The sequence below is a fragment of the Sturnira hondurensis genome, unplaced genomic scaffold, assembly GCF_014824575.4.
Source record: "Sturnira hondurensis isolate 20B ecotype Veracruz unplaced genomic scaffold, ASM1482457v3 Scaffold0009935, whole genome shotgun sequence".
NCBI classification, from domain to species: domain Eukaryota; kingdom Metazoa; phylum Chordata; class Mammalia; order Chiroptera; family Phyllostomidae; genus Sturnira; species Sturnira hondurensis.
Window position 1 is genome coordinate 2,455,500 of NW_028082566.1, and position 222,060 is coordinate 2,677,559.

The 222,060-nt window shown below is 37.0% G+C and overlaps 3 protein-coding genes and 1 long non-coding RNA gene across 5 annotated transcripts; all 4 read right to left on the reverse strand.

Moving 5' to 3' along the window:
* Window positions 1-22: 22 nt before the first annotated feature.
* MUC19 (mucin 19, oligomeric) lies at window positions 23-35,291 on the reverse strand. The gene is made up of 32 exons (XM_037058179.1): window positions 35,175-35,291; window positions 32,435-32,645; window positions 31,867-31,989; window positions 31,327-31,450; window positions 29,809-29,944; window positions 28,372-28,464; window positions 27,624-27,708; window positions 27,305-27,442; window positions 26,487-26,636; window positions 25,511-25,605; window positions 24,960-25,086; window positions 22,944-23,190; window positions 20,801-20,853; window positions 20,584-20,684; window positions 20,196-20,347; window positions 19,464-19,602; window positions 18,398-18,502; window positions 18,109-18,303; window positions 17,230-17,469; window positions 17,001-17,157; window positions 15,895-16,020; window positions 15,368-15,509; window positions 14,710-14,741; window positions 14,166-14,195; window positions 12,024-12,056; window positions 11,613-11,657; window positions 5,599-5,637; window positions 4,202-4,300; window positions 3,842-3,916; window positions 1,795-1,890; window positions 354-424; window positions 23-241 (listed from the first exon to the last, which is right to left on the reverse strand). The coding sequence occupies exons 1-32, from the start codon at window positions 35,289-35,291 to the stop codon at window positions 23-25; spliced, it is 3,795 nt and encodes a 1,264-aa protein (XP_036914074.1).
* Window positions 35,292-37,195: 1,904 nt separating this feature from the next.
* On the reverse strand, window positions 37,196-47,027 carry LOC118995221 (mucin-19-like). Its single transcript, XM_037058180.1, has 5 exons — window positions 46,943-47,027; window positions 44,971-45,132; window positions 42,801-42,860; window positions 38,108-38,333; window positions 37,196-37,340 (listed from the first exon to the last, which is right to left on the reverse strand). Exons 1-5 carry the CDS (start codon window positions 47,025-47,027, stop codon window positions 37,196-37,198), a joined length of 678 nt encoding a protein of 225 aa, XP_036914075.1.
* Window positions 47,028-50,179: 3,152 nt separating this feature from the next.
* LOC118995194 (uncharacterized) lies at window positions 50,180-55,118 on the reverse strand. Its single transcript, XR_005068224.1, has 3 exons — window positions 55,025-55,118; window positions 53,014-53,046; window positions 50,180-50,206 (listed from the first exon to the last, which is right to left on the reverse strand). It is a non-coding gene; the product is annotated as an uncharacterized LOC118995194 (long non-coding RNA).
* Window positions 55,119-73,597: 18,479 nt separating this feature from the next.
* Window positions 73,598-208,858, reverse strand: LRRK2 (leucine rich repeat kinase 2). Of its 2 annotated transcripts, XM_037058156.1 has the most exons (51): window positions 208,534-208,858; window positions 208,144-208,229; window positions 203,464-203,573; window positions 200,681-200,769; window positions 197,271-197,405; window positions 194,978-195,112; window positions 192,251-192,382; window positions 187,771-187,890; window positions 187,178-187,320; window positions 187,007-187,086; window positions 185,603-185,709; window positions 181,235-181,364; window positions 178,719-178,843; window positions 173,301-173,413; window positions 163,883-164,027; window positions 163,604-163,743; window positions 161,510-161,638; window positions 161,264-161,434; window positions 154,200-154,458; window positions 150,468-150,656; window positions 144,110-144,228; window positions 143,458-143,530; window positions 142,744-142,961; window positions 140,108-140,358; window positions 139,697-139,845; window positions 134,830-134,923; window positions 132,397-132,583; window positions 130,873-131,054; window positions 128,421-128,650; window positions 127,666-127,793; window positions 126,490-126,708; window positions 122,399-122,600; window positions 121,249-121,337; window positions 115,441-115,628; window positions 114,173-114,327; window positions 113,089-113,235; window positions 112,754-112,945; window positions 111,965-112,111; window positions 110,987-111,087; window positions 107,780-107,970; window positions 102,274-102,434; window positions 97,491-97,661; window positions 92,873-92,973; window positions 89,108-89,302; window positions 87,267-87,460; window positions 85,920-85,992; window positions 84,968-85,152; window positions 79,696-79,848; window positions 76,940-77,145; window positions 74,863-74,934; window positions 73,598-74,267 (listed from the first exon to the last, which is right to left on the reverse strand). In XM_037058156.1, the coding sequence occupies exons 1-51, from the start codon at window positions 208,685-208,687 to the stop codon at window positions 74,146-74,148; spliced, it is 7,587 nt and encodes a 2,528-aa protein (XP_036914051.1). In that variant the 5' UTR covers window positions 208,688-208,858; the 3' UTR covers window positions 73,598-74,145. The 2 variants fall into 2 exon arrangements, with proteins under 2 accessions (XP_036914051.1, XP_036914052.1); XM_037058157.1 differs by lacking the exon at window positions 208,144-208,229 and having other exon boundaries at window positions 208,534-208,611.
* Window positions 208,859-222,060: the final 13,202 nt, after the last annotated feature.

Consider the following 222,060-nt stretch of genomic DNA (forward strand, 5'->3'; position numbering starts at 1 on the left):
GATGAAGTGGTTTCTGAACCTATCAGAGACGTTCCTGATGTTCCCGATTCTCCACCTGATGGTCCTGTGGTGCCTGATCCTCCAGGTGATGGTCCACGTGTTCCAGATGCCCCTTGAGTTGACCCAGCTGTCCCTGGAGAGCCAGCTGCTGAACCAGTTGTCCCTGGTCCTCCAGGGGTTCCTGACACTTGAGGTCCTGCACTACTTGTTCCTGCAGCAGGGCCTGAGGGTCCAGTTGTCCCTGATTTCCCAGGTGCAGATGAAGTGGTTTCTGAACCTATCAGAGACGTTCCTGATGTTCCCGATTCTCCACCTGATGGTCCTTTTGTCTCTGATCCTGGAGGTGATGGTACCAGTGTTGCTTTCCCTCCAGCTGATTTTTGTGTCGTGGCACCTGATTCCTCAGCTGATATTCCAGTTGTCCCTTGAAAACATGGAGTAAAAATATTTTTTAAATGTCTTAACCTTTGTTAATTCAAGAAGTCATGAGCCTTCCTTTGTATACTATAACTCTGGTGCATCTTGATCCCTTTGGCAACTCACCTGTTTTAAACCTGTTATCTTTTTGTGTTGTAACTGTTTTGTAACTGTTACTCATTCAGCATTTTTAATATATCTCATGTCATGTGAATTCTCAGCAATATACAAGTATTACCTCATTTTACCACTGGAACAGCAGTATGACATTTATAGTATTTTTTTTCCATTTTATAGATTAAAAATTAAAAATACGTTGTGGAGTTTTTTTCAGATATAGCTGGTAAGTAGATAGTTCTTTGATCCCTATATTATCCTAGTAGATATGAGAGACATGCAGACATATAAATAACATTAATATCCAACCAAACAAATTTTCAAACAATGAAGTTTTAAAGCACTAACATAAATAGATGTTATTACTAACACCTGAAGTTTTATTTCTGGAGCCTGGCTTGCAGTAACTCTCTGAAATAATATCCTTTATTTTGAGATTTTCAAAAAGAAGCTAACAGCTATGTGGAACTCTGGGGAATTATCATAATAGGAGGTAGGAACATACACTGCAAAAGCTATGAGGAATAAATGGGCTACATGTGTTAGAGAAACAGATTAGATGGTGAATGCATATGTTTCACAGGAGATCATTACAGCCAAACTATGTAGTGGTGAAGCCATGAATATGTGCCTTAACCAGTAAGTAATAACTTAGTGAAGGTCCTGGTGACTTCACTAAGATCAGTATGAAGATGCTACAGTCCCCTCCTGTCCCCACCTGCCTGCCTCCCGAGGCTATGCCTGGGGCAGTTGAGCCTCCAGTGGTTCCTTTGATCCCAAGTGCTGTTGTGAAGGACTCTGCTTCTCCCAAGGTGCCTGACATAACAGTGAGTAAGGGGCATTACTTCTACAGCTTCAGGATTCCACCTGTCACTCTTCTAATGGGAGTGAATCAAGATCTCTTTTTTAATTAATTTATTTATTTATTTTTAGTAGGGAAAGGAGGGGGAAGAGAGAGAGAAAAACATCAATGTGTGATTGCCTCTCATGTATCCCCTACTAGGGATCTGGCCTGCAACTCTGGCATGTGCTCTAGACTGGAAATAGAACAAGCAACCCTTCTGTTTGCATGCCGGCATTCAATCCAGTGAACCACACCAGCCAGAGAAGAATTGAGGTTTCTAATACAAAAGAAATCTTAAAATGGTGCCTATGATTTCTGCACCTAGATGGTCTAATTTTACACAAATCTAATCCTTAGCTCAACCTATAAATATTCAGTACCATTTAATGGGCACGAAGGTGTACATCCTGACTTGCCTGATTTTTCTGGGCTTGTTGCTCCTGTACTTGGTTCTCTGGGTGTAGTATCTTCTTCGGGTTCTATTGCTGGTGCAGTAGGGGCCCCTGATCCAGCTGAAAAATATATATATAGCATTTAAAAAATACCCTAAACATGAATCTATTCATTTAGTTTTACATCAATCCTCTGAGGCAAGTAATGTTATTCTTCTCATTTAACAATCATGGTGGAGTGACATCTCCAAGTAACTGGGTTGGTTGTCAGCACATGCAGAAGCGAAACCCACATGGTCTAGTCCCAGAGTTTAACTCTAACTTTTGCTCTCAAATGATCTGTTGTAAAAGTGTCATACTATGAACATTTCCATCTGCCCTTAATGATGTTTTGGGAATATCCATAAAGGAGAGCAATAAAATTATTTAAAATCAAATCATCCAAAACATAGGCTTTTATTTAAGAGGTATAAAATCCCTAGGTAAACTTGCTGTTTCTAAGTGCCTCTTCTCTGTTTCAATCATAACCTCATCATGGACCAGTACAAACAGTTCTGGACGACACTCACTTCTTTTTTTTTTTGACACTCACTTCTGAAGAAAACCTGCAGCAGCCCTGTTTTAAAGTACTTACTCCCTGATAACACCATCATCACCATCCAAAACAACAACAACAACAGACCAACTTGTCATTGTTACCCAGACAATTTTGATTCAAACTCCAGGAAGTGTAAACTAAACTATCATCACTCTGATGTTTCAGTCAGGTCACCGCTACTATTAAAACCAGTTTCTTAATGTGTGGTGCTGTTGATTCTCTCATATGACACATTTTTAAAACTCTAGTTTATTCCTTATAGTATATGACATAAATTTTTGGTCAAGAAATTTGCTAAGAAAAAATAAATGTATATAAACCAAATCAGATGACATATTAGTTAGCAAAATCAGATCCTGATTTTATTAATTAAGGTATAAAGAGAAGTCCCATGCATACTCTAAAGACGTGGCTTTTAGTGGTATGTAAAGATATTTTATTTATCTTAACAGCAGTCAGAACAACTGTAGGATTTTAAGTAGTGGGATGACATGGTGACAGCTGAGTGTTCCCAAGTCTATTACTTTCTGGTCTGGGGTTCTGACTATGGTGTAAACTGGGAGGGAAGTGGAGAATGGAAATGTTCTCAACTTTGATAAGCACCAGTTGCTAAAGGGGCATGTTAAGTAACACACTGTGCTGGGTTCCACTCTCACGTGCTTCTGACTTTAGAGAAGTGGACCTCACAAGTCGCATTTCTAAAATGTTTGCAGAACAAGTAGATGCTGTTGGATTGGGAAGCACACTTTGATCACCACTGAGTGAAGGGAAGGGGAGTCACATGGACCACTGCCAAGACCTGTGGAAAATGCGTAACAGGTGAGCACAAGCAGAACCAATGTGATGCAGAGGAGAAAATGCAACAGGTGCTTATGTTAACTACTTCCTAAGGGGGAAGGGGGAACTCATCGTGTTTGTTTTAATCAAAATTATCTATGCTTAAGAAATAATAATAATGTTTTATTTGTGAAACTAGCAATAGTTGAAATTTAGCCAGTGATGCACAAGGGCAAGCATATCTTCATTTGGCTTTTTTTTTTAGGGGAGCGGGGAGGGCGGTTAGGATCTATGGTTTACGCATAAATCAAGGAACAGTAGAATAATTACAGAGAAGACTCAGGGTTCTGTGTTCTAATCCTGCTTCTGTCAGCCTTGAAATCTTTTATTTTTCTCTGTTTAATAGCATACATTGATTTTACTACATAGTTTTAATGTGGATTAAATTACATTATAAATATGAGCATAATTCTGACATTTTAGTGTACTATAGAAATATGTCACTAAAATTTTACTAATATATGAAGACCAATTATTGAATATTTTCCTAAAGTGGCCAGGTGACTCAATATAGACATTGCCCCCTGACCCCGGTATCTGATGCAGTACCCAGGGTGCAATGGTCCTGAGTAGAACAGACAACCTGTGAGAAGAAGCTGCGGGAGAAATAGCATTTGACTCATTTCTTTCTCTCACCGTCTCTGAAGTCTGTGTCGCCTGTAGTTTTGGTTTGGGCTCCTGAGGTTGCACCTGCTGATGCTCCAGTGGTCCCTGAGGAAGGCAGAGGAAAAACAAATGCATGCTAGTACCAAGAGCACTGGCGCTATCAACACTCCAGGTAATGGGTCCATATAATTCTAACAACGTGATAAACTTTATGGAATCAAACTGTGAGAAAACCAAAGACTTTAGTCTTTAATTACATGTAAAGAACACCTACATCTGTTATTACACCTAAGTCAGCTCTCTTTATTTTGTAAAATATTGGACTGAGCAGCATTGCCTGAAACCAGATGCTTAGACATGGCTGTGTACTCTGTTCTGAACTTCACGTACCTGATACATGCCAAGGACTAGTGAAGAGGGGACCCACTACTTCTGTCGTTCCTGCACTTCCAGCTGTGACAGTGACAGGAAACTGAGTACTCGTAACACCTGAGAAAAACAGAAAATGAACTCATCTCATCTTAAGCTTTGTTAGCACAGCTAACGTAACTGGTCACTCAGTTCCCACTATATAAAATAGGATCGAGAACCCAGTGACTTTTTGCCCAGCATTCTCCATGATATTTTTCTAATTTTGTGTTTGAAGACAGAGAGTTCATACCCTCAAAAAAGTACTGTTAATATATAATAGTATTGTAAGCTCTTTTAACAGCCACAAGAAGGAAGTCACGTAGCACTTGGACAACCATTACAGAAAGTGCTTAGCCCAGCACTCATTAGGCTCTTGCTAAAACATGTAATCAAATGAGTAGATATAATGACAGCATACAGCTTTCCCCCTTGCACACCATGGTAACCTATTGATGTGCACTGTTGAGATATATTTCAGCCCACAAAGTTGGACGACCACCCCACCACAATTTTGCTGAAACCAGACTAGAGGACAACTGGAAGATGATAATTAACTGCTAACCAAATCTAGGACCCATCAGCAAGTCACATTACCCAAAGCCCCTTATTCATGATTACTCATGACTTTTGCTCAATAAAACTTGTCTTCTGTAAGCCATAGGCAACTTGGGATTTTGAGCTCTAGCTTCCCCTTCTCCTGGGTGGTGTCATTTCAATAAAACAGCTTATCTTCACTGCAAAACCCAGTGTCGGTTCTCATGACTTGCTGCACACAGCAGAGTGTGAACTCTCTTTTGGCTAGTTTGATTACACTTCCCTCTAAGTTTTGATTTAGTCCTTGCTATTTTTTTTAAACAAAGTCACATTCTTTGTATCAATAATGGGGTCACACTAAGTCTCCATATTTTTGTTTTGGCATGGTTACTCTAAAAAATGGAAATAATCATACTGTCACCCAGGACTGGTTGTAACAAGAGTGAAATACTATCATAGAGGAGCTAATTGCTACTTTTATACTTAAAACACCTAAAAGAACATAATGTATCATTAAATATATATTTTCTGTCATCCTGTTCTTTTTTAAAAATTTTAAACTTGATGTCATTTAGTACTGCTACAGGTACTGTACTACTATTTAATAATATGAAAAAATAAAACTGGAAATCATATTATAACCGGCAAATATAAATTGGTCCAAAACTAGTTAAATTCATTTAAAAAATTTTAAAAACCAGTGGAAATAAAACAGTAAACTTCTTGTTTTAAATATTTTTTCAAAACACAAATTTCTATATATTTTTTAGAAACCCAGAGTTACTAATAATTTATACTGTTATCCATTTGTAACATATAAAACCAGAAATTAATATACTAACCTGTCGTCAAAGGTTCAGTGGATAGACTTAGAGTTGTTTCTGATAAGAAAATGAGAAATGATATGAATTTTCTGACCTCAAGGGAAAATACAGAAAGACTGTTTCTTTGTTAGTTTTTAATAGTAGACAGTTTGCAATATATTTTGTGTTGAGAACGATAACAACTTTTTAATTTATTTTTAAGTAGTGGCATTATAACATGCTTTCCAATGTATGTGTGTGTGAAATACACACATACCTATGTGCTGAATTCTACTAAATACAGAGGGAATGGAATAGATACAAAGGAGTGGGCAAAAGTAGACTTATAGCTGCAAATATCTGAAATGCAGAGCTTACTCTTGCTTTATTTATTTATTTATTATTGTATTATTCATCATTATTAGTAACCCCCTTTGCTCACCCCTGTATATTAACCATGACAGAGTCACGTAATTCTTTGTTAAGCAGGGGCTGATTTTGCAGTTTGTTTCTTTGACTTCACTCTACTTCCGGTTATCTGAGCCTCCGATATTACCCTGCAAAGCAGTGTTTCTATAAAGCAGTCTATAAGAGTTTGGGGTGAGAGAAGGGAGAGACACTTTTTTAGGATTTTTTTTATGATTTTAAAAAGCAGGCTTGCTGGGGTAAAGTTGAAGATACCAATACACTCCTGAAGGCAGAGGCCACGATTTGATCTTTGCGTTCCCAGTGCTGGCCCTATTGTCAGGAATGTTGTAGGAACAGACAAAACGTTTGTCAAGACAGGTCTGTGGACTCGAAAATAAGCCTTTATTGAATTCTGGCTTTCATAAATAATTAAGAGTCATCTATTTTCTGTATTTCAGTCTTACTTTCTATTGACTGTCTCTGGAAATCTATTGTTTATGTAGTAATGTCCCTTTACTATGTTGTAGTAGTTTTGAACTTAAAAGAGAAGAAAAAAAGCCTCACAATGTATCTACTTGACCCTCTTTATGAAGCAACACTGGCCCTCTTTCTGTCTTTTATTTCTGCTGTTTGTACTTCCCTGTATTGGAACAGAGTTTCTCTCCTTTGTGTGTACATAAATATTCACTGGCCACTTGTCAACTCAGTCATCTTTACTTCAGCCTTTCTGACTTAATTAAATCTTGACTCAGGGTTGACTTAATTAAATCCCTGCTCTACCTTCCTCACTCATACTTTAAGCACTTCATAGCTCTTGATGCAAGTTATTTGTTTTTGGAATTACTTGATTTGTATTCATCTTCCTGACTAAAACTATAGGTTTTACAAAGGCAGGGAGCAGGTTTATCTTAACTCACCTTTGTATTTCTAATAATATCAGAGTGCCCAGTACATAATAGATGCTTGATAAGTATTTGTCAATAGAATGGGTGAATGAACACATGAATGAATGAGTGAAAAAAAGTGTTATAATTATTCCACATATACAGAATTAGACTCAGAAAAGGGAACTTATTTAATCAAGATCACTGCTACTCAGTGAGAAACCCTGGAATAAAATCTAAGTCACCTTGTACCTAGGACTGTGATGCATAAAGCTTTGTACGTAGTGGTGCCTCTAGGTATGATGCACCACCTCTTGCAGTTTTTGTTTTTTATTGCCCACTTACAATATGAATAGTAATACTATAAATTAGACTAGAATTATAGAATATATATACATAATAAAATATCATGTCTCCTCTGGTTACTTTACAAAATGTTATTTAGTTTGAAGAAGGTTTATGCGTGAATTGTCAAAATTAGTGCCAAGCTTTAATTACAAAGAATTTTTAGATCAGTATCAAGCAGACACCAATTCAGATTTTGATATCTTTTCTCACTAATGAACACAAAATTGAACATTTGAATTAAAATGTCTTGATGATCTGGATGCAAGGATAGGATAGAAAGACTACTACTTTATGGTCCACACAGGCTTCCAAGACTTCAACTTTTAGTGCAGATTCCATTTTCCAGGACAGATTTAACCTCCAAGGATTTCCAATGGTCCCAATTGGAGTTCTTGCAAATTGAAGACATTACATTTAATTAAAAGCAGTATCATCCCAAGGACTAAAATAAAATCTCCAGAATTTCCACATCTGTATATGCTCCTATTAACACGGAGTTACGGGGAACACAGTAGTACACCATAAATGGTAGAGAACAAATCAGAAATATGTTTAGCATATGAGTGAGAAAACATATTTAGAGACCTTTCCATGTAATTGGTGTAGTTAACATGGCAACATGCTCCGAAGGATTTCAAGGTCTCATCTTTTATTAGGGCCATAAGAGTTAGCTAACCTCGTCACAGGTTAAAAAGTACACACCAGTCAGGCTAGTCTAACATCGTTCCCATTTTCAAAAGATCTAAGCCTGAAATTGTTGACACAGTAGGGAGAAGCCTCTAGGAATATATAAGAATCTACTTTTCTTCATAGTTCAATGACTGGAACTGATAAAGCCTTACTCTTCTCAGTTTGACATCCATAACTGTTACAATTTCAATAGATTTTCCCATTACTAGCAAATGAGCATACATGATCATGTCGTTGATACTGTGAATTACTTTGTATCATCGTCCTTGTCGACAGTAAAGGGAAGAGCAGCCTTCACCAAAATATTGACAGCTCTGTGCGTTATGAGATAGTCATCCACCCTAAAAATTTTCAAAGTGACCGTGTCCACTTATTTTTATCATGACAAACTTAATAAATATAAGATAATTTATTTTCTTATTTTAATCTTACTTATTTTCCGCCTCATGATAAACTTATTACTGTATTTTGCCAAGTATAATGTGCTCCCAGGTATATTGTGCACCCATATTTTTAGCCCAAACATTCAGGAAAACAGCCTTTCATTTAATTTTTTAATTCAATTATTTACTTATTTATATTCAGATACTTGTTTCTTTGTATTGTAAAGAAATGTTAGCATTTGTCTTTGAGCATTTTATGGTACGAGAACTTTTATAAAATGAATAGTTACAAAACACAAGATCAGATACAAAGCATTTCAGGAACTACCCAAATATAATGCACATTCTTATTTTTCCCTCATACATCTGGGCAAAAAGTGTGGATGGCGAAATATGGCAATTAAAATAAAATCTTGCAATTAATTTTCCAGCTATTACTAAGTTTTTCTCATTACTTCTGAGAACTATTTTAATTTTATAGAAAAATTATTTTTCCATTTTCTTTCAATGGATTCCTTTTTTAAATATAAATATCTGAAAGATAAGATTAAGGAATATCTATAAGATTTTCTCTAATAAACAATAAATTCAGCACTGCAGAGCTTATAGTTTTGTAAAATATCTTATTTCTGGGGAAAAATAAAAATCCATAAACCTTTCGTTAATTCAGGAAGCAGCATGCTTCTGATTAATTACTGAAAAATATTGTGTCCCTGCTAAAACTTAAATTCACATATGTAACAAATTATTCCTTATGAAATGTTACTAGTAATAAAATTACTGAGTATTACTGTGTATTACACTAAGCTGCACAATAACAGTTGTTCTTCTCTAAATTCCTATAATGTAGATATTTCATTTTTCCCACTTCAGATGAGAAAACGAATGTTAAGGGACTTAAGCTAGGGTCATATAGCTAGTAAGTAGAAGTAAAGGGATTCAGATTCTTAATTTTTTTCTTTAACTTCCCTCTACACTCAGCCAACTGTCTGTAATAGCCTGATGTAATTATTTTCTTTGTATGACTGGTACTATTTTAAAATAGGCATATCATTAAAAAGAGAATATTTTAAAATTTCTATATAACCTACACTTATATCATTCTGGAATTTAAATTTTTGAGAAAAGAAAAATGCATTTTAAGATATCAAATTGTTATGTAACAGAAACCTACTTTTTAATTCTATGAATCAGTATGCCATATAATCAATGAGCTTTAATTAGTTTTAATACAAACTTACGGAACACATTATAAATTATAACACAATTTCCACTTTGAAATTGGAATCTGTAATGATATGCTACTTCAATAATGCATTTCAATTAAATCCAACTTTATTCTCTTTCTTAAACATCAAAAGACAGAAGCATTAGAGTGGAATCTAGAAAAGATGTCCTGACTTTTAATCCTCTCTCTGCTACTTATTAACAAGTGACTTGGACACATAACTTAACCTCTTCATGTTTTCATTTCCTCCTTTGTTAATTAGGGAAAATCATTGGACCCGCTTCATAGAGTTTTCTGTACGAAATGTGATAATATGTGTCACAAACTTAGAACTGTGCTCAGTAAATGTTAGCTCTGTGTCAAGAGCAGTAGATGTAAACAGGAAAAAACATAATCACATATTTTTTCTAAAAAATAATATTCAACTGGAATTGTTGGCTAGGCATCTCTCATAGTACTCTAAGCCATTGAAACATTTACTGCATAGGAAAGAAAATGAATACACAAAACATGAAAAAAAGCTTAAGCTTTGTAGATTGATTTCCTTACACTTTTAAAGTTTTCTGTAATGTTTTTCTAAATTTGCAAAAAGTGAACTTTACTCCTACGCTATTCACCTCAATGACATGTGCAACAATAAAATGCTACCTCAACTTCTACCCATGATACTCCAGTGTAAAGTCAAATAAATCATCCATCTTCTTTTGAGGACTTAGTTATTTCTCCTGTCTGGCAGTAATGCCTTTGATCCAACTGAGAAAGGTTGGCCAGCTTTTATTTATTTATTATTTATTTATTTATTCTGGGAGACAGGTTTCATCAGTATCTTTAAAAACTTTTAAGTCTAGTTAGTACTCAGTAGTGTATTCGTTATATTAGCTTCAGCTGTACAATACAGTGATTCAACATTTTTAGACTTTACAATGTGAGATCACCTCACTAATTCTAGTCATCATTTTTCACCACACAAACTTACCACATAATGTTATTGACTACATTGCCCTTCTCCTTTTGCTCCCATTTCCTCATCCCCTTTCCTCTGTAGCCCTCCCTCTGGTCTCTGTTTCTGCTGGTTTTCATTTTGTTTAGTTTTCACACATAAGTGAAACTGTATATTTGTCTTTCTCCATCTATTTCACTTAGCATAACACCCTCTAGGTCCATTCATGCTGTTACAAATGGCAAGATTTCATCCTTTTTCATTGCTGTGTAAGATTCTATTGTATATGTAGGCCACATCTTCTTCATCCACTCATCTATTGATGGACACCCAGATTGCTTCCATATCCTGGTTTTTATAAATAGGAGTGAACATAGGGTGCATATATCTTTTTGATTTAGTGTTTTTGTTTTCTTCAGATACTCCGTCATAGAATTACTGAGTCATATAGTAGATCTATTTTTAGTTTTCTAAGGAATCTCCATACTGTTAAATTTATGGAAAGGAATTTAAAATAACTTTCTTAATCCTTTCAAGCTTTGGTAAAACAAATAAACCAGTGACCAGTGAAAAGTACTTAATTCAGCGAAGTATTTGATCTAGTATTTGATCAAAAGTACTTTACCCAGGAAAAAGCTGACCCCTCCTGTCTCAAACAACCCTGATTTCTCTCTACAACATACCTGCACACTTCTTATTCTTCTGATCTTTGTTATCCTAGAAAAATTGTTGAAAGCTAACTACTCTATAGATTGGGACTAGGTTAACAGGGAACACAAAAATGGCAATCTGTGGTCTGTGATGTATAGGATGTTAACTAGAATTACTGCGGTGATCATTTCTCAATATATACAAATACCAAATCATTGTGTGCATCTGAAACTAATATAATGTTATGTGTCAATTATACTTCCATAAAAATATCACGAATTTATATATATGTGTGAATATATATACATATACATATATATATATATATATATATATATACACACACACACAAACACATACTGGACAGAAGAAAGAATAGGAGGAAGTGAAAGTGTTTGGCTAGGGAAAGATAAGGTCCTAAGTATAGGAAATTGGGTATGTTAATTCTAATAAGTTGAAATAAAATAATTTTAATACATGCAAAAATCTTTGTCATTTGTAGGCCTTTTTAATTCACCTACCTGTTGTTTCACTGCTTGATGTTGTATTCCCTGGAATGGAAGATGCTAAATTAAAGAAAAAAATTGAAAAAAATTAAGCTTTTTGTAGAGGGAAAATTATGTAGCTGAGAATATCTATGGTTATACATAGAATGGAGCAAAATAAATGTTTCACAGAAATTTGATTATATCGGTGAATGGATGTTAAAATATGAAATAAAAATTTAAAAGCCCAAGCACAGAAATAAAAGGTCAGAAAAACATTTTGTATGACATTTTTCTGAAGCCTTCCTCTAAGACAATCTTAAAAGCAAAACAAAGGAAAATATACTTCCCCTAAGTATGCCACTGTAAAGGTGAGCTACAGCAAAGGGAAGTTTGGAAATTTTTTGATGCCCCCTTGATTAACTTGTGGATGGATATTTGGCTTACCTGTGCCTGAGCTACTGGTTACCAGTGGGATTGCTATACAAAGGAGGAGACAAATATTTGGATATGTATGTTAAAATGGTATTGAAGGATGTGTTTACATGTCCCTAGAATGCAAACAAATGACTGTATGTAACCATTAAACTCATTTATCAGATATTCATACACTTTAATATACTTTTGTACCCTACTGGCCACTATTTCAATTACAAACCATGCAATTAAAATTCTTTGATGTTAGTTAAAAATAAGTTATAAATTATTGTCAAATAATTTAACATAGAATTTTCTTCAGTAACCACTTTCTCCAAATTAGTAGTATGTGGAATATTCTTTTTAGGACACATAACCTTCAAATAGAGAAGATTTTCGCTCATATTACAATTTAGATGTAAGTCGAAGGGCAACAATGGGGGAACAAGAGGAAGCATCAAGGACACGTATAAGGAACCCATGGACAAAGACAGCTGTACGTGGGAGGGAGGCACTGAATGTGGGAGATGGGGGAGGGGAGGGCAGGGGGGAGCAAGGGGGGAAATGAAGACAATGGTAACGGAACCACAATGAATAAAGAATCAATATAAAAACTAAAAAAAAAAAGGCAAAATAATAAATAAATAAATAAATAAATAAATAGAGGATGACACATTTGAAAATAGGGCCAAAATGTCTGAATAGGAGATTCCGTTTGCTGCTAATTCAAAACCAGAAACACAAATAAGCATTTATTTTTATCTGTTTTGTTGCTTAATATGGAGGTAGCTGTTACAGTAGAAACTGTTTAGAGAAGACAAGTTATGAAAATAAATTACTTGAATAATTTTTGCTAGAAAATTTAGTTGAAGAGACCAGTGGCCACTATTCAAGTAAAAATTTTGTGAAATTATGTGCACAGGTTAAGTGATAAAATAATCTTTCATTTAAATCAAACGAACTTTATATACTTACTGCATGTCTACCAAAAATAACTCATCAATTTCAGTTAGTACCACTTAACCAAAATCTCACGGGAACTTTATAAGCTCTATATATTGGCCAAGAAATAAGGTTCAGAATCTTAATATGTAATAGCTTAGCTTTCAGTAAGTGACCAATAATAACTAAAGTTCAAGTAACATTTTACAGATGATCACATGACTTTAAGTACATTACCAAAACCTAAGGTTTCTAACTTACTGTGCTATCTCCAAAAAATCAATCAACAGGAAATAAACCCCACCCTTGAATCACACGAGACAAGAACAATACTCTGTAGCCACTCTGAAGTGTGTCAGAGCGCCAGGAAGTGAGAAGTCCCCAAACTACAGTGAAACTGCATTCTGCCCAGCACTCTCTTGAATGGACATGACTAAAATGCACTTATAGCTTACAGAAAGTACATGTATTAAGAAACTATATGACCTTCTCTGGGTAGAAGTGAGAAAAATAAATTGTGAAAATTAAAAAGATTACAATGTCAACTAATATTTCACAGTATGCCAGGTAGAAAAATGTTTATTTACATAAACAAGTTTGGGGCATGGTCCACATACTATACTCCAAATGGAGGATGCCTGATTCACAGTAGCAAATGAAACACCCTAAAAAACTTTACCATTAATGTACCCATTCAGTTCTATTTAACAGTCTTTACAAAACTTAGATGTGTTCCATAGAACACTAATTCTCCTGCATATTAATATGTGATGTAAGAAAGTAAAAATTCTGTGGTCAAATAAGTTTGAGTTTATGGATTAAGTAAAATTTAACCATTTTCTTTTAAAAGAGAATTAACTTTTTATTTCTATGTTTTCAAATGATCTCCCAGTGTAATCATGATTTTAAAATATGTACTTCTTGGAAGACTGATTTACTTCTTTGTCATTCCATTTATTCCAATTGTTATCTAAAAGTGTCAAGGTTTGGATTATGATATTTAGCTAATAAGCATACAATACCTATTCTATGTTCTAATCATATCCCTAACTTTATCACACAAGTATAATGAAATACCTTGGCATATTTTCTAGTAACTGTTAATTTTAATCTGAAATGTTTGTATTAGCAGATTTATAGCATATCTTTTACGAGCACAGTGATTCTATAAAAATTATCCACAAAAAAATAAAAGATGCATATTTAAAGAAAGCATAATGATGACTTTACCTGTATATGTTGAATTTGTGGAAGCAGTTCCTGAAACAATCATAAATTACTATTATTAATGCAAAACGTTGAACATAATTAAATCTAATGTTGCCTATAAGTGATCTGTCTTTTTTTATGTTATTAACACAAAAAGTAGTTCATATATTCTCCTGAAGCTTATTGAATTTATTTTTGAGATGTGTTGCTCAGCAATTCTTCCATTATTTAATTCTACCTACATTAACACTCACCTTCCATTCCACCCCTTTATTAAACTGTTTTGGCTGATGTCTCACCCCCTTAATTCCCAGAACATGCAAATAGGCAGGGGCACATGTGCAGTGGGAAAACAGCCCGCGTGCCAGGCTCAGCAACGCCTCTGCAGCACTGGATCTGAAGTGACCCAGTGTCAACAGATACACTGGCGTGGGACGGTCTCAGTTCACTGAGGGGCACCCGAAAGCATCAAGTACCTACTTCTCTGCTGGCACCGGACTGAAAAGATCCCAGACCTTTTACCTCATGTTTGCTAAATCGTTTAGAGTAAAATGCAATGACTCACCGCTGCACACCAACTCTCCTGCGATGCAATAGCTGGAAGTTAAAATTTTTAAAAAAAGAAAGAAAGAAAGAAATGAGGTGAAACTTCAACTTCTAGTGACCATGCCTCTCTCTAATTTAAAACAACAAATTGTTTAACACCGAAAATCATACCAGGACCAAATAAGAAAACAGTCAATAACTCTTTCCCCAAAAGCACGCTATTGATTCGAATTGCCTGTGGTTTTTTCACACACTGTTATTCCTAATGCTTTCACGGAGGAGTTCTTGGGACGTGAAGGAGCAATTGCCAGTCCGTCTCTGGGGCCCGTTCCCACCCCTCAGTTCCGAACGGGGTGTTACATGATGGCCCTGTCGCTCTAGTGCGGCGTCCCCTCTCGGCTCCCAGGTCACTGTCTGAACGCCTCTAAACATGCTCGTGCATTTATAGAATTCAAACTTCCGTCGTACCTAAAACCACATCGTGACACTGCGTCTTGTCTTCTGCATTATTCAGTATAAAGCAAAGCATTCGCTGATATGTGGGTTTACTGAAAACACAAAATAACTGGCTAACCTGATAAAATGCTAAACCTAAACCTGGCTTTGTCATTTAGAAATAAGTTAAAAATGACATACATATACTTCCTATTATTTTAGAGAGTCAGTAGAGAACGCACCAGGTTCTCCCGCAGTTGTCTTGGATCACTTCACCCGCCGGTACGACGTCGTTGTAGAAGCAGCTGCACTCGGACAAACTGACACATTTCATGGTGTTCTCGTCCAGGTAAGGAGCGCTGTCTGGGCACTTAGCATAACAGCCTGTGGGTAAAAATGACCCACCCTTAGTTTGTCTCTACTTACTGAAACTAATTATACCACATCATCTATTTGTAAAGTTACCTAAATGATTTCATGAACTAAAGTTGGTAACAGCAAAATGGTACCACATTCTTAAGAATGGCAATGGGATTGTAGCAGTGCATCTCTCTCTCTCTCTCTCTCTCTCTCTCTGTCTCTCTCATTAAACAGATAATTTATGTCTAGAGAAAATGGTTCCAGTGTGAAAATATTAGTGTCATTATAAGGACAACTGTTTGTTAAATTACAAAAAGACCCTGAATTGTCAGGAACTAATAACAATTTCCAGTTTTAAAATATCGATCTAATTTGCAGTAGTTCATGGATATTTTTAAATTTGTCTTACCTTCTAAAAGTGCAGAAAATTTCTGGCCAATAACTCGATCTTTGCACGTTTTTGCCGTCACTGTCCCACAAGGTTCATAGTGCCAGCTGCATTCTCCAGGTGCATTGTAATAATCACAGTAGACAGCTGAAATGGGATTACATCAAAGTACTTCCTTTTATTATGTAACAATTTTCACCTTTCATTTCCCAAAGAATTTTTAAAAAGGATTTTGAATACTAACAATAAGCAGAACTAAAGTATATCATTCTGTCTTACTGACTTCCTTTGGATTTATTTCAATTGCTATATAAGCCAACAATAACTCACAAAAAAAAGAAGGGGAAAGCATATAAAATCAAAGTAGAGCTTTCTTTGAAATCTCACATTCATGTTGGCTTGAGGTGGAAAAGTAACCACCGATTTTCCCATTTTGGATAGTTTAGGCCATAGTCTAGATTTACAGTTTTAATGTTTAAACTTAAATTAGAAAAATAAATCTCTGAGAAAATTTGTCTTTTTAAAATATGTACGTAGCGGTACCAAAGTGAGGTTACTAAAGATTTCAATATATTATAATGCCAAGCATAATAAACTGAGTAAAATGAGGATTAATTTTACCATTGCTCATTTGCCATACCTTCTCATAGTACCTTCCTTTAAAAGGAAGACTTGACTGATTTCTGTCAAAGCTACTACTTTCCATGTATATCAAGATTCAATTTACATTCATTTTACAGTTTATCTTGGCTAGGGCTCTATAAAAGTTTTTGAGATAACACGTGAGTACTTCAACCAAAAGTGATACAAAGTTCTTAAGGATGCCTGATTACACCAAATTAAGTAAATATTCTATTGTTCATCTGAGTTTTAACCAGGCATATTCCATCAGTATCATTTTTTCTCCCGTGAGCAAAAAACTTTTGCAACTACAACAAAATTTAACATTGTCTGCCAGGAACAATGTTTTTAAAAATAAGTATTTTTCCATCACACCTTATTTGGGTTTTTAAACCTTTCTAAGTACAAGAAGATATATTTCATGGAAAATGAGAGGAAGACTATTTATCTAACGAAACACTTCTATCTAATTACATTGTCAAGAACAATTTATGGAATTCACTTACGACAAAGATCGGGTTTTCTCCATGTGACACAGACCCCAACTGCGCTGCATGCCTCTGCATACATAGCCACAGCCGTGCAGAATCCCAGGTACTTCCCCTCCATGTCACAAGCGCACGCTTCTTCGATACATGCGTCGTAGTAAGCACTGGGGTCCACCTAGGCAGAGGACAGAGCGTGAGTCTCCGGGAGTAGACCCTGTGTGGCTCGTCGCTCTGGGAGCTGTGCTACCTTGTTGTGGCAGTCTCTGAAAGTGCTGTCCCGGATGATCTCACACTTCCGCACAGCCCAGGCTTTGCAGTACGGGTTCGAGTCACACGGGAAAGTTTGAGATACTGTGTCTGAACATTCTTGAGTAGTTTTCCAACTGTTTCCAAACTCCAGTGCTCCAGTAGCTACCGATGAATGTCGTGTTGTGAAATCATCTTTGAGATCGCCATTGCTATTTCCACAAAGACCACACACTTTGCCCTATGTAGATGAGAAAAGAAAACTAATAAGTAAGTTGTCAAGGATATAGATACGTAAATATATACAGGGAGATGAGATCAGAAAGTTAAAAGTGAGCTATACTAGGGATAGATAGAGATAGATAGACAATCATTACATATATTATCATCTATCTTACATTTCAAATTTTGAAAGGAAACCATAACCCATAGATAAGATTCTGCTCCCATTTAATCCAAGACATCCTATATCATAAAATGATCTAGTATCAACTAAGGTAAATACCTTACAAAAAATAATTATATTCACTAGCTTCAAATTATATATGAGTATACTCTTAGGTTCTTAGAGTATTTGCTCTCAGGAACACAGCTAAGTCTATATATACACCAATTACCTCAAAACTGAATTATATAATAATCACAAATAATTAAATATGGTTAAACTGGAATGTCTCAGGTTTACTGCATTTATTTTTCACCAGATTCTGTCATCTTTGATTATACTTCATATTGCTTGCAAAGGCTATATAGATGCGGAGGGCTTGTTCTATGACAGAGACCAGCATTCTCCCACTTTCTACCTATTTGCATGTCTGTAATTCTCAGTAACAGATATGCTTTTGCCTCCCAATTAACTACTTTTTAGAGATGTACATACATTCCACTGTGGATCCAATATAACAGACACTCTTGTGTTTTTGTCCCAAATCACGGTTACTCCAATGACAAATTTCAGAATCAAGTACAGGCCGACGGTATGCACAGAGTATGCGTTTCCATTGAGTTCACATTCCCTACTTTCTGTAGTTTTGATCGCTGTTACTTTACCATCGTTCAAGACGATGTTCTGATCCTGTAAATTAAAAGGTATATTTACAGGTACATCAGTTTTATTTGGCCATTCAATGCCCAAGAGAAGGAGTAACTAGAGAGAAGTGGTGCTATACCTGGAAGGCAACGATGATTTTTCTTGAGCACGTGAGCCCATCTTCACAACATGGGACACTTTCAGTTAAAATACGGAATGTGCCGTTTTCACGACCACAGTAATCCTTTAAAAATTAAAGTATGATGTTTGTTAATATCAGGGATGTGAAACTCAATTACAATAATCATATTAATTATTTCCTAGTCAGTGACATCTTCAACTGAATAAATGACCATATGCTGGTAGTTTGTCATGTAATTTCCAAAAGACAATGGTCACTGTGGATGAGTTCAAACTAGTTAACTCACTTTGATTCAGGCATTTCTCAGTGCTTCTACATAGGTTTAGAATTATACATGAGTTTATCATCATAAATGTATTTCTGGGCACTATAAATAGCTAAGGGTAAATTTTTTTCTCAGTGATTTATAGAAAACTTAATATTCAATTAAAGACTAATGCATAAATATAAAACAATCCAAATTTTACCCATTAGGTGTTAAGGAACAAGCTTAGTTGTATATAACAAATTCTGAAATCAGATAGCTCTGGTTTGAATACGGCATCATCTACTTAGTAATTTACATAGTTTATTCTCTTTGACCTCTATTTCTTCTCCTTAATCACAGAAATACTATCATGAGCCTTTTGGTATTGTAATGATTAAATGAATAAAATATATGTTTGCTTGGCAAAGAAGCTTTCATAAAATGCCATCATTGTTATTGATAGTGCTGTTCTTGAAATAATAATATCTAATATTTATTAAGCATTTACGATGTATGCCAGTATTTTTTTCTAATTTGGTTTTATGTTGGGGCTTTGTCCACCCCTGTTTTATAAATAACAAAACTGAGACACAGAAGGGCTAAAGAATGTACACAAAGTCACACATCTGAAAAATGGTCAAGCCAGGATTCACATTCTGGTCGACTGCCTTCAGAGTCAGCATTACTTTGTGTTATATTTTACTGCCTTTGAGAAACATATAAGGGGCTTAAAGAACATTTTGAGAATAAAATTATCCAGAGATTATGCACAATAAATAAGAAATACAGAAAAGCTAGATAGAACACTTTAATTACCTCAACAAATGAATACTGGCAGAGGCCATCGAAGCTGTAACTTTTTCTATCAAAAGTTTGAACATGACCTTCCCCATAGATGTGGCAGGTAGTTTGACATTCATTTTGTGTACAGTTCCAGGATCCTTTTATGCAAGTACTAAAAGGAAGCAAAAATGGAGTCTGGTAATTATGTTATTCTGAGATTTATATACTCCTACTGATTTTGCAAAAAAGCATAAAACAGCCCTGGTCAGTGTGGCTCAGTGGTTGGAGTGTCGTCCCATAAACAAAAATGGTCACAGATTTGATTCTCAGCCAGAGCACATGCCTAGGTTGCAGGTTCCATCCCTGTTGGGGTACATGCGAGAGGCAACCAATCTGTTTTTCTCTCACATTGATGTTTCTCTCCCTCTCTCTGTCCTTCCCTTCCCCTTTCTCTAAAATCAATAAGCATGTCTGTGGGTGACGAGAAAATAGAATTAAATTTAAAATTTTTGAAAAATTAAAAAAGCACAAAACAAACTCATATTGATTTAAATTTTGCAGTTTTCTTCATTACATTTGATGGTGTTCATCATATATAATGTTATAAAAGTTGCTGTTTAAAGAAATGGAATTTTTCTAAATACATTTGACCATTATTTTTTCAAATATCCCAAAGCATGACTTCTTCTTTCCCATGAAAATAAGAGCAGACTGTACACTTTCAAATACCCAAAACAAATAAGAGAGTCATTCTTTATTATGTACCATTGATTGCAGCCTACTGAGGTGACACTTCCTTGGTCATATTCTTGTCCACCAAAGGAACACGGGCAGTCATCAGGAAAGACACATTGCCCTTTAGAATTTCGAACCATTCCTTCTGGACAATAGCACCCACGTTTGCAGGACAAGTTCTCCTTCAGGAATAAATACAACACATACAACATAAGGCACTGTTCTAAGCATATCTCCTTATCTACATTAATGTGCAGTACATAAATATACCAAGTATGCACTTAGTGTCACACTGGCCAAGTCAAAACAACACACAATTAATACGACCTCATTAGTTTTCATTGGCGGTTCAGTTACTTCTTCTGTGAAATTTCAAAAAAAGTTTTAAAGAACTAAACCCTGATGCCATGTTACTTACGTCAAAATTAGGTATGTTCCGAGTGCTACATGTACGGTCAACTCTTCTCTTTGCCTTAGGGTCACTGCAGCCAACATATTCGGCCCCTCCAGAGCAATTCTCTGCAGGATAAAGGAAGTTGTTAATCAAGGGCCTCTTGGACTGGTTTTTGTTTGCTTGTTTGTTTGTTTTAACCAAAGTAGGTATCTTAAGGCTTCAATGTGAGTTTGACACTTACGTAGGGTTAAATCAATGGGAGTCTGACAAAGAATAATTCCATCCTCACAGACACTGGAAATGAAAAAAAAAAAGATATATTACCTTTTTAATTAATTTATTTATTGTTTGCACTAATTACAGATATTCCCATCCACCCACCTTTGCCCACGTCCACCCAGCCCTCCCCTCACTCCCCATTCCCCCTGGCCATCACCACACTGTTGTCTGCGCCTATGGGTTATCCACATATGTTCTTTGGCTAATCCCTTCATCTTTAACATCAAATTTCAATGACAACATCTTAATGCACTATTACAGCAACTTTAAGCCCTAATTCACGAACCACCTGTTTTATCACAAGTAGTAGTATGAATGAGACGAAGTCCCCAGAAGATGCAAATGTACCCGATTATAAGAGATAGCCTCATATGTATTATGAGAATGTACCAACAAGGTTTTATGGACATCAAAGAAAGCTTCATAGAAAAGATGGTTGAATCTTGACGGCTGAGTAAGAATCAACAGATACTGCTGACAAGATAGATATGAAGCTGTGATGCAGGAAAGAACAGGGTATGTTCTAGTAACTTCTTTGGATAGCGGGTAGGATGTATGATAGGGAGAAGTGGTAAAAGAGAGTTGGTTCAGATTTCCAATGATCTTAAATAACATGCTAATTTGTTTGCATTCTTTGGTTGCGTCACCATTAAAGCTCCTGAGCAGCTGCATGGAACAATCTGAATCTAGGTTAGATATTCTAGCCCTAGTGCAGGGCACATGAGCCAGAGACAGAGGTACAGGGCAAAGAACAACAAAATTAGCTCTCATAGTAGTGCCAGGGAGAGTTCATGGGAGCCTGAAATAGGGTAATGCTGAAGAAAACCATAATGTGGTGGTAGCCTAAGTTTCATTGAAAAGGTAATCTGCTGATTTGCCACCATCTAGAAAGAAAGTATCGTTATCAAACTCACAGCAAAGAGGGGTGATGGACCTTCACTCCCTGCTATTCTGACATAGCCTGAGTCCCCATTTCCAACTGAGAGAAGTGCTTTCTGGCTTTAATCCACTTAAGCCTAAAAAATTTATGACAAGGAGGGTGGTGCAGCCCTCTGCCAGCTAGAGTGGGTTCCAGGGTGATTGGGCATAGGAAAGCATTTGTAAAGTCCTGTGAAGCCTGCTTTGCTAAGAGTGCTTTCATTCATATGATAAGGGTCCAAGCAGGAAATGAGTATGTCTCCCAAAGTTTTTGCAACCCCCTTACCTGACAGACACTGACTCAGAATAAGCACTCAGGTTTTTTGAAATGCTATCTATTGTTTGATCCTTGCCACCTGACATTGATTGATGAGCTTTACCTGTATTCCAGTGTGTTATGAACCTAATAAAAGCCGTTGAGAAAAGGGTTCTTGGTTCTTCTCTTTTGAGAGATTGACCACCTCTCCTCCCCAAGCAGATCATATCTTGGTAGTTTTATTTTCATCCGTGGCAGATAGGGGGACTTGTGGGCAAAGTTTCCCCCACATGCAATACTTTGTCAAGCATTTTCTACACTAGTGCATTCTGTTTACTCTACTAGAAATTACTCTTTATAGCAGAATTTTACCTGGAAAACATTCATTCCTTCAGAGAACTCAAATGCTGGCCTTCTCTGAGAAATTTTCCCATCTCCTAAGGTAGGAGATGAGAAAGGACTGGTCCTTCCTACTCCCATGTTATAATATACAAACCTCCTCACAATAGGCCGCACCCTGCTTACTCTATGAGTCCAAGACAATGTGCCCTCACCTCTGCACTCCTGCACACACCACAAGGCCTGGCACATGGTAGACATTTACTGAATAAGTTTTGTGGAACAACGAATGCTGAGAGACACCTAGAAAGCATTGCCCGAATAGGAAATTATTTTGCATTGTTTGCATGTAGGAGCTGCTAAAATATTCTCCTACTGGTATTCAAAACCAAAACAAGAGGATAAATCAGTTACAGCCATGATGCAGTGAAAACTCCTGGTTATAGGGGACAATAACCATTCTTAGTAAGAAATAGAAAATTAAGGATGTGACAGGTCTAAAGAAGACAACAAACTAGCAAAAGACTATTTCTCTGAAAAGGATAGTCCCTGGAAAGCAAGGCTATAACAAACATACATGTCGTCTCCATACCATTTATTGTCGTCAATCTGGATGAGTTTGCCTGGTTTCAGGACCTTGTCGTTTATGTAGCAGTCACACTGAGATTTGGAAACACAGTTTCCCTCACTATTCAGGTACATCCCTTCAGGGCAAGCGCATCCATCCACTGGAACATCTTCTACATCGCAGCTTCTATCCCTTTCTGACAATGATCGGCAAGAACTATTACAGGCTTTTACATTGTACTTGAAAACTAGGCCACTTGGACAAGAGTAATCTGTCGGTATAGGGACAAAAAAAGCAAGTATGTATATATCTCCAGAAAAAGTAGCAACTTTACTTCAACTTGATATTTATAGGTATTATAGTAAATTATTCATAATTAAGATTTTAGCCAAGAAAAAAGACTTTTTTTTCCATTTTTTCAGTCAATATTAAGTCCCTAGTGTACCTTTACACAGCCTGCTGGGGAGTATAGGAATATAGGGAAATACGGGGTTTGTAGCCTGTAAACAAGACTGGTAATATACCGATCCCAAGCAGATTAGATTACTGAGGGAAGGACATGTGTTACCTGCTATAAGAAGCAAGACAGAAGTTTCTTAACTGTGTACAACTGGGTACCAGCACACAGTGAAGAGGAAGGACAGCATGAAGGCAGCCTAGAGAAAGGGAATTTTGTGCCTGGGAAACAGCCTAAGTTAGAAGAGAGATCTTTTAAGAGTAGATCTTTTAAAGATCAAGTAAAAGAATAGATGCTGTAAGCCCAGACACAGAGTCAGCAGTTAGAACCCCCAGCACCTTCTTACGCAGTTTGGTCTTCTAGGGCCTTGTTCAGGCCACTGCCTTGGTTTAGACTGAGTCTCACACGATCAGGGTCGCTTTATTTGGCTTTGCTTTAAGGATTACACTGATTTCTCAGCAGAAAATGGATTCAAGGGAACCAACCAAGAGAGATACTGAAGGAGGTTATTGAAGTCACCCAAGAGAAAAAATAATGGTTTCTTGAATTAGGTCGAAGGCAATAAAGATAAAGAGGTACGAATGGATTTTAGAGAAATTTTGGAGGTAAACTTAACAGACCATACTGATTGACTGGATATGGCCTATGAAGTATTAAGTTTGATCTATAAGGGATGTATTTCTACAAAGTGTTGTTTTTGGAAATCAAGTATTTTCTAAAGTTGTATTCAAATAGTGTAATACGTATTTTAAAACAAAGTTTTATGATCATTGAGCCTCTAGTTTACTCATTGATTTTCATTTGGTTTTTAACAAACAAGTTATTAATATAACATTTAGAAATGCAGTAAAAGTAAAACATTATTTAAATTTCGCCATACAATAATTGAACAGAAACATATGTTTATATATGAATATATATGTACATATACACATATTCTTATTAAATATGAACATATATCAAGAAAAACGGAATAAATCAAGAAGTAAAAATTCAAAGATGGTTCAAAGATATCTGTATTGATGGTTCAGAAATACCTGGGCACTGAGTGACTTTATTTAAATCGCATGCTAATCTCTTGCCCTTTGGGAAGGGAGGGTTGCTTTGATTGGTAGTTCTACTAAGATTTACTCCAACAAAGATGGGGCAGATTCCCAAAGGAATATCAGAATTTAATTACAAAAAAAGAAAGAGGACATGAATATTGAGTAATTAATATAAGTGGGGAACAGAAATGTACATTATTATTTTCCTTGGTATAAATCCTCAACAGTATAAAAGCAGTATCAGGGAGGAGGAGGATTTTTATAGCTCCTAATGCCTATTGTCACACTGATTTCCAAAACGCCACACTTGTGCCTGAAGCTTGTCCTCCCCTTCCCAGGACCAGGAGATAGATTGTTTTAAACCATGCCTCTGGCAACTAACAATATGTTCTGTACCAGAGAAGATCATCTTTGAAAGAACCAGGGACAGATTTGTAAATATATGTGCCTAAAGACACACACATCACACACACCACACACATACTATAGCAAAATTGAGAAGGAAGTAAAATTATCCCAAGCCTCCATCCTTCTTACCACATCGTCCGGTTCTCCACCCCACCATGTATGTTCCCTTCTCAGCACATGCTTTTGCATAGTTGCCTAAAATTGCACACAGGCAATCTTGACCATTTTCACAAGTGCACGTGTGTTTTTTGCATTCCTTTAAGATAAGAAACAAATTTATATTATATTATGAAAATATTCAGATGAACAGATAAACTGAGTATAATGCTTCACTTCATAACTATTCCTTTTACTTGGAAAAATATTTCTGAAACTTTTGGAAATATTTCTTTTTAAAAATTTGTAGAACAGCAAGGCAATTATCAATGGAGTTTGCAAAGAACTTAGAAAAGACAGAAAGAGAAAATTACTTAAGATTTTTCCTCACTTTTGTCCCAGTTTTTAAATTAAAGTTGGTGTATCTAACAATTAAATAAATGTGGAATACAATGTTCAATAAAAACATATCTCTTAATCTACTGTTGATGGTTGTTTTCTGAAAAATTTTAATGGCTACATGCCTCTTTTGATATAATCAAAGTATTTCCCAAAAAAGTTGTTAATGTTAGAGTCTCACATACCTCCTGATATGGTTTAGGATTCACAACTGCATGACAAGAAGCAAAAGGCCCACTTGAATCAAGAAGAATTCCACAGTGCTTTTCAGCAAACTTTTCTGGAAGAAAATTAAGTCACCCACAAGTTGTATTAATGATGTCATATTTTTAATTGAAAAGCAAAGTATAAATGTTTAACAGAGTTTTGTCTTTATTAAGGCAATTATGTTTTCAAAGTGCTTTGCTACCATGAATTGAATTTCTATCACTATATAAACACCAGCATGATATAATCAGAAATACTTTAAACCATAGAGGCACAATCTTGATCAGTTTAAGACTTTTGTATTCAATCAGCTAACCTTTTTCTGAAATGCAGTTTAAATACATAAATGAAGAAAGGAAACCAGATTATTTATTTAGGTAGGTGCCCTTTAATTTAAAATACTGACTCGTGTCTGTGTTGACAAGTTGGTAAATGAAGCCACCGCACCACCACTATAACCTCACCCCTGACACCCAAGTGTACAGCTTCCTTTGTAAGATGTAAATGTGGGGTTTGGTGCAACTGATATACTTATTTGAAAGCAGTGATTGGGAGACCTGAATCTAGCTAAAGCTGTGTTGTTCAGTGGATCGGTGGTTTGAGTGACTCTCATTATTTCAAGCAATGATAACTTCTATCACTAAATTAAAAGAAAAGAATAATAAACCCAACAATCTGTAAAGTGTCTTCTAACCCTATTGTTCCATAGCTATGGAGAAAACAGTATGAAAAAGAAAGAACAGCTACAGGAAAAGACAGTTGAGATGACGCCCCAAGCCCCATGAAAGATGTGTTCACTGGGAATACTCTCAGCCAGACAGACTGATTCTCTGCTGTTTCCATTAATCATGGGACAGTACAGCAAACAGCAGTCAAAACCAGGATTATCTGATAGTCTCTTATCATTACCAGAATAAGTGTACAATCCGTAGCACCTAATATAGTTAATCTTACCTGTTTCTATACTGAGGCATGAAGCTGGATTTCCTTTAGGACAGGACATCATTTCCCAAGAATCGGCAAATGGCTGCGATGTCTTTTCCAATATGTTCTGACTTGACAGGAAATCATCCTCGGCTCTGTTGTTGTAGGAGCCACAGAGCCCTGCAAAAGGGCACAGGATCAGAACACCTCTTTACCTTTTCAATTGTTTGGACTCATATCCTAGCTTCACATCCAGTTCTTTGTTCAAATCAAAACTGTAGGAGCTATCTAAGAGAATGTCTTGATTGTTCTTTATATATATAAAAGTAACGATAGGATTTGCCATAATTGTTTTGTTTCTTTTGTTTGACCTCAATGATAGTATGTAAGAGCTGATTTCTGTAATAAGAAAAACCTCATTGGAAGATATGATGCATTTGAAACATCATTTTCAAAAGATTTATATTAATAATACTTTCATTTATTCTACTATAAATAAAAACCTTAATCATGTATATTAACAAAATGATACATAACTTATTATCAACTATCACTTAACAAAAGCCTTAATTTAAAACCTTAAAATGTTTAAAGTATTGAAAATTATATTTAAACTATTTAAATATATCGAGAAAATTTTTTCCATTTGGGAATATATTTTATAATAAATAATATTGTATTTACTATAAAAAGAAAATTGGAATTATTTTAGTGCAATATGAAAAGGAAGATTGGTAGGTTAAGTAAAAATGATTTATGGTTTAATGTCATTAACAGACCATTGAAAATTACAATGAATCGTGATCACATTAGAGCCTTAGAAGTAAAAGCAAAGGCGGAGCACTTACCCACTGTGTCTGTGAATTGGTTGGGCGGCATGGAAACATATAATTGCATCACGGGAAGAATCTGTATTTGCATTTTTACATGAAAGTCTGTTTCTACTTGAAAGTATGAGGGAAATGCCTTGAATATCTGTACTTTGTCTGTTAAAATAATTAAAATTAATAGCAATCATTAACACATTAAAGTTTTTCATTTCTTAAAGTGCTTTCATTCTTTAACAGATGTTAAAACAGAAACATTTAACATCATTAACACTTCAATAAATAGATACCCCTTACATTTATGTTTAAATGGTATTATTAGTGGTATTATAAAACTTACCTGAGTAGTAATCATTTTGATTTCCAATCTTGTCATTTGTGACTGTTCCATCTCTGTTGAATATATATTTGTCAACTGAACCAGACTGAAATTTAAAATACACCATTAGTTCGTATTCATTTACAAAATAATTTCACTTTAATGTAATAATGAACTTGAATTTTTGTCTCATAAAACATGGTTAATTTGGATAAATTTATAAATATCTAAAACACAAAAAAATCTAAAGCATTTTTCATACTTTGCTTCATCGTTTCTCATACCAACTCTCTGAGGAAGGTTGTAAAGGTCACTTCATTCCCAATATATAGATGAGGCAATTAAGAGCCTAGAAGTTGGCTGGATTCTCAAAGGTCAAACAGCTCGAAAGTGCCAAACACCAGGGTGATTGTTCTCTCTCTTCATTTAGGTCTATTTTCCCTGAAAATGTTAGTTTCTCGTACATGAAATTCTAAACAAATAGAACTGCCTTCTTAAACAGGCCACAGAATTTAATAATTTTATAAGCACATAAGGTTGTTCTAGTGCACTATAGTTAGGACATCAGTTGTATGCCTATGCTAGTTTTTATATATTTGAGGATCCTTGGAACTATCCAGCTCTCCCAGAGACTTTATCAATTTCTGTATCATCTTATTTGTGTTTTTAATCTACATAGTAAACCCTCTCTTCATCAACCCCCATAATTCTGAATTTGTGAATTGATCTGATTGTGCTTTTAATAAACTTTAGGAAGCTGATGACTTACCGAATTCAAGAGGAGCGTAACACTATTTAAGCACGTTCCTGACTGACCACTTGGACATGGCCGAAGCTCAACACTAACAGACCAATCTTCATCCTGTTTTTAAAAAATTGCATTTCATTTAAGTGGTTATTACAATGTTATTGATTATATGTTACTACCATGTGATTCATTCACAATACATGTTAGCATTGTATTTTCAATTAAATTTATTAGGGTAACATTGATTAATAACATATACATTTCAGATCTACAGCTTCATGTTTACAACCTTCATATATTCCTTGTGTGCTCAGCACCCAAAGTTTAGTCTCCTTCTACACCATAATGCTTACCTACAGTCCTTCTGTTCCAAAAACAGAAACCCGGTTTAGTCCACAGTGTACTCTAAAATTGGCCAAGTGCTTACAGATTGTCCTAGTATCTTCTATCAGCTACATCTATGTCATGTCTGATTGGTGGTTTTTTACAGTGATTATTTTTTCTTTACTTTTTTGTCTTCTCTTTCAAGGGAACCATGCCGCATTATGGAAACTAAGGGGAATTAAAGGCAACCTGGCTTGTTTATTCTCTGGGCAACCCACAATGTCTGTTTTAAATCCAATGTGGGAGATATTTCATTTGCAAAATTGTTATATAGTTCAAGTTGGACATTGACTTCAAGTTCTCACTTAAAATCAAGGAATCTCTAAACTGTAAGAAGCAAATATTCCATACATTTTGGAACATTTCCCTCTCACTTTTTCCATCCCGTATCTTCATGGATTACATGAGAAGCGCAGAAAGAAAGAAAGGAAATTTGGGAAACTACTTTTAGCAGCAGCCAATACATTTCTTAGATTACTGGACATCTCATACTTTAGGAATCACAAATTTTGCTCACTTTGTTTCTTATCAGGAAGACTAAATAAAATTACTTATTCTCATGCTAGCTAAAAGGCAGAAACTACAAAAAGAAATCCCCCCTCTTATCACAGTTCAAATGACTTGAAGTGTTAATACTGGAGAGAATTTAAATATAAGGACAACCTCTACCACACTGATATATTGTATCCTAAAAACTAAAAATAAGTGTAAGAGAATAATGATGAAAGAGGGAAATGCATCATAAAATGTAAAAGATGGGGTCATTTGAGTCACTAGTGAACACATGAAAGAAAAGTAAAAGAACAAGTAATTTTCCAATGTATTTAGAAAACTATTAGTGATAAAAGTGGCTTTTTTTGTAAGGTAGGGATTTCTAAAGGGCACTGGTAGTACTGGTTGTCGATGCCGAAAGGGGAGAGCAGACAGATACAGGAATATGTGACTAGGGATTGAAGGGCTGTTTGGTTTTTATTTTTTAAATAGTAATTGGAGGCAAAGATTGTGCTTCAAATTGGCTAAAAAATAGCTTGGTGCCCGCATCGGTTTTCTCGAGTGCTCCAGGCTAGTACATACGTGGATGGCCAAAAAGTGACAGTTCCCAGGGTGGTTATATTTTTCACCATCAAAGGTGGTAATTGAACTTCCTTCCACCTTACATCTTCCAGGACACAGCGCTTCAGTGCAAGACCACTTTGCTTCCTGGCACGTGCTGTTAAAAGAAAATGGTTTTGTGAAAGGTCAGAAATCGTGTTCTGAAAACATTACAACTTACACTAAGATGCTGAGTTGAGCTTTATTAGTTGAGCTTTATAAGACTTGCATTCTCCACCCAACTTCTCAGCTCATAAAACGCCTCAGTGACAGTGGCATCCTGGTATTTTAAAAGACTTGAATTCTATTGAATAGGATAATAACACCTGCCTGCATTAAACTTATAAACACTTGTAAACTGAATTTGTTTATGTGGGGCACATTTCACTGTTAGCATTGAAACACATGCTATTTGCCACATTGTAGACCTGCACCATCCAATACACTAGAGTCATATAGCTACTAATTATTTGAAATGCGGCCAGTTCAGAGTCAGATCTGCTGTGAGTGAAACACACACAGCCATCGAAGACAATATAAAAAAATTGTAAAATCTCTTGTAATTTTGTATCCTAACTTTATGTTGAAGTGATAATACTTTGGATATATAAAAATAAGATGAAAATTAACTTCACACGGTTGTTTCTTTTTTTAAATGCATCAACTAAAAAGTACTAGTTATCTATGTGGGTGACATTTGTGACTCAAACTATATTTCTTCTGAACAGCATTTTTATAGACATTTAATCAACCATAGCTATTGTTATTCACAATTATCACTAATAAATTATTACCACACCAGTGAAACATTTCCTATTTTTAGGGAAATATTATACTATAAATAAGAGATTGGTTTTCGTTGAGCCAAATTAAGTCCTCAGAAGGATATTACTTATTTCTAGAGAAGTTCTTCAGAGTCCTGCAGAAACTTGCAATTTCAGGAAAAAGTAATGATGAGTAATGGGGAAATCTCTCCGGTCAGCAAATTGTTGCAGCAGTCAAAAGGAAGAATTAAGCTAATTGTTCGAGAGAAATAGTCCCCCCTAACTTTTGGCACATTCAAATCCACTCCGGGAAACATAGCTTCACCAATGTAGCCTCATATGAAGCTATTTGAGAAGTGTCGGGTTGTTTCTGATTGTACATTTTATTAACTATTCTTGGTAATTAGCACAATTATTGTTTCACTATTGTAACCACACCCTTGTATTATTCTTTGCTTTATTTATTTGCAAGCACCAACTGGATTACTATTGAAAACACCATTTAAGTTAGTGAAGAGCATTATCTTTGAAAGATGCACAGAAAGGTCACATAGTTTATACAAGTAGCACATTAAACATTCCTCAAAAATTGAAAGATAAAATATCAACACTGAAATGAGGCTGCTTTTCTTAAGGAAAGTTTATTTTAAGGTGGATTTAGGGCTCATTTCAAATAAAATTAAAACAATAGTATTTTTTTACCACCAGCAAAATGTGGACACAAGCATACACGTACCACTGAGAACCACAGGGTCCTTTCCGGACTTCTCCCGACTGATAGACGTTTCCGTTAGATTCACAGGGACACTCGGCCTTCAGTACACATCTCCCTTTCTCTCCAATATCATCCAATAGATAACCTAGAAGATATTATGTAAGATTAACCTCAAAACCATATAAACATCAGTATATTCTCAAGTAGTATATTGTGAAATCACTGTTGAGCTCATTCTTCCTAGTGTTGACATGAACTTAAAGTGGTGATTCATATTTAAGCAGTTACTACTTCTTTGAGAACTGGCAAGCGTACAATTTTCTGAGCTACAGACCAGTCCTACAGAGCCAAACACACAGGATGATCTGTGGGATTTCACAGTTCTCAGGTACTGTAGTGCTTGAAATGCACACTGACTTTAAAGTTCTCTCTCTAACCCTCACCTGCAGTTTGTTAGAAGGCTGGACTATGAATAGGTAAATCCACCACCTATCTTGTTAGGGATAATATCCCACTATAGTTGAGTCATTTCATTTTCAGATGTTTTGGTGTAAATATTACCTTCTGGGCAGGTGCAGCCACTCACACATTCACTGTCTTGAAAAGGAGCCACATTAGAACAAGTTGCAGGGTTTGAGAGACCACATTCTTTGTAGATATGTTTTTCTGGGCATTTTGGTTTTTCTGGAGAAATGTAGAAATATGTATGCATGAATATTAGAGGAAAATTAATCTAATAAATGTATAATATTCTAATGGGGATCTTCTCGAATGGGATCCTTTGAGTCTAATTTTCAAGATATAAGTCTTTAAAGCTGCTCAGTACAAATATAGTATGCCAATGCTTATATTTGTATTATTAATGATAGAAAATTTAATATGGATGAAATGTATATCATAGACAATATCATTTAATTCTACTTTGAAATTGACATTATACTTTTACTCTAAGTACTATACAGGGGTGTGCAAAAGTAGGTTTACAGTTGTTCATATGAAAAGTAATACAATGATTAATAATAATACAAGAATAAACTGTGTTTCCTGGGCAGACAACTGTAAACTCAATTTTGCCCACCCCTGTATAGTAGTCTCTGATTTGCAATCCACAACAAAATGCAAAACCTACCACAAACCACATCAGAATCTTCTCGCCAGGATTCATAGGTGCCAGGACCATCTGAGGCACAAAGGCGGGACAGTTCTGAGTAAGTGTCACATGTGGACTTTCTGTCTCCTTGTCGGCAGTATTCATCAATGCAGATCGCCTTGTAGTCACTGGACAAAGCACTAACCTTTCCACATTTCTCAAAATAGGTTCCAATAATTTTGTTACAGTGCTGTAAAATAAAAACAAAATTTTACTAAATTGTAAGAAAATGGACAAATGAGTATTGCAGAAGAAATAAATGCAGGAGCACTTTTTGTTTGCATAATACCCTGTCACTCTGACAGGGAGAGTTGTTGGAGGCTGGCTGAAGGGAAGGGTTTTGAAATATTACAGCTGGCACAGTTACTCCTAAAAGACTGCTTAGTTTCTGGCATTTGGATTGCTATAAAACAACTTCAGAAATTGTACCTGAACTCATCTAAATTTCTGTAGAGGTAATATGAAATTTAGAATTGAGAAAGAATAAAAGGTGAGAAAAGGAGAGATTGGTAAATATCTGAAATTGGATGGTAAATGATTGAAACCACAAAAGACAAAAGGATATTGGCCATTCGCTTTGTCTGCTTATATTTGATGAGTAAACAGACGGCAGGAAAACACAGTGACTGTTTCACTTGGCGTGGGTCATGTGAGTTTGCTCTGGAAACAACATATTTGTTCTCATGTTGGTTAAGGAAGTAAAGACATATTAACACAAAATGCTCAAAATTCAATACATTTTAACTACTACATAATTGTTTCCTATTTTGACCAGGGGCTTTTCCCCCCCAGAAAATTGGAAAGCTATTGCCAAAAAATGCACAATTTGCACCAAGTAAACCCTATAAAATGAACCAAAATAAAATCTTCAAAGATTGTTTCTTCATCTATTGGCCTTTGCATATCTTTCTCACTAGATTATAGGTTCCTTTAAATCAAGAAATATCACTCTAACCTATGGACTTAATACAAATTTATGTATGTATTCAACTAACATTTTTAAGCAATAAGGAGTAACTTACTCCAAAATATGCAACTACTATAACAGTTANTGTCTGCTTATATTTGATGAGTAAACAGACGGCAGGAAAACACAGTGACTGTTTCACTTGGCGTGGGTCATGTGAGTTTGCTCTGGAAACAACATATTTGTTCTCATGTTGGTTAAGGAAGTAAAGACATATTAACACAAAATGCTCAAAATTCAATACATTTTAACTACTACATAATTGTTTCCTATTTTGACCAGGGGCTCCCCCCCCCCCCACCAGAAAATTGGAAAGCTATTGCCAAAAAATGCACAATTTGCACCAAGTAAACCCTATAAAATGAGCCAAAATAAAATCTTCAAAGATTGTTTCTTCATCTATTGGCCTTTGCATATCTTTCTCACTAGATTATAGGTTCCTTTAAATCAAGAAATATCACTCTATCCTATGGACTTAATACAAATTTATGTATGTATTCAACTAACATTTTTAAGCAATAAGGAGTAACTTACTCCAAAATATGCAACTACGACAACAGTTAACACACTATTACAGAACTCATACATAATCTTATAGAAAACATATGAAAAAAACATGGGAAATTATTATAGATGGTACCTTATCACAAGTACTAATGAGTAGCATAGGATAAGAAAGAAAAGAGAAGGCATTATAACTGCAAAGATCAGGGAGTTTTCAAAGGAACATAGTAGATGATTTGATATTGATATAATCTCATGGCTTAATTTGATTTGCTACAAGATGACAAGATGATTATAAATGTACCACCCATTTTCTCTAAAACAGAAATCTCTTCTATCTGCACATATCTTGATCTTGATAATTTTGCTCCAGATTAAAAGAGGAATATATGAACATTAATTCAGTCATCAAATGACTCTATCAAATTCTACAAAATGTAATTACACAAGGTTGGAAAATTCAGAGTAAGTGATGATTATTTTCAAGTATTATAACCAAAAAGATTACCTGTAACTATTTTTCTGTATTATTAATTTTTTAGGGGGAAAGAAAAGGAGAAAGGGAGAGAGAAACATCAATTGACTGCCTCCTGCATGTGCCCTGACCAGGGATCAAACCCACATTTTGGTGTAGGGGACAATACTCCAATCAACCATGACACCTGGCCAGGGCTACCTATAAGCTTTTTCTTGAAGAAAGTAAGGGATACAAAGGATGCCGATTGAGATTAGCTATCTGGAGTAAACGAAAAGAAGCAGGTGCAGAAATTAGTTCTTAGCGACACAGTTCAATGGAATTCTAAACCATGAGAGTCAAGTTAGTATCTATCAAGAGGTAAAAGTGGATAGGTAAAGCTTGTCAATTTATGGAGAAATTAAAACCCCACTGTGGAGAGCGAGACTCAATTAAGATGGCACCAATCCTGGCAACTAAGATAGCATCGAGGCAAGCTATGTTTAGGGCTTACACAGTAGAGTAATGACCCAGAGTGATAATGCAATCACTTGAGCATGAGCAGTGCAATGTGGTAAACAGTATGTGTTTGTCTGAAGGGTAATGCCCCCTCTCAGAGCACGCACAGTAGAGCAGCATAAACCATGTGTGCCTATCCAGTTGCACAAAACCACATGTGTTGATCAGAAGCTGACACAACATTGCATCACACAACAGTACACAAGCAGAGGACTTCAGACTATAGGCAATTCATCCCAAGAGTGAATCCCTTTGGGACATCCTGCACATTCCACCTTGGGAGGAAGAGTTCCACCACAATCCCATCCTTCTGACTCTGCCTTGCATGATGTCGACCACCCCACAGCTTCCCAGATCTGGACCTGATCTGGACTCTTGAGACTTAGGTTCATTATCCCCCAATTCTCTTGTGTGATATTATGACTGATTGTTTCTGAATGTTATTGCTATTGATCCATTGTTATTGATTGAGATTGAACTTGCATCGATAAAAGCTGAATGAATAGCATAGTCACATGTGTTGACTCACTGTTATTCCTTGGTGCTGGCATTACCTGTAGGGCTGGTGGCCATGGAGGTGGCCTGGAGCTTTTGGTTCCTAAGGCCCAGGTTAGAGGTCCTGAGCAAGATCTCAGAATGACTTATAGGAAAAACTATATTGTGAGATGTTTACTCATGGCAACTATGCAAAGAAATCAGAATTGTCACACTAATATATAGTTAATATCATAATGTTTTAGAAAAAAGCTTACTTTCAAAATATATTTTATTGATTATACCATTACAGTTGTTCTATTCCACCCTGCACACTCCCTCCCCCACCATTCCCCCCCTTTAGTTTATGACCATGTGTCTCAAGTTCTCTAGATTCTATATTTCCCCTACTATTCTTGCCCTGCCCCCTGTCTATTTTCTACCTACCATCTATGCTACTTATTTTCTGTATCTTCTCCCCCTTCTCCTCCTCCCACTCCCCTGTTGCTAACCCTCCATGTGTTCTTCATTTCTGTGGTTCCACTCCTGATCTATCTGTCCTATTGGTTTGCTTTTGTTTTAGGTGTGGTTGTTAATAACTGTGAGTTTGCTGTCCTTCCACTGTTCATATTTTTTATCTTCTTTTTCTTAGATAAATACCTTTAACATTTCATATAATAAGGGCTTGATGATGATGAACTCCTTGAACTTGACCTTATCTGAGAAGCACTTTATCTGTCCTTCCATTCTAAATGAAAGCTTTGCTGGATAGAGCAATCTTGGATATAGGTCTTTGGATTGCATGACTTGGAATACTTCTTTCCAGCTCCTTCTTGCCTGTAAGGTCTCTTTTGAGAAATCCACTGGCATCTATAGTTAAACTAAAGCTGAGAAACAAACTATAGGGACACTGGAAAGGAAGCTGTTGCAGAATTCGAAGACTAAGATATGAGTGCTTAGAAAGGATGCTGGCTATCTTAATTAAAACCAAGGAGAATATTGCTGAAATTTGCTACTCGGAGAAATATTAATTTCTTACCTGTACTCCATCTTCACAAACTTCATAGTTTTTACTAAGAGCTTTGGGGCAATTACCAGAAATTTTGCTATTGGCAATGTGCTCATTGATATCTTCCCCTTAAAAAGAAAGCAATGTTTGGTTTACAATATTCATTATATATACACATACTTTTCAAGATAAACACAGACTTAAATATATACATATATTTATTTTAACAAATTGTCATTATTTTGAAAAATACAAATTGTTGTTAGATTTATCCAAATACAAGCCATTACTTTATAATTTGCTTTTGGGAAGCAATTTTCTAATACACAATACATTGAAATCTTACCTGGAGTGCTGTTGAAATTACCACAAAGACCACAGGTTGGATATTGCTTGTGAAGAGTGAGCTTTAAAAGAAATTTACATGTATATATTTATAAAATATTGAAAATATCTCAAGACAAAATTTACCCAAACCAAGAAACATAACTCTTCGTATTTAATTCTATCTAAGCTGGTTACTTAGGGATGTAGTAAAGGGTGTTTCTCCCCTGAAGGACCTGGCTCTAGATTTGAAATAAGTCACAACTCCGGCACTTTCTGTGTATCTTTGGGCAGGTTATTTAACTTTCTTTAGCCTGAATCTCCTGAATTCCATCATCTTTCAAATAAGACTAATAGTATGTATTTCAATATTGAGAGAATGGTTAGTACAGCGACAAGTACATAGATATTTCTCAATTAACTTTAGCTCTTATTTTCCTCCCAATGTATTGTTTTTATAATTAAAAGCAAAGAACAGAAGGCACAAGATTATGATAAAATCATACATAAACTTACTGAGAGCTTGTTATGTTTGTCCCACATTAAAGACAAAATTCCTCTACGGCTATTCAGGACATTATATTCTCCATATTTTTTTATGTGAATCAGTTTATTGTTATATGGTAGCTGTACACTGAAAAGTATGAAACACAAGTACATATGCATGTCAGAAGTATTATAGCATGTTTGTCTAATAATTATTTTTTTTTGTATTTAGAAATGCTAGCTAATAAATATTAAAGCTTTATTTGTTATATCATTGTAGAAGAAGAGATGGCTCTTATCCATGTCTCTTATCCAAATATCAGAAAGACTTCTAAGGAATGATGGGACTTCAAAGTCCCATCTTTGGGACTTTGTAGAAATGAATAATGACAACAACAAAACATTGGTTCTGTATAAGAAAATAGTGATGAAATAATCTGAAATGTTTGCAAGTGAATTATCATGCCACATTTTATTAACCTGATAAACATTCAAATGTGCTATCCCTTCCAAACATGGATTGCTGTGCCTGAAAGTCATGGCCTAAGGGCTTCAATCTATTGTAAATCTCAAATTTATATTTAATGTTAGGCATAAAAATGAAAATTGGAATATTCTTTCAACAGATTTATGCAAATGCCTATTGACCAAAATCTAGATACTGTAAATAGTCAAACAACAGAATCACCCATTTTTCCACCTTTTGTAGAAGTAAATATATCTTATGATCCCACATATATCTCAGTCTTATATATTTACCAAACTCCTTTCCAGAAATTTACTAAAAATATCAATCCAACTGCCAAAACAAGAAGAGAGTACACCATCTCTCATCATCTTTTCTTCATCTAACCACCTCACCTCAGTTTACTTTAAATAATTCTATAGCATTTATTCAAACACAGTGATTTTTACCTTTCTCCATTAACTAAGATGGCATCACCAGATATAGAGATGTCATTACTGTCAATCACAACCATTATTTTTTCAATCTCACTCTCATTGCCCCGTTTGATCTCAACATTGAAATCTCCAGAGTCATCGCAGTGGCGGCAGAAAGTGTACGTGCAGGATGACTCAAAGGAGAAGATGCGGCCGTTGAAAGCTTTGTATGCTCCTTGGCCCCAAGTGGAAGCTTCACCTGTAAAATATTTAGAGAATATTCACAATTATTCAGAGAAATTAATGTACCCTCCAACTCTGATTTTGTAAAGTGTTCATGTACCAAAAAAGGAAAATAACTGAAAGATTATATCCTCACAGTCTCCCCTTCATTCAGCACTTGCCTTTCTCGAGTACTGCACTCAAGAAACACTCTGAAAGGAGTACCTGAGTCCTTGGAAATACCCAAAGCTGGCTACTTGGCCAAAATAAAATGGGAATAAAAACATCCCATTCCACTGTTTAAGCATTCATGGGTTGTTTCTCATAATTCCCTTATTAGTTCTAGTAGTTTCTATAGATTCCATTCACCCTGTAGGATAAAGCTCAAATTTGGAAGTACTAGTGTTCACTGCTGGTGAGAATGCAGAGAAATTGCATTTGAGAATGTGAATTATTGATGCCTTTTTGGAAAGGATTTTTATGATGTCTATGAAAATTTAAACTAAAATATATGTATTTTTAGCTCAGCAATCTCACTATGGGGAATCTATTTCATAGCCACCATAAGACTATATGTACAAAGAAGTTGATTGTAGTTCTCATTTATAATGGCATAAAATAAAATAGATGTAACCAAAAAAAATCTTCTTTTCCTCAGAAAAGGGAAAATGCCTTTACTGTGGGGAGGGATCTATGGAGGGAAGCTGTGGCATGTTTAATTGCTTTTCTTTTTTGTGCAGATAGTCTTTCTAATATTGTCTGAATAGGTTACCATGTATCAAATGGGTATAAAGAATTTGATTATTTAGACAAGCCTTTAGGCAGGCTCATCAAGAAAAAAAGAGAGAGAAAACCCAAATAAACACAATCAGAAATAAACACCCACAGAAATACAAAGGATTGTAATAAATTACTCTGAAGAACTGTATGCTAAGAAATTTAAAAACCTAGGTGAAATGGACAAATTTCTAGAAAAATACAATCTTCCAAAACTCAATGAAGAAGAAGCAGAAAGCCTGAATAGACCAATAACAGCAAATGAAATTCAGTAACCAAAAATCTCCTGAAGCACAAAAAGCCTGGACCAGATGGTTTCACAGGAGAATTCTACAAAGCATTTAAGGAAGAGCTAACTCCTATTTTCCACAGACTATTCCAAAAAATCCAAAATGATGGAAGCCTCCCAAACTCTTTTTATGAAGCCAACATCATCCTAATCCAAAAACCAGATAAAGATACAACAAAGAAAGAAAACTTCAGGCCAATATCGCTGAAGTTGATGAACTTCATCACTGAAGTATCGCTGATGAACATAGATGCTAAAATCCTCAACAAAATATTGGCAAACCGCATCCAACAATATATTAAAAAGATCATTCACCATGACCAAGTGAGATTCATCCCAGGGATGCAAGGATGGTTCAATATCCACAAATCAGTAAATGTAATACACCACATAAACAAAAGCAAAGACAAAAATCACATGATCATATCAATAGATGCAGAAAAAGCTTTTGATAAGGTACAACACCCATTCATGATAAAAACACTCAGCAAAGTGGGAATAGAGGAAGCATTCCTCAATATAATAAAGGCCATATGTAAGAGACCTACAGCCAACATCATACTCAATGGACAAAAACTAAAATCTTTTCCACCAAGATCAGGAACAAGACAAGGTTGTCCACTTTCACCACTTCTATTCAATATAGTATTGGAAGTTTTAGCCACAGCGATCAGATGAGAAAAGGAATTAAAGTCATCCAAATCAGAAAGGAGGAAACAAAACTGTCACTGTTTGCAGATGACATGATAGTGTACATGGAAAATCCTATAGACTCTACCCCAAAACTGCTCATCCTAATAAATGAATTTGGCAAAACAGTGGGATACAAAGTCAATATTCAGAAATCAAAGGCATTTTTGTATACCAACAATGAAACAGCAGAAGCAGAAATCAAGAAAAAATCCCATTCAATGTAGCAAAAAGAAAAATAAAATACCTAGCAATAAACTTAACCAAGGACGTAAAATACCTGTATGCAGAAAACTGCACAATACTGAAGAAAGAAATCAAGGAAAACACAAACAAATGGAAACATATACCATGTTCATAGATTGGCAGAATTAACATCATCAAAATGTCCATAACACCCAAAGCAATTTACAGATTCAATGCAATACCTATTAAAGTATCAATGACATATTTCACAGACATTGAACAAACACTTCAAAAATTTATATGGAACCATAAACAACCCCAAAGAGCAGCTGCAGTTTTGAGAAAGAAGAACAAGGTCAGAGGGATCACAGTACCTGATACCAAACTGTATTACAAGGCCACTGTAACCAAAACATTCTGGTACTGGCATAAAAACAGGCACATAGACCAATAGAACAGAACAGAGAGCCCAGAAAATAAACCAAATCTCTATGGCCAATTAATATTAGACAAAGGGGGCAGCAACATAAAATGGAGTAATAATAGCCTCTTCAACAAATGGTGTTGGGAGAACTGGACGGCTACGTGCAAAAAAGTGAAACTCGAGCACCAACTTACACCATACACCAAAATAAATTCAAGGTAGATAAAAGACTTAAATATAAGCCACGAAACCATTAAAGCCCTAGAGGAGAACATTGGCAAGAAAATCTCAGATATTTCACACAGCAACTTTTTTACTGACATGTCCTCTAGAGTAAGGGACATAAAGGAAAGAATAAACAAATGGGATCTCACCAAAATTAAAAGCTTTTTCACGGCTAAAGGAAAAAGTATTAAAATAAAAAGAGAACCAACTGTATGGGAAAACGTATTTGCCAATGATACCTCAGACAAGGGTTTAATCTCCAAAATATACAAAAAACTTACACAACTCCACTCCAAGAAGACAAGCAACCCAATTAAAAAGTGGGCAAAATACTTGAACAGACATTTCTCCAAGGAGGACATATAGAAAATCCAGACACATGAAAAAATGCTCAATATCACTAGCTATCAGAGAAACGCAAATTAAAACCACAATGCGATACCACTTTACACTGGTTAGAGTGGCCATCATAAACAAAGCAACAAACAAATGCTACAGAGGTTGTGGGGAAAAGGGGACCCTAGTTCACTGTTGGTGGGATTGTAGACAGGTACAAACACTATGGAAAAAGGTATGGAATTTTCTCAGAAAACTAAAAATGGACCTGCCTTTTGACCCAGCAATTCCACCGCTGGGTCAGTGGAACCCTAAAACACCAATCCCAAAGAACCTATGCACCCCAATATTCATAGCAGCACAATTTACAATAGCCAAGAGCTGGAAGCAACCTAGGTGCCTGTCAGTAAATGGATGGATCAAAAAATTACGGTACATATACAGAATGGAATTCTATGCAGCAGAAAGAAAGAAGGAGCTCCCACCATTTACAACAGCATGGATGGAGCTGGGAAGCATTATGCTGAGTGAAATAAGCCAGGTGTTGAAGGACAAATACCATATGATCTCACCTTTAACAGGAAGCTAGCAACAAAACAAACAAGCAAGCAAAAAAAAAAAAAAGACATTGAAATAGAGAACAGGGGGACAGCGACCAGAGGGAACAGGGGAGGGAATTTCAGGGAAAAAGGGGAAGGATTTACAGGAACCAGTATAAAGGACACATGGACAAAAACTAAGGGGGGTGGAAATGGAAGGGAGGTGGGGAGCACTAGGGGGATTGGATGGGAGTAAAAGACAGAAAACTGTACTTGAACAGTAATTAAATTAAAAATTATTTTAAAATTTATCATGTATTTATATATATGCACATATAACATATGTATGCACATGCATACATATTTATGTGGATGTGGTGTATTTGTATGCATCTTTGTAGAAAAATAGTACCAGTGTGATGTCATTCAAACATACAATGATCAGATAGCTAGATAATGAGCAATTTTTAAAAAAAACTATTAGAGTTTCAAATCTTGGTTACTTTGTCTTCATTAGATACTGATTAGCTTGGNAAAAAAAAAAAAAAGACATTGAAATAGAGAACAGGGGGACAGCGACCAGAGGGAACAGGGGAGGGAATTTCAGGGAAAAAGGGGAAGGATTTACAGGAACCAGTATAAAGGACACATGGACAAAAACTAAGGGGGGTGGAAATGAAAGGGAGGTGGGGAGCACTAGGGGGATGGGATGGGAGTAAAAGACAGAAAACTGTACTTGAACAGTAATTAAATTAAAAATTATTTTAAAATTTTATCATGTATTTATATATATGCACATATAACATATGTATGCACATGCATACATATTTATGTGGATGTGGTGTATTTGTATGTATCTTTGTAGAAAAATAGTACCAGTGTGATGTCATTCAAACATACAATGATCAGATAGCTAGATAATGAGCAATTTTTAAAAAAAACTATTAGAGTTTCAAATCTTGGTTACTTTGTCTTCATTAGATACTGATTAGCTTGGTCATAAAAATATGGATAGAAATCAAAATAATTTTTACTTACCAATAATGGCATTTGTTTCTGAATATTTTGGAGTTGCTTCTGGAATATGGGATCCTTTTTCTATTTAACACAATGAATAGATTATTTAAATTTCAGGATACAAATTGATTTTAAATATATAAGATATTTAGACATCTATATGAGAATTTAGAAGTTAGTATTGAAAACCATAAATGGGTATTTTTTATCCTGAATATACAGTTTCATTTTGTGAGAGCTGTCATTTTCCAAGGTTACATGCATGATTATCTTGGCAATCCATATTTTTTCTTGGAACAATCAGCCACAGTAGTTCAAAAAATTATTAAGGGTTTATACATTTTGGATCACCTACAGTTACAGGTGCAAGACAGATTTTATCAAACCAGTCCACTATATATACTAGTAACTTAATTATCTATACAAAGAAAATTTAATTTTCCTGATCAAAAAGAAAAATTGGTAGACCTTAACATTTGTTTCCCATGATTTTTTATTTCTAATGCACTGACCCTTTTATGTAAGCAAGTGAATTTATAAAAAATCTTAGAGAAAGGTCTACAAACAAGCAGAATGAAACAATAACAACTACAACAACAAAAGTAAATATTTTGAAATAAATTTATAAATATTTTCACAATGGCATTTACTTTACATAAAATGAAGCCATTTCTCTTTGCAGCGGGTTGTCTTCACTAGGATTGAGTAGAAATGGATTTAACTCTATAAAGTAATTTTAAGATAATATATCTCAATGATAAAGAAGTTGAATTATATATTATTTAGATTGTCTTGAAATGTAATTTACTTGCTCTTATTCATGAAAATGATTCAAATATGGGGCTGGTCATCAAAACTTTAGTACTCAGAGAGAAGAAGCACTTAGAAGTTCTATTGAGTGAGGCACACATAAGGAAATATTATTGATTTACTAGGAATGTGTATATAGTAATAGACAATACTATATATAAATTTATATATACACAAACTTACACCGAAAGCAATAAATTAAATTATCTGGAGTACCGAGAGGTACTGTAGTCAGATGAGCTCATGACACCTACTGTATTTGCCGTGTATAATGGACATGTTTTTGCCCAACTTTTTCAAAGAGAAATAAAGATGCATATCATACATGGGTACAATGATTACATACCATGGGTATAATAATGGGTATGATAACCCATGTATAATGAGCGCAAAAATGTGGGTGTGCATTATACATGGTATTTAATACAAAATGATTAAGCTGTTTCTGTATTAATTTTACTTTTTATGCACAAGCCTGAAGGGTAATCACTGGAAACTGATTTTCAAGTGTTCCCTATTTCATTTTTAACCAAAACCCGTTTGTTCAAGACCACTAATGCCAATTCCACATGAGCCAGAACTACTAAAAACAATCCAAATTCATCCTCCTTTTACCACCAAGTCCAAAATCAAAAGGCAAATGAAAAATTAAATGAAAGCAAGAGCATGAAGCAAAGGATGTAAATGGCTTGCATTGTTTCTTCACAGAGTCTGGATCGGAATTCCTGAGCTACTGTTACAGGAGCCAGAGCCCATGGACACACCAGCAAACTTCTTACTGTTCTTCATGTTCCCACCAATTTCCACATCTTTTAAGATAAAAAATTCTGACACCAGAAAACCTAGATTCATTGTACTTTATCGTTCATACTTTTTTCATCCACTTTAATTTTTTAATATAATTTTCTGTTTATCCACACTTAAGTAAATCTTTTCTCTAACATTTATTTTTCAAGGAAACTAGTTAAAATACGAGCAATAGCATTTACAAAGTTAGCCTTGCAGAAGTCTTAGAGAAGCATGATACTAAAATGTTTCTGTTCTTATGACAAAACTCAGGAACAAGAGACTTTGTCTTTCCCCAAGTCCACAGAAGGTTAGAGGGAAATACTGGGGGTGGAAACTGGGTAGCTTTCCTCCAAGCCCACACTCCTTCATAAAAGTATTAAATCTACATATCTCTTTATCAAAATGTTTAAACTGCTATTGAAGTTAACACATATCTTTTAAGGATCAAAGATAACTCAAAAAATCTTTCCTATAAGTTTCTCTAACAATGTCCGTATTTGTCAAAAACACCACCACCAATCCCTGTTTTTCTAATTGATGATTTTTCTGTCCAAAGAAGAAACTAAGGAAAGACTTAAAATATCTTTTTCACTGGCAGAAGAATTAGAGCCAGATAATCCATTCATTGCACTCACATCAAATCGATGTGGGCCAGATGGACTGTTACCAATGTCATTTTGATCTGAAGCAGTGCCACCAAAACCCATGCCACCAGACACAGTGTTGGCAAGACCACTTGCTGCATTGAACTTCTCTACCACACAAAAATGCAATCATCATCAGAGAAAAGCTGAATTCACCCGTATCGCTCAACCAAGTACACTCTACACACTGGTCAAACGAGACCTACATTTCAAATGTATATTCCCCCTCCTCTCCATATATCTTCCCATATATACTTCCGCACAGTTGTAGTCAGGGGTGTGCAAGGCAACCAGGGTACCATGAGGTTTGAGAGAATTCCATAAGAAAAGTGAAGCAGTGAGGACGTGTAAGATAAACTTTCACCATGTCTGGTATAACATGGTGAAACAATTAAACATCTCAGTGTCTTAAACAAGAGCAAATGGTTATCAGTCAAACTCAGTTTGTCAATTCCAAAACTGATGACTGGGCAGACAGGAAACTTTGTGTCCTTCCTGAAAATATTTCAACTGCATCCCTGCACCCAAAGCTGTTTCTCTCTTTTCAGTTATCAGCAACTGAACTCAAATGTTAAATTTTCATGTGAAATATTGAAGTTATTTTCCTCACTGGAATTCATTCTTTCTCATTTTTGTAGAGATATGAAATAGAGATATTTCAGGGACCAGGCAGGTAAACATTTAAATTAGTCAGTAAGGAGAGGTATATTGAACCAGAGAGGACATGCCTCACCTAAAGAAATTTAATTTTTTTCACAGACAAAACAAAATTGCTAGGCTACAAAACTGCTTAGAAACCTGCTTTATAATATCACTCAGCAAACTGACTAACCAAGTTAAGGATAAAATCCGGGTACAGGACATGATTCATGGCTGCAGACAGGAGCTTGAACGGAAAGACTCTGCACTAAACTAGGCCCAGGAAGCTTTTCCAATTTGTAGGTGATGCATTACAAAATCGACTGATCATCATGATCATAGTACTAGGTAGAAATAAATATTGATTGAAGATGATGAAAGAAGTTACAAAGTATCAGGAAAAATTAGGTTTAATGGAAACATCTTTGCCAAAACTCTCTAGAGATGGAATTCATCAGCTTCAATGGCACTGGAATTAGTGACTTCAGATTATTAGAACTCCGTTGTTACTATTAAGGCCATGCACTGCAAATGAAAGTTTATCAGATTCTCCCAAGTGGGGAACAAAAACACTTGTTTCCTAGGTAAGCATATTTCTTTAACAGAATCTGCTGGGCTGTCATCTAACTCTAAATTCTCAGTATCACACTGGTCTCTCCCCCTGTCTTCAGCCTTCCCTGGAGAACCATTTCAGTGATAGAGTGAAGCCACAAGAGATTTCTTTCTTCCGTTTAAGTCATCAAAGGACAAACCTCCAACCAGTAAGCCACCCAATGTGAGTAACAGCAGATTTTATTTGAAAATGGCATTGCTAACACAATAAGGTGATTTGATTGTGACACTACGAAAAGCCACATTTCCTTTTGTGTAAGTCCAGTTATTCTGGCAGCACTCGAAACAACACATATGACTGAATGACATAATCTCCATATCCATATAATTTTGTCTTAGTTCTAAGACTTTAAGAAAGATGTATAGAGCTGTTAAGATGGAACTGATGTGTCCTAGAGATTCCTCTCGTGGACAGGCAGAGACTTCCCTATCTGCATCCTTCTCTATTGCCAAGCACCAAGTTGCAGCATTGGGCCTTCCCCCATCAACATACTATGTTGGCTTGGATCCACACTGTCCTTGGCTCAGTAATAGTTGGTAATATTAAGATAACATACCTGATTTTCCTTCCTTTCTTTTTTTAAAGAAAAAAATTAAAATATTTACTCATAAATTAATTGTAGCATTCACCTTGAGCATTAGCTGAAAAGTCATCTCAATGGGGCATACGCTGAAAATTTAAAATTGCAAATCCACTCCCATTCTCACACTCCCAATCATTATTCTGTGACTCTAATTTAGTTCCAGATTTCATCACCACGCCAGATACCTTTCTCCTTCTACACTTCAAGCCCCATAAACTCAAGTTTCTTTTGTCTGGTTTATTCACTGAAATACCCCAGGCGTCTAGAGCAGTGCCTGAACCACAGAGGACCCTCAATGAATATTTATTTAGGAAATTCATTCGGCAACAAAAACCTCTTATTAAAGTAATATATACTACATTTCATGAGGTGTATTATGCTTTCTGCCATACCATTTACATTTTTAAATCTCTAGAATAAAATAAAAATACTTTAGAAGTAATAGTGCCTTAATTACGACACTATTTATGTTGTTACAAAGAACATGCATTTCAGTCATTGACTAGACAAGAAAATGAAATGCATGATTTGTAAGTAAAATATGAAGACTATGTTAAAATAAATACAACTAAAAATAAGACTTAACTCTCTCTACTGCAAATAAAGGAAAAGAGACTCCCTCCTCTTTCTTAAGATGATTTACCTTAGAAAATGTGTAAGTCGTGTCTCTACCTCTTTGAAATGTTGGCAAATTTTTGTGCTATGTGGACTTGCATTTATATTCTTGCTCCTGCCCGTGCTTTTGGATTGCTTTGAAATTATTTAATACTTCTGAAACCAAGTTTCCTTATCTCTGTTAAATGGAAACTATAAACTAAATGTGCATAAAATAATATTTCATAATATAGTTATGAATTAAATGAGATGAGAGCACCTAGTGCCCTTCTGGCACATAGTGAACATTCCATTGGAAAGACAGCACCTTTCAATATATTTCATTTCCTTGCCAACTTTGTAAAATCAAACTCATGCGGAAGTATTTGATTGCACTGATTAAATTCACTGTGGTATTCACTATACTGAGCACACCTCTCCTGAGTTCACCCCCACAGAGAGATCCTTCATCTTGTTAGGCCAACATTTCCACTGAATTCATTTATTCTACTGTCGAAGGAAGTAGCTTGAAATCTTAGCCAGGCCATTGCCACCTTTCTTTCTATCAACCGTTTTATCCCTATTGGTTTTATTATATAAAATTTGCTTAAAATAATACTGCCGCTCGAGCCACTGGTGTAAGGGTCAGTATGGTTCACGTGTGTACCACCTCCTCGTGTGCAACAGCACTTTATGTGCCTTACCCCTTAATCCTCACAACTCTCTTATGAGGTAAGTATCAATACTACTATTGTTTCTCACGTGTAGATCTGAAAACTGGCATTTAAAAGAGGGGGAGAAACTTGCACAAAATCACATGGTAAAATCTGCCAAGAAACCCTTTTTTTAAGCAAGATGCACACTGCCCTAACCTTGCTTAAAGACAGATTGTTTATACAATGCTTAAAAATAAATAAAATGTGTTTCTCTATTTCATATCTCAAAGAGAAGTAGAATATAATTCTACATTTCAGAGTTAGGTCATACTATTTTTGCACATGTTTGGCAAATTTTTGGAAGAGTTAGCCTGTACTTTGGAACATAAAATGGACTAGAAAAGAGAAATAGAAATAATTTTGCTCCTCCACCCATGCCCTGTGGAGAAAAATTGCTGGATTAGAGAGGTGAATATGGGTGAGCTGTGTGGAAAGGGGGATTATAAAAGTAATGGCAACAAACCAGTTATGTTTTCTGAAATCAGTAAAATTAAAAAATATTCAAAACATAAAGTTCTGCCCTGGCTCATATAGCTCAGTGGATTGAGTGTAGGCTATGAACCAAAGGGTTGCTGGTTCAGATCCCAGTCAGGACACGTGCCTGGGTTGCAGGCCAGGGACCCTGTGGGGGCGCACAAGAGGCAACCACACATTGATGTGTCTCTCTCTCTCTTCCTCCTTCCTTTTCCCTCTCTCTGAAAATAAATAAATAAAATATTTTAAACAACCCCTCATGATGTCAGTTAAAAAAAAAACCCAAAACATAAAGTTCCATATTGGCCTACAGAACATTTTCAATAATATGTTAGCCTTTTTAAAGTTGAGGAATGAAGATGGCGGGGAATAACACGGTTCTGAGTTCCCTGGCTGGTTGAGTGGTTGGTTGCGGATTCTGTGCTTGGCATTTTTATTTATCTGATATTTACTCTATGCTTAGAGACTCACAAGTCCCTTCTAAATAATACCCCGTCCTGGATGATTCCTTGAAAAACATAGGAATAAACTCAATTGCTTATAATTTCAGAGGATTTTCATAGAATTGTGGAATTCCAAGAGCTCCTTTGCCTCACCCTAATTTCTTGAATGAAGACTTTTAAGAGAATGCTGAAGACTCATATGCCCGAAATTATTCTAATTAACAATCAACTTTTGTACACTTACAAAAGTACAATTAGTACACTTACAAAAGTAGGTAGACAAGCAGTTCTTATACTGTTATGACAGAACCTGTGAGTCTGTGTGTGGTTCTGAGGAAGTGACAGCTGTCTTCACAGGACAATGGACCTGCTGCTTATTCTTTGCTTGCATTTCACCACCATGAAAACATTTCTCAACTACCTGTTATTGTATTTAGGTTGTAGGAAGACACAGAGATATAAAATGCACTATAATAAAAATGTATAAATGTAATCTTGGGCTATTTTAATTGATGTGTACATTAGACTGGAATGAAATTAAATCTGTATTGATATTCACAAAAATACTATTGTTAGAGTTAGGAAAAATTCTGTGAACACAGTCTTGATTGGCTGTGGCTTACTTTTCCTTTTGGTGGGTAGGGAAACAAAATAGTGGGTAATACTCAGTGATACTCAATTATCTAAAGGAATCAGAGTAAAGCAATTGCTGCTAGATCAATTTTAACTAAAATAGATCACTAAAGAACTAATCCCAGCATGCAGAATAAAAGCATGTTCTGTCAATAAAAGTAGAAGTAAAATTTACATCCACATTTCTCTTAGAGGTTTAGGTGATTGTAGAAAAGCTAGTAACCAGAGCAAATTTCCATTCAAATGCCACCATCTTTTAAAATAACTGATTAAATATTAAAATGTCTGATCCAAATTATACAAAAATACATTAGAGTATGTTTCTTTATAATAATAAGGAATATTTTATTAAATGTTTTGATTTTTCCAAGAAGACACTCCCTCTTTTCAAAGAAAAATACCTCTGCTGTGTTACTATTATTTGGTATAAACAGTTTAAGAAAAGAAAAGCAAGAAATTTACCTGAACTGCTTTTAGTTACTTCATCATCTGAAAAGAAAGAGAGGGGCGGAGAATGGCTGTCATTAGCAGAGCATTGGACAGATTTTCCAACAGAAAGTCAGTCTTGATTACAGCCATTGCTTGTCCTTGGGAGGTGTTCCCACAGAGATGTGCTCATTGAATTCAATACTCAGGCATGAATATGTAATTACCCATTGGCACTGGTATGTTTGTACCCCCCCAGGACACCCTTATAAAAGGAATACCTCTGCCTGTCCTCCAGCCAGTGTGGAGTACAGCCTAGAGGCATGAATTAGTGCACAACAAAATGCAATAATTCTGGGATGACTGAAAAGGTGCTTCAAAGCATTAATTATTATTCAGTTGGTGAAATTCAGATGTTTTAATTAAAAGATTTTTTCATGTGACAAAAATACTATAGAACTAAATTTACTTAATTTGAAACAGATGGCCATAATTTCTGTTTTACAGTTGAATCCCATAAAATTAATATGCATATAACTTACAGATTTAAGGGTTATTATTGTGAATAAAGGTGAATTGTTTTCATATTTAAATAAATAGCATATATGTTTGCAAAATTGTCAAGCTATATGGTATATATGGCTGAGTCAGACTCACAATAAGAGTAAATACAACACATAACATAATTTACATATAAGCACACTTTTAAATTAGATTTAGAGATAGAAAGATACTGTACTAAAAACATCAAAGCATTGGTATACAAAAAATTTTCTTAGTAATTATGTGAAATTAAATACTACTTAAGTATGGTAATAGAATTTTGCGTAAAGTTGCATATTGATTACATATTCAAGAAACTTCAAAAAATACTTTGGGTAATATTTTTCTTCTAGGACTTTATGGATTGCAGATTTGTTGGTTATTTTTTTAATGTTTCTCCATACTCTGTAATCTTTACAAATTTCCTAAACCCAGACTACATTATTGAAGTAGAAAGTCAGCATATGGTTGGATACTAAGATAACAATTGGATCCAATTGTTATCTTAGTTAGATCCAATTCTAACAATTGGAACTGTTCTGAAAAATCCAAGATTCATGGTCAACAAACCTATCCCTGACCTCTAGGTGTAAATTAATACAAACAGTAAGCACAGCCAGCTAAAAGATAAAGGGTTTCCTATGTGTGCTAATCAACTGTCACCAAAAACAAATTGTGTATACTTACACAAGTACATGCAAACATATTTAGTCAAAGAGTGAAGAAGTGGTTTAATGACGTGGTTTGGAGACAATATAAATGTTTCTTAAAAAATGTACGATTATATATTCTTCTTACAGATTAAATACCTGAAATATCCTCCCTAAAATGTAAGTTGCAGCCAAAAGTCTTCCCCAAATCCTCTAGCAACAAACAAAGTTATCATAAAGCCCACTGATGAATTTTTGCCCATCAGGAACAATTCCACAGGTCCTCACTCAGAGTACACATTCTTACCACAAACACATTAATGAGCTTAGATCAATGGTGTTCTCACCTCAACAGACTGAAATAAGAATTGGAATTGGGCGCAAAAGAAAGCAGACATAATGATCATAGCAGCACGCAGAGTTGTATGTTTTGAGTTGGAAAGTCAACTCAAAAGCAGACACAGGAACTCAGAAACCATCTCTTAAGTAGGGACCAACTGTCTTGTATACATCAGTAGGTTCCCAGGGCACCACTGCATCATTGGTATTCACTTTGATGTCCTCAAAAAAAAAAGTTAAACTACCTTTAGAAGTCCCTTGTCTTCTTGGGTAAGATGGGATATCTCTGGTTCATTTTGGAAAGTATACCTTGTAAGGGATTTGGTTATACATAAAAAATCATACCTATGTTTCTGAATTATTTTATTAATTCAAAACAAGTGTACAGTGACTGCTTGTCCCATTGCAGCCATTGTTCTCAGCATAGTAAGTACAGAGTGAATAACACTGATCAAAATTCTGTCTTTGAGGAGTGTACAATCATGTGTGATAAATGAGCCAAGGAGTCCTGATAATTCACTTACAAATCAAGTGTGTGTGAAACACATAAATTTTCTGTATTCTTTGCTGGTGGGAATATAGATTAGTGCAGTTACTGTGAAAATCAGTTTGGAGGTTCCTCAATGAGTAAAAAAATGGAACTACCATATGACCCAGCAAAAAGATTAAATCACTATCCCAAAGACATATTTGTACCCCCGTGTTCATTGCAGCATTACTCACAATAGCCAAGATACTGAAGAAACCTAAGTGTCCATTGATAGATGATGGCTGAAAGAATGGGATAGTATTCAGCCATAAAAAAGGAAATATTGTCATTTGTGACAACATGGGTACACCTTGAGGATATTATGCTAAATGAAATAAGTCAAACAGAGAGAAACAATTACTGTACGATCTCCCTTATAGGTGAAATCTAACAACATCTAACTCAGTGGAAACTAAGACTAGAATGGTAGTTGCCAAGAGGGAGGGAGATATTGATAAAAAGTGCAAATGTCCAGTTATAAGATGAATAAGTTTGGGGAATCCAATGTGCAGTATTATGACTATAGTTAACAATACTGTATTATATATTAAAAGGTCACAGAGAGTGTAGATCTTAAATGTTCCCACCACAAAAAATTAGTTATTATGTGAGGTGTTAACTAACCTTAACCCAGTAATCATTTCTTTATACATGTAGAGCGAATCATCCATCACACTGTATACCATTAACTTACACAATATGTCAATTATATCTCAATGTAGCTGGAAACATACTTCTGGATTCCAAAAGCAGATTCAGAGAACACCTTGATATCTCTAAATCAAGATTAATTTCTGAAAGGTACTGACCTGATTCTGTGCTGTTAAATGAGGCTTCGCCATCTATAAAAAATGAAAAATGTAGAAACATATCATTTTATACTTCTCTATAGCATATTTTAAAGTCAATGAGAATGTTTTTTTTTTCATTCTTCTTTTAAATTCAATGCAAGCCATATACTTTTTGTACCAAATAATTGTTACATTTCAATACTAATTTATTATTTTGGAGGGGTTTTTATTTATTAAATAACACCTAAATATATCTAAGTAATACATTTTTCCTGTCAAAACACTTAAATGAAAGTTTTCAATGTCAACTCAGTCTTGGAACTATAAGGTCAAGTAAATTAAAGCCACAAATAAATATTATCAGTACTTTAATTCTTTTTACACTATGAAAACCTTCACAGCTTTCGATCTAAAATGTATTTTTATCTAAATTTCACCTGATTTTATTTTCCCTAAACATTTTCTAGTTAATGAGTTTACAAAGAGTAAATTAGATTTAAAAAATAAAAAAATCAACTGTATAGATTTTAATCTACCGAGATGAAGGAATATCCTGGGGAGAATAAGAATTAAATATCCATATCTATTTCATGTACAACTACAACTCATATCACTTTAGTTTTTTCCAATTAGTCAGGAAACTGTTTTTATTTTTTTTCCTTCTATACAGTTATGGTTGGTTCAACAATACAATTTTTTTTTCTGATTGATTATATGGGTGCCTCTTCAACTTCCAGCTCTCAGGCCTTTCTGTCCCGTAACCTACTGGAAAGGAAAGGGTGTTTCGAACATGGGCTCCACTGAGGAAGGGCAATACAAACTCACTTTAACTAATGCACTTGAAGTTTCTGCAAGGAGCAGTTCCAGGTATTTTCTTATTTCCTACAATAAGCTTATAACTAAATACACAAAAACTCTGAGTTTTGTCAGAAAATCACCCATCTATGAAATTTCTATTGAAATATTGGTAATCGTTTCTTAGAATGATTATGGATATATGGGAAATTATTTTAGAAGCATTCTCCATTTCTCTGGTGAGTTTAATACACTTTGGTAAATACATTTAAAACATTTGTATTATGATATATTATCTAATAACTACTTTGAAAATAATGTGTTTTTACTCTGTTTTTTAACAATTAAGAAATGCACTTAGGTAAAGGCAAAAATATTTTAATTTTTGTAAAGTAGAAGCAAAATATATAGCAAAGTACTATAAGGTTATGAAAATCACCATTACTTAAAGTAACCACTTTCTAATGGTCCATCAGATGATTTTCCAGGAAGTCAGTTTAACAATAGAAATATTTTTTCTTAAAACAAATAATTGTAGTCCCCTCTATTCTGGCTTCTCAGAGAGAAGTATATTATACCCTACTCCTAAATTTAGAAAATAGATTTTAAGAGTAGATATAGAATAAATCTTCTTTTTGCAAGCCTTTCTCCTTTGTTTGGATATTATTGTTCTTCTGCCCCATTTAGAAACTAAAGATTTTTTTTCATTTTCCTCAATTTTTAATTAGCAGAATTAATTAATAATCTCTTACCTTTCAATTAATTTCAGAAATTAATTGACTGAAATATCTGAGAAAGATGTTAAACAAATTTTTCTTACCAAAATACTTTTGGGGGATGCACGAGTTTTTTAGTTACATTTTCGTAATTTGTGAAAACAGAAATTACTAATGGTTCAGGTTTTTAGTCTTAATGTGGATGTTACTCCAACATAGCCATTGAAGGGTGAACTGTGATGAAAATGAGTAACAAATAATAGCACCATATGCATCGTGAGTAACCTATTCACTGACACTTCTAAGCAGATAAATGTATATCTCTTTAAGACAGGCTTATTAAAGTTGAAATAACATCCTATAGGGTTAAATTCCAGTTTTTTAAAATTGATTATACTACTCTGAAATGTAGACAAGATTTTTTAAGGAGAAAAATGTTGGAAGTAGAAAACACCAAATGAGAACATATATCCATGGGTCGATCCAATGAAAAAGGGTTCTCTCAATTAGTCCCTTACCTTTGCAGAAGACACAAAGCGTCACAACCAAGCACAAAAAGGTCAACTTCATGGTAAGGATTTGGGAACCTAGAAATAGAGACAAGTCATCCTGGAGAAACAGATGCTCAAGGAACCCTGTAACGAGTTTTTATACCGATTCATACACCACCGTTCCTCGTCAGGGGTTAGGTGTGGTCAACTTAGTGATGACAGAACAAAGATAAATATCATAGCATGCCAAAAACGGAGCCCATTTCAAGCCTATTTAGTGTCTTATTTATGTGACATCTACTATTTTGGACTAACTGCAGTTCATGCCAAACCCAGACCATGCCTTCCTGCCGCCCTGGGCAAACAGCAAAGGCAGGAACTGAAAGCCTCAGGATTAAACACCAAACATGCTGATGGTATACATGTATCTGTACCCTATTCATTATTGCAAAAGTCATAATACCTCAAGGAACTCAAATATTGTAATTAAATATTTCAATTGTCTCTCCCTTAACAACAAGTGTATTTTAAACATGAGGCTTACCTTGTAAGAAAGAACTCTTTACTTATCAATATGTCAGTAGGTATTTCTCTAAAGAAATATACAACTCTCATGTCGATATAGGTATAAGTATAGATATACCAAGATATATAAGTGCATCACGGTTATAATAATAGCTTTATTACTCACAGGATACATAATACTCCAATGAGATACATTTTTATTATTAACTGTATAATTGAATATATAAATAAGTACAAGATATGAATGTTACATCAGAAAAAGAATGTTTTATGACAAAAGTAAAATCAAATAGAAAATACCATACATGAATTATATGTGTAGGTATTCTAGAATGGAGGGAGGAAGTTCAAGATAAGAGCTGCAAGGAAAAGTCCTGGTCTGTGCTAAGCAAGGCAGAGAGAAGTAACAGCGGGGTCAGCCAGGTGGACCTGAAAAACAGAAGAGCGAGCTCCTGGGCTTTGGTGGTAATCCGCTTCAGTTCTGCTACCAATTACTACCCAGAAAAGACCTCAGTAGCCAAATGGAAAGCAATCCTCAATTTATTCCCTCCAGAAAGGCAGAAGAATACCAGGAAAGGGGGAAAGCTATGAAAAGATCAACAACCTTTTCTCCCCACCTTTAGTCACTCATCTCTTGATTAATTTCAAGGAAGTAAGTGATGCTTACCTTCTCAGAAGGCCTCCCCAATACACATTAAATGCTTTTTACTCATGTGCTCCTGGCTCCAGGAAGGTGCGCTTTCTTTTTCTTTTTCGCTAAAAATAAGAAATAGAGTTTTATTTAAAGACTTCAGATGTGCCGTGAATGCTGCAGAAAGCAACAACCAAACCAAACTGAAATTACACCAAAATAACAACAAAAACGGAGGCTCCGAAATGGCATTCTCAGCAGCCAATTATTATAGTTATTTAGTCTCAAAGGCCATTGTTTCAGGAATTAAAGAAGTAAGCATATCCAAAAGTAGCTTCTAAGAGACAAATGGGAATGAGCATCAGAGTGCGGTGCTAAGGGGTGGCAGCAGTCTGGAAAGCAGGCGCAGAACATGCTCCTGACTTTATTGTCTGTGAACTCCTTGGTTTGCTCAGCTTGGTCTATCAATGCCCCATTTAGCAGCATCCTGGACTCGATAATCCCTCTGATTTATAATTATCCAGTGTGAGGCTGCTCTTTGAAAACTAATTTTTTGGTTCTTACCACAATTTGCTCCCTTTTATTGAATTTATTGGGGTGACATTGATTAATAAAATGATATGTATTTCAGGTGAATACACAATTCTGTAATATATCATCTTTATATTGTATTGTGTGTTCACCACCCTGCATCAAGTCAAGTCTCTGCCAGCAACATGATTTATAACCCCTTTACCTTCTTCTAAGTTCCCCTTTCCTTCTGGTAATCACCACACTGTTGTCTGTGTCTGTGAGTTGTTATTGTTGTTTTGCTTAATCCCTTCCCCCTTTTCACCCAGCCCTGCAACCTCCCTTCCCCCAACAGCAGTCAGCCTGCTCTCTATCTATGAGTCTGTTTCTGTTTTGCTTGTTAGTTCATTTTCTTCCTTAGATTTCACATATGAGAAATCCGCTGACAGTCTGATGGGAACTCCTTTGTAGGTGACTGTCCCCTTATCTCTTGCTGCTTCTAGGATTCTCTCCTTCATTTTACTCTTGGCTAATGTAATTATGATGTACCTTGGTGTGCTCCTTCTTGGATCCAACTTCTCTGGGACTCCCTGAGCTTCCTGGATTTCCTGGAAGTCTATTTCCTTTTCCATATTGGGGAAGTTCTTCTTTATTATTTGTTCAAATAAGTTTTCCCCTCGTTCTTCCTCTTCCCCTTCTGGCACCCCTATAATTCGGATGTCAAATGAGACCTTACAGGCAAGGAGGGTCTGGAAAGAAGTATTCCAAGTCATGAAATCCAAAGACCTACATCCAAGAATACTCTATCCAGCAAAGCTTTCATTTAGAATGGAAGGACAGATAAAGTGCTTCTCAGATAAGGTCAAGTTCAAGGAGTTCATCATCACCAAGTCTTTATTATATGAAATGTTAAAGGGACTTATCTAAGAAAATGAAGAGAAAAAATATGAACAGTGAAAGGACAGCAAACTTACAATTTTTAACAATCACACCTAAAACAAAAGCAATCTAAGAGGACAGCTAGATTGGGAGTGGAAATATAGAAATGGAGATCACATGCAGGGTTAGCAACAGGGGATTGAGAGGAGGAGAAGGGGGAGAAGGCACAGAGAATACGTAGCATAGACGGTAGGTAGAAAATAGACAGGGGAGGGCAAGAATAGTAGGGGAAATATAGAATCTAAAGAACTCATGACAAATGGACATAAACTAAAGGGAGGGGAATGGTGCGGGAGGGGTGCACACAGTGGAGGGGAATGAAGGGGGGAAATAGGACAACTGTAATGGCATAATCAATAAAATATATTTTAATAAAGATTTCACATATGAGTGAAGTCACATGGTTTATCTTTCTCTGGCTGGTTTATTTCACTCAGCATAATGCTCTCCAGGTCCATCCATGCTGTCACAGAGTAAAAATTTCTTTTCCTTTCTTTTTTTACAGCATAGTAGTATTCCACTGTGCAAATGTACCACAAATTTTTGGCCACTAATCTACTAATGGGCATTTGGGCTGCTTCCAAATCCTGCCTATTGTGACTAACTCTGCAATGAACACAGGTATGCAAGTATGCTTTCAAAGTAGCATTTCAGATATACTCCCAGAAGTAGAATTGTTGGGTCATGAGGCAGTTCTATTTTTAATTTTTTGAGGAACCTCCATACTGTTTTTCCATAGTGACTGCACCAGTCTTCATTCCCACCAACAGTGCAAAATGACTCCCCTTTCTCCACATCCTTGCCAACACTTGTTATTTGTTCATTTCTTGTTGATAGCATTCTGACAAGTGTGAAGTGATATCTCCTGTGGTTTTAGTTTGCATTTCTCTGATGATTAATGACATTGAGCATCTCTTCATACATCTTATTGGCCATCTGTATGTCCATTTTGGAGAATTGTCTAGTCGAGTAAGGTGGGATTTCTTTTATCTTGGAAGAATTAGGGAAAAATTCATGAAGGGGGTTGTTTAAATACCAAAGCAAGAAAAGTAAATGGGACTAGGACATGCAGAATCAGGGGAGGATTCCAAATGGAAAATACATTATGGACAAAGTCAACTGCAATTTCAAATATCCTGAAGTCTCAACACTAACAACTTCTCTCTTTCCAGATCACTTGTTCCAACAATCTAGCGGGAAGTTCTCCCTCCTCTCGACAATTCAGACACCTTCTTATGTGACTTAAATTCTATCGTTTAGCATTATTTCCTTGCACGAACCTCTAATTTCCTCCATCCTCTTTATACTTTCTTGACAAAACCCCAACCATGGCTTAAGTTAAATCCTTTTTTCATTTTCCCTACCTATATCATGTAGAGGATCACAACAGGGTAAAAATACACAATTGTGTATTTTTAATAATTTACTACTCTTAAATTTATTATTCAAGTGTGCCCTTAGATAGCCAGGCAATTATATTTTCTAGTCCATTTGCTTTCACACTCTTCTGACTTCATATTTCCTGTCTTCTCTAACATCCAATACTTCCTTCTAATCTTCCCTCTTAGTTAACTACCTCACTTCCAACTTTACCAAATAAAATAAAAGCTATCAAAAGAGGAACTCTACAGGCTCTCATTCCCAGAGACGCCTATTTACTGGCATTTGTACCATGTACTCTACCTCCCTTTTGAACACAGAGGAACTCTCTGTACTGCCGTCTAAGGTTCCCTCCCATCTGTGTGCTGGATTCCATCCACCAACATTATGCCAGTAATTTCTTCATCTCCATCTTTATCATCAAGGTTTCCCTCCTCCTTTGGCTTGTTCCCAACAGCATAAATACATCCTGTTATTTGTTCTTACTTCAGAAAATGAAATGAATAGAATAAAACCAAAATTTGTATGGTATCTGAATCATATCTCAGTAAAGCTGCTGTTTTTAAAAACCATTGAGCTCACTGCCTCTTCCGGTCCCTTCCTATTTCTCTGCTCCCCTTAATGGTGAAACTTTACAAAAGAGTTGCTTGTACTCATTGACTCTATTTTCTGACCTCTCATTATCTCATGAACTAACTCAACTCTCATTCAGTTTTCACTCCATCACTACATTACACAAAATGTGCTCTTGTCAAGGACGCTGGTGATCTTCTTTTGTGAATCCAATGGTGAGTTTTCAGTCCTTTTATTGACCTCTTAAAAACATTTAACACACAGCTGATCAATTCTTCCTACTTGGTACACTTTGATTTCTGCAAATTCCAGAGTTTTTGTTATTCATTTGCTGTTTCTTCTTATTCTCCTCTTGCTGATTTTTTTATCTCCTTCTTTTCTTAAACAATTTTTAGTTTTCAATTACAGCTGACATGTACTGTTGTATTAGTTTCAGGTGTATAACCCAGTGATTAGACATTTATACAACTTACAGAACGTTTCCCTTGATGTTTCCCCCTGAAAGAGATACACATTGGAGTCCAGCGCCTCTTTCTTCCCCAAAGCACTCCTAGGACTTTACTGCTGATTGCTTTTTTTTTTTTTACCTTCTAAGATGCCAAAGTACCCACAATTGATAGCATTATAATAGAAAAGTATTTTGCAAGGAAGTAAAACTATAAACTTAGCAAATGTGAAATATGTTTCTTAAAAGAAAAATCATTTCTCTAGGAGGCAGATTCATTTTTTTCCTCTGGAACTTTTCACTGGGTACCTGGTTTTTACAAGTGATTTAACCACTGTAACTCTTTGGTAATAGTATAACAATTGGATACAATCATCTAATAATATGAAAATAGTTTAAAAGCATATTCATCAAAAAGAACAATAGTAAAATGTTTCCTTCTTGATTTAAAAGGATGTGGCTGGAGTGTCGGTACACTTAATGATACGCTGTCAGAGGAAAGGTCAACAGTTGAAAGAACAAGAGCACAAGTGCGGGCAAGATCGTTTGTTTTTTCAACAACAGTTGTACCGGAAGGAAATACAGAAAATGTTAAACAGTATCTATTTGGATTGTGGGACAAGAAGTTCCCTACTTTCTCATACGTTATAACCTGAAATTACATTGGAAAATTGAGTGTCTGAAAAATCAGAAATTTTTTATGTAAGAAGTTTCATACCAAGAGAAATAAGAATATAATTACATTTTTAGTAAATAATATTTAAATAATGGACATAATCATTTAAACAAATAATACTTAAAATTAGATATATTCAAATAAATAATTGGCTATGGTAAATAACCACTTCCAATGTAACTTCTCAAAAAAATCTGAGTAGTTTTTAGTAGGCAGAAGAAACTGATAATGTTAAAACAGACTTACGGATAGTGATTTTATAAAAATAAACTACAAGAAATTGTGTCAAGGTTTTCAGTATGATATTGTACTTGCATCCATACTTACAGCCATAGTGTCAACTTACCTGAGTAAAATTTTAAGAGGAATTTGAACACTGGCTTTCTTCTGATAAAGAAGCCTGTGGTGAGCCATATTCTTGACAATAGCTTTATGTCTGTATCTTCTGTCCACACTTGCATTGTTGAAATGATTTTCTGTGCTCAATCTAAAGCCATATTTTAAAGATCATTCCGTCGTTTGTCCTGCGCAATTACCAACAGAGTTACTGTATCAGTTCCTTCTTTCCAGTTTTATTCTTCTGCTTCTCAACATTTATTGCCATTTTCCTATTTCCACTGTTCCTTCTTAGTTAGACATACTCTTCTACCTGCTTCAGTCAGCCTTGAACGCTACAAACGGTTCTCTAAATAGTTACCACATGTGGCTTCATCAACACATTCATTTGCTATATTCAGTCTACATAGATCCTTGTTTAATGGTCTGTCCCTTTGATTTCACTGATTATCTCCTTCTTTAATAAACTATCTTCCTCAACCTACCCCTTCTACCTCTTATTAATATGGATATTTTCCAGATACTTCCTTTTCTAATATACCTTCTGCCTTGGCCATTTTACACTTTTCCTCTTTTAGAAACAGTAGTGTTATGGAATAAATTGTGTCCCCTCAAAGATTCATATGTTGAAGTCATAGATCCCAACACCTCACAATGTAACCACAGTTAGAGACAGGATTTTTAAAGGGATAATTAAATTAAAATGAGGTTAAACTTCAATTCAGTATAACTTGTGTTCTTATGAGAAGAGGAGATACAAACACAGGGAAGACAATGTATAGACAGAGGTCAAAATGGCCATCTGCAGGCCAAGGAGAGAGGCCTGGAGCAGCTGCTTCCCTCATAGTCCTCGGGAGGAACCAGCTCTACAACACCTTGATCATAGACATCTAGCCTCCAGAACTGTGAGAAAGCAGATCAAGGTGTCAGCAGTTGGCTATAGCAATCCTTAACAAACTCATACAGATGACCTCTCAACAGATGGCTTACAAGTCTACCTCTGACCCCACAATCTCTTTTGAGTCCTGGATCAGCTTCCACAGCTGCCTACTGAACATCTCCATCCATATGTTTTATTAGAAGCTTCAATAAACATGTCAAAAATTAAATCTTTATTGACATATACTTCAATTTCTTGTACAACCAGAAGGATAACAACCAATTTAAAAACAAAGCACAACCAGAACTGCCAGAAAATTGAACTGCATGAAGTCTGACAACCCAGGAGTTAAACGAAGAAACATTCATCCAGACCAGTCAGAGGGATGGAGACAGGAAGCAGGGGTGGAGAAGATGCACCGCAAGGTGGTAGCTGGCAGACCAGGCAGTCCCAGATTCACATGCAAATAAACTAGGAGGCATGACTGGAGAGCAAAAGAGACCATATAACCCAGGGTTCCAGTGTGGGGAAACAAAGCCTCAAATGCCTCAAAACCTCTGACAGTAAAAACTTGTCGGAGTTGTGGTGGTGGGAGAAACTCCCAGTATCACAGAACAGTCCATTGCAGTGGCCCACAGGATCTGAGAAAGCACCAAACCCACCTACCCAGAAATCAGCACCAGGGAAGCACCTGAAAGGGCAGGATCCACTTGTGGGTAGCAGGCAAAGTGACTGAAAGCGGGGGAAGAGCTGAGGAAGCGTGCAAGCAGCAGTGTTCCCTCTCTGGCCTATTGCCTCCACATGTGATACCACGAACACAGCAATGTGGGTTGCCCCACCCCAGCGAATATATTTGGCTCTGCCCCTTACAACGTATCAGGTGCACTGAGACAAAGAAATATTGCCCAAATGAAAGAACAGATCAAAACTCCAGAAAAAGAACTAAGCAATGAGGAGATAGACAAACTACCTGGTGCAGATTTCAAAATGCCAGCAATCAGGATGCTCACAGAAGTGTTTGAGTACAGTCACAAAATAGAAAAGAAAATGAAGACTATGCAAAGTGAAACAAAGGAAAATGTACAGGGAACCAACAATGATGGAGAGTTAACCGGGACTCAAATCAATGATTTGGACCAGAAGAAAGAAGTAAACATTCCACTGAAACAGGATGAAGAAAAAAGAATTCAAAAAAAAAAATGAGGAGAGGCTTAGGAACTTTGGGGACAACTCTACACGTTCCAACATCCAAATCATAGGGTTTCCAGAGGAGAAGAGGAAGAACAAGAAGTTAAAAACTTATTTGAAAAAATAATGAAGGAAAACTTCCCCAATGTGGTGAAGAAAATAGACATGCAAGTCCAGGGAGCTTCCAAGAGAGTTCCAAAAAAGTTGAATCCAAGGAGAAACACACCAAGAAATATAATTAAATTACCCAAGATTAAAGATAAGGAGAGAATCTTAAAAGCAGTGAGAGAAAGGGAGACAGTTACTTAAAAAAGAGTTCCCATTAGGTTATCAGCTGAATTCTCAAAAGAAACCTTACAGGCAAGAAGAAGCTGAAAAGACGTATTCAAAGTCAAGAAAGGGAAGGACCTACATCCAAGATTACTCTATCCAGCAAAGCTATCATTTAGAATGGGAGGGCAGATAAAGTGCTTCCCAGATAAGGTCAAGTTCAAGGATTTCATCATCAACAGGCCCTTGTTATATGGAATGTTAAAGGGACTTACCTACAAAAAAGAAGATCAAAACTATGAACAGTAAAAGGACAATGAACTTAACAACTATCGACAACTGAACCTAAAAAAAAAAACAACCAAACTAAGCAAACAACTAGAACAAGAACAGAATCACAGAATTCAAGATTACGTGGTAGGTTATCAGTGGGAATGAGGAGGGGGGAGAATGGGGGAAAAGGTAGAGGAAATAAGAAGCATAATTGGTAGGCACCAAATAGACAGAGGGAGGTTAAATGTAGTATAGGAAACGGAGAAGGTAAAAAAATTATGTATGACCCATGAATATGAACTAAGGTGGGGGTGGGGAATACTAGTGGGAGGGAGTTTGCANCAAAACTATGAACAGTAAAAGGACAATGAACTTAACAACTATCGACAACTGAACCTAAAAAAAAAAACAACCAAACTAAGCAAACAACCAGAACAAGAACAGAATCACAGAATTCAAGATTACGTGGTAGGTTATCAGTGGGAATGAGGAGGGGGGAGAATGGGGGAAAAGGTAGAGGAAATACGAAGCATAACTGGTAGGCACCAAATAGACAGAGGGAGGTTAAATGTAGTATAGGAAACGGAGAAGGTAAAAAAATTATATGTATGACCCATGAATATGAACTAAGGTGGGGGTGGGGAATACTAGTGGGAGGGAGTTTGCAGGGGAAAAGGGGGATAAAGGAGAGAAAAAAATAGGACAACCATAATAGCATCACCAATAAAATACACTAGAAAGATAAGATACTCATGATGTAAATTGTTAAAATAACTAGAATATAATAAAAAGTATAAATTTTTAATAAAAAAGTAAAAATGTTATGGAAAAAATAAATCATTATCTGTACCAAACATACTACTCTTCTGTCCTTCTCAGTATGTCTCAATACTCAACAATCTAACCTTCAATTTTTAGAATTATTTTGCATGTATGGTCTCAATGGTAAGGCTAAAGCTGGATGAAGTATTATGTGCTGATATTAACCAGAAATGATTTATTTCACTATCTATAAGCTATTATACCCTATTAATCTGTATGCCCTATAAATACTTGACAGGCTGAGAAAAGAAAAATAATACTAAACCCGAAGAAATAAAAACGAAATTTAAAAAATGCTTTCGGGACAATTTTATTTCACTTAGTGGAAGTACATTAGTGTGTGTAACTTTTCATGGAGATATATATGAATAAGTATATAAAACATAAATATATACATTAAGAAGTCACTATATAGCAAAAGCCCATTTAACCACCAACTAGGTCAAGAGAGAGAATGTTTTCCAGCCTCCCAAACCCCCACCTGCCAGCGTACCAACATAGTTCTTTCCTTCTTTAAAGAAATACTCTCTCAACATTTCTAATCATCATTTCTTTACTTCCTTTAGAGTTTTACTGCCTATCTATGCATCCTTAAACCATTGAGTTTTAATTGTGTATGAATGGAAGTATTCATATACATTTTTTTTGTTTTTGCTTTTATCACCTAATACTGTTTGTGGGAATCACTCAGGTCTTCTTTTTTAATGTTCTCTATGTTCACTTAGGTTTGTCTATATGGATGTGGCTTTTAATTTATCCTGATTTAGATTCTGAGAGCTTCCTGTATATACATAGATTGGTATCTTTTATCAGCTCCAGGTTTTCTTAGCCACTCTCTGTCCAAACACACCTCTCCCTTACTTTCCCTCTTCTGACACTTCCACCAGCCACACGTGAGATTCTTGCTCCATCTGTAAGATTCTTGGCTACTCAGTTTATATTTTTAATCCATTTTTCTAGTGATGCTGCATTCTAGAAAATCTTCATTGACATTTTTGTTCACCTCTGTCTATATTTAGTTTCCTGTGCCCTGAGGAAGTTTGCAAGTTTGTTTTTATCTCAGGTTCTATGTTTCACAGTTCTAATACTTGGACTTTTAGCTGCTCTCCTTTTGCTCTGAGTTGATTATGAAGCTTCTTTCTCATGTGTCTTCTTTTCTTGTAGGCTTTGTTTATTTGTACTGTACACTGCATGTTGTCTTTAAAAGCATTTATATTATTTGAGAACTAGGATAGATGTGTATTTTTCCAGAGAAGATGTAGATTTTCTTCCTCCAGGTACCTGAACACTACCAGTGGAACTACTTTCAATAATAAATCTCCTGGTGATTTTTAAAGCATGATACATTTGGCCTGAAAATCTACTATGACTACAGAGTTACAGTGCCTCCAATATTTTTCATCCCCACCTTGCTATGCTCAGCACCAACACAATTTTACTTTGAGTGAGGAGAGGCAAAAGTATGAGTGAGTTGGGTCTGGTTTACCTCCACTTTTGAGAGTATACCTCTTTGGAGTTACAGCTGCAAAGGAGGAGTGACTCTTTAATTAAACTGCCCACACTGGGCAGGTCCTCATTTATGTCTTCTGCCCCATGTACACCATCAGTACCACACAATTTCAACTGTTTCACCAGAAGCAACAAATATGTTTAAAGCAATTAGTTATGTACACATGTATTTATTCCTTTAGAAATATATTGGGATTTTAATTATCTATTATACATGCTGCTCAGTTCCACCAAGCACTGAAGGAAACATCTTCCTGGTTGCTGGGAAGGTTGTCACCTTAGCTGACAGCTCTGTCCTGGAAATGCCTTTGCTGAAAGTGTTGTCACACCCAAGGTCATTCTGCCTTCTTCAGGCTTTCCAATTCCTATGACTGGTCTATGTAGGTATAAAGACCTGGGCTCCTCACCCCACCCTAGGGCAACTCTGAGGGCCCCGGCAGCTTCAAAGCTTTTCATGACACAGACAGTGGCCCTGTTACGTCCGTGACACCACTCAGCATCTCCCTTTGCCCTATCCTGCTTCCTTCCTTGCCCCCAACGTGTGTGGGTCCAGAGACTTCCTAACAAACTCCCTGCAGAAAAAGTTGTATCTCGGAGCCGGCGTGCCAGAGAACCCAACCCGTGACACCTTTTTCCAATCAATTTTTATCTTAATTGCATTCTGGTGAGAGAATACACTTTTATGAGTTCAGCACTTTAACATGAAATAATTAAATAAATGACTATGGGCCAGTTCATGGCCAGTTTTCATTAATGTCCTTTGTGTGGTTAAAAAAGAACATGTAATAAAAATAGTTGCAATGTTTTTATGTCCATCATATCTACATTGTTCATTGTGTTGGTCAGTGCTCCATCCTCACCCACTGGTTCTTCTTTCTAGTCCAAACTCCTACCAACTACTGACAGAGGTGTGTTAAAATTTCTCACTCTGACATGCCTAATTACTCTTTGTAGTTTTACTTACTTATGCTTTACATATTCTCAAATATGTAATCATATAAATTCAAATGCATATTGTACATATAAATTTAAAAGGTATACCTTCCTGGTAAAATAAATATTTTGTCATTATAAGGTCCTCAGAAAAGAGGAGAATTCCCCACTTCTACCCATCTTTAGTTCTATGACTGTACTACTAACAAAATAGTAAAATTGAGACAAGACTAGATTAACAAGAAAATAACAATTTAATACATGTGCACAGGGTAATCACAGTATGATAGATTGCAAAATGATACTCAAAGAAATGATCAAACCAGACACCTTTTTATACCTTTAAGACAAAGAAACAATAAACTGATGGACTTCCGTCAAGATGGAGGCATAGGTGCAAACACTGTGCTTTCTCCCACAACCAAGTTTGAATACAACAAAGGTTTAGTAAACAAAGACGCAGCCAAAGAACAGAAAATTGAACTATATGGAAATCTGACAACAACGAACCATTCAACTGGACCGGTAAGAGGGGTGGAGCCAGCAGCAGAGCAAGGTCGGGCAGGAAGGATCCCCTGACCCCAGGCGCCCAGGCAGCCATGGACAGATCCCAGGCGTGGGGTAGCGATGGGCAGAGGCAGTGAGGGCACAGGGCGGCTGGCTGACTGCAGTCACACATTCGCACACAGGTAAACCAGCGAAGAAGTGAGCAGTGAGACAGACCGTGCAGGCCCCAGTGGCGGGAAGCAGCAGAGGGGACCGCCATTGCTCCTCTTTGACCCCGCCCCCACGTACAGCATCACAACCCAGTGACTGAGTTGCCCCGCCCTGGTGAACACCTAGGCCTCCAATCCTGATACGTAACAGGCATGAACAGTCCAAAAGATGGCTCAAGAAGAACTCAAAGCCACAGAGCCGATAACTCTAAGTGACCAGGAAATAGCCAGCCTCTCAGATGCACAGTTCAAAACACTGGTCATCAGGATGCTCACAGAGCTGGTTGATTATAGTCACAAATTAGAGGAACATATGAAGGCTAAACTAAGTGAAATGAAGGGAAATGCACAGGAAACCAATAGTGATGGAAAGGAAACTGGGACTCAGATCAATGGAGTGGACCAGAAGGAAGAATGAAACATCCAACCAGAAAAGAATAAAGAAACAAGAATTCCAAAAAATGAGGAGAAGCTTAGGAACCTCCAGGACATCTTTAAACGTTCCAATATCCGGATTATAGGGGTACCAGAAGGGGAAGAGGAACAGCCACGAGTGGAAAAGTTATTTGAACAAATAATAAAGGAGAAATTCCCCAGTCTGGCAAAGCAAATAGACTTCCAAGAAGTTTAGGAAGCCCAGAAAGTCTCAAACAAGTTGGACCCAAAGAGGAATACACCAAGGCACATCATAATTACATTAGCCAAGACTAAAATGAAGGAGAGAATCCTAGAAGCAGCAAGAGATAAGGGGACAGTCACCTACAAAGGAATTCCCATCAGACTGTCAGCAGATTTCTCAAAAGAGACCTTATAGGCAAGAAGGAGCTGGAAAGAAGTATTCCAAGTCATGAAATCCAAAGACCTACAGCCAAGATTACTCTATTCAGCAAAGCTTTCATTTAGAATGGAAGGACAGATAAAGTGCTTGTCAGATAAGGTCAAGTTCAAGGAGTTTATCATCACCAAGACCTTATTATATGAAATGTTAAAGGGACTTACCTAAGAAAAAGAAGATGAAAAATATGAACAGTGAAAGGACAGCAAACTCACAGTTATTAACAACCACACCTAAAACAAAAGCAAACCAGGAGTGGAACCATAGAAATGAAAAACACATGGAGGGTTAGCAACAGGGGAGTGGGAGGAGGAGAAGGGGGGAGGAGGTACAGAAAATAGCATAGACAGTAGGTAGAAAATAGATAGGGGGGAGAGCAAGAATAGTGGGGGAAATATAGAATCTACAGAACTTGAGACACGTGGTCATAAACTAAAGGGGGGAATGGTAGGAGAGGGGGTGTGCAGGGTGGAGGGAAATGAAGGGGGGGAATAGAACAACTGTAATGGTATAATCAATAAAATATATTTAAAAAAGAAACAATAAACTTGTGAAAAATTGACAGGCCAAAAAAGTTAGTGCTCACTAGAAAAGAATCTAAGAAAGGTTGGGTGTTCAATAGTAAGGAATTAAACAAAATAGTACATCAGGGAAAAGGCAGTAAGATTTAATGATACCGTCTCTTCAGCTCTGAGTCGGTTAACTGTGGAAGTAAGGGCGTGTCTTCCAGGCGCAGGGAGGATACCTGTCAGCCGGGAGATTTACCTCCTGCATTCAAGGACACAGGGAGGGTTAAGGTTCCCATCTGGCACCAGCTGCTCGTCAAGTAATTTTCATTCAAAGCAATCAATATGCCATTGCAGGACATTTTGGGGTGGCTTCCTTGGGCCTGAAAAAAGTGTTCCTGTTTATTTCTAGTAATGATGTTTGCCTTAAAGTCTACTTTGTCTCATATTAATATAGCTCCCTAGGCTTCATTTTATTCATTATTTGTGCATGCATGTGATTTGTGTGCATTTTTATCATTTTCAACATCTACGTGTTCTTAAAATTTAGATGTATCTCCGAGCATACAGATGGATTTTTAATTATCCACTGAAAAATTATGTCTTAATTGCATAACTTATTTTATTTACATTTAATGTTAGCACTGGTATATTAATTTTACACTTATATTTTTTATCTATCCATTTTTTGTTTCTATTTCACTCATTTTTTTCTTTCATCTGAATTAAAAATATCCTATGACTTTTATTTTCATCAACTAGCTAGGACTGCATAGATTCCACTTATAAGCGAATTTTTTCTATAGAGTCAGCCCCCCTTTGTACGCAGTTATTTGCATCCACAGATGCAAAGGGTTTACTGCAGAATCAAAAGTTACACTCCAGTTTTTGACTGCACGGTGGTTGGCACCACTAACCTCTGTGCTGTTCAAGGCCAGCTGCACTCTACATATTCTTCTAATGATTACTCTAGAAATGACACTACATATAATATCTATCAAAATCTTAAAATCTTTGCCCTCTCCCTAGCTAGTTCTTCCTGACATGTGATTTGCCTGGGAATTGATTGCATAATGTAATGGGCATGATCTCACTTTATCCTCATGCCTGTAGAGGGTGGAGACACGACTCTTGCCACTTTACAGATCAGGAAATGGGTTCTTTGTCACGTGGGCAACTAGTTCCAGGTCACTGACCTAGTCAATGCTGGGTCTGAAATGCAGGCCAACGTCTCTCTACTTCTAAATGTGGGGTTCTTCTGGGTTTTTTGTAACATTTTCTTTATTTACTCTTTTTAAGTGACTCTCAAGGTATGTTTTAATAATTGAATAATGATAGCAGCATTGATGAAATAAATGCAGAACCTACAAATGTAACTTTAGTAACGGATATTTTTCATTTGAATGTACAAGTTATTTTTAGATTTTTAGGCATACTTTGCTTATCCTGAGTTGCAGTGTCTCATCAAAGAAATCCACATCCCAGAGCACATTAAGAAATTTGTACTCTTCCTAGAAATAGTTACTTAAAATAACAATATTGTGATTGATCTGCCTGTAGCAAAGATCTTCTGATTCAATCTTTCAACAAAGGTGTACGCATCTGGTGATGGGCAGCGGAAATCTAAGTATCTTATGAATAGAAATTCTTCTTTTGCCTGCAAGTCCTCTCTGTAGTTGTCTGATTACCCTGACGTGTGCCTCGTCTGCACTGCACCATGTGTAGCATAACAGGAAGACAAAACACTGACAACCTTAGAGGATCAGTTTGCAAAACATTGCCTCCATGGGGCTTCTGCTCTGGTAAATTACCTTTCCACGGTAGATGCTAGAAGCACCTCCTCTAGGGATGGGATGTTGTCACAAATTCCAATATTTGAGGTTTTCAAAAGCTCATACTCCCAAGGTAAGTGCATATGTGATTCTTCTGCCTCAAATGCTTAAGTCTGAATGGCTCTGCTGTGTGTGTGATCCTCCCAGATTCTCTATTCTCCTGCCAGGGAGCTGCATTGTCTACCTTCTGTAATGCTCCTAACACACCATCATAGTGGGTTGTATTTCCATAAATAAATGAGGACAGTAACACCGCCCCTGGGGTGTTCAGATGAGTAAACATGGTGAAGCTCAGTGCAGAGTGATACACAGCAGGCACTCTATGTGGGTTTTCCAAGGCCCCTGTTGCCATGGGACAGCAGATTCTCATGGAGGCCAAGCAGCAGCCCCCATGACCAGATGCTGACACTCCTTCCCTCACCCTAGCCTGGGTGTTAGCCTGAGACTCCACCAAGGGCAGGGGGAGGACAGTGCAGAAGGGGAAAAGCATGCTTCTGCTCACCATTCACACTGTGCTCAGAGGGCAGGCCTTGCATCTGGTGCTTCCTGCTTCCTGCTTAAAAGCCAAGATACTAGGAACCCTCTGAATGCCTTTAGGAGTCAGAAATAGTCAAGTATTTATGTACTTATAAGCAGCCAGGTTCTGAATTGTTATTGGAAACAATGGCACCCAGACTGGGAAACTAAGCAAAACAGAGAACGAGGATTTCAGTTTCTCCTGAGTTATTACGGTTTAAGATTTTACTGTATTGCTGATGAATCTCCATGAAAAGTGTTTCATTTTCCAGGTCATGTGTTAAGCTGTCTACAGTGATGGATTTCATCAAGCTGAGGAGTCCCAAGGGTTTCCGACTTTATCTCTTCTCACTATCGAAACATTTGTATGTTCACAATCTTTTCTGCTGCTTCTGCTGTATTTCATCAATATCTGTCTTCCTGTGTTGATAAAAAAATGTTGCATTTTAGCTAGAATGTTTCACATGTAATCAATAGCACCTGCCAGAATTAGATCAAGAAGGGCTCCTCTTCTTTTTCAAATGCAAAACTTCCCCGTAAGAATATTTTCTGTTAAGATAAATGTTTATGCTCACATTTTGATAATGACTAAGACCTTATTTTAAGGCTCTAATCAGGATAACTTCTAAATAACTGTGTCTATTTTTCTATAAATTGGTTGCTACGAAGTCTTACTTTGTGTTTCAGTATTTAAGAGTAAACAATGATTTTTAAGAAGTATTTTATGAGAACTTAAAATAAAATACATCACACTCATCATGTTTTACCCTGGGTTCCTGAAAACTAGCTGTATTACAGAAAATTGAATAAAACCTCAAAAGAAAACTTCAGTTAACGCTTCCTAAGCCGAGGTGCCCAACCCGCAGCCTGTGGGCTGCATGCAGCCCAGGATGGCTGTGCATGTGGCCCAACCCCAAATCATCAATTAATTTAAAATATTATAAGATTTTTTGTGATCACATGTCATAAGGTATCTAAAGTGTGGCCCAAGACAATTCTTCTTCTTCCAGTGTGGCACACAGATGCCAGAGGTTGGACACCCCTGCTTAGAGCAATGTCCCACACACATATTAATGCAAAAGGTTCGTATGAGATGGGTTACAATTTACATGTAAAAAACATTATCGTAAGTCTTCAAAATTCACAAACACGCTTTAAAAATGTTTATTATTCCGTTTAAATACAATGGTCATTTACATATTTTCCCATAATTGTCATTTGTAAAAAAAAATTGCATATAAATACAAAGTTACAAGGAAAAATTATCACGGGAACAAACAGCTCCATCATTTCTGACATTTTAAAAATGCATCACAAATTAAAACACAGGTCTCTTTGAAAAGTAAAGAATCTTTCAAGTTAAGAATTTGATTACCTTACATTGGGTAAAAAAGCACAAATTAGTAATTACTAAATAGTCACAGGAAAGTAAGTAGAGCATAGGAAATATAGTCAATAATACCACAATTACTATGGATGGAACCAGTTGGGATACTGGCAATATCAGGGGGAACACTGTAAAGTATATGACTGTTTAACCATTAAGCTGTACATCCGAAAGCAATACAAAATAAAATATAAAGAAAATAATTTAACTACCCTTAATATAAACAAATCTGAAGTCTTCATATAATAAAATACCAGTCAGTTCTGAACATATTAGACTAGTAATCCAATTGTAGGGAGTGTTTGAATGATAAATATCAAGCAGGCCCAATGGAATCACCTTAAAGCAGAAATAACAAATTGTTACCTAGATATTTGCCTCTGATACTCCTTCCACAGGGAAATATTTAAACAATCAGGCATAATTAGAAGACTAGGTTAGGAAGTACACATCATAACTAAAGCTTCTTTCTTCTTCAGTAAACTAAAGAGTGTTTTGGCCCCACAGTCTGGGTGGAAATGGTAGAAGTCTACAATTCTAAAAACAAGGTTTCTACCTGAATGATGTAGGATTTGCAAGGTCAAAATTTTAGAAAAAAAGATGGGTAGAAACATTAGAGCACAGAAGATTAGAAACAGGGAGAAGCAGCCAGTGGTGTGGCTTAGCACTGAGAATCAAAATAAAAACCTGGAACTATCACTTGCAGGACTGAATATTGCATTTACGATGATCAAACTCCAGGGTATCATATTCCAAGACAGAGCTGCAAAATAAAAGACAGAGCGGCTGTGTCTTTCCTGGACAGGAGGGCTTTGACAGTACGTGACATTCGTGACGTTTCTCGTCAGCACAGTTGGAGGTTTCCTGGCATTTCTGTTTTCGTGAGACTCATTGTTTGCATCAGCAACACACTGGACACCCATCACAACAAAGGGCTTTATTAGCATAAATTCATTGACTATTTACAAGCATTTTCGATAGCTGCATTTAAAAGCAATCTAAAAAGGAATATATTATATGGGAAACTGTCCTAATATTTTAAATCTACTTTGCTGAAAATCTGGAAAGTAATCAAGCAGTAGACTCGTTTTAAGCACAGAATGTAAAATAAAGTTTACCTTCATTACGGATTACAGAACAAAAATTCACACACTGAATTTTAGTATGAGTACTGCAGTCAAGTAGTTTTTAGATTTCCTGTCATTACTTAAGCCACAAAATTAATTAGAATATATAGAAAATATAATGTTACATTTTAAATAGTTCTTTAAAATATACTTCAATGGTTAAGTAACTATTTATACAATATGTATACTTAAAATAAAACATATAAATATTTCTTCTATACACATGAGCTTTTTCAGAGAGTGGCCATACCCTTTTCATATGTAAACATTTTTAAAGAAGTATTTAGTGGGGAAGGAAATAATTTTCCCAACCAAAGACAAAGATTTGTGACATCCCTCTTACTCAACAGATATTCTTCTCATTTTTTCAGCTAATTCTTTTCTTACTTCAATATGTTTCTCTAAATTTTGCACTTCATGTGGAAGATTCATGTCCCAAATAGACAAGAAAGACTGTAATTCTAGAAAAATAAAAAAAATAAAATCACATCTCAAAGATCTGCCATAAGGTATTTTTATTTTATTTTAATTTTATATTTAGCTACCTTGGACAAATATGTAAATATAAATATACAACAAATAATGTAGTAAATTGTTGCCTTTCATAAGAAATTACATTTAGAAAATATTTTTTAAAAGTGTAAAACTTATTACTAAATTTCAAAAATGTATATGGGCCTTTAATAACCTAACATTTCACTTTCTAAAATAAATAAAACCTTTTTGAACACTGTTCAAAATTGGGCATTACATTGATAGGTAAGATGCAAGAATAAAATACCCACATTTCGTTTAAACACGGACTAGTTCTTATTTTATAATGGTTGATAGCTCTACTTTGTGAGAAGAAATACTTAACACTCATAAGTGACTGAAACATAATTCTGAAGTTTTATGTCTAAATTATTTGCACTATAAAGAAGCTACCAGTTAAGTGTTTAAAGTTTTATAGCATACATAATATTTATGATAACGGTATAAAACACATAATATATTATAATCATCTACACATATCACTGCACTATGTTTGAGATATGATATCCTAGTAAACATTACCTTTCTGGTGTTGCACGCCTTCAGTACTTTTCTGGGAATACCCCAAAATCAACATGGCATTTTTAAGGCTTCCTTTACAAGAAAAAAAAAGTTTCCTATTAAAACAATATAGTAAGTTGCACTGAAAAAAGTATACTTCACATTTTGAGATACAAAAACCTTGGAATTTAACTTACATTTTATATTTTCAGAGACACCTAATTATAATTAATAGAAAACTCTCCACGAAGACCAGAAAGTTTTTAAAGCTAGAAAATTTGTGATCTCCTCCTTGCTGTGATTCTTATTAATTATGTGAACCTGAGAAAACAGCTTAATCTTTCTGCTAAATAGGTTTAATATTTATACATTACCCCTCCACCCAAAGTTATATTATATGAGATTACGTGTGTGAAAGTACTTTGAATATTATAAGGCACTGGTCAAATGAGAAAGATGGATACACTGATACTCTGCCACAAAACCATACCTTCTTCTCAAGTCATTCTTATTCAACAAGTATCCATCAAGGTCCTCTATATACTAGGCCTAAGGTAGGCCCTGGGAATAAAAGGGTGCAAAAACATAGGCAAATTCAATCCACACGGACTTTATGTCCTAATGAGATCAGTGACTAATGAGTAACTGAGTTAGCTAAGCAGAAGACAAACTGCACATGCAAAACCTCAGTGCAGGACGAAGCATGGTATTTAAGAGGGACTGAACTCGACTAGACAGAAAGCGCTGGGCGCAGTGTGGTAAACGATGGAGGCTAGAGAGGTGGGTGAAGCCAGGTCATGCTCCACCTTATAAATTATGTTTAAATTTATCTTTATTTTGAAAAATCAACTAAACCTATTAAATCCCACTATGATGTCAGTAATGAACAGCCTCGTGGTTCCCAAAGGACACACAAACTAACTTAGAGAATATAGTAACCTTGGTAGAACAAGACTAGAGAGACAAGTCTCTGCAGACCACCTACTCTGCTTATGTGGACATGCATCCTGATAGTTACCAGTCAGCACAAGCACCTAATTCTAACTCTTTCTGGGCAACTGATATCCATGTATGGAAAATAGGTGAGGGCGGTGAGAAACACTTGTCCCTCCTTAATATATTCTTGTAAAAGAATTTACTGTTTTCTTCACCCTATCAAACATTTGATTACCTATTTGTTAAAGCTACATAAATTTTACTTTTGCAGAACTTAATCCCATAATGTTAATTCTGTGATCAACTCTGTATGTATACTAATCTTATTATTTTAAACCAAATAATTAGTCAAAAGTAGACAATGAAATGTGATTATTCATTGTAGAAAATACATTTCATGAACCATAATGATTTCACCATATTTAAATAGATAAGTAGGGGCATGGAAAGATAAATGACTGAGTAAAACATCATAGGTTGTTAATATCTGTGGATTGTGGATTTCAGCATATCTTGTTCTAAGAATATAAATTTGTTTATAGAGTGGAAAACCAAATAGATGCCTGGGTTGTAGGCCAGTTCCCGGCAGGGGACACAGGAGAGGCAACCATACATTGATATCTCTCTCCCTCTCTCCTTCCCTTCCCCTCTAAAGATAAATGAATAAAATATTTAAAATAACAACAAAAAACAGAATTCTTTAACAAGGGTGGGAAGCATAAACTATACTTAAAATAAGGATTAGCTTTAATTTCTTTGGTCAAAAAGTAAAAAATGTTCAATATTCTATATTCTCCATTTTTACCTTATTAAGAAAAAAGAAATAAAACTCACATTTCTGTGATCTTGCAATAATCTGCTTCTCTTATGGGACAGACAACATTTAGTCTCTCTATTTGTTTTTTCTCCTTTTAAAAAAATATTTTATTGTTGTTCAATCATGGTTGTCTGCATTCACACCCCACCACTCCCCACCCAGCCCATCTCTCCATTTTTTTTTGATGACCCTACTCAAAACTTATCTCAGTCCTACACTTCATTATGTGAACTTCTAAGACATTTCCACTGACATTGGAAAGTGAGGAAAAAACTTAAATCAAAATCACATTCGCATATTTTATCGTCTCAGAGAAGAAGAAGAACCTAGCAGAAAGAAACTTGCCTAACTGCGCTGTCATCATGACTCTGACAGAATCATAGCTGTGGATCCTACGTATCAGCCGGCGAGTTGACAGATCCAGGAGCAACACGGAGCCTCCTCCGGTCCCGATCCAGAGAGCCGTGTTCTTCTGGAGGCAGAGAGTTTTCACTCTCCCAGAATAATGCATTTTGTGTTTAGCTTCCTTGTTTGCTTTTCCCACATCCTCCCTAAAACCATAAGGAAAGCGTGCATTAATGATTTTTTCAACAATTAAGTGAAAAACAGATGTATGCCTATATATATAAATATATACATATATATATGTACATATATATATGCATACACATATATAATACTTTATTTGTTAATCTTTTTATCCTCGCTTGAGAATATGCTTACTGATTTTTTTGAGAGAGACAGGGGAAGAAAGGGAAAGGAAAAGAGAGAGGGAGAGAAACATGGATGTAAGAGAGGAACATTGATTGCTTGTCCAACCTGACTGGGGATTAAACCTACAATGTAGGCCTATGCCCTGACCAGGAATCAAATCTGTGAGCTTTTGTTTTACATGATGATGCCCCAGCCAACTGGGCCACACTGGCCACAGCATATATATAAAACAAAATAATATATTTATATTATATATATTATTTTAAATTATGAATACATGCAAGAGGACATTATACATCCTTAAAATTGTACAAAACTAATTTTGCTTTATACAGAATGCCAAAGGGCCACATTTCTCTACTTGAAGCATAAATTATCAAACATAACACACTACCACTTTAACATCAAGAAAACTAAAATAAATAAAATGAATATAATAGTTAAAAAAAATTCCAGTAAAAAAAGAATAAATTTTCCCCAAATGAGGGAAAAACATTAGTTTCCAAAGTTTTCCATGAAGTATGAAAACTTCAAAGGAAGATAAAATTATAATAACTTATATGCAAAAAAATCAATACAAACCACTAATATTTTCCCTGAGCTAACAAATAGGTCATCACAAAAATGAGGTATTATCACTAGCTATCAGAGAGATGCAAATCAAAACCACAATGAGATACCACTTAACACCAGTCAGAATGGCTCCATAAACAAAGAAACAAACAAGTGTTGGGGAGGCTGTGGGGAAAAGGGGACCCTAGTTCACTGTTGGTGGGATTGCGGACTGGTACAACCATTATGGAAAACAATATGGAATTTTCTAAGAAAACTAAAAATGGACGTGCCTTTTGATCCAGCAATTCCACTCTTAGGAGTATATCCTAAGAACCCTGAAGCACCAATCCAAAAGAACCTATGCACCCCAATGTTCATAGCAGCACAATTTACGATAGCCAAGAGTTGGAAGCAACCTAGATGCCCATCGGTCAATGACTGGAGCAAAAAGCTATGGTACATTTACACGATGGAATTCTATGCTGCAGAAAGGAAGAAGGAGCTCCTACCCTTTGCAACATCATGGATGGAACTGGAAAGCATTATGCTGAGTGAAATAAGCCAGGCGGTGAAAGACAAATACCACATGATATCACCTTTAATAGGATTCTAAACAACAAAACAAACAAGCAAGTAAAATGTTACCAAAGACAGTGTAATACAGAAGGTGCTGACAGGGTCCAGAGGGGAGAGGGGAGAGAATCACAGGGGGAAAGGGGAAGGACTCACATGAACAAGTATAAAGGACACATGGACAATAACTAAGGTGGGGGGTGGAGATGGGAGGGAGGTGGGGAGCACTGGGGGGGGGCGGGTAGGGCTGGGAATACAAGAAAGAAAGCTGTACTTGAACAAGAGTTATATAAATTTTTTTTAAAAAAATTAGGTATCAGAAACAAAAGAATCCGAATAATTTCGGAACATCAGGTAGTAAGAGTCCCTTTAGCAGACAGAACTGTCAGCCCTCCTGTGCATAAATGTCCTCGCTGTGCAGAGAAAACTGTAAGAAGACTCTAGGAAAGTAAACTTTGAAGTCTCCTTTTATGTATATCATGTAATAGAAATGTTCTCCAGAGTACAAGCAATGTATACAGTAAAAAGCAAAACGAAAGGGCTAGCCAACAAAGTTGGCAAGAGTCCCGTGTCTGAGCAGCAGCACACAAAGGACACGCTCAAGGTCAAGTCAGAGATGTGCTCTGACCCACCCATGGTATCAGGGTAAGGCCTGGGCTCTCAGGTTGCAGTGTGGTCCTTCCCCTTAGTTAATGCATTGCTTGGTGCAGTAAATTTCTCCTCCATATTTTTATATTGTTTTGTGACCTTTGACCATTGGAACACCATATTTTTGGACCCACAGTTGAATTATAATTAGTAATACAAATACAATAACACTGCTAGATGTACAGCCAGCAACAAATACAGCATGGTCACTATTAAAAATGTACTATTTTTTCACTGGAGAATATTCTTTGTAATACCTTGGAAAAGCCATAAATATTATGTTCTTTTATTATTTTTTTTTCTAAAATGAAATTTGCTGGACACCAAGAGAGGATGCTGAAAAGCATGACCAATTTTGTTTCTGGATTTATCTTTTTTTCTCTTCACTTTCTATTTAGAGGTAGAAAGGAAGAAAAATAAGTCATATTTACCCCATTTCTGAAATTTGAAGTATAAAGACAGCTCCTACAGGCATAAAATAAAGAATCTATGACTTGGATCTGGAGTCTCCAATAATACCTTTTACACTTAAAATTTTAAGATAGTAGATCTTGTGTTGTGTACTTCCCACAATAAAATAAATTTAGAAAACAACAAACAAATTCATTTACTTTAAAAAGTGCACACAGTCTATTAGTTCACACAGTTTATCAGTTTTCTTATCCCACACTTCCACAAGCGGGCTATTTTTCTTCGCAATGTAGACAGCTGTGTCTACCACCACTGCTATGATGTTGGAATCACTGAAATCTGCAGAAGGAAACCTAGGAGGGAAAAAGAATGTCACTACCACTCATTTTTCTTCCATTTTAACATGCAATGCAACCCCGTATTAGTTTTTAATGCGTGTAAAAGGTAAACACCATTTTGAAAAAGAAGCTAGAGTATTGGCAACTATTTCATATTCTTTTCTAATCAAAACTGAATAGGTAACTTACTTTGGTACTTCACTTACATTTTTTACTTGATAATAAAAGATTATGACTACTGTTTATCTCTGGTTTAAATTTTAATTTCAGTTTTATCGTTTTCTTTATAGAATTTTATGCTGCCCATGTATGCAAAACATCTTAATTTCCAAAAGAAATATCATCATAGCTGTAACCTTACAATGTTGCAATAAAATACTTATTGTAAGAATATTTGGGGAATTGTTAGCTACCTATACCTAGAGTTGTAACACTTAAGATGTTAAAATAAATTTTAGTGGCAATATCCTCAAATATTTTCTTTTCATCAACACAAACCAGTCAAGTTCTGAGGAAAGAAAAAATGCCCATATCCCTCCCCCTTAAAAAATAAAGGAAAATGATAAGTATTTTTAAATACCAATATTTCAACCAAGGACATTTGGCATTTTACATATTTTGCAAACAGATTGGCTACCATAGGCCCCATCTGCATTGGCAAACTGCTAGTTAGTCTCTGAGGCTTAACTTGAATGTCAACTCCTATAAAATCCTTCCCTGACCTGTCAAAACAGACTGATCATTCCCTTTCCCTGACTAGTGTAGCTATATTATTACAGATCTCATTAAATATAAAACTGTACTGATTAGTGTGTTCCCACCACTAAGTTCTAAATGTAACTGCTGAAGCACAAGGACATATCTTTGCTATATACCTATAATCCAGTCAAATCCTCATAGATAAGTACTTATCTTGCACACATAGAAAGCAGATGGGTAGCCCTGGCTGGCGTAGTTCAATGGATTGAGCACCAGCCTGTGAACTAAAGGATTGTGGTTCGATTCCCAGTCAGGGCACATGCCTGGTTTGCAGGCTAGTTCCCAGCATGGGACGCAAGGGAGGCAACCATACATTGATATTTCTCTCCCTCTCCCCTTCCCTTCCCCTCTAAAGGTAAATAAATAAAATCTAAAAAAAGAGAAAAGAAAGCAGATGGATATATGAATATGTATCTAGAAACTGTTTAACAAAGCAGGGAGTTTGTTCAGCGGATGGACGGAAGTATGGATGGAATGGATGAAAAGTGAACTAACAGAATGATCAACTAGAAAAAGGTAACAATGGTTAAAATTGCAATCCAATTAGATAGATAACATGAAAATATCACAGGGTGAAACAATCTTTAGTATATCCTAGGGTAGGAAGATATTTCTCCGTCTTTTCTGTTCTAGTAGGAGACACGAAGATGTGATGTGCAGTCAGAGAGCCACTACATTTAAGGTGGTTCATTCCTGGTTGTTTTCTACATTTAACAGAAAATGGTTCAAAGTAGTACAAATATTGCCCAGACAGAGTTTTAGACTTCATCAAATATTTTTCTGTTGTCTCATTTCATCCTCAATTTAAAAAAGCTCATATTATGAATCTCAATGTTTATAATTACAGAAAGTTTACAAGTGCTCAATAACCCACTCAAGGTTACATAACTTAAAAGGGGAAATTATAGAATAGCAAAAGTTCATCCAAATATTTGCCACATGCTAGGAAACAAATCTGTGAACAAGACAGAAAGCAAACATCCTCATCCACAAGCACTTGTAGTGTGTAGCCATGCCATCTGAAACCCGACTACACTTTAGAATCACCTGAGTAGTTGGGGGCAGAAAACTGAAGACGGGGAGTAAAAGGGAGCAATTGTCTTCAAGAGCTGAGGTAAAATCAGCTTAGCTTAAAGCACATTGGCAAGGAGGCTACAAAATACAAATTGAGAAAGGTACGCAAGCACTAAATCAAAAAAGGCCCAGTAGAGCATTTTCAAGAATTTGAACTTCGAGACTTCCGGCCAAGATGGAGGCATAGGTGGAAACACTGTGCCTCCTCGCACAATCAAGTTTAAAGACATCAAAGTTTTAGTAACCAAAATGCAACCAAAACACAGAAAATTGAACTGTACTGAAGTCCAACAACAAACCATTCATTCAGACTGGTAAGAGGGGCGGAGTCAGTGGCTGGTGGAGCGGGGTCGGGAAGGAAAAAGTGGCCAGACCGACCCAGGAGTACAGGGGGCAGGTGGCAGATCTTAGGCATGGGGTGGCAATGGGCAGACCCAGTGAGGGTGCAAGGTGGATGGCTGACCGCAGTCACACATTCGCACGCAGATAAACCAAGCGAAGGAGCGAGCAGTGAGGCAGACTGTGCAGGCTAGGGTCCCAGCGACAGAATTTAAAGCCTAAAAGCACCAACTGGAAAAACTTTTGGGGGTCGAGGTGCCGGGAGAAGCTCCCAGGCTCACAGAGAGTTTGTTGGAGAGACCCACAGGGTCCTGGAGGGTGCACAGGCCCACACACCCAGGAGCTGGCACCAGGGGGGCCAGGTTTGCTTGCAGAAAGCAGCAGAGGGAACCGAAATCTGAGAGAGAGCAGAACAAACGTCATTGCTCCTCTCTGACCATGCCCCCACATACAGCATCACAACCCAGGGACTGGGTCACCCGGCCCTGGTGAACACCTAAGGCTCTGCCCCTCATACATAATAGGTGTGAACAGACCAAATCATTATGGCTCAAGAAGAAGAACAGTTCAAAGCCCCAGAGGCAATACTTCTAAGCGACCAAGAGATAGCCAACCTATCAGATGCACAGTTCAAAATATTGGTGATCAGGATGCTCACAAAACTAGTTGATTTTAGTCACAAATTAGAGGAACAAATGGAGGCTAAAGTATGTGAAATGAAGGGAAATGCACAGGAAAACAATAGTGATGGAAAGAAAACTGGGATTCAAATCAAGGGAGTGGACCAGAAGGAAGAATGAAACATCCATCCAGAAAAGAGTAAAGAAACAGGAATTCAAAAAAATGAGGAGAAGCTTAGGAACTTCCAGGACATCTTTAAACGTTCCAACATCCGAATTACAGGGGTGCCAGAAGGGGAAGAGGAAGAACAACAAGTGGAAAAGTTATTTGACCAAATAATAAAGGAGAACTTCCCCAATCTGGCAAAGGAAATAGACTTCTAGGAAGTCGAGGAAGCCCAGAGAGTCTCAAACAAGTTGGACCCAAAGAGGAATACACTAAGGCACATCATAATTACATTAGCCAAGATTAAAATGAAGGAGAGAATTCTAGAAGCAGCAAGAGATAAGGGGACAGTAAGCTACAAAGGAGTGCACATCAGTCTGTCAGCTGATTTCTCAAAAGAGACCTTACAGGCAAGAAGGGGCTGGAAAGAAGTATTCCAAGTCATGAAATCCAAAGACCTACATCCAAGATTGCTCTAGCCAGCAAAACTTTCATTTAGAATGGAAGGACAGATAAAGTGCTTGTCAGATAAGGTCAAGTTCAAGGAGTTCATCATCACCAAGACCTTATTATATGAAATGTTAAAGGGACTTATCTAAGAAAAAGGATGAAAAATATGAACAGTGAAAGGACAGGAAACACAGTTATTAACAACCACACCTAAAACAAAAGCAAACCAAGAGGACACCTAGATCAGGAGTGGAACCATAGAAATGAAGATTGCATGGGGGGTTAGCAACAGGGGAGTGGGAGGAGGAGAAGAGGGGAGAAGGTACAGAGAATAAGTAGCATAGATGGTAGGTAGAAAATAGACAGGGGGCGGGGCAAGAATAGTGTGGGAAATCTAGAATCTAAAGAACTTGTGACACACGGACATAAACTAAAGGGAGGGAATGGCGGGGGAGGGCGTGTGTAGGGTGCAGGAGAATGAAGGGGAGGATATAGGACAACTGTAATGGCATAGTCAATAAAATATATCTAAAAAAAGAATTTGAACTTCATGTAAAGGACAATGGGATGCCACTAAAGGATTTTATGCAGGAGAGTGACATCAGATTGATTTACATTTTAAAAGTGTCCCTCCCTCTGCTATGTTGAGAAGTGGTTAGAAAGATGCTGTTGTTAGCAAGGGCAGTCAGTGGTAGCTGCCAGCCAGCCCATGGTAGCTGCAGTGGGAACAGTGAGAAGTACAAGGATTTGAGAGTCTATTAGGAGGACACTCTAGTGGATAAAGAGACTGAAGGACAAAGAGGTTAAGGGTTATTCTCAAGCTTCCATGTTGGGAAATTAGATGGATGTTGAGTAATTAGGATATTCCTTGATTTGTAACTCAAGGCTAATCATACTAATTAGCTAACACTGATTGAGAGCTTACCAAGTGCTGGGCATGATATTAAACTTCTTATATTAATTTTCCTGTTTAGTCTTCCAAACATGCCTTTGACATAGCATATATTACAGCCCTCAGATAAGAGAGGACTGGAGATTTGAGAAGTTTTTGCCCAAGTTCACATAGCCAACACATGGCAAAATCAATATATGAACTATGATTTATGCTCTTATCTACCATTCTTCATTGCTTCTCACTGAGAAGGTATAAATAACCACTGAAATGGTATAAGTAAGAACCAACTGCAATGATTTGGTTAAACTAGAAGTTTTAAATTGAAACAGTTTGGGACATAGTTTACATTTTATTTTATTCTTGCTTGATAGTGGAGTAACAAATTTTTCTGTAGAAGACACATCTGTGTAACCATCCAGTCTAGAGAGGACTTTACTCCTGAGGCCTATGTTTCCTACAATCAGTATGTAATGGGCGTTATCCAAAATATAGCTGTACAATCCACACATAAAGATATTATCCTTCAAATTCCATATTTGATTTGATACAGGGCTAACAAAATTGCTACCAATTTAGATTGATAAATCTGCCTTAGATGACCGTAGATTTTTCATATTTTATTCCAACTATGATTAGGCTGGGTGATTTTATAATGCCCCTCTGCTCTCTAGATTTTTTAAGTTTTCTATAATAAATGTGTAATTTTATAATAAATAAATCATGTATTTTACAAGGTTTCCATTTGGGATTGTGAACAGCATTATTGACATGATTATAAAGAATAAACACAAATAAAATGGTAAAGTAATTGCATACACAGGAATAACTTACAGCTGATTTGTCCTGGTCTCAATGAGTTTCTGAATGGAGAAATCATCAGAAAGCGAGAAAAGTTTTGTGCCACATCCTCCCCACATAATGTTTCTTTCACTTGAATTCACTGATTCACTCAAACACATGAGTGGAGTGCTAACATTTCCTATAGTGAGTATCTTCAAAGGAGCAGCTCCTTTACACTTTGCCAAAAAAGAGAAAACACATTCAGTTAATTGAGTCTCTGCCAAAGGAAACACTGTAAAATTTAAGCTTTCTAAAAACTATTTCCCCATCATATATAGTTAGAGGTATTAAAATAAAAATTCCAGATACATTTTTTCAAGGAATTTATAAAAACAGGATTCAATTCAAGCAGTGTTCAAAATATTACCGTATAACCAATTTCTCCACTTCTCCATGCAAAAAGTACACTGGAAATAACCTATACATTTTACTCTATTTCTCTATCTCTCATGAAATAATCAGCTTCTTGGTAACAAGGGAGTATGAATGGGTAGGATATTGAACCCACAAATGAATAGACAGAGAGAGGAATAGTGCTTTAATAATAAATGAGAATCTAGGCAACAGGAAGTTGAATGATATCTTCAAAGCTAAAGAAAAACTGGTGGCAAACCAGATTTAAAACTTCAGTTTCCTTTTTTCCACAATATACTTATAAGTAATTATTGACTTTGCTTATATAAAAACAGAATTATTTATATATTCCTAAGAGTTTAGATCAGATTTCATTTATCATTTTTTTCTTAGTTTATTCATACAGAACATACACTCAATCAGCAAGAGGATCTATAGGGTACAGGACTCAATGAAGCAATAAAAAGACAAAAAGCAGAATTTATGATCCATGCTGTCAGGAAGCTTATAACCACTTAGAAGGGGGCTAGGGAGAAACATGCAGAAAACAAAGACTTAAATTTTGACGTAGAATGCATTTAACATTTACCTTAACAGTTTTATCTTCAAAAATTGCTAACTTGCCATCAGCAGTTCCCACCAAAAGAAAATTCTTTTGCTTGCTAAAACAAAAAATGTCAACATTGTAACAAAAATAATGCTTGTCTTGACCAAGGTGGCCTTCACACCTCAGCTTGGCTAAATCTTTAGACAGGTTTCTTCCTGATAAGAAGGCCTCTGATCCTTTTCTTACACCATTTACTTTAGAAAACTTAAAATTGCAGGTAAACTCTTTCTTGGCCCATTTGAAATGTAAATCTTCTTCTAGCCTCTTGCCAGTTTTGTGGACCAACTATGTCTTTCTCAAGAATCTGAGAGCCCACCTCAGAAGTGTGATTGAGAAACAAGGCCGCATCTTCCAGTTTCTGTGGGAAGGCAGGAGCCTGGTCAACAAGCACCAGCTTGCAAACACAGAATATAAATATAAAACTGTAAATATATTCACACAACTTCCGCTCTATTCACACTTACAACTTCTGCTCACCCACTAAGCCTTCCAGTACTTTTCCACAACTCACTCCAGTGATTAAATACTCTCCTGCCTTTATTTCAGCAGAGTTGAGCCAATTCTTTCTCCTTTACTGCAACCGTCTTGAATAAAGTCACCTTTGCCTATTTAATGCCCTCTCATGAAATTTTTCTTTGACAACATCTACACAATTTCAACTTCAAACTTTCTAGTGTGGTTTAAATTTCAACTGCCCAAATCTTGTGCTTCACATTTTTTCAATATTTACTTTTTCAGTATTAACTTAACCCCGAAGAATTTTGGGGGTGCAATCATCTAAATGGCTCCTGGAAATCATCCTGCCCCAAATATTACAACAACCAACCTGCTACCAACACTTGAAATTATGCCATTTAGATAATTTCCTTTGAGATAAGATCCCTGCAACTGATAGCGATTACCTGTTTCTACCTATTAAAAACTTATGAATCCATTTATTAGACTTTTGTTCCAATTTAGTAGTTAACTGATAATGTTTTAGACTGGCACATAATAAGTTATTGGTATCTACGGACTCAAAGAAAGAATGAAAGGGAAGTCATCTTTGAGGAGGTCCTGCAAAGGTGAGTAGATGTGAGGACTGGTAGAGAAACAGAGCCACCGCTGAGGTGCAAGGCTGCTGGGCCTACAGCAATGAAGGACCTAGTTTATAAATGCCCCCATTTGATCTGCATACAGAAAAAGAAATATCTCTGTGGCTTCCCACAATTCCTTTTAACAATGAAAAAATCTTAAAATGAGCAGCCATTATGATGCTATAACCATTTGCACAAAATTGAGTCATCCAAAGTATGTAGTTTACGCTAATGGTCAAATTCACCACTATACCTCAGCCTGGAAGAGGAATTGCAATACAAGCAAGTAATGGAATCAGTCATCCTTTCAAGGGTGTGCCTCTTATTTCCATCTTCAGTGTTAATGACAAGCAGCACACCGGACTGCGTCCCAGACACAATCCAGCTTTCCTTTTCAACGGGTAGATGCACCAAGGCGAGGCACAGTATTCTACTATCAGTAACTTCCTGTAAAGAAAAGAAAACACACCCTAAATAAAGTGTTTCTAGGTTAAATGACTAGAGTTATATAAAATAAAAATATTCTCTTATTCACATACTTAACTCTTTTATCACTTTGATTTCAAAAAAATACATACATTATTTCATTTTCAATAAAAATTAGTTAACTGGCAAATGTTTTGCCTATCTAGAATGCATCTGAAACTAAATTTAAAAATTAAAAGTTAAAAATCCAGCACCCATTTATGATAAAAAATAACTCACAGCAAAGTGGGAATAGAAGGAACATACCTCAAAGCTATTTGATAAACCCATAGCCAGCATTGTACTCAATGGGCAAAACTACAAGTGTTTCCCTTAAGATTGAGACAAGACAGAGATGTTCACTTTTGCCACTCTATACAACACAGAACTGAAAGTCCTAGCCACAGCAATAAGACAAGAAGAATAAATAAAAAGCATCCAGATTGAAAAGAAAGAAGTAAAAGTATCATTATTTACAGATGACATGAGACTGTATGTAGAGAACCATAAAGATTCCACCAAAAAACTACTAGAACTGATAAGTGAATTCAGTATACAATTGTATACAATTCAGTAAACAATTTTATTTACCAATGTTGCCCCAATAAATTTAATATAAATTAAAAGTTATTTCTAATTATCATTTCACACTCTATCAAAGTAATATGAGAGGATTTTCAACCTTAAGAATCATGTTTTGGCACATGTATTTCAAGGCAACAGTCAAAATATTAGGCAATTTTTTAAATGTAGAAACCCATGTTACATTTGCCAATACAATGTATTAATCCTTCCTGCAGAAGTTGCACCCAGAGCTCCTCTGTCAGTCAGGTGCACCCACCCCCAGCTGCTCTGAGTGTTGGCTACTGACAGCTCAGAGCTGCACCCTTCACAACAGAACTGACCTCAGCTGGTGGGAGCTGGCTCACCCTGAATAGCTGGGAGCTCACACTGACCCTCTCCTTGGGCAGATGGCAGCTAAGGACCAGCCGACGTGTGAGAACGAAAGACTGGCCCCCTTGCCTGGCAAAGGGGTAAATCTAGGCTGCTATTCACACTCCAGAGTTTTTCACAGAACTCTGAGGAAGTTCTCATGGAGCTCACAGAACTTTTCTGAGGATGTCTGAAGCTAGACTTCGGAGGAAGTCTGCACCTTACTGACAAGTGATTTAAGGAAAACTTTTTAGGAAGTACAGGAAGTCAGAAAGAACAGGGGGGAAAGCTTAGCAAAAGTGTAGTTTCTGAGGTGTCTAGCTTCAGACTTAAATCCCTTGCATAGATTTTCTATCTTAGTCTCTGTTTCTAGAGTCTCTGTTTCTGACCTAAGATACACATATACTGCAATTTCAAAATCAAACACATACTATTTAACTTCATATGAATACACTTGTTCTCACAGAAAGCCAATTTAGTAATGCGTCTAAATTAGCTCTTACATAATCTCCACCTACATAACTTTTTAACTAGTATACCCTTTAAAATTGTCTAACCACTGTGCAGGACACCTAAAGTTAATATTAAATACTGTTAAATGTAAACTGTAATTGAAAAAGAAAAATTTTAAGAAATAATAGCCCACAAAAATAAGTTTTCTGTAGTGTGTCTAATTTAAAGAGTACTTGAATTTACCTCAGAAGTGAGTCTTTCGGTGGTAAAGTCAAGAAAGGAGAGCTGTCCTCTGTCTGCGTTCCCACAGCCCAGCCAGACACTCGCGTTCCTGCTGGAATGACTCGTGGCGACCACGCACTCCACAGTAAGGTTTTTATGGATGGCGATATGTCTCATCAGGCAGAGTAAATCAGCTGAATTCAAAATGTCAAAGACCTGAGAAAGAAAGTTTAAAAAACAACAAAACAGAACACGTCACGTTAACACAAGCCCTTTTGAAAGATCAGATGCTTGTGCAGCAGGTAGAACTAAACCCAAACCTGCCACCTGCACTGCGACCCACCAACAACAACTGGATTCATAATCCAAAACTACAAATAAAATTACATTAAGATAACACTTCATTTGGCCCGTGTATGACACATATTCTTTCTGTATATAGGGTATGTTTTATAACCAGAACAGAAGGGGACATCTGAAAGGAGCCAATGGCAGACAACTGGCAGGTCGCTCGATTCTGTATGACAGAGACACATCGTGATGAAGGTGAACACTCGGGTCAACCATGCAAGGGGTCTTCCCCCAGCTGAAGAGAAAATAAATTTTGATCTTTGGTAACAAAATTCACAAATCACCTCTAGATTCTGTTTCTATGTTTTTCTTTTGAGCACTAAAGAACTAGAGGGAAAGTGTAGAGCCTCCATAAAAAAATAAATAAATAAATAAACCAGGAGTCAGGAAACAGGAAGGAGCAAACTTTTTATGATCTCACTGCCTTATCTGACAAAGGTGATGAGTTTACCCATCTCATTTAGTATACACGGTATTTTAAAGATGAAATGTCCAAGTATTTTTAATAATGTCATTTATCTAAAACAAAATTCAAACTTGTTATACAATATATAATACACTGGTAAAGTATCATTGAAAATAAAAGAGAGGAAAAGGTGAAACAATAATTAAGCTATGAAAATTTCACTGTGATAAAGCCTGTGTGATTAAGACCAGTGGTAGCTGAATTTAAAAAACAAGTAAAGTTAGTAGCCAAAATGATTATATAATGTTTGACAAAGTGATTACATATGTATTCATCTATTTTTGAGTATGAAATTAAAAGTTCAGCAAAATTTTTTCAATGAATTATTATACAAAATCGAGTCCACAACATAAAGACAGCTCTTATTTTGATCTATTAAAATCTGTTTCAGTATAAAACATAATGTAAGTTCTTTTTTCCAATAATATGATAGAAAAGGTTATTGGGAAAACTCCCTGCTAAAAATAACTTAAAGTGCTTAAGAAGTTAATTTTTAAATCTCTTAAAAACATTTCAGATCTGACAAAGCCATAAGGAATTATGGAATTATGGCCTAATTATTCCTTATGGCCTCATAAGGAATTATGAGGCCAAATTCATAGAAACACACAAAANATCTATTAAAATCTGTTTCAGTATAAAACATAATGTAAGTTCTTTTTTCCAATAATATGATAGAAAAGGTTATTGGGAAAACTCCCTGCTAAAAATAACTTAAAGTGCTTAAGAAGTTAATTTTTAAATCTCTTAAAAACATTTCAGATCTGACAAAGCCATAAGGAATTATGAGGCCAAATTCATAGAAACACACAAAACAGAGACATCTCAGGAACACTAAAGCCACACTTGCCCTGAAGGCATTTGTCTACTGAAGGCAAAATTGATGTTTGGTTCTGGACACCTTGTGAGGCGGGAGGAAAGAAAATTCAGTCTAGGGTCCACTCAAGACAGAGTCCTGCTTCCCATACAGCTGGGACCCTAAAGGACCGCATATTCAGAGTAAGGGAAAACCAGAAATAAAGCCACCCCACATCCCCCCCTTTTGCTGATAAAAGGCAAGTTGTCTTGGAACTTCACAAAGAGGAAGTGGGTAAAAGAACCTTAAGAAATAGTTATTAACAGGCATGCTGTCAAGAAGATTTGTAGACCTTTATTTCCATCATCCGGGTGGGAAAAAAACCCTCAAGCCAAAATTGAGTTTAAAGCAATTTTGAGCACGAAAATCAGAAAAAGAAATGTCTATGATCTGTATGCAGAATTATAAAACTTTATTGAAAGCAACTTAAGGACACCTAAATAGAAAGATAACCTACATTCAAGAAAAGAAACACTTCATATCGTAAGGATATAATCCTCCCCAAATTGTCCATAGGCTCAATGCAAATCCAATCCCAAGCATGAGGTTTAAAAAACTTTATTTTTAAAGTTATTTTAAAAAATAACTTTTAAAAAGTTATTTTAAAATTTAAAAATTAAACACAAAGACAGCAAAAAGCATTCCTCAAGGAGAAAATTAAGTAGGGAAAGGAGGCTATTATAAAGCTACGGGAATTAAAACAGGGTAGCATTGAAGGAAGAAGCGGTAAATTGACAGATGGAAGAGAATGTGTATGTCAACATGTGCATGCAACTCTGACAAATTACAGAGTAAATGTGGAAATAATTCAATGGTAAGAGGTGAAGTAACTATTTCATTGGTGAAGCTGCAAGAATTGGTTATGCATAAGAAAAAAAAGAAATTGAATCCAGTAAAAATGTCAGTTTCAGATGGATTAAGAACTTAAACATCAGAAGCAAAATTTGTAAGTTTTTTAAGAAACAACAGGTAAATATTTTTGTGACCCTGGAAACAATAAAGATTTCTTACAATAGGACTAGGACCCAAAAGTAATAACCATGAAAAATGATTAAATTACTGTATATTAAAATGAAGAAATTCTACTCATCAAAAGGCACCCAAGAGGAAACAAAAAGACAAATCCAAACTTGGGAAAAGAAATTTGCAACATATATAATCAACAAAGAATTTGTATATACTACATATAGAATCTCTTTTCTGTCATTTGAATGCAAATAATCTAGAAAAACAAGCAAAACAATAGGAAAAATGAGCAAAACAACAGCAAAATGAAAAAAGGAAATATACATGACCAAACAATATATCAAGAGATGCTCATGCTTATTAGTAATTAGAAAAAAAATAAAATTCATACACACATGATGGAGCTTATTTGGGAAAAAATTTTAAAGTCGGAGAGTATGAAAATTTAGAGAAAAGACATAGAGAAATAGCCACCATAATGTAGGTGATAAAAATGGTAAGCTGCTAAACTTCTTCAGAAAACAGTGGGGATACTCATATATCCTATGATCCTGCAATTCAGTTCCTAGGTGCATATCAGAAGGCAATTCTCATACAATCTTAAGGGTTTAATAACACCAAAAAACTGCAAACAATACCAACACCCATGGACTCAATCATGAGAGAATACACTGCTGTGCACTCAAACAGTGGGATGTGACAGCAGTGAAAATAACTAACAGCTGTGTTCAAAAACATGAATGAACCCTGCCCCGTAATGTTAGGAGAACAGCTGAAAAACCTCAGAAAATTACATTGTTATGATTCCATTTTAAATAAACTATAAGGACAAGACACTAAACTGAATGGCAAAATCATAAAGAAAAGAAAAGCAAGCATTAGCACAAAAGCCAGAAAGTGGCTACATCAACACGGAACGGGAAGTGAAACAACCAGGAAGAGGCATACGGCGGTTTCTAGGGTGGTGGTAATGTTCTCTTAGTGTGCATCTGGGATGGAGGAAGATCAGGAATTTGCTTCAGAACTGTCCTGAATGGTGTGCATATGTTTATTTACACTGACATGTGAAGATGTTTATACACTTGTGCATATACATATGTACTTGCCGTTCTGTACAAAATATTGGTAAGTTTGTCTATAATAATACCTGTGCAGAAGTAGGTCTTTCTTGAGGATTTTCTTTTAAACACCTTTCAATTAACTTCTCAACCAGAGGCCATGGGGCACATCCATATTCTTTAACAGGATCTAAAACATTCAGAAACATGCTAGAACATTAGAGAAATCAGAACAATTATTTTATTACCTCTTTATGTTCATAAAAGACCAAGATATTGCATAACACTGATCTCTATAATCCTACATTAATTATGAAACTACTTATCAAAAAAGCTAATTTTTTAGCATTATCTCTACTTGATACATTTAAGAAGATTTGAATTTTTATGGTAAAAAAAGACACTAATACCAATTGAATAAAATAATACAAAGTCTGTCCAGAAAAAATCCAGCCATTGTTACTCATTCTTGGATTCATTTCCTAGGAAAGCTTCTACTAACATGTAAAAGTCATGTTTTTCTATATGCCTTCATAGCCTCCATCAAACTATTAATTGTTCATTTAATGTCTCCTTACTCTGCTAGAATCTATAACAGTATGAACAACATCACTATATTTCTTGGCACTCAATACAGTGCATAACTAATTAAATAATAATTATTTGCTAGATGAATGATTGATTGAAGATGAATACAGTCTATCTGGAAAAAGTACAACCATTGTTAATATGACCAGAATGGCTTTCATGACATTGATGTAACCTGGCAGCTAAGGAGAGTGCACTAGAATGTACGTGTGAACAATGATGACTTCACTGTACTAGTCAGTGGGGGTGGTAGATGTTGATAACTGAGCATGTGCGTTATGTGGCCATCACATTCAAAATAACTTAGTAAAGCAATGAATCTGTATAAAATTTTTTAAAAGAATGTATTTATTTATTTTTAAAGCAAGGGGAAGGGAAGGAGAAAGAGGGAGAAAAACATCAATATGTGGTTGCCTCTCACGCACCTGCTACCAGTGACCTGGCCCACAACCCAGGCATGTGCCCTGACTAGGAATCAAACCAGCAACCCTTTGATTCACAGGCCAGCACTTGATCCACTAAGCCACACAAGCCAGGGCTACATATTTTCTTTTTATTTAAATTATTTTATTGTTGTTCAAGTACAGTTGTCTGCATTTACCCCCTACCACTCTCCCAACCCACCCCCACCATCCCCACCTCCTTCCCTGCTTCTACCCCCACTTGGTTTTGTCCATGTGTCCTTTATAATTGTTCCTGAAAACCCTTTCCCCCATACTCCCCTTACTCTTTCCCACCTCCCTCTAGTTACTGTCAGATTGTTCTTAATTTCAATGTCTCTGGTTATATTTTGCTTGCTTGTTTGTTTTATTGATTAGGTTCCACTTAAAGGTGAAATCATATGGTATTTGTCCCTCACTGCCTGGCTTATTTCACTTAGCATAATGTTCTCCAGTTCCATCCATGCTGTAGCAAAGGATAGGAGCTCCTTTTTTCTTTCTGCTGCATAGTATTCCAATGGGTAAATGTACCATAGTTTTTTTAAAAAATTTATTTAATTACTTTTCAAGTACAGTTTTCTGTCTACTACTCCCATCCCATCCCACCCTCATGCTCCCCCCTCCCTCCCATTTCCACCCTTCTCAGTTGTTGTCCATGTATCCTTTATATATGTTCCTCTAAATCCCTCCCCTATTTCCCCTGAAATTCCCTCCCCTCTTCCCTCTGGTCACTGTCAGCCTGTTCTCTATTTCAGTGTCTTTGGTTATATTTTGCTTGCTTGTTTGTTTTGTTGTTTAGCTTCCTGTTAAAGGTGAGATCATATGGTATTTGTCCTTCAACATCTGGCTTATTTCACTCAGCATAATGCTTTCCAGTTCCACCCATGTTGTTGCAAAAGGTAGGAGCTCCTTCTTTCTTTCTGCTGCATAGAATTCCATTGTGTATATGTACCATAGTTTTTTGATCCATTCATTTACTGATGGGCACCTAGGTCACTTCCAACTCTTGGCTATTGTAAATTGTGCTGCTGTGAACATTGGGGTGCACAGGTTCTTTCGGATTGGTGTTTCAGCATTTGTAGGATATAATCCCAGCAGTGGAATTGCTGGGTCAAAAGGCAGTTCCATTTTTAGTCGATATTCAGAAATCAAAGGCATTTTTGTACACCAACAATGAAATATCAGAAATGGAAATCAGGAAAAAAATCCCATTTGATACAGCAACAAGATAAATAAAGTACCTAGGAATAAACCTAACCTAACCAAGTATGTAAACGACCTATATTCAGAAAACTACACAACACTGAAGAAACAAATTAAGGAAGACACAAACAAATGGACCACGTACCATGCTCATGGATTAGAAGAATTAACATCATCAAAATGTCCATACTACTCAAAACAATTTATAGATTCAATGTAATCCCTAATGAAGTACCAATGACATATTTCACAGATATAGAACAAACATTTCACAAATTTATATGGAATCATGAATGACTCTGAATAGATGCAGCAATTTTGAGAAAGAAGAACAAAGTAGGAGGGATCATAATACCTGATATCAAACTGTATTACAAGGCTGCTGTAGTCAAAACAGCCTGGAATTGCCATAAAAACAGACACATAAACCAATGGAACAGAACAGAGAGCCCAGAAATAAACCCAAGTCTCTATGGTCAATTAATATTTGACAAAGGGGGGAAGAAGCATAAAATGGAGTAAAAATAGCCTATTCAACAAATGGTGTTGGGAGATCTGAACAGCTAATGTAAAAAAGTGAACCTTGATCACCACCTACACTATACATAAAAATAAACTCAAGGTGGGTAAAAGACATAAATATAAGTCGTGATACTATAAAAGTCCTAGAGGTAAACATCAGCAGGAAAATCTCAGATATTCCTCATAGCAATATTTTTACTGACATGTCCCCTAAAGCAAGGGACATAAAGGAAGGAATAAACAAATGGGACCTCATCAAAATAAAAAGCTTCTGTTTTGCTGAAGAAACCAGCATTAAAATGAAAAGAAAACCAACTATATGGGAAAACGTATTTGCCAATGATACCTTGGATAAGGGTTTGATCTCCAAAATATATAAAGAACTCATATGACTCCACTCCAGGGAGACAAGCAATGCAATAAAAAATAGGCAAAACACTTGAACAGATATGTCTCCAATGAGGACATACAGAGGGCCCAGAGACATATGAAAGGATGCTCAGCATCACTAGCCATCAGAGAGATGCAAATTAAAACCACAATGAGATACCAGCTCACACCTGTCAGAATGGCCATCATTGACAAATCAACAAGTGGTGAGGATGTGGAGAAAAGGGAACCCTAGTGCACTGTTGATGGGAATGCAGACTGGTGCAGCCACAATGGAAAACCGTATGGAATTTCCTCAGAAAAATCTGCATCAAATCTTGTCTTAAGGTTGAACATGCCTCCTCAGAAAGTATTCAAATGATGCAGAAAGGCCACAGCTATGGGAACTGATGATTGGCAGCTTCATCAGGACAATGTGCCTGGCCATGCATCATGTCTTCTGCAGCTTTTTGGTGAAATATCAAGTCACCCAGGTCACTCAGCCCCCTAAAGCCCAGATTTGTGATTTCTAGCTTTTTCCAAAACTAAAATAACCCTTGAAAGGCAAAAGATTTCAGACCGGTCAATGAGATTCAGGAAAGTACTGTGGGGCAGCTGATGGCGATTGGGAGAACTGTGTGAGGTCCCAAGGTGCCTACTTTGAAGGGAATTGAGGTGTCTTTGTCCTATGTACAGTATTTCTTGGATCTTCTTCAATAAATGTCTCTATTTGAATATTAACCCTCATATCCCCAGTCAGTTTGTGTATGTTCGTTTTTTTTGTAAGAGATATACCACTCTTCTTGTTGAGGTAAAATAGAAATCTAAACAATTCCACTGGGAAGCTAACTGGTAAGTAAAGGACATGACCCAGATTGTATCTAAAGTTTATCCAAGTGATAATAGATTTTTCTCCTGCTGGGAATCTTTAAAGTCCCCCAAAAGGAGGTAGTTAAAGCTATATCCCTGTGTGTGTGTACATATTATACACTTAAAAATATTTCTTAAATGAAAAAAAAGGCAGAAAATATGAGAAACAACTAAATATATTTAAAAGACTACTTTGTCCTGGGAACTGAAGTAATACTCAAGGAATGAATGACAATGTCCTAGAATTTCTTCAAAGCATAAACAACCATTCAACATGAGATTTGAACTCATTATATCCTAATTCTAATAAATATTTACTACTAAAATTATTGTCATAAAAATTCAATCTTCCATTCCTTCACATAAATTATTTCACTCCAAGAAAATGAAAATACTCCAGGCAAATGGCACACAGCAACTTTTTATGAGAGCAAGAAGGCACTAAACCTGAAGTTTCAATAGCAATATCCTTTTCTGAGTATTCTTCTTAATATATACCAAATACAGCAATATTAATTGGGGATTTTAAAAAAGCCTAAAACTGTCACCTTCCTTGTGTGATTTTTATGTATGTGTCACAGTATTTAAGTATATTCATGCACTAAACAAAAAATTATCATCTGTGAAATAAATTAAGCATACACCTACAATTAAATACCTTAAAAATGAAGCTACTAGTATTTTAAAATATCTATTGTAGATAAATAAAACTTACCTGGTAATTTTCCTTGTATTGCCAATTCATCAAACTCATTTGGAAACTTCAAACCGTCTGCTATTCTACCTCCAGATGTGAAAATGTCATACAGTAGTAAGCCAAATGAATAAACATCAGCCTGTTGGTTATAAATTACATTTCCTCTAGCAACTTCAGGTGCACGAAACCCTGCAAGTAAACAGATATGTTAACAAGTATGCTCCAACCAGAGCTCATATACCTAAGAGGTATGTAGTTAGACATATATGCTAATGAAGAGTCTGAGAGATGAATTCTAAACTAGGCCATGTCATCTCTATGAGAAGACACCTTGATCAGGCAATTAACAGCCCTGTCCCAAGACATTTCCTCCCAAGGTCGATGTTGAAGAATAATAAGAGGAAAACTTCAATAGTATATTATTAAGTAATGTTAAAAATTAAAGAAATGAATCATAATTGGAAAAACACCCTGCCACATTTTATTCTCATTCCTAATAATAACTATTTCCAGGGAAGTGTTTCAGACAGAGGAAGGGTCGACTTTTCTAGACTTTGAATGACCTCAACTTGGCTAAAATTCCAACGCTTCCATTAGTGTGGGAACCGGTTACCTTGCTCCTTCTACCCAATAGAAAAATAAAAGGGAAACCATGGCTAAAACAAATAAAATCCTTCTTTCTCATGTGATAGTCCAAGTCTTAGATTCTCTTAAAGGAAAATACAATCTTTCATTCCACAATAGAGATCAATTGCTTTATAAATTCTTCAGAAAAGAAAAGTAATTTTAACAGTATTCATGATAGTAAAAATATCAACAATCTAAAGAATTCCAACCACGAAAGAAGTTTAATTAAAGTGTATACCATACAGCAACTTAAAAAACATTTTACGATGCCATACTACAATGTAAGTGAAAGGAAAATGTAGGATGTAATTCAGAGAAGACAAAGTCTATCCAATATGTAACAAAAATCAACTGAACTAATTTTCTTTGCTGAGATCATGGCATTGAGATTATATAAACAAATATCCTTATTCTAAGAAATACATGCCAATGTGTTCGGGGATGACAGAGTACGATGTACTCAATTTCAGAACTCATATTCACATACACAGAAAGTGAGAGACAGAACAGTGCAGCAAAAGTTTACTGATGAATTTATGACAAGGGCATATGAGCACATATTGTACTCTTCTTTCAACTTTTCTGTAGGCTTAAACATTTTCAAAATAAAAGGGTGACAGAATATGCATAATGAAATGCAACAAAGAAAGGCATCCAAATGTAACAATGAGAATTTCCATGTACTAAAAAATACGGTTTGCTTTTATTTTTTTAATACTTCCAAATTTTCTACAGTGAACATATATCATGGTCATAGAATTTAAATATGCAGCCAGAACAACATAACAAAGTATAATTCATGGCCTTCAGTGACTGAATGATTAAATTTGGAAAGAGTTCTATTTGACAGAGAACTTACCAGCCTGAAGTTCAGTGGTCCTTCACCAGGCTGGAAGGTCAGGTAGAGTCAAAGGATCGGAGTGTCAAAATTGAGCATGAGAGTCCCTACTATACTCACCATTAACATTCTCTAGTTAACAGGTGCCACATGTGTTCACTATCTTTCTCTTTCTACACATACAAATAAACACACACTGTTACCACTTCTCCACATTTGTCTCCCTCTGTTTCTCTTTTCTATCTCTGGGTGTGTGTGAATGTGCATGAGTGTATACAAGTCCATACGCAGATACACATGTTATATACAACATAAGCACATATATCTTTATTACATGCCATGTAAAATTATATACATTACATATAATATTTCACATATTATCATGTTTCAGATACAATATTTCATTCAGCCTTAAAGATAATATTTCCTTAGAATAAAAACATTTTCCTCTGTAGCCATAATATCATTCTCAATCCAGAAGCTAAAAAATTGTGCAATTAAGACAGTTCTAAAATAGACCCCTAATATGTGTATCCTTATCAGTGAGAACTTCCCTAGAACAGCAATTGTGAGTTTTTGTAAAATTTTTACCTTATGTTTAACTATACTTGTTACTATAGTAGTAACAGAGACAATGCACTTTCATCGATTCAATATACTTGCCACTGAATTTAATTTGGAATGGAAACAAACATTTTTAACATGACCTGCCCTTGGGAAAGACTAGAACTAGGTACATTCCCTGCATCTTTACAAAGGGCCAGTATGGACATGAGACCTATGGTCTAACACTGAAATGATCTGTGGTGCTTGTGTGCAGCACAGCAACACACTGTACAGATACCCTGTTTGGCACCGATGGCCTTGGAGACTGGAGATGTTAAACAGTAACTGAAATCCCACATGTACATTGCTGTCATTGACTGAAACGTGTCACTCCACTTCTAGCTGAGATGGCATAACATTGGACTTGATGGATCATCCTGTATGAAACCGTGAAACAAATCACACAAGATATATGAAACATTGGACATCGAGAGCATAGGACAGTGACCCTGAGAGAGAGCAAACAAACAAGGTAAGTCCTCTGACTGCCCCCCAAACAGTCCCCAGTACAGGGAAGGGAAATACAAACAGAACCATCCCCAGCCTCTACCCACGGAGTTGAGAACACAAAAGCACAGTCTAAGAAGGCAAAGGAAGCTAGGACTGCCAGGTGGTATGCTAAACATTGTATGAATTTCTCATTTAATTTCCACAACAATCCCCCAAAGGCAAATACTATTACTAGGTCCTACTACAAAAACCTAGGAGAGAAGTTAGGTAGTTTCTCCAGTCTCAGCTAGTGAATGGCAGAGCAAGAATTCAAACCCAGGCAGACTGACTCCCTAACCCATGATCAATATATTCCAGACAGCCAAAAGTTCACTAAGGCACATCTATCTCAGTAACCTCAGAATCCACTGCAGTGCCTAGAATGTGCACCGCTAAGAGAGATCAATGCAAAACAATTGACATTGCTTTTCTAAATCTGAATATAAGTCTAAACTCTACTAATGTTTACTTACTCTCAGGAACTTCTACCACCGTGGGGCCAGAATGGCTCCTGCTTCACATCTAACAAAACAGAGCTGTGAAGGACAGAGCCCCAGTGGATGTGTTTTCTAAAGCTCTACATGTTACCTAATGTACAGTCAAAACTGAAAACACTTAACTAAATAAGCCTTCATCTTCCAATGATCACTTAACCCATAGCAAATTTCCTGCAGTTATCTGCATAAAACAAGTCATTTTATATTTTATTACCTTTTGCCTGAAATGTCTCCTCCCATTCTTTTTTTCCTTTTCTTTCTCAAGCCTCCAGCTTATTTTTAAGATTTAATTCCAGAATCGCCTTCTCCACAAAGGAAGTCTTGTCGACTTACAGCTCAGTATCATTTGATCCCTGGGACCTATCACTACACCTCGAACTAGATCTCCTACTGCGACTGACATGGTGCTCGATGGTTATTTGCTTCCAGCCTTAATTTTCCTGGCAGAATGTATGCCTCTGGAGGGTAAAATGTACATTTATTCATGCACCTTTCCAAATTCACCACAAGAGGAATTGTTAACATACTTGAGGCCATTGCAATATGCCAATCCTTGTTCTGCGCTATTTATATGATTTATATGAAACTATTTATATGAAATGATTATTTCATTTTACCCTTAGACAACCTCATGAGATATGCATTATTTTCCTCACCGCAATTTACAGAAATGAAGACTGAGCCCCAGAAAGTGAATCTTGATGAATACCTAACAGCTATTAAGTAATAGCACCAGTTGGCATTTGGTTAGCTTTCAATAAATTATTGCCAAATGCAAGAATAAATAAATAAAAACAAGGATAATTTTTCCTTGGAGAATTATCATAATAATTGTTAAAATAATTGAGAAAATATGATTCATTTTCTAAAAACTATTTTTAGAAATAATTTTTCAGATAGTCCTGGTTTAACCAATGTTATCAGTATATTAAGAAAACATCCATTGATCAAAAATATGAGAAATTTGTGAGCTAGGTCTTATTATTTATCATATAATGCACAGAAACATATATTTTCTTTCTTTTTTACTTTCAGAGAAGTATGAACAGAACCTGTTTCATCATCTCTATCAGATGATCGCGTACAACCAGAGACTAACATTTTGTTTACCCAAAGACTGTTGCATTTCCATGGATGAGATGAAGCCATCAGTCAGAATCCATCTTGGTCAACAGTGCAACTATCACAGGACCCAGAATTAACTGTCACCCCAACAGGATGTAACACATCCATTAAGGTTAAAGTTAAAGGTCTCCAAGTTATTTCAAGTTGACAGTATCCATCCCATATTTACCTTTTAAAAGGTAGACAGACACTGCAGTGTGGTCCCTGCCAATAACTGAACTGTTTCAGAGTTATGAAAAAGAGCCTGTGAACCTGAACTAGGATTGCCTCCTTTTGAGGCGGGTGTCAACAGTGCCCAGATTAAAATGTTCGCTACTCCTTTTTACCATCTCTGGAGGACACAAACATTTTAAAAGTCCAACTTTTAAAATATAACATGACAAAAATATTCTTTTTTGTTCACGCTCCCCCTGAAAAATTATATGAGTTCATTTTTTTGCCCTACAGAATACAATGATCAAAATTACAAGGTACTGGGCACAGCCACCCACACACTCAGTGCAGTGTCTGAACACAGTGAGCTAGGCTTCGGTGTTCTCCTCCTTCTCCTGCCTTACAAACTGAAGGCACTTGTTGTCCATCTAGAAGAGGGACTATTCAAATAAACCTTATCACCTACCTGGTGTGCCTTCTGATGTTTTTATCCCCATTCGGCAGCAGTACTGAGCGATCCCGTAATCAGCGATCTTGGCAATGATGGCAGCATTGGGATACAGCGTGAAAAGCAGTACGTTGTGGGGCTTCAAGTCACGGTAAATGATCATGGCCGAGTGGAGGTACCTGCCAGAAAAGGCACAGGGGACCTCCTTAAAGTGTGGTTACATTGTTATATGCTTCCTCCTGATTTCCTGAAATACGTATCTCCATTATGCAGAACATTAAAAATCCTGGGCTAAGTTTGACCCTCAAGGTTAAGAGATATTAGAGAAGAAAGTACAACACTATTGTACAAAGCAAGAGCTTATTCTCTTACGGCAACAAAAACCAAAACAAAACAGAGTCAAAACAGGTCAATCCTGATAAGTGAGTGAGTTATACTTAGGGCACCACTTCAGACAGATTACCAATTTTGGAGACTTTTCTTGAATATACCTTAATAATTACTAAAAGGAATTCCAAATTCCATCAAGGATCATATGAGTATTTTTAATTAGTTTAAAATGTAAATATGTTTAATAAGAGTTGATAGGATATTAAAACTCCCATTTACTTAATAGTTTTGATTTGCTTAATAGTTTTGATTTGCTTAAAACCATAAATAAGTTTATCTCAGGTTTTTACATTTCTTTAATTCCATTTTACTTTTGAGACTTATTTTTTGACTAAAACTCTTCCTAGTTTTTGGAACATATTTTCTGCTTTTTAATAATAACAGTACCAACTAAAAGACTTTCCATATATCAATATTGTATTCTTTTGAAGATCTAATTTACTTTAAACCTGGCTCCATTATAAATTGAGGTTGACAAATAACATTTTGGAGTAAGTAAAACATTTTCTTGAGAAAGGTGACTCCCAGTGACTTTCCTTTTAGAGTCATCCATCCAAAATTCATAAGCAACTAAAGTTGGACATTGCTGATATTCAAAACTAGTTAATATAAAAAGAAACAAAATAAATTTTTAACCTCAACCAGGTCTTGGGTATTTTGGAAACTGTGCTCCAGCTTCTAAAGTAACTCTATCACTGCCTTTCCTTACACAAGCACAAAACTCAGAAGGTCTCCAACTCTCTCTTCCCTGTCCTAAGATACCAAATTCGATATGACCCTCCCTGCACTCTTACAAGTGTATCATGGCCTACATTGCAAAAACAATTTTTCAGGGATTTTAAGAGAGGTAAATTTAAGTTCTTTGTTTGTTTCTGCTTTGGGTTTGGTATCACACTCCTACTCCATTGCCCGGTGCCAATCACCGCCCCAGGGTTTAGGAGGAGCAGCAGCCTGAGATTTCCATCACATGATAGCCTAGAGTATATGCATCATTTAATTGCATCAATTAATGCAGAAGATTCCTTCTCTTCCAGGATGTAGTCAGGAAAGCTGACAGCAGGCCTATTCACTTGAGTATACATATTTTTGGCTGAAAAATAAGATAAATGTACTAATGAAGTTGACCTTAACAATAAGTAATAGGCTTGAAAGAAAAATTTACTAAGGGCTTTACTGAAAGGTCATTAGTCACTCTTGCCCTACTGAAGAAAAAGCTGGGAGAGTAAGAAAAAAAAAAGTTCAAGCCGAGCCATGCATAATTGAATGGCATCCAAATCCTTCCTAATGTGTGCCTCTCACAGAACATTTACAGGATGCAGATCCTTTCAGAATACTTCAGCGGTTAAAATGTAGTTCAACTTAATTTAGAATAATGTCAGTGGGAAGGAAAGATTATCTGTGTTAGTTAAAATGCTTAATTGTAAAGTTTTGTCTTAAAAAGTACAGTTTTAATGACTTTTAATAAACTTGCAAAATAACTTGTGATATATTAGCAAGTGCAGAGCTTCCCTTCCTGAAAATATTTCAGCTATAATTTACGCATTTTGTGACAATGAGCATTATTAAATATTTTATTTTAAAACTTGCATTTTAAAAACACAGTCATTCCTGAATCATGATTACTATCAGTGTATCCTGCGGGGTCACATCTACAAGGAGAAATGGGTTCTAACAAGGTTGCAGAAGTATGGTGAATGCGATGCTAGGGAAGCCAGAAGGAAAGAAACAGTGAGGTAAAGATATGCAAAGCAGACTCTCCCACTATACTGTAAATGTTTTAACTGATAAGACCAATATAATGTCCGCTTTTCCCACTTCGGCACCTAACACCAAGTCTTGCATGGAGTGAACTCAAGAAACACGTCACGGAGGCCAACTGTTCAAGGTGCAGTTGAGCTTCATTGAGGAGATGGCATGTGAGCAAAATCTAGAGGAAAATGACTTCTCTAGGCAGACATATTTGTGGAGAGAGAAGAATGACAAATGCAAAGACAGGCATGGGTGTCAAATGAAACGTCAAGCCGTCAGCACGATTAGAATGTAGAGGGCAGGGGCAGGAGAGGCAGGCAAATGGTGTCCTTAGTGGGTTCTGATGCTGTGCCAAGGAATCTGCACGGACTTTGTAGGAAACCTGGGACTACCAAACTTCAAGCATAATTAGATTTTTATTTTAGAAGAAACATTCTGATCATTTCCTGGAGATACTGGACCAAGATCGCAGTAGTAGCATAAAAGTAAATAAATAAATTTTAAAAAGAATGTCAAATATTTAGTACCAAACCTGGTGGACAAATGGGTACTTACTTTTGGGGCAGAAAGTTAGTCTGGATATGATCACAAGGATCTTTGTTGGCAAGTAGCAGATACAAAAAAAAAGAGCAGATTGATGGGGATAGGAAGTAGCAGAGAAAGTAAATTCAATTATGAACACATTCAAACAGAAACCTATGGGAAATATCAGGTGGCTGTATCTGTATTGGTAGTTGAGAATTGGGGGGATTGACTGTGGGAGTGGGGAGAACAGGGTTGGGGTGAGCAATGGGGAAGAGACAGGACAACGGTAACTGAACAACAGTGAAAAAATAAAAACTAATTATAATAATAAAAAAAGAGCTCAAAGGAGCAGACCGATTAAAGATGTAAGCTAATAGTTGGAGGCAAGATTGTGGAACAGAATGTGTAATGTAAAGTTCTTGTATGTCACTCAAAACAGCTCCGCCCCCAAGAGGCTCCAAGGAGTGCGCTCTCTGGCCTCTTTCTACCTGTGTGGTTAGAGCTCGGTGCTACATTCTATTTGGGAAGACAAACCTTAATGCTGAGTTTTACTTAGTGCAGGTGGAAGGTTGACAGCTACTGAAATCTACTACCCTCTTGGGCACAAGATCCAGAAAGCTGTCTTATGATATGCTAAGAACAAATCAAGCAATTTATGGAAGAATATGCTGAGATTTCATCTACCTCATCAGAAACTGCTGGATTTGTTTTTTAAAGAGAGGTCTGGGAGAACCAGAATAAGTTATTTTAGAGATGAGGTCTTTCAAACCATGGTGAAAGGAAAATGGCAGTTCTCCATTTTACAAATAAACAGTTTGGGGATTATGTGGAAGAATTAGGAAAAAACTAGCGCATGGAGTTAGTCAAATTAAGAGAAGTGACCAAGACAGCTCTAAAATACTTGAGACCTAGTTGCACGGTATCTAGATTAATTTAACACAAGGTTCCCCCTGGTGTTCAAAAGCAGACATACCAACCCAAACCCAAATCTGCATTCCTGTTTCATTCAATAATCTGCATGTTTTACGGTGGTTTCTGGACTCTTTCAGGCAGGGAAATCTACTTGATGCACTTACTAATTCTCTACACATTATCATGGGCTATATCCTCTTGGTTTGACTTGATTGGTGAGTGGTGTTTGTTTTCCTTAGTGTCCACTCCATTTCATTTCTGGGTACTGCCCAAAGGGGACAGACACAGTATTTCAGAAGGGAAGGAAGAGTGGGGAATTTATACCCACTATGTGGTGGCTATGGCCAGGCACTGGCCTCCCTCCCTCCCTTTCTCCCCACTGCCAACATGTTTGCCCAAGCTCCACTGTTCTAGGTGCTGGTGTTGCAGTGGTGAATGAGATGAAAAGTGCCTGCCACTGTGACACACTTAGACTCTAGTGGCAAAGACAGACAATAAACATGTTTTAGAAAATAAAAACATACAGAATACCAGTCTGCAGTAAGTGATACAGGTACTAGAGAAACCTAGGTAGTCAGGGACATTCTCTTTGAAGTAAGAACTGAATGACACGAGAAGCAAGCCAAAAGGATAACTGGGGGTCAGGCATGCCTGGTAGAGAGAAGAGCTGGTATACAACCCCTGCCATATTCAAGAGACCCCAGGAAGCAAGGGGCTGAGCACAGTGAGTAAAAAGGGAGGTAGGAGAGAGTTGAAAACAGGAGATGGACTTGATCCAACTTCCTGGTAGAAGAAAAAACACTGTGCAAAGAGAGAGTCTAGGAGGCGAAGGTGAAAGTGGTGAGGCCAGTTCGGGAAGGAGAGACGGTGGGGCTTGGACGCTGTGGGTAGGGAGGTTGTGAGAAGGGCTGCAGTGAGATATGTTTTGGTAGCTGAGCTGAAAACATCTGCTGAAGGAGTAAGTGTGGGATGTGAGAGAAAGGAAGAACTAAAGGACGACTCCAAGGTGAACTGATGCAGTGATTGGAGATGGGCAGCCATGGGGATGGGGGGAATCAAGACTTTAATTTGGGCTGTCTTCGATTATTACAAAAAAGGTCACAGTTTAAGACTATTAAAAATAATTCAAGAATATAAAATCACAGATACTAAGTGTATGGAGTGATAATTTATCCCAGCTGTTTGGTCTCCAAAAATCACGGCCTCTCCACTCTTCCAGACTGCTTGTCCATGGGTCTGTCCCACTGGGTCTGGCTGCATGGTTGGGTGTGCCTCTGAGACACATTACAGACCTATAGAACACCCTAAATTACTCTAGTCCCTTTCAAAAATATGGACTCATCTTTGCTTATTGTAATTATCCACAATAATTAATACTTCCCTTAATACTCTAAAGCCTAGCCTTTCGTTTTTTAAAGGAGACAGGTCAACAGAATATCATGGGCTCTCACTCTATTCAATCAGAGTGAGAGCCCATTGAATAGAGTGATTCTGATTGAATAGAGTGAGAGCCCATGCTCTTAGTTAGAGCATCATCCCCATAAGCCAAGGTTGTGTCTTTGATCTCAGGTCAGGTACATCCAAGAAGCAACCAATGAGTGCATAAATAGGGGAAACAACAGATCAATATTTGTCTCTCTCTCTCTTTCTCTGAAACCCACCACAATCATCAATAAATTGAATTTTTTAAATTGTTAACTTAAAAAAAGGTTCATAGACTCTGGAGCAGGACTCCTGGGTTCAAAACCTACCACTAGCTAGGAGGCTCCACATGATCCCTGTACTCTCGTTTTGTCAAATTTTAAAGTGGTAGTTTTTCGGTGCCAATTCTTTGAAATGTTACTAGGGCACATTGTTAGTGAGAAGTACTGTTCCCAGAGCCTGAAAGGAAGTTTAGCCTAAGACTTGTCATACACTGAATAGAAAACCACATGACCTGATGAGTTACCTCAAGCCGTCAGCCACGTGTAGTGCGATCCTGTGCTGCAGAGTTCTCGTGAGAGTGGCTTTGTCCTGCTGCAGCAGGCGGTCCAGGGAACCCTTGGAGGCCAGCTCCATCACCAACATCCGAGGACGAATCCCAGCTGCCAGCAAAGATATCAAGCTGGGGTGGTGGAGGTGGCAAAGCACCACCAGCTCCTGCAAATGTCAAAAATCATTGAAGGGCAATACAGTATCAGCTCTGACCCAAGTGTTTCCTTCCCTAAATGCAGGAACACCCTGAGTGTTTTTTCGTTTGAAAAAATTATCAAACACTTTGTTTCTTTGAGCTTTTCAGTAGTTTTTACACTTTCAGGAATACACACCTGGTTTTGAAACTCTAGCTTGAGTTAAAATTTTAAGTTCTATTTTTCCTGTTTCTGTGCTTGTGCTTTTATCAGAACATTTAATGCAGAGACAGAACACGCACGGGGTCACACGAACTGGTCCCGTCAATCTTACTTACTGAATCCTAGTTAGCCACAGAATCCTTCTCAGCCCAGGATTCTCAGAAGCCACTGCTAATCAACCGTTAACTGCAAATCATCTCTGCTTTAACTGGGAGAGTTTACTAAGGCCACGGAAATACATGCTATGATCCTCTCCTGAAAACTCCACAGATAATATAGGGTATCACTCCCTCCTGAAAAATCTAATGACTTCCTGGAGTCTTAGATTACAATTCCATGTACCTACACAGCCTTTGTGGCCTGACCTGAGCTCATCCCAGCCCACCTCTCAGACCTCAGCTCCTTCCTCTCTGCTCCTCATTCACCAGCCTCTGCCGCACTGGCATTCATTCAGCCCCTGGCACACGCCCACTTCCTTACAGATGGAGGTTCTCTGCCTTTGCTGATCCCTCTGCCTAGACATCCATTCATCATGCACAGATCTGAATGGTTGAAAGCTTCTTGCCATTCATATCTTAGCTTAAATACTATGACTTCCACAGAGATACCTAATGCAATTGCCACCTGCAACAATTTTACTCCAACCCAAGAACTCGGAGATACCATTTTAGCTTGAACCAAGAGGTCTCCATTTTGATATCATCTCTTCCTAGACCACATCATGTGAGGCTGTACAATTTCCTTTATGATATTCCTGCTTTTTAATTCCATGTACACTGCCTTCTGCATATTTTCCCTTACTCTGAAACTGTAATTTAGATGACATTCATAGCTTAGCTGATTTTAAACTGAGTCACGTTTTCAACTGTGATTTCCGCAGAAGCTCTGCTTCTTAAGGACCAGCTTCAAAGATGAGAAGTGTCAGTGCCAACTGCGTTTGTCAGGAAACCGAAGTGTGGAGAAATCTGCCGACTGAACAAGAAAGGCTGAAAGGATTTTCCAAGAGCAAAAGTTTCAGACTATAATTGTCTATCCTTAGTAGATGAAAAGCCTTTTTCTTCTATGTCTGATTAGCTCAGTCGGTTAAAAGTTATGACAAGTCAAGGTAGCTCTGTTTCCTTTCACAGACACAGACATAAGCCTAATTCAAATTTTCTTTTAGAAAAGCAGCTCAGAGAGAAGGAGAAGAAAAGGGTGTAACAGAATGACCACAGTTCACAACCAGTGGGAGCATGACCCTCAAAATGCGGCACCAAACATGAAAGTGTTTTCATTTTTTTGAATCCTCACCTGAGAAAATGTTTACTGATTTTAGAGAGGAAGGAAGAGAGGGAGAAAAACATCAATGTGAGAGAGAAACATCAATCAGTTGCCTCCTGTACACACTCTGACTGGAGAACAAACCTGCAACCTAGGTTCATACCCTAGCTGGGAATCGAACCCACACCCTTTTGGTGTCCCAAGTGATGCTCCAACCAAATGAACCACTCAGCCAAAGCCAGCCTTCCTTCTTTCCTTCCCTCCTTCCTTCTTTCCTTCCTTCCTTCCTCCTTCCTTCCTCTCTTTTTTCTCTTTCTTTTTCCTTCTTTTTTTGAAAGAAGCAACATATCACTCACAGTCTACTATTTCTATTCCTTCTACCATTTCCTGGCTCACCTAGCTGTCTGTGCACTAACCTGTCCATATACATTTCTTGTTCTGATTTCCAACAGGGTTTCCTGACTGAGTACATCACCAAAAATTTGAAATATACATTGAAGAGTAATGACTCAGGCTGAAAAATATATCCATATAATAAATTGTCTACAGATTGAAAGATATTGTGCCCAGATTTGGTTCACGGACTTGCTTCTATATACAAAATATTTATTAGTTTATTCCTGGAGCTATAGTGTGACTTTTGGTACTAATAATAAAATTTACTCCAGGATATTTTATACAGACATAAAATTATTTTCATTATTTAGAATAATGTATTATAAATGTGCATTTTTTAAGTCATTTAGATTCAGAACCAGGCATAAAGTATGTTTTTAAAATAAACCAAGGGAAAAAGAATTAGTAGTTTCAAAAATACAATAGAGTTCCGGTATAAGATGGCAGAATTCACACTGGATTTTATCTCTCCTTTCACCCTGTCTCTCTTCCTCATTCTTACTGTCAGAAAAATTTCACAAAAAATGAATAAATCCCCACTAGCACACAAAACAAGAGAGGGTACTGACGGGCAGGACCACTCTCGCTTACACATTCAACATCCACTCACTTTTCTTTCATTCTAAAAGTACCTTGATTCTTGCTCAGCTATACAACCTTCACCCATGGAGCCCATTAACTTTAGGGGAAAGTGACCCCAACTCCAGTCTTAGGGGAAGGTGGCAATATTCTAAGTAGCACCATCTTTACTACCACAGCTGTTGGTTCGGTAACACAGGCCTACGCCAATGAGCACACAGCATTGCCTGAATGTAACTGCTTGTTGAGACAAGAACATGTGACTCAACTGAGTCCAAGGAAAGCTTTTAAATGGGCTACTGTGGATTTTAGTTCCTTTGAAATACAAGACCTCAAAAGGAGAACACTCTTTTCTTCTGCGCATCTAGTATTTATAACTGTGAAGCCTGGAAACAAGAATCTCAGAAAACTGTCTTTTCTTGGTTTCTTCCATGAAGAAAGGACAAAGTTGGAATTCATAATTAAACGCAAGTAAACTTTTGGGGGGAAATACGGCGATCATTTTGCATTTTCCAAAACATGCACGATACACGAGTTCCAGGAAATGAACAATGTGTAACTTAATGTTATAATGTTACTGAAGTTCTTACTTGTCTTAACAGTCTAAGTGACGTATGTTTATTGAAAATCTTTACGGCCACTTCTTCCCCTTCATACGTCGCTCGATAAACCGATCCAAAACTCCCATCACCTTTTGAGAAGAAAGTGCAAAGCAAAGTTAATCTGTCCAAGCAGGAAGACTAAATTATGTCTGCTGTAATTATACCTGCTGTATGCCTGAAGATGCATCTTACCCACTTGTTTCACTGAATCAAGTCTCCTTTAATGTTTCCTCTTCCTCCTCCTGCTCCACACATTAAGGGGCAACGGAAGGTTCTGTCCCTGCTCTTCCTATCTTCCATCTACACACCTCCCACTCAAATACCTCATCCACTCCCTAACTTAATCTCCCCCTATGTAGAGGAAATTCTCACATTTTCATAAGCTACCTCCTCAACTATATTGACAACTTCATGTTGGAGATTTCTATTTGTATGGTCCTCCCAGTCTCGATCCCATTCCATCAAAAGACACATTGATTTTGTTTCCTCCAAAGGAGTTTTTATTCCATCTCCCATATATCTGATAGAACAATCTGTTTGTGTTCATTCTAGAGTCAAAGTTCAAAAATGATCATATCTCTCTTCCCCAAGCCTCGCCCCGAAGTTGACTGGAAATATACTTTGTCTTTTTGAGACTAAAAAATGGCTGCATCACTCAGTTGAAAACTTCTTTATCTGCCTTCCAATCCCACCAATTAAAGTAAATGCAAGGACACAGTGTATAAATACATGCGCCTCTATGCTAGTCCTATCCTCATCTTGAACCTGGTCTACAAGAGCGTACACAAAGCAAATTCTACATCTGTAACATGATATTACTTTGAAATATATCATTCCAAAGGAAAAAAATATGACAATTACATGAAGACATGAAAAACCATATACAATTACATTTGAAAACTGTATAGATTATTAGAAGGAAAATGCATCCTAATTTTAATTCTCAAATCAAAAAAATATAGTTACCTAAGAGAAACTCTGGAGCTTGTTCAAATTCCAATTCATCACTATTCAACATAATATTTCTAGGAAGGTCAGCCAAAATCAGGTCAGGAGCAATCTGAGATATGGGAATGGTGAGCCTTGGTTGATCTGGATTTACCAGGAGGTCTCCTGAGAAGGACATAAACATTAAAGAAAAACTTTAAATGAGGCATGTAAGTTTGTGATTATAATTTTCAAAAGTTTCCTTTTATTTCTAATCAGTCTTGGAGGTTTTCTTACAATCTTATTTTTCTCTAGAAAATTGGAGAAAGTTTTAAAGGTTAAATTAATATCTATCTATTAGAATTTTTAAAACTCTTTCTTGGGTTTGTTCATTAGAAAGAATTCAGAACTGGCACGTACTGCCTGATATCTCACTGGGAAATGATCTATTGTCCACTTTCGTCACATCAGTGGAGGAACTATTATATGCCTGACAGGCTGCTAAGTTATTTTGATGAATCATCTTTTTCAATTTTGGTAACAACTGTATGAAGCAGCTTTGGCCAGTGTTACCATTTCACGGGTGAATTTACGTTGCTCAATGTGCCGAGACTCATCCTCCCAAACCAGCGTTCTTCTCGATCTAGAGCACGTGATCTCCCTGGTAACAAACGTAATCTGTTTTTATGAACTGCCACTGCAATTGAATGTAGTGTTCTCTAACTCATCCTTCATGGGGAAGAAAACTTTCTACATTTATTTTGAAGCTCGTTTTACAAATATTGAAAGGTCACTTAAAAACATCTGTTAGGTTATAGCAAAACGTACCTTCTTCTGCTTTCTTCATCAGGTCGTCAAGTAAGATTTTTTGATGTTCTTCGCCATCATTAAAACTATATAGTGCCCATTTCTTCAACAAAGTTTCTCCTTCACCACAAATATCAATCTCTAATAACCCAGGAAACCATTCTTCCATGAGAGAATCGATGTGGTCCACAACTTGGCCCAGAAGAATACAGCCTACGTGATGCCAAGAAGAGCTCGTCACTACCCTATCGATTGAACTTGATTCCAACACAAGGCTAAGTAAGAGGGACTATGAAGTTAAAAAGAAGTTTGATTCTTCAGTGGTGGAATTCAAAGTTTTGAATTAACTTCCTTACCTTTTCTACAGGAAGGAACTGTAATTTTTAAGAAACTCTCAGGGTGATTATCCAAGACTTCAGATCCTACCAGACAATAAGCTTCAGGGGACCAATTCAAGTAGATGCCTTGCCGCCAGTACATTCTATTTGGGCGAAGTACTCGTTCTGAAAGAGGTTTAAATGGATCCAGGTGTACCGTTAACTACTAACTACTCCATAAATTAAAGGAGAAAAAATCACTCTACACATCCCAAGTGGCAGTAATAGAGATGTATTTATTCTGAAAAAATGTGTTGAATAATTACTGATCATCCATTAAATATGATGATAGATATTTTATCCTTAATTTTGCAATAAAGTAAACAAAATGTCCAGTAGACAACTAAGATGGATTTCAGGTTCATGGTGTTAATTCGTTTAATATGCTTAACAGATGAAGAAAGAGAACCATAAATATTTTCTCATAACTTTTATAAAGAAGTTGGTGGTCATGCTTAAAACCAAAACTTCCTGCATGTTTTAATGGAGTATAACTACCTTTATGCTGATTAATTGCAAGCAAGATATGGTTTCTTTTAGAATGGAGCAACACCTGCATTTCAAGTCCCATTTTCATTCTTTTTTTTGTAAACCCCTCAGGGGTTGTGCAGCAGAATGGAGCCATCACAGTCCCTACACTGAACGGTACGAATGGTCAGGAGGTTACACTTGTTGAGTAAATCACCTGACTTCGCAGTGGTCATTCCTAGTGTTTGTTCATTTGTGAGTGTGTGCATGTGAGGGTGTCTATGTGTGTGTATGTTTAAACCAATGACTCCTGGTAGTCCGCCTTCTGAAACTATTGCTTCTAATCTGCTTTGGCTTAGAAAGCAAGATGCTCATACTTATTATAAATGCGTCTATAATAGGAATGAAATAAAAAACAGAAATGTTTTTCTTGACAAATTGCACACACTATTTGAGCACCTGTCTTTATACTGGCCAACCTAAGGTCTTATGAGCCTATTTTCAGATTTGCAGGTACCTTACAAATAAGAGACATATTAATTTTAATATGCTTTCCCCTCAACTTCTCTAAGTATTGTCTTCATTAAATACATACCTCTTCCTGAAAGCATGTAAGGTGAAATTTCAAGTAATCGGCTGATTAACCTTGACCAAAATCCCATTGGAAAATAAGGCATTTCATACAGTCGAATGATAATCTCAGAGTTCTCACAATGGGGAAGCTCTATCACAGGCCTGTGGTCAGACAAACTAAATGGAAAAGGACATCATCATTAAAGAGCTTCATAAAATACCCACCCATGTTGACCAAACTGCTTTACTACTTGAAATTGATGAACTGAAGATAAATATTCTAAGCAATTGCCCTTTTTTATACTGTTCTTTTGCTATATGTTCTTTTTGCTTTAAAAATTCAATGGTTATTTAATCAGTTTAAATGCATGCTCAGATGTACTAGAAGCATACATTTTTTTCAAAAATCTTATTTACACTAATAAATTAATTATTACGATTAGTTATATACAAACAAGTATTCAGCAAAGGATTATATAAAACTTGAAATCCCTGGCTGGTGTGGCTCAGTGGATTGAGTGCTGGCCTGTGAATCAAAGGGTCATCAGTTCAATTCCCAGTCAGGGCACATGCCTGGGTTATGGGCCAGGTCCTCAGTAGGGGGCCTACCAGAGGCCACCATGCACTGATGTTTCCCTCCCTCTTTTCTCCCTCCCTTCCCTTCTAAAAATAAATAAATAAAATAATTAATATATCAATACTTTTTAAAAACTTGAATAGATTGCATGTCCTAGAAAAAAGTGTTTATCTACTTTTAGAATTGGCCACCATTCATCAACGAATGTAATCTGTACTTTCCAATGTGATAGTACTTTATAATATTCCCCAGATTCTTATAAAGCAATAAGAAAACAATTTATAAAACTGGGCTAGAAATTAGGCCCTCATTGTATTGCCCCTCTCCTCTGATAATTCACTGCCATAAATTCTTTTAGGACTCTGGTAAAAATTCACTACCTCTGCAGAACTCACCGACTATAAATAATAACTCTCTCAGGACCATGTAAGGAGACACACCCACACAATAATCTCCACTATTTACCTTTCTGAACAAATTTAAGCAGTTATAAACCAAATAGTAATTATAGACAAAAAATAAGTCACTTTATCTTTAAAATGTCAAATATAGTGTTTTCATTAAAAGTAAATATTATACTTCAGAAGAAAGTTAAAACAATAAGCAAAAATAATATTTAGTACATTAATCATAGATCAAAGTTTGACAATTAAAATAATACAGTTTATAGTGAGTTTCCATAAGATAATAATTTTTTTAAGTTTTTGGTTTACCTGCTTGGAACCAATAAATATTCTTCTCCTATTGGCAAGGCAATCTGAAATTTTTCGAGGAGTTTAAAGTACTGGTGCATGTAGTTCTTTGGAAATCTCTTTTTCTTTGAAAGAAATTTTTCCACATCTCTACGTGAAATAATTCCTTTAGGATGCTTTGAATAACCTTCCACCTTCACTGTCAAAATCTGAAAGATTCAAACTTATAAATAATCACTGGAATTTACTTTCTGAAAGATTTTGAATTTAATAAATTCTGTGTCACTTTGCTCACTGAAAATAATCAGAACGATGTTAACAAGGTCAAATATAACACAGGAGGACCTGACTTCATTAAGTAGCAGTGATGTTACCTAGGAGCCCAGTAGGGCATCCACCTCATGGGAAAAAAAGTTAACTCTTTTTCACATGTATCGGCAAATACGTTCTTTCATTGCGTGAGTTATCTTTTTATTTTGCTGATAGTTTCCTTTGCTGTGCAAAAGCATTTTAGTTTGATGTAGTCCTATTTGTTTATTTTTTCTTTTGTTTTTCTTGCTTCAGGAGATATATCACATAAAATATTGCTACAAACAAGGTCAGAGATTTTGCTGCTCATGTTTACTTCTAGAATTTTATGGTTTCATGTCTAATATTGAAGTCTTTGATTCATTTTGAACTTATTCTTGTGTGTGGTGTAAGAAAGTAGCCTAGTTTCATTTTCCTGCATGAATAAACTATCTTTAGCCCATTATATGTGCTTTCTTCCTCTGTAAAATATTAATTGGCTATAAAGGTGTGAGTTTATTTCTGGAATCTCTATTCTGTTCTATTGACTTCTATGTCCAGTTTTATGCTAGTACCATGCTGTGTGGATTACTATAATCTTATAGTATAGTTTTATACTCAAAATGTGTAAAGAACTTATGAAACTCAACACCAAAACCCCCAAACAACCCAAGTTGAAAATGGGCAAAGGATCTGCACAGACACCTCACCAAAGAGCACATATAGATGGCCCATAGACATATGAAAAGATGCTCAACCACTACTTATCAGAGAAACGCAAATTAAAGCCACAATGAGATATCACCTCACACCTGTTGTCCAAATGGCTATAATCAATAAATCAATGAACAAGTGTTGGCAAGGATGTAGAGAATGGGGAACACTTTTGCATGGTTGGTAAAAATGTAGATTGTTGGAACCACTGTAGAAAGCAGTATGGAGATACCTCAAAAAATTAAAAATGGAACTGCTTTTTGACCCAGTGATTCCACTTCTGCAAGTATATGCAAAGGAACCCAAAGCACTAATTTGAAAGAACACAAGCACCCCTAGGTGCACTGCAGTGTTATTTACAATCACAAAAATAAGGAATCTGCCCAAGTGTCCATCAGTAGATTAGTGGATAAAACAACTATGAGACATATACACATGGAATACTACTTGGCCATTAAAAATAACAAAAATGTACCCTTTGCTATGGACCTGGAGAACATCATGCTGAGTGAAATAAGGCAGTCAGAGAAAGACACATATCATATGATTTCATTCATATGTGGAATCTAAGGAACAAACTGAACTCACAAGCAGAACAGAGACAGACTCACAGATAGAGACTAGGATGACAGCTTTGGAGTTGGGGGAGGTTAGAGGGTGGAGAGATTGAGCCAAAAAGGAAAAGGACTCATGAACATGGACAACAGTGTGGTGATTGTGGGGAGGGGAAAGGGTGGGATCTATAAGGGGGCAAAATGGTAATGAAACAAGCACAGTAAATTTTTTAAAACAAATTTTAGACTTCTGGCCAAGATGGAGGCATAGATAAATACACTTTGCCTCCTCACACAACCAAAAAAAGGACAACAACAAATTTCAAAACAAAAATAACCAGAACTGCCAAAAAAATTGAACTGTATAGAAGTCCAACAACCAAGTAGTTAAAAAAGAAACATTCATTCAGACTGGTAGGAGGTACGGAGACAGGCAGCTGGGGAGAAGAGGATGCAGGGCAAAGCAGCAGCTGGAAGACCAGGTGGGCAAGGCAGTAGCTGGTGGACTGGGGCAGACCAAGAGGTCCCACATTTGCATGTAGATAAACCGGGAGGAACAACTGGGGAGTGAGACAGACCTCATAACCCAAGGTTCCAGAGCTAGGAAATAAAGCCTCAAAAATCTCTGGCTTTAAAACATGTGAGGATTGAGGCAGCAGGAGAAACTCCAAGCCTCACAGGAGGTTTTGTTGGAGAGACACACAGGTTCCTAGAATGTACACAAACCCACCCACCTGGGAATCAGCACCAGAAAGGCCCAATTTGCTTGTGGGTAGTGGAGAAAGTGACTGAAAGCTGGCCAATGAGCCAAGCTAGCCACATTGTTCCCTTTCTGACCCCTCCTCTCACATACAGCACCACAACACAGCCCTGTGAGTTGCCCGGTCCTGGCGAATACCTAAGGTTCTGCCCCTTAAAACATAATAGGCACACCAAGACAAAGAAATATGGTTCAAATGAAAGAACAGATCAAAACTCCAAAAATAGAACTAAGTGATGAAGAGATAGCTGACCTATCAGATGCAGAGTTCAAAACATTGGTAATCAGGATGCTCACAGAAATGATTGAGTGTGGTCAGAAAATAGATTAAAAAGTGAAGGCTATGAAAAGTGAAATAAACAAAAATATACAATGAACCACTAGTGAAGGGAAGGAAACTGGGACTCAAATCAACAATTTGGAGCAGAAGGAAGAAATAATCATCCAACCTGAACAGAATGAAGAAAGAAAAATTCAAAAAAATGAGGAGAAGCTTAAGAACCTCCAGGACATCTTTAAATATTCCAACATCTACCTGGCTGGTGTGGCTCAGTGGATTGAGCGCGGGCCTGCAAACCACATGATCGAGGTTTGATTCCCAGTCAGGGCGCATGCCTGGGTTGCAGGCCAGTTCCCAGCATGGGACTCATGAGAGGCAACCATACATTGATATTTCTCTCCTTCTCTCCTTCCCTTCCTCTCTAAAGATAAATAAATAATCTTAAAAAAAAATCCAACATCCAAATCATAGGGGTGCCAGAAGGAGAAGAGAAAGAACAAGAAACGGAAAACTTATTTGAAAGAACAATGAAGAACTTCCCCAATCTGGCAAAGGAAATAGATTTCCAGGAAGCTCCGAGAGTCCCAAAGAACTTGGACCCAAGGAAGCACACACCAATACACATCATAATTACATACCCAAGATTAAAGAGAAGGAAAGAATCTTAAAAGCAGCAAAAGAAAAGGAGACAGTTACCTACAAAGGAGTGCCCATAAGACTATCAGCTGATTTCTCAAAATAAACCTTACAGGCAAGAAGGAGCTGAAGAGAAGTATTCCAAGTCATGAAAGGCAAGTATCCATCAAAGCTATCATTTAGAATGGAAGGGCAGATAAAGGAGTTCATCATCACCAAGCAAACTCTTAATACTCCACCCTATTAATTCAATAAGTTCTTTTCATATCTTTTATCATTTGGTTGAATGAGGTTTTGCAAACCTCTCTGTGCTTTGATGGGACCTTCTTTAATAAGTTTAGTGACCTAACAGCTCAGGGCATATACAGGGAGGGTGGGCTCATTAGAGCTTCTGCATCATGAAATTATTCCTACCCTCACTTCGATGATTCATGGATGTTTCCTATTTATTTTTAATTAAAAAATCCCTATTTATTTTTCTTGATGAGTTACACACAAATTCTTTTTTTCACTTGATTATTTCCAGCTTTCATTCTCAATAAACCTCAGTGAAAATGACATTATATTTCACTATCTCAGCATAAATAAAAATGATGCTATTTATTTTCAAGTTAATAAGAAATTTAAATTATCATTATACTGACCTTTTAGATCTTTCAAAATAACTTTGCACTGTTCAAATTCTTGGCTTAGTTTTAACATGCTTGTGGTATAACTATTCTAATGAGAACTTTCATGGAGTTTCAAGTTAATTATTTGATAGAATCTTCAGAGATTTTATTGCGGTCATGGTGGAAATTGGCTTTTGCTGAAAGACTGAGATTTTGATACAAACCAACTTCCTTAATCCACTGAATAAAGTGTGCCCACTCTAATAGTATCCATATGTGTGCAGCATTATACATTCCCAGTTCACATGGAAAGATATCACTTTCTGGTGCAACTTTAACCTTTTCTTGACTAGGAGTTTATTTTCTGGGAGTTTATTTAGTGCTCCACTTAGGACAACAAAATCTTTAGGGTATACTTAAATTTCCTTTGCTGTAGAAAATGCATCTGCCTACTATATTTTTTGTTTAGCTCCATACTAATACACTTTACAAAACTACATAAATACATGTGTACAGTTTTAAAGATTATTTTTATTTTTATTTCCTAAAATGATAAGTGTTAACTACCAAATAGGTCAAATATGAAATTAGCTAACATTTACTGCTCACTTACACTGAACCAGGGAAGCAATGCAAAGATTAAACTTTTTACTATTTTTATTTTACAAATGGAAAAAAAGGCTTAAAACATTAAGAAATGTGACAAAATAAGTATCGTAGGAGATTTAAATACAAGTCACAATGACTCCAGGGCTGTGCTCTCGACCACCCCACTGTGCTGGCTCCATTACCATTTCAAAGAAGATGAGTGAAATCACACTTTCCATGTGCAGAAGTATAAAAATCTGCCAGCCATAGCTACCAAACAGCAATAGCAACCACCTTACATTTAATTGTCAATTAAAATAATGTTCCAACATGCTCTCAAGTTCTGTGTTATAGGATTTAGACCCAAGTAAGTTCCCTTTTTACCTTGGATGAAATTTAAGTACTATCATTCAAGATTATGTGAGGGAATTTAATTACCCTTATGGTTTAATTAGAAGTGAGACTTCAAATGTAAAAAGCTATAATCATTGAAAGGATTCAGGGAACTACATGCAAAACTATAAATTATCCTCAGAAAGCAAATAAGTGCCAGTGATACGCAAGCTAGAGGCAGCCTTCCTGAGTTCACCTCTGCTCGTGATTCAACTCAACTGGGGTGATTCTGCATCCCCAACAATATTTGGTGATGTCTGAACACACTGGTGTTTGTCATAACTAGGAAGGTGCTATTAGCATCTACAGAGGCCAGAGATGCTGCCATTATCTTAGCATGGACAACAGAGAATGATCTGGCCTTGAGTTAATGGTGTGATGTTGAGAAACCTGAACTAGTGTGTTCCCTTAAACAATTTTATGTAATAAATCTATATGGATGGAATATTTCAACTAATTAGTATAAACTCATTGGTAATTATCATTGGAAGAAATAATTTTCCATATGAAACATAAATGGATAAAAATAGCTATTATAAACCACCATCCAAAGTTTTCAAACATTATAAGCATTTAGAACTCAGGCCATTTCTCCCAAGAGTCAAAACTTCCCACCATGTTGTAGAGAGAGGTCTCACAGGCTCAGCAACCCAAATTTCTCATACATATTTACCCCAGGGATTTTCATGACATTTTCCTTCAACTGACTGAGTCAATAACCAAACCAAAGCTATAATCAGGATCTAGAAAAGCACTGTGGAACACAATGTTACAAATATGTCATCAAAGGCCTTAAAAACATTAAAGTGAACTCTAAGACATCTTCCCTTCTTCCATGAAGCTCTTCTGTCAACAATTTTCTACATGAAGCATTCTATAGTTTTCTACATCTACAGTAGTCTCTACCTTCACTGAAAACAAACTCTATAAAGCTCAGCGCTCTGGGTGCCATTTATTCTTCTCTCCGGTCATTACCCCCATGTCACAAAAATAGAAGACACCCACCTGTGCCATGACTTTACAAAGCCACTTGGGTTCCACAAAATATAAGTTACTTAATTGTAGTGCTGGGTCTTGAAAATGAAGAAGGACCCCTGTGGTAAAAAACAACAACAAAAAAAACAGTGACACATGAAATCTAGAACATATAAATATCAAGAGAGAAAGAGGATCTGGCCCAATCTCCCCATTTTACAGATGAGAAACCTACAACACAGACACTAGGAGAGCTGGGACTATAACAGGGCATCCTGAAGCCCTAAAGTCCCCATACTACAAAGAAGAATTGTTTGAATGACAAACAGAGATCATATATAAGCACGTTTGAGACAATGCCCTACATTGCAGAGCGTACATTTTCAAATAAATAGAAATCCACAATTTTCCTTATGACTTTCTAAATATACAATACGAAGACACATTTATTTGCAAATACAGGTAAGAGATGGAATGTCCTAGGAAGCTATAAGTTTAAAAATGATGGGAAGAAGGAACAGATTATAATTCCCATGGAAACTAATTTTCATAAAGTAGAATCTAGGGATCAACAGCAGCTCCCCAGCTACTTATCTTGGGAACACAAGTCAACCCACACATTTCTAGGGAGGTTATGCTGATCAGGTCCATATGTAGCACTGAAATCAGGTTGAAAATTGCTACCTGTGCCATTGGGCTGACAGTATGTGATGTAATGGAGCAACGTCTGCCACTCACAGCTGAATCATCTGAGGCAACCTGATTCCCAAAGTGCCCAGAGAGGTCATTCCAATAATAATTCTCTTTCACAGCTGACAAGCACCTCCCACCCACTCCATTTATCTGATACCATGAGAGGGTATGTCCTATGCTCAGGGCTCCAGGGCTCCCGGCTCATGATGTCGAGTTTCAGAAGCCACACATTTTAACTCTTGCTCAGAGACGCTGTCCACTGTTGCCCTTAGATGGTTTCCAACTCTTCTGTCTTATAGTACATGATACCTGATTTAACATCAGTGCACTGAGGATCCTCCAAGAAGAACATCAGCAGTGGCCTACTAAAGAATTCTGAAGCTACCCTGTTTAATATTGACTGTAAACTGTAGCAAGGTTCAGATCCATTTTCACAAATGACCATAGCCAAGTTTGGGGAAATTTTGAAACAAATAAACACGCAAACCTGATTCATTTAGAAAGTGAATTGCATGAGGAAGCTCATTTTCATCTAACTGCAGTTGATTTCCTTTCACAAGTTGTAATAATTGTTTCCGGTCAATTACAGGAAATTCAATGGGCACATTTTTACGCTCTGATAAAATGATTTTCTCAAGTTCCACATAGCAGTCTGGAATGAGCTGCCCGACAACAGGCTGATCTCGGATCTGTGTAATTAAAAATGACAAGCTGGAAAAAATCAATTTTATTCACATATTTGTCAGGTGATTGGTAAATTCACTGCTAACAGTTTTAAAGAAAAGGTATATCATTCAGAAGTATATATTTAACTTAAACCAAAATGTGATATGAAATCATTTAAATTGTGAAGGAGAAATAAAAGATATTAAAATAAGAGCATACAAGGTGGCACCTACTGACAATAAACTATCATACACAAAGTGAAAAAAAAAAAGAACATACAAACACAGAAGCCAATTTGGAAAGAACTATCAAATAAAATTGTATGGAAATACTCATCTAGCTATGCAGAAAATCCATGGCAAAACCAAGGAAAAATCACTAACCACAAATACAAGATTTCATAGATATACTAGCATAAGTAACCATCATCACAAGAACATTTGAACCTAGTTCGTGAGATGACAATACCCACAGCCTCCAATAAAACATTAAATTCTGTGCTTGTTCTTTGCAAAATGTTGTATTAGTGGAATGTACAGATCAACCAGCCTGGAGACAGACATGATATTTTCTCACCTAAGCTATGCTTTTTGGTGAAAACTTAACCTTCAGAAAATAAAAAATCATCTAAACACCCTGATACAAGAGGATGATTTTTTGTCTGTTATTCTGCACTTAATCACTGCACACTATATACAAAATAAAACATTTTAAATGGTCTTAATATGATAGAAGTCTACAATAAAAGTCTTTCCCAAACTTTATTTCTTGAAAATCTAATTTAAATAAAAACAGAACTCTTTACAGTGGTAACTGAAATGCCTTTGAGAACCACCAGGTGGCAAACTCTCTTCATTTCTGAACCTATGAATATATTCTTATATATTCTTTTCCCCTGACAATATCAGGATTTCTACCTAAATTCTAAAACTAATTACAAATAGAAATTGGGTTTATAAACTTGTGCATAAGATTTAATTTGTCTTTTTCTACTTGTAACCAGAACCTTTTTTTAAATTTTACTTATTGGTTTTAGAGAGAAAGAAAAAGGGAGGGAGGGAAAGAGAGAGAGAGAAACATCAATTTTTTTTGTTTCACTCATTTATGCATTCATTGGCTGATTCGTGTATGTGCCATGTCCAGAGATCGAACTCGAAATCTGAGCAATGGGGACCATGCACTAACCAGCAGAGCACCCAGCCAGGGCTGTAACCTTAATACCTTAAGGTTAAGGAACTTCATTTACAGCAGCCATAACCATTACTTACATATTTACCACCAAACAGTAATTTGAAAGACTGTGTTCATAGATCCCTTGGCCCAGAAAATTAAATATAATTCTACTAATGTTGGCATTTCATAACCCCTCTCTGCATCATTGATAAATTAAGATAAAACAAAACTTCAGATTAAATTTTATACTGTAACCCATGGAGGAAAGCTTACATATAGAAATCAACAAGGGTTCTCACAGTGAGTCAGGTAGGAAAGGGATGAATTTTGCAGTGCTGGGCTCCAGGGCCAGCAAAGGACACCCCCCTGCTACCTGCTAATGGGCTGGACACATTGAAAAGGGCGTTCTGGGTATTAAACTCTGTTTTGTCCTATTTCTTTTCATTTGTGTCAGGTCACCAACAGTCAAGAAAAAGAAAACGCACTTTTATTTTAGAGTCTGCCCAGATACATGTTAATAAGGGTGAGATGGTAAGAGATTAGAGAAGAGCCAAGATAAAGTAAGATGAAAAAGTGACAGGGCAAAAAAAATGACCTCTAATAGGTCAAAAGCTGCTATTTGAACACAAGTTGAAGCACCACAGGGAGGAAAAAATATTCAGGTTCTGTCGGCTTGTTGGTTCTAGATCACTGGAGTTTCGCAAAGCGATCAAACTTTCAAACCCAAATGCCGGAATGATGACTCCATTAGCTACATATACCTTCCTTCAAATGATATTTTTATTTCTCAAGGCATTTCTTTATTTTCTTTTATGGTGCAGGCTTCAGATTTCATTTATAAATGCAGGAAGAATCATGGTTTTATCAATTGGTAATGCAACCACTTTATCCACAGACTTTGCTTCCACCAAATTCAGGCTTTTAAAAAAAACCTTATCTTCTAAGATGCCTTTTTACAGACATAATATATGGTCCAACATAAATGATCATAGGAGAAGATACTCAAATCATAAAAGAAAGAACAAAGGTCTATAAGTATAGTTATTGTCTCAGAAGAAAACCACCTGGATAAAGATAACTTTAATTGGATCAATGAAATTTGTATATTTGATTTTTAAAAGTCATGTTACTTTCTAATCCTATGTCTCCTGAGGGAGTAGAAAAATCTGCAAATAAGTAATATGCCATTCTTCTTGCATAAAATGCCACCAGTGATCCACCATTACTAACATTTTAGTGACTGTAATAAATGGGTTGAACGACACGAACATGCAAATTATCTCCATAAAGACCAGCACATTTATGAATGGCTCATTAGGTTTTGGATAGGAGCATAATCTGTGGAAATGGAACAGAACTAAGCTAACTGGTGGACATGTGAGAGCCAGGGCAACCATAAAATTTATCATTTGACCTGAAAGCTTGAGAAACATTCTGGATCACTATTAGAGATCACACTAAGACTGTCCGGGCACAGCAGGACCTTAGTTACATGCCATAGCCTTTCTCATTAGTGCTAATGAGCTCAGCCAACAGGAACTAACAGTGAAATTCACCATTGTGTTTGTCATATTAAAGCATTCATGGCATTTTCCACAGTGCTGTCTGTAACGCCCTCGGAAATTTCTTTCCAAGTATTAAAAACAAGTGTACTGCCTGGTAACCAGTTTATTTGTATTTGATGAAACCCATGAATTACATTTGGTTTGCAAGAAGGGCACTTTAGAAATCAAAAACATTTTTCCTAAAATAAACAACCCCATTTGAATGAAATGAAAAACTGCTTTGGCAGTGTTGGAAATGAAATTAGCAATCTTGACAACCAAGTGAAAAAACCATGTCACAATATTGAATCTAGAATGGGAACCACAGGGACAAGAGGCATGGAGGAACAGCCCAGAACATCAAGATGAGCATGAAAAAAGGAACTCCCGAAGAAAGGAGCAGATGAAGGAACAATGAGCCAAATCCAAGAGAAGGGGGGAAGGGTTTTCAGGAACATCTGTGAAGGACACGTGAGCAAAACCAAAGTGGGTAGGATCAAGGGTAGGAAGTGGGGGTGGCTGGGGTAGTGGGGGCGGGCACGGGGGGAATGGAGACAACTATACTTGAACAACAATTTTTAAAAACTTTAAAAAAAATCCAATAGAAGAAAGATGACCTTAATATCCCAGGACTCCCGTTTACCTTGCCGACACATCACCACTACAGGAAGTTGGGAGAGGGAATGCATCAGAAACATTTACTCAGATTCTCTCAGAAATATCCTCTCAGACTCTCAGAACTTTTCTACTTCTCTCAAATCCTCTAATTTTCTAATGTTTTTATTTTTAATTACAGTTGACATACAATATTACATTAGTTTCAGATGTACACTGCAGTGAGTAGACACTACATAACTCACTAAGGAATCATTCTAATAAGTACCACACCCATCCATAGTTATTAGAATATTATTGATTATATTCCCTATGCTGTCCTTCACATCCTGTGACTATTCTGTAACAACCAGCTGTACTTCATAATCCCTTCACCTTTTCCACCCATCTTTCCAAACTCATTTCTATGAATCTGAAATGAAGTATGGCATACATAAGTAATTTTAAAATGGAAAGTACTTCAATAATGCTAACAGCTATGAAAAATACCTCAAGCCTTATATTTCTAAGCAGTTACATGGCATAAGAATGAATACATTATACTTATCTACCAGCCTACAGTAGGCATTAAGTGCGTCACCTTGAAATTAAGGCTCTCGTTTATGATGGTTTTCCGAAGTTTTGCCAAAGCGTCCGATTCCTCGGTGGCGTTCACAAAGTGGTAATCACGTATCGCAGGAAACCCTCGCTTGTTCAAGAGTTCCTTGTTTATTTTACTGATACAGGCTTTGCGTTGCCTCTCGTCTGCAACATCCAAGTGCGTGCCAACAAGAATCACCGGGGAGGAAGAAGCACGAGCCTACAGGGAACGCAAAATGCTCGTGGTTGTTTTTAAATCGAGACTGATCATATTTCCACGGAAATTCTCTTGAGTGGAAATGAAAAATTACAAGACATCAAGAAGAAAATAACTTGTTTTCTTAGACCTAAGAAAAAAAAGTAACCTCAAAAAATTTGAAGTCATTTTCATGCCCTTTCTTAATTCAATCACTACACTCTTCAGGTGGCCTATGCAACAGTAGTAGCATATTTCCCTTTCCCATTTTTTTATTCTTTACAATGGGTTATTCTGTAAGTATGCTTTGACTTCAAAATCAGTATTTATTGAACCTACAAAATCTCTTCCTTGTCTGCAAACTCAGTCTCGTGAATTAATTTCATACTGATTCTACCTGGAGTCCACGATGAGAAACGCAGCCACTGAAGGAAGTCGAAACAAAATACATGTTTTTTAAATGATCAAATGAGCTTGTAAAGAAGAGCTTGTAAGGGATAGACTGGAAAATAAGCAGAGATCCCCAGTGGAAGAACATTTTGTCAACGACACTTCAATTTACAAAAAGAAAAAAAAGAGCCTATTAATCTGGTATCATTTAAAAGTGTAAGAGCTGAAAGACTTCAGACTAAATTGGCACTGAAGACATAGGCAGTGATGTACAGATTGCTTTTCTTTCATATAACTTATTTTCAATTAGAAAAGTTCATACTCCATTTTTTAAAAATATGATAAAAATACTCTAGCATGTATATTCTCAATCTTTATGACAAGTGTCTGTAATACTCGCCAATATAGAACACATTATTTTCATGTCACAACTTAATGACTCTGAAAATCTCCCAATTCAAAATTTCAGGGCTGCTAACTTTCTTTAGAAAAGAAAAAATCTCTTAAAGCAACTGCTTGCCTGAAATAAATCACCTTAAATACAAAAAAATAAGAATTCTTTTGTATTTTCAAATGCTTAGAAGAGATCACCTTTATATTGAAGAGCCAAGGCTTCATTGCATCGACCTCGGCTTGCCCTTTGCTGAGGTCGTAGACAGCGAGGTACAGGGACCGCGGGGTCATGAAGTGGGGGTGAGTGCTGTAGAATTCCTCGCGACCTAAAGAAGATTGGACACTCTGTTTTAGCCTTCCTTCTTTCAAAACAAATTTTTAAATGATGCTCTCCACTGTTTAGTATACAAAAAAAAGAAAGAAAAACAATCAACAATGTTTATAAAAACTATACTGATGACCCAGGCTGTTGTAGCTCCGTGGATTGGGCACAAGCCTGAGAACCAAAGCATCGCCAGTTTGATCCCCAGTCAGGGGACATGACTGGGTTCCAGGCCAGTTCTCCAGGATGGGGGGCACTAGAGGCAACCACACATTGATGTTTCACTCCCTCCCTCGCCCATCTCTTTAAAATAAATAAATAAAATCTTTTAAAAACCACTATACTGAATTTTTACTAGATATCAAGAACTTTTACCCAGTGTTAAAACTTTTACCCACTGCCCACCAAGTACTCGGCTTCAGCTGGCACCCACTAGGTCCTCACTTCCCCTCCATGCACTGCTCCATTCTGTTGGCAAGAGTAATCCTGGCAGAAGGAAGTGGCTTTGGAATAATTCCATAGGCTTCACTGGTTTCTTTGCAGTCTTGAGACCGAAAAATCCGTTATTTTTTTAAAAACCTGTTCTAAATAAAAGATAAATGTGATTTGTAAATTCTAGTGAAACAAATACCTGCAAAATCCCACACATTTAGGATGAGGTCTTTCTTCCTTTTGCCTTTTAGTGGGATAGGCCAGTCTTTCACATCTATGCCAACCGTGGGACTCTGTATCCCAAGGTCTGATTTCTTGGTTTTCATTAACTGCTGCAACAAGGTGGTTTTACCACTCCCGGTATTTCCCACAATCATAAGTTTCATGCGGTTGTAGGGCACAGCCTTTTTTAACCTCTGTTGAAGAAACCTGGCATTAGAAAGACACAAATAAAACAATAAACTGATTAACAGGACATTCAAGATGCAGGTGAATTCTTGTGCACTGAATTATTTTAAATGTCAGAGATTTAAAACATAGTATGCAAAAGAATGCAGAGCTCATATAAGCAAAATGCACCGGTCTTCCTTCCGGTGCACTGTTAATGCACATATTTGATCAGTGGCGTCAGTGCAGTCCGTAATGATGGGTGGCAGCATCAAACACAGGATGCAACACTACCACCACAAACAGCCAGAAGGTGGAAATATGTTTCTCATATTCATCAGAATTTTATACACACACACGTACACACAGACTTCTTCAAATAACACAAATAAAGCCCTGAAAACTGTAAAGTATAAAATTTTACAAAGCCCATGTGACAGAGAACCAAGACAGAGTATACATGACTACTGTTATACTAACCCGTGATAGTGAGGTTATGCTGGGTCCGTTATATGTGTGTGAGTACACATGCATGCATGACATATATATATGCATATGTATGCATATATGTCTATATGTGTGTATGGAAAGATCATACTGATTACATTATAAATTACTACATATAAGCTATTATACTATCAGCAGGTAATATGTTGCTATTCTTAATCATCTTAATGTAAAAATAACAAACTACAAGTGCTGTGGGTGGCTGACAAAACCACTTTCACATTAGTAGGTTTTAAATGTTCTCAAAAACATAATGGATGTGTAAAGATATGTTTAACTATGTTAATATGTTGCCACAGTTTAAAATTAGAGAAGCCAACTAAACCGTAAGTGAGTTTTGGATATTATTATATTGACTGATCCAGTCCAATTACTATCAGGTCTTTTACCAAAAATCCTGATGTACTGACCAAAGGGCACAAAAACTCTTCGTGACGTCTTCGACACTTTAGAAAATAAGATCGGACAGATCGTATCTGTGCCTGCCCTTACTGAAATCAGTCATCTTCTCACACTCCACTGAGGTTCTCTTTCCGTCACCAGTACACAAGAGAATCAATCAATGGTGCAACGACCACTACCTGCTAAGAATTCACCACTCTTTGAAAACACTCATTCTTTGAAAAAGCAAAGGATGCCTACAATTTCCAAGCTCTTCCAGGTCTCTGTCTTTTCAAAAAAATGTAAAACAAGGTTAAAGACATTTACTTATCCACTGGCTTAATAATAATGAATAATAACTGAAAACTAGTTCCACTAAATGTTGTGTACTAATTAGACCAATTATCATATGAACACCTTTTCCAGTTTCAGCAGGGAAGAATCATGGGAAGTAATTATTTACGACAAGGGGTAGTCACATTTAGTACAGCTGGTGACAAACTCCCTTCAAATTACGCAGAGCTCAGGTGGACAGAAATCTTTCCTCACAAAAAGTTCTGTGTGCATTTAAGAAGATTTAAGTAGAAGATAATCAGGTAAATACAGTTCACTCTCAAACACTGTTAACTGTGGGCCTGGCTCTGTGCCGCGTGTCAGCTGGTGAGCAAGCACAGCCACTGTCCCTGCCTGAGTGGGTGTTATTATAGTCAAGGATACAATGAGAGGGGGTACTTACCTGCAACCGGCCAGATCAACATAGAAAATGGAAGAAAATGAATCTATGACTAGGTAACAATAAGACTAACAGGCTAAAAATGTAACAAGGAGTGCAATGAAGTCCCTTATGAAAGATATTTGAAGTCTGTGAAGTGTAAGGACCGGGAACAGTGATATCTGGGGAGTTTTGGTGGTTACAAAAATGGTCAGGGTGGGTAGGTTACTAATCCTCACCAGCAAAGTCAAAGTTGGTTACTTTATATCATGTAAGTAACTACAATGCTTTAAGACATAATAACATAACTATTTGCTATATGAAATGAAGCTTGAGAAGTTATTGTACTGTGCTATATTTCTTTAGATGTGTAATCAGTAACAAGAGACCAAAGACTAATTTGCTCTTAGAGCCCATATCCTGTAAAGAGCATGATAAGGAGAAGAAGCTAGTCTCTCAACATTAACTTGGCTGGGAGGAAATGATAAACTCTCCAGTGGCACCGTATACACCCATTCATACATAAAAGGCAAATGACACACAGTATATTAACGTTAAATAGTACTATACATTTTTTTCTATTTTGTAACTCTATATCCACCAAAGTCACAGAGGAAATCTGAAACAAACTTAATAGAAACTAATGGAAACAAAATGATCTCACCTTATGATGTCTTTGGCTTTACATCCTACATGTTTAAAATCAAAATTAAGACGCAGTTCATCCAAAGGAAGATCCCATATTTTGCTTAATTTCCCCATTTCATTGGGAAAGGATCTCAGTTCCAAGTTGTAACTAACATCAAGAGAGGTCAGGTTTTCAAGACAGCCAATCTCGGGAGGAATCTTAAGGAAAGAAAAAAGGCACATTCTGTTGGCAGGAAGGAAAACGCGGGCCACGGAGAAACAAGGTGCCGATGGGAAACCGGAAAGGACCAGCGCTTCCATCGGCAGTGTGCTTGACCTTTCAACACAGTTCCGAACCCTACCAAATGCTTGTCACAGTTTTCACTGTAAATGTTTAAAAACACCCAGAACAATCTATGTCACTTATTCATAACCTTTGAACACCTATTCTCCCTTGGTGAACACCTATTCTCTTCACAACAGTGAAAGTAAATTTCTGTATCGATTTCCAAATCCAGTCATCTAGGGCTTTAAGCCTGTTCCCTCACACTGTCCTTCAGTAAAAGTAAAGCGCTGGTCATCACAACCTTGTATACAACTTAATGCAATCAAAATACTACTAAATGCTTATTCTTTAGGTGGCACATTAACTAGAGTTCTTTTTTTCCCTGTTTCAAACTTTTAAGCTATATTCATTATTTTAGGAATAAAGAACATTAATTTTTTGACAAAATATCCCGTACCAATAAATATTCAGTTATTCCGAATCTCACAATTTTAGACACTTAATTCCTTTTGGCTTTTATAAACAACAGGCTTGAGCTTGGCCAAAAATTAAAAAAAATTTTTTTTTCCTGCTCTGGTTGCTATGACTCAGTGGATTGGGTTCTGGCCTGCGAACCAAAAGGTCGTCTGTTCCATTTCCAGTCAGGGCACACGCCTGGCCAGGCCCCCAGTTGGGGGTGTGCCAGAGACATCCACACATTGATGTTTCTCTCTCATATTCATGTTTCTCTCCCTCTCTTTCACTTTCCCTTCCCCTCTCTCTAAAAATAAATTAATAAAACCTTTAAAAATGTTTTCCCTGAGATGAATGGTTAATCAATTTCAAATGTGTAACAGAGGCAACGTAGTGAAGCAGAGGAGGTTGGCCCACTCAGGTGAGGGGTAGCATGGTGAAGGAATGGGGAGATTTAAGAATGTAGGAAAGAAAGTTAGCGGAAAAACACAGCCGAGTGTCAACTTTAGAAGCGTAGAGCATCTGAGAGTCTGTTAACGGATCAGAGATTTTAGTGATTAAATGACACATTTAATGCATTACACAAACTCATATTTAAATATATATATTCAGATAATTCAAAAATAGAGCACAAGAAAATAATTTTTTATAGAAAGTAAGCATTGTTAATGTACTCATTTACCTTAGGATGGGTTTAGATCTTATTTAAAAAGCAGAAAATATTAGATAACATATTTTTAAGTGATAATTTTAAAGATGCAAATTATAAAAGCATATTTTCAAACTGGCAATAATTTTAAGCAAATAAAGATGACTTCTTACCTCTTTGAGCTTATTATGAGAAAGATGTAGTTTCTCTACTCTAGACCATGCATGTGCTTTCTCGCTCAAGTTTAAGATGCTGATCTGATTATGACTAAACAAGAGCTCCCTTAAGTTCAAAGATTTCCAGTGGGCAGGGCTTGGTAGATACTGAATATCATTGCTGCTCATATCTAAGGATCGCAAACTAAAACAATATAATGTTAAGATAAAAATCAAATGAGTGTTTCCAAAGTACATGAAATTACATCATCAGTAACTTTCACTAGAGTGAGATAAGAACTTTAACAGTATTTATATATAAGTATGTATATGTGTTTTTCCCTACATACAGGTATAAGAAGGCATGTCTCACTAGGAAGATTTAAAGGAGTAAGAAACATTAAAAGCAAAACTGAAGCCTAATATCCTTACTTCAGAAACAAAAATGGCAAGCTCAGAATGAGAAAAAGGACAAGTGTCTTACAAATATTTATGATACCTGAGAAATCACAATAATTAATAAATATAAAAACGGTCACTAAAATCCCTGCCTTCTGTTCAAGAGTTACAAATGTGTAGCCTCCATATGTCTTTTCAGTTTCACTCATTACTGGGAGGATTCTTCAGAGGTTGGGTCCTAGACTTCTTCATTAATATTGTGCATGGGCACACCCTTCACCAACTTGTCTCAGTGTGATAAATAATGCAACACTGAACCTGATACCTTGCATACAGTAGGCTCCCGATGAAAAATAATTGCTTTCATGCAAGAACATGCTACCCAAAGTTTGTATAAAATAGTAGAAAAATGCATGCTACATATAAGTGTACATGTGTAGGAAGAATAAAGAAAGTCAGGGATTGTGGTATATTAGACTAAATGCCTGCCTGGACTTTTAGAGCTATGTACAGACCCCTTTCATTCAGCATATTTGAAGCATGATGAATTAATTCTAAACTCACATAGCTGTACAGTCTGCTAGACGAAGATTCACATCTGCATAGCAATTTTAAAGTGCATGAAAACAAGAAAATTTATTTGGCCATATTAGATATCGATGTCTAGAAAACAATGCAAAAGAGACAAACCCGAGAATCACCAGACTGTTCAAAGCAGTGTCTCTTAGCCTCAATGGAGATTGAAGCTGGCCAACTGGATGCTCATTTGTAAAACAACAGAATAAACTTAAAGGATTGTATATAGCCCTGGCTGGTGTAGCTCAGTGGATTGAGTGTGGGCCTGCAAACCAAAGGGTCGAGGTTCGATTCCCAGTCAGGGCACATGCCTGGGTTGCAGGCCAGTTCCCAGCAGGGGACACACGAGAGGCAACCATACATTGATACTTCTCTCCCTCTCTCCTTCCTTTCCCCTCTAAAGATAAATAAATAAAATCTTTAAAAAAAAGGAATGTATACATGATGCTGGAAATGTATGCCAGAAGACAGCATCTAAAGGTACAGTGTAATTAGGGACTAGATAATATTGTCAGTTCTCTGGGAAAAAATCTTCTTTATGATCTATATCTCAATCAAATTGCATAAATATTTAACTTTCAAACACAGTGTCTGGATTGTATTATGCTTAAAACATAGGACCACCTGCATTCTGGAGGTACCTGTATGTGAGAGCTGAGATTCTGAAGTCAAACCACCAATGTTTAAAACAGTGACTTTGGGCTAGTTACTTTATAACTCTAATAAAATAATGTCCTCATCATAAAGTGAAGATAATAGTAGTAGCTATTTCATAGGATTATTAGGAAGATGAAAGACATGAGCAGCTGCTATGCAGTTAGAACAGTATCTGACACATTTTAAGGCTGGATTTAAATTAACTATCATGTGTCTGACGCATGCTATAGCTAAATTACAACTAAGTGTCATTTGTCTATATATATATATAGTTGCACGCACACACTTCTGGGTTTGGCTTATAATGCACAACACCACTAGAATACTATGTAAGATAACAGCACATTTCAAATCTATTTAATGCATAAATCTTTTAACAAGAAGCTTTTGTTTTTATTGAAAATAACCAAAATTATCCCCCAACACCTGGGACTACATACATTATTTAAATCTTCACCAAAAATATTGCTGAAACTTAAGTATAATTTAAAGTTAATTGTATCTTAACAACATATCAACCTCCAGGGCAAGTAAAATTTCAAAAGTTAATGTGATAGGCAATGAAATCTCATTTGATTATAATAACGCAATTATATAGCAAGTAATCTTAAATTGTTTCTACACAACAGCACACTAAATTGATACAGAAGTTTCAAAATCCAAGTCACAACTTTGTCTTTTGTGTAGTGAATGTCCAACATTCATAGATTTAAAAACATTAAGCTGAGAAATAATTACACTTATTTGCCTAAGCCAAAACCATGTTTCTAAGGGCTCTGTTCCATCTCACTTGATTTAAAATTAAAATGATAAACTTACTGTGGAAGATTTAAAATTGCCTCTGGAACACATGTAAATCTGTTTTGAGATAATTTTATGCTTGTCATCGAAGAAGGTAAAAAAGGCATAGCAGCTAAAAGAAAAAAAATGAGGTAAGGGACATTTTAATCATCTTAACTAGATTTCTACTGGATTCTACAAGAACAGCTACAAATGATCTGTCACTTAATTTAATTTCTATTCTCATACTAACAATACTTATAAAAATCTACTTTAAAATAAGGTAATATCCTTTACTGTACCACTAGCCATTACAATAATATACCATACTTACACATCTTTTAATATGAAAGCTAAAAAATTATCTAAATATAAATTCACCTGTGCAACATCTATAAAAGTTAAAATCACCATAACATTCATTTTAAACTATGTGTGATATTATATGAAATACATTATGAATTAATTCAAATTACTCTTAAAGTAACTTAAACAAAACATTTTGGAATACTAATTCACAATATAATATGAAGATAAAAATTTCTCATAGTACCATCTCATAAAGAGTATTCTGTGGAATGATAATAGATCATTCTACTTAATGATCTATTAAGTAGGATGATTCTATCTATTAGGATGATAATAGATCATCCTACTTAATGTTAGGAACCGCCTTGCCTGGTTTCAGGAGCTGTAAACCCCCATGGCTAAGGCTGAGTCAGTGACTTTGGGACCATAAGCCACAGAGGAGACAAAACTCATCTCCCTGGCAGGAGCACTGACTCTGCCCCCTTACTTCATTCACCCTGCTTGGCCTGGAGCGGATGACCACTTAGCCAATGACATGTAAGATTCCTCAAAGGAGGGGTGACCAGAGACAGTCATAGTCACGAGGGGGCCCTCAGGGAAGGATTTGGGGGGTACAGAAAAAGGGAGTGATAGACCCTCGCCCCTCAGCTTTAACATAGCCTGAGTTCTCCTGCCTGCAAGAAGTCTCCTAATCTCTTGGCTGCCTTACTTCCCCTGCCTGACTTAAGCCTGAAACAATGCCAGAGGTGGGTATGGTCCCCTGTTGGAAAGGGCAGGTTCCCTGGGGCAATCAGGCCATGAAAGAATGCATAAAATCCTATGAAACCTGCTTTGCTAATAGCCTCAATTTAAATGGTAAGGGTCCAAGCATGAAATGAGTTTGTTTTCCCAAAATTTTATGGCCCTTTGGCTATCTGACCCTGACTCTAAATAAACCTTCATAGTTCTTTGAATGTTGTCTATTGTTTGATCCTTACTGCCTGACAATGACTGATGAGCTTTACATATATGCCCTGTATTCCTATGCAAATGAACCCAATTAAAGTTCATTGAGAAACAGGCTCTTGGTCCTTCTCCTTTGAGATGCAGTTACCTGTCCTCCCCAAGCAGATCATGTCTTGGCACACTTATTCTCATCCATGGCAGCTGGGGAGTGGGGAGGCCTATTGGCAGAGGCACCCCACCCCCACAATTTAATGACTATATTCTTTGATCATGTGATCTTAAGAGATTATGGAAACATTAGGTAAAATAAAATGAAATATCACAGAGTTCTCAGTATTCTGGTATATGTTATGAATTTCCAAAAAACAAATACAGTATGAGGACCTCCAAGGCACAAAATTTTGTGAAATACAGTATTGGAAACTGAGCAAATCATATAGCCTATTTTGTTATCTGCAAAACAGTGTAGCTAGACAAAATGACACCTGATATTCTTTGAAAATCTAAAAATCTATGGTTGCATGAAAGTGGCTTGAGAATTATTTCTTAGTATTTTTGAGATTAAAAATATGAGCTATGCTTTATCTACAAAATCTTCAAGGATTAAAAGGTTCCAGGGCACTGCCAGAAGCTGTCTTCGTGAGGATCAGAGGAGTGCATGCCATGCTACACCTCACCTATTTCCGAAAAGTATTTGTGACAAAATACATTAGTAGAAATGATTCTTCACGAAAGAGTTTAGAATCTCACGGTTCAAATGCTATATGGAGAACACTTTTATAAAAGTAAAGGACTGAAATTTCATTTCACAAGGTGATTTCTGATGGTTCGCTGTCCCACTCACACAGCCCCTCCACACCGCACCCTCCCCAAGACAACGTCTAAAACTGTTAAAGCTGCGTAGTGAAAACCAAATAGATTTGTGAACTTAGATGTACTCAAGTTTTCACAGCTAGTTAATTAATTCCATGCCCTAACATGTCACACAAAAGTCTCCAGTGCTTTAATATCCTCAATTAGTCTAGCAGAGATCATACTTGTCCCACCCCAAAGGATTTTTGTGAAATGCAGCTGAGATGACATACCCACCATAACCAAGCCTCAGGGTTCTTTCAAATGCTCTTTTCCCCAGACCCACCTTAAGCGTCAAGCCTCCCTGCTTCCACAGTAAGAATCAGATCCCCTTAAAGTACCCTCCTAGCACAGGGGCCTTTCCTTCATACCACTTTGCACAACACACAGTCACATTTAGTTGTGTTGTGACCCTTTAATGCCTGTCTTTTAAGGACAGAGACTGGGTTTGCTTTGCTCACTGGTAAGGGACTCGCCCCATCCCCAGTTCCAGGCTCAGGGTAAAAACATGTTCAATATTAGAAAAGGGCAAGAGGGAGGGAGAAAAAGGGAAAATGTTATGCAAGTTAACAAGGCTTTTAGCATTATTTGTTTCTGATATTCGACAAGTAAATATTTTTTAAAATATGTAGTCCAACTGTATTCTATTGGAAAGTTTTAAACATTATTTTACTGAAACAAATGACCCCACTGAGTCAGGTATAGAACGGCCACATGAGCAGCAAGGTGCACACGGCTTCCATTAGGGAAGATAAAATATGCAGGGCTCCTGCTTACTGCTATAAAAGTGTCTTTCCCTTAACAGTGGAATATTCAGATAGGCTACGAAAGAATAAAATTCCCTGCTACCTCACATGCTAAAGGTATTCCATGACTTTTAATCAAAGTAATAATCATACTATGTATTATTATATCTTACATAAAGAATTCAATGAATGTACATTAACCTTACTGATTTGAAAACTACCAATGATTAATTTTATTTCTTAAAAAACAATAATACTAATTATGTTTATACTCCAAAAATTTCTAAAGAAACTTCAGTAGGAAACTCAGTATTCCTGTTTTATCCAGCTCAAGTAGCCATAGATTTTTTAGTTCAGTAGACTAAAAGGAACCATGGTATAAGGACTATCTGTAGCCCAAGATATTGTCATTTGGGCCCATGTTAATAATAACCTGCTAAAATAAATTTAATCTAAAATATTTTAATATTAACATTTTTATTTTTTATTTTTAATATTTAAAAAGTAGAGTTTAAAATTTTTATTTATATTAATACTTTCTTTTCTTTTTTAAATTTTAATTGTTGTTCAAGTACAGTCTTCTGCCATTTACTCCCATCCCAGCCCACCCCCCCAGCCGTTCCCACCTCTTTCCCATTCGCACCCCCTTGTTATTGTCCATGTGTCCTTTATACTTGTTCCTGTAAAACCTTCCCCCTTTCCCCTGAAATTCCCTCCCCGCTCCCCTCTGGTCAATGTCAGCTTATTCTCTATTTCAGTGTCAAAAAGTAGACTATTTTCAAGCAGCCTTATATGAGGTCTGTCCAGAAAGTACCTGGCCATGTACTATGAAAGGAAGAGACATTTATTGAAGATACAAGATACAAAAAACATTGTAAACAGTTCTCCCAATCGCCATTAGCTGCCCCATCATATTTTCTCCAATCTAATCAACAGTCTAAAATCTATTCTCTTTCAAAGGTGATTTTAGTTTTGGGAAAAGCCAGAGGGTTTGGGAAAAGTCACAGGGTACCAAATCTGGGCTGTAGGGGGGCTGAGTCACCTGGGTGACTTGATGTTTTGCAAAAAAACTCTGCACAAGATGCAATGCATAAGTGGGCACATGCATTGTCATGATGAAGCTGTCAATTGCTGGTTGCCCATAGCTGCAGGCTTCAGAATTATCTGCATAGTTTCCACAGAGCATTGTTCAAGCTTAATGCAAAATTTGATGCAGATTCATTGCTCTACTCCCTCAGTCATTTTGAATGTGATGGCCACACAGTCCACATGCTCACTCAATGGCATCTACCACCCCCACTAACTAGTACAGTGTCATTGTTCACGCATGCACATTCCAGTCCACTCTCCTTGGCTGCCAGATTACATTAATTTAATGCAAACCATGCTCATATTAACAATGGTTGGACTGTTTCCAGACACACCTCGAATTTACAGAAAATTTGAGTGAAAAGTACAGACTTTTCTCATATGTCCTTTGTCCTGACCATCACCACCCATAAACGCACATTTTTCTCTGTTGTGAATAATTTGCATAGTTCAGCGTATGTGTTATAATTAATGAGCCAGTATTAATACATTAACTAAAATCCACAGTTGACAAGAGTTCACTCTCCTGTGTTATACATTCTATGGCTCTTGACAAATGTGTAACGACATGTGTCCACATGACAGTAGCACACAGTAGTACCACGGTCCTAAAATCCCCTTTTCTCCAACTATTCATCCCTCTCCTCCTCCCTCTAAACTCCTGGAAACCACTGAGTGTTTTACCGTCTCCATTGCTTGCCTCTGCCAGAATGTCTTTCAGTTGGAATCACACAGTATGCAGTCTTTCAGCTTGCCTTCTTTTACTTAGCAATATGCATTTAAGTTTCCCTCCTGTATCTAAGACTTAACACATCATTTCTTCTTATCACCAATCAGCTAACTTTATATTTGAAACTCCAGCACAGTATTTAAACTAAAATAATTCATTTAACTTCCTACCTATATGACTCATCTTATTATATTCCAAAGTACTGGTAAAGAGAAGGCTCACAGAGAACACTTACCAAGAAAATTCATTCTAGCACTGAAACTTTCCACTTTAGGACAAGCCTCAAGAAAGTCCTCTGATAGGGATGAAATGTGGTTTTTACTAAGGTTCAAAATCTTCAGCTCTTTCAGGCTCAGTGGGGAACACATTCCTGATATTTTATTTCTAGTCATAGAGAGAAAAAAAGGTATTAAACTGCATGAACTCATACGCTTTAAAAAAATTCACCTTCAAAGAACAGCAACAAAGAAGATTTTAAAATTGTAGAATTTTAAGTTAATTGATATAAGTCGCAATATTAGTTGCCTCAGTTTTTTGTCATAACACTGTATAAAACTTTTTGCTATAGAAATACTGTCAGCATATTTTTCAACCTTCCAAAACCTCAATGTAAGGCAACCCTCTGTCTCTAATGCAACCTTCTTACCCTTCTAACATGAGCTGTTCCAGCTTCTCTGCCACCTCCCCAAGGTTCTCGGGAACAGAAGTCAGCTGATTATATGACAGGTTAAACTGTTTCAGGGTCAGACACTTCACCGCAGGATCCAAAACTATTGAGGGTCCGATGTCATTTCGAGAGACATCAAGGTTGGTAATACAATTCATTTTCAACAAGTAGGAGGGAAATGATGTAAATTTATTACTGTGCAAGTCCAAATGGGTCAAACACTTCAGAGTCTGGAAAGACAGTATTTTAAAATTCCAAAATGAACCACCTGAGAAACTTAAGTTTAGCTAATATTTCTGCCTTTCACACCACTGGTATAAACCATTAAGAATTTTACACGCACACACACACACACACGAAAAAAGTTGAAAACACAATATACAAGAGAACTTCAGTACACTAACTAGTCCAACCATCTCTGCTCTAAAATGGGTGAAACCAGGAAAACTATAGTAGCTAGGCTTTCAAAAGCAGGGTCACGAAAATAAGACTTAGTTATTCCTATAACAAGTAAAAATGGAGGTTGAATGAGACTCATATATTTAAACTAATGACTCAATGAATAAACGGTACAATATAATCCTAGGAATACATTGCTTAAATGCTAGCTTTTGGAAATTGTTATATATTTTAATATAAACAAAATTTAACCACAAAAAATAGTCACTGTATATAATATATGTTGTATTTAGAACCTTTTCTTTTTAGTAAACTTTTTGTTTCAAATCTCTATTTTTAAGCAATTTCTAAGTTTACTGTGATAAAGGAAAACTTCCATTTACATATTGTCTATTTTTAAATCTTTGATATAAATTATTGTCAAAGGGCTTAGGTACCAAAAGAATCACTTCCCCGTGCTCTTTTTTATGTATCTATGATGCCCAGCCTAGGTCTCCAGAGGTCTTATGGTATGACGGGTGTATCAGATATATTTATCCTCACATGGAATTCTAAAGAATTTGATGTGATTATAAAGGCTTATTAATGGATATTTGCCCCAGAAGCTGTTTCGAACTTTCTGCCATTTTTTCAGATCCTATCAGATTATTCAGAGAGATAAATTTTAAAATTACTTATTCCCAAGGCTTAATCAGGATTTTTTTTTAACTTAGGCAGGAACAAACACTGCCACCTAGGGGTGTCGATTTGAAATTTCCTTAAGGTAAAGTTCTCAGCTGGTTCTGCCTTTGAATTCCTTACATTTCACCACATTGCCATGGCTCTCTTCATTCTCTCCCTCTCTCTCTCTCTCTTCCCCTCCCTTGCTCCTTCTCTCTTTCAGCTAGGCTGAATTCTAGTTTGTGTTTACTTATTCTTTAATTTATATTTATTGAAGGTCTACTAAATTTCAGTTATGAAATCCTTCACAAATTAATCCAATAATGACTGATTGAGCCTCTGCTATATGTCAGATCTCACTGGCCCCTGGGGACAGACACAAGCCAGCCTGAAACAGTTCCTGTTCTCAAGGAGCTCACAGTGTTTTGAGGACAGTATACCTCATATAAAATGTATGGGGGCATGAGCACTGGGGGAGAAATTCCAGGTGCTGAGGAAATGTAAACCAGGTGGGTAACCAACCTAGTCTGGAGGAGAGAAGGGGAGAAACGAGAATAAGGAAGTGACATTTAAAATGACACCCTGTGACTTGGAGGCTTTAGCCAGGCAGAGGAGGAGGAGAAAGAGGGGACATATCTTTAGACAGAACTGGGAGAAGGGGTCACCTTTCTTTCCTCCCTCTCTTCAGATTTACAAGCTTTAGGAGAGAGACACACTACAATATATTTAAAAATCATGCAATGTTGCTTTTTAAATATCTGAAACCTATGGTAAACTTTATAAGTCAGAAAAAGGAAAATGTATTTGCAAACACACTAGCCTTAAAAATACCCAATATATCCTTTACCGACTTTCATAGTTCAAAGAAATCAGATTAATAATTTAAACATGTGTTAGGAATTTTTTAAAACTTGTGAGTCTAAGTTCTTTGACAACTGATCCGTAGTACAAAAATATGATGAAAAATGCAACATTCAGAGGTTACCCTCTCGGCAGGCAATTTTACACCTTAATTTTTATGAAATAAGAACTTTGAGGAAAAACAATTTTTAAGTTACATATAATTTTGAAACTCAATCAGTGTGCTAGGGGTAGTTAGTCAAGCCTCTGCATTTGGCAGATGGAAAACAAAAGGCTGAGCGCAGTCGGAGCGGCGGCATGTTGTGACCGCACAGCTGGCCACTCGGCCAGAGCCACGGCCACCCAACCAGGTCTCAGTCCAATCTACCTAGTTCAAGCAGTTCGAATCCCTTGCACAGCAATTAAGTCATCGCACTATAACCAACAGAAAGCCTTGAGAGACTTTAACGTGTGCCACGTATCACTAGGACAGAATCCTGAATTCCCTTCCAACCACATTTCCGTTTCCATGGCGGACCCTCAAAGGTGTTTCTGAACACCACCCAAAGACACTTGTGTGAAAACAAGACAAGTGGGAGAATTACTGTCCCATGATGCAAAAGCGGAACCTCCTTTTAAGATTTAACCATGTAGGTGAAATATCAGTGCAAAAGCTCTTCAAATTTCCTGAGGATATTAGGATAAATTCAATTTACTTCACAGAGTCGTTGTGGGAAGCTCGTGAGTGCATTCTGGTGAAGCTCCAGCTTTTCAAGATGCTCCAAGTGCCCACTTATACAGCATTTCTGGCTCAGGGCGTCAATGTCTCTGAGTTCATTTGCTGAAAGATCTAGTGATGTAATACATTCTCTCTCAGAAGCCAGAGAAGAAGTGCTGTCCGAATGCCTCACATGGGATGGGAGTTTCGATGACCCTTTTGTCAAAGACAAAACAATGGAAATGTAAGCAGCTAATTGAACTCGACAAAAGTTTACTGATCACCTCATAGTGTATGTACACTCTCTGCAAGGCACTGCAGATGCAGCAAAAAAACCAAACTACAGAACTTACATTCCAGTGCCAGAGACAGAGAGTAAATAACAAATGTTTAATCAAATGGTATTAGTGTAAAAAAAAAACAATAGAACTGGAGAAAGGGATAAAGAATGACATTGGTGTGGGTATTATTTACATTTCAGAAAAAGAGTAGAAAAAATACAGGGGTCCTACATGACACCATAAAAGGTAAAGCTCTAGATATGTAATTGTATTCATTTTTCTAGAGTTTGCAATCATTAGGCAAATATAATTTGAAGGTTATATAAGATGAAACAGGCACCAAGAACATCTGAACAATCAGAAGAAATGTTGACAAATTCTATATTTTGTTGAAAGTATCTATTTACTTACAATTACTTTGAAATACTTACTGAGTGAATCATCTGAAGACAACAGACATTTTCTTTTCCGCTTCAGTAAATCTTCATGACTGAAAATGGGCCCCTATTAAACAGACGGACATTTATAGTACAGTCACTGTCATTTTTTGGAGCAAAAAGAATATTTCCTGTCTAGTTTTCTTAGGAATCATTATAGGATTTCCAACTGAAGTAATCATGGAACCAGTCAGACCATAAGGCCTCTGGAGACCTAGGCTGGGCATCACAGACATGGAGCTCTGAAGAGGAAAAAAGTATAAAACCATTTTGAGCTGTACTTAGTACATACGGGGGAGGGGTTGCAAAAGTAGGTTTATAGTTGTGAATATGCAAAACACAGAGTTTATTGCTTTACTATTATGTACTAATTATTGTATAATTTTCCACATGAAAATTAACCTACTTTTTCCATAGGAAAATGTAAACTCACTTTTGCCCCATCCATCCTATATATGCCCCAAATGCACTGAGGCCTACAAGTGTAAATATAAAATAATACCTATTTATTCATTTATATTCTGATACAAACTTTTCATAGATCAGAGAATTTTTGCACCAATAGCTCCTATTTTGCACCTACAATTTCAGTTACCCAGAGAAAGGTCAATAACAAAATGCATAGCATTAGCACAAGTCCACTTACCAATGAATTGGGGTGCCTTTGCAAAATTGGTGAGTTGCGCTGCAAGGCAGGATCTCGGTAAAATTCTCCTACGCTAATTGAATTTGACTTCTTTTTCTCAAGACATGAGCCTTCACTTCCTAGTTTTAAATGATAAAATAAAAGCAAGTAAGAAATGTTGCCTCAATCATAAGATACCACTACCACATTCAGTCATAAAAGATTAAACCCATGCCTTGCATGGAAATTGCCCAGTTCTTGTTACATGTCTAAAATAGAAATGATACATTATGTTGGCCTTTCCGTTTTAAAACTCAGTTACTTTTTTTTTTCATTCACAAATATTTACCAAATGGTTTCATAGACTAGACACACTGAATAAGTNCCTCACTCATAAGATACCACTACCACATTCAGTCATAAAAGATTAAACCCATGCCTTGCATGGAAATTGCCCAGTCCTTGTTACACGTCTAAAATAGAAATGATACATTATGTTGGCCTTTCCATTTTAAAACTCAGTTACTTTTTTTTTCATTCACAAATATTTACCAAATGGTTTCATAGACTAGACACACTGAATAAGTGTTGGATAAAGACAAACAGGAAAACTAATCCCTGCCTCACATGAGCTCATGGTACAGAAGAAAGGAGCCGAGTAGAAACACAGTTACACGTGCAATAATAAACACGTGTGTGGGAAGCAGAGACCATTTATGCACATATTTGATCAAACTTATTCTTTTCTGTTTCTCTGAAATTTTCTTAGAAAATTTTCAAATCTTGTTTCAAACATTAAAACCACACTTACTTAACATTCAGCAACTTTGAGTACACCTCTATTTAAATTTCATACTTTATGGTTTTGTGCATAAAATAACTTATTAAATAAACACCTGGCATTTAGTTGGCCTTATTGTTTTGAGTGAAAAGAGATGAAAACTACTTCTGAAATTATGGATTTTCAAAAAATAAAGATCAATAAGTAAATCATATTACTATTGAGAATGTGGGGGCATTACTGAAAAATTATGAAATTAAATTCTGCCACTCTTTATCTTAGAAGGCTAAGTAATTTTTAATTGCCAAAACAAATGATAAAATCTATAGCACATATTCAAGAATCAACTGTACAATATTCTATATAAATCATAAAATTAATACAAATATTTCCTACTTGATTTATCATTAAATGTAACTTAAAATTTAAAATGACTTTATGCTTAAGCATTTAATAGAATAGACTTTATAATTTAATTATATTTATATACCTTATCATGATTACATTTTCATATTTATCTCCTTTTATGCTTGTGGAACTTTTATTAGCAGATTGTTTGTATAAGCAACATACACATTTTATAATTTTTTATGTTAGCATTTCTAATATTTTCCTTTATTTAAAACTACTTAAGAAGAATTCTTCTTTCAGCCATGATGGAGGTAGAAGCACCAATCGGAATCAACTCCCACAAACAATTGGAAAATTGGACAAAGTGTTTGAAAACAACTGGTTTTGGGAACCGGGCAACAGACAGTGCAGGACTGCGTGGTCCCTGGATGAGGGAAACCAACACTGTGCCTCAGGGCAGTTTGAGGGCGAGAAGCACCACCTTCCATAATCTGCAAAGATGTACATCTGCGCAGATGTACATTATACAAACTGTAAAACGGAGTTCTTCAGGAGGGAGGAAATAGAGGGATGATACTAGATGCAATGCTGGATCAATATAAAGGGGTAAAATCATCCAAAAATATAACACTTATTGTTTATATACCCCATAACAGAGCTTCAAAATACATAAAGCATAAAGTGATAAGATCCAAAGAATTAACAAATCCATAATTTCAATTTCAATATTTCTTTCTCAAATCAAGTACAGAAAAATCAGGAGTGATCTAGAAGACCTGAAAATACTACCTGGCAATTTAACCTAAGAGACAACGCCAAGTTAGCCAAATACACACTCTTTAAAATTTCACATGGAACATTCACCGTGATAGACCATACGGTAGTGTGCAAAGCATCTCAATAAATATAAGAGGATGCGAATCATCAGGGTAGGTTCTCTGACCCAACAAAGTTAAATTTAAACCAATATGAGAAACTTACATAGAAAATTCTCCAATATTTGGAAAATAAATACCCTTCAAAATAACCCATGAGTCAAAAAAAATCACACAGGCAATTAGAGCATTTTCAAAACTGAATGTAAACAGAACATACAAACACTGTAGGATGCAGCTAAAGTGGTTCATGGAAAGATCTGCATTGGTCTTAAGTGTTCATGGCAATAAAATAAATACCTAAAAATTAGTTTTCTAAGTTTCCACATTAAGAAGAGACATAAAAAGAAGAAACAAATAAAATCAAACATAAAGAAAATAAAGATTAGAGAAGAAAATCAATGAAAAGGAAAATAAATAATAGAAGAAAGATAAATAAAGCAAAATTCTGATCTTTAAAAGATCAATAAAATTGATAAACCTTGAGCTAGACTGAAGAAAAAAAGACACAAATTACCAAGAATTAAAGATCAGATGTCACTACAGATATTTCAAAGGTTAACAGAATAAGAGAATTATTATAAATAACATCAAACAAATAAATTTGGCAACTTACATGAAATGGACAAATTCTTTGAAATCTGTAAATTATAAAAACCTATGCAAGATGTAATAAACAATCAAAATAACAAATACACTAAAGTTATTTGATTTATAATTAAAAATCTCCTCTGAAGAGTCTGTACCTACATGGCTTTACTGGTGAATTCTATTAAACAGTTAAGAAAAAAAAACCAGTACCATTCCTACACAAACTCTTTCAGATAATAGTAGACTTGGAAGTACTGTCCAACATTTCAAGAGTCTAACATTACTCTCATAATTCTCTGTATGTAAAACTACAGAAGAATATCCCTCAGAGACAAAATACTTGACAAAATTTTAGAAAACCAAATCCAATTATATACAAAAAGAATACCACACCATGACCACATGACAATTATGTCAGAAATGCAAGTTTGGTTTAACGTTAGAAAATCTATCAATACAATTAACCATATTTACAGAATAAAGGGGGAAATATGTCCATTTAAACAGAGAGAGGAAAGCATTTTCCAGCAGGCACTAATGATAAAAAGGCTCAGCAAACAATTGCTAAAAAAGAGGTTCTTCAACTTGATGAAAGGTGTCTATGAAAAAAACTACGTCATACTTAATAATACGAAATCGAATGCTTTCATGGTGTGCTTGAGAAGCCAAAAATAAGGCCTACTCTTACTATTTCTATTCAACATAGTACTGGGGCTACTAGCCAGTGAAATAACACAATACAAAAAAAGACAGATCGTAGCAAGTTCATAGGACATAACATTAAGATACAAAGAAATCGTCTATAGTGCCATACATTAGCAGTGAACTATTGGACATTGGAATTCAAGTGCAATATTATTTACAATAGCTTCAAAAAACATGCAGTATAAAACATTGGTGAGAGAAACTTCAAATGACAAATAAACGGAAATATAGCACACTGATATACAAGAAGACTCATATTATTAAGACATCAGTCCCCTAAATTTATTTATAGATTTAATCTAAAGTAACTATGTATACATTAACTCTATATTTATATTAAAATATATTATTTATAAATTCATTCTACATAAATGTATATAAATATGTATTCCAACAAAAATCCCAGAATAAAATTACTTGATTGAAATAAATAGGGAATGCAAAGAACCTAGCTTCATAAGAGCAATTGTGAAAAACAACACCTGAGGACTTAACACCACCTGATTTCAAGACCTACTGTTAAACTAAAGTAACCAAGACAGTGGGCAGTGGCGTAAGAATGAATGTGTGAATCAACAGCACAGAACAAAGAATGCAGAAATAGAACCTTACCTACACGGTCTATTAAATTAAACAACCATGCCATTCATTCGATGAGGAAATAGAGTATTTTCAGCAAGCGATATTAAAACAACTAGATAGAAGAAAATGTGAACCCTTCACTGATACCACACACAAAACATAATTTAAATGTACTTTACACATAAAGGTAAAAGCTAAGCCTGTAACACTTTCCTGAGGAAACAGGAGAAAATGTGTACAAATTTGGGGTAGGAAAAGCTTTCTTAAATTGGCTAGAAAAAAAAAACAAACCATACCAAAAAATTGAAAAACTTTATCAAAATTTTAAAATTCTGCTTTTTGAAAAATAACCATAAAATAAAAGGACAAGCTATAACTGGGAGGAAATATTTGCAAAAGATTTGAATATATACAAACTCATAACAAAAGAACAGACAAAAACACAAAAGTTAGCAAAACATGTAGACAGATACTTCACAAAGAAAATATATGACTGGTCGATAAGAACATAAAAATAACCTCAATATCAATAGTGATCTAAGCAATAAATGTTTTTTAACTTTTTAAATTGTTGTTCAAGAATAGTTGTCTCCTCCCCCCCCACCACTCCCCACACCCCAGCCATCCCCACTCCCCACTCAACCCAAACAAGCTACAACTATGCGTCCACTGGAATCGCTGACATTAAATGGACAGACAGTACCAAGTGTGTAGTGTGATGAGGATACAAAGCAACCAGAATTTTCATATGTTGCTAATGGGAGGATAACACAGTACACCCACTTTGGGAAGCAGCCAGTCCTAAAAGAGGACTCTGTACGATTTTGTTTATATGCAGCCTGAGAAAACACTAACGTAATCTATAGTGACAGAAAGCAAATCAGTGGTCGCCGTGAACCAAGGCTGGGGGAATCTGTTGTGCAGAGGCACAAACGGCCCTGTTGGATGGTACAAGTGTTGTATAACTTGACAGTGGTGATGATTACATGAGCGTATAAAATTTTCAAAACCCATGAAAATATACACTTAAAAGAAGTACATTTTCTTTTATGGTAACTATTTCTCAATAAAGTTTATTTTATGAAATGAGACATCACCTCACACCTGTCAGAATGGCTACCATCAATAAGTCAACTAAGAACAAGTGCTGGTGAGGACTGGAAGAAAGAGAACCCTAGTGCACTGTTGGCGGGAATGCAGACTGGGGCAGCCACTGTGGAAAACAGGATGGAGTTACCTTGAAAGTTTAAAATAAAACTTCCCTATGTCCCAGCAATACCATTCTAGGAATATATCTTAAGAAAGAAACCTGAAACTCTAATTTGGAAAAATATATATGCACCTCTATGTTCACTGCAGTGTTATTTACAATCGCCAAGATCTGGAAATAGCCCAGTGCCCATCAGTAGATGAGCAGACAGAAAAAAGCTGTGGTACATTTACACAATGCAATACCACTCTGCAATTGAAAAAGAACTCTTACCTCTTTCAACAGCATGGATGGGCCTGGAGATGACTAAACTCAGTGAAATAAGCCAGTCAGAGAAAGACAAATACCGTATGATCTCACTAATGAACAAAATAGAAACAGAGTATGGACACAGGGAACAGAGAGCTTCGGAGTGGAAAGGGGTTGGGGACTGGATAAAAGAAGGTGAAAGGATTAAGAAAAAAACAGAGATGTAATACATAGACACAGACAACAGTGTGGGGACTTGCAGAGGGAAAGGAGCCGGGGGAGTAGCTAGAGGAGGGCAACGTGGGGCAAATGCAGACAGAAAGAGACTTTGCTTGGGGTGACAGGCACTGGACGCCATGTGCAGATGGTGTTTTATTGGCTTGTACACTTGAAAACCTATACGGTTTCAAGAGCCAATGTCACCCCAGCAAGTTCAATGAAAAAATACTTGGACTTGCAACATGAGATTCTCTTTTTGATCAAACTGCATTGCATTAAATATGTCAGCCCAATTCACTGTCATTATATATCTTGCCATGTTGATTTCTTCAAAGGTATCTTATGAGTTATTGAAATATTAATATTATTTTTAATTCTAATAAAGGTAAATATATATTTATTAAGTACTTCCTATTTGCCAAGAACTCTCCCAGACAGTTTATATACATTTTACCTAATTCCTATAAATAATCCTGGAAGGTTGGCAATACTGCCTTTAATCAGGGTCAAGGGCGTACCCAATACAGAAAGTCATTGATGGAACATGGAATCTACTTCCAGTCTGTGCATTTCACTGCAGCAGTCACCATTCACCAATTAAAGCAAAGACCATACCACTTACAAGCGCAGAGATACATTTTCTTTACAGCCATTGCCCGTACCAGAGTTAGTAAGCACTATTTCCAATGATGAACAGGTTTTCCTCAAGTTTTCCCAAATGAATTAAATGAGGTTTTTGCCCCAACTCCTATTTTTCAATGTTAGTGTATAAGGGCTTCAAAATAGACAGGAAACTACTTTTTGAATAATAAATACCTTCGCTATCTAGATCATCACTTTGACCAAATACACTGTCCAGGTAACACTCAGGAATGAAGGTCCACTCATCACATTTATTAAGTGCTTCTTCGGAAAAATGCCCATTGCTGCCTGAGGCTGCTCCTTCTTCTGCAGCACTTTTCATCTGGTATCTGAGGACCATTCTTGCTAAGGTGCATCCTATATCTGAAAACAGAACAGATATACCAGCACCTTAGAAATCAACAATTAAGCAAACCTAAACATACACCAAAGTTCCTTATATATTCTCAGACTTCTTAAAAATTGTTTATTCCTACTTCCAAAGTCCCTTTACAATGGTGATATTGCATGTTTAAAAGGCAGTAAATTTTAATTTTTAAAACATCATAGAAATTAATACAAAGCCTTGGGGTAAACGACAAAACTGAATATTTAAAAAATCAACTTAAACCAGGAAAGGGCCTGGGCTTTGAAGGCAGACAGGCCTGTGCCCACCTCACAGTAATGCCACTTGTGAGCTGCAGGCAACCCCTCAGTGGCAATGTCCTCAAGGGGGAAGGGAAAAGGACGATGTGCACAGCATGGGGTTATCAAAAAGATTAAATGAAATGATGCATATAGAATGTTTAGCATGATGCCTGCAACATAGAATATGCTCAAGAAATGATATACTTATTTTTACAAACTACTTGCTAAGTGGTCAAATATATTGGGAAATTAGGTAGAATTTTAAAGTTATCATCCTTCTCATAAGCGGGCAGAATCCACATTGTGCTACATATAGCCTGGAAAATTTCTTTAAATATTACTCTCCTAGTTCACATTATAATGTGTGGATGTGACTCAGTCCAGTAGCTGATAAATGTTTTAAAGCTATGAATCCAAAATGTTCTTTACTCAAACCAGCTATCCATGAAAATCAAATATCATTATTATATATTTTTAATTAGGTAAGACTTATGGTTAAGAAAAAACTTCATACAGAACAAAGAGAATGAAATAAGTGATAAATCTACCTCCATTTTTCTCCAATGAGCCCACAGTTTCTCTCTACCAGATGTAAAAGGTTAAAGTTAGCTGGCTGTTGCCTGGAAACGCGTTGGACTGAGGAAGCATGGGATCTAATGACCATGCATCAGTCTCCAAAGTCCCCAGGGTCAGCCACCAGGGTGCCCACTGCTGCAGTTTTTCCCTAAGGTGTTCTTTTTCATATGCAAACATTTACGACGACCATATCCCACTTGTGTGCTCACCAACAGTATACTAAAAAACACCATACTAAAATCACTGTTCTGTCCCTTTTTTTGCCTAATCATGGATTCTATATCCAAATATTTGGATTTGCTAGATGTTATTTTCCATCAATTGCAAAGCATTCCACTGCATTAATGTACCATGATAATTTGAATGGTTCCTTACGGGAAATACTTATTTTTTTTCATACTATTTTGCTATTATAAACAATTTAATGTGTATCGCTGTACATGCATTTCTATGTGCATTGAGAATTTCTGTATCATAGATTCCTATTAGCATATTGCTAGGCCCAAAACATATGTACCTACATTAAAGGTACTAATGGATATTGCCAAATAAAGGAGTTAGGGATATAGGTAGAAGAACCTTCCATCCAGACTTCATGGGTGCAGGAACAGTTTTCTTGTAAAAACTGCTAAGGTGCTGAGGCAGGAAGAATGAAGAGATAGCCAGGTGAAGAGAAAAGGTAAGGGAATTAGGGGAAGTAACTGCAGGAAAAGGCTTCAAGTAAAAGTACATGAAGCCTTTAAGAAACGGAGGGGAATTCAGCCTGATGGGATGTTCTAAACCCCACGAGGAGGTTGCACCGTGAGTAGACAGAAGCAGCAATAAGCATGGATGGATAATTCAGCAGCATTCGGCCATCTCAGTGAAGGAGAGAAAAAGAGCAGACTGTTGGGCTGATAAGAATAGAGTTCTGTCAGGTGAAACGGAGAAACGACAGGAGAGAAAACACGTTATTACAAGAGAGTCCTTCGGATCTGAGCTGCGGGGAAGGGAGTGGGCGTGGGAAGAAGGTGTCAGAGACACTGCTGGGAGCCCGGGCCTTAAAAATGCACTTTGTGTGAGTAACTGAGAGACAGTGAAAAAGACAGAAATGTTAAAAGAGGTGGATGATAACTTGTCATCAACATGTTTAATATATGCAAAATATATATTAACTTGAAAATAGAAAGAGAATACATCCTTCATTGAAACACAAAGTAAATGCTGGTGGAAGTCACTGGAAGGCCATCACTGCTGGCTAATCCATGAGCTGGACCTAGGCAATCAGATCTTAGCCATGACCTTGGATTTTACATTCTGCCCCTTGTCCCCACAGTGGGAACTGTCCCAAGGATGTAGCCTTTGAAAGACTGAGGTTTGGTTGAAACCACTTGGACTGAATATGTGACTGAAATCAGTTCAGACCTGTAGACAATCTTTAAGATTCTGGCAGGTGGGTGTGGAGATTCACTCATCTTGCAGTTGCTCGAAGTAAGCCTCATGCGTTAAGTTCCCTTGCTTTTTTAAACTGGCCACCTGACAGTCTTCAGTCTCTCCTTGCCCTCTATATATGGAGGCCAGTGTCAGATTTCACTAGGGAATTTCCCAAGGCACTATTGTAACACTTGTAAGCACAGAGATACATTTTCTTGGCAGCCGCCGCCTTAACTGGAGTGAAAAGCATGGACTACTTCCAGTAATGAACACATTACTGGAACCAAGAGTATATTAACTTGAAAATGAAAGTATATATGTAGATACGTTTCTGTTGATACATATACATTTAAATGCATGTGTATATGTAAACACATAGAAAGTATAGAAAAATTTACATGTATTACTTACAAGACATGAAATAAGTTATTGTTATTTTCTTCCTTACGACTCTTTCCCTGTTGTTAAAATGAGCCTCAGTTACTTTTTATTTTTAAATGCAAATTCCCTGGACCAAGTGTACTGGCAAGGCAGGGTTGGAAGCCTGAGAACTTAGGGGATTTTTTTTTTTGAGAAAGGGGAAGAAGGGAAAAAGAGAGGGTGAGAAACATTGATGTGCAAGAGAAACATCAATCAGCAGCCTCTTAGATGCCCCCAACCTAGGCTGACCTGCACCCCAGGTATGTGCTGGGATCAGGAATCAAACCAGCAACCTCTCGGTTCACAGGCTGGTGCCCAACACACTGAGCCACACCAGCCAGGGTGAATTACTTCTATAATGAAAATTAAAATACATAAAAAGAGTCCTGGCTGGTGTGGCCCAGCGGATTGAGTGCAGGTCTGCAAAGCAAAGGTTTCCCAGTTTGATTTCCAGTCAGGACACATCCCTGGGTTGTGGGCCAGGTCCCCAGCGAGGGGTATCAGTGAGGCAACCACACCATGATGCTTCTCTCCTTCTCTTTCTCCCTCCCTCCTCCTCTCTCTAAAAATAAATAAGTAAATTCTTTAGAAAATAAATAAGTAAATAAAATATATAAAAAGAAAAGTAAGTCCTCAGAAAGATCCTATAGTGTTGTGCTATCCTTATAAAATATGTACTTGCTGGGTCATAAAGAACTTAAGTATAGTATCACTTCCAAGCATTTAATGACAAAAAAAAAAGATACCCAAACGCTTACAGTATTTCTGGCTTAAGTTGCACCAAAGTGGAATGAAAACTAACTAAAAGATAAGTGACTTAAAAAACACTACTAAAAATAAGACACACCAAATGTTTTTTTTAATACTCACTTGTTTCTTTTCTTGAATTAAATGTCTTGTCTGGGAACAAAGGACTAAGCCAGGAAGGTTCAATTTTTCCTATCCCAAATCCTCCGAGGCAGATGCTGTTGTTAGCCGGGTCCAGGGCAAGCCTCCTTAAGAGCAGACTGATGGTTTGGCCATCGCCTTTCCCAATGCTGATTGTCAGCGCTTTACGCACATCTTGATCACGGGGCCTGCTACTCAGTAACAGCTCCACCAGCTTGGGGTGGCTCCCTTTTTCACATACCTGTTAAAGAAAAACATACACACGTGTATTAAAAACCTGTATTCCTTCCACTTGGGAGATTGGCAAATTGAACCCGGGGTGATTTTTCACTGCCTCCATACATTTAGATAGAAACGAAACAAAATCAGGTAAAATTCATCCTTGAAATAGATTAGGAAAACACATAAGATGAGCACCCCACATATCAGAGTAGCCAAAATCAAATAATCTGCCACGTGAGAGTCAGTTATCATGAAAGAGGCAGCAGGATGTGAAGAACAAGCACACAAACTGGAAGTCAGCAGAACTGAGGCTTACGCTTCCCGGGCTTCCGTTTGCTCATTGCAAGACAGCTGGCACACAAGTGCCTTCACGCAGTGAAGACTTCCTGCACTGCCTTCAGTTGTAACACAGAATATAAATAGCACATTTGTCAAGGCCATGTGCGAAAGACAGTCATCACTCATTTCTGGGTTTCCAGAGCCCCTCGGGACAAGAATCTGAATTTCCACAAAGAAATATCCTCTCTCTCAGTTTCCTACCTTCCCCTGAATATTCTGTTCTGAGCTGTGTTCAAGGTGGGTTAGCATACTAGGTGCTACAAAAACTAGTGTCCACTGTAAGCAGAGAGAAGCTGAGCAACCTGTGGCCCAGCACATGGGCCCTATTCAGGAGCTGCTTCAGAAAGGCATGGCATGCCGTGTTTTACAAACAGAAGATCAAAATAATAGATAATGGAAGCATTATACATCAGGTACTATGCTAAATTCTGTACATGCATGATCTATAATTCCTATAAAAACAAAACCCTAGGCCACATAAATTATTAGCCCATTTTATAGATTAATAGAAGACATACCTGATTTGTCCCTTAGACAACCCTTAGAGCTAGTCAATAAAAGACTTGGATCTGACGTCAAATCTGCTGGTTCCAAAGGCTGTGCTCCTCTCACTACACAAAATTAAGGGCTAAGAAACAAAGGAAAGAAGACTCTAACACCCAAGGTGCTGAGCAGAAGGACAAGATTGGGGGAAATTCAAGAATTCTCCAGAACTAAAGTGTGTGCAAGGGATTCAAGGGGACAATCCTGTGGTTTGAAGGCACCAACTTAATCCCCACCAGTCTCCAGCGTCAGCCACCTTCAACATTCTCCTCAGGGCCACTATGGTACCTTTGTCCTCTAGATATAGCCAAGGCACTGTGCTATTTACAATCTTCTAAAACCCATCTGGCCCAGATCATTCCCCCAAACACAATATGCAAAATTATCTTCATTTGTGCTATTTCTGTAGCCCTAAGTGTCTAACTCTGCCCTTCACCTAGCAAAAAGAGGTTCATTCTGCAAGAAAAAGCTTCAAAGTTGCTTTCACAGTGAATCTTTGCTGCCAACCTTCCAGGCCACACACACCCTCCCTCCTCCAGGCTCCCATCCCATTTTGTTTAGCACAGTCCTCAGCACACTGAATCAGATGTGCCTGCCCATTTCCTGACTGGAATGGAAGACACGAATGCTGTGGTCACTCTGTACCTTTGTAACCTAGTGCAATGCCTAAGAAATGCATACATATAATTTAACTAGCAAATTACTAAAATCCCCTTTATAGGCCCATAGGGAATTTGGGATAGAGGGAGCCAGGAAAAGACCAAAAAACTCAATTACAAATGCCTTCTCTTAAAGCTCAGCAAACTTTTATCCCTAAGTTATAGCACTTACTGCCTACTTTGTATCATGGTGAATTATGTTTTACCCTGCCTCCTCTCCTAATACACACTTAGGAAAAATATTGAAAAGGAAACCCCTTTTTATATTATTGACTATTTATCTACCATTGTGCTTTCCACATAGAAGGTGCTCAATATGTTTCTATAGAGGTATTTTCCTTAGGGCACCAATACAATCTATGCTGCCTTGAGGCATACGGTGTCATGAAAAGAGAGAGCTGTAAGAAAGTGGAGTAGACAAAAAAAATTAAGAAAATAATTTCAACTTCATTAGAGGAAAAAAATACCACTCAGAAATACACAGTTTTGTATTTAAATAATAATTAAGGTAATTCAGAATAGAATCAAACTTTATCGAAAGTATAATTGATTACCCTTTGAAATCTCTCTCATCTTCTCATTTATAACTAATATAGGCAACAACCAAAACCAAATATAGCATTTGCAAATAAACAAACAACCCATCACCACCACGATTGTGAATCTGCTGTGTGAGCAAGAGATTAAAGCTGGGAGCAGATGTATTAAGGCTTTGGACAAACTCGTTTTTATTTTACTTCAAGTCACAATGCAACAAGCTCAGAAACACAAGAGACCTGATTACCACACTGACAACACTATGCAAACTCAAAGTGAGTCCGACTGTCCTGGAAAAGTCTACAATGTTGTATAACAAGTTTAAGAACACGTTTTTGGTTGGTAAAGGAGATTCTGTAATCATACAAGTGCTAAAGAAATCTCTTGCTGGGCAAAGACATGAGGAAGCAAATAAAACCAAAGATTAAGGGAAGAAAGGGCCAAACAAAAAGCTAGAAAAAGGACCAAACGGGTTCAAAGGCTCTAAATGGAGAATCGGATGCTCAAGACAGTGACCAACCACAACATAATGGAGAGGGCAATGAAGGACGGTGCAGCAGGAAAGAGCCATCCAGGTTGGGGGCGGCGGGGGGGGGACTGAGATATCTCTGAGGGTTCTACGGTAGAGAACTAGGTTGCCATACCTGGAATATAAAGAACATTTGAGCATTTTAGTGATTTTTATTTGAAATATTTATTTATTTATTTGTTTCTTTATTTATAACTGCTAAAAGTTCTAAATTTTTATAAACATAGGTTTTGATGTTTAAAGCTTGTTTTGGGGGAGAAAATCCCTTCGTCTCTGTTTCAAAGTATTGCTCAATTGTACCTGTGCAGTACTTACACATGTATTATACAGAGAATTCATTTAAGAAATGTTGATCAGCTTTTCCAGACACTGGTTACAGCACATTTTCAATTAGTGTGTGCATGTTAAGGTGTAACTGATAGTAGGGGAAAGTTACATTTTTAAAACGACTACCTGTGTAAACATTTTGCCTTTTCCCAAATGCTATGGGTTTTGTGCATAATTTGTATTTAACAGACTGTCTTTTCACTGTCTGTGAGTTTTGTAAAAGTTCTACATTTTTATGGTAGATAAACTGTTACCTCTATAAAATTTCCCCCTTGTTCTAGCTAAAGTTAGTCTCACCCATGGTCCACACTGTACTACATTATCCTGCTGTCCTCTAACAGTGTGTGGTTCTGCATGCCGTTTTGTATAATATCCAAACTGAGGCTGAACCGAAAATTCTACATGTTACAAAACTCATGGGAACTTTAGAAAGTAATTTAATTTTTTGCCTGGGGATTCAGTAAAGTCACACGACTCCTTCAGACAGTCGAATGGATGTACATGGGAATGAATCTGGCTCCTGGGTTCAGCCATCTAAGATCCTGTACAGACACTAGAAGCTGAAACTGAAAACTAAGCGATGAAGTTTATTTTTGAGATATTCCTAAACTTAAAAAAAAATCACACTTATTTGTGAAGTCACTAAGTAGTATTTTTTAAATTTTATGTATTTACTTTTGGAGAGAGGGGAAAGGAGGAAGGAAGAAAGAGAGGGAAATATCAATGTGTGTCTGCTTCTCACACGCCCCCTACAGGGGACCTGGCCCACAACCCAGGCATGAGCCCTGATCAGGATTCGAACCAGTGACACTTTGGTTCACAGGCCGCCACTCTATGCACCGAGTCACAGCAGCCAGGGCGCTAAGTAGTATTTTTTAGCTGAAAAAAACAATCCATGATGCTTATGCAGTAAATAAAAGTAAATACTATACAAGAAAACTAACTTATCTGAAAACATGGTTATGTCAGAGGGCGATTTTTATTTATGTATCATAAATATGACAGAATTGTAAAAAACGGAAACCTCAGTTGCTCTGGGGCAGTAGACAAAGTAAAGGAGCAGTTTCTGATAGACTGCATATTCACATTTATAAACCAAATCAGGGCGAACCAAGCTTAACACACAAAACTCAAGGAAAACTTAACAGGTAATATTTCTAAGATAATTTGATTATGTCCGTTGGTAGTTTTTAGTCACTAAAAGACACTTCCCCTCTTTTGAAACTATGAATATGGAAAAGAAGGCTTTTAATACTTCGGTGTTTGCGCATGACATGCATCGTATGTTTTGACCCCTCAGATAACTATTTTCATCTATAGGCAATTGTTCTCATCACTGATTATTAAATTATCTCAGTACTTGGAGTTTCGCTTTTGAGAGGCCTTACAATGGAACCTAGAACCCAGTGTTTTGAAGGAACGCCTGCTATTATATCCATCTGGTCCTTGGTACGATCAAAATTTGGAAAAATTATTCCAGTTAAGCTGTAAGTGTAAACTTGTGAACTTGGTTTGATTAAAGAATTCTTCTCCCAAACTCTAAAAGGAAAGAAAAGGAGTAAAGCAGCCGCTCAGGAGGCAGCTTTCCCACTACTTACCAGGAGAGTGTCCTGGGGCAAGTCTCTTACCCTCTCTGCGCCTCAGTTCCTTCCCTTCCAATGGGGGCCATGCCAGAGCCCATTCCTAGGGTCCCGGTGAGGGTTCAGCTGTGTAAAGAACTCCAGAGCGGTGCCCAGGCGGTAACAAATACCACAAANAAAGGAAAGAAAAGGAGTAAAGCAGCCGCTCAGGAGGCAGCTTTCCCACTACTTACCAGGAGAGTGTCCTGGGGCAAGTCTCTTACCCTCTCTGCGCCTCAGTTCCTTCCCTTCCAAAGGGGGCCATGCCAGAGCCCATTCCTAGGGTCCCGGTGAGGGTTCAGCTGTGTAAAGAACTCCAGAGCGGTGCCCAGGCGGTAACAAATACCACAAAAGTGTTTATGACTTTTATTCAGACTTCACTATACTTGCTCATCCCACCATGATTTGAAGAGTTTTAGCTTCAGGTCTTTCTCTATTCATGCATTTTCATATCCAGAATTAATCTCCCATATTCTGCTCTACCAGTCAGACACATTACATCATTCAATTCTCCTCAGAAAGCCTAACAAGATTAGCACCACCCTTGCTCCGAATAGTCATTAATTATGCCATTATTCATGTGCTGGCACATGAATAAATAGTGCTGATTACCATTTTTTACACTAGCACAAAACAAAGTCTGTTCAATCGATCTATCACATATTTCATTATTTGCAATTTATTACTTGATAGACAAAAGACCAACAGCTAGGGTAAATTCTTTAAATTTAATAAACCTATGGATGTAAGGATCTGATTTTTTTTCAAATAAAAGGTATGTATACAAGCTATTAAGTTTAAAAAACCATGGGGAGAAAAATAAAAAGCTCTGTACTTGTAGAAAGAGTCAGATAAATTGAAAGAAAAGTAGAAGGCACTTTCTATGGGGAATGTAGAGTAACTGCATTAAAGTGCTTTTAGGTAGATTGTTTCCCAAAGAAAAATTTGAAGGAGAAGTTACTTTTCAATTCTTTGGCATCTCCAAAACACATTAATGCAATGATCTGCCAATATCACAAAAGATGCACAATAAAAACATACTAAATTATTGACAGAAACAATTTAACTACCTTTAACATAAAATAGCAACTATTTTTAATGTTGCTTGCTTAAAAGATAGTTGACTAAATTTAACTTATTTGATTATTTGGTTTTAATGCATAAATTGATTGTGCATGAAAATGAGTTACGGATTCAGTTTATTTTTATGGAGATCGCTAATTAGTACTAATTAAATTAGTACTAATTTAATCTTACAGTTGAAATATTTATTTGAATCCTTAGGCAAGTGAGAAATTAAATAAAGTAAGGCTTTAAAAATAAATTACTAGAAAACAGTACACTGCGGGTTATCTAATAATGTATATTAAATCATACATAATTGCTTCACTAGAAATATTATTAAATTTCTATAAAATATATACATGATGCTACCTGAATGCTATTATAAACTCTAAAATTTATACAACAAAGATAAACCTGAAATAACATGTAATGCACTTTAGAAAATGCTTATTGAATTCACACTGCAAAGCGATGAGTTCGATATTCTAACTGATAGAAAGTTACACATTGTACATGTCCACTTTCATACAACTCACAAGATGTTCAGGAGATATACATAAACTGTCATGGACTTGCAGAAGCAAATCTTCACTTTTCATGGAGGTCGGTGAGTGTACGGAGGGCTTTACCCAGGAAAGAGATTTGTGTTATGCTTGGAAGGAAAGGGAGAACAATTACACAGATGTCTGCACGGTGCAGGAGGGAAGGCAGAGAAAAAAGGCAGGACCACAGTGCTACACAGCTGCAGGGGTGGCCAATGGCAGGGATGGCCATGTGAATGGCACCCGCTACGGTGTGTGGTTCCAGCCTACAGGACCACATACTGTAGCCCTGAGGGAAGAACTTGCTAGTCAAAGAGACTCAAAACAAAGAGAAAACGGTTGGGAAAGATGAATACTAAATAAAGCCATGGGCTGAGTGGAGCATGTCGGATAAACAGTTTATACAGAGATGCATAGTAAGTGACACATTTGAAAAGTTACTTATCAACCTTAACAACATAGAGAAACACATGAAGGATTAGACAGTAACACCCAAGGACCCTACTACCTCTCAAATGCTGTGAACCTAACTCCTACCACAAAGCACAAGCACTTGTGCAATATACCAGTAAATTCCGCAGTGAGGAAAAATGGGATGTAAGTAACAGCTACACACTAGCAGAGTCAACAGAGCAAAGGCAAAAGTGTCATCTTGAAAACTTACCTGGCAGATTAAAGAAGCTCCCTCCTTTGCTCGATTGGCATCCGCTCCCAACAGAAGCAGGCATTCAGCCATGATGCTGTTGTTCTGATCACACGCTCTCTCCAGCATCAAACTTTTCAACTCATCATCCATAGCTAGCTTTGCAAAGCACTTGCAACAAAGGTTTAGGAACTAAAAAGAATGAAAGTGCGGATTAGAGTCTGCTAAATACACAACAGTTAGCATACAAGTGAAAAAACACTGTACCTGCTGATCTTTTTGTTCCACAATACTGGAAGACATCTGATGGAATATCACTGAGTCAAAGGAGTAATGCACCAACAGCTTGGAAAAAGACACGGACAATTCCAGTACTGTCAAGACTGTCTGAAATCCCTGAGAGGGTGAGCAAAAGTAATAAAAACAAAAGCTATTATGGGCAAAAGAGAACAAATCAACAGCATAAAACAGAGTTTGTAGATGATACGTAAAACCTGAGTTGTTCACATAACTAAGTAGATATATTAACCGGGCTTGTACTTTAAAACTATAAACCTTGAAATAATCCTATAAATCCTGTATGTAGTAGGTGCACAGAGAATAAAATGCTAATTAACAAAGCAGGAAAAATACTTAATCCAGTAATACGTGGCTTTTAAAAATCGCCGTCTGAAGCCATTCCTCAGGAGGAAAGCCAGATATTATTAATCAGGGTTAGAACAGCATAGTGGGCAGAGTTACAGACCTAAATAGGCCGCAAAAGTGAATTTTTTATTCTAACGTTGCAGATTAGCTTCTCGAGGTGGCCCAGCATTTCCCCAACATTTTGTGCTTTCTTCTGAAATTTTAACCCCCAAGAGACAAATCTGAGCTCCTGATTTCATTCACGTCAAGTGTATTTGAGAGACGCTCCGAAGGCACCCTGAAGTTTAACATCCTAAAGCAGAGTGTTTATAAAGAGCTGACCAGTCACACCGTTACTTTTTAGAGCCACTGAAGCATACTGCCCTGAGTTGTCTGCGCTGTCTACCCACGTGACACTGTAAGGAAAGAATGAACTTTTGACTTTAGTATTATTTAGTTTGGGCAAATTCGCCAAAGATCAACTTAAGCTTTTAGATTTTTAATATCTGTCAATCTCATATATTAATAATCAAAATATTAAAATAATTATAAGACACTAAGTTTCTATGAGTACTTCCTAACATTTGATAAGAAAAGTAGTTAATTTATGCACCCACCCACCTCTAGGGCCAAGGCCCTGAAAAGTCAAATAAATGCGGTCACAGAGAGGTAATGCAAATGTGTAGAAGGCACGTAACTCAAATTTAAAACTTATAAAATGCAGAACTGACCAAATAGAACATAGTGGAAGGCCAACTTCAGCCCACTGGGCAATAGTTTATAACTTCTACTATAGCAATCTTAGAACATATGCCTAGACAAATTACCATTGAAGATCTGAGGATTTCATACCTGAAAAAAATCATTTCTTTTCCCCTGGATTACTTTTAATCAGTTCTGGCCTTAATTAGTCTAGGTGGAGGCACATTATAAAAAGCCGATCTATAAAACACACTATCATTTTTAATCTAAGAATGCTGTGTTCAGCAGCATTTTAAAACTTAAAACTTTATACCCAGTATCTCATTTACTAACAAAGTCTCTGCAAAGGCTGGAGCCTAGGCAACATTATTCCTGGTCAATGCTCCCATTCACCAAAATATTTGCTGAGTCCGGTTTATGGAAGTTGCAAACTCCATTACTAAAAACTACAACCAAGGCAGAAAGTCTTTAAAAAAAGAAACTATTTGTTTTCACAACATTAGGGCAAAAATCCTGAAATAATTTATTTCTTAAATCTCACCTCAATTAACCCTAAGCCAATATCTTGGGTTCCTAATAAAAACAGTGATTATATATCACATTTTAAGTTTTGCTTGGTGAAAAACATTTAAAATATCTTTTCACTGCAAGGGAAAAAATTAAGAGCCAAAATTACTATGGGTGAGCAGCCCACAACACAACACAGAGAATAACAAACCAGAATAATTACCACTTGTATTTATACAAAATCTAAGCAAATGAAGCTCAGCTACCTGAAATTTCTTTAGCATACTCTCTGCTCTTTCATGAAAAAAAAGTGGCGAAAAATGCTGATTTTAGACATTTAATGATGAAACACAGGATCTTTAAAGATTTAATATAATTATCTTCATCTTTTACAATTAAAATACTACAAAATGATAGATGGTTTTCCATTAACTAGAATATCTCCATTAAGGTAAAGTGGGGATTATACCAACTGTTCTGAAGGAAATCTGCATGAGATCAAATTTCCCTTTGGGATCATGCACATACTTTAATCTGTAATTCAGCCACGTCCTTAAACCGCTGTAAGCTGGAAACCAGAAGTTTTGCCAGCAGACGTCCAGTTACCAAGAATAAATTCTTCTTTGTAATCAAGCACCCTATAAGACTTAAACCCAGACACTGAATTTCTGGAAGAATAAAGGCAAAAATAAACAAAATTAGTTGTTTTAAATCTCAAAACTAAAGGAAAAAAATGGAAAAACACCCCACCAGCAACTAAAGACCTACAAAAATCTACTATAAACCCTGAGTTCAAATTGCACCAACCTTGGTCATCCGGACACATCTGCAGCGTCTGAAGCACCAAATCAAGAGCGCCTTCCAGAGACAAGGCCTCTAACGCAGCAGGTAAATGTGCTACAGAAGAAATTACTTTAAGTCCACATTTCTGAATCCCAGGAATTCGGACGAACTAAAGTCAAAGGGACAATGAAGAATATTTGCTCTTAAAAAATGAGTTCTTAATACTTATCTTAGTTAAAGCCGGTTATGGTCTGATCATATATAAACTAAATATCTAAATAAAGATTAGTATCCTTAAGTCCGCCTACTACGAATCACTGTTACTCATTATTAAGGTTAAGAAGCTAACACTTTAGGACTATGGAGTACCTGTTCTGGGTGAGGCACTGTGTTAAATACTTTACATACATTTTCTTTTCATAACAATCTTATAATACACTCCAATCTCATTGCCACTAGGAGACGAGTTCACTAACAGTTAAGGGACTTGGGTGGCTAGTCTGACAGTCACACAGACTGTAAATTGCTAAACTGAGACCAAATCAAGGATGTCTGACCCCACAGCTGGCACACTTAACCAGTAAAACTCAATGCTGCCTGTCACCCAGGAAAATACTAACTGAGGATTCACTCTTTACTCTATGTTCTTCCCAAGGCTTCTCATTTATCTCTCCTACACAGCCTCATTCAGTAAGTTCATCAAAGTTTAAAGAGGTGGGAACAAGAATTCAAGTGACCCAGCTAAGTGTCAGGCCTGAGACTTTAATGTAAATACGTCTGCCTTAAAAGCCCAGGATCTGAATCCATGTCCAAACTTTTAATGTCAACTCTTCCAGAAGACTTGACATTATTTGCTGATACTCTGTAATAGAGGCCACTTCTTTTCCCAGGTCATCCTGCTCACCAGCTGAGATGCAGACAGAAACCACACACTTCCCAGATGAGAGGCAGCCACAGCCACACCTCCCCTCTTCTGACCTCTGTGACATGGAGCCAATTCCATTCTACTGTTCATCTCTGCTTTGCCATCATGCTCTCTAAACTTTGTGGTGGGCATGATTGGAATGCCCCCCACATAGCTAGCTTTCCTTTCAAAAAAAACAGTGCTATCCTTCTCAGGACAGGGCTTTTTCTCTCCCGGACACGGGTCATGGTAGCTCCACTGGAAACCCCTGACTGACCCTGGCACAGAGTGGAATGAGATCCAAGCCAGACTTCAAGCTCTGATGCAGCCTTTTCAATCAAAACCCTCTACCCTGTAACCTCTTTCACTTTCATGCCATCAAAAAACATATTTTCACTCCTTTATCAATCTGGTCCCTCAGTGCCTCTCAACAGTCTTCCTTTTGCATCATTTTGTGAACAGGGTGTGGGAATAAGCATCGTCCTCTCACCCTGTGCCCTTCTTCTCTGGGCCTGGTATTTCCCACCCTAAGCACGTTGGCTGTAAATGCAGACATTTCTGCAGCACAACTAACTGGCCATAAGGCAACTTCTCCATAAAAGGTAAAAATAACAAAAAATAAAAGAGACATGAAAAAGGACATAGTAAAACATGAAAAATTAAAAACAAAAACTTTAAAACTCTATGGAAAAAATAAAGACACATTGTCTTGGAGGTTTTTTGTTCATAGTATCATACTTCTTTTTGTTTGTTTGTTTCCTTGCTTAGCATCGTACTTTTACACTTTCACCACTATTTATTCCTTCTTTAAGAGAAGTATCAGTTTCCCACTAAAGAAGCAATAATTAGCCCTGGCTGGTGTAGCTCAGTGGATTGAGCTCAGGCCTGTGAACCACACAATCACGGTTCAATTCCCAGTCAAGGCACATGCCTGGGTTGCAGGCCAGTTCCCAGCAGGGGACTCACGAGAGGCAACCATACATTGATATTTCTCTCCTTCTCTAATTCCCTTCCTCTCTAAAGATACATAAATAAACTTTTAAAAAAAGAAGCAATAATTAATGCTCTCAAAAACTGTTGTGAATTAGTAGCCACATCTTTCCTAGTTGCCACAGCTTGATAAACTTTTCCACTTTGACAAGTGGAAGGATGACTGTGCTCACCGAAACTTGGCAAAGTGCTTTATCACTTTCTAATACAGTATGCAATCTGGCTTTGTGGGTAGCTTTGCAATCTGGCTTCATACTTATCATCTACTGCTTTAGGGTCACCATGTCCACTCCTTCCTGTAGAGACCATTTGCGGGCTAAAATTTACACAATATAAAAATAGGAATACTGCAAGAATTTAGTCAATGGAGAATTGAAACCAAACTGACAACTAGCTTAAATGCACCAAGTCTGTCACATGTAAACCAAACTGTCAACCAGTTTTACCTTTGAGAAACTGCCTTAGAGCCAACCTGTTGCACAGCAAAAATGCTGTGGCAAAGGTGTTTATAGAAAAAACAATGCTTGTTGCATAGACACCTAGAATGTCTCCTCCATCGTCTCACTGCTCAGCTTGGGCAGCATTCTGTCCACCATTTCACCAGGACACTCGTATGCTTGCCTCCCTTGGACTGGACCCTGTCATTAATTCTGTCTCAAAAAAATCTCTGGGCAGTAAATACCTCAGCTTTAGAGCCAATGAAATTCAGGTTTAAATTCTGTCTCATCACTTATCAGCTCCATGAATCTGAGGACCACTAAAATGAATTAAATAACATTTTCTCACACGTGGTATTTACTCAGAAGTTGCAAAGTGAAGCTAGAGGGATGCCTCGGTATCTGTCTTGGCTTCCTCACCTCTAAAATGTTCCTACGGCCAGGTGGGTACTTGAAATATCAGAGGGGTCAGTGTGTAAATGATGATTGTCTAGTCCACTGCACTGTACACCTGAAACTACTATAAAATAATATTAAATAGCAACTGTAATTGAACAAGTAAAATTTTAAGAGAATTAAATTATCCTAATACAGCTGGGTTCTTTTGAGAAGGATTGAGAAAACACCTTGTGCAGTCAACAGAGCGATGGGCATAGTTCAAGTCTTTGAGTAACATTCTCCTCCGATAAAAGGTACTTCTAAGTGAGAGAAAGATTATACTTAGACTGTTCTTCCATTCCCTCAAGCTACCACTTTTCCCCCATTTCTAAACCTATTAATAGAAAAGTCTACACCCACTAACCCTACATCCTCCCCACCCCTTAATTTTATATAATCAGACTTCTGTCCTGACTACTCTGAATTAAAACCATTCAAACAAAAAAGTCCTTTAGTATCTGAATTGCTGCTTTTTCTTTCCTTGATTTCCATGACACAATATGCCCCTAATTATCCTCAAACCATTAATTTGCCCCTCTCCCTTACAACCTCTTCTTTTAAGTCCAAACTTTGCCCGAGTTCCTTTTCTTAACCTCTTCTCTTCCTGGACGGGATTTCCTCCCCTAACAGGGCTTCAAGTCACCTAACAACAATAGCAACGACTACAACGATCACGTCAAAATCTATGAAGTGCTTGCTATGTGCCAGACATACTTTTAAGCAATTCAGGTATAACTCATATGATCCTCACAACAACCCTATAATGTAGACACACTATTATTAGCCCTATGTTATAAATGAAAAAAAAAAAAAACAAAAAACTGAGGCCAGGGCCTTTGGAGCAGATAACTCAAAGCACAAGCACAGACTCTCTTAAGCTCTCAGCCCACATTTCTCTTCGCTTGACACTAGCATCTTAAACTAAAACATTCAAAGCCAAAGGTTTATGATCTTTCCCAGAAAAAGTCCAATTGTCATTTTGAACTTTTTAAAAAACATTTTATTTATTTCTTTATAGACAGAAGGGAAGGGAGGGAGAAAGAAAGGGAGAGAAACACGAATGTGTGATTGCCTCTCATGTGCCCCCTGCTGGGGACCTGGCGTGCAACCCAGGCATGTGCCCTAGGCTGGAAATCAAACCAGTGACCCTTTGGTTTGTAGGCGAGCGCTCAATCCACTGAGCTACAGCAGCCAGGGCTGTCATTCTGAACTTGGATGAGCAGTGCCATCACTCCTGCTCCCTCAGCAGGGCCAGCTTCATAGGTGTGCTCCTGGGCAGTCCCACGGGGCTCTGTGCTTAGAAGCACCCCACACTTAGTTTCCTGCTCTTCTGATACCATCCTAAAATTCTTAATAATTTTTAAACAAGGGCCCTGCATTTTCATTGTGTCCTGGGCCCCACAAATTATGTAGCTGGTCCTGCTTCTAAGCTCAAAATGCATCTTATGCTTATTTTTTATTCTAAAATTAAATCAAATGGATATTTATAAAGCAAGTATTCTTGCCCTTAATACCATTGCCTTTAACAAGTTCCTAGTCAGTTAGTGGTTCTGCTAGCTCGAGGTCCACTAATTTCTAACTATTTCAGGTGCACTTCAGTGGTGACTAATGACATGCAACAGGAAATCTGTGATTTTCTATGCAAAAAGAGAGTTCACAGTGTGACATTATTACATGTAATGGAACGCAATAATTTAAAATAAGGCTAGTTCATTTTTGACGGTTTTATAAACTTGAAAAAACACAGACATACACATATATGTGTATGTATATGTACATATATGTGTGTATGCATGATATCTACAAGCCTATGATTATCATTTTTCACTTGTCTAATGTTAGATAGTGATTTGTTGCATTATGGTTCCAATGGAGATTGAAACTGATTTGCTAGTTTATACTTAGAGGGTGTTGGCCAAATGGAATTTTTTGGAAGTGCGAATGCAAGGGCACCTACAAACAGTTAATTAGAAACATCTTATCATGTAGGTGCCACAATTTTCCAGGTATTTTCAGAAAACACATGAATAATTGAAATGGTTTTTCTAATGAGAGGGTTAGGCAGCTTACGGCCAGCCTCCTCCCCAGCTTCCAGCTAAGTCAAACTGCAAATCAGGAAAGACTTGCCAGAAAAAAATAAAGATTGAGTGTAAAACTTGAAAAAAAGACATCATAGTCTAGGAGGACTAACCTGGAGATATAGCTTACTAAGTGGCTAGATGTCATGAAAAATATTCCTTTGAACAAACAGGTAAAAACAACATCATTCTTTAAAGAAGCAGGTCTCAGACGCTAAAACATTCAGTACTAGAAGACAGTGAAATGCCCACAAAGTTCTCAAAGAAGGAAAATAAAACCCTGATATTTTACAACAAAACAAAATGTTTTTTCAAGAGCCCATATATAAAACATCACCACAACCAATAACAGTGTTCTCATGTTCAGGCAATAAATCTTAAAAAAAAAAAACCTTAGACAACTAAAAGATGAGATGGAAAATGTCTAACAAAAGGACCTGCAGTGAAAATTGAATGTATGTAACAATCAGAATAACCTGACAACAAACAGGTAGTATGATTATAGAGCTGAATATAAAGATTATAAACCTTGTCAATGAGGAATTTAACAAAAGTTGGTGAGAAAACAGGTAAAATTAACTAGTATTTATTGAGTACATACTATGTACCAAACATTGTACCAAGTACTTTACATTAATTATCTCATCAAAATCTTCATAATAACCCTAAGTGAAAGCCATTTATTATGTTTTATCAATAATAAAACTAAGACTTTAAGTAACTGGTCCAGGGCACACTGGTCTGTAGGTGGCAGAGCCAGATCCAAACCCAGGTATCCATATCCAAGATCCACAAACTTAACTACCAGAAAATTTGGTACAAAGTGTAAAGGCTAATGCTGTATAATCTGTTCTAAATGTGTGGTGGTGGGGGGTGAAGACATAAGTAGGAGAAAAGATACTCATTTCACCAAGAAACTGTGCATAATTTTAACATGCATGAAAGAAAAAACAAATCACCTAGGAGCTAGGTTCATATCCACAGTAAATTGGGGATTTTCCCTCAGAAACACAGAAGGCGTCTTAACCAGTTGTTTTTCATCTCTACACAGAATTATGTAATTTGGAAGTAATATAATGTATTTAGTTAGGATCTGTTGATAGGCATTGCATTGTCAGGATAGGCAGAATTTAGCTGTAATAACAACCCCAAAATTTCATAGGCTGAAAATAAAATAAGTTCAATTCTCACGCCTGCTTCCTGTGTGTCATAGGGCGGGAGGGTGCTCTGCTCGCCACAGTCACTCAAGGACATCTGCCAGTGGAGTGGCCACCATCTCAGCATTGACAGTCGCAGTGCCCGAGAGGCGTCCTGAAAGCTGTCTCACCGGCAAGGAGATGTTGGGTTCAGACGTGGCCAATATCCTCCACCTACACTCCTTGGCCAAAACTCATTACATGACCCAACCCAACCACAACAGGGCCAATAAATACCACGCTAGAATCACCAAAAGGCAGGAAACTGAGAACGTTTGGCAAACAGCACCAGTGGCTACCACGTAACGATTGAGTCAGTCGCCACAGTTTTCCTTTTACAAGTAACGCCGCAACGAACATCCTTCTACTTAAAAAAATCTTGGTGTACTTGTACAAGTATATCGATATCATAAATTCTTAGGCTGGAATTGCTAGTCAGAAAAAAATGCCTGTTTGAATTTTTGATAGGTATTACTAAAATTACCTCCAAATTATGTGGCCTTGACCTATGCCCTCTAAGTGCCAACGTCACACCATTTTAATTACTGAAGTTTGACAATACATTGTACTATCTGTGGCAGATGGGCCACACGAATTATCCTACTTTTCAAAATTCTCCTAGTTTTTCATGCATATTAGTTATTTAGTTGATTTTTCTCAAAATTTTATGCCAGCTTGTCTTGTTCTAGAAAATACTAGTTATTTTTATTAAGGGTTCATATAGATCAATTTTCGTTTTTTATTAGTCACTTTATCAAATAAATGGTATACATTTTGGTATATTCAACTCTTTTGCGCCTCTCAGTTGAGTTTCATAGTTTCCTTTGGTCCTGTAAACTTTTTTTAACTTTACTCTGATCCAATTTTGTTGCTGTTGCTATTTTTGTACATGGGCTCTTTCCTTCTCTACATACTGTTTACAACTGAGATAAAGATCTTCAATTACTGAACTGGGTACATTTTGCTTCAGGATTTTTGCAAAGCACACAAGCTCTTGGGTTTGTGTCCACTGAATCAGAAGGTTGGTTTGATTCTAAGGTCCCAGCTAAGGGCAGCAGCAGCATCACTGCATGCAAAGCACATCCAGCCAAGACGTGAGGACATTGACTTCCACTTTGTTCTCCAGAAACAACACTGGGCAAACACATGTCTCTGGAACAGGCGACTGGAAGTTTTCATGATGGAAAAAACCTAAAAGGATCAGGCGTGAGTGGAACATCCATGTTCCAGACAGAGTTTAACTTCAGCCTGGCTGTTACTGGAATTTTATATATCCAAACCTTATTCACTTTCATCAACACTTTTCATAGACTTTGCTTTATAAATCATAGGTGAACTTTGGGTTCTATCTTATTTGGAATTCTGCTCCCAACAAACAGACTTATTTTTTATAATAATTCATTTTACTGTGTCTTCAGCATGTGGATCTAACATCTCTGATGCTTCGTAACTTTTGTTCAGAGTGAGACAGTCAATCACAGAATTTTAGAGCTAAAGAAATACTTACATTTATCTTTTAGGTTTAGAGCACTTTTACTAACCAGGGTGAAGAATCAGGGGAATCATACAGGAGTAGGTTTTTTTTAAAAAAAAGAAAACATGGTCACTTCTGTTTCCTCATGATCTTAACTTTCTACCCCCAAATAAGTCACTTTTTAGTGAGATGCTGCGTGTCATTACTCAGATGTTGACAGGGGAAGTAAGTATGGGGACACACTTGTCAACTACTTCTCTTGGGATTACATAACCAAAAAAATAACAGTAAGACCTGAGAGTGGACTGATTTTCTTGACATCACAGTATTTACTATTTATCTTACTAGAGCTGGGTCTCTTGACTCCTCACTCCTTCAACTACCTCATACTCACGTTCAATAACTTTAGTAAATGTGGGCCAACTAGCATCAGAGCGATCTTCAGCTTTTCCGGTACCTCTTGCTTCCCACAAATGCACACCATGAATAAACTAACTGATGCCGCCTCTATGTTCCCAGAATATTGCTCACGAAGCTGGTACAGCTTATAAATGCTAATGTAGAAGAACTGGCTTTATGATGACTTTATTCCCCTAGCTAGATTATGAGATCCAGGACAGAGGGCACAAAACACACTCATTTATGTCCTCCAAGTGCACAGCCTGGTTCTTCCCATGTACTTATTTTCATCAAAAATCCCTGAAATCAAATTCAACCTATTATATTGCTGTATTCAAGAATCACATTAAGATTTGAGTACAAATGACTCAAATGTATCACAGACAATCACATATAAAGTTCAGAAGAACTTGAATTTGTAAAGGAGATCTCTCTGTGGGATATTCTAATTAATTCAGGACATTTTTCAAAGTATACTTAATCACATGAAATCATTTCCATTATTGACCTTGACTGCTCTCTTCCTTTCATAAAAACACAAATCATTCTTTACTTCTTTACTCTATCTTTTGTAAAAAACCAATTTATATTATGTTAAACTTTCAAACCATCTAAATTCCATCAATACATTTGCTTTGCACAATGTAAACAGAATGATGTTCTCCTATTTTCATAGGTAGTATAATCAGATTGTATTGAGTATAACATATTATCACAAATATACAGAGACCTGTAACTACCTAAAAATGGGGAGAAACATCACACCCTGAACCACTCCAGAGGTTATCTCTAAGGAGAGCAGTGAAATCAAACAATGGCAATCAAAGAAGACTTTCTTGTGCTCTGTGTGTCTTCACAGTCTTGACCTTTCAAAATGGGACCAGAAAAGAAAGACAGGCAGGAGGAGAAACAGAGAAAATAAGCAATCATAGCTCCCACATAGTTCCTGACATCACTCATGAGGCTTAGCTGCACATTTAGCTCTTCAGTTCTCTTTCTGATTGGGCAAACACAAGTGGTTCTATGTTACTGGCAATCAAAAGAACTTGTCCACGCCCTGATTGGTGTGGCTCAGTTGAATGAGTGCCAGCCAGCAAACCAGGGGGTCACCGGTTCAATTCCCAGTCCAGGCACATGCCTGGGTTGCAGGCCAGTTTCCCCAGTGTATGTGAGAGGCAACCACACATTGATGTTTCTCTCTCTCTCTCTTTCTCCCCGCCTTGCTGTGTTTAAAATAAATAAATAAAATCTTTAAAACAAAAAAGGAACCTGCCCAAGTCAGTAGTTGATAGCACTCTTAGAGCTGAGAGTTGTAGGTAATAACACACTTGTCTTAGCAGAAATGGCCCCGATCTTCACTCTACACCCCTGCTGTCATCTTACCACATAACCTCTGTGACCACATACTTCCTACTACTGTCAGAGTGAGCAGAAGACAGAACCTTACACTCAAAATCCCCCCTTTACTTCCCCAATGTCATATTCTGGTTAATAGTAAAAAGGCAAAAAACTGATAGTGTACATACCCTTTTTAAAGATAGGAGGACCAGTTTGTGAATATCATTCCTGAAACACAGCTCTGTAACCGTATTTATCTTGTGCTGATATTCAGTATCTCCTGTGAATTCTCCTTGCATGCCTGAATGCAAAACAAATACAAAAATATATACATGGACACATACACACATATACACATATTTTTGTCATAAACTGAACAGATTGTCACTAGTGAGGAATGACCATCATTAACTCAGCAATATACATGTTGTACTTGTTAATACATGGTTTCTTACCAAAGGAAAAAGGCCCTAGCCTAGCTCAGGAATTTTAAAAGTAGCCCATCACTGAATATAAAATAAATACAGTGAGTGTGGATGTTAGCTGAATTTAAAGTAGCAAGGAGTTATTTTGGTGGAGGAATTTTCTGGAGCAATCTCTGGTTTTGCATGAGTAGGCTGTCCTCACACAAGAAGCTGAAGATTTTTGAACAACAGTGGACAACTTGAAAAAGCCCCCAGTTCTCTGGACTACAACAGCAACCACAAAAAGGTCAGATATAAAATGTACACATAAAAGAACAGCCAGAGTCATAGTGAACAGAAAAGAGATTTGCATTTCAGTATTGTGCTTGGAAAGAACATACAGTTTTCTGAAAAACCCTCTAAGGCTGTATAACAGTGTTGTTATGTAAAGAAAATACAGGCCTTAGTAAGTTATACTGTAGCTGAAGTTTCCCAAAACTGTTATAATAGGCTCTATATTAGAATCTAAAGTAAAATTATTATGACTGAATGCTGTTTCCAAAACCTGATTGTGGAAACAATTATTAATAAATAATTACATATAATTTTCCACTTTAAAATATGTATTGACAAAAACTACAAATTGGCTGTACACAGCTTTTCATTTTTTAACAACAATGTGAATGTCCAGGCTGGATTCCCAGACTCCTGTACTTTTCAGTACTCATTTCAAAATTTATTCAAACAGGTTCTGACATTCACTATAGCTGCAGGACCTTGGTCAAGTCACTTAAATTCTCTGTGTCACATTCTTTGTGACCAAGACCACACTAACTTCTGAAGCTGCCCATGAATTATATCGCAAGCAGATGTGACCACACAAAGCAGGCCTGCTGAGCAGTAAGAACATCACACCACGTATACCAAGTCTTACTAAACATCTTTCTTATATTAAGTCCAAATGGTCCATAAATTTCATCTCTGGTTTTTTTTCATCACTGGAGGTTCTACTGTGATGAATTATATCCAGAATGGATATAATTTCCTTTGCACATAATAGTCCTTTAAATTGTACAGACTACAAACTAAATGAGGGCGGAATCCAAAATTTAATCAGCTCCAGATTTCCAAGGGTTCCAAGCAAAGTGCTTCACATATAACTGTTGTTCAACACACTTTTGCTGCACAAATTGTATCTAAAAGTGCCTACTCTGGAGTCAGGCCACAAAGGTTGACTTTCTGGCTCCTTTATATAAGCTGTGACCTTAAAATCTATGCACCTTATGAATCAGTTCCATCATCTGTAAAATGCAATAACAAAAGTAGTAACCAGTTGCTGGGTTGCTGCAAGAATTTAAAAAATTACTATTCATAAAACACTTCAAATAATACTTGACATATTTTAAGTCCTTCATATTGTTCAGTACTACCGTTATTAGCTATAAGTGAGGGGATTTTAACAGTTTTTGTATTCTCCTGAGCCATCTCTTCTATAGATTAAACAAATTTAGCTCCTCTTACCAGTCTTATATGCATGTGGTTTTATACTTCTAATCACTTTCTTCTAACACTTTCCAATGTGCCTATAGCCGTTCTTAAAGAATTTCACATTATTTCCACTAGAACCGACAGGAAGTCAAGAAAGAACAAGCCAAAAGTTATTTCAGTGGAACTAGAAATGGGAGAGTATTAGGCTAAGCGAAATAAGCCAGGAGGTGAAAGACAAATACTATATGATCTCACCTATGAGTGGGACCTAATCAACAAAACAAACAGGCAAACAAAATAGAACCAAAGACTGGGAAATAAAGAACAACATCACAGTTACCAGAGGGGAGGGGAGAGGGGGCTAACTGGGGAAATAAGAGGAAAGGTCAGGTCAAGGAACATGTACATAAAACCCAGGAACAAGGACAACAGGGGGGAGGATTGACTGTGGGAGAGAGGAAGGGTGCGTAGGGTAGGGGAAAGCAACAGGGGAAAACTGTAATTCAACAATAAAAGTTTTTAAAAAATGAAACATAAAATAAAATAACTGAGTCTTGATTATGATTTTCTTAAAGGCATGGTTTCAATCACTTCAGTAAGTTATTAGCATTAAAAAAGGGAGAAATTAAACAGCACTAGATTGAAATAAATTTAAGAGCCATAATACCAGAGGCAATATGTGGTCTTAAATTGGATGCCGAGCGACACAAATATGCTGTAATGAACATCTTTGTTACAATTAAGGAAAGCTGAATATGGCCTAGTTAATAACTAAGTACATGTGCATCCAGATATCTTAAAAGCACCTCAATGGAACATGTTCAGGTAAGAACTGTATTCAACCTCCAAACCACTGGGGTACTGACACCATAGTTACCAACCGATGCAGAGGGTGGTGAGTGACAGAATTGCACGGTCCGGTGTGCTGCGGAATGGTGCGGTATGATGGGAATACGAGATGGCAGCATAGGGCAAAGCAGATGAGTAAGCTTTTACCTGATAGACAAATGTACTTCTATATTGATATGCTTATAAAGTGTGTCTATTAATATATATTTCTACATATAAAGTATAATTCTAAAGTTATAAAGTTATTTTTAAGGCCACCCATTTAATACATCTAAACGTCACTGGAAATAAATCATTTAATCTATTGTTTAAAAGCAACATTTATTACATCTAAAAAATTATAGACTATCAATGTTGCTTCAGGGTCAATCTAAGAACAGAAAAAGAAAAATTATATTTGATATTTGTTTTTATCTAAAAGAGTATGATTTTATTAACTAATATATCTGGTTCTCAATATCTTTCCGTTATCTTTAAAACTCAAATCCACCTTCAAAAACAATAAGCCTGACACCTTTAAGGATAATCAGAAGGGTTTTGTTTTATTTTGATTTTTGCAATCTATAAAAAAAATTCAAGAGCAAAAACCTCACCGTACTATTTTTTAGCAAACTTACCTCTGTTAAATTATATCTGAAAATTGACTGACAACTATAAATGGGACGCCATGATTCAGTTCAAAACATGCTGGGTTGGCCAAAACATCTGTATGGTTTCTTCCATAAAATATAAGGCACATTTTTCATTTTCACCAGTAACTTTATTGATTTGGAAATTCTGAGTATGTCAGCTGTGTCCCATGTTGGTACAATGTTGACTGATCCCAATTAATGACTTAATTTGATCACTATCAACTTCAACTGGTCCCCTGGAGCTCGTTTCCAACCCTAGAGCATCGTCCAGCAAGAAATCTCCAGCATCAAACTCCTCAGACCACTTTTGACATGTTCGATCAGTCATGGTATATTCTCCATACACTGCACAAATCTTTTTGTGAGTATGTGTTTCGGTTGTGTTTTTACCTTTCATGAAATAATAAAGAGTAATAAGCCAAAATGCTGTGTATTTTCTTCCATCTTCAATGTTAAAATGGCTACGCAAAAATTCACCAATCCCGATGTTCTTTTTAAAATGCACACTGATGTGACAGCTGTCACAATATAATCTAACAAAATTGTTTCAAGTAAAGCTAAAGACAACTAAGCACTACTAGAGCCATCTTATGGAAACAAAACAAACAAACAGGATTTTTGGCCAATCCAATATTTATTGAATAGGTATTTTTTGGTCAAGTTACCAGGGGATTAAAAGTAAATGATTGAATAAAGTCCTGTCCTAGAAAATACTTATGCCTTATTACTGACTATACCCATAGTCAGAAATATAAAATACCTATACGATGACAGGTAATGACAGATAGGTTTAGGAAGATTTCATTTAAAAAGGTAAAAAAATTGGCTTCAAAACATTTGAAATTTTAGGGAGCCAAAAAGAGTAATAACCCTGATATCAAAAAATCAGAAAGTCATAGCAAATGCATGTCCTATGCTTCCATCCTCTCCCAAAGCTGGGCCCCCACCTCTCACCGAACTCCCCTCCCCTCCCACCCAACATCACTGTAATCAGGCTCTCCCCGCTGCCCTCCTTCGTCCTCTACACCACAGTGTTACTGTTACAAATTGCAGATTGGGTGATGGCACAACAATTTTAAACACCTTTAATAAATTTGAATTGACTTCCATGAACAAAGCACAAGTTCCTCAGTGTTGCCTTCGAGGTCCTTCACTTGCGGGCCTCTGCCTGTCCCTCACATTCATCCGCAGGCACTGCTCCCGGCACCGCGCTTCACTCACCCCGGACCATGTGGGCTTTCTCCTTCTGCCTGCAGGGTCCTTCCTGACCTTTCTACCAGGTCCGCCCAGCTCACCCTTCAACCTCAACAACGCAATCTCTGACCTACTCCTTTCAATAAACCATTCATGCCTCCATCAGTATTATCACAGCCTTTATACAAATATCTGTAATAGCTCCTCTCATACTGTCTAAAAATTAATCGTTTACATATCCGTGTATCTCTGAGCTCCATACAATACAATCACGTCCGCTGTGTTTTTACTTATCTTTCCATCTTTGTAGCCATCCCAGTGTTTAGAACAGGAGGCACTTAATCAATATGTGTTGAATGAATGGAGGAGCAGGTGTTTAAATGAGTTCTGAAGGACAAATAAAGTCACAACAGATGGAAGGGGGAGGGAAGGGGGGGCGGGTGGAAACTACTGAGGTTAATGAGTAAATGCCACATGGTTATGTTAGAGAAAGATTAATTCAACAACAGAGGAATAGGACTAAAAAGAGCCAAGAGGAGAAGTGTGAAAAGTAGTTAGCTATTTTTACAGTTCAGACAAAACCAAAACCAAAACCAAAATAACTCGGCCTCAGTGATGCCAAAAGAAATAGAAAAGAATTATTAGACACGGGCCCTCTCCTTAGAAGTAAAGCACCACACTTTACAGTATAAATAAATTACTTAATTTTCTTATTCAATTTCCTTATAAATTAATCTATTTCACAACATCTTCCTTTATGTTTGGATTAGGAGGGAAGATTTGCATTTATTTGGCAAAAAATAGTTCTTTAATTTTTACCAAGAAAGTTAGGAGGTGGAGGGATTGAGCAAAAAAAAAAAATAAAGGACTCATGGACATGGACAGCTCTGCGGCAATTGTGGGGGGAGGGAGGTATAATGGGACTAACTGGTAAGGGAAAAATATAATAAAGATTATATATTTTTAAAAAGAAAATGAATACTTATGAAAAGCCAAAACCCCATTGTTACTTCATCCCACAATCAATTATGTAACTTACCTGGAACTATAAAATGCAAAATAGCTCGAAGGGCTTCCAGCTGTACTGATGATGACGTCACATGACTTTTCATAACTGTTACTATGTTGGGGGCCACTGCTGCCATCACATCCAGGGAAGTGTTACTGCGGATACAGTATTGAAATACTTATTAAAATTACAAACTCATTGTACAAGCACCAATTTGAAACAAGGGCATGCAAATGGAACCAATATAGATATATTCTTAGAAAAGACTGTATGGATTTAGTAACAAGAGCATACATAACTTTAATTATTCCTCACTCAAACTTTAACCTCAAGAAGTTGAATTCACAGTAACCTGGGAATTCTTTTCTTTAGTTTCAAACACTAACAACTTCCATATGATCTACGCATGGGCTATTATTGGCAACAACCCTCAAGAGCAGGTGTTAGTATTCACATTTTCCAGATGAAGAACTCAGGCTGACAGAGGTTAAATATCAAGGTCTTGTCACTGGAAGGTGACAGCCAGAAATGGAACGCACACTCCCCTGACCCCCAAGGCAAGGGCTCTTCCCATGATACCACCTGTCTCCTCCAGAATAACACCTCAGCCTTCTTACACAATATTCTAATTAGTTTTGTTTGCATTCAAGTCTTGATTTCTTTAAGGTACTTTAGCTATTTTTTCTTCATTTCATTTTTTAATTTTCAATTACAGTTTACATTCAATATTATTTTGTATCAGTATTCACATACTTTACAAAGCTGTTTCCCCTATATTCCAAGTATCTGCCTGCCACCATCCATAGTTATTACAATTTTATCGACTGTGTTCCCTATGCTGTGCTTTATTTCCCATGACTATCTTGTAACTGTCAATTCGTACTTCTCAATCACGTCACCTTCTTCTTTACCCAGTCCCCCAACCCCACTCTGCTCTGGTAACCATCAGTCTGTTCTCTGTATCTATGAATCTATTTCTCTTCTGTTTGTTTAGATTGTTTTTATATTCCACATATAAATGCGATCATGTGGTATTTGTCTTTTTCTGTCTGTCTTATTTCACTTATTGTTAATATCCTCTAGGTCCCTCTATACTGTTGCAGATGGTAAGATTTCATTCTTTTTTTATGGCTGAGTGGTATTCAGTAAGAACCATGTCCTTGCTTTGCATGGTTTCATGGTCATTGAGACACAGTCCCTCTTTTCCACCTTAAAATTCCAGTTTAAACATATCCCCTCTTTCTAGACTCCCTCCTTTGGTAACCCCAGCCAGGTTCCTACCACTATTTCTCTTACCATCACTGCCACTGCTAATTATCACACTGTGTTATAACTATCTGTTGACAGATCAGTAGCCCCAACTAGACAATAAGTTTCCAGTGGCAGGCCTGTTGCCAAAGTTAACTTTGAATCCCCAGGACTGGAGCTGTATGCATGTTACATGTGAGAAAATAGCCAGAAACATTAATTGCCCAGAATCTACAAAATCTTAAACTGTAAGTTACTTCACTGTGTTTTCCCCTCATTTCATACACATCCATGACCATAAAAAAACACCACTTAAGATAAATGTCATTTAAATGTTCAAGAGCAACATTTCAATACAAGAAATACAATTAATAGATATTACATATACAATAAACATAATTGATAATAAGAGCAATATAACCACATTCTTTATAAGTCTATAGATGTGCTGCATACAATTTTTCATGGTATTTTCATTTTATTTATTCATATTTAACAGCAGTATTAACAATACCTATGCCATATTGAGTGCTTAAAAATGCACCAGGGATTATCCTTGTCTCTATTTTTAAATTAAGTCATTTAATTTTGACTTTATAAACTTAAAATTTATGAGATTATTATTATCATCCCTCTTTACCAATGAGGCACCTGAAGTCTAGAGATGAAATAGTCGGCTCAAATTAGTGGGAAAACCAGGGCACAATATCAATTTTTACTGCAACAACCATGCCCTTTTTGTTTTGTTATGCGTGACAAATTTCCCTATAGCCTGTTTTGTTTGGTATTTACTCAGGCTATAAAAAAGTTACCTCACATTCTCTGGCGTAATGAAATGCAAAAGGACACTGAGTGTTCCTGTAGCTCCACCACCCACACCCAGATCTGATCTGGGAGAAAACACAGTTAGTTCAAACAAAGGGACAATCACAAATATCAGTTGTGAAAAAGCAAGAATTTGAAGCCATATCCTGATTTGAACTTTTCTGCTCTCATATGCAATAACTTGAAAAACTATTTAAGTTTATGTGCTGTCTCATTGCCATTTTGCAACATGTAGTCAACACCGAGCACGAAGCACAAAAGCAAACCTTTGACATATTTCTACGATCTCTACCATCCCTTTCAATATTCAGACAAACTAAGTCTATGATATCATGATACGAGATTATGTTACACAGTGTTTCAAGTTTCAAATGCCTTGTTTTCCCTTTAATTCTTAGAAATACGATTGAAATATTGTCATTCTGCCTGGTCCAATACTGTATATTCTGCATAAGTGTATGAATCTGTATTACCTTCCTTCAAAAAGATGATTTAGCATCTTGCAGCCACTCTCAGCCACTTCAGGAGAATGTATGTGCTTCTGCATTAATTCCAACACATTCAGGTATATTCCTTTTGACAACAGGATTTTTCTGAAATTAACTACAAGATTTTTTTAATGTTACTTGTAGAAATGAATACACATTGCAATAAGACACAGAATACTACCATAGTCCAAAATCATAGGAAAGTATATACAAATACATATGTAATTTATATTTCACTGACAACTTAAAGATCATTAATGTTTTTTTCTTTATAATACATACCAATTTCCAATTGTTTTTCATTTATTAGCCATTTGTTGAGGTTTTAACTGTAAAAGCTTTATTCACAGAGTAGTCTGGCACCAATGTAATGACCATACCCTAGTCTTGTGAAAAGAGTGTTTTTGCAGAATAATGTTTTAAAATAATACCCTCCAAAATAAGAATGAATCTTATATTTCATTCTAACATTTAAAACAGTTTCACAGAAGGGCTGTGGTTACACAGAGCTAAGATGCACTAGGTATGCTAGACACCAGTGATCAGGAATCAGTCACAGGTGTGCACCTTCATGCACAAAGGAATGAAAAGCCCTGAAACAGACCATAAATAATGACATATTTTCACAAAGTAATACCAAGGCTCAAGAAACATACAGATATGCTTTACTAATTTTGCCTTATATGTAGAAAAGTAACTATATCCCAATAATAATGAGTACAGAATAATCTTCCTTTTCCAATAAACTTTCTTCACTAAATGCAAACCCAATGTCTTAGTCTCCACATAAATATCGACTGTTTTGAAACCTCCATATATAAATACCAATTCCAACATTATACAGTACAATCCAATAGCTTGAAATAATTGTTGTATAATTCAACACTATACAGTATAATTTTGAAAAATGAGTTATCAATCTCAAATTGGGAAAGGAGAAAAAGAGGACAAAACTCAGAAATAAATGGAAGTGATATACACATTCTAAATTGCATCCAAAATCTGGAAAAGTCATACCTTATAAAGACATTTAGGCTATCATACATTAAAATATGATAAGAAACTGGTTGTTTTGCTTGGTTACATCAGAAGTTTTCATAACCACTCCTAAAGTGGTTAAATTCTAACTAGAAAAATACTGTAAAACACAGAAATTATTCCAGACAAGCAGTTCTCACATGTCAAGTGCGCCTCAGAGTCACGTGCGAGGCTGTGAAAACAGACTGGCTGGGTCCCAGCTGCAGAATGCAGGATTCAGTAGGTCTACACGGGGCTCTAGAATTCACATTTTTAACATGTTCTTAGGCAACGTTGCTGGTCCAAAGACCACACTTTAAGAATCACTGTCCTGGACACTGAGCTAGTTTGAGACTTGAAAATTGAGAATAAGTTTCATGAAACACTAGACCTAAGAAAAGAAATTCCATCATAGGGCCACTTTAGAGTTTCCAGAACATTTTACACATTATCTCCTTTACCACCTATCTACACAATACTCTTGACCTCATCCATTCCATTTTAGTGATAAATTACCTGCTTTAGGAGGCCAGTGACACTACGTAGCTCCTTTCAGGTCTTTACTCCAATGCTCGTCTCCTTCCATGGCTGCCTACTCACAATTTCATCTCCTCTGAGCCCTAACATACACCCTCCAAAAATTACTTCATTTTCTTTCTTAGCTACCTGACACAGCAGATATTTTAGTCTTATTATCTACCATATTTTTCAGACTATAAGATGTACTTCTCCCAAAAGAAATTGGGAATAATAATGGTTGTTAATGCTGCTGTTGAGGTCTGTTTACATTTACACTGGTGAATATTATGTTATTTATGTTATTAAATACTTTACCACATTTTTTGCTTTAAATTTTTTTTCCTATTTTCCTCCTCTAAAACCTAGGTGCGTCTTATGGTCCAAAAATATAGTATCTTCCCCACTAGAGTTTAAGCTCCATAAGCCTGGGATTTTTATTAAATTGATGTATCCCAAGTGCTTTAGGCATGGTGGGGTGCATAGCAGGAGCTCAATAAATACTGAGTTAGTTAATTACATGAAAAATGTCACACACAATGTTTGATCCTTTGCCTTGTAGCCACAGTGGCAGAACCCAATTCTTCTGGCTGCCGACCCAGTCATTTTTCTAGAAAACCATATTCATTCCTGCACAACCAATGTTCTCAAGTGTCTTTCAACAAAAAGTTGCCCATGGCGGTTGGTGAACAAGCTGCTCAATGCCTTAATTCTTTCCTAAGACAGAACTCCAATGACAAAACAAATTGATCTGAGGGCAGTTTACCTGGCCGGTGGCCAAGAGCAAAGAAGGAAGTAACCAGAAAGAGCAGAGAAGTGCCTCTGAAGAAAGACATCAAGGATGACTTCAAATGTAACTAATGTTTAGACACCATAAGAAGAAGCAGCCCAAAGTCCACAAAATCATGGTTGTTTTGTTGGCGTATCAGTGATGCCTTCCAGGTGGTTAAAAACGACAGTAACAACACAAGCTGATTGTACATGGCAAAGGCTGGCCTCCTCTCTGAGGTGCCTCACATAGAAACAGTCAAGAGTGGTCCTCATTTTCAGGAGTAAAATCCCTATCCAGCCTCTGTGAATTCAAGAAGAGCAATTCCCTTCCTTACCGCTCCTGCTGATTCACAATCCCCAGGGGAACCCCATGTCTAAGGGCTCCTGCCAGCCCAAGCCTTTTATTAAAGTGCTGACAGGCGGACTGAGAAAGGAAGAAAATGAACAAACGATTTTCCTCTGGATTTGACCTCTGTAACAGCACAGGAAACACATAGGAGGTTTCTTGATTCCTTTCACTCTACCCAGGACTCTACTACACGAGTCCTAGCACCAGGTTAGCAACATTTTTCTCCCTTATTTTCTCAAACACTAGCTTGCAAGTGCTGCCAAGTTCCAAGGACTTTAAAAGGAGTTTTTTTTTTCAAGATTTTCTGGCAGTATTTCCTATTCATGAGGGTTGAAATCTAAATAGGCTGAATCTCATTTTTAAACCTCAAGAGTCGTTCCAAAGCTTTTTAAAAGATTTTATTTATTTATTTTTAGAGAGGGGGGGAGGAGAGGAGAAAGACAGGGAGAAAAACATCAATGTGTGGTTGCCTCTCATGTGCCCCCCACTGGGGACCTGGCCTGCAAACCCAGGCATGTGCCCTGACTGGGAATCGAACTGGGGACACTGTGGTTTGCAGGCTGGCACTCAATCCACTGAGCCACACTAGCCAGGGTTAGAAAGTTATTTTTAATAAAACAATAGGAACAGTGTATGAAGCAAAAAAAAATTTTAAAGCAACCATTTGGTGTTTATTATATATACCAAAAAAATCCCACTGGACACAAGTAAAAGTCTATCAACAAGAAATTGGTTCATAAAATAGAATATAGGCATACACTGGAAAACTACACAGCCATTACAAATGATAATGTAAGATTTTATACTTATCAACATAAAAATGTAAACTTGGTTAATAAAAGTATAATATGATCCCATTCTGCAAAAAAATAGGAACTATATTGTATATATCATGTGTATAATATATATAGAAGTCCAGAAGAAACACATCAAAATATCTATTTTCTTCTTTATTTTTACCTCTATACCTGTTATACATATACAGATAGATAGATAGAGATAAAATACTTACATATATATATGATATATGTATACACTTATATGAGGGGGACCCAAAAAACAGAATTTACTGATAAAAAATTGTGTATTTATTCTTACTTTTCTTCAAAGTACTCTCCATTTGACACAATATACCTATCAAGACATTTTTTTCCACTGCTCAAAACAGTTCTGAACTCATGGATTTTGATGCTTTTTAGTACTTCTGCCATTTTTTTGTTTGTTTGTTTGTTTCGCATCTTCCACATCAGCAAAACTTTTCCACTTGAGGACTTTTTTCATCCAATAAAAGTCACCCAGGGCAGGATCAGGTGAATAGGGAGGGTGGGGCACAAAGGTCACGCCACTTTCGGTCAAAAACTGCTGAACACTCAGCCCAGTGTGGGCAGGTGCACTCGTAAATCACCCATCATGAGATGGACAAACATGCTGAGTCTTCAAAAATAATTCACTGAAGCCGAACACTGCCTCTCACAACAATGCCAGCTGGTACACTGATACAGACGGGTTCCTAGAACACTCACCTAGCGGGGAAGCCTGTACTGCAAGGGGCCTGCCCTCCAAAAGATAATTCTGGTTTTTGAGTCCATCCTCATATATCAGACTCATATACATATTACATTTTAATAATGTATTGCTTTTATAATTTAAAAAACATCAAATGTGTTTCCTTTTATTAAAAACTACAGTGCAACCCTTACCATTTTGTTCCAAGAGAGTCGACAATGCGTTCGCAGATGCCTGAAAAACTTCTTTTGATGACGAATGCATCAGCATGGACAGCATCACTTCCCTGTGAGCTGGGAACCTTTCACGAATTCAACCACAATGTCAATAAGCAATCTTTTTGTTCATTATCTCGAACATTCATTTATCATTGTCTAATCTCTCTAATAGAAAAGTAAGGGCATATAAACATTTTATGCCACTGCCACTGAAAAGAGTGAATTATAGTTAAATAGTTTTACATAATTAAAGTTAGAGTTTAATCCATTAAATACTAATAAATTAGCATTTCTGTTTCATCAAAGTTGATAAGCAGTAGAGGGGAGAAAAGACTTAGCAACTCTATGAAGAGGTACTCGGAATTTAAAAAAGTATGAAATGAGAAAAAGAATGTAATGAAGCAAGAAAGGAAAACTAAACATTGTAAAGAAGCAGTGTAAGTTTTTTAAATATGTCTATAAACATATTTTCTCTTAGCAATGCATTTATTTTAAAGATTCGTATACATATTGATGAATCAGTGTGCTATGAAGTGAAATTTATAACTGCAACATGAACCTAGCTTACCCTAACCTCTTGAAAAAATTACTCAAAGAGAATTATCATTTCCTTTCAAAATGAAGATGTTTAATGAGATAATATATGTGTTACTAATTCTCTTCCAATTGCCAGTGGATCACTACGCAAACAGGCTGTCAGGATTTGAGATGTAGAATATTACCATTTAAGTTTCCAAGAAAAGTCATTCAAATTTTAAAATCCAGAGCAAACAGCACAAATGTAAGCAGCTGCCAGACAACGTGGCTTGCAGCCCTGCTACAAATCTGATACATGCAGATCTCCTGTTTACAGTTTCCTGTTTGTGTCTCTGGAAGAGAGGGCTGGTCCTATGGTGCTTGAATAGCACTCCCATAGAAAGCCTCCTCCACTACAAATAATGCTCGTAAGAGAAGACAGGTCAGCACTGCAGTATCAAGGAGGAAATCACTGTAGGAGGTTTCTAACCACCTTTGATTCCTGATACTGGCAACCTGCTGGCCAGTCACTGCAGCAGAAAACGCCACAGATGGCTCTGCGATTTCTATCACCTGAGATTAACTAATATGGCATTTTTCAATGAACAGCCATCAAATTGGAAGTTTCTCTCTTGATGGTTCATAGTTCACTGATTATTCTTGATTCCAAATGTCTCGGTAATAACCCTGAAACACACAACTTTTACTAACTACTGAAGGCAATGGAATCAAAATTTTGTGGCAGAACTTAACATAAATGCCTATGTCAAAAACACTTCTAATAATATTTGCAGTTATGATATTTTATGTGGATTGATTAAAAATAACTACAATTTTCTGTCATATAAAATTAAAACAACTGACTGGCCATCTTCATCTCCAATCTTCTTGTGCAAATTGTTTTGGTACATAAGGAGATTGTTTAGGGCCCAGCACGCAGCTTCCTGAGTTAGAAGAGAAAAAAAAAGACTGTCAAAAACTAAATCATTGAACAAACCATTTTGAATAACTATAGTATTTATGGAGGAGTCCAACCTGCACATGCTTGTTCTTTCTGTGCCCTGTTAAGGCTTTGTAACAGGCTTCTAGCCAAAACAATTTGTCTTCGTCCTCATCATCGTCATTCTCCGGATTTTCATTCTTCTCCTCTAAGTCTTGATTTAAGAAAATGGTCTCAGCTTGAAAGAAATATAAATATATGGCTTACAGTTTGAATGACCAACTCTAAGTCCCTATTTTAAAACATTAACCAAGTGAACTATTCTTTAGCAGTGGCCTTGGTTAATTGTAGAGACCTTTTAAATATACTACATACCTCATAATACTGCTACCCCATCTACACAAAGGATCAAATGAGGAAGAGGGTATCAAACAAAACTAATGGACTAAAAGGAGATTAATGGAGATCAGCTGCCCCACAGCAAAGTCAAATCAAAGATCTATCCACTGATGTATACACTTGGGAAAGGTTAGTTCCCTTGAAAATAACCTCTGTTGGACAATGCATTCCGTTAGGACAGAAAGGGCATTTAATGGGTTCTTCTCCACACAGGACTTTCTTGTTACAATGTTAACAGTCAGGATCAAATGCCCACCAGAGGAATTTCCTTTTTAGTAAAGTTACTTACTGAGGAGCGCTAGACAGCTGAGCGCTGCTATTTGCAATGCCGCGTTCTCCGAATACTGCTGCACGGCTTTCACCACAAACTCGTGCACCTCATTTAATACCAGGATATTGAAAAAATTATCTAAAAGTTAAGTGAGATATTAGCCGTGTTCTCACTCATGGAACTTAAATTATCTTTAAGTATATAACAGTATTTCAATCAGTAAATTTGGGTAATAATGAATATTTTAATGCCATTAAAACATATATTGACTTTAAAATCGTTTAATATAATTGCATAAAGTTTTGAAAGTTCATTACACACAGTCATGCAATAATCTTATTTTGTCAAGGGAACTCACTGGGCAAAAGTAATGATATGTTTGGGTCACATCACCTTTGCGCCATTTGACTCCCTGTCATGTCCTCGTCATAGAAAAAACAGTGAGGTGTCTGTCACACATGGCACTACCGCATCCATCGTACACAATGGCTTAATTTTGGGGCCTTCTAAAAGATGGGAGGGGGGGCAACCCTCCCTGGTCACTGAATGCTTTTGCTGAAATATCCTTCTTTCACTTATAAGAATACTGCCAAGAAAGCCCACTGGCACACTTCTTACTGCTTGATCTTGTCTGTGAAAATCTCATAAAAAAACTAAGCAAAGGTTTCAACAGCTTCAACCCAACCCAGAAGTGGCACACCTTTTCATACTCCTTCTTCTGAGAATCAACACATCATAAAAAAATCTACATCCTTAAGAGAAAAAAAATGTTAAGTGATAGTTTAGAAAGATGTGCCTCCTTCCCTTTGGTTTATTTCTAACTCACTCACAGTCGCCAGGTTTCCTTCTAGAAGTAAGGATGAAACTCTTATTTAGCCATAAGTGAAATTAAATGATTTCTGCGACACAAAGCCAGAACTGAAAAGGACCCTGTGTCATAAGACACCTAAAGCCCAAGATAAAAATCAATGGTTTCAAAATCAAAAGGCAGTTTTACTAGGCAGGGCTCTTTTTTACCAATACCTTTGTATGTTCTTGCCTCTTCCATATCACCACACTAAACAGACATACTCCCCAGAATTAGCAATCTCTAGTCTTAGAGTCATTTCAAAAAGATTCTCCTCTACTTTTCTCAACTCATCCAATTTGGTTCTTCTCCTTATTTTTATTCCCATGCCACTGCCAACAGATGATGTCCCACCATCACCGTGTGACTCTGGGCAAACACCAGTGAGACAACTGTATTTTCAGACAATTTATGTAAAAGTACATAGTAAATTGTAGAAGGCTTTTAAATGCATTAAACCCATAATTAGATTACATGTTTTGACAACGTGCCAGGTATATTTATTTATTGACTCTGAGTTTTTATTTTAGTTATGAGGATAAAGTTGTTTTATCCAGCTTCTTTTGAAACTGTAATAGGGACAATAAATTCTCTAGCCATAAAATAGAAAATAAATAATATCTTATTAAGAGACAAATGAGAGGGAGAAAAGCATCCTTATCTAAAGATAAATTTGATGGCTTTTTATTTTCGAAAAGTTACAAAACAACACAAAACTTACAATGGCATGCCAGTTTATCTGGTTTACTTAATTTCAACAGTAACATGCCAAGCACCTTTCATGTGTCTATTTAGTAATCAAGTACCATTTCCTGACTCAGATAATAAAACTGCTTCTTCTTCTGATTCATTTCAAGGGATTAAGATGAACTCACATTTTTAATATCAGCTGTGCAAGCCACAAGCTGTAACTTGACTGTGGTGAGTTGCAGAACATGAAATAGAGGATTGTATGTTAGTATGCTACTTATCTAGCTATTTTAAGGGATCAATATTTGAATTACATTCAAATGTTCTCAGATATCACCTAGCTAGCACACCTAGGTGTGTCCTTCTTCATGAAAGCATATTAAATAAGAATCACTCTTGATAAACAAGATAAACTAGAAAATGACTACTACATTTCAAAAGAAATGCTTTCGTTTAGGGTGCAGAAATCTAAGTTCGTGGCCTCATTTCACCCCTTACTGATGACATGATCTTGGACAACACACACAGACTTGCTGAAATGGGTCCTCATCTATAAGTATGGATATATGGTAACATGCCTTAATATTTAAACATTTCTTTCATAGTTTTCAAAGTCGTTCCTTATATACAGCAGGTTGGGGTGGGGAGTTGTTCCTTAAAACAATACCAGAAGATGGGAATGGGGCAGGGAAGCTCAACAGGGAGCTGAAATAAGAACTGTGAGCTGAAAGCGAATGGAGACCCAGTGTAGTCCTGTAGGAAAGTGTGGATCACTGCGATCAAGAGACTAGCCTCTCCAGGATAGGCTCCCACATTCAGCTTGGACCTCAGAAAGATTCTGAAGTGCTCCTAGGTCAATCCTGCACCCTGGCCCCTGGCCAATGTCTCTGGAGGAGCATCTGTAATTTAGGTCCTCAGGATTCTCAGACATTAAACTCCATCAAAGAGATGCTGACGAGCATACAGGAAAACAAGATTGTGACAGACTGGCAGTCAGCACAGAAGCAATAAGTTTATATTTCCAAGGACTTCTTATATTGGAATTATCTAATATGAAACATGGATTGTATGGATTAATGATTAAAGTTATACAAAATAGAATAAAAGAAAAGAGAAAAAGAAAAGAAAAAAAGAACGAATAAGAGGCATTCAAAAGTTACTTGGCAGATCTGAAAATAAAGAGATTTTTAAGAAATGCATTTAAAAATTGAATAAATGACCAACTTGAATTTATCACCAGCACACAAAGCAGCTTAATATTAGAAAACCTGTAGATGTAATTATCCATATTATCAAGAAAAAGGAAAACAACTAATCTTAATATTTAATATTTTCTAAAATTTAATACCCCAATAAATTCAATAAAAACGGGGAAAGTACAAATGTATAAACAAAAGCAAATATGAAACAGAAAAAAACTTCTACTTCTTAACTTGATAAAAGCTATTTGTCACAAAACAAACAAGATAAGGTTAATTTTTAAAAATTTATAATAAGCATTATTCCCCATGGGAGAATATTTAAGCATTCCCTTTAAAATCAAGATCAAGACAAGGATGCCTACTATCACTCTTTCTATTCAACACTGTACTAGTAATGGTAGGCCATGCAAGAAGACAAGAAAATGAAATAATAGATGTAATAAAAAAAAAGAAGAACCCATATTGTCATTACTAACAAATTAAATAATTGCAAGATAGAAAACCTAAGAGTACTTACAAATAGATTGTTAGAATTAATAGGTTTAGAAAAGTAGGTAAGAACACCACTATACAAAAAATCATTTGTAGTTTTCTTTATGCATACACAGTTTCAAAATACACTGTTGAGGGATTGAGCAAAAAAAAGGGAGAAATTTATACTATAAGTAAAATAAGTTTCATAAGTCAAAAGAATAAAATAAAATAAAATGTCAAAAATATACCATTTATACTAACAAAAATATATCTAGAAATAACTAACAAGATGTACAAAGGAAACTGAACTCCTTCTTTCTTAAAAAAAAAAAAGTCCAGGCAGATATAACGTATTAGTGCTTAAATTATAAAGATTTGCTATAAAATATAGACTGTACTATTTTAGGGGAAGGAAAATATTTATTAATATATATTAAAAAGGATAAATCATAAAGCAACTAATTATTAAATTATATTACAGAAACTACCATAAAGATGACGAAAAGACAGGCCAACAATCAAAAGTAGATATTTTCAAACATATAACCAATGATCAAATCACTTTATATAACTGTATGAAAAAATACTTGATGAGTCTTATAAGCATAATGTTTTAATTGCAGAAGACAATAGTTGTCATAATTTCATTTGTATTAAACAAAAACAAAAAAATTGTCAACACAAAAGAGAGTGTTAACCTCTGTAGAGGAAGCAGGGGAAACAAGTAGTGCAGAGTAGCTTTGCCAGCCTAGGCAATGTACTAACACTTAAGTTGGGTGGAAACTTGTTGTATTATGCTTCACATTTCTACATGCTATGCTTATTTTCTGTATATGTCAACTATTTATATAATGATACTTTAAATATAGTACTAATAGTAAGATAAGACTTCTCTTACATTGCACATATGTTTTTACCACTCTTACTTCTAGCCCTGGCTAGTGTAGCTTAGTGGATTGAGTGCGGGCCTATGAACCAGAGGATCGTGGTTCGATTCCCAGTCAGGGCCCATGCCTGGGTTGCAGGCCAGTTCCCAGCAGGGGACGCACGAGAGGCAACCACACATTGATATTTCTCTCCCTCTCTCCTTCCCATTCCCTCTAAAAATAAATGAATAAAATCTTTTTAAAAAATGACATCTAAGTACGACAGAACAGTTGACGGTTTCACAACATTTCCATATGTGACTTTTCCAACAACATAAAACATACATATGCTATGTGTACTTACATGATATAGACTGTGATAATCAACGATAATGAATGAAACGAGAATTATAACTCACCTAATGTAAGCCGGTGGAGCAAGCAGCAACTTACTTCTTGAATTTTTTCATTGACAGGGAATGCTTTCATGGCTTCCACCACAATATTGTAACACCTCACATTGCCACTCATGAGCACTTCAACATTATTGCCTAAATTTAAGAAATCATAATCATCAGTAAGATAATAATGCCTCCTTTGAAATACGCATACCAAGGCATCTTATATAGATTGTAAATCTAAGGCAGCGTAATGCTTACATTTCCAAATTTACATACCATGTCCTGTCAAATAGCTATAAAAACACTATATGGTTCATTAAGATTATAGTAAGACCTCGGGTTCATTTCTAGCATTAAAGGAAAGTTGCTTTATCCCTGTTTCTTGGCATAAAATCTTAAACAAAATAAAAGGAAAATTAAGAGTGTTTTTATATAAATATAAAAATACAATGTCTTGGCCATGAGTTTTCAAATAAATGAATTTAGGGCCTATTTCCTCACCAGCCACTAGTCCATTGGATAAAAGCTTTTAATTGTTTATTTTCCTCAAATCAACAAGAAATAAAGATTATGCTCCGTAATTAAAAAGCTAAAGTCAGCTATGTGCATTCCAGAAAGGCAGCACAGAAGTCAGCATGCCTGGTGACAAAACCAAGCTTCCCGAGACAGGCGAGGAAAAGTATGTGGCCTGGGGGAGGAGAGGCCGGGTATGAAAACATGTGATTGTGGGACAAACACTGGTGAGCCACAGAGGAAAGAAAGGATCCACCGGGAAAAGCAATTAATTAGTCGAGAGAGGGAGAGCGTGACTAGAACCTATGTGGAGAAAACTAATTTATGTGTCTGAATGGAATGTTAACAAACCAAAAAATGTTTGCAAAACATTTTTCTTCCTTTTTCAGCATAGCCATACTAACCAACTGTTTTCCCCAAAATATATTCTTAATATTTAAGTTGTACTAAAAAGTTAAACATAGAAAAACATGTTATTAGGAAAGCAAATAGCCTCTTAAAACAATTTTCTGCCTTTACTCTGAATAGAGGACATGATGTTCTTTAAGACTGAAATGCAAATGTCTTTCAGTTATTATCAGTGTTTAAAACATTGATTCTTTTCTTTATCGGCTGCTGTCATTGACCTTTACATTATGAATCAACACATTTTCACGGGAGTTATGTCAGATGTGGGTGGAAAACAATGAATTTCAAACACAGACAGCCCAAAATAAATAAGTAAATGTATAAATATAGTCAAAGAAGTATAAAGTGAAGAATACATTCAGTTTGTTGACAATGGATGACTCAGAGAAATCTAAAATACACCCATTCTCTATTATCATTCAGCCCCATCTATTTCCAAGTGTTTAATTTCCTATGGATGAGAACATGACAGATTCCATAACCATCACAGAGAAGCAGTCTTCTTTCGTGAGGGAACTGGGTTTTAACTGGTTTCACATCTGCAGATTTCCATGTCTGCAACAACACTTGCATTTTATATACTATACTATACATATGAAATATAAATTATGCAATAATATTACTGTCAATGTTGTTACAACACATTATATAACCAGGGCTAGTCTGCATTTTTCACATTATTTAGCATATTTAATCCTCACAATTTCACATATGTGAAAGTGAAAATATTACTAGATAAATATGTGTGCACATCCTGTATAAACCTACCGGGGCAACACATACAATATAAAATGCTCACAAACTTCCAAAAGTAATAGACTCTGAGGAATTATGTTAGCCCACTGACAACCCCTGGTAGCATGCACAGAACATTAACTCCTTACCTATACTTTTTTGTGACAAAAATGGGTAGATTTCTAAACATCAAAATATGCTAAACAAGTAACAAAGCGAAATTTAAACTCCTTCCTGTGGCTTTTTGGGCTCTTAAGATCTGGTTATGCCCTGGTCTTATCCACTGACTCTTATCAAGCCCTTCCCCTACCTCCATTAAATGACACACAAGAAGAAAGGGCTGAGCATGTGCACACACATGCATGCACACGTTTACTCAGACAGTTTACTGAGCTCCTTTGTTTTCTCAAATGCACTGTGCCCTTTTTGCTCCAGCATCTTTATACTTCTGACGCCTCCTCTCTGGGCCATGGTGTCTGCACTTCCACTTCCACTCACACCCCCCGACACATAAAAAGCTCTGTTCATCATCCAAGTCTCCGTTAAACGATCTTGCCCAGTGCCCTGTTTGTTCTCCTAACCCTAGGTACTGTAGCCAACACTTGCTTTATATTGCAGTCACCTATGTGCTTACAATATCTGCATTTCCCTTGGTATTATGGGTTCTAAAAAGGTAAGGAACATGTTTACAATGTCTACTACTGTTTCCTCAGCACAGAGCCCAGAGCCAGCTGTGGTACAGCATTAATAAAACAAATAAATAAATGAATGGGTTTAGCATCCATATATTTCTAATCACACAGGGATATGTTTATTGATCTTAGAGAGAGAGGAAGCAAAGAGGGGGAAGAGGGAGAGAGGAAGAGAGAAACACTGATATGAGGAAGAACACTGGTAGGCTGCCTCCCATATACTCTTGGACTGGGAGTATAACCCCACAAATTTTGGGTATACAGGACAATGCTTCAACCAATTAAGCAACCCAGCCAGTGCTAAATAATAAAACATATTTTTAAAACCCTCTTGGAAGGAGATACATTATAATTTTTCACATATATAATGAAGAAATCATGTAGACAGTCTACTTACAAGGAATTGCTAGGGAATGTAAACAGTGTAGTACATGAAGCACAACTTCCTCTTCGTCCTTGAAGTTTTTAAATGCGCTCAGAAACACCACATAATCTTTGTTCTCAACAAATTCAGTCAGTTGCTCCTCCGAAACTGAAAAATAAAAGGCAAATTACTGAAAAAGCTTAAAAGAGGACATAAAATTTTAATTACTTAAGAATTTGAAATGTGAAACTATTAGTAACCGAACAGTTATCAGAAAAACAGAATTATTTGTCATTTCATTCTGGGGATTTTAAAGAAAACTAACCAATGACTAATGAACATGACTTCTGGGAAAGGGACATCCCACAATACGTAAAACGGCGTGGTTAACGGTACGCTTTTGAAGGACAGCTCAGCTAAGTTAGTCAGTTCAACAGGAATAGACTTCAGCAACTGACAAGTAATTAGACGGCAATACTCTGTCTTGATGGTCTTGATTTCATCAGAAATCACAATTATCATCACTAATTTTCCCAATTAACGTCTCTTGACCAAGCCAGTGAACTCCATTTGGAGTCACTTTATTGGGTGAGAACCTCAAACACATACAAAAAACTGGTTTATCAGCCTGAGAACAGCACTGACAAAAATGTTAGAAATGCACCACTTCTCATGATGAACACGGCTTCCTGTTTCTCAACTTTATACCAACAGTCCATATAATGTAATGTGAGAGTGGTTAGGTTCATCTAATACATGAGGAATAGAGTGAAACTTTCCCACTTTATGGAGCAGCTTCCATAGCATACTTTCCAATTCTGACAATTAACTTTCCAGGTACCACTACGTCCTGGAGAACTTGACGTTCCTTGAAAAACTCAACGATGTTTCTACTCTACATTTGCAATCATAATACTGTCAGCACGATGGATCTTCCTACTGAATAAAATCTTAACATCCCCTAGTGCTCTCCATATGTCACGGATGCGTCTCACAGTGCTGGTGACAGTGTGATGTTAGCCCTTCTTCCATGGAAAAGAATGTCCCCCTAAACTGCAACACAGAAAATTATAGGCCCTATAAGACAAAAAAAAACAAACCTTCAAACTGTTCTTTCCTCCATTCTTAGCAAAAGCTTAGTTGCAAAATAAAACTGTTAAGAAAGATAGCCCAAAGACGTGCAGTTCTTCCATTCGTCGCTCACAGTAAACTCTTCTCCCCCGAGCACCATCATCAGGCAGCTGGGTATCAGGCCCATGCTGTTCAGACTCTTGACAGAGTGTCTTTCACTGAAATAACATTTTGTGCTCCTTGCAAATTGTGTATACCTTCTCATCTCATGCAAGAATCCCCTGGGAGGATTTTCTCGGGTCTCTCATGAGAACCACTGCTTGTCCTCATAAATGGGTCTCCTTTTATCTCAAGTTAAGTTTGTAACCAATGATGTTTACCCCTTTTCTTTGCCTGCTAAAAAGCAAAGCGCCAAATTTCTGGTCCACCCCTTCAAAACTATGCAGGACCTGATGTATGTAGCAAACACAACTTAGCTTCCTGTAATTTTTCTTTCACCCATTTCTTCATCCATTTTTCCTCTAATATATCTATAAGCTACTTAAAGCCCTTCTGGAACGAGATGGAATTCAACTGTATAAGGTGATCTGTCCTATTTCTGGAGCTGCCAGAAACCAGAGTGGTAAACTGATAGAGACTCAGGGGTTACCTGAATTATTCTTATTGTAAGTCCCTAGCACTGTTGGCTCACATAATGATGCGAAAGCTGCTCTCAAAATACAGCGATAAAATGAAGTACTCATGCCCACCCCCCCATCCATTTCCGCTCAAGCCAGTGGAAACACAAAAGATCACAACTAACTAAAGTTACATAATAATTTCCGTTATCAAATCTTCCTAAGGGACATTTTGTAAACTTCTTGGTTCTTTATACAGAGCCTTTAGCATTTGCTAAAATCTCTGGAGATGACTCAACATCATAAAGCCAAATTTAGTCTATATCTTAACTTTCACTTTTATATTTTCTTTCTTAACACCTACACATCCGAATAGTGAACCTTATGTCTTGTTAAGCAATGGAAGAAAGTGTACTACAATTATATAATGTACAACCCATGAAAAAAATTATTCTATAAAAACAAGCAATACTTCTGAATGAACCCCATTACTTATCCCTGACTGACAACTTCCACTTCTTAATAAATAGTACAACTTTAGATATCTTCTTGTTGTCATAATTATATTCTACTCCTCCCATTATAAACCTTTTTTCTTATATAAATATCAAAATAAAGAATTTGACATTTTTACATACCTCTCTCAAACAGCACTTGTAAAGCTTTGCACCCAAGTTTCTGGACCTCGCCGTTGGTTGAAAATGTTCGCATGGCATCAAAAATTAATAAGAAAATATCAGTTTCTTCGTCCAATATTAGAACAGTGATTTTATCTATATTGAAGAGGAAAAGATACACCAGGTAAACAGGTACTTTAACATTTCATGTATTAATTTTCACATGAGGGACATGAATGGTTTGTGGACATTTTATTTTGATGAACCACTGAGTTGCCCCAGATGTTAGACCAATCTGGGGTCTTCCATGTGTCTTTCTAATTAAGACCAGTTCCCAGTACACTTTACCATGTGATTCCTAATCAATATCCTCAGCCCAAACATCTTGCCTTCAATTCCTGAAACATATTTCTATCTGCCTCTCAAACAACACTATCTGAATATCCCAGCCATAGGCCACTCCTGTTTCTTATCTTCACCAATGATACCATCATCCAATAGTTACCCAAGAAAGAAACCACCCAGTCATCTTCCTTCTTCACATTCTCTTCACACTCTCTGCCCAACCAAAGAATTAACTCATTACCAAGACTTTGACTCTATCTCCCGGATATCCTGAAAAGCCCCTATGCACTAGCTTCCTCCATTCCTATTGTGTTGAGGACCACATCATCTCTCACCTGGAAAGCAAACCCAATTGCTTATTTGCTGGGCTTGGCCCAAAATCCTACCTAATTTGTTCTCCGAATGATATTTCTAACCCTCAAATGTGATCCTACAAAACTCTTGCTGAAACAGTCTAAGGCTTTCGCACACTCCTCAGTCTGACAGGCATGACCCTTCACAAACTGGCTGCTTTATTTCATAAGCCCCAAGTCCCTCCAAGCATTGCCGACTCCAAACAGGCTGCACTCCTTATTGATCACTAAACATTTTCTTTGATAACCCTTTGCACTGGCGCGAGCTGCAGAAAATGCCCCTACCCTTTCCCACAGCAAATATACTTCTTCCATAATTCAAGAAACAACAGAAACCACACCTCTCTGTCAGTAAAAACAGCAGTACCAGAATGGAAGTGGTAGTAGGAGCAGCAAACCCTCGAATAGTATGTAACATGTCAGACAGCAGTTGCAGCGCCTCACTGCAGCACATGTAAACCCACCACAACCACACAAGGTGGGGCCATCCCTACTTGTGAAATAGGAAGACTGAAGAAACCTGAGACAGAAGTCAGCCAAGGAACTGCCCAAGGCCCAAGAACTAATAAGTGGCACAGCTGGATTGAAACTTATCCGTGTCCATGCTCATAAGTTCCACCAATGAGTTTAGCGGTTCTCTTCCCTCTGGTGGCTTTCTTCACGTATCCATTATAGTACTTCTATTAATAAATTGAAATTACTTATTTAAATACTCTCTATGTCTCTGCCTGTGCTGTCCAATTTGGTACCCACTAATCACATCTAGGTTTTTAAAACTCTAAATTAATGAAAACTACATAAAATTAAATTTCAGTTTCTCATATTTTAAATGTCCAACCAGGTATGGCTACTAGCCATGAAACTGAAAAGCACAGATATTCAACATTTCTTCATTTCAAGAAGTAATATTGGACAGGGATGCTGAACTCTGAACTTCTGCGGTGAAGGAATGTTGTCTCATCTGTCTTACAATTCTCCAGGACAACAGGAAGTGCCAGGAACTATTAATTCAACTAACTAATACACCAAACAACAAAAACAATTCATAAAGTAACCTTTCATAAGTATCTGAAATAAACTTTAAAACACATTAAAAACTTTCTTAACAGTGCAAACTTGTGAAAGTTTTATGGGAGAATTTGAGATTAACTAGTCTTCCTAAAACACATTGGCAAACTTCCTGTCTGCACACAACTGACTTCAATCTATTCCCGTGTTGGTGGATTTTTAAAATCCATAAACCCTCAGCAGCTTCCTGTCCATTGCCAAATGGAGAATGACCCCACTATTGCCTTCCTGCTAAAAAAAAAAGAAAAAGAAAAAAAAAACCTCCCAAGGATGAGTTCAAAATAAATCACGGCTAAGACTAGTTAGTAGGTTTCGTTCTATGTTTTAATAAATGACTATGGTGACGTGGTGAGGACATTCTGCCCCTTCCTTTCTCTTTTCCCTCACACTCTGACCTTCACCTTCTTTCCTCCTTTCTCTCTCTCCTATTCGATCTTCATTCCTAAGCGAGGCCCATCCACACGTCCAGCCCCAGTGGTATTATCTTCAGAGGCCTCTCAACTCTGCACATGCTGCTGTCTTGACCTAAAGCACCCTCCACCACTCAGAGGGAAATGCCTCCCCACTCTTCCTGATCAGCTCCCCTGTAGGCAGCCTTTCTTCTCAGAACCTTATATCCCAGCAGGTGTCCCTCACACCAGTGATCACAACTACTTCACAATATCAAGGCTCTTTGCTTTCAAGTCCAGCCACAAGTCTCCTCAGAGAAAGAACCTGACATGGGAGATCAGACCCCGGTTCTACGACTTCCTGGCTGAGGCAATCTCTCTGTGCTTCAGTGTTCCTCTCCTAGAAACTGAGATAAAGTACCCATCTCAAGGGACTTTTTGAGGATTATGTTTTTAAATCCATGAGAAGGATTTTACAAGTGAAGCACGGTATCTATCCAGCACCAAAGAAGTAATGCTATCGCCCTGACTGGTGTGGCTCACTGGGCTGATTGTCATTCTGCAAAGCGAAAGGCCGCTGGGCTGATTCCAGGGCACATGCTCTCTCTAAAAATAAATAAAAAAATATTTTTAAGAAGAAATAATGCTATATATTTTAAGTACTACTTTTATGTTATACCCTAGAAAATACATTATATTATAGAAAGCATATTAGAGATATCATGAAAAAAGTGATAATAACGATAAGGCCATGTCAGAACAACAGCTAACAGGAATAGGAGGTGTGGGAGAAGATTTGGGGAGCAAAGCTGGGCTAGAAATACAAATTTGTCTGTAGTAGTATCCAAGGTGATATTTAAGGCCCAAGATATTAGATGGGACTTTTTAAAATATTTTATTTATTTATTTTCAGAGAGAGGAAGGGAAGGAGAGAGGGAGAGAAGTATCAATGTGTGGTTGCCTCTCATGTGTCCCCCACTGGGAACTGGCCTGCAACCCAGGCTTGTGCCCTGACTGGGAATTGAACCGCGATCCTTTGCTTCACAGGCCCATGCTCAATCCACTGAGCTACACCAGCCAGGGCATTAGGTGGGATTTTTGACAGAAAAAGTTAGAGAAAGGAGATGAGAGAAAATGGAAACAAAGAATTTGGGGAATCATCAATATTTAGGTTATATTATGTTACTATACTTTAAAACAATGTCAAAACACAGAAGATGGATTAAAATATTTTTTAAATATGAGTCAACATTAAAAATATGTGTGTATATATTACCTGAAGTTAGAAGGAGATCTAGGGCCTTCAGTCCAACCGTTGACAGGTTTCTACTGGCAAGATGAACTGTAAGCATTTTAATAATCAGTCTGTAATTAAAAAGAGACATTCAAGATCAGTGAAATATAATACCTAGACTATTGTTTTTTAGATATTGTGTTTTACTCACCTACCTTTTATCCATTTTGTTGTATTTTATCCCTTATGTTGACACTCATGTACTTTTTCTTTCTGTAAACCTGAGCCAGGCCCATGACAATCAATAGGGAATCATTATGAGCTTCAATATAAAGCTATAACTTCTTCCTCAAAATATTTAATTTTAATTATTGACAATTTTCACCAAACTCTATGTCTAAAATATCATAAAGAGCTATATGCATCAAGAGATCAAGCCAATTTCTGTATGTGACATAAACTTATAAACTATCTGCAATGCCCTTTGGTGTACTGAAATATAGAGAGATGTCATAAAGATGTTAGTTTGTATATGTAAATTAAGAATCCATTGAATATTCAAATTATTGAATTTTACTATTTTTGAAAAAAATTGCTAATATTCTACAATAGAAAGTGAACCTAGTATGTCAATACTAAGTATTCAAGTAGTATTCATTAAATTTGAGTCTCTGAGTTACCAATTGCAAACTATACAATCTTTAGTCCATTCTGACCCCATGCTATTTGGCTCCACACTGGTAGGTCGCACCCACAGCTCCATTTAGACATCCTTCAACAGTCTATGGATTCTCCTCCTCCCCATGCTACCCCCGCCTCTCCCTGCACCATTCCCTCTATTCCTAACGTCACTACCCAAGGGATTTCTTCTTCTTCAGTACTCTAAGCCTTGGGCGGGATGGGGTCCTTGAATATAGGAAGAGATGTTTCATAGTAAATTTTTTACTGGGAATAATCTAGTAGGTTCCATTGAAGACAGCAGATTTCTATCTTGTTCACACTGCTTCTGGCCTAAAGTAGCGGGTAATGAACAATTGATGAATGAAGGGTAAATGAATGAATGGTCAAATGAGTGCCTGGGTGAATGAGTAAATGAGACTCCTTACAGAAATGTCTGTAGAATTTAATTTGAACAGATGGTTTGTACTAGAATATGACTAGATGCATTTTCTAGCACTCCTAAGGTTATAAATTGGTAATCTTTAGGGACTTTTGAAATTCTCAACCAAATAAGGGACAGATAATGTTAAAATTACTAATTACAGGTCTATTTTGCACAATTCCTCATTAAATGCTGAATATTTTAAAATTGACTGATAGAATTTCAGAGATTAGTTTGAAGGTGAGAACATACATTAATTGTAAATATGTGTCTTTAAAATACAATTTTTAAAGCCCTGGCTGGTGTAGCTCAGTGGATTGAGCGCAGGCCTGCCAACCAAAGCATTGCTGGTTCGATTCCCAGTCAGGGCACATGACTGGGTTGCAGGCCAGGTCCCCAGGATGGAGTTCAACCACACATTGATGTTTCTCTCCCTCTTTCTCTTTCCCTTCTCCTCTCTCTAAAAATAAATGAATAAATAAAATAATTTAAAAAATAAATAAAATACACTTTTTAGATAACAGAAACCGAAAAAAACAGCAAGACATTCAAGGACAATGGAAAAATGTATATGGACAGATGTGCTCACTTATGAACAAATAGCTCTCATTTGTCTAAACTGCAGCTGTGGCTGATACCAATAAACAACACAAAGACGTAAAGTTTCCTATTGCATTCATTACATTTTTCACAAGTAATGTGCCCTGGGGAGGAATATGTGCCCACTCCTCTGCATTACAGGAAAGTCACATGAGGTATAAAGAACACTGAAGTGACTGAGAGAAGATAGTTTTTAAATGTCAAAGAAAAACAAAATTATCCAAAAAGAATTTTCCTAGAAACAGATTTTTCTTCAGAAAATTTTTTCTTAACTAATATGGCTAAAGATGTGGTCTCATCTACGAAGTCATTCTGATGCAAACTGCAGTAACAGAGCTGTGAAGTAGCCGTTGAGATTTGGCTGCAGGTGTACTTGAATTTCTTCTTTTCTCTTCATTTTAAAAGCCATGGTTTAAGCTCATTAAATATATATATATAAATTGAAATATATATATGAATATACATAAATATATGTCTTAAAGGATAAACTTCTAAATTGCCATTTACTGAACTAACTTTTTAGTTCCCGTATTTTTTAAGAACTAGTGGTTTATATCAGTTACACAATTAAAAACTTTTGAAAAAGCCCTGGCTGGTGTAGTTCAGTGGATTGAGCACAGGCTGTGAACCAAAGGGTCACTGGTTGGATTCCCAGTCAGGCCACATGCCTGGGTGGCAGGCCAGGTCCCCAGTGGGGGCCATGTGAGAGGCAACCACAGACTGATGTTTCTCTCCCTCTCTTTCTCCTTCCCTTCCCCTCTCTAAAAATAAATAAATAAAATATGTTTTTAAAAAAGTAAAAAAAGATGCTTATTGGTTTGAATTCATAAGTAGTCATCAAAAATCTACAACTTAATCATTCAAACAACGGTATTGTTTATATTATTAAAATAATATCACCTGACATTTTACCTCGAATATTAGTCTGCTAATTCAGTTAGATAATATATTTCTGAGTTGAAAGCTATCTATAAATATAAATCAAGCCATAAAAAATATCCTTGTATTTACAGAATTTTAATATACTGACTTGGGTTACAAATATAATATACCAAGAAAACGGTGGTCATCTGCATAGAGAAATATTTAATGCAGCTGGTTTTGACACATCTGTCATACTCACTGGTGAACACCAAGGACTTCCCAATCGTGTCCAATATCCTGGGGTCCCATCAAGCTTTGCAACGTATTTGGGCAGATTTCAATTAATTTGCAGAGAAGTGACCAACCCACCTGAAAGCATGAAAGCCAAATATTCACATTTTTAAAACATGCTAATGGAACATTTTCAGTCAAACACGAACCTCTTCATTCTTAGAAGAACAGATGACTACTTTTAAATAGTTATTTTAAACCAAAATAACCTAAAATGCTTCCTGAGAAAAGCCATGTACTTAAAATACATCCTGCTCCAAAAATCATACCAGAAGGTCACACAGAAACTATTACAACATATTTCTGAATGACGAAGGAAATAGATGTGCCCACTGTCTAAGTAAAGAAAAGATCAAGCACAAAAAATACTTTTCAAGGACACACCAAGTTACAAAAAGCAAGAAAGTCTATATATACTTGGGCCTTAAGTCACAAGTATTATTTAAGTCACATCTGCAAGAAGTAGAAGGTCTAAAAATGAAAATTTTAATAAGAGGAAAAATGAAGTGGTTTGGAATGGAGGATTAGGGAAACTTAAGGATTTTTATAGCAAAAAGTAAGTTATCAGGAAAGACTGCTCCCCAGGTAACAGGCCTAGAGAGACTGGCAAGGGAAAAAGCTTCATCTGATGACAATGTAACATCTGTTACTCAAAAAAGAGAAAGGCATCATAGCATAGAGAGGACACAGAATTTCTCAAAGAACCTCTCTAGGTTTCTTTAGAACACCTAAAAATGAGCTGATGAGCTGGAGACATCAAAATGTCCCTAGGCTTGCCCTGACTGCTGTGGCTCAGTGGGTTGGGTGTCAACCCACAAACCAACCGTTCACCAGTGGTTGGCCCCCATCAGGGCACATGCCCAGGTTGCAGGCCAGGTCCCTGGTTGAGGGTGTGAGAGAAAGGCAACCAATCGATTACACACTGATGTTTCTCTCCTTCTCTTTCTCCCTCCCTTTGTCTCTAAAATTCAATAAATAAAATATTTTTTTAAAATGTCCTAGTTGCTTTCACATTTCAAACAAAATGTTATCTTACTGGTGCCTTTATTTTGGGTATTTTTCCCTTCTTATTGAATTTATTGGGATGGCAGTCATTAACAAAATTGTATAGATCTCAGGTGCACAATTCCACATCATCTGTAACTCTATTGTTCACCCCAAGTCTTCTTTTATCACCATTTCATTTATGGTGATAAATGAATAAAATTAACCCTCCTCCACCTCCCCCAGCCCTCCCTCTCCCAAGCAATCACCACGCTGTTGTCCATGCCCATGAATTTTTTCTCAATCCCTCCACCTCCCCACCCAGCCCCCCAACCTCCTCTCCCTGACATTTGTCCTCCGCCTTGCTATCTATGAGTCTGTCTCTACTTTACTCGTTAGTTCATTCTGTTCATTAGAGTCCACATATGAGTGAAGTCATATGGTATCTGTCTGTCTTTGACTGGCTTATTCCACTTAGCATAATGCTCTACAGGTCCATCCATGCTTTTAAAATATATCTTCATTCTAAACTGGATACATTAGTAGAATTGAGTGATGCAGAGAACTGAATGACAAGATGAGACATTTCTGTGCATTCAATAAGGAATAATGGCACAAGTTTCTTATTCGTTTACAGAAATGAGGTGGATTACACAAGATAAAAATAATTATACAAGATCTCTTTACAATATCATTTCTGGATTTTTTCTGGATTAAGCATGGATTGCTTTACTTCCTTTTACATACTCTCAAACTGCTTGACAAGGCAGCAATTTCTGACAGCTACTTTTCCTGTATTTCGGTAGGACCTCCTCCCCCGCATAAGCTGAAGAGACATTGACAATCCAGCTGTCATAGAAACTGGCTATTTTTGTGCTTTCACAAAACACATTGGAGACTTTTCCCCCTAAGTATTTAAGAAATAACATTTGAAACAGCTTCCAGTGGGAAATTCATCGTAAGTCACATAGGATGCCATATTCATTTCTGTAACTGCAAGGCTTTCTCAGGGAGAATACCTCTTTTGTTTTGGTTGGTGAAGCAGCAGCATCAGAAATTGCTTTGCAAAGAGATTGAGACAACTGGGGCGTCTATGATTAAATACTGTCGAACTGCTGGCGTCGAAGCAGAGACAGCAATCGATCCATTCACCTATCCAATGAAAAGCTTATCTTTCAAAGAGGAAAGTCTCTCTTCCTGAGCAGTTACAGTACAATTAAGCTGGTCGTTCTCACTTTATTATAATTATTCTGTGAACTCAGGGATCTAACTAATGCACAATGGAAAAAGAGTCAAGGGGGTTAAAGAAAATTTTAGTCACCTTCATTTATTTTGCTCCCTTACCTCGAAGTTTGAAATTGCGTGGGTAAAAAGAAGTAACGTAAAAATGAGGAGCCCAGAGAAATGGTCAGAGGACTGGCAGGAAATAAGAAGTAATACGGCGGCTGGCTAACGACCAATTCTCTAAAGACTGTCACTTGTTAAGGAGTGTGAATAAAATATGAAAAGACCTCAAAAATAAAAATTCAGAGTCTGAACTATCATGTTAAATGAAGTCTAGAAACAAAATATCCTTTTCAAGAGTAATTTACCTGAACTCCTTAATTTCATCATTAAAAGCTTTTCACTTAGCACTTCCAACTAATCCAACATACAAAGTATGAATGAATATCTGCATTAATTATACCAGTGATATGAAGAACTGTGGAGGAAAAAACCCCTACTTTCTTTTAAGTGAATTATTAAAACGTCAGTGAGAAATCCCTATCTACAGCCAATTGATAACATCGGTGACAATTAAAATTGATAACAGCATTGTGCCTGGCCTGGCCACAACATTTGCACCAAACTGTTATGCTTTTTACTTGCGTGGAAAGCTTGTGCATTCAGGTAGCTGGAGGACTATACAATGAAGAGTGATTCCTAAGTGTGTGAAGACTTGCATCCTGACTGTGTCACTAGTTGTGTGATCCTAAATAAGCCACTTACTCAGAGGAAAAACTAGCCAGTCACACACCAGTGAAAATCAAATGATAGAATATAATGCCTTCTGCAGATTAATATGCTAAATCTAATCATTTTATTCCATTTACCAAGTCAGACAACAATTCCTTATTTTCTTGCATACTTTGTCTCTGGAAGAGGGTATTGAGTGATACTCATAACCACTCCTGACAAACATGTCCAGGATCAGGCAGTTCCTGAGAGGAAGAGCTGGGTGGTGGGCATGTTCCAGGCTCCCCTTGGTTCTCAAGTCTAGCACTGTCTCTTGAGGACCCTGCAGACCAAAGCCCACCCAGGGCCCAATGGTTCTAGTGGCACCCAGCAGCAGGGGTGGCTCCATCAAGCACAGAATCCAAGGAATGGAGGGTGCCAGATGAGGACTTCTGAACACCAAAGAAAGCAGAGGCAAGTGAGAGGGGATGATGTGAACAGAAGAAAGCCAACACTAAAAAGTGACTCAAATTTCATGGACAAAGTTCTGACATTGGATGCTAAAAAGAACAGTATCTTTATCCTGCTTCCATCTTTTCATAGTTTTTTAAAATTTATTTAATTATTTTTAAGTACAGTATTCTGTCTTTTCATAGTTTTGTTTGCTAACAGCCTAAAAATCAATAGTCAGATGGTAAATATTTCAGTTGAAGAAAAATAAAAGCAAGCATTTATCCCAGATGACAATGTCCTTATATAAAAGAAGCTACGTAAATGGTTCGCCCAGCCAGCACTAGCTGGATACTGAGATAAGAATAAAGATAAAGGTGGATGGACACAGATTTAGAGATCCAGATAATTCTTACAAGGGTCTAGCCTGGCAAGTAGGTACTAAGACTGCACCTCGGTAGAGTTCAAAGTTCAATTCTCTTTCCCTTCAGGACCTTAACTTGCAAATGACAACACTGATTTCAATCCTCTCTCAAAATCTACGAAGGAAAATGGTGTGTTAAGCAATAATTTTGTTCTGACTGTAAATCATCCTTAGTTATCTTCTTGGGCTCCTTTTCAAAATATTTAGCAAACTTCTGGGTTTCCTATAGTATAGATTCTATGTTTCACTTCTGCACTCATTTTTATATGGAAACAGTTGAAAAGTATAAATTTAAACTGATAGAGGAATTGTAAAATGTTACTTTCATTATACAATACAAGGCATACTACAGCTAAAGAAAAATAGAAATCCGCCTTCAGATTGGGAGGGAAAAAACCCTTAACCCTATGAAAGTTTGCAAGTTATTTTATCAATTTAATTATTATTCATTTTATTACTGTGAATGATTCCCCTTTCATAAACTATTCACAATGGTGTCATCTGTACAGTATACTGTACATTGGAAAGATTGTTAGAATAATTTGATTTAAATACTGATGAACTCACATAGCCGATCACAGAGCTAAACCTCATCCCATTATTATTCACCTCCTACCACAATCCACATTGTCAGACAATCCTATAAACTAATTTTCACAGACAACTAGGGAGCACAGTTAGGGAGTCCTTTTACACCGTTAACTTCTGATAAGGACATGACAACATTTCCATCTTAAAATCACAGTCAGAGTCAAGCCAAATCTTACAAATGACTCAGAACTCTGAGTACATAACATTGACAAGAAAACATCAAATTCCAAGACGGGGGAATGGGCGAAATGATCACTCCTTTACCTGCTGCACACTCGCAACTCTCATATACGAGTCCAAGACGATCAACAGAGGCACGTGGACATTTTTGCCTTGAAATAACTTGGAGGCTGGAAAAGAAGGGGGTAGGGGGAAAGAGCAAAATCACCATTCACCGTGGCAACCCCTTGAAGTCTGAAAAAGGCGGGAGCGGGGGGGGGGGGGGGGGGGGNGGGGGGGGGGTAGGGGGGGCAAAAGAAGTAAGCGCGAGCCCTTCCTAGAACCCTCATCTCCTTTCCACGCTAAGGAGTGGAGCCTGCGGCTTCCCGAGAGTGCAGGTTTGTGCAAAGAGCAGCAGAGAAAGTTTGCCAAGAGGCGCGGGGGCGGGCGGGGGTGGGGTGTAGATAAAGGAACAGTTTCTTTGCAAATGATTACCGTGGTCAGCGTAGGTGAACACCAGCATGTCCTCCAGGATTTGGACCAGCGTCTCTATCTGTTTTCCTTCCTGGAGATTGTTCAGTCTGACTATCAACTTCTTCAAAGTTTCCTGGTCCTCCTCTTCGCACCCCTGACAGCTGCCGCTGGCCATGATGGACCCTGCTCCCAACAGGCCGCCCCTCCCGCACCAAGGTTGGCCGATCCGGGAAGGGACCGCGGTGCGGGCCACTGCTCCGGGCCAGCAAGCGCAGCTCACCGCCCACAGCCCCCGCTACCCGCACGCCCCATGCGCACCCACGCCCGCCTGTTTATGAAGAAGGCGGTGGCTCTCCACCCTGCGCTGCCCTGCCCTCCCTTGGCCCTCCTCCTTTGCTTCCTCCTCCCCCACCCAGGCCGCAAAAATTAGCTCAGTGGCCTGCCAGAAGCTCGCTAAGGCAAAGCAAGGCACCTCGCGGATCGTGACGGCGGCGAGCGGCAGGGACGCAGCTTGAGCACGGCAGGTCCGGGTGACCCTGACCGTGGCCGCGGCTGTGACTGTGGCCGTAGCACCCCCGCGCACACTCAGGCCGACAGGATCCCAGTCTCCCGGGAGGCGCGGGAGCGGGAAGACTCTGACTCAGCGGACACCACGGAGTCCCCAGGCCTGGATCCCCGCAGCTGCGAGAGGAGGCTCGCAGTTTGCCGCTGGGCTGGCCACCCGCTGGGACCAGCCAGCCTGGGCTCCCTCAGCCCCGAGGAAGGTCTGGGAACTAGGAAGAGGGAAAAATAAAGCCGCCTCCTATCTCCCAATCCAAGAATAGAAATCTGGGCGTTGGGAAAAGAGGACACCGCCCAGTTGGCCCCTTTTTGGAAAACATTCTCCTTAGAGTTCCCTCTATAGGAAGATGAGTAATTTCTCCTCAAAGATGGAGAATTTTGCAGTCAAAATGTATCCATCAAAATAAATAATACCTTTCTGTGGTTAGTTACTGTGGCCATTTGCAAGAGAGGAAATAGTTTTCTTTCCTGTTATTTGAAGCTCCGATGGCCAGAAGGCCACTAAAATTAACTTTTGAAAATCTGAGTTTGCACTCAGTAGAAACCGGATTTTTCCGGGGCACAAGAGAAACACAGGGCAACCTGAAATGAGGTGAAGGACACAAACCGAAACATTGTTCTCTTGGTATGCAAAATGACTCCTGAGGGTGAGCATCTATAACCCTAAAGTTCAAAGAAAAAACGGTAGGAAAGCAATGCGTTTTTCAGAAAGAGAACCCGACAAGGAAACACTGTACACCAGACGAAGCAAAGACATCTATTGCCTGCGGATGATTTGTCGTGAGGGTCTTTTACAAAATAGAGGATTGCACTGGAAATTTTAGTATTTCACATTTTTCAGTGGTTTGTTTTCAATTCTATTACCTCATCAGCATGGCAAATCTGAAATGCGTAAAACAGCTACTTATCTTTTTTTTTTTTTTACTAATGAGGAAATGGGGATTGAAAGTTGATAGAGGAGCATTGCTGGGGTCACACAGGGAAGCTGAGGCCCAGGACAAACCCAGGTGGTTCTCCTAAAGCCAAATTGAACATTCTCTGCACTCTACCACTTGAATCAAAATGGCTTCCTTAATACATGAGGTTGGTGAGATTGCAGATTGAAATTAAACCTGGATATTGTGAATGGGGTTTTTTTTTGTCATAAAGACTTCTTTTTTGGTTGACAGACTCATTCTAAAATATTTGTAGTTGGAATGATAGAATGGTTAGGATTTGCTTCAAAGTAATCCAGTGAGGGGAACATGGGTGAAATGAGAAATTACAGAGATAAAGCAAAACCAACTTTTGAACTGATAATTGGTGAAGGTAGGTGCTGGGGCCTTGGCTGGTGTGGCTCCATGGACTGAGCACTGGCCTTAGAATTGAAGGGTCACTGGTTCAATTCCCAGTCAGGGCAGATGCCTGGGTTGTGGGCCCAATCCTCAGCAGAGGGCACGTAAGAGGCAACCACACTCAGATGTTTCTTTCTCCCTCCCTTTCGCTCTCTCTGAAAATAAATAAAATCTCTTTTTTAAAAAAGATAGGTGATAGGTTCATGTGGCCCACTATACTGTATCCACTGCATAACATTTTCCATAATGAAAACAAAACCTAAAACACTGAATTTTCTCATCTATCATACTTGTATTATGTCCTTTCCTTACTGGTTTCTAAACATGTTTCATCTTCTGACTAACCAATCAGTATCTCAAGCATTCCCAGTAATTCTTCCTTTCATGCCTCCTTCCCCAAATTCCTCTGCATTGCTTTCTCCTTCCCAATCTACCAGATTATTATCTCGCAAAAAGTCAAAACCTAGCTTCAGCTGCGAGAAAACTAAATCCAAGTAAAAAGGTGCCTCCTCTTTTCCTCAATTCATGCATTCATCTGTTGTTCATTTATGGTCTGTTCTCAGCCTCACACTGCTGCAGTAGTAAGTCAAAGCATCCTCTCAGCTTTCAAAAACACTTAATTGATAGACTTAAACCCAAGACTTAGTAACGCTTCAGATCATAAACAAGACTGAAAAGGAAGGACACAGACATACATTTATGATAGAGGTAGTGTTTTGTGAAGAATAAAATGTCGCCAGAGCACTTGGCTAACTTTCTGGGAAGAAAAAGATAAAATGAACATTATTAAATATAGCAACCACCAAAACAAATTCCAGGCAGATAAAACAGTTAAATGAAAATAACTTTAAAAAGGAATACTATAGATTAATAGCTATTGAACCTTGGTATAAAAAAACATAAAAAGAAAAGAAACACAGAGGATTGATATATGTGACTCCATAAAAATTTAAATTATTTGCAATCAAAGAAAAAAAATAAATGAAACAAAAGCAAATGGCAACCAGAAAAAAAATTTGCAATACCTGTGACAAAAAACAAGCAGCCTTAATCTTTCTAAAGTTCTTACACATCACAAGGTGAGGCAGACACTCCACAGTTTTGAACTGGGAATTTGTTGTGAATGTACAATAAGCATAAGAAAAGTATATTCATATGTAAAATGAATATATATGTTCAATATACAAAAATGGTGTTGCTAAGTATCAGTGACCATTATAAAATGTAATTTTATGTGTGTTTATGTGTGTGTATGAAAAATGAGAAAAAGAAGACTTGGAAATAAATCGAACAAAATGTTTTCAAAACCTTATGAAGAAATTATTAAACTATATTAAAAGGCATTAACAAGGCACAAATAAATAGGCCATATGAATTAATGAGGTTAAATGTAAAAAAGATGCCAGTTCTCCACGAAGCAATAGAGAACACTGCAAATCCAGTGGAAACCTCAGCAAGATTGTTTTAAGAGAGTTCAGCCAGAGTGAAGAGCCTAGAACAGCCAACACCTTTCTGAAGAAAAACAAAGCAGGAGAATTGCCCAACCAGACATTGATTCGGGGGATCTATACTAACCTTTATCCACTTCCCAGGGGAGGAAAAAGTTCCTGATGACGTCTTCCTGGGAGTTAGAAAACCGTGCCCCTCCTTGCAGGCAGACACGGCCTGTGCCAGGGTATACGAAGCAGGAGTTGGATTTTAGACACCGCCCACCCCTTCAGCCTGTTAAACATGGGGACTATATGGAGCAGGTATGTGGGCCTCTGAGTCCAGGGGCACCTGGGACTCTGCCAAGTTTGCCATGTCTTGAATTTTATATATTCTTTTTTTATATATTTTATTTATTTATCTTTAGAGGAGAAGGGAAAGAGAGAGAGAGAGAAGCATCGATGTATGGTTGCCTCTCGTGAGTCCCCTGCTGGGAACTGGCCTGCAACCCAGGCATGTGCCCTGACTGGGAATCGAACTGTGATGGGCTGGTTCGCAGGCCCACACTCAATCCACTGAGCTACACCAGCCAGGGCTTATATATTCTTTTAGGCTCTCCATTATTGATTATGAGACACACTCAAAACCAGAACTGAATAGGGTAAACAAAACTGGAAGTATCACAAGTATCAAAAACAGTTTAGATCAATTCCAAAAGAAAAGGATCAGAAAGAGAGAATTTTTACAGAAAAATAGAATAAATCTTTTGATGTATTGACAGCCAGGGCAACCATTTTCTCTAAAAAGTAATCATTTAGCCCTACTCATTCAGCAACCGATCACCCACCACGACCGGGGAAGAGAGTTAGGAGCTAGTGAGATCAGCTCCTTTCCTTCCAGTACTTACTGTCGAATTCCGCCACGATGTAGAGTGCACATCAGGAATAACAGAACAGAGTAAACAGAAGCAGTACTCAAATATGTCAGCCTCTTGCTGACAAATTTCCTCTGTGACTCAATCCAATTTCTGGAAATTGTCAGAAATAAACTGAAAAGGCTTATACTATATTTACCATAGAAAACAATATCAATGAACTAAAGAGTCTTTTAAAAAGAAATTTTTTAGAGTTTAAAAATTGAATAAAGCCATCATGGAATGCCTTGATGAAAACCGTGCAAGGCATCAAGGAATTTTCACCTTTACTTTTCTGATTTGAAGAATAAACAGAAGAAAATGACAGAGAACATTTTTATACCACAGGTTAGAACAAATATTGCAACTGCAAGATAAGTCTCAATGATAAAAATAATAATAAATTAATAGAGATATCCCAAGTGGGATTTTATCATCAAAATGTATTACATCCTTTAGGAATGTTACAGCAACCTCTCTTTAGACACAAGTATAAAAAAAGAATACTTTTAAAAAAGTGGAGGATGGGATTCTTACAATACAAAAATACACAGTTCACCATATTCCATAGTAGACCTCTGATAAATAAGAGAAATAATAAAGAGGAAAAAGGTAACAGAAGTCTGCTGGCTGCAAAAGCTAAATAAGTTTTCTTTAATTGCTATGCATCCTATACACACATACACATAAAACAGATACACACATTTTGTCTATAAGTGATCCCAAAGAACTAACCACGAGAGAGTAACTCTGCTTCCCTGGTATGTGTACTTCTTTGTACTTCTGGCTCAAGAGCATTATGTAAACATCCTGGGTGGACTCAAAGGCATTTTCCTCCGTGTTCAGCAATGATTAGGGAGGGCAGGAAGGATTTCTTGCCACAGTTGAGATAGCTCCGTAGGAAATAATGAGTGAGAGGGCCGGAAGTCAAAGGAGACAATTTACTAAACATCTATGAATCCTCCCTTCTACAAGGCACTTAGCATATACAGTTTGTTTAAGCTCAACAATCCTATGAGGCTGCTATCACTCCTCTTTTAGAAGAAATCGAGTTAGGGAAATTATAAATGGCCTAAGTAAGGGGTGGGGCTAGGAGTCTAATGCAAAACTGAATAACTTTCAGACAATTCTCACCAGAAAGGACTGTAACGTGGGAAGGAATCACTCTGCAGATACTGAGAGATACACCAAGCAATGCGGCCGGTCTGGGGCCCAGATCAGAATAGCCAAACCATCAGAATGGTTGTTAGAATTTACTTTGTCTAAAAGCGTAATGAAGCCTCAGGTAAGAGTCTCTCTGACTTAAACTCATGACCTAAAAACAACAAAATGAAAAGCCTTGCTTTCAAAGTTGAGAGCTAAATTCGGATCCCTACATAGTTACATTATACACCGTAAAATGTTCTCCACGCTTTGTTGGCCACGCCAGACTGAGGATCCACAGAGACGCACAGCAGACAGACAGCAGTTCTCTGTAGCTGTCACCCCTGCTCTGGGCCAACAGGCCCTTTATGTTCTCCCAGACGTGCCTGTGTTTCCAGGATGTATAGCAGATGTGCCCCCATTGTATTCTTCTGGCTACCACGTAGAAACTGACAATTTTTTTTCTGCTCTGTATTGATTGGTCTACAAACTCCATGATACTCCATGAGTTTTTCTCCCTCCTGCATCCTCAGAGTTTGGCCAAGTTCCTTAATTCATGAATAGTCAATAAGTATTGAGTAAACGGGGAATTGCCCGTTTCTGTCAGAGCAAAAGCAAAACGACTATGGCTGACCACATGATGGAGGGCACCGGGGGCCACTGCTGCCTCAGCCAGGGAGACCATCTCCCAGCCCCTGTGAAGCAACCAGCTTGTCCTTTTATTGTGGCCAAATTCTGCTGGTACCGAGCTGTTGATGCCATGACTACCCCACGAGTGATATTAATGATACAGAGATTTTAGTTGCTATTTACCCAATTTCTACAGTCCTCTCGTTTCATGCCTCGGGCTAGGGAACAATCTACATGACAGCTACCATGCTGTCCTCAGGACACATCACCCCTCTTATTTTTGTCCTGTAATTCCTGTCTCCTCTTAGAATAACCATTCTTCAGGTTACTATGTATAAGCTTATCATATAAGTAGATGCATATATATATGTACATAGATAATATATAATACAGTACACATTGCCTGTTTATGTAACTAAAATATATAATTGTATATATATTATATACTGCATATTATATAATATATAATATAATATATAATACATATTGAACTATGAGCATAATACCATATAATTATTAAATCATACAATCGTATATGATATGTTACATTATAATGTATAATTATATATAGTTTTCATATATATGTATACAGGGTGTGGCAAAAGTAGATTTACTGTTGTGAGTACACAAAACACCATATTTATTCTTGGATTATTATTTATTAATTATTGTGCTATTTTTATACAAGCAACTTGAAGACAGGAAAATATCTTAGAATGAAATGAGTGGGTTTGGGGCTTTAATCTCCAGATGTTCCTTTCTAGAAATTGGTGCTCTGCTCATCCCTGAGGAGAGTGGTTCTGATCTGTGTGTATCTGCATGGTCTTTGACCCTGTATCTAACATTGCTTACATCCTGGACCATGTGGTTCAGAGCATCCCCTGGGTTCAAAAAGGGGAAGCAGGACCTTTTAATTGTCATCATTGTTTGAAATTATTTTGCACTTTTGCTCTCAGTATTTTTCCTTCCACTTCCCATTTCTCACTGGTTATTCATGCCCTTTGTGTTTCTTGCCCACAATTTATGGGGCTCAGAGAGATTTTTTCCCCAGCTATTGTTATTCTAAGACCTGTCCTACTTTAAGAGAGAAAGCTAAGTACCAATGAAACTGAGGTATTACTTGAGGGAGAGAGGGAATGGGACTGGGGAGGTAAGATTTCCCTGAGATTTTTTTTTTTTTTACATCATAATGGAGTGAGAGACTTGGAAGAGATGAGGCAATGATCAGCTTTAAAGCAAAGTGCTTTGAATATGTAAGTAGGAAGGCTGAGCTTTCCTTAGGGTCTACTCAGAAGGAGCTCAGATTCCCAAAGCCCTGTAGAGCCCAAGAGCAGAGACCGGTGGGACTTCTGCAGGCTTGCACTAGAGGCAGGCCCAGAAGAACCCTGGAGGCCTTCAGCCCTTTCCTGGGTCACGTATAAACCTCTGTGGCTCTGTGCAGCTCCAGGGAAGGATCCAGAGACTGAACTTCCTGCCATGCAGCGGAACAGCTGTTTGGAGTTAGAATTCCGTTGATTTAAAGAATATAAAGATCGTGATAAGGTTTGCACAAGCAAGTGTGCCATCTGAGATTTGATTCTGTATTAAGCCTTTGTAGACTTTAAAGTAAAAATAGGTTAATGCATCCTCAATGAACACATTCATTCAACAAACATTTATCAAGGGACTTCTAAGTGCCAGGCATTCAGTATAAAATGTTGAATGGGACAGGTATGCCAGAGTTTGCAGCCTAGCAGCCAGGTAAACTAGAAAATGGAATAAAATGCAGTATGCTAAGACTAATGATAGGGTAAATTAAGTTTATTAGGGGAGACATAGAAGACCATTTAACTCGGACTTGAGGAGTCAGAGACGAAAGTGGTCATCCAGGAATAGGCCTGGAGAGGAGAGTGCAGGCAGTACTGGAGAAAGTAAGATAAATATGGAATTCCAGATGGGAGTGGCCAGAAATGAGCCCAGAGAGGCCACCAAGGTCCAAGTCTCGGATGGCCTTCAAAACCATGTTAAGGGACTTGAGCTTCTAAGTGACTGCCCAAATATTTCATATCTAGTACAAAATTAACTACGTTTCTAAAGTTTTTTTTTCTTCCATTCCATTTTGCCTGCATAGTAGCTACCGATTCAGCAGGAATCACCTCGATAATTTCTAAATTCGCTGGTTTTGTCTACGGCCATACCACCTTGCATGCGCCCAGTCTCGTCTAATCTCAGAATCTAAACTTGCTGGTTTGTATCTCCATTTTTTCCAGAGCTATGAGAGACGTTTTATGACTCGCCAAGGTGTTTAAGCAGAAAAGAGCCATTTGCAGTCTATTACCTGAACATGGTGCTTCACAGCACAGGATCCCTCCCCTTCCGCTTTGCTCCCTTTGTTGCAATAACAAACATCCCATGATTGCAGCACCTCAGGTCCACTTCTGTCTGAAATAAGGAAGGGGAAATTTACTTCTACTTTCACTTTAGGGTTATATCATCATCCTTTAATGTTTCAGTCTGGAAAATGAGCCTACCTTCAAAAACTAACCAGATTAACTGATTTACTAGATGAGGCAAAAGTCTTAGAATCCAGCTAGAACTACACAGGCCCGGGCAACGTATGGCTCAATGCTGGTAGGTGCTTTGTTCAAGGGTAGGATCAGGTAAGCCTTCCTGAAGTAGAAATCGCATATGGTCATGTGAAAAAGAACTCTTCTTTCAGCCACACATGTCATTCATATTTGGAAAATTAAAGACAGTTTAAACATTAACTTTGTAGTCACTGGACCAAATGGAAGGAGTGTTGCTTGACCCATCGCTAAAATTTTCCTGTTTCCAAGGGCTGGAACAGTTCCAGTAAATGCTTTAAACTGTCTAAGGAAATCAGACGAACAAAACATTATAATTTAGCTTAGTTTACATTTACAGCATGTGACTGATTTATAGCTAAAAATTTAAAGTTACAAACATCTGAGAGAAGACAATGCAAGCAAAGAGAAATCTCAAACCATTTTTTTGTACTCCTGAGTGGCCAGCAAGTTGAAGAAAATGTCAACCTACACAATAATTCACAGCCAGCTAGAGAGTAAAATTAGTGGATAATCTGGTAGGCCTTTGTGTTCATTGAGCTTCATCAGCTGGGTGAATTCCATTTGGGACCCAGGAATGCCCTGCTGAAGAGTGTGTGTAAATGCCGTTCTCCAGCTCTGTCATGTCCAGTAGTGCCATTCACCAGGCTCTCAGACACAGGTCCGTACTCCACGGTGGCGTCCTGACACCCTCTACCACATGGTCCGCTCTTCTCTGAGGGGACTGGGCAGCCTGTGTGAGAGGCCTACATGGCCATGGAAGTTGTGTGTGTTTCATTCCCTGGTCCTTGAAAGACAGTCAGTGTACAGTTTTGTCGGAGCCACTGATGTAACTTAGCGACTCTTTGACTGCAATTGTGTCAGTAAGGAGGGAGCCATCACACAGTCTGGGCATCTTCCAGGATAAGAGACAAGACTGAATGTTTAATGATGTGGCATTGCTGTGTGACACAGGAAAAGCTGAGCTTTAATCCACAATTATTCACAATGTCACTCTGATTCTCTTAATATGAGATCCATTTAAAGCAAGAGTTTGAGGACATTGCATCATTGGGACCTTTCATTGTACATTAATAAGCAATAGGAAAAGTGGGGGAATCCTTCATTCTAACAAAGTCTCAGGCATTTTGACGCCCTGGCAAACCAGCTGGAAACCAGGGGTTTATAGAAAAGTATGCAAAGAAATTGCTAAGTTAGACTTATATAAGAAAGAAATGCCATATGGAAATAAATAATATTAGAGTATTGTTCACATCTGAGTCTTACTGAAAAGGAGCATTCTCTCTAAAACTGAATCGAAATAAAGAGTTTACGATTAAAACAAAACCAATATCCTGAGACTAAGTACATAACAAAAGTGACACCAAATTAAATACCAGTAATAATGCGCCTCTCTCCCAGGGGTGCCTAAAATCAATAGGTTTGGAGATTATCACTGACCTGGAAGATTGTGGGTCCTTTTCAGCAGTTTTACAAAAGTGAATGTACTAGTACATTAAAATAATACTGAAAACCTGAAAAATTTATCATCACAGGCCTTTGATTAAATTAGTAATAACAAAAATAACAGGTGAAATATATGCAATATGCTAAAAATGGTTGTGGTGGTTGTTATACATAAACTGGCATAGTTATGAAAGAAACTAAAGTTTATATACTTACATCATTTGACAAAAAGATATAATTCTTTACATCCACATTAATATAGACTATATTATTGAAGAATGAATACATCATAACAAAGCAAAGTATATGAGTAGGCACTTAGTAAAGTTTTTTTATTATAATAAATTCTGATGTGAAGTTTCTCCTAAGAAGGACCGTACAGATTACCTATATTTTAGTGAATAACCATCTAGAAACATTCATCAGTGCCAGCAATACCTGTTATCATAATTAGTAACCTTTTAGTAAGGTCTATTTAGCAACCATAACTTAAAAACAAACTCATAAATTTGTGAGTAGAAAGACACCATTATTGTGGATTCAAATCAATGGGGAAATCTTAAGAAACATTCTTACTCACTTAAACAAGTTTCTTGATGAAATAGGTTTTACCTCCCTTATTCTAGGTATTGTAATAGGTGCTGAAGATTCAAACACAAAACAAAACAAGAAAACCATGAGTTCTGATCTCAAGAAACTCAGAATCTCTTACAATTTGCCATCAGTAATATACTTCAATGTCTAGTAAGGTTAATAGTTATTTATTATTTATCATTCTTCCAGAAATTCTGGGGGGGTAGCATATACGATGAACAGAAACAACAAAAACTTAGTATTTTGAAGAGCTTCTTTATTTGCAAGTCATATCTTTATGAGTATAAAAAATCAAAGTGAGTGATTACTGTACAAATCTTTCAGAATTATTAATAGTTGACTAAAGTAATAGAATACAAATATTATATTTAAAATGTAGTTTGCAATAGAACAGTAAAGAGTTTATAATAGGAAAATATTTTACATAAATAACAACAAAAACAAAAAATGAAAAAAAAATCCTAGAGATTGACCTAAAAAGAAACGTGTGTAGAAACTATTAAACATATAAACACACACACAAGGAAAACACCCTTAAATTTTTTTAAGAACATAATGAGATTGGAATAAATGGATATCCTATTTTTCTGGATGAAAACAATTAAAAACAATAAAGCTATATAAGGATATTAGTTCATCCAAATTAATTTACAAATTCTACATAATTCCAATCAAAATGCCAGTGGTTTTATTGTCATTTATGGAATTAAATATGATGTTTCTAAAAGTTCACCTAGAAAAGAAAGTTTGTAGAAAAGGTAAGAAAATTTAGAAAAAAAATTATAGGAGAAGGTTTTCCTAGTAGACAGACACAAAGTACATTTAAGGCAAAAATAATAGAAGAGTAGATGATTGTTGCAATATTATTAGACAATGAAACATGATTGATCTAAAATAGAGCTTAGTGTATATGTGAGCTTAGAAGCAATCAGACAAACATCATGACTCAAGAGGAAGAAATAGATTATTGCATAAATACTTCTGAAAAAATTCGAATTATTGGAGAAGATCAAATTATTTCTTGCATTTTAATATACACCACATAAATTCCAGATGGGTTATGGGGCTAAATATAAAAATTAAAAATGTGGAAGTGCTTTCTGAATGTTAATTTTTAAAAGTCCACCATAAAGAAGAACATTACATTTAACCAAATTTAACAAAAATTTAGGTCCTGTATCTAAAAACCCGCTAAAATTTCACTTGCCAAAGGACAAAAAAGAATATCTTTGTAAAATATGTGGGTAAAGGTTTAATATTGTTTCTTCTTTGCTTTCTCCTTTCTTTCCTTCAACACACACATGTTAAGTTCCGGCCTACACTGTGTAGAAACTGAAGATGCAAAGGAAACAGCACAGATTCGGTCCCTGTGGTGATTGCTACCCACAGGGCACCTCTGAGGGAACTGCAGTCAAAGGGGCCCTCTGTTGGCTGCAGACTGTGCAATCAAGGGGGACTGGATTTCAGGCCCCACGGAGTCTCCTCAGTTGGTGCTCCTGGACAGGAAAGGCGTACAATCCTACATGGGGACCCATCGGTTCTCCTGTACACAAACAGGAAGGAAACAAAACCCAGTCAACTGAACAGCTACTATATAAGCACACAGGTAGAACAAAGGTAGGAGAACGCACCGGGAACTGCGGAGGCTAGACAGGACAGCTGGGAGGAGTGGCAGTCAAACTGAGGACTGAAGAGTGAGCGAGGTTCACTCATGGACCCACAACAGCTCACGTGCAAGGTAAGATCTTCATTCTGTAAGAAGTAACCAATAAAGAAAAAGTTAGCATTACAAAATAAAAGTAGGCAAAATACATTCAGATTCACAGGGTATTAATCAAAGACCATGAAACTTTGTTCATTCTCCCAAGTAATCTAAGAAATGCAAATTGAACCAACAATTGAGATACAGTTTTCTTCTATAAAGTTTACAATACTTGATAACACTTTTGTGTTAAAAGCCCTGGAAGTATTAGTTCCCTTTATTTAAGTCACTTCATTGTTTCAATTCTAATATCAATAATAGATATGCAAAGATAAATCTATAAGGTAATTCATTATTAAACATGTATACCATCAACTGATGAATGGATAAACAAATGGTCATATACTAAAAAAAAATAAAGTTCTAGTTCGCATTACAGCATAAATGGTCCTTGAAAACGTTGTGTGTGAAACAAGCCGGCCACAAAAGACCAAGGAGAGTAGCGGTGCTTTCTTAGAGTTTGGGGGGGGCGGAGGGAAGGGGAAAGGTAGAGTGTGGATGGCAACTCAAGGGTATAAGATTTCTTTTAAAGTGGTAAAAGTGTTCTAAAATTAACTGGCAATAGTTGCACATATTTGTAAATATACCAAAAAGCATTGAATTAGATCCTTTAAATAGATGAACTGTGTGCTCTATGAATTATACTTCAATAAAGCTTTTAACACAGCAGTCTCTATGACACCAAGTAAAGAAATTTTTAGCTCTTCCCAGCCACTGCCAAGCCATGGGCATCTCTCAGGTCTACAAGCACAAGCGCCGCAAGACTGTGGGGGCAAGAGGAAGCTCCACCACAAGAAGCGAAACTAAGCGCTGGGGCGCCCTGCTGCCGGCCCTGAGACTGGGCCCCACCGCATATACACAGTCCCGGGCAAGGAGGCAACCAGAAGTACCACGTCCTGAGGCTGGACGCGGGCAGCTTCTCCCGGGGCTCAGAGTGCTGCACCCGCAATGGAAGGATTATCGATGGTGTCGACAAGGCGCCCAACAGCGAACTGATCTGCACCAAGACCCTAGTAAGGAACTGCACGGCGCTCACTGACGACAGCACACGGTGGTGCGAGTCCCAGTGGGCACTGGCCCTGGGCAGCAAGAAAGGGGCCAAGCTGACTCCTGAGGAGGAAGAGACTTTAAATAAAAAAACAAGGAAAGAAAATCCAGAAGAAATATGATGAG

Coding starts and splice junctions, on each gene's coding strand:
- MUC19 (XM_037058179.1), bottom strand. CDS start 35,291: ATGAACCTAAGTCTCAAGAGTCCAGATCAGGTCCAGATCTGGGAAGCT. Junction 32,646..35,174: donor GTGGAACTCTTCCTCCCAAG/GTGGAATGTGCA, acceptor TTTATTTTACAG/CACTGTAACAAAATTATTGG. Junction 28,465..29,808: donor GTCACTTTTTGGCCATCCAC/GTATGTACTAGC, acceptor TTTTAAAAACAG/GATGAAGATTGGTCTGTTAG.
- LRRK2 (XM_037058156.1), bottom strand. CDS start 208,687: ATGGCCAGCGGCAGCTGTCAGGGGTGCGAAGAGGAGGACCAGGAAACT. Junction 142,962..143,457: donor GTCTTCAGATGATTCACTCA/GTAAGTATTTCA, acceptor CTTTGACAAAAG/GGTCATCGAAACTCCCATCC. Junction 112,946..113,088: donor AGTTCCTTCCTGTAGAAAAG/GTAAGGAAGTTA, acceptor GGCATCACGTAG/GCTGTATTCTTCTGGGCCAA.
- LOC118995221 (XM_037058180.1), bottom strand. CDS start 47,027: ATGAAATCTGGAACTAAATTAGAGTCACAGAATAATGATTGGGAGTGT. Junction 42,861..44,970: donor TGGCTCTAATTCTTCTGCCA/GTGAAAAAGATA, acceptor TGTGTTAAATAG/AAAAAGGATCCCATATTCCA. Junction 38,334..42,800: donor AGAAACAAATGCCATTATTG/GTAAGTAAAAAT, acceptor AATATTTTACAG/GTGAAGCTTCCACTTGGGGC.